The 202,299-nt window shown below is 36.8% G+C and overlaps 7 protein-coding genes across 7 annotated transcripts; 5 read left to right on the forward strand and 2 right to left on the reverse strand.

Moving 5' to 3' along the window:
- The first annotated feature begins 924 nt into the window (after positions 1-924).
- On the forward strand, positions 925-5,620 carry LOC137406945 (uncharacterized protein CXorf58-like). Its single transcript, XM_068093546.1, has 6 exons — positions 925-1,280; positions 1,921-2,164; positions 2,597-2,672; positions 3,359-3,495; positions 4,758-4,904; positions 5,420-5,620. The coding sequence occupies exons 1-6, from the start codon at positions 925-927 to the stop codon at positions 5,618-5,620; spliced, it is 1,161 nt and encodes a 386-aa protein (XP_067949647.1).
- Positions 5,621-8,677: 3,057 nt separating this feature from the next.
- Positions 8,678-16,859, forward strand: LOC137406946 (uncharacterized). Its single transcript, XM_068093547.1, has 5 exons — positions 8,678-8,867; positions 10,442-10,590; positions 14,437-14,620; positions 15,311-15,390; positions 16,420-16,859. Exons 1-5 carry the CDS (start codon positions 8,678-8,680, stop codon positions 16,570-16,572), a joined length of 756 nt encoding a protein of 251 aa, XP_067949648.1. The 3' UTR covers positions 16,573-16,859.
- A 5,136-nt stretch (positions 16,860-21,995) lies between these two features.
- On the reverse strand, positions 21,996-54,951 carry LOC137405836 (coiled-coil domain-containing protein 22 homolog). The gene is made up of 13 exons (XM_068092253.1): positions 54,868-54,951; positions 47,670-47,844; positions 47,237-47,375; positions 46,673-46,840; positions 43,810-43,958; positions 42,270-42,458; positions 34,468-34,551; positions 33,015-33,254; positions 27,047-27,265; positions 26,657-26,764; positions 24,541-24,636; positions 23,227-23,361; positions 21,996-22,762 (listed from the first exon to the last, which is right to left on the reverse strand). The coding sequence occupies exons 1-13, from the start codon at positions 54,915-54,917 to the stop codon at positions 22,652-22,654; spliced, it is 1,863 nt and encodes a 620-aa protein (XP_067948354.1). The 5' UTR covers positions 54,918-54,951; the 3' UTR covers positions 21,996-22,651.
- Positions 54,952-56,328: 1,377 nt separating this feature from the next.
- Positions 56,329-77,456, forward strand: LOC137405576 (sterol-4-alpha-carboxylate 3-dehydrogenase, decarboxylating-like). Its single transcript, XM_068091870.1, has 8 exons — positions 56,329-56,499; positions 62,300-62,446; positions 63,691-63,819; positions 65,090-65,226; positions 67,866-67,980; positions 70,589-70,709; positions 72,699-72,831; positions 76,949-77,456. Exons 1-8 carry the CDS (start codon positions 56,338-56,340, stop codon positions 77,040-77,042), a joined length of 1,038 nt encoding a protein of 345 aa, XP_067947971.1. The 5' UTR covers positions 56,329-56,337; the 3' UTR covers positions 77,043-77,456.
- A 121-nt stretch (positions 77,457-77,577) lies between these two features.
- LOC137405575 (fibroblast growth factor 5-like) lies at positions 77,578-88,991 on the reverse strand. The gene is made up of 4 exons (XM_068091869.1): positions 88,602-88,991; positions 82,839-83,469; positions 81,085-81,239; positions 77,578-78,929 (listed from the first exon to the last, which is right to left on the reverse strand). The coding sequence occupies exons 2-4, from the start codon at positions 83,200-83,202 to the stop codon at positions 78,348-78,350; spliced, it is 1,101 nt and encodes a 366-aa protein (XP_067947970.1). The 5' UTR covers positions 83,203-83,469; positions 88,602-88,991; the 3' UTR covers positions 77,578-78,347.
- Positions 88,992-89,142: 151 nt separating this feature from the next.
- On the forward strand, positions 89,143-202,065 carry LOC137405723 (calcium uptake protein 3, mitochondrial-like). Its single transcript, XM_068092088.1, has 12 exons — positions 89,143-89,737; positions 104,717-104,843; positions 130,036-130,146; positions 145,957-146,004; positions 168,062-168,144; positions 178,534-178,635; positions 180,976-180,999; positions 183,735-183,832; positions 192,540-192,717; positions 197,721-197,829; positions 197,951-198,108; positions 201,634-202,065. The coding sequence occupies exons 1-12, from the start codon at positions 89,156-89,158 to the stop codon at positions 201,718-201,720; spliced, it is 1,707 nt and encodes a 568-aa protein (XP_067948189.1). The 5' UTR covers positions 89,143-89,155; the 3' UTR covers positions 201,721-202,065.
- On the forward strand, positions 113,866-115,553 carry LOC137406112 (uncharacterized). Its single transcript, XM_068092643.1, has 4 exons — positions 113,866-114,101; positions 114,568-114,704; positions 114,882-115,079; positions 115,237-115,553. The coding sequence occupies exons 1-4, from the start codon at positions 113,866-113,868 to the stop codon at positions 115,551-115,553; spliced, it is 888 nt and encodes a 295-aa protein (XP_067948744.1).
- Positions 202,066-202,299: the final 234 nt, after the last annotated feature.

Genomic DNA, 202,299 nt, shown 5'->3' on the forward strand with positions numbered 1-202,299 from the left:
TGCTTCACTTTAAAATTTCTATAAAACGGCTGGTTGCTGCGCGACCAAGTTTATTTAAAAATGGCCGCCCGTTTTTTGGTTTGCTGGATCGCTTGTTCCTTCGAAAATAAAACTACATGTGGTATGCGATGCTTTCGGTTGCTAACTTTAAAATTTTGATAATTGTTAAAACAGGAGATACAAATTTGATGTATTTTATTTTTGCCTCAGCATTATTATTTTTACCATTATTTCTGTTAGTAGCATTTTGTTACGCTTTTATGATGCTATAGTCACTTCGGATTACATTACTACTGTCACAGACTGGACATCATTTTTATTTAAAGTTTTTACGCACAAAAAGTTTTTTGTTTTAGTAAAAAATAGAAACAATGAAATACGTGTAAGTAACATCCTATACATTAATACTTGCTCTGTCAATTCCATAATAATTGCTGCATTATCTTTGTTCAAGCGACAATCGATGGGTAGAAAAGTTTAACTTTGGTTTACAATTGACTACTGCAAAAAATGTTCAACGACTCTGAAGTGTAACATTAACCATCGATTAAGTATTTCATGCAAAATATGGGCTGCTTTGTGTGCCAAACAGTTTGATTTTCTTTGGGTTTTTCCAATAATTATTTTTTCACAAACAGAATGCAAAAACCAACTTTACACTTTCAGTTAAATTTTAATGTTCTTGACAATTTGTTGCATTATAACATAACCTTTTTGCTAAATTGCGGAATATTTAATCATGTGCAAATTTTAAAGTCAATTATTTCAGATAGCATTGTTAAAACCTTCCTGATGACATCAAAAAACTATTATCATCCCTTGGATGCATAACACTATCTTCAGATATTTTTTTAAGCTTTTGGTATATTCTAATTGTAGGCTAAGCTAATATACACATCGATTCAGAATCGTTTGAAAGACTAAATGCATGGCATGGAGCACAATGATACTAAATCAAAACGGATTAATGATGGAGGCATTTTACGAAACAAAAGCAAACCTGAATCTAGTCGACAGTCAGTCACTTTTCGAGAAGAACAACCTTTTGCTGATAATCAACAGAGCCATAATATGAACCCAGAAGACGTTAAAAGAGTGATAGCTGCAAGGATTATAGAGAGAGCCTGGCTATCTTATAGAGATAGGAAGATGTACAAATTGTTGAAACATGCAACCTGTGCAGCTGAGACCTCTCTTAGTTATGAAATACTTAGAAAAATCTCTCCTAAAGAGGCCAATCTTTTGAGAGATAAAGGAATGCCAGTGAAAGTTCGGTTCAGGTGTGTACAATTATCAGCTATAAAAATCTAAATGTTTATTGGTCGTTTGTTGGTTTTTTGTCCATGTGTCCGGTACGAATAGCGATAAAACCTCAAGATTGAAAAAATCGCTTTGCGCTGGACTTGAACTCAGAAACTCTGTTCTGCAAACAGGAAACAGACTATTTACCAAAGTATAGAATAATTGTGCACATACTTATTACATATGTCAAACTTTAATGACGGCTAAAATACTCGCACTTCACACTTCAGAAGGATGAACAGCATTGTATTTTAGAAGAAAAATATGTGCCCAGACTTTTCCAAAATGCATTAAATATATATATAGCATAGACTTAATTAAACTTATAGCATACAAAAAATAAACAAATTCCTTCATTTAAAAGTTAAAATGGTGAATGGTGTATATGTTGATTAAAAATAAATTTTCTACGCGAAAACTTTTTTATTACTCGCGCAACGCTGGGAATTCAACTAGTTGTATATAAATTGGGTTAGTAGAGAGTACTTTGAGCAATATAACTATTTTTGAAAAGCCTTTATGATTTTACGCTCGACTAACTTAACATTCAATGTTTTAGACTTCTTTTGACTATCAGCACTCATTCAACTCAGATAGTTAACGTTTTTCACCTTGTAGATTCGGTGGTGAAGAATTCCCACCAATGGTGTATTTCAAAATATTTTCTGACACTTCCATAACACGAGTAAAGTATATGAGTGGTAAAAAGGCGATTACACCAGCAAGCAAGGCGGCTGAAGAGGCTTGTGATTTAATGGGCAAAAGGAAATTTTTGCAAATAATGGTGCAAGATAATATGTGTCAAGCGCGCTACAAGGTCACTGATGAAATGGATGTGACAACTCTCAAGGACTATATGCAAGTAAGCAGCTGGTTTTCCAAATTCTGTTGATGAAATCAGAGTTTATGTATTTGTCCTACTGTTAGGAGGTTGTGTATCTACTTTTGTAAATCTGCTTTTGGTAGGAATTTTAAACATTAGTTCAGTTAAAGTCTCAATGCTTTGCATGATGCTGATCTTTTATAATAGCTTTTTCAGTTAATAAGAGCTTTTCTTTACAAGTTCACTTAATGTGACATCAGCACTGATTGCTGCGCTGATTTCTGCGCTGATTGCTGCGCTGAATGCTGCACTGATTGCTGCGCTGATTGCTGCGCTGATTGCTGCGCTGATTGCTGCGCTGATTGCTGCGCTGAATGCTGCGCTGATTGCTGCGCTGATTGCTGAGCTGATTGCTGCACTGATTGCTGCGCTGATGGTAGGGTAAAAACATAATCTCTCATCCTTTCGTAGTATCTGAGCCACATAGACGAGTTACCTGGCTACATGGGTGGAAAAGACAACTTTTGGCGCAAGCTGACCTTGGATGGTAAGCTTTGCATGGTTGTGTCTCTCATTTTTTCTTTTGTTTTACTAATCGGAGCTTTAAAATTTTCAACTTTTTTCAAGCATTTATTTGCTCCCACCTTTGTGCCATTTTATTAAGTTGTTTTGAACTTGAAGTTGTTCAAAGGTAAATTCATTGTAATCATCCCTAGTTCCATTGTTGTAGTTAGAAGGGGTTAGTGCCCTAGTTCTGTTGTTAGAGTTAGAAGTGGTTAGTGCCCTAGTTCTGTTGATAGAGTTAGCAGTGGTTAGTGCCCTAGTTCTGTTGTCAGAGTTATAAGTGGTTAGTGCCCTAGTTCTGTTATTAAAGTTAGCAGTGGTTAGTGCCCTAGTTCTGTTGTTAGAGTTAGCAGTGGTTAGTGCCCTAGTTTTGTTGTTAGAATTAGCAGTGGTTAGTGCCCTAGTTCTGTTGTTAGAGTTAGCAGTGGTTAGTGCCCTAGTTCTGTTGTTAGAGTTAGCAGTGGTTAGTGCCCTAGTTCTGTTGTTAGAGTTAGCAGTGGTTAGTGCCCTAGTTCTGTTGTTAGAGTTAGCAGTCAGCACACCAGTTCTGTTGTTAGAGTTAACAGTCAGCACACCAGTTCTGTTCTCATTGTTAGCAGTCAGCGCACTAGTTTTTCTGTAGTTTCGTTGTCGTAGTCAGGAGTTAGTGCTTTAGTTCTGTTGTTGCAGTGATACCGCGCCAGACAATATTTTATGACATTATGGATTTCCTCCACCACAAGAATTTGACTAAGAGGTTGCAAGAAGAGATGCCGCTACTCGCCAAATCACCTGTGAATGCTGATATTGAGTTTCGACACATCGAGGTACTTTTCTGCTTCTCACAACCTCACAACTTGGCAGCACATGTACCTCCAATTAATCATCATGATGGATCCTAAGAGCTTCTGGCTGCACTAACCTTCCAAAAAGCTTAAGATTCAAAATGTTGGAAAAATTAGTCGCTGTAGAATATATTATTTACCGGTAGTTTTACTTCAGGTGTCTACTTACAGGTGTCTACTTACAGGTGTCTACTTACAGGTGTCTACTTACAGGTGTCTACTTACAGGTGTCTACTTACAGGTGTCTACTTACCGGTGTCTACTTACAGGTGTCTACATTAGAAATACCATCACAAAATAAGCGTGTTTAATGTAAGCATATGCAAACTTCAGGGTTGAGGTATAAACACACTCCCAAAGTGTTCTTCGTTCCTACCAACTCATATTTACACTGTACCATATGCACATTACAGTTTTAATCCCAAGTTAGTTTCATCTAAATTTGATGATTGTCTTTTATTAACCGTTACAAATATGCATTTACAAATTATTGTATCGTACTACATACCATTATAACCCTTAGCTTGTAGACTTTCTGACTTGTAAACATAGTATATTATTTTTCTTTTAACATAATTTTAAGAGTTCACAATGATATTGGAGTGTGTGTGTGGGTATATGCTCGTGTGTAGCTGTGCTTGTGTGTAAGTGCCTGTGTGTAAGTGCCTGTGTGTAGCTCTGAGTGTGCGGGTGTCTAGCTATGCATGTAGGCGTGTGTGTGCTTGTGATAGTGGTGTTTGCCTTTGTGTAGTTGTGTGATGTGTGCGTGTGTAGTTGTGTGTGTGCGGGCGTGTGTGTGTGTGCGTGTGTAGTTGTGTGTGTGTGCGTGTGTAGTTGTGTGTGTGAGCGTGTGTGTGTGCGTGTGTGCGCGTGCGTGTGTGCGCGTGCGTGTGTGCGTGTGTGTAGTTCTGTCTTGGCCTATCTATAAGGCCTGTTTGTGCCTGTGCATAGTTGGTTGCCTGTGTGGCTGTATGCAAATGTGTTTGTGTGTGTGCCTGTGTTTGTGTGAGTCCCTGTGTTTGTGCGTGTGCCTGTGTTTGTGCATGTGCCTGTTATTATCTGTTAATAAAATTGTGCATCCTATTTTAATTTTGTCAGGTTAACATTTCGTTATGTGAATATTCTATAGTGCTTGAAAAGCATTAAAATATAAGTGAAAAACTTTTGGAGCAGCGAAACTAAATAAGTTAGCCAACTTAAGCAGCTAAAGCTTGTTATTTTATCTGCTTCTATTAACATTACAGACCATATCTAGGATGTCAACTCCTCCTGCTACTCAGCACTCACCAACTAAAGTTTCCATACCTTTAAAATCTGGCCGGAGGTCAAAACAAGCTAAACAAAGAGTTGAACAGATGAGAAAGATGTACGGCTTGCTGACTGATACAATGGTAAGCTTGACCTAGCCGATATCAAAAACCTGACATGAAAGTTTTTAGAAAACATTATGAGGAACAAAGAGCTACCTATAAAACTTGAGAAAGTTGTACAAAAATCGTTTTGAACCTCAGGGAATGTAGACAACAATGAAGCCTTAGTTCTGAAGCCTTAGTTCTGAAGCCTTAGTTCTGAAGCCTTAGTTCTGAAGCCTTAGTTTTTATCAAATCATAAGTTATAATTATTTTATTGTCAATATTTCCTTCTGATGGTTTAGCAACGTCTTTGAACTGCAGACTCCCACCCATAGACCTATTAACTATAAGTATAGTTAATAGGCCTATGCTCCTACCTAAAGCTTTTAGTTTTTTCACAGCAACTGCTGTGAATTGTCGTATCATATTTATAGAGCTAATTTAAAAAGATTTGTCTTAGATGGTCATATCATAAATCTGAATGCCTTTTTATTACACTTGGTTCAGTTGTCATATCATCAAAGTATTTTATTGAACCTGTTATGATTTGTCAGATCATACAAGTGACACTTGTCGCTATTCTCCTTGACCTTCACTTGGATTCTGTTTGTAAACTACAGGCGGTAGAGAGACAAGAAGAAGTGAGTGATGAGGAGGGATTAGGTGAAGAAGCAGATAAACTGTTTCAGTGGACACAAGAGCTCAGTTTTGATGAGCTAGACAGAATGACCGGCTCACGAACACTCCTCACTTGATGTTATCTTTTCTTTAGCTATTTCCTATTCATGGTGCTCTAAGTGACACTAATCACCAAGTGCCCCATCACTTATTTGTATACTATAGCCTTAACAGAAGCTGTCCGCTTTCCTTCAACATGTTTTATTTTTCTACGATGAGACAGTGTTTAGAGTAACCGTTCCTCACTACCAAATTCATCGAGAATCATTTCATTTACACTGGTTATTGCTATCTTATATAACCTTTAGAATAATTTTGGATTTTTGTCGTTCAATTGTCATATTATATAACATTTTGAAGTTCGTTCATGGCCTTGAATGACTGACTTATACAGTTGAGTCTGAAATAAATCACTGCATAGCGTTTGAAACATACCGCTTGATAGCATGCAGAACAAACCACATGATAGCATGCAGAATAAACCACATGATAGCATGCAGAACAAATCAACAATAAGTATCTGAAACAATTCAAGAGATAAAATATGAAGCTAATCAGGGGACATCGAGAGCACATTTGAAAGAACTGCAGATGTCCTCACAGGGTGTCCTCGCAGCGTGTCTCTGCATGTCCTCACATCATGTGTAGTAAAGAAAAGACAATAAAACATAGACACTTGGCGTCTTGTCAGCATTGCAGCTGTGTAACACTTTTGACCCGCATGACTCTGTGTCTTTGACTAACTCAAATTTTAAATTATCAAAATGTGGGAGACTACATTTCAGCCATACATTAGCAAAGCAAGGTGTGATTAATAACGCTGAAAACTGAAATTGTGAGAACATTTATAATAGCTCTTTCATCAGATATGCATTGTTACATATTTAAGTAATCCATTATGTAATACTACCATTTTAATATTTTCTGTTCCTTATTACAATGAGTACATGAGTCACTATTATCCATGGGAGTTTATATCGCGCATTAGGACATTCTTATTTCTGCATGGATCTACATCAACTTATCCGATCTCAGCTGATACTGTTCGTAATAGCATGTAAGTAAGTCAGGTCAGGTACCTTAAATAAGTCCAACTTCTACGAGTCGTAAGTAAATCAAGTCTACATCTACTAGTTATGCATACAAAGTCAAAGTCTACTAATCGCAAGTACAAGTAAGTAAGTCGTGTAAGTCAAGTACATGCAAGTCAAGTCAACCTGAGTAGGTCAAGTCAACCTATACTCGACAAGCATAAGTTTGGCCAATTACTAGTTATATATAAATCATGTAACCTTTTTTGTGACTTGTACAGTTTTATCACCTATTGGAGAAACACTTGCTTTCATCTCATTTGAGGTATGTAAATGATTAACATAAATATTTGCCTAAAAAGTTTTATTAGTTTTAATTTTCTCTGACGATTGTTATCACCAAAACTCATAAGTCCGATATTGGAAACATTTTGCTTAAAAATGGGGTTTTAAATAAAATTTATTCTCATTGGCATGAATTTGGTCAGAACACACAATGGCCATAGGTTGAACATGAAATTTTGGTTCAACTCATGTCAGCAGCCAAATATGTTTTCAAGTGTTGCCTAAATGCAGTTACTGCCTCGTCTGAGTTGGAATAATGATCTCATGCTTGCAAAATGACATATCAAGGCTTCGTACAAGTATTTAGGATTAGGTTGCTTATATATCAAGCGCAGGTGTACAATTCAAGCGTGTGTGTGCGTGTGTTTGCATGTGTGCGTGCATGCGTGTGTGCATGCATGAGTGGTTGTGCATGCATGTGTGTGTGTGTGTGTGCGTGTGACTGTGTGTGCACGTGCGTGCATGTGCATAAACGTTATGCACTTTTATAATTTTTACCGATTTCATCCAAACTTCAATCACATATATGCTCTCTGCCTCTTGCCAGGTCACTATAAATATTTGGTAACAAATATGTCTGGTTCCTGAGAAGGAGCCTTCAAACAGCCACCTGCAAACACCTGCAGGCATCTCATTGACAATGAAAGAAATTCCCGGCATCACCGGGCTTACTGCTAGTATAAAATGCATTTGTACATGTCTGTGTACATATCAAGGATCTGTGTACTTATCCAAAGGTCTGTGTACATATCAAAGGTCTGTGTACATATCAAAGGTCTGTGTACATATCAAAGGTCTGTGTACATATCAAAGGTCTGTGTACATATCAAAGGTCTGTGTACATATCAAAGGTCTGTGTACATATCAAAGGTCTGTGTACATATCAAAGGTCTGTGTACATATCAAAGGTCTGTGTACATATCAAAGGTCTGTGTACATATCAAAGGTCTGTGTACATATCTCAGGTCTGTGTACATATCAAGGATCTGTGTACTTATCCAAAGTCTGTGTACATATAAAAGATCTGTGTACATATCCAAAGTCTGTGTACATATAAATATCTGTATATATCTCAAACTTCAATGCTCTGTATATAGACTAAAATTGTGTACATATCAGATGTACCCACATTTCAAGGAATGGTAGATGTGCTGCTGGCATGTAAAGAAGTAGACCAATTTGGAAATTTCTAGAGCAGAGGCAAAGGTTCTTATCATTTCATCAAGTTAGTAAAAGAGTTATTTAGGAATTAGCTTGTAGTCCTTTGGCAATGTCTCACTGCACTATACAGCTTTAAACATTGTTTAGCTCGAAGTGGTGTGTTAGCTCACTCAAGGGCTGGCTACCTGTCGGTGCTTGACAAACAAGTGAGCTATCATAGAGAGGAAGTGAGTGAAAGTACAAGTGGTTGTCATAAAAAGAATATGTATGACGGTGATTCAATAAGTAAAGACTCTATTGACTTTATAAAATACTATTTACACTAAATAATACCACTTTGAGCACCATCCAACTACAGGTTTCGATTAGCTATGCAAGTGAAGGCAGCTCCTAAAAATCATTCTGTTTCTTGTAATCACATGACCTGTAATTACATGACCTGTAATCACACGACCTGTAATCACATGTCCTGTAATCACATGACCTGTAATCACATGACCTATAATCACATGACCTGTAACCACATGACCTGTAATCACATGACCTGTAATCACATGATCAAGATGGTATGTATAATATTAGTTTTAGTCACTAAACATGCTCAGTGGTCTTGTAGTTGCTGAACGTGTTCGGGGCACATGTCTGCAGACTTGTCTAAATGGAAGGTGTATAGAGAACACTTGCAACTGCTTTGAAGGGTACATTGGTACCGACTGCACTCAACAGCTGTGTGGAACGGATGGAAAGCTTTGTGAAGAGGGTCGACGCTGCTTTGACAATCTTCAATGTAAGTTATAATAACCACTAACATGGCATAGAAAAGTGCTTGGTGTAGCCTGTAACTTTTAATGTTACGTTGGCGCATCACACGCAACAAAGCAGACACTGCAAACACATCAAAGACTCAAATGAAACGCATAGATAACTTGCAAAAACCCTCATTCAACAAAAGGTTTATTGAATATTTGTAGATAAAGTATGGCTGGCATTGATCTGTTAGTCAATTCTTCTGTGTGTGTTACAAGCAGAGCTTGTCCAAACATTTTCTAATAGTTTTGTTAGGCTGCTAAATTCTAAACATTTTCTAAATCCAAACCATATCTTATCAAATATTTTTAAAACTACTTGATATCATATTTAAATGCAATTAAATATTGGCTATGGCTGGCTATAGCTTACACAATTGATTCAAAGTGAAGGATTCAAACTTAATCAATCACAACTGTACTAACACCAAATTGCGAAGCATTTGACCTGCACTGCACCCTGCACAGCATCATTGCAGTGCAGTAAGCAGTACTTTTGCAGTGCGTAATGACTTTCAATGCACAGTAGACATTTGCTGCGACTGCGCTCCTTCTGCAAGTTGCCCCCTGCGATCTATTGCACATTTGATTCTGTGACACATTAGATGAAACTCAGCACTTCACGCATATTGTGAATGTGCATCTTTTAAAACTTTAAAACTGCACGTTTACTGCGACTGTGTATTGGTATGGTGTTGATACTGTAGAGCGACTGACACTGCTGACTTCTCCAAATTTCTGTGCAGGATTGTGCAAAATAGTTAGATGCTATGTTTAGCAAGCTCAAGAACTCGGGCTTTAACTCTCATCTCATTTCAGAATAGAGAGTCAGGCGGTATCACCATTTCCTTCAATGCAATTGGGGTCCTTCTATGTATCTTCATTATCATTATATATTAAAACCATGACAGACTTTCATTTCAACCGTATGCGACATGCTAATTGTGATCAATATTTTTGGCCACTCACACTCAAGCTTGAGCAGCATTACCATCTTACAATTGTGTTGTGATTACAACCAAATCAACTCAATAGGTACTCCATTCTGTGATGAGTTTTGGCAGAAGTGTAGTGTGCGTGTATGTTCAGTGCGTACTAGCAACACTCACTGCATTCAGCACTTCACGCTGCGCTATGCAGTATGGGCCGCCGCTGTACCAATATCGCTTACTGCGCATTAGATAGAAGTTGTACTGCATGTATACCGCGTACTGCACAGTAGTATAAGTAGGTCCAAATACACTGTCTACTGTATCACTGTGACTTGTTCATTACTGCTACTGCACCGCTAATGCAATGACATATATACAGTCAAAAAGTTACGGTAACTGCAATGAATTTTATATTTGAAATCAGTGAGTAATTATTGATGCCAAACAGTGATTTTTTTTGTAATGGTCACAAACCTGACTATCACCTCCTATTGACTGGCTGTAGTTGGATAACCAAGTATGGATGGGTAAGGAATAGCAGTGAAATCATATTAAAGAACTAAAGGCAAAAATGTTTTCTACATTTCAACTAAATTAAAAAATAAATTATTGCTATGCTACAGGTTGTACTAACACACAGTGCTTCCCACCGCTGTCACCTGCTATAGCCAATGAAGATGCCAAGAAGGGACTTCCAACAGCAGCTGTGATAGGGATTGTGTGTATAGTATTGATTGCTGCAGCTGTTGGGGTTGCACTCGTTGTGGCCAAGGTAGAAAACAAAGGCATGCATTTGAGGAATTGAAGGATTTTATCAGCTTTATTAGCTATACTGACTAGCTGTACTCATATATAACAGTTATTAGCTACACTGTCTAGCTGTACTCATATATTACAGTTATTAGCTATACTGTTTAGGTGTACTCATATATTGCAGTTATTAACTATACTGTTTAGGTGTACTCATATATTACAGTTACTAACTATACTGTTTAGGTGTACTCTTATATTACAGTTATTAACTATACTGTTTAGGTGTACTCATATATTACAGTTTTTAGCTATACTGTTTAGGTGTACTCATATATTACAGTTGTTAACTATACTGTTTACGTGTACTGATATATGACAGTTATTAGCTATACTGTTTAGGTGTACTCATATATTACAGTTATTAACTATTGTGTCTAGATGTACTCATATATTACAGTTATTAACTATACTGTCTAGGTGTACTCATATATGACAGTTATTAACTATACTGTTTAGGTGTACTTGAATTTTACAGTTATTAGCTATACTGTCTAGGTGTACTCATATATGACAGTTATTAGCTATACTGTTTAGGTGTACACATATATGACAGTTATTAGCTATACTGCCTAGGTGTACTCATATATTACATTTATTAACTATACTGTCTAGGTGTACTCATATATTACAGTTGTTAACTATAATGTTTAGGTGTACTCATATATTACAGTTATTAGCTATACTGTCTGGGTCCCGGGTCTGCAACCTTTTCAACTCACAGATCTATTTGGACCACAGTTCTATTTTGATCTTTGAAAAGAATGCAGTGGCAATCGCAAAACCACTTTTTGAAAATTTTGAAAATTTAAAAAAAATTAAATACTACGTGAAATGTTTTTGTTTAGCTTTTAATGTTTCTATGCCATGTTTATATCATAAAACGAAAAAGTATGGCTTGTATAATGATTTAACTGCTGAGAAAACAAATCCACCCTTGTGCAAAGAACAATAAAATAGCTAACAGTAACTTGAACGCAACATAAAATTATTACGTTGCTGTTAAGGTTGCTTTCAAGAAAATTTGCAACTTCATGTTTCATTAGGTTCGTTTTTTCAAAAGGCCAAACTTAAATTTTAGCTGCAGCAAATGTGCTACATTTCTACGAGTGGCCACACAACTAGCCACACAACTAGCCACACAACTAGCATATGTAGCTGAATTTCCGGACTTGCGCCACTTCTTGAAATGATTTGTGCTCAAGTTAGCCTTAGGCATCAGTTAGCCTTAGGCATCAGTTAGATTTAGGCATCAGTTCTGAAACTGCCTTTTGTCTCTCATCTCCTTTTGGACATTCTTAAGCAAAGGCTGCATGTTTATTTGGAAGGTGTCTTACGACATTTGACCTTCTGTTGTTTGCAGATTTATCCTTACATATTAAGCAAATTGGTTAACCAGTCTCATCAGCAGTAAAAACAAACTGGTGAATCAGTCTCATCAGCAGTGAAAACAAACTGGTGAACCAGTCTCATCAGCAGTAAAAACAAACTGGTGAACCAGTCTCATCAGCAGTGAAAACAAACTGGTGAACCAGTCTCATCAGCAGTGAAAACAAACTGGTGAACCTGTCTCATCAGCAGTGAAAACAAACTGGTGAGCCTGTCTCATCAGCAGTAAAAACAAACTGGTTAACCAGTCTCATCAGCAGTGAAAACAAACTGGTGAACCTGTCTCATCAGCAGTGAAAACAAACTGGTGAACCAGTCTCATCAGCAGTGAAAACAAACTGGCGAACCTGTCTCATCAGCAGTGAAAACAAACTGGTGAACCTGTCTCATCAGCAGTGAAAACAAACTGGTGAACCTGTCTCATCAGCAGTAAAAACAAACTGGTTAACCAGTCTCATCAGCAGTGAAAACAAACTGGTGAACCTGTCTCATCAGCAGTGAAAACAAACTGGTGAACCAGTCTCATCAGCAGTGAAAACAAACTGGTGAACCAGTCTCATCAGCAGTAAAAACAAACTGGTGAACCAGTCTCATCAGCAGTGAAAACAAACTGGTGAACCTGTCTCATCAGCAGTGAAAACAAACTGGTGAACCTGTCTCATCAGCAGTGAAAACAAACTGGTGAACCTGTCTCATCAGCAGTGAAAACAAACTGGTGAACCTGTCTCATCAGCAGTAAAAACAAACTGGTTAACCAGTCTCATCAGCAGTGAAAACAAACTGGTGAACCAGTCTCATCAGCAGTGAAAACAAACTGGTGAACCAGTCTCATCAGCAGTGAAAACAAAGTGGTTAACCAGTCTCATCAGCAGTGGAAACAAACTGGTGAACCAGTCTCATCAGCAGTGAAAACAAACTTGGTGAACCAGTCTCATCAGCAGTGAAAACAAACTGGTGAACCAGTCTCATCAGCAGTGAAAACAAACTGGTGAACCAGTCTCATCAGCAGTGAAAACAAACTGGTGAACCAGTCTCATCAGCAGTAAAAACAAACTGGTGAACCAGTCTCATCAGCAGTGAAAACAAACTGGTGAACCAGTCTCATCAGCAGTGAAAACAAACTGGTGAACCAGTCTCATCAGGAGTGAAAACAAATTGGTTAACCAGTTTCATCAGCAGTGAAAATAAACTGGTGAACCAGTTTCATCAGCAGTGAAAACAAACTGGTGAACCAGTCTCATCAGTAGTGAAAACAAACTGGTGAACCAGTCTCATCAGCAGTGAAAACAAACTGGTGAACCAGTCTCATCAGTAGTGAAAACAAACTGGTGAACCAGTCTCATCATCAGTGAAAACAAATTGGTTAACCAGTTTCATCAGCAGTGAAAATAAACTGGTGAACCAGTTTCATCAGCAGTGAAAACAAACTGGTGAACCAGTCTCATCAGTAGTGAAAACAAACTGGTGAACCAGTCTCATCAGCAGTGAAAACAAACTGGTGAACCAGTCTCATCAGCAGTGAAAACAAACTGGTGAACCAGTCTCATCAGCAGTGAAAACAAACTGGTGAACCAGTCTCATCAGCAGTAAAAACAAACTGGTGAACCAGTCTCATCAGCAGTGAAAAAAAACTGGTGAACCAGTCTCATCAACAGTGAAAACAAACTGGTGAACCTGTCTCATCAGCAGTAAAAACAAACTGGTGAACCAGTCTCATCAGCAGTGAAAACAAACTGGTGAACCAGTCTCATCAGCAGTGAAAACAAACTGGTGAACCTGTCTCATCAGCTGTGAAAACAAACTGGTGAACCGGTCTCATCAGCAGTGAAAACAAACTGGTTAACCAGTCTCATCAGCAGTGAAAACAAACTGGTGAACCTGACTCATCAGCAGTGAAAGCAGACGAATCAGCTTGGGATTAAATGTTCTATTTTGTTTTGTCACTTTTCTTATCTTTGTATGGGCCATAGTTTGCCTACCCGGGGTAAAAAAACTTGAGTGTCATGCCGGCTGGGGTCATTTTGGCGGTTTTGTTGGCGCATTAATAATGACGACATGCGACAATGTTTGATTTATCACCATAATTGCAATTTTTTATATTATATTACAAAATCTAGTAATAAAACTTTTATATTTCTATGAATTACTTGACACTTGTTAAAAAAGGGAAAAAAATCTAAAGTCAGAGAGAACTGCAGTGAGGGGATAAAAAGCCACATGCGGCTCTGGAGCCGCGAGTTGCCGACTCCTGCTCTAGGTGTACTTAAACAAAATGCAAACTCGCAAAATCACAGACACATTATACACTAGGTGCAGTGATGTTGAGACAAGCGGGTGGCTAATATCTCTGTGCAGCTTTTTATGAATTAAAAAAAATCTGCTGATGGCATTGCTCACTAGAAACTATACTATGTTTTAGTATCGTGGACATCTGTTCAACCCGGCACCAGGTGGGACATCAGGTGCCAAGCATAGTCCTTCTCAGAAGTCAGATGGGATTAGGAGATTTCAACCGGCAGCAGATGTCTCAAGTGTAGACTATGTGACAGATGTTACCGGCCACTGGACTCGCACACCAAGCAACGCGGCCAATGAAGCAGAAGGTATAGAATTATTTCACCTTGTCTAGACAGCGACTTATCTGTAGCAAAACATGTTGTATAACTTTAGCAGAGTGGAGATTTATAGCGAGCCCTTTGTCTGACAAACTAGACTTTCCAACAAAACCTTTCAGTGATATTGAGCAAAGGAGTAATAAAGGGTGTAGGCGACTCAGTAAGAGACAAGAGTACAATTAGATATGTTATATAAAGATATTAGATGTTTACTGCTTAAGTTACTCTAGGTAATATTAGTAGAGTTCAGGAGTTTGGTACGAAGAGAAAAAGAGTAACTCGTCTAGTAGAGGGGGAAAACGGGTTACATAGCACTTAGGCGAGGTGAGGTCACATGCTATCAAAGAGAAAGTGCATGATAACATATGAGTTGTGCAAAGGATTATATATGATACCATATGAGTTGTGCAAGTGATTATATATGATAGCATATAAGTTGCAGAAGGATCAGATATGATACCATATGAGTTGTAGAAGGGATTATATATGATAGCATATAAGTTGTAGAAGGAATTATACAGTATATGATAACATATGAGTTGTAAAAGGATTATATGTATATGATAACATCTGCGTTGTGTAAAGGACTGTGTACGATAGCATATGAGTTGTAAAAGAATTATATATGATAGCGTGTGAGTTGCAAAAAGAAATACTTAAGATAGCGTATATCTGTAGGTGTACAACTACCATACAAGGCACCAAGCGCAATCTCTAACGACAAGACTTTGGCTTGGGAAGAATCGGATCGTAAATTGGTGAGCAACTGTAGCATCAGTTCTTGGCAACTCCAGAAATAATGGCTGCATATTTTCAAGCTTTTTTTAGTCATGATAAACAATTGTATAGACATTTTTTGCTAACCACGAAATAGAAATGCCATGTAACGACATCAAACATAATGTAGTTGCTCCTAGCCTAAAAAGTTGGCTTGACAGTTTTCTTGAGCATTGTGAGAACAGGCCCCTGTACGTTTCCTGTCAGTCTCACGTAGGTTATTTAAAGAATACTTAAGCTATAACATTACTTATTATATAAATTAACTCTTCATCATCAATTATTAAAATGGAATGATATTTATAACACTCTAATGATCAGTACAGGTAATTCCTTGAATTGAGCTCGCTGTGAATAAAGTAACTAAGCTACCCAAAGAGTTATTTGCTCTTTCATTGTAGAAATGCGACTAATTTTATGTACAATATGTAGGAATGTACAGACAAGTAGTTCTATTTACATATCATTCACTGACTTGCCACTTGGATTACTTAACAATAAGTCAATTGAATTTCTTTTGAAATACGTCGTCGCCCGACAAATATTAAAGGCGTATAGTTAAGATTATCGGTCAATTTGCAAGCCATAGTCCGACAATTTCACCACGAGCTTGACAACACAAATAACTGTGAAAAAACTTTTGCTGACTTAGAGAGCTTAGAACTTGATAAAAAAGATTAAGATAATGGTGTCGCCACATTTTTGATGGTTGCTCTTTGATAGTTGCAAAGTTAAGGCTGTTATCCTTGGTAACACGCTTTTACACTTTCATGTCTCTCTCTCTAAAATTACCCAACATTACTGTGCCATTCTACTCATATACTTCCAGAAAATTTAAGTAGAAACGAAGAGCGTAGCTACATATCGTGGTAGTAGCAGTACATATCGTGGTACTAGCGGTACATATCGTGGTAGTAGCCGTACATATCGTGGTAGTAGCCATAAATATCATGGTCGCAGCCGAAGATTTGCAGAAACGTCATTACTAAACTAGAGCATTACTCTTTTAGGCACCAAATCAACCGGAAGAGAGCAAGTCTAGAGTCTCCGCTCAGTTGGATGCAAAACCACCCGTTGCAGCAACACCTGCGTCACCTAAGACTGACCTTGAACCAGCAAAGCCACAAGGAAGAAGAAAGTCAGCACCAAAAAAAAAAAAATAACTTGCTTTGCACAATACCATAAATTTGCATTATATTTACTGTATATAGTCACCTAGAAGCACATACACAGTACAAATGAGACTGTTGAGACTGATACAGTACTTCATTCAACTCTGAATAAGCGACAATTGTCTGCCTTCCGTCGCCATGTAAATAGGAAAACAATACAACATATAATTAAGCAAGTTTACCTTGAGTCTTTGCATTATAATTGTATTGCTATAGAGTTAATCACCAACACTGACAATATTATATTTGTATTGCTATAGAGTTAATCACTAACACTGACAATATTATATTTGTATTGCTTTAGAGTTAATCACCAACACTGACAATATTATATTTGTATTGCTATAGAGTTAATCACCAACACTGACAATACCATATTTGTAATGCTATAGAGTTAATCACCAACACTGACAATATTATATTTGTATTGCTATAGAGTTAATCACTAACACTGACAATATTATATTTGTATTGCTATAGAGTTAATCACCAACACTGACAATATTATATTTGTTTTTCTTTAGAGTTAATCACTAACACTGACAATATTATATTTGTATTGCTTTAGAGTTAATCACCAACACTGACAATATTATATTTGTATTGCTATAGAGTTAATCACCAACACTGACAATATTATATTTGTATTGCTATAGAGTTAATCACCAACACTGACAATATTATATTTGTTTTTCTTTAGAGTTAATCACTAACACTGACAATATTATATTTGTATTGCTATAGAGTTAATCACCAACACTGACAATACTATATGTTTTTGATAAAGAGTTAATCACCAACACTGACAATATTATATTTGTTTTTCTTTAGAGTTAATCACTAACACTGACAATATTATATTTGTATTGCTATAGAGTTAATCACCAACACTGACAATACTATGTTTTTGATAAAGAGTTAATCGCTAACACTGACAATATTAAATTTGTATGGCTATAGAGTTAATCACCAACACTGACAATATTATATTTGTTTTGCTATAGAGTTAATCACCAACACTGACAATATTATATTTGTATTGCTACAGAGTTAATCACCAACACTGACAATATTATATTTGTATTGCTATAGAGTTAATCACTAACACTGACAATATTATATTTGTATTGCTATAGAGTTAGTCACCAACACTGACAATATTAAATTTGTATTGCTATAGAGTTAATCACCAACACTGACAATATTATATTTGTATTGCTATAGAGTTAATCACCAACACTGACAATATTATATTTGTTTTGCTATAGAGTTAATCACCAACACTGACAATATTATATTTGTTTTTCTTTAGAGTTAATCACTAACACTGACAATATTATATTTGTATTGCTATAGAGTTAATCACCAACACTGACAATACTATATGTTTTTGATAAAGAGTTAATCACCAACACTGACAATACTATGTTTTTGATAAAGAGTTAATCGCTAACACTGACAATATTAAATTTGTATTGCTATAGAGTTAATCACCAACACTGACAATATTATATTTGTATTGCTATAGAGTTAATCACCAACACTGACAATATTATATTTGTATTGCTATAGAGTTAATCACCAACACTGACAATATTATATTTGTATTGCTATAGAGTTAATCACCAACACTGACAATATTATATTTGTTTTGCTATAGAGTTAATCACCAACACTGACAATATTATATTTGTATTGCTACAGAGTTAATCACCAACACTGACAATATTATATTTGTATTGCTATAGAGTTAATCACCAACACTGACAATATTATATTTGTATTGCTATAGAGTTAATCACTAACACTGACAATATTATATTTGTATTGCTATAGAATTAATCACTAACACTGACAATATTATATTTGTATTGCCATAGAGTTAATCGCCAACACTGACAATACTATATGTTTTTGATAAAGAGTTAATCGCTAACACTGACAATATTAAATTTGTATTGCTATAGAGTTAATCACCAACACTGACAATAATATACTTGTAATGCTATAGAGTTAATCACTAACACTGACAATATTATATTTGTATTGCTATAGAGTTAGTCACCAACACTGACAATATTAAATTTGTATTGCTATAGAGTTAATCACCAACACTGACAATATTATATTTGTATTGCTATAGAGTTAATCACCAACACTGACAATATTATATTTGTTTTGCTATAGAGTTAATCACCAACACTGACAATATTATATTTGTATTGCTATAGAGTTAATCACCAACACTGACAATATTATATTTGTTTTTCTTTAGAGTTAATCACTAACACTGACAATATTATATTTGTATTGCTATAGAGTTAATCACCAACACTGACAATATTATATTTGTATTGCTATAGAGTTAATCACCAACACTGACAATATTATATTTGTTTTTCTTTAGAGTTAATCACCAACACTGACAATATTATATTTGTATTGCTATAGAGTTAATCACCAACACTGACAATATTATATTTGTTTTTCTTTAGAGTTAATCACTAACACTGACAATATTATATTTGTATTGCTATAGAGTTAATCACCAACACTGACAATACTATATGTTTTTGATAAAGAGTTAATCGCTAACACTGACAATATTAAATTTGTATTGCTATAGAGTTAATCACCAACACTGACAATAATATACTTGTAATGCTATAGAGTTAATCACTAACACTGACAATATTATATTTGTATTGCTATAGAGTTAGTCACCAACACTGACAATATTAAATTTGTATTGCTATAGAGTTAATCACCAACACTGACAATATTATATTTGTATTGCTATAGAGTTAATCACCAACACTGACAATATTATATTTGTATTGCTATAGAGTTAATCACCAACACTGACAATATTATATTTGTATTGCTATAGAGTTAATCACCAACACTGACAATATTATATTTGTTTTTCTTTAGAGTTAATCACCAACACTGACAATATTATATTTGTATTGCTATAGAGTTAATCACCAACACTGACAATATTATATTTGTTTTTCTTTAGAGTTAATCACTAACACTGACAATATTATATTTGTATTGCTATAGAGTTAATCACCAACACTGACAATATTAAATTTGTATTGCTATAGAGTTAATCACCAACACTGACAATATTATATTTGTTTTGCTATAGAGTTAATCACCAACACTGACAATATTATATTTGTATTGCTACAGAGTTAATCACCAACACTGACAATATTATATTTGTATTGCTATAGAGTTAATCACTAACACTGACAATATTATATTTGTATTGCTATAGAGTTAGTCACCAACACTGACAATATTAAATTTGTATTGCTATAGAGTTAATCACCAACACTGACAATATTATATTTGTATTGCTATAGAGTTAATCACCAACACTGACAATATTATATTTATTTTGCTATAGAGTTAATCACCAACACTGACAATATTATATTTGTATTGCTATAGAGTTAATCACCAACACTGACAAGATTATATTTGTATTGCTTTAGAGTTAATCACTAACACTGACAATATTATATTTGTATTGCTATAGAGTTAATCACCAACACTGACAATATTATATTTGTATTGCTATAGAGTTAATCACCAACACTGACAATATTATATTTGTATTGCTACAGAGTTAATCACCAACACTGACAATATTATATTTGTATTGCTATAGAGTTAATCACTAACACTGACAATATTATATTTGTATTGCTACAGAGTTAATCACCAACACTGACAATACCATATTTGTAATGCTATAGAGTTAATCACCAACACTGACAATATTATATTTGTATTGCTATAGAGTTAATCACTAACACTGACAATATTATATTTGTATTGCTACAGAGTTAATCACCAACACTGACAATATTATATTTGTATTGCTATAGAGTTAATCACCAACACTGACAATATTATATTTGTATTGCTACAGAGTTAATCACCAACACTGACAATATTATATTTGTATTGCTATAGAGTTAATCACCAACACTGACAATATTATATTTATATTGCTATAGAGTTAATCACCAACACTGACAAGATTATATTTGTATTGCTACAGAGTTAATCACCAACACTGACAATATTATATTTGTATTGCTATAGAGTTAATCACCAACACTGACAATATTATATTTGTATTGCTACAGAGTTAATCACCAACACTGACAATATTATATTTGTATTGCTATAGAGTTAATCACCAACACTGACAAGATTATATTTGTATTGCTTTAGAGTTAATCACTAACACTGACAATATTATATTTGTATTGCTATAGAGTTAATCACCAACACTGACAATATTATATTTGTATTGCTACAGAGTTAATCACCAACACTGACAATATTATATTTGTATTGCTATAGAGTTAATCACCAACACTGACAATATTATATTTGTATTGCTATAGAGTTAATCACCAACACTGACAAGATTATATTTGTATTGCTTTAGAGTTAATCACTAACACTGACAATATTATATTTGTATTGCTATAGAGTTAATCACTAACACTGACAATATTATATTTGTATTGCTACAGAGTTAATCACCAACACTGACAATATTATATTTGTATTGCTATAGAGTTAATCACCAACACTGACAATATTATATTTGTATTGCTATAGAGTTAATCACTAACACTGACAATATTATATTTGTATTGCTACAGAGTTAATCACCAACACTGACAATATTATATTTGTATTGCTATAGAGTTAATCACTAACACTGACAATATTATATTTGTATTGCTATAGAGTTAATCACCAACACTGACAATATTATATTTGTTTTGCTATAGAGTTAATCACCAACACTGACAATATTATATTTGTTTTGCTATAGAGTTAATCACCAACACTGACAATATTATATTTGTATTGCTACAGAGTTAATCACCAACACTGACAATATTATATTTGTATTGCTATAGAGTTAATCACTAACACTGACAATATTATATTTGTATTGCTATAGAGTTAGTCACCAACACTGACAATATTAAATTTGTATTGCTATAGAGTTAATCACCAACACTGACAATATTATATTTGTATTGCTATAGAGTTAATCACCAACACTGACAATATTATATTTATTTTGCTATAGAGTTAATCACCAACACTGACAATATTATATTTGTATTGCTATAGAGTTAATCACCAACACTGACAATATTATATTTGTATTGCTATAGAGTTAATCACCAACACTGACAATATTATATTTGTATTGCTATAGAGTTAATCACCAACACTGACAATATTATATTTGTATTGCTATAGAGTTAATCACTAACACTGACAATATTATATTTGTATTGCTATAGAATTAATCACCAACACTGACAATATTATATTTGTATTGCTATAGAGTTAATCACCAACACTGACAATATTATATTTGTATTGCTATAGAGTTAATCACCAACACTGACAAGATTATATTTGTATTGCCATAGAGTTAATCGCCAACACTGACAATACTATATGTTTTTGATAAAGAGTTAATCGCTAACACTGACAATATTAAATTTGTATTGCTATAGAGTTAATCACCAACACTGACAATAATATATTTGTATTGCTATAGAGTTAATCACCAACACTGACAATTTTATCTTTGTATTGCCATAGAGTTAATCACCAACACTGACAGATTATTCAGTACTTGCACTGTAATAAGACATAAAGTAAGTCTAGCACCAGATTGCATTAAAATAAGATTACATGTTAAGCTTTCAATGAATCCATCAAGTTGCCCAGGCTATTGTAAAACTACATTACGCATTCTTTTGGCACAAAATTTGCGACCTGGTGCAATTAAAATATGACCATGAAATAATACTACAACTTATAGATCTACCATCGTAACTATAGAGCTACCATCGTAACTATAGAGCTACCATCGTAACTATAGAGCTACCATCGTAACTATAGAGCTATCATCGTAACTATAGAGCTACCATCGTAACTATAGAGCTACCATCGTAACTATAGAGCTAACATCGTAACTATAGTGCCACAAACTCTATAGGACTGCCTTCTACTCTCTCAATTTGGACATAAGCAGCTGATTCTCTCTCTTCATCTGTTTGTAGTCATCTATAATCTTATCCAGTGTACTTGAGACCTCATTGCGAGACTCTTGGGCAATCTACAAATTAATGAAAAATGGTAGATTTTTAATCAGCAAAACATTTGAAATGTGAGACTGTAGAGTGCAGGGTTCTCCCCAGCTGGGGCAGTTGGGCTGACCTTAACCGTTTTTGCCCACCCCACTTAGGTACCCCTTCAAAGACTGAGCGTAAACAGCAACGAATATGCTTTAATGATGATTTTATTCATTCGTGCTGAAAATCAGTTGCCTTAATGAAAAGTTCTAAACTATTTAAAGGAGTTCAATGCGGTTTATATAATCCAGAATTTTTGGGATTCTTCTTGAGAGCATGTGAATAAAACTCCAACTTTCACCCCATACTAGAACTTTTTCCTCTAGAGTACAATTCCTGGTAGGATGTAAAAAAGGAGGCAAGATAAGCCAATGATTGAGCTGACTAGATACTTCTACAAAGATGACTCAGGAGAATGCCAATTGTTGAAGCGGATGATAAGGCATACCTGATCCTCGAGCTGGCGAATCTCCCGGAGAATGACTCCTGTTTCCTCTATAGTAGACCTGACAGAGTTGCAGCTCTCATGCAAGGAGGCAAGATATTTGTAGGCCGCTCTAACACTCTCATCTTTTTTTGCATCCTTTAAACACACACACGGATACACATATGCAAATGTAGTTGCACATACATACTCGTACATGTGCATACATACATCTAGTAGGGACTGGGACTATAAAAGTGAGCTGATGCTCGGCAGCTTATGCAAATACAGACTCGATGAAATGAAAATTCAAAAATGCTCATTGTAAAAACATTGCCTCCACTGTTAGAGCGAGTTCAACAGTGTTTGATGTGCTTTAATAAATATGAGCTACACATGAAAGCATTTCATTCTCTTGATCCTAGTTTTAATAGCCTTGTCTTTTCTAGCCAAATCTAACTTTGGATCAAGTTGTGAGCGATGTTGACTGGACTAACAGACAATCTGGTCAGTCTGTAGCTAGTACTGTCAAGGCCATTACTAAACATAGACAACCTGGTCAGTCTGTAGCTAGTAATGTCAAGGCCATTAATAAACATAGACAACCTGGTCAGTCTATAGCTAGTACTGTCTAGGACATTACTAAACATAGACAACCTGGTTAGTCTGTAGCTAGTACTGTCAAGGCCATTACTAAACATAGACAACCTGGTCAGTCTGTAGCTAGTACTGTCAAGGTCATTACCAAACACAGACAACCTCGTCAGTCTGTTGCTGTGCTAGTACTGTCAATAATACTAGCACAGCAACATGCTGATATAGGCCAGCCAGCAATATCAGCATTACAGTTCTGAGGAGCTGTTGTAGTAGGTAATTAATGGAATAACACAAAACTTTGCTATAACAAAAGTTCTGTCGAATTGTCTGTAGCCACACTAAGCGTGCTAAAAACTGCCTCATGTGAGAATTGAACTTACATACTCTGAGCTACACACTAGTACTTTAACAACTACACCAACCAGCCACCATGTAATGTCATGAATCAACGATACCCATACTGGTTATTCATTACGATCTTTCACGGTGGGCAGGCCTTTAAGATTAAAATAAGATCCATTAGAAATAATGGCCTTTTCTTGCAATTGAAATCCAAACGAATGCATACAGGTCGGGGGTTCTAGATGAGCAGGCGGCAGCTGCTCTCTAATTGAACCGGAAGCACCATTGAGATACAGTGCAGAACAATCGCTATAGCAATACTTTGGGTTGGTCTAATAAACGATCAGGAGACCGCAAATACCAAATGGCGGACATCTGTCAAGCGTTGCTTTCCCTTACTTTAAATATCAGTTCGTCTGTTACTGTAAATGTCCTGTCTAGCTTGCCAGTCAAAAGGTTGATATCTTTTTGGACTGCCTTTGTGTCTTGAAGCACCTGCAATCAAATGCATCTAATGGGAATCTGCTGCCCCATAACTTCAACAAGTCGACGTTACAGTCAACGTTGCTATCACATATAACTCCTTTTATGTAAATTCGACTTGATGCGAATAATTTATGTGAAGTTTTCACTTCGTATTACGTAAGAAATGTCATATAATGTAAAGCGTCAAGTCAATCCAAATTATCAAATTCGATGAGAATAATGTGAAACAAATATATGAAAAATGAGAAATAATGGGAATCTCATAGTTGGCCTTAAAAGTACGTTTTCTCATGCCACAGTACTGCTTGCCATAACACTATTACCCGGTAATACTATTACCCGGTAATACTATTACCCGGTAATACTATTACCCGGTAACACTAGTACCCGATAATACTATTACCCAATAATACTAGTACCAGGTAATACTATTACTCGATAATACTATTACCTGATAACACTATTACCTGATAATACTATTACCTGATAATACTATTACCTGATAATGCTATTACCTGATAATACTATTACCTGATAATACTAGTATCTGATCATACTACTACCTGATAATACTACTACCTGATAATACTAGTACCTGATAATATTATTACCTGATAATACTATTACCTGATAATACTATTACCTGATAATACTAGTACTCGATAATACTATTACCTGATAATACTAGTACCTGATAATACTATTAACTGATAATACTAGTACTCGATAATACTATTACCTGATAATACTAGTACCTGATAAAATGAGGGTACTAGTATTATCAGGTACTAGTATTATCAGGTAATAGTATTATCGAGTACTAGTATTATCAGGTAATAGTATTATCAGGTACTAGTATTATCAGGTATTGTGGCTTCGCACACAAGGACGCGCCAACACACATTACAAGATGCGCCAACACACACTTTTACTATAGTAAACAGTATTTTACTTTATTTTAGACAAATTTATTTCTTTTTTCTTTGTAGCATAAACCTAAACATGAACCTCGCTGTGAATAAAAAGATTCAATTTATAAGTGGCCAGCATGTATTTATAAGTGGCCAGCATGTATTTATAAGTGGCCAGCATGTATTTATAAGCGGCCAGCAGGTATTCATAAGCGGCCAGCATTTATTTATAAGCGACCAGCATGTATTTATAAGCGGCCAGCATGTATTTATAAGCGGCCAGCATGCATTTATAAGCGGCCAGCATGTATTTATAAGCGGTCAGCATGTATTTATAAGCAACCAGCATGTATTTATAAGCGGCAAGCATGTATTTATAAGCGGCCAGCATGTATTTATAAGCGGCCAGCATGTACTTATAAGCGGCCAGCATGTATTTATAAGCGGCCAGCATGTATTTATAAGCGGCCAGCATGTATTTATAAGTGGCCAGCATGTATTTATAAGTGGCCAGCATGCATAAGCTATCAATAAAAAGCAACTCGATGAATGGAATCAAGTGCTAGAGATGTCATATGACATTGGAGATGACAGTGATCACAATGTCAGTAACGAGCTCAGTACGGCGAGTATATGTACTCATATTTTCTAGCATCTTATAATTGAGTAAGTTATTTCTAGCATTTGAGCATTCTAAAAGGTACCTCAACCTCGAACTTAGTGAGAAGTTGACTGATACAATTGTTAGACTGGGTGTATAAGTCACACCCTAAACTTTTAAACAAAACTTTAGGTTCATAAGTATGGCTTATACATGAGAATATACGTTATTTTACGCTTCATCGTACGTAAAATCCTTATAATGTAAACATTCTCGAAATAGATGGTTTACATTATAGGAATGTCTACAGTACAATGAAGTGCGAAAATGAACTTCAACTGTAACAAAAACCAACACCTAAATAGCAAAGCCTGACCTAAATAGTACAACTTGACCTAAATAGTACAACTTGACATAAATAGTACAGCTTGATCTACATAGCACAACTTGATTGGCTAATATATGGAAAAATGAACAAGCATTGGCTGAATGAAGCGAGTATGACAAGAAAACAGACCTTGTCGATATCATGTTTTTGTTTCTTAATATTTCCAACAATTTCTATGATTCTCTTTGTATAGGATGACCTTGACACATCTCTACTCATCCCAGCAAGCTCAGCATTCTACAAAACCAACAAGAGAAATGCTAGAAGCGCAGCCGCGCTCGCGAGTAATGCAGGTGAAATGAGAAGACTTATCTCTGGTGCCCTTGATAGATAACAGCTAATTAATCACCTAGCATGGGCGGTAAACATGAACAGTCATAAACTAGGTGGCCTAATGTGAGATCCTACTGATGACATAATAAAGTCAGAGTAAGGTCACACTGATGACCCAGTAAAGTCAGCCTAAGGTCATACTAATGATCTGATCAAGATAGAATGAGGTCACACTAATGAACAAACCAGAGTCTTGAGCTGCTCATCCTTGACCCTTGTCTCCTCTGACGAAGATTTCATCTGCTGCCGGAATGTCTGCAACTCCGCCAGCTTCTGCTCAATCATCTGCTGCCTGGATTTAGCTTGAGTTCCGAGCTCCTCTATTTGCTTGACGAGAGGAACCTTGTGGTTGAGCCACTGCGCCTCAAGTGACTGCATCTTAGAATCAGCACCAGCTAAGACTTGCTAAAGCACAGAACGGTTAGAAGGAACCTTACTAGCAGCCTATGAAAAGGAAGGCGAACAAGCGTGTTAAAAACAGAAAATGGAACAAGCCTGACAGAACTTCTGACAACTTTTTCAGACAACGCCGGAATAGTTTGAGAAAACAACAACAATATTATTGTAAAATTAGGTGATTTTCTTTCAAAATCTTTGGTAGTTTAACCCGAACAACCATTTACAAAATGTGTAACTCAAGTAAACTGGTACATGTACTAGATGTACTTTGCTCGGGAATTAAAAATCAGCTTATAAACAATGAGAAGTAATGAGAGTTGCCTGCCAATTGCTATTAGCCTGGCACATTGCTAATGAAAAATTTTAGTAAACTAACTAATGACAATCACTTCTGCAATCACCCTGCGTGGTATGCAATCACCCTGCGTGGTATGCAATCACCCTGCGTGGTATGCAATCACCCTGTGTGGTATGCAATCACCCTGCGTGGTATGCAATCACCCTGCGTGGTATGCAATCACTCTGCGTGGTATGCAATCACCCTGCGTGGTATGCAATCACCCTGCGTGGTATGCAATCACCCTGCGTGGTATGCAATCACCCTGCGTGGTAGGCAAAGCCGTTGGGTATGTGCTCCCATACAGCCACTTATATCGACCAGTGAACAACTAAATCTGTGTGGCCTAATGGGTAAGGTGTTGAACTCGCGAACGGAATGGTTCAAAATCAAATCTTCTTTGATACAGATTATTTATTCAAGATTTTTATAGCTGGAATGCAGACACTACACACGACAGACGTACTTTGAGAAATATATATATATATATACAGTAAAACTCGGCTAACTCGACCTTCACGGGACCGAGAGAAAGTGTTCGAGTTATCAGAGTGTTCAAGTTATGAGAACACTGTCACAAGTGTGTGCATTATTGTATTTATCAGTACATATACAAAATATATATAAATCAAAAGCATTGATTGCTTGTTGAAAGTTAAGGGACTTCTCATGTAATATTTTAACAATTTTTATCAGAAAGTATAAATATTTTCCTTTTAATACTTGAGATTCGTTTGATTGGTTTAGGTGAAGTGACTGCCAGAACCTTTTCAGATTAAAATAGGCAAAAACTGATCGCGGTTGAAACTCTCAGAAAAAAACATATTTTTCTTTTGAGCGTTTTAACAAAAACCAGTTTTGCCAATTGTTCTTAAAGTTTATCTGAAGGTTACCTCGCTTCTCTTTGCTTACGGAGGGCTATCTATCCCAAGCGGATGTTTATAAAATTTGATTTTTTGCAAACGTTAGAAAAGTGGTTAACGAAAATATCTTGCCGATAGTAGTAATAATGACACCTAAGAACCACTAAAAGTTGTTGTTTATCTCTATGGCTTGGAATAAAGTGATATTCTAAATAGTGGAGCAGCAGCCTACCATAAAGTGCTCAAAAAAAGTGATTTATTTTATATTAGGATGGACAATATGCTGAAATAATGTTCTAGACCAGAATCTTATGCTGATTCTGAATATCTAGTTTCTACACTTCTAAACTAGCCACCAGACTAATTATAATGTATTACGTGATACAATAAATTAATAATATAATTTTCATAATTTACAAGTTCGACCAGTACAGAGCGGGACTGTGATACATCAAACTAGATCCAAATTTGTAGCTGATTTCAAATATCATATAATGAGATTTCAAAAACGCATGGATTTGAATTTATATTACATAATATTATTATGTAAGTTATATGCGTAACTTGATGTATTAAATATAATTGTGAATACCACTCAATTCCATGTGTTTTTGGACCAAAATTTGGAGCTAGTTCCGAGGATGTAATTGACAATTCTCTCAACTGACCACAACATTTTCACAATGTATTATGTAATACATGAATTTAATGATATAATTTCAAATTTCGCCAGTTTATCATTTTGGGAAGGCAAAGAGGTTGCAATACATCAATCAAGATCAGAATTTGTAGCATATTTCAGATTTAATATTTATATCTTTCCAAGTTGCATAGAGTTTAACATATACACAATATTATATAACCATTTATTTGGATGAACATCCTGTCTTACATCGACATAAAATGTCTTTCATCACACCAGAAGGCGATGGGTCTGTGTCATCCATGTGATTTTGAGATTTCCATTATACAAAGTCCAGCCATGATTAGTGGGTAGGGGTGGATCAATTGTTGGCTGCACAGCTCTACGCCATATGGCTGCTTGGTAACCAGCTCTCATTACATGCAGCCTCAATTCATCTTGGGTTGGAGGAAGGTGAGCTTGGGAAATCCTTGAGGGAGAGCAATTAACCAAATATCTTGCTTCATTGACCTTTTCAGCTGTGTCAATATTATAAAGTCTGCATATGAGTTTCTCTATAGAGTGCTGAGTATCATCATCTACCTCAAACTCTAAGCCCAAAGAGCTTAATACATTGATGAACTCAGGGTTCTGATTGAGCAAATTCAGAATGGATTTCTTTCCCTTTGAATAAAATGCGCTGATACTATCACAACCGCTGAGTGCATGTAGACCTAGAAGTGCCTGGTAGTAGGGCGGTGTTAGAATACCTGATACATTTCCAATGTGTATGAATCGCATTCGTTCTTTCTTCCCACAGAAGTAGTACAATTGATCTGATGGAAGCTCATGTACGCAAGATATACGAATCATAAACACATCTGTATCTTGACACTTTATCATCACCGTACAGTTCGATCCTTTGTCTTCCATGATGGACATTATATGTGCTATCATTCTTGTGTCAGCTTCCTCATGATCTGATGCTAGACTCACTATATTTTTGTTACTGGTTTTCCCATCAATTTGAAAACTGATTTTGTTGCACTTGGAAGAAAATGCTATGTATACATCAAGATCCTGTTTGATCTGTGCCCTGCTCCACTCCTTACTCAAGAATGGCATAAAGCATTTCCGGTACGTTTCATTGTATGGATCTGATTCTCTGAAAGCATCAATATAAAAAGCAATGAAAAACTTTCACCAATGACCACAAAAAGCCCAGAATAATCAGTCTATTTGGCAAGGTAATGTGCCATTGCTAGATAGCTCTATTCTAAGATAATATAAGATATACAGTATATGTTCAAGTTAGATTGATTGCAGACAAACAAAATGGCTTACCTTTGTACGGCTGGCTGTGTTGTCCTATTGTCTTGGCGGGTGAATTCTCTGAAACATACTTTGTGATATCTCACTTCCATAGCTACCAAGTCAGGGTCCTGACCATTTAAATCCAATACCTTTTGTCCATCTGGCCGTCTTCTGGCGGAGTCAATCAGCAATCCTATAAAAAAGTGAATGCCAAAAATTTATGTTGTTTGGTTACTTTGGAAGTAATAGAGGGCTGAGTAGGTCATAATTATGCAGCTTATTAGTAACAAGACTTGATGCATCACCTGCTGTCAAGGTTTGTGCTTTGACTAGCGTATCTCTTACAGTTTTCTTTCCCGATTTCTTCAACCATTTATCTTCTGACATATGATGTACAACTGAGGTAAAAGAGGACCAGTTCCTCTAACAGTGCCAAATGACCTTGTTCTTTTTGTGGTTGTCTAGAATAAACCCATGACACAAATAATCAGTCATTGTAACAGTGCATGACTATAACATGGACGGAAGTCACCAACATACCTGCCAACTCTCACGCATTGGGCGTGAGACTCACGCAATCACCAAAAAAAAAATGAAAATACTTGAGATTTTTGCCCCAATTTCCACAATTTTACACATACTATCATCGATACATCAATTGCCCCAAAACCAAATCTCACGCATTGCCCCACTCTTGGGTTGGCAGGCCTGGTCACCAAACACCATGTAGACTTTCAAATAAGTTGACACAAATGGGGCACAAATGACATTGCTCTGCTCTTACTAAACTTGTAAAACAAACTGAACATAGAGATTTATTAATAATAAATATAGAATTTATGTGTATCACAATGGCAATAAAAACAATGAGGAGCAACGCTATTCAGTGCCCAGTGGTGAAATGGATTGACACCACAGTACCCACCTCTTCAGAGCTGACAGTATCCTCTGCTGATTTTCTCTTCGTATGTCTGGCCTCAGCTCTTTCCAAGAGTAACTTATTGCAGTATTTTTTGTGGCATGCATAGTGACAGACAAGGTTTGTGTGTGAGTCATGTTCAAGAATGTTTGCTGCAATTACTATGTTAAGTTCATCATCCAACTCGGTTCACTTCTGTGTGTACCCCTGACCAGTTTTTCACTGCTGTGCTGTGACTCTAACCAAGGTTTCCCCACAATTTTTCCAAACAATGGAAGACACAATCCTTATCCTCCATGCTTTTTTAACTCTTAAATGTGAAAACTTGACTCGTAGCAGTAATTTCAAACGGAAAAACACCAATTTTCCGAAATTTTAGGAGTTGTCCTCCCTCAAAATAAAATCGTCCTAGAACTTCTAAATGTGACCAGTTATAGGTGTAGAAACTATATCATTGAACTCAGCATGAAATTCTGGCCAAGAATCTGATCTTACTTTATTCTCCATATTTATATAAATAAGAGTGAAAGATAGCTCTAGGCTGCTTCTCCACTAAAAGCGATAACAACCGTCTCGCGGTAGCCGTTGGGCAAAAAAACTGTTCGAGTTAACGAAGTTAAGGTCGAGTTATCTAAAGCAATTTATCATTGCGTGGGAACGGACCAAACAAATCCGTTCGAGATATCCGAGGGCGAGTTATCCGAGTTTCACTGTAGATAGCCTTATCCAGCACACGCACACACCCATGAACAGTGCGGCTTCACTACAAAGACATGGCTGAAATACACCGTTACTAACTTTTAATTCGTCGACTGATGAAAAATACAATATTTGCAAAAGTATGGAGGATTATGGGAGCTCAAAGAGTTGGAAACAAATAAAATGTTATAAAGATGATCTACCTGAACTTTGGGAATTGTCTGTAATAAAGATGATCTACCTGAACTTTGGGAATTGTCTGTTATAAAGATGATCTACCCGAACTTTGGCAATTGTCTGTTATTAAGAGGGTCTACCTGAACTTTGGGAATTGTCTGTTATAAAAATGATCTACCTGAACTTTGGGAATTGTTCGTTATAAAGAGGATCTACCTGAACTTTGGCAATGGTCTAATATAAAGATGATCTACCTGAACTTTGGCAATTGTCTGTAATAAAGATGATCGATCTGAACTTTGGCAATTGTCTGTTATAAAGATGATCTACCTGAACTTTGGCAATTGTCTGTTATAAAGAGGATCTACCTGAACTTTGGCAATGGTCTGTTACAAAGATGATCTACCTGAACTTTGGGAATTGTCTGTTATAAAAATGATCTACCTGAACTTTGGGAATTGTTCGTTATAAAGAGGATCTACCTGAACTTTGGGAATTGTCTGTTATCAAGAGGATCTACCTGAACTTTGGCAATGGTCTGTTAAAAAGATGGTCTACCTGAACTTTGGCAATTGTCTGTTATAAAGATGATCTACCTGAACTTTGACAAATGTCTGTTATAAAGATGATCTACCAGAACTTTGACAAATGTCTGTTATAAAGATGATCTACCTGAACTTTGAGAATGGTCTGTTATAAAGAGGATCTACCTGAACTTTGACAAATGTCTGTTATAAAGATGATCTACCTGAACTTTGGCAATTGTCTGTTATAAAGATGATCTGCCTGAACTTTGGCAATTGTCTGTAATAAAGATGATCTACCTGAACTTTGGCAATGGTCTGTTCTGATTCGGGCAAAACATCAAGGGTTTTCTTTTTCACTTGGTAGACCTTCTTGCTCTCCTCCAATGCTGCCTTCTTCTTTGTGATCTCCGTGCTTTTCATCTCTTTAGCGTTTTTGGCCTTGTCAATGTTCTTAGTGAGCTTAGATATTCGGGTAGCGACTTCCTGTAACTCACTCTTCAAATTCTCAAGCTCCTCCTCTTGTCTAGTGTGCATTTCCTGCAATATTTCCATGTCAATTAACTAAATGAGATTGGTTTCGTATTGAAATTTAAAATCCTCCGCAAACCAACAAGTAATAAAGAGGCCAGACAAGAAAATGTTACACAACGAAAAACACAATTTTCAGGCTGTTTCAGATACTAGAAAGCTCTAACAGATATTTCACAGTTACAGCTCAATTCAGTTTTAAAAATTGAGCGAAAAAACAGAGATTGCAGAAATAGACTCAAAACTGCTTTAACTAATAATAAGGTATCTAACAGAAAGCTTTGCCACTAAATGTATTTCTTGTTTTATTTCTGAATGATTTAACTTTAGCGAACAAGTGATAGAAACCTTGCTACCTCACTGGTAGCAAGGGAACAAAATGAAAATTACATTACATTGTCTTACATTAGATTATCGAGTCAAATACAGACTTCTGTGAGTGGAACGTGACTGAACAAAAGTGAATCCTTCAGTTTAAAGTTTTTAATTAAAAATTAGGACAGGAAGCTTTGAATGCTACAGTGCCTTACGATTATTCAATTTGACGTTCAAAAAAGAATTGTCTAACTTCATGACTGAAAGAGACATTGAGACAAGTTGGAGAAGTTAGACTATTACCCAAACTTTGTGATAAGACAGCATTTGACAAGATGACATTTCAAACTAAAGCGTAAAATTAGAGAGATGATAAAGAAACACGGGAATGAGAGGTCGATAAGGCTCGACAAAAAAAGACAATGCATGATAGTAGGTTTAAGGGTTGGCCTGCAGTGCCACAGTCAACTGCACTGAAATAAATGTATTTGGCGAAAGGTGAACCGAAGCATGCAAGTTTGAAAGAGAAAAGCGTAGGTCATACTCGATCTTGTACAGTCCCATTCAATTTCTTGTTTGATTGGACGAGCTGTGAGTATCGAATTAAATATTCACTTTCCTCGCAAGCAGTTCATTCAAAGGAGATTTGGAATGCAATGGATTGAGCAGATGGAGTGATTGTGTGACAGATGGATAAAACATAGCTAGAATTAAAATGTAGCCAGTTGCTGCAAGGCTTTCCTCGGGTACTTGACAGGTTGGTTTGGTGATCGTATTTAGCATAAGGCTGTTGTTATCCGATGGGGGAGAATTTTTCAAATGACCTATTTAGTTTAACTCATCACTCCATAGAAATAATCTACTGCTGAACTACGTGAACTGATAAGAATGCAAAACAGCTAGATACCTCTTCAGAAACAGCCTCAACAACTGTCACTTTAGGATCATCTATCTTCTCAGCAACGGCTGTTGTCACAGAATCATGTTCTGTCTACAACAGTTATGTGAAGCATCGATGGAAGTCTAGCCAGCAGCTGACATCAGTGTGTATTCCTAGCTCTAATAGTACTAAGGAGGTATTACTAGCTAGTTATACCTCCCTATTACTATTACAGCTAGTAATACCTCCCTAGTACTATTAGAGCTAGTAATACCTCCCTAGTATTATTAAAGCTAGTAATACCTTCCTGGTACTATTAAAGCTAGTAATACCTCCCTAGTACTATCAGAGCTAGTAATACCTCCCTAGTACTATTAGAGCTAGTAATACCTCCTTGGTACTATTAGAGCTAGTAATACCTCCCTAGTACTATTAGAGCTAGTAATACCTCCCTATTACTATTAGAGCTAGTAATACCTCCCTATTACTATTAGAGCTAGTAATACCTCCCTGGTACTATTAGAGCTAGTAATACCTCCCTGGTACTATTAGAGCTAGTAATACCTCCCTATTACTATTAGAGCTAGTAATACCTCCCTGGTACCAAACAAGAGTGAAACGATTGATTGGGAGAATTATGATAAATGCACATGTGCACACAACTCCCGAAAAATTATCCGTTAACGGCCGTCACCAAACCCTTGCAACGAAATCCTATCAACAAATTTAACTATTTTTCAGTAAAGTCGTTTAAGTATAATAATGATACAAAACGCATATAAACCTATTTAAATATGTTACCAAGCCTTTGAAAGATTACCGCAAATTCCTAAAACTAACCCATCTGATCGGATTATACATAAATAGACAGATTTATTAGGACGAAAATCGTCACAAAACGCTTGAAAAGCTTCATTTAATAAAAGTTAAGACCGGAAATTGAAACGCCGAGCGACAGAGAATAGAACGATAAAGTCTTGCCACAAATCGCCACAAAACGCTTGAACAGCTTGGTTTATTAATAGTTTTGACCGACCTACGAAACGCCAATAAAGCCGTGCGACAGATAGTAGAACTGTTTAATGTGTACTGTTTGTGTACTGTTTGAGGTGTAGACCGATTTACAGGTACGAAAATGTGGTACACAGTTTATCAGCCTACGTTTTTGTCCAATTACCGAAGGTTTTTCAAATTATCTAGAACATCAGCCAGATTTCTTTACATCTTATCTACAAGGTAGGGCGTTACTACAACGCTCTTTTATGACAAGAATATTTCTTTATTTCACTCCAGTTTGCATAAAACTTCCAGACGCGTAAATGCCAACGCTTGCTCTCTGTTACATATCGCTGTCAAAACCATTCTACATTCATCACAACACAACCAACTTTCAAACTGTATATTACACATCAGTTTGCCGTTTAACTTTTAATATTGCATTTCAGAGATATAATAAACATATTTCTTTATTGTTGGCATCGTTGTTGTTAGTTAAATTACGTACAGTAGGTTAGGTCTACAGCTTGAATTAATATTTATTTTATTATTGTAAAACATAAGTTTGAGATAGTTAAATATTTATTTTATTAATATTTATTTCTGTTACATATCGTTGTCAAAACTGTTCTGCATTCAACACAACCAACTTTCAAACTGTATATTACAATATATTTTACTTGTAATATTGCATTTCAGAGCTATAATAAACATATTTCATTATTGCTGTTGTTAGTTAAATTACGTACAGTAGTTTAGGTGTAAAGCTTGAATTAATATTCATTTTAACCAACAACCAACTTTCAAATTGTGTATTACACGGCAGCTTGCCATTTTACTTTTAATATTGCATTTCAATATAATAAGAGATTTAATGAACATATTTCATTATTGCTGTTGTTAGTTAAATTACGTACAGTAGGTTAGGTCTACAGCTTGAATTAATATTTATTTTATTATTGTAAAACATAAGTTTGCGATAGTTAAATATTTATTTTATTAATATTTATTTCTGTTACATATCGCTGTCAAAACCGTTCTACATTCAACACAACCAACTTTCAAACTGTATATTACAATATATTTTACTTTTAATATTGCATTTCAGAGATATAATAAACATATTTCATTATTGCTGTTGTTAGTTAAATTACGTACAGTAGTTTAGGTCTACAGCTTGAATTAATATTTATTTTAACCAACAACCAACTTTCAAATTGTATATTACACGGCAGCTTGCCATTTACTTTTAATATTGCATTTCAATATAATAAGAGATATAATAAACATATTTCATTATTGCTGTTGTTATTTAAATTACGTACAGTAGTTTAGGTCTACAGCTTGAATTAATATTTATTTTATTATTGTAAAACATAAGTTTGAGATAGTTAATTATTTATTTTATTAATAATTATTTCTGTTACATTTCTGTTATTTCTGTTGCGCCTTTTTAGAGTCGTGCTCCCTCAAATTTATTTTATATCATCTCAAACAAGTCTCATTTACATAATACTCTGTCAATTCCTGCTGAGAACTACTTTTTCAACAACCAACAGTACCCTTTCTTTTTTCCATTATTACTTTGGTCGTGGGCTGTATGAGAGTGGAATTTCTAGAAATTCCACTGTCATACAGCCAACGACCAAAGTGATATTGGAAAAAAGAAAGGGTACTGATGGTTGAAATGCAATATTAGCAGTCAAATAGGATAACTGCAATGGTAGCTGTAATGTACTGGGTGTGGGTGTTATTATATACAACAAATAGCAATAATGAAAGGAAAAGATTATATGTTTATATCTCTCCTCCTGGAAAAAGAGAAATGCAATATCGGCCAATTTTAGAAGTAAAATGCACTGATATAGAATTTTAGAAAATCTGTACTACGTAGCCATTGTTCTGTAGTCATCCAAACCTATAATTAATTATTGTAATGAGATCTCATTAGAACCGCTAGAAAAAAATATCATCGTCTTTCCCTTTAGGCTACTTACACTGCGTTAGATTTTTAGAAAATCTGTACTACGTAGTCATTGTTCTGTAGTCATCCAAACTTATAATTAATTATTGTAATAATCTCATAAGAACTGTTAAAAAGTATCATCGTCATTTCCTTTACTTATACTACGTTGGACATCAGTTAGAATACGAAAGTACTCAAATGTGTCAGCAAATGAAATTGAAAATGAAAAAATTGAAATTGACAAGAATGGAACGATTTCTGTACTCCTATGTTAATTGCCGAAACCTTGGGAACAATGCTATAGACTGGTGAAAAGTGCAAGTTTTTTTCGTGAAATGCGCAAGACTTTATCGTTCTATTCTCTGTCACTCGGCGTTTCAATTTCCGGTCTTAACTTTTATTAAACGAAGCTTTTCAAGCGTTTTGTGACAATTTTCGTCCTAATAAATCTGTCTATTTATGTATAATCCGATCAGATGGGTTAGTTTTAGGAATTTGCGGTAACCTTTCAAAGGCTTAGTAACATATTTAAATAGGTTTATATGCGTTTTGTATCATTATTATACTTAAACGACTTTACTGAAAAATAGTTAAATTTGTTGATAGGATTTCGTTGCAAGGGTTTGGTGACAGCCGTTAACAAATAATTTTTCGGAAGTTGTGTGCACATATGCATTTATTATAATTCTCCCAATCAATCGTTTCACTCTTGTTTGGTCGTGGGATAATTCTCCCAATCAATCGTTTCACTCTTGTTTGGTCGTGGGATTAATTCAAGCTGTAGACCTAACCTACTGTACGTAATTGAACTAACAACAGCAATAATGAAATATGTTCATTAAATCTCTTGTTATATTGAAATGCAATATTAAAAGTAAAATGGCAAGCTGCCGTGTAATACACAATTTGAAAGTTGGTTGTTGGTTAAAATGAATATTAATTCAAGCTGTACACCTAAACTACTGTACGTAATTTAACTAACAACAGCAATAATGAAATATGTTTATTATAGCTCTGAAATGCAATATTACAAGTAAAATATATTGTAATATACAGTTTGAAAGTTGGTTGTATTGAATGCAGAACAGTTTTGACAACGATATGTAACAGAAATAAATATTAATAAAATAAATATTTAACTATCTCAAACGTATGTTTTACAATAATAAAATAAATATTAATTCAAGCTGTAGACCTAACCTACTGTACGTAATTTAACTAACAACAACGATGCCAACAATAAAGAAATATGTTTATTATATCTCTGAAATGCAATATTAAAAGTTAAACGGCAAACTGATGTGTAATATACAGTTTGAAAGCTGGTTGTGTTGTGATGAATGTAGAATGGTTTTGACAGCGATATGTAACAGAGAGCAAGCGTTGGCATTTACGCGTCTAGAAGTTTTATGCAAACTGGAATGAAATAAAGAAATATTCTTGTCATAAAAGGGCGTTGTAGTAACGCCCTACCTTGTAGATAAGATGTAAAGAAATCTGGCTGATGTTCTAGATAATTTGAAAAACCTTCGGTAATTGGACAAAAACGTAGGCTGATAAACTGTGTACCACATTTTCGTACCTGTAAATCGGTCTACGCCTCAAACAGTACACAAACAGTACACAGTAAACAGTTCTACTATCTGTCGCACGGCTTTATTGGCGTTTCGTAGGTCGGTCGAAACTATTAATAAACCAAGCTGTTCAAGCGTTTTGTGTCGATTTGTGGCAAGACTTTATCGTTCTATTCTCTGTCGTTCGGCGTTTCAATTTCCGGTCTTAACTTTTATTAAACGAAGCTTTTCAAGCGTTTTGTGACGATTTTTGTCCTAATAAATCTGTCTATTTATGTATAATCCGATCAGATGGGTTAGTTTTAGGAATTTGCGGTAATCTTTCAAAGGCTTGGTAACATATTTAAATAGGTTTATATGCGTTTTGTATCATTATTATACTTAAACGACTTTACTGAAAAATAGTTAAATTTGTTGATAGGACTTCGTTGCAAGGGTTTGGTGACGGCCGTTAACGAATAATTTTTCGGGAGTTGTGTGCACATGTGCATTTATCATAATTCTCCCAATCAATCGTTTCACTCTTGTTTGGTCGTGGGATTAGAGCTAGTAATACCTCCCTGGTACTATTAGAGCTAGTAATACCTCCCTGGTACTATTACAGCTAGTAATACCTCCCTGGTACTATTACAGCTAGTAATACCTCCCTAGTACTATTACAGCTAGTAATACCTCCCTATTACTATTGGGGGTCCTCCCATGTTTTGTGACGATTCTGACGACCCGACGACAGGGATATTTAAAAAGTGACAGACGAGACGACCATTTACCAATGTAGGTGACGAGGATTGCGTAAATAGGATTACTAAAGGTACGGCTGCACGTAACGAATTTTTCGTTGGTTCGGAGTTCTGGCCGAAATCACGAAAAACGCAGAATTAATCAGTCAAAATTCACAGAATTATTTGAGCTGTGTGCATGCCCACCGAGTTCGTCGACGAACGCTTTTAACAGATTAAACAAATTATTAGCGAGCACGATTCTAGCGGCTTTAGCAATTAGTATAGTCCAAGACATGTACCGTGACACACAATAAAAATACGAAAGCATTTCAACATAGAACACACGATAAAACTGTCTAAGTCGCGCTATTTTTAGTTAGCGAACACGACTTTAGCAAATTTTAAGATATATGTAGTCCGAAAACATAATGCGACACACAAGAAAATTATTACAGAAACTTATCATAGTAAATACGATGCAACTGACTTGTTTTCGCTAGAGATGTCGACATTCTCTACCGCAAAACTTTTGCTGCTAAAAAGGAAATATAATTAAAAAATAAACAAATTGTAGCTATAGCGTCCAAACAATAAATGCATTCCATAACGCAATCTAAGCAGTTGCATCGTGTGTACTATGTTGATTTGCACATATACTTTTACTATTGTGTGTCATTATACGTCTCTTGGACTATACTAATTGCAAAAGCTGCTGAGATCGTGCCCGCTAGCACGATTCTAGCAGCGCAGAATAATTCTGTGTGTTTCAATCATTTCGTGATTTTGGTTAGAACCAACGGAAATTTTGTTACGTGTTGCCGTACCGTTACTAACTTATTATTTGTTCATAAATCACCAAGGTCAACCGAAACTTCACTAGTTTTGGTTTGAAACATCTGGCCCAGAATTTACAGACTGCCAAATAATTAAAGCAATGAAATGCCACGACATTGACAGCAAATCCGTTTCCAAGTCTGTGACTGACAGTGATTATTAAAGGCAATCTCGGTCTATTTTCAGTACAAGAAATATAGCTCTAAAAACCTAAGACGGCTGTCACTCTTCGCGGAGTAATCAGCAACGCTCCCAAACATCACTAATATGCTTATGAAGGACGCTGGTTGAGCCATGCTTTTGGTTAGCAGAAGTTTAAACCTAGCGAGTTTCAGATTTGTAACGCAACCCAGTGCCACCAGTATAGATATTTGTATTAAAATAACGAATGTGAAGAAAGAGGTTGTTTTGGTTACCAATTTGAAAAAGGTGACAGTGATTTTAAAAGTGACGACAGTGATTTTAAAAGTGACGACAGTGATTTTAAAAGTGACTATTCTGACGACAGCTTTGTGTGGTAGGACCCCCACTATTAGAGCTAGTAATACCTCCCTGAGACTATTCGAGCTAGTAATACCTCCCTGGTACTATTACAGCTAGTAATACCTCCCTATTACTATTAGAGCTAGTAATACCTCCATGATACTATTAGAGCTAATAATACCTCCCTATTACTATTACAGCTAGTAATACCTCCCTGGTACTATTTGAGCTAGTAATACCTCCCTGGTACTATTAGAGCTATTAATACCTCCCTATTACTATTAGAGCTAGCAATACCTCCCTGGTACTATTACAGCTAGTAATACCTCCCTATTACTATTAGAGCTAGTAATACCTCCCTGAGACTATTCGAGCTAGTAATACCTCCCTAGTACTATTACAGCTAGTAATACCTCCCTGGTACTATTAGAACTAGTAATACCTCCCTATTACTATTAGAGCTAGTAATACCTCCCTGAGACTATTCGAGCTAGTAATACCTCCCTGGTACTATTAGAACTAGTAATACCTCCCTATTACTATTACAGCTAGTAATACCTCCCTGGTACTATTTGAGCTAGTAATACCTCCCTGGTACTATTAGAGCTAGTAATACCTCCCTGAGACTACTCGAGCTAGTAATACCTCCCTGGTACTATTAGAACTAGTAATACCTCCCTATTACTATTACAGCTAGTAATACCTCCCTGGTACTATTTGAGCTAGTAATACCTCCCTGGTACTATTAGAGTTAGTAATACCTCCCTGAGACTATTCGAGCTAGTAATACCTCCCTGGTACTATTAGAACTAGTAATACCTCCCTATTACTATTAGAGCTAGTAATACCTCCCTGAGACTATTCGAGCTAGTAATACCTCCCTGGTACTATTAGAACTAGTAATACCTCCCTATTACTATTACAGCTAGTAATACCTCCCTATTACTATTAGAGCTAGTAATACCTCCATGATACTATTAGAGCTAATAATACCTCCCTATTACTATTACAGCTAGTAATACCTCCCTGGTACTATTTGAGCTAGTAATACCTCCCTGGTACTATTAGAGCTAGTAATACCTCCCTGGTACTTTTAGAGCTAGTAATACCTCCCTATTACTATTAGAGCTAGTAATACCTACCTATTACTATTAGAGCTAGTAATACCTCCCTGGTACTATTTGAGCTAGTAATACCTCCCTGGTACTATTAGAGCTAGTAATACCTCCCTATTACAATTACAGCTAGTAATACCTTTCTGGCGCCAGTGCCACTAGAGTGTGAGTTACTAGTACTGGTTGTGTGCTGCAGCCTCTCTAATTGGGCAAATCTCGACACCGAATGTTGAGCCAAAGTTCGCTCCACTTCCTGTTTCATATTACTCTCCCTCTCCTCTGTCAGCTTCTCATATATCTCCTCCATTCTTTCACTCTTACTTTTTGTCTGCAAGACAGTTGACTATTGTTGTGAAGACCAAACACCTCTGATTGACATTTCAACCGCAACTTTAAGCCTTCCTCTATCCGGGTTGTGAAAAAAGGTCAGTCGGTTTCGAATGCCTGAATACCAAATTACAACTCTAAGACCATAAAATATCTATCGAAAGACTAAAACAGTCCAGGTGTTTAATGTTGGTCAATGCAAGATGACATTAACAGAAATCAGTCTAGGACTATTTAACGGAGACTTTCTGGCACAGGACTTTTTGGCATCAGACCTTTTGGCATCAGACTTTTTAGCACTGCTATTTTTACACCAAAAAAATTATTAATGCATATGTATAGTAAATATATCAAACGAAGATAAATGCAAAAAAAACATGATTCTATTAATGAAAATTCCCACATACTACCTTTTCTTTTGAAATATAAAAAAAAAGCGTTCGTAATTGAGCGTTGGCCGCATGTCTCGTTTTTGTTTTTCTTTGTTCGCATCACCAAAATTTGATTAAAGGATCCCATGATCTACAGTCAAATATGTGAATGCAGTCACGTATTTGTCATATTTACAAATCTTTCTTTTTCCCCTCCACTTAAAATTTGGTGAGTCATAAGTAAGAACGAAAGATGGATAAATTCCAAACTTGAAACCACTGCCAAAAAAATTGTCACGCCAAAACATCTTTCGCCAGACGGAACCTATGGTTTCTCAATTGACTTTTGGCGTAAATGAAAAGGTTCATCTAAAACACTGTAAACAATCATATGAAAGATACGAACAGTGCAAAATTGAGATGCAGAGGTTATATCACATGCTACCTACTACACAAAAACTTATTGTTGCAAATTTTAGCCCAAAAAGGTCATCAAAATTTGGAAGAATGTTGCAAGTTCGGAAAACTTTTTAATCTTAAACATTCTGTTTTAATTTCATGTCTCAACCGATAATGAAAAATTAATAAAAAATAAAAGATATAGTCTAGTAGTACTGAGTGAGTAGTACCTACCCTTACATAACATACTGAGTAGTACCTACCCTTACATATCATACTGAGTAGTACTTACCCTTACATATCATACTGAGTAGTACCTACCCTTACATATCTCACTGAGTAGTACTTACCCTTACATATCATACTGAGTAGTACCTACCCTTACATATCTCACTGAGTAGTACCAACCCTTACATATCATACTGAGTAGTACTTACCCTTACATATCATACTGAGTAGTACCTAACCTTACATATCACACTGAGCAGTAGGCTTACCTGTAGATGCTACCTGAATGGAAATAACTAGCTTTATAAACGATGAGAAACAGAAGATAACTTGGGAGCTCTTTAGATGTCTCACCTGCCTAGCAGCATGAAGTCTCCACTGCAAGTTCTGATCACTAACCAGCTGGAGAGCATTGTTCTCTATCAAGGCCGAGCAAAGAGCAGCGGTGTTAGGTATCTGTCTACCAACCTCGAGTAAACTGGCCTGATAATATTTCTTAGCATCTGCAGGCAGATTGCAGCAATTATATGGTGACCATAGCAACGCTGCGTCGTCATTATTTCCAAATAAAAGCCGTGAAGCTATAATCATGCAAGTCTCTTCAATCGGACTTCTCAAAAAAACATGAAAGAAAATATTCAGATCTGGGGTGAATTGCTAGCAATTAACCCCAGCAGCTCACTAACTCACCCCCACTCACATTCACTATGTTTCCATGGTGCGCAGTACTGCGAAGCAGCCCCCTCCGAAGTCGAGGGGATTGTACGTTTCCATGCTGCGCAGTGGTTTTCAGCAAATACCGCAAATTAGCCAGAGAAGAGAAATTGTATAAATCGAATCGCCTGATGGAGAAATAGAATCGATCACGGATACCGAACGTCATAAACAGTCTTTTTTATGATTCTGTCGTCATTATACTTTTATTTACAATACACATTCACAAGGTTTTACAAACCTTAACACACTTTTTACACAGTAATATATTTTAATAAGTATTTTTAAGTAATATATTATTTAAACGTTAATTTAGGACTTGCCACCTATTTTTCGAAGTGTTGGCATTGATAACAAAGTCCAGGAAAGTAATCACCTCATCATCCTCGTGAATGCAGACCATAATTAAATTTATGTGAAAGAAGATCGGAAGAATAGTGAAAAAACAAGATTAGCAAGACAACCTTTGTACTAGTTTATGGCCATCGAAAAATCCGTCTCCACGGCATGAGAGCTATGCGCAGCCACTGCGCAGTCGCTGTTTCCTTGCTGCGAATTTGCACTGGCTTCGCACTGATCAGTGCGCAGTGATTTCAGTGCGAAGACGCCGTTTCCATGATTCGGAGATAGCGCAACTCCGAAGCACTGCGCATCATGGAAACATACACATTGCTAGCATAGTGATTGCTATTGAATTGCTAGCATAGTGATTGCCATTGAATTGCTAACATTGTGATTGCTATTGAATTGCTAACATAGTGATTGCCATTGAATTGCTAACATTGTGATTGCTATTGAATTGCTAGCATAGTGATTGCCATTGAATTGCTAGCCTAGTGATTGCTATTGAATTGCTAGCCTAGTGATTGCTATTGAATTGCTAGCATAGTGATTGCTATTGAATTGCTAGCATAGTGATTGCTATTGAATTGCTAGCATAGTGATTGCTATTGAATTGTTAGCATAGTGATTGCCATTGAATTGCTAACATAGTGATTGCTATTGAATTGTTAGCATAGTGATTGCTATTGAATTGCTAACATAGTGATTGCTATTGAATTGTTAGCATAGTGATTGCTATTGAATTGCTAGCATGATTGCTATTGAATTGCTAGCATAATGATTGCTATTGAATTGCTAGCATAATGATTGCCATTGAATTGCTAGCATAGTGATTGCTATTGAATTGCTAGCATAGTGATTGCTATTGAATTGTTAGCATAGTGATTGCCATTGAATTGCTAACATAGTGATTGCTATTGAATTGTTAGCATAGTGATTGCTATTGAATTGCTAGCATGATTGCTATTGAATTGCTAGCATAGTGATTGCTATTGAATTGCTAGCATAATGATTGCTATTGAATTGCTAGCATAATGATTGCCATTGAATTGCTAGCATAGTGATTGCCATTGAATTGCTAACATAGTGATTGCTATTGAATTGTTAGCATAGTGATTGCTATTGAATTGCTAGCATAGTGATTGCTATTGAATTGCTAGCATAATGATTGCTATTGAATTGCTAGCATAATTATTGCTATTGAATTGCTAGCATAATGATTGCTATTGAATTGCTAGCATAATGATTGCTATTGAATTGCTAGCATGATTGCTATTGAATTGCTAGCATAATGATTGCTATTGAATTGCTAGCATAGTGATTGCCATTGAATTGCTAGCATAATGATTGCTATTGAATTGCTAGCATAGTGATTGCTATTGAATTGCTAGCATAATGATTGCTATTGAATTGCTAGCATAGTGATTGCTATTGAATTGCTAGCATAATGATTGCTATTGAATTGCTAGCATAGTGATTGCTATTGAATTGCTAGCATAGCTTAGAAAACACCTTTTGAAATTTTAAATAAATCCAAAAAAGGCTAAAAGATTGAACAAAATTTTAGTAGATTTTATCAGAATTTATCTTCTATCATTTTTGATCGCTTTTGATGTTTGAGGAGATCTGACTGCCAAGATGGTTCAAGATTAATATCGACGAAACTTGATCACGGTTGAAATGTTCAGAAGAAAAACATATTCCAAAATGATGTCATTAAATGCACAGCCGCCACCTCACGTCTCTATTCTGTCGGTCATTTTGCCGAAGGGCAACTATAGACTTAATACTCACAATTTCACTTGGATCTGAGCATTTTAATTGTGATAAAATTTTGTTGAGTTTACCTAGGTTTGTCTATAGTTTAATCTAATCGAGTTTAATCTAATCGAGTTTAATCTAATCGAGTTTAATCTAATCGAGTTTAATCTAAGCGCGTTTAATCTAATCGAGTTTAATCTAATTGCGTTTAATCTAATCAAGTTTAATCTAATCGCGTTTAATCTAATCGAGTTTAATCTAATCGCGTTTAATCTAATCGAGTTCAATCTAATCGAGTTTAACCTAATCAAGTTAAATCTAATCGAGTTTAATCTATTCGAGTTTAATCTAATTGAGTTTAATCTAATCGAGTTTAATCTAGTTGCTTTCCATTCCCTACCTTTGGTGAGCTTTTGGTTACCATCACCGTAGAGTGCGGCCGACAGAAGTTCATGACCTTTGAACTTTTGCGATGTCATCTGAGTCTGACAGCAGACTGACGGAAGCCATGCTTTTTTCAGTTCTGATTTGATTTTGGACTTGATCAAAGCCCGAAATTGTCCATCACCTAATAAATAATGCTATGTTTCAACAACAACCATGCTAGCATCTAGCCCCAGCTAGCATCACACCCCTTTTAGGTTATTAGGTGATGACATCATATAACGACATGCCAATCATCTGCTCATAGTGGGATGGGATTGCCATCGAAGACGAGGACCAGAGATTAAAAGGTTAAAGACAACGCAGCAATATAAGATTTTTCAATAGTTTTATATACTAAAAGACTACTGAGTGGAGACAGGCTTTTTCACAAATACTATACATAAACAGAGCTATGCCACGGCCTAAACAGTAAGCTCACGCGATTGAAATATCTTCAACTGAGGTCTCCAGTTTTCTTCGAACAGAGAATAAGAAAGAGACCGCAGAACAGAAAGAATGTTAAATTATCAAAGCAAACCTGAAACTGCAGCAGACTCGGCCCCTCCTGAGCCATCTCGAGGTAGTTTGTCGACGAGAAACATCAACACATTCCTGATGCCAGCCTCATTAGAGTATAAAAATGTTTGATAGCCAACTTCTCCTTTATATCCAAGTTCCTAGACAGACAAACAGAGAGTTAGACTTGGATTCAATGTACAACCTTCAATAAGACTATTCAGTTAAAACAGAAGCCAAAGGAAGACTGCAAACAGACATGAGCCTTCACACAAAAAGAACAGTCAAAGGTTACTGCTAGGCTGAAAGGCAAAGAACTATCATAATCATTCGGAAGACCATCTAGCTGAGCCAAATAAATTATAGAATTAAAGAATGTTTTCATGCATTCTAAATTTTTTTTAAAATATGCCAACGAAAAAATTTGAGTTATCAGGAAACGAGCGACTGAACACCGTAACAAGTGTAGCAAGTGAAGAGCCGGCTCGGAATTTCTGAGACATTCCAGGTGGTAGCTTGCGTGGTAAATCACAATTCCTCATCTTGATGGCTTCAACACACCGAAGGACTGCATCATAAATCATATCAGCATCGAAGCGAGCCAGGCCTTCTCCACCATCTTCTACATCGCTGTATGAAATGTAACAAAGACACTGGATTTATGTGAATACCTACACTAGTTATCAGTAAAACTTTTCTCGCTTTTCTCTGCTTATTTTCTCGACAGTTACTTGCGCATGATTACTATTGGTGATATGAGTAACAATACTACATCTAGTCAATTCTCATCTTTACAGTTTATATTATTAGTTAGTGTTATTTAAAATACAGTATCGTATTTAACCAAACAACTGCAACTAGGCCTGCTTAACTAGAACTGGTATTTGCTACCTCAATTAACTTATATAGGTCACATCAAATCGAAAAAGACAACCACAACAATTAGCTAAGCTGAATAAAGTGCTTTTTATTATAATATAAATTGGTTTAACCTTCCTGGTTTATTGCACAAACACTGACTGCCAGACATGCCCTAAATAAGATCATTATATACACAACATAAATAAAACGCTTCTAAAAAGCACAAAATATTTAGTTAATAACAAAATACAGCACATTATCCATAAGCCGGAAGCTTGGCTAAAAAGCAACGCTATATCTGACTTTCTCAAATTAGTTAGAAATAATAGTCTACTAGAAATACTAGTCTACTAGAAATACTAGTCTACTAGAAATACTAGTCTACTAGAAATACTAGTCTACTAGAAATACTAGTCTACTAGAAATACCCTAGGACACTTATGTATTCGCGGCATCTAACTTTCGCGTTTTCGCGGTGTAATCCTCTCGCGAAAATTTAATTAGCGAAACTAAACTATCATAACGAACGAGCGAAAACGCGAAGTTAAATAGCTTTGTTCGTTGATATCCACAATAAAATCGTAATATTAGAAATGCAGGCAACTTTCGTCTGTGGTTAGGATAAATGGGAAATTTCTGGTAAACTCATTATAGCTAATACACCAACTGAGCAGCATGGCAAAGCAATATCAGTTTAGTCACCGAATTTGTAACTGATGATGATGATGATGAAAGTCTGGTAGGTGAAGTCGTAAAATTGAAGAATAATTATTGCAGTGATGAATTTTATTACTATCCAAAAACAATATCAACCCTCATCAGGTCCAACCACATTATCTCTTTCACTGCCAATCATGTACAAATTCGTTACCGGCCTATTGCCAGCCATTTTACCGAAATTGCCGATATTGCTTCATGATATGTATACAGTATTTTTCAAGTTCTACTTTAATTATCTGTATAATCACGGAAATCTAAATTGTCTGTTATGTCATCAACAACTAATTACCTGTTTTATGACTCGCGCGGGGTAGTTAATGAACTCACAGAAAAATGTTCGTTTTTAGATTAGAAATTCTCAAACAAAAGTTTAAAATTGCTTCGTTGTTTTAGGCTGATTTTATAGAGAAAATCTTCGGACAACACAGTCAATTTCATAAAACACTTAAAGACCGTGGGTTATGTGGTCAACAAATAATAAAATCAGGTTACCAGACAATTGCTGAGAAAGTCAGAAAATGCGTTTATGTCAGTGGCCCCTAGAAAACGCATAAATGCGTTTATGGCAGCGTAAGGGTTATACAGTTTTGGTTGTGAAGTTGGTTGTTACCTATCTATTTTCTTCTTCTTGGGATTCGAGTGTGAAAGTCACGGCGGGAGGGACCTAGACGTCATTGATAGTCTAAGAAACAAATGGCAGCAAGTGATCAAATTGAATTGTCGATCTCACCCACACATTTCAGCCTGTGGTTTACAAATACGAACTATTCCCAAATTGAATTTTTTTCTTATTAGTGAACTGGACCTGAGGAATGTAATGTTTTTTCTACTGCATTTATTTTCACACCACTATATTTTCGCACTCATCAGAGCCGCGAAATTAAGTTGCAGCGAAATTTTACTCTGTGTGCTACTCACGAAACTAAATACTAGCGAAATATAAGTGTCCTAGGGTACTAGTCTACTAGAAATACTAGTCTACTAGAAATACTAGTCTACTAGAAATACTAGTCTACTAGAAATACTAGTCTACTAGAAATACTAGTCTACTAGAAATACTAGTCTACTAGAAATACTAGTCTACTAGAAATAATAGTCTACTAGAAATACTAGTCTACTAGAAATACTAGTCTACTAGAAATACTAGTCTACTAGAAATACTAGTCTACTAGAAATACTAGTCTACTAGAAATACTAGTCTACTAGAAATACTAGTCTACTAGAAATACTAGTCTACTAGAAATACTAGTCTACTAGAAATACTAGTCTACTAGAAATACTAGTCTACTAGAAATACTAGTCTACTAGAAATACTAGTCTACTAGAAATACTAGTCTACTAGAAATACTAGTCTACTAGAAATACTAGTCTACTAGAAATACTAGTCTACTAGAAATACTATTAAAACGCGTTTGAGGAAACACATAAATTAGATTTCACTTTTGGCAACTGTAAAAATTGCAAAAACTCAAATGTGACAATTATCTGTCTTTCAACAACCTACTTTGTGACATTACTGACTTTGGCTGCCAGAAGCATATAGGCCGTGTGTCATGAGCTAGGCCATGTGTCATGAGCTAGGCCGTGTGTCATGAGTTAGGCAGTGTGTCACAAGCTAGGCAATGTGTCATGAGCTAGGCCGTGTGTCATGAGCTAGGCCGTGTGTCATCAGCTAGATCGTGTGTCATGAGCTAAGCAGTGTGTCATCAGCTAGGCCGTGTGTCATCAGCTAGGCCGTGTGTCATGAGCTAGGCAGTGTGTAGTAGTAGCATATAGTAGTAACATATGCTAATCAAAGCTTTCTACTCACAGCTCTCACTTTTTAGCTGATCTTTATGCCAGCATCACTTAAGCATAAGATAGGAGCTTTTCAAACCCCTAACTCGCCTACACATTAATGTAAAATTTAGTAGCAAGCTTACAAATTTAGCAAGCTTATAAATTTAGCAATAGCTTGAAGGTTGACTTGCTACAAAATTCACATTACAGTTATTTGGTATCAAAAGATTCACCGTGTCTTACTCTGCTGTGTTGTAGGTGCAAAATATGTGGAAATGTGATTAGAAGCCCTTAAAAGCTCAAAAACGAATGGTTAAAAAAACGCCGTAGGTTAGAATCCTTTTATTTTGATGACGTACTCAACTCGACGTGGTTATTGTTTTGAGATGTGATGTTATCAGGTAAAATGAAATGCCAATAAAAGGCTCAATATAAAATGTCTCGTAGCACTAGTTTATGACAAACTCTTTAGGTTCTACCGGAAAGCCCGTATCAAATATACATGTAGATGCTTGCTACTTTATTGTTTCATTTCAGTTCAAAATGGTCTAATCGTTTAGTCATAATCTGATCATGTGACCAATATTTCTCTCAAATGGCGTAAACAATTTCTGCAGCATTTTTCGACCATTACAGGTGACCAAAAGGCTCTTCATGTTTATCAAAAGATGATACGCACCCCATCGAACTAAGGTTACAAAATTAAACTGATTTTTAGGCTAGGTTTTGAGATATAAGTGTTCAAAGTGACAGCATTACAATGATAATGAAATAGACGCGTAAGGACAATAGACATGGTTTTATTGAATGCATGAAGTATATTTGTGAAAATATTTCACCGAATGAGGTTGCATGAAGTTGTAAATGGAAGCGCATAGTGTTCAACTTCGTCCCACTTGAGCCCTTTTGAGAGGAATTCTAACCTACGGCGTTTTCATGACGGCTGCGATTAATTGTTCGTTTTTGAGCTTTTAAGAGCTTGTAATCGCATTTCCACATATATTGAACCTACAACACAACAGAGTAAGACATGGTGAACCTTCTGGTACCAAATAAATAACAAATTAACATGTAACATAATGTATTATAATGTAACATAAATTTTGTTGCCTTTAAAGATAGATTACGAAATTACTAAAAAGTTTTATGATATTCGAACTTGGCAAATGGTGCATATTCAGAATCAGAATGGAGTCTTCTCACTAAGATCGTCAATATGAGGGAAAAAAGCGTGAAAAGTTATTTATTAATATCTCATAACTTTTTTATATACATATTCATGTATAATTATTTACCTATTATTCTATAATAAAAACACAAAAGCCACAAGTATATATACATTTATTCAGTGCAACCTACGACCTCCCCTCAGCTATCCCTTACAGTACGAGGTCAAAAAGAATTAGAAAGTGCGTTTGTTTTAATTGTTGGTACAAAAAGATCCGAAGTTTGACGTATATCATATGGGTGTTTTGGTGTGTTATTGTATGTATCTCGTCTCGCCTCACTAGATTTTACCCTAAAAAACAAAGACATTCTTTTTCCACTCCTTCTACCTGCTAAAGAAACATTGTCTGTGTCTTTCCGTAGCTTTGAAAAACTAATTTGACCTCTGAATCTAAACACGAGAGCAGTGTTTTGTTTTGCATATTCTACAATTTATTTATATCTCCCTTTAGGTAAAAATCCCAAACTTGGCATCCATATACTAGTCCAGGTCTTAAAGTCTCATAAGCAACCTTTCTTGTTTTTGTGTCTGCAGTTTTTAACACTCTGCGCAACATGCCTAATAGTCTAGAGGTTTGGCCAATACGTTGTTTATGTGTCGATCCCATTTAAGGTTACAACTAAGTTCAATGCCTAGATATGGATTTGGATTTTTAAGTCTTATGTTATGTAAGTAAAACTCCTGTTGAGAATTTGTTCCTCCCACGGAAAGCACTGAACATTTTGAAGAATTGAATGACAACTGCCGATCGCAGGCCAAAGATTGCAGTTTATTGAGATCATTTTGTGAAAATAACAAGTCTAGTATTGTACAGCAAAGCGTCATTCGCGACATACGTCAACCATCGACATTCGGAGGTAGTTTGCGAAGGAAGGTCATTGATATATAACAAAAAGAGAAGTGGACCCAAGTTTGAACCTTGAGGCACACCAGACAAAATATCAAACCAAGAAAATTCTACTTGATCAATCATGACTACCTGCATGCGATTTGTGTGAAAGCTCTCAACCCAGTGGACAATCTGTGAATTTATGCCTAGTTTATATAATTTAAATATCATCTTCCTATGATTGACAAAGTCAAATGCTTTAGAAAAATCTAAAATGATAACACCTGGCACTAGGTTTTGTTTCTGACTTGAAGCCAAATCATTAAATGTATGTATTAACCGAGTTTCGCATGATCGATCACTTAGAAAGCCATGCTGAGAGTCAACCAACATGTTTTTAGAGTGAAGATGTAAGTGAATATGCTTCGCAATGATAGGCTCTAGCAATTTGCATGTAATAAATGTAAGGGATACAGGTCTGTAATTATTTAGTAAATGTCTATTTCCCTTTTTATAGATCAGTTTTACATGGGTTATCCTCCACACTTTAGGCAAGATTCCAATAAAAAGGGAGTATTTAAAGATTTCTGTCAGGCTATTAGCAATGATATGCGCAAAAGTCTTCAGGACAGTCCCTGCGAAGTTATCTGGAGCACACAACTTAGAGGGATTGATACCTAGCAGTAATGCAAGTACTCCTTCAGTGTGTACCATAGTGTTATTTTCATCAGTCTGAAAGGAAACAGTCATTTGGTGGCTCAGCATTATCATCAATAACAAAAACAGACTTTAAAAAATTATTAAACATGTTAGCTTTTTCGATTGGACTCTTTGCTGTGATGCCATTTATGTTAGATTAGATATTAGGTCAGGTAAAATATTACTACCACTTTCTCTGTTTTGTCTCATGTATTTATGAAATAATTTGCTGTCTCCCGATAACAAAGGCTTATAGAGTCTTTTAGAAAGGTATGACCTTTTTGCTTAATTAATTGCTCGTTTGTTGTGCTTTCTTACCGTGTTATATGTTTTGCATTATACTAAGTTGGATAATTTCTCATTTTTGTATACAAATTCCTTTGCTTTTTCAAAGCCTTTCGAAGTTTATTTGTAAACCAACCAGGCTGGCAGCTAGCTGCTCATATTTTGGTTGGAACACACTTATCTTTCAATTCTTCCATACCCCGCAAAAATACATCACATGTTTTATTGATATATTCGTTTGCATCAATCATTTAAGCTAGCCCTTATCTCACCCGCCCGGACCCCAAAAACCATCGCTGCCGCGTCCATATTTACCTTATCTTAACAATAAATGCAAACACCACTCAATTCCTCAGCTTGAAAATGCTCAATGGTTAGCTGAATATGAATCATGGAATGATCACTTGGTAGTAGACTTAATATCTCAACATTTTTATGATTTTATTTGTGAATACAAGATCAAGAATATTTCCATGAATATGAGTTGGTTGAAATATAAGTTGTTCCAGATTTAATTCTGAAATTTTTGAAAGAAAAGAGTTGGAAACATTGCATGGTCCAGTACTTGTGTGGGTAAACCAGTCTATTTTTGGCATATTAAAGTCTCCATATAAAAGAAGATATTCATTTGAGATATTTATCATTTGACCAACCTCTTCATGCAGCAGAGAAAGCAACACCTAATTCTGATAATCAGGAGGGCAATATATTATTAGCAAAAGCATTGATATTTTGTCAATCACTAATTTTAGCAAAAGCATCTTTGCATTCAATTGGATATTTACTATCTACTATCTTAATATTAGTATTATTAAACTAACGAAGGTATAAAAATCCTGCTCTATAATAGTAAATGTCATAAAAACTACATGTATGCATAAATATGCAGCAGCTGTACTTGTATGACCATTAATTTCAAATATTTGTACCATATTTGAAAGACGGCTAAATTGTGAATAGACCAACATTTTAGTTCGGAATTTTGAGCATTACAGAGTATTGGTTACACTACTCAGAGGCCCACTGCACAGCTAATTATTTTAAACTTGAAAAAATTTCAAACAAGTATTTAGTAATGTCATATACAATTGATTTGAGTTTCCTTCATAAATGGCTAATCTGGTATTATTTGTAAGGGAAAATGAGTGCTTGATAGGACATTATCAACAGTTGTAGCCCTCTTTGACGACTTAGAAGTTGTAGTTTAGCGGCATACAAAACACGTGTAATATATTTTATAAATCATACCTACCATCCTATAAACTTAAGTGATAGTAAGATTATCCTGTCAACTTCATCCATCGTTGTTCCGTATAGCTACCCTGCACATCCGGAAGAGCGTTCCATTTCGTACTTCCATCTAAGCAGTGCCCAGCGTCTAACAGGTAAATATAATACTAGTAATCTCTTGATGCATGTAAGTTTTGGACCACTGTTTCACTACTATAAAATTTACCCAAAAAAGTTGTTTAGAATCTATACGTCTATGAACATATTGAAAACATTGGTTTTATATTGTCTTGCGAAGTGATGCCCAAAAAAGCTAAAATTTTATGATCTTCACCTGTGCTATAATTGGCTGATCTACGAAATACTACTCATTAATTGGTGAATTTACTGATCAGCCGACTTCTGACGACCTTGCCGTTGCTGAAACTTAATAAATCCGAAGTTGGGATATACGGGGCTATTGTTTCCCGCTCTATTGTTTCCCGCTCGGTCTAATAGACAGCTTTCCCATCATTGCTTTCTGTAGCGGTCGCTGCGTAAAAACTTCAACTACCTCATAAAAAATTCAAGGCATAATTATTTCTCGTTATCCTATCGTCTGAATTAATTTAAACTAATTAAGTAATGTAAATAGTACAATATAGATTACACAGTTTTCATATGAGCAAGTTGGCAATTGAATAATTGATTGTATTTTTAAAGATCCTGACGCTATAGACTCACAGTCGCGAACTCTGAAAAAAACTAACTGAGCACCCTTGCTATATTACCTCGTAGTTGTTTTTCCATTAGACCACTTAATGTGGAAGCGGTGTACCTCATATGATTTAATTTATTTTGTCAGTGGTTTTCAATTTTCGAGCAATTGAGTTAAGTGACAGTCAGTGGTGCAAGCTTAACTTTCTATATAAGTTTATAGTGCTTTAGCTGATTGGCTATTTGTAGGAATTTTAATGTCTCTTATAGTTCTAGGTAGAAAACTGTGGAAGTATTCACTTTTAGTGGCGTGTACGAATGATGGTAGTCCTTTACTGTTTGCTCGAGTTTGAATGTGAGGCTCGGATTGGTCAATAAGTTGGTCGTATGAACTGTTCTGTGCTGAATGCTTATCCTCTCCACTTAGTATAAAAGTCTTTACCTCCTTAAAAGTCGTAGTCTGATGTCTCGACGTCTCTTTCGAATGACATAACACCTAACTCGTAAGAAAATAATGGACGCATACTCTAAGATGCCTAGCTGGTCGAAGTACTAATTGTTATATACACTGTACACGCAAAAGATTTTCAGGAGGGTATGTGCTGCCCAAGCCAATTTGAAGAGACCGCAGTTTAAAGGATAGAATGACGAATAAATATAGCTATAAGCTTATATGAGTTGGCTAGCGAATAATAAGTTGAACACTAGATTGCATTATCACTTGGTTGCCGTACACGCTATTCCTGCAAGGGTATGGATATACATGATTGCCTTGTTTTCAGATATTCATGAGAAGATGAGGAGAGCTTTAGTGATTGGTGGTGCAGGCTTCTTGGGCCTTCATCTTGTAGAGAGGCTGATCAAAGATGGCTGGGTGGTAAGAGTGTTCGATATGTTACCCTCTTGGACAGCGGCAGTGGAAGTAGAATATATCAGGGGGGATCTTTGCAAATTTGAGGTAAGTGTAAATTTAGTAATGAAACAACTGCTACAATTGACTCATGATACATTAGCAGCACTATGCATTCCATTATATTGTATCAAACTAGATCCGAATGCATAGCTATCTTGGTTTTATGAAAAAATGTAATGGCGCTGTATTATTGATTTTATTGTATACTCAAATGAATGCGACTGTAACTCAACATTGAAAGCAAACTCTATTTTAGGTTATACTAGCTGCATTACCCTCCTACAGGAACAGATTCACGCGCAGCATAAGGTTTATTGAGAGTTGTCTTTCATACTGTATAACAACTCCAAATATGCAGTCTACTGAAATTGTTACCCTGATGTATTATTATGTAAATTGTCTACTGAAATTGTTGCCCTGAATATGCATACACATATACATGTCAATAATGTTGGGGAGAACAACGGAAATCTGAAATGTGTTTTACAGCTAGATGCGTGTAAAATCTAGTAAATATTCTAGATTCATGTGTCTAGGTTCATGCATCCATTCATACCTGTCTATATTTGCAATTGACGATCGAGCACTTCTGCCGCCGAGGCCCCGCCTTGCCTGACCAGTCTTTACCCGCCGAGCAGTTGACTATCGCGCTCTTGCACTCGCCTCGCAATCAATCGGCCCGCACCCGCCTCGCAATCGATCGCCTTGCACTCGCCTCACAATAAATTGCTTCGCAATTAATTGCCTCACAATCAATCGCCTCGCACTCAATCGCCTCGCACTCAATCGCTTTGCGATCAATCGCCTCGCACTCGCAATCAATCGCCTCACACTCGCAATCAATCGCCTCACACTCGCAATCAATCGCCTAGCGCTCAATCGCTTCGCAATCAATCGCCTCGCACTCGCCAACTCGTTCATCCGGAAAGCTGCGTCTGTATACTCTTGCTGCACTTGGGGCGAGAAAGGTCTCCCGTGCATCCCCGAGTGACGCCACGGCCCAAACCGCTAGCTGTATTACCCTCCATGGGAACAGATTCATGTACAGCAAGAGGTTTATTGAGAGTTGTCTTTCATACTGTAAAACAACTCCAAATGTGCAGGTTACTGATATTTTTTGCTCTGATCACACTATGCATACACATATGCAGTCATATATGTCAATAATGTTGGGGAGAACAATGTAAATCTGCAATACGTTTTACAGCTAGTCTACAATGCATCAGTCTCAAACCACTCAAATCGGAGTTGCCCTATTTGTGTACAGAGAACTGATAATGAAATTGACATTGCTAGGCAAACTGAAGTTCTTCAAGCTGGCAGTATTGAAAAGTTTTGCATCTTTTACAAAAGTATACAAAATATTTTGCTATCGGCAGCATTTATTGAATGAAGACTTCTACATGCTTAAAACGCTAATCATAGCTCACCAGTTTTTCGTCTATAGCCTGTGTTTTGACATGGTATATACAAACAGTAATGAGGTTGTGTCGATAAAATTTATATGTATAGCAGCACAGACAGTATGATGTCAAGGCAGATAGAGCATTAGCACTTTACAATAATAAAACATAGCGCCAACATGATAGCCTTTGTATGAGATACAACAAGGAAAACAAATGCATGAAAATATATATACAGTAATACTTCAACTTACGAGTGCTCCAACGTACGAGAAACTTGAGATACGAGCCAGCTTTTAAGCAAGTTTTAGCACTAACATACGAGCCATGTTTGAGATACGAGCACGTGAGTCAGTTGCCAAGTATGTCGGAGGTGTTTTATGACAACAGCATCAATCTGTATTTTTCAACTGCACAGGTTATACTTTGGTACCGTGTTTTTGTGCGCGCTTTTCAGTGCAGAGTTATGTGAATTAGAAGTACTGTGCGTAGACCGAAAGTTTGCCAGTAAAATGAAAAATAATGCAAAGAAAAAGCAAATGATAACAATTGATATTAAACGGAAAGTTATTGAAAAATATGCGAAATGTGTATGCACGATTGAGCTAGCTCAGCAATATGACAGAAATACATCCACAATTATCAAACAGAAGGATTATATTCAGGGCATTTAGCTCGCAAAATGACTAACCGCAGTTTCTAAACGGCGCAGCGATCTTCACCACCACTGATGGAGAGACCGCTCAGGCATTGGATAAAAGATAAACAATTGGCCGGTGACAGCGTAACTGAAATGACGCTATTTGAAAAAGCCGGTGCTATCTATCAAAACTATAAAAATAGACATTCGGACAAGTTGGCTAGTGGTCGAGCATTAAACCTTTGTGACTACACCTGTGTTCGTCCTAATCGCAACATGTTGAAAGGGTGACAAAGGCAAACGTCCTTAGATAGGTTGATCTTAAAACGGCCGGCTAGTCATGAAAGCGAAACAAAGGAAAAATTAGCTAACTAGCGAAAAACTTCTAACTATTATATGAACGCCGAAGAAATTTTAATTACGTTAAGTTGAAAATGAAAGTTTGCTTTTAGATTTGCTTCTAAGTTTGTCTTTTAAGACTTTGATAAAATCCAAATTTATCAAAGTCAACTGTTGTAATGAAGGATAACTTATATATACAGTATATCTCTCTCTGGCAAATGCTAGCGTTAGCTGCTATTGTATGTATTTAATTTTACATTTTAATTTAACACATTTCCTTGCATTATTTTTTATTTGTTGCTTTTTGAAAGCAAGTGATAAGTTAGGACAATAACCAACATGTTCTTTCTGTTACAATATCTTGTTTTGAGTGTTTTATTTGCATTTTTCAGAGTATGGAAACCAATAAATATATATTTAATTGTTCTATATATAAATAAATTGTACCAACATGCGAGTAAATTGACATACGAGCTCAGTCTCGGAACGCATTAAGCTCGTAAGTTGAAGTATGACTGTATACTGAAAAATATGTTAGAAAATGCTGCATGTGGTATAGCAGAACATGAAGAAAATAGCATGACATAACAATAACACAATGTTAGTTCAATGCAACACTTGCGGATAGACAACATTTTTGGTTTTTCTGTCGGGTGTATGAACAAACAGTTTTCGGCTTGTGCCTACTTTTGAGCAGGCGACGTACAGCTGGTCATGGCTAAAGCAGGGTGACAGTAAGTCGATACCAGCTGCACTCTTTCTTTTCACAATCGCCTATTGCAACCCTCGGAGTACTCGTGCAAGTTCTTTAGTAGTAAGTTACAGTAGGCCTACTCGTAGCTGAAAAAAGATTAGTAACTCAGCTGCTGAAGGAAATGAACATGTCCCACTATCACGAACAGCGGCAAATCCAACGTTATTAAGTAGTTGAGATATGGCAATTCACAGGCAATACAACATTGAATGAGAAGTACTAACCTTTTCGATGTAGAAGCTTAGTAGGTAAAACGCAGTAGCAGTACAGGTGCAAGTTCTGTAGTAGCTGTAGTTCTGTGTACTCGTAGCTGAAACAAAAGTAAAAGTAACTCGGCTGCCGAAGGAAATGAACATGTTTACTATCACAAACAGTGGCAAATCCAACGTTTTTAACCCTTTCACTGAAGTAGACTCATTTATGCGTTTTCTATGGTCGACCGCGTGGACGCATTTTTGCGATTTTACCGGCAATTGCTAGTAACTGAATTTTGTTATTCGTTGATAACATAACCAACGGTCTTTAGGACTTTTATGGTAGTGACAGTGTTGCCCTAAGGTTTCTCTTTAAAATTAGCCTAAAGTTTAATTTTAAATCTTTGTTCGAGAATTTCCAACTTGAAAACGAAGATTTTTTTGTGCAAGTTCATTAAATGCGTAATGGTAAGTAATGGTTTTGTAAGAATAAGGAACATTGTAGAGGATCGTTTTAGCATTGTAGCTTCACATCGCTTTATCAATGCACAGAGTATAGATACAATGAATTTTTCTGCATAGTAATGCTTGTTAACATGTTGGCAAAATGAAATATATAACCAAAGCAAACGTTCTAGGAGTATGAAATTAAAAAAATATTGTATACATATGAAGCAGTATCGGCAAAATGGTTGGCAGTTGGCCGATAGCTAAATTTGTACATGAACGCAAGTGAAAGGGTTATGTATTGAAAGTGTGGCATTTTATAGACAATACAACATTGTATAAGAAACACTTACCTTTTTGATGTGGAAATTTTATAGGTTAAAACTGCGTTTTTCCAACGGTTACGTGACCTTTGCGGTACACGTTGGCAGTAAATATTAATTGCATGTAAATCACTACTCATTAATTTATTTTATTTAATGAGTAATATATTTGTATAGCTGTATGAGGTCTGATCCAAAAGTTCCCGGAATGGAGTTGTATACTCGTGCATATTCACACGATGGAAAAACCCATTTCAGGGTTGGCTGGGAAACACCTCTGGAGTGTTGTCACAAAATTTCAGGTTGCTATGACAATGCGTTCTCATGTGAGCTAACGATATGTCAAGGTCTGTCTGGTGCTTCCGTCTTTTTTTTAACAAATTTATCGTCATGCCTAATCAATCGGAACAGCGTATTTGCATTAAATTTTGGGCGAAATTAGCGAAAACAAGTACTCAGACAGTTGAAATGTTAACTATTGCTTTTGAAGATGCTGGTCTAAAGAAAACACAAATTTTTGAGTGATACAAACGTTTTTGTGAAGGTAGAGACAACACTGAAGATGACGCGAGGTCTGGCAGACCAGCGTCGGCAAGAACCTGCTCGTAAATTGACAGTGTGAGGTCACTAGTCATGCCAGATTGACGTTTAACCATTAGAGATATCTTGAGAGACTGGACTTAGTTTTGGAATTGTTCAAAAAGTTTTAACTGACAATTTAAACAATTTTTTAACAAATTAAATGAGTCGCAGCAAAGTCCATGCCAAGCTTACTAACTGATGACCAAAACGAGCTCAGGATGCACGCTTGCAACGATTTTAAGGAAGCTTTCAGGACTCATCAAAACTTTATTTTAAAGGTCGTAATATCCTTGTTTTTCCTAATTTCACACAAAATTTAATGCAAATGTGCTGTTCTGGTTTATTAGACATGACGATAAATTTAAAAAAAAGAAAAGACGGAAGCACCGGACAGACCTTGACATATCGTTAGCTCACATGAGAACGCATCGTCATAGCAACCTGAAATTTTGTGACAACACTCCAGAAGTGTTTCCCAGCCAACCCTGCAGTGGGTTTTTTCATCGTGTGAATATGCACGAGTATACAACTCCATTCCGGGAACTTTTGGATCAGACCTTGTATAGACACCTTTGTATAGGCCGCAGAACTCAGGACGGTGCTTTTTAACACGGCAACAACTTTGCTGTTTAAAAAAACGTGCTAACCGGAGATTTCGGTTAATGCGCTCTAGCGGTAAAAGAAAGACAACAGAATTGCCACACCTTTATATAAGCCGCGTGGCTCAAATTGTCAGACAAAAGTAGCGGCTAATAGTCCGAAATTACGATATTTACTACTCATATTAATTCAGTTTGCTTCGTACGACCGAAATTTGTACGACCAAAAAAGGAAAGACCGCTCTATAAGGCGGATAGACAGACAGACAACGATTGCCATTTAGTAGATATCATTAAATATACAATGTTGGCAAAACTATATTAATACATGAGTCTAAAATAAACTTCATATCATAGGTGGTATTATACATTGTACTACGAGCGTCAGAAAACACTAATCTATAGGTGTTATAGATACACCTCCATTGTAGTACACATACTATATATAACCTATCTATGGGTGTCACTGATACACCGCTCTGCCTAGATTAGTCTGTTTTGTAAACTGAGTGTAAATAATGTTTGTCAAGTGTCAGTTAAATAGATTTTTTCAATTTGCAGGACTTGCGGCCTGCTCTCAACGAGATAGAGACTGTGTTCCACTGTGCCTCTCCATCACCCGCATCAAACAACAAAGCACTGTTTTATCTAGTAAATGTGACTGGCACAGAAAATGTCATCAGGTGCTGCCGATATGCTAAAGTGAAGGTATAGGTGATACTTGTCTCTACTAGTGAATGTATAGAAGGTACTTGTCTCTACTAGTGAAGGTATAGATGGTACTTGTCTCTACTAGTGAAGGTATAGATGGTACTTGTCTCTACTAGTGAAGGTATATACAGTCAAACATGGATAACTCGAACTTCACGGGACCGAGCGAAAGTGTTCAAGTTATCAGAGCGTTCAAATTATCAGAGCACTGTCACAAGTCCATGTATTTATTTGTTAGTAGATACATGCACATATACAAACTATAATAGAAATCAAAAGCATAAATGGCTTGTTTCAAATTAAATGCTTCTAATGTAAAGTTTAAAACTTTTTTATCAAAAAATATAGGAGCTTTTTCTATCACTTGAGATTGTTTTGTTGTTTGAGGTGATGTTATTGCCAGGACGTTTTTTAGATTAAAATTGGCAAAACTTGATCGTTGTGGAAATGCTCAGAAGAAAAGACATCTTTTTCTTTTGAGCGTTTTAACCGAGATCAATTTTGCCGATTTTTCTTGAAATTTATGCGAAGGTCACCTCACTTTTCCATGCTTCCGAAAGGCGATCGCTAAGCGGATGTTTGGTAAAAATCAAAATTCACCAAACCTTTAGAAAAGTCGTTGACAAAAATATTTTGCCGACGGTAGTAATAACGACGCCTATGATTTACGAAAAGTTGAGGTTTACCTCTATGACTTGGAATAAAGTGATTTTCTAAAGCGATAACAACCGTCTCGGTAGCCATTGAGCAAAAAACTGTTTGAGTTAACAGAGTTGAGGTCGAGTTATCTATAGCAATTTATCATTACGTGGGAACGGGCCCAAGAAACCATTCGAGTTAACCATGTGTTCGAGCTATCCGTGAGCGAGTTATCCATGTTTGACTGTATGGTACTTGTCTCTACTAGTGAAGGTATAGTTGGTACTTGTGTCTGCTAGTGAAGATATAGATGGTACTTGTCTCTACTAGTGAAGGTATAGTTGGTATTTGTCTCTACTAGTGAAGGTATAGGTGGTACTTGTCTCTAATAGTGAAGGTATAGATGGTATTTGTCTTTACTAGTTAAGTTGTTTATGCATACCCGTCTCTAGTTTGCAATAAATGCTGATTTAAATCACGCTGTGATAGGAGATCAGTATAATATGGTTGGTCATCTTCAATTGCTTTCTTTATCTATGATTAGTTTAGTACATTGTATTTTAGTTTTCACGGATAAGTTTTGCTTTGCTCTTACGTTGTAGAAACTAGTGTTGACCAGCAGTGCATCAGTTTTGTATGAAGGGCTGGATATCGTCAATGCCTCTGAGGACATGCCATACGCCAAACGACCTCTAGATTACTACACTGAGACGAAGGCTATCCAAGAGCAGGTTAGTTCAAGTCCTTAATATAAACATATTATTAGTACCCTCCCAGTCTGATGCTCCCAGTCCGATGCTCCCAGTCCGATGCTCCCAGTCCGTTGATCCCAGTCCGATGCTCCCAGTCCGATGCTCCCAGTCCGATGCTCCAGTCCGATGCTCCCAGTCCGATGCTCTCAATCCGATACTCTCAATCCGATGCTTCCAGTCCGATTCTCCCAGTCCGATGCTCCCAGGCCGATGCTCCCAGTCCGACGCTTCCAGTCTGATGCTCCCAGTCCTATGCTTTCAGTCCGATGCTCCCGGTCTAATGCTCCCAATCCGATGTTTTCGGTCTGATGCTTCCAGTCCGATGCTCCCAGTCCGATGCTTCCAGTCCGATGCTACCAGTCCGGTGCTTCCAGTCCGATGCTCCCAGTCCGATGCTTCCAGTCCGATGCTCCCGGTCTGATGCTCCCAATCCGATGTTTTCGTTCTGATGCTTCCAGTCCGATGCTCCCAGTCCGATGCTTCCAGTCCGATGCTACCAGTCCGGGGTGCTTCCAGTCCAATGCTCCCAGTCCGATGCTCCCAGTCCGATGCTCCCAGTCCGATGCTTCCAGTCCGATGCTCCCAGTCCGATGCTCCCAGTCCGATGTTCCCAGTCCGATGCTTCCAGTCCGATGCTTCCAGTCCGATGCTCCCAGTCCTATGCTTCCAGTCCGATGCTCCCGGTCTGATGCTCCCAATCCGATGTTTTCGGTCTGATGCTTCCAGTCCGATGCTCCCAGTCCGATGCTTCCAGTCCGATGCTACCAGTCCGGTGCTTCCAGTCCGATGCTCCCAGTCCGATGCTCCCAGTCCGATGCTTCCAGTCCGATGCTCCCAGTCCGATGCTCCCAGTCCGATGCTCCCAGTCCGATGCTCCCAGTCTGATACTTCCAGTCTGATGCTTCTAGTCCGATGCTCCCAGTCCGATGCTTCCAGTCCGATGCTTCCAGTCCGATGCTCCCAGTCCGATGCTTCCAGTCCGATGCTCCCAGTCCGATGCTCCCAGTCCGATGCATCGTAAGAGATCGTCATGTATAATAAGTATCTGCTAAGTACTTAGTGCTTAGTTCATACTCCAATTATGCTATCAAATATTTCACTGATGGTTAAGCTTTTGAGTATCTCATCGTAACCCGAGACTCTCAAGTATCTTTATCACGGTAGCTGTAATTTATATACTATTGAGTTCCTTGCTGTATCTTTGGACCATTCAGCGTCTCAAAGTGATTATCGGTTATTTACATTTAAGTTAGTTTTGGAAGCCAACTCAGACACTCTCTACACAACAGCTATAAGACCTCATGGCATATTTGGTCCACGAGACCCCCAGCTGGTACCCATCACAGTAGATACAGCGAGAAAAGGAAAATTGAAATTCACCATCGGGTAAGAAGTTCATTCAATAGAGTTACGCCGCAGTGCTTAGAGGAGTGAGTTCGGTCATGATCTACATGTAGGTGTTATGGCCTCAGCAAGTCACATACACCATGTCATAGCTGTTTTGTTACATGTCATACCTATCATGGGATATGTCATACCTGTCATGTGACATGTCATAGCTGACTTGTGACATGTCATACGTGGCTTGTGACATGTCATACCTGACTTGTGGTATGTCATACATGTACCTGTCTTGTGACATGTCACACCTGTTTTTGACATTTCATACATGTACCTGACTAGTGAAATGTCATACCAGACTTGTGTCATGTCATATTTGCCATGTGACATGTCATACCTGCCATGTGACATGTCATACCTGCCATGTAACATGTCATACTTATGATATGTTACACCTGCCATTAAATGTGTCATGCCTGCATAGCGTGCCATTTATTCGAAGCAGTACGTAGCAATGTTTGTAATCGGCTTAAACATAGTTTCCGGCTAACTGATTGACACTTCTGCAGTGTTACGTGTCGGCTGTATGCTATATGCACTCTATGACACGTTAGTTGCATGCCATGTACACTGCATACATCCTGTATGCTAATTCACAACCACATGACTTTAATGAACTTGATCTATAACCTATGCTGTTAGTCTTATCAGAGTATTACAGATGCTTTTGCAGACATGTCAGATGTATCAATTAAATCACCGCAACAGCTTTGCTACATAGCCGTGTTTCATACTTATTCATCAAATAGTAACACCGTCATACCTTGGTGTATGAGTACCCCAACATACGAGAAATTTGCGATACGAACAAAATTTCGAGCAAGTTTCTACCTTGAGATATGAGCAAACGAGTCATTTCTTGATAGCTACTACATGGCCACTTTCGAAAACAGTATCGCTCGATATTTCTTCTCGGATCACTTAGGAAAAAGTTATAAAAAGGCCAGCTAAAAGTTGTAGTAAAAGCGAGGCAAAAACCCTCATGCCGGAAACAAATAATAAAAAATTAAAACGAAGACAAAATTAGATTTAAGTTTAGCAAAAGATAAGAACTTAGATTCAAGTGTATTTAGTAAATACATTTGTGTCGCGGTCACAGAAACCATGGTTAAGTCGCACGCAAATCACGAAGTTGAGTTATCCGACTTTGATGTTGCACCAACTGAATTTATAATATTGGTAACGATTTTTGTAACACATGCATCTGGACCAATCAAAGAGTGATCTTTCTGAATCTGAAGTCAGTTTAGCCAATAGAAGTCTTTAACCCTCGGAAAAACCCCTTTAAAACCGTTGCTAAGCTAAACAGGAAATACTGAAAAATGGCATCCGATAGATATAATCGTTTCTTTCTTGCCGATTTTAAAGATCGCTCTGACATTTTGGACACTGATAATGAGTACTTTGGTATTCCAACTGATGTCAAAAGCAGTGAAAGTAAAGGGAATTACGATGATATTTTCCTAACAATTCTTACAAGATTATTACAATATTTAATTATAAGAATAATTATTCGATTTTATAAGATGATTATCAGATTTAAGTATAAGAATAATTATTCGAATTTATAAGATCGAAGTATATAGTGACCGATGGTGTGCAATATGTTACTGTTGTTATTTTTTAAAAGATTTTGTTGATGACCTTGCTGTGCCCGATATCGCGATACTGCCAAGCCGTTTTCAATATCTGCAAAATTAAGTAATACATTTTCTTATAAATATACTACAATTTCTATGACAACGAGCTAAAATCTGTTTAGATTTTTAAATTCACCATAATCTTTTGGATATAAACACAGAAATCTAGATCAATATCACAACTTCTTGATATTGGTTGCTAGGGTATGGCGTTTTGAAATGTAAGCAAAATTGTGCATTGGTTTTCATTTCTCAAACTTTAACGCCAGTTTTCTCGGAACTATGTTTTCGCACTAATGGTAAACGCGCATTCAGTTTATTGACCATAAAATCTGCTGTAATTAAGCTAGAATCAAAATCTTTTTTGCAAAATAACTTTGAGAATTTTCTCCTTCTGCTAATGTAGATAACTCCAAATCTTACAATCCCGACTTAACCATGGTTTCTGTGATCATGTATATGTATTTAGATTCAAGTGTATGTATTTAGTAAGGTCGTTTAAGGTAAATTCAAAGTTTCCTACGCATCACAAAAGCCTAGTGTATCGAATGCGTCGCTGTCAAATCTTTCTCATACTGCCATTAGCCACTCCATCTGTCTCGAAGGTAAGAACTTCATACAGTACTACTGTACATAGTAATGTTACAATTTATTGTGGTTTATAATAACTAAGTAGGTATTTGTTACTTTGTGAGCGAAGGTAGTAAATTACAACTATTGAAAATATGTTTTTTCAATTGTGAATATTCTGTTTTAGGCATTTTTTTATAGTATGGTAACGAATTAATTCGTATTTAGTTATTTTATGCAAGAAAATTGACATACGAGCTCAGTTCCACATCGCATTAAGCTCATCTCGAGATGTGACTAGACTATAATATAGGTAAATAGTGTTTAGATTTGTCTTCTTCTGCATCACACACATTAAATGAGCAGACAACCCTGAATTTCATGCTATTACTGTTTTATAATTACTTATTTTAGCAATGGTAAAAACATGGTAGACTTTACCTACGTTGAGAATGTGGTTCATGGACATTTGTTAGCCGAAGAACACCTTGAACAGGTCGATGGAGGCAAGGGCGTGGCTAGCGGTGAGGTAACTATGTTATGTTTTATATTCGGTAAAGGCTGCGCATGAATAATTATTAACGTGGCTGGGAAGTGAGGCTGGTCATTAGCATAGCTACATTTGATCGATGAAAATTTGATGATTTTGTGGTAATATTGTGGTAGCAAGTTTTCCTCACAGAAAGTTGCATTTTGGGTAATAGATTTAGCAGTGATTCCTTATAAGGTCATCAAATCACCACATCAACTCATGTCTACTGATGACGTCATAGGGACAGGTATTTTAATATTGCATATTTGTAACTTAAGCAAAACAACAGCTTTGTATTTGACTGAGTGTTCAGATGAGTGACCTTACAGTATGAGGGGGAACAAAGGCAAACATTTAAATAACGAGTTTCTATATTCAGGAATTAGCGGATAGATAACCAACGCTATGCCTGCACAATACCAAACAGGTTTAGTTTCTGCTGAGTTTACTTGCAATGTAAAAAGTGCCATGAGAGGATCTCCCATGTGCAATGTTTCAAATGGGTTTAAAGTTTCAATGATTCAGATTTGCACTATAGATCTTTCTAAGATTCGCCATGTATTTGCACTATAGATCTTTCTAAGATTCGCCATGTATTTCCACTATAGATCTTTCTAAGATTCGCCATGTATTCGCACTATAGATCTTTCTAAGATTCGCCATGTATTTCCACTATAGATCTTTCTAAGATTCGCCATGTATTTGCACTATAGATCTTTCTAAGATTCGCCATGTATTTCCACTATAGATCTTTCTAAGATTCGCCATGTATTTGCATTATAGATCTCTCCAAGATTCGCCATGTATTTCTCAAAAGAAAACTTGCTAAAGTAGACTCATTTTTGGGCCACAGACACGTTTCAATTTACTTGCAATCAACTAGTTGCACTAACAAGGAGTTATTTCCTCATGCTCGCACAAGCAGCCCATCCTTGGCATGTAAATATTAATGTAAAAGAAAAAAATCAAACAGAAACAGTACTGAGTAGCAGTAGAACTTTTTCATAGCAGAGACCCGTGTGATTGTGTTGATGTTATTTACCTCTACATGGGAGAGCTTCGCCAGGTATTATCAATTCTTGTTCATCAGCAGTGAGCGTTTCTATGATTTGGAGTGGAAGCAACTCCAAACCTACTTGAAGCATGAAAACGCAGTGAATTTGTGCCAGTGTGTATTTCTATGGTATTAAAACTTTGGTACTTCTTGTTTGGCGAATCTTTGTGTTTCTAAAAAGTAAAAATGAGAGTTTTGGCAGACTATGGTTTTTATGCTGAGAACCATTGTCTGCCAATGGTTCTCAGCTAAGAGTTATTTACATAGGAAGATCATCATTTCTCAATGCGCTGCCCGTAGTCAGCGGCTGGTTTGAAGCAAAATGTGTGATAAATTCTGCTTCAGTTCATGGCTGTCTGGTGGCTGGCTTCTACTTAAACGGTTCAAAATGAAGATATGTTACAATCATACTCAACTGTTGGCTACTGCTAGTGCTCGACAGCTCGAGTCCTTCAACCTCAATTCACGTGATTGAGAATGCGTTGTTTTTTAAATTGGCAAGAAGAGGTAATGGAATAGCTTTGATTCTGCTCTTGTTATTGTTATCGCTATTATTATTGTTATTGCTATCGTGTAATGCAGTTAATATGCTTAGTTGAGAGGTGTGAAAGGAGGGCGAAGAAAGGCAGGGTTATTAGAGAGAAGGTGTCAACCTGGCTAGCCAGGGATGTAATTGAAGTTACAAGTGGGATGTTTAACTATGGGTGCAATGCATACCATTGAAACCGACAGAGTTTTAGGCAATTCAATAATCAGCTAAATTATGCAAAAATGTATAAAATATTTTTGACAGAAAGCTGTTTATGCCTGTAGGTGGTTTAATCATGAAGTACTGCCACTCTCTGCAAGTTTCCCCCAAACCATTATTTAGGAGGGTTTTGATGCGCAATAAAAATACAAGCTAATCTTAAGCAATCTTTTAAGGCGTAAGAATGACGTAATGGTTGTTATAGATATTATATATGGTATATTTATAAAGCCCTGCTCATATATAATAATGGTTGTTATAAACATAATATATATTTATATATGGTATATTTATAAAGCCCCGCTCATATATAACTATGGTTGTTATAAACATAATATATATTTATATATTGTATATTGCATATTTACAAAGCCCTGCTCATATATAACTATGGTTGTTATAAACATAATATATATTTATATGTTGTATATTTATAAAGCCCTGCTCATATATAACTGTGGTTGTTATAAACATAATATATATTTATATGTTGTATATTTATAAAGCCCTGCTCATATATAACTATGGTTGTTATAAACATAATATATATTTATATATTGTATATTTATAAAGCCCTTCTCATATATAACTATGGTTGTTATAAACATAATATATATTTATATGTTGTATATTTATAAAGCCCTGCTCATATATAACTATGGTTGTTATAAACATAATATACATTTATATGTTGTATATTTATAAAGCCCTGCTCATATATAACTTATTTATAACTTTATATCTTCCTCCATTACATCTCGCAATCATTTTCATGTTTAATTTTTTCTCATTTCTAATTGTAGGTTTATCATATCACAAACGATGAACCTGTAGCTTTCTGGGACTTTCTTGGAAAGATCGTAGTTGGTCTTGGCTACTCGGCTCCTAAGTATCACCTGCCATACAATCTAGTTTACTATATAGGCAAGTTTCCTGCGCTAGCTTTTAAATGTTCCATTATTCTTACTATACAGAGATTGTGAGTGAAAACATTAGTTGATTTAGATACATTCTGATTGGCTGTCTAGGCATTTCTATGAGTCGTTTTTGATAGCCTCCTTTGAAAATGTCATATGGTATATGTCATATGGTATATGTCATACGGTATATGTCATACGGTATATGTCATACGGTATATGTCATACTGTACACGGCATACGGTATACGTCATACGGTATACGTCATACGGTATATGTCATACGGTATACGTCATACGGTATACGTCATACGTATACGTCATACGGTATACGTCATACGGTATACGTCATACGCTATATGTCATACGGTATATGTCATACGGTATATGTCACACGGTATATATCATACGGTATCTGTCATACGGTATATGTCATACGGTATATGTCATATGTGTTCATCTCTTGCAGTCAGTTGAGGCTACTAAGACTGTCTATGGCTGTGACTTATGTATGATAGCAGATCTTCAATCAGCTCGATTACAAGTAGTTATCTGCCCTGAGTTTGTATTGATATGCCTCCATTTTGAATTCCTTTTAGCTACATCTTTGTAACGGAGTTTAGACCAAGAGAATATATAGTGGTATGTTTTTATTAACGTTCAGGAAGTACACTTGTGAAAGGAAGTACACTTGTGAAAATATAGTCACACCTATACATACAAAATTGATTGGTTCCGATATTTGCTTCGTATCTCAAAACTGTCTATAATGGAAAAAATTGTTTTATCAAAAAACAAAAAAATGGGCAAATAAACAATTCATTGTTTTTTGCCCAATTGTTTCTTAAGCTACTAACATCCCAAAAAAACGATTCATTGTTTTTTGGCTGTTCGTAGCTTAAAAGCTTAATTATAAAACACTTCAGAAAATTTATAGCATTAAAACAATTGCATTATATTAATATTTAAATGTAAAAAACTAAATTGTATGGTAATAGATTAATAGAGCAATGATAATCAATAAAAATAGTTTTTGTTGTCAGTTTTACTTTAGAGACACCTGAAGTGCGGATCCCGGAATGCATAGGCGACTATCAAGGACAAGAAGGCGGAAATAACTCGGCATTCTATATTCATTTGAACCTAAACTAGATGAGGACTTAACTAAATTGCTTCTCACATTTTGGTTATTTTTACATTGGTTTACATTTTATTTTCAACCACTATCCTGGCAGTTGGGTGCACTGCGAGCAATCGTCATGTATAATAACTATCTGTACAATTTTGCCACCAGGTGGCATAGTTGTTGAGTAGCTCAGTTGGTAGTGTGTCTGGCTGTAGAGCTGAATGTCCGAGTTTGATTTGCGTGCGACAATCATTTTTCTAACCTCTTAGCGTAGCTTCAGACAGACACGGCTAGTATGATCGCTTATCTTAGTAAACTGCCATGTTTTGCGAGACTATTATAATTATGGCAGAAATCGAGCCATATTTGTTACATTTGCGCTGCTTGTTCGATAATTTGTATATTTAGGTAGTTGTAAGTAGAGGTTAGATTGGCTGGTTGGATTGTAACAAACTTTCTGATTGTGCCCTTTTGTTTCATCCAATTACTATTTACTTAGTGTTTTTTATGCTGACTCACTGTGGCATGGCAGGCTCTAGCCACTCCAACTTTTTATTTTCTAACTTGTCCTTAGGCGACACTCCGAGACAACATTAGCTAAAGCTTCATTTCATTTATACAATAAGTTATATGTAGGTATCTACACATATATGCCCTGATGTTCATAGCATGCTGTCTGCTTCTACAATATTTCAGACAGGGAATTTATGAAGATGTGTGTTCTTGGTAGAGAATGCATAGTGTTTATTCCGGTTTTCATAGATTAGATTCAGAGACTGAAAAAAAGGGTGAGGGGAATCCTAAGACTTGTCAAGTATGTGAAGGGTTGTAGGTTACTTGATGAGTCTGACTATATTTTATCCGCTTGTAGCTTGCCTTCTATCCACTATTGTTTGGATGATTAGCCCATTCTACTGTCTAAAGCCTACATTTACACCTTCTAGAGTGGCTTTGGCTGGCACGGCCCACTACTACAATTGTTCCAAAGCCAAGGCTCAACTAGGGTAAGTCATTTCTTCTTTCAACTCTTTCGTCACTGACTCTAGTGACTCTAGTGACACTCGGGAACGTATATTCTGTACGGGATGCCACAATCACTACGTTTCCATGATGCGCAGTGCTTCGGAGTTGCGCCCTCTCCGAATCATGGAAACGGCGTCTTCGCACTGATCAGTGCGAAGCCAGTGCAAATTCGCAGCAAGGAAACAGCAACTGCGCAGTGGCTGTGCATAGCTCTCATGCCGTGGAGACGGATTCTTCGAGGGCCATAAACTAGTACAAATGTTATCCCGCTAATCTTGTTTTTTTTTCTATTTCGATCTTCTTTCACCTAAATTTAATTATGGTCTGCACCCACAAGGATGATGAGGTGATTACTTTCCTGGACTTTGTTATCGATGCCAACACTTTTCGAAAAATAGGTGGCAAGTCCTAAATTAACATTTAAATAATATATTACTTAAAAAATACTTATTAAAATATATTACTTTGTAAAAATTGTGTTAAGGTTTGTAAAACCTTGTGAATGTGTATTGTAAATAAAAGTATAATGATGACAGAAGCATAAAAAGACCATTTCCGACGTTCGGTATCCATGATCGATTCAATTTCTCCATCAGGCGATTCGATTTATACAATGTCTCTTCTCTGGCTAATTTGCTGAAAACCACTGCGCAGCATGGAAACGTACAATCCCCTCGACTTCGGAGGGGGCTGCATCGCAGTACTGCGCACCATGGCAACATAGTGTTTAGAATCAGTTAGATGCTCCGTTAGGAAAACGTGGTATGGCTTGACTTGTCCTAGGAGTAGACCAATAAATTTTGTTTTTACAAAAAATAAAGAAAACTGTATTTCATCCGGACAATCTCTAGACTCGTTTCAAAACTGGAAATATGAAAAGTAAAATTGTTTTATTTATTTTTTCTTTCAAGATTGCTAACGATCGCTAAAAGGTATGCTTTGATTTTATACCAAAGTATTATGACTGCGCTTACACTTGTTAAACTAGTCCATATTGTAAAGAAAATTGATCTCATTTTTATCTCATGTCAATTAGACCAATAATTTTTAAATTATGGTCCAAAATGTCTGAAATAGCCAAGTTTCAGAAAACTAATTATATCTCAGCAAATAAATGTAGCAAAAGAGTTTGTAACTGCTAAGATGTTTTTTTTATGTGGTATTTATTACTTGCTATTCTATATTGATATATGATTTTAAACGAAATTATTTAATAATGATCATTCTCACCTGTCACATATAATTTTGATATAAAGTTCAAATTTACTTTTTCAAGGTATTTCTTATACATTATTACAAAATTAAAGTTACCGTTTGTAAAAGCTATCTTGTTTATATGAGACTATATCCTACCACGTATGCCTCATTTTTTCAGTTTAGTTCAATTTCGAGGCACCCCTTTTCTCTTTTTTATAATAACCATCTTTATAGACTGGCAGCTTCATACAGTCATAATACCTATATACATATATACATATATACATATGTACATATATACATATGTACATATGTATATATGTATATAGGTATATATATACATATGTACATATGTATATATATACATATGTACATATGTATATATGTACATATGTATATATATACATATGTATATATGTATATATGTACATATATACATATGTACATATGTATATATATATATACATATGTACGTATGTACATATGTATATATATATACATATATACATTTATACATATGTATATATATACATATGTACATATATACATATGTACCTATATACATATATACATATGTACATATATACATATGTACCTATATACATATGTACCTATATACATATGTACATATATACATATATACATATGTACATATATACATATATACATATGAAGCTGCCTACAGTGTTGAGAATATAGACTAAGAGCAGCTGGTGCTGGTCATCCATGTGCAACTCTAGGAACATATCACATATCATATTTCATATCATACCATATATCACATCACATATCATATCACATACCATATCACATATCATACCATATATCATATCACATCTCATATCACATATCATATCACATCTCATATCACATATCATATCACATGTCACACCATATATCATATCACATATCATATCACATATCATATCACATGTCACACCATATATTATATCACATATCATGCCATTTATCATATCACATATACCATTTATCATATCACATATACCATATATCATATTACATGTCATACCATATATCATATCACATATCATACCATATATCATATCACGTATCATATCACATATCATACCATATATCACATCACATATCATATCACATATCATACCATTTATCATATCACATATCATACCATTTATTATATCACATATCATACCATTTATCATATCACATATCATACCATATATCATATTACATATCATATCACATATACCATATATCATATCACATATCATATCACATATTATACAATATATCATATCATATATCATATCACATATTATACAATATATCATATCATATCGCATATATCATATTACATATCATATCACATGTACCATATATCATATCACATATCATATCACATATTATACAATATATCATATATCATATCACATATTATACAATATATCATATCACATATACCATATATCATATCACATAAAACACATCACTATTATTTATATCACCAACGGCTCATATTATAGCGAAGATTATTACTAGGCTACATATATCTATATAAACCTTATACAAACTATATTAAACTGCATATATTATTATACAAACTATATTAAACTATACATATATTATTATACAAACTATATTAAACTGCATATATTATTATACAAATTATATTAAATTATACATATATTATTATACAAACTATATTAAACTATACATATGTTATTATACAAACTATATTAAACTATACATATATTATTATGCAAATTATATTAAACTATACATATGTTATTATACAAACTATATTAAACTATACATATATTATTATGCAAATTATATTAAACTATACATATATTATTATACAAACTATATTAAACTATACATATATTATTATACAAACTATATTAAACTATACATATATTATTATACAAACTATATTAAACTATACATATATTATTATACAAACTATATTAAACTATATGTATATTATTATACAGACTATATTAAACTATACATATATTATTATACAAATTATATTAAACTATACATATATTATTATACAGACTATATTAAACTATACGTATATTATTATACAAACTATATTAAACTATACGTATATTATTATACAAACTTTATTAAACTATACTTATATTATTATACAAACTATATTAAACTATACGTATATTATTATACAAACTATATTAAACTATACGTATATTATTATACAAACTATATTTAACTATACATATATTATTATACAAACTATATTAAACTATACGTATATTATTATACAAACTATATTAAACTATACATATGTTATTATACAAACTATATTTAACTATACATATATTATTATACATATATATATATTATTCTTACTAGACTAGATATATATATTATTATACATACATATATTATTTTCACTAGAATAGATATATATATTATTATACATACATATATTATTCTTACTAGACTAGATATATATTATTATACAATATTATTAATTATTATTATATTGCTTGTAGATCAGTCATTTAGTTGAGAGTAGACGTCAGCTAATACATTATACTGCAATGTATAGGAAAACTCTAATGATAGATTCTTTAAAGTCTTCCTCAATCTTGTTAAAGAATTCTAGAATTGTAATAAATGCATGTAATGAATGTGTGTTTTACCTTCGAATATTAGTTCACTCAATATTTTCTCAGGCTTTAACTGTTGCGCCATTATAATTTATAGTATTAGGTTCATACCCCCTCGGTCACCCATGTGGGACCAAGACCACCCATAATTGATCAGACATACTGACAGTAAGCTGTATTTTAAGAACATTTTATGTCACTTTACAGCAGGTGCTTTATAGTGATACTTTGCTCTTCTCTTAACAGTTTTGGTGTCTATAATAAACTATCATTATTTTAGATATCGTCCTCTTGTTGACTTGAATGATGCGATTCAAAAGACAATCAGGAGTTATCCTCACTTACACGCTGACAGCTTCATTAAGCGTAATTAGCTCTGTCTTCGGTCAAGCTTAAGAGTAGACAACTTTCAATCCTACTACATTTAGTTGGTCAATTATCTTTCTCTATGAAAGGAATTTAATGAGGAATGTTTCTATTAATTTTGCTTTATTTAGTTAATTAATTGTTGTTTTCAGCTATTGTTCTTGATGGGACTGTTTTTGTTGGTCAATTTCATTCTTGCAGATCTGCTAATCATGTAATCGATTTGGTTACTGGTTCCCGGTACGTCTTTCACAAATCCAAGGCTATTGATTGTCGCTCATCTTTTTAATCTCGCTGGTGTCATGGCCGTATTTTGAGTGCTTTACACGCGTGATAAACTTTCGTTTGCTGATTTGTACCAATTTGGTGCACTCACTTATTTGTTTTACTCACTGATTCAGCAAATACATTGTATTTATGTACATTTTGTGGCACATACATGTATGTTCAACATGAACTGAGGGCTACAGAGCAAATAGAGCAAATGCTTGAAATGGGAATGAAGCGATAAATTAAGCTTGTCACCTCTAGCGCATAGTTTATTTCTCGAGATGATATGGGGGACAGTTGCATGACCTGCCAAGCAGAAGGTACACCCCTTCCATGCATTTCGGGTGTGGTAGTTTCGCCACTGTTCATTTATTAATACTAGCCTTGCACATGTACAGTCACCCTAACTGCATCTAATCATTCCTAATTGAAATCTTTTGTAATAATTTATTTTTCTACTCGTTTTAAAGCCTCTGATTGGTTTGATTAGAATTCTACTTGTTTTGTGAATAATTTAGCTGTGGCAATCATAGACATTGATTGATTGAGATGCCTGGCTATATGTTGCTCTAATGCTGTATGTTGATTTAAGCGAGTATTCAGCAAGTATACAAACATCTCTCGTTTGTCATGTTTTATTGCATGTAAATACAATTTGTTTTTACAATGCTTACTAAGAAAAAAGCATTTGAGGGACATTACAACAATGCCAATACATCCACTGAACCTCATTGTCTATTTGTTCAACAAATTTTGTGCTATGGTTTCACGAAAATAAATAAAAAATAAATATTTTTGGATTCAACATTTTGCGAGGAAGCTGAGTGTATGGACTCTATAGAACATAAAAATTGAAAATGAAAGCTGTAAAAACAATAGTTTTGTACAAGATGAATAATTCAATTCATCGTAAGTGCTTTGTACAATGTATTCACAGTGTGAAACAGCAGACAATATAAATAAAAAAATGATTGTAGATGACTGATAATGGGTCAGGCTTTGTCTCACCAGTCTTGTGGGCTATTCTTCAGCAAGCTATCATCCTAGCGTGAATGTTCTTTATTCTTTCTGCGATACATTTTTTTCCCTTTCCGCCTCCTCGGTTTTACTTTTTTATTTGCATGTCGTATCCTATCACCAGTGTCTATATTTAAAAATGGATTATTTTCTCCTAAATCTATTAGCATAGAGTCATGAAAGCTTTCTGGATTTGAGTTTTTGGAAACAGGTGCTTCCTTTATCGCGTTTTCTATGGAGCTTAGAATTATAGAAATATTATTGCGTTCTTTTGGTTTTTCTTCGGAATCTCGGGGGTCCTTTAGTGGTTTGTTGGGTTTATTGCCCCTAGCTCTAGTATAGGGCTTGTCTCTTATGTGAGGCTTTCCTATTTCTATACCAGATGGCAGTTCAGGAGCGTCTGTGCGTGACTGGGTTGCTGATGTTTTAAATCGAGAAGATCTGTGTTTAAAAGACATGGCCACCTTCGGACGTCCTCGGCGATTTAATGCTATATACCATTTGTCAATTTTGTGTTTGTTCTCAGGGTGTTGAACGCTATAGTATGTGCTCCAGTCCTCCGAATGCTCATAGTCCTCATAGAACTCGCATTCCTCTGTTTTCCGCTTCTGTAAAATTAATCATTCAATAAATCTTCATTTGGAGTTTTGGTGGCAAGTTTCATGCTTGTCTGAAGGGGGACTAAGTCTGTGACATACCTAATTACTATGTTACAGCAATTTAAGGGTTGGCAGAGTGCCAAAAAGATGAAGGAAATTCAAAGGAGTGGCGATATTGCGAAAGAACCAAGGCTTTTGACCTTGGCACTTGGGCTAAGATAAACAGTCTAGCCTTGACTAAATTAATTGAGCAGGCACTAGGAAAGAACAACCTTGATTGGATAGTTTAGTGTACTAACGAATGCCATTGTTACACTATTTTTTCACAACTAGTTTTAGTCACAATATCTATTTCCTGAAATAGATATTGTGACTATAATATTGGAAAAATAGAAGGAAATTTAAGGAATGATATACAATTTAAGGAACGATATACAATTTAAGGAACGATATACAATTTAAGGAACGATATACAATTTAAGGAACGATATACAGTTTAAGGAACGATATACAATTTAAGGAATGATATACATTTTAAGGAACGATATACAATTTGTGGGATGGCAACGCTGTTTAGTGAGTATCACTGGACAATTTATCAACATCAAATCCGACTCCGCACTGTATTTATTCACAATTGTTGTTTATCTATTGCGGATGTCCTTTGATTCAGGCTCATAAGGTGACTCTGATAGTGTCGGTTAAAATTTGGAGCTTCGAAATGCCTGCTTAAGTTATAGTGTGGACATGATACAAGAGAACAGGAGCATATTGTGTGGCCATGACACAAGAGAAGAGGAGCATATAGTGTGGCCATGATACAAGAGAACAGGAGCATATTGTGTGGCCATGACACAAGAGAAGAGGAGCATATTGTGTGGCCATGACACAAGAGAACAGGAGCATATAGTGTGGCCATGATACAAGAGAACAGGAGCATATTGTGTGGCCGTGATACAAGAGAACAGGAGCATATTGTGTGGCCATGACACCAGAGAACAGGAGCATATTGTGTGGCCATGACACAAGAGAACAGGAGCATATTGTGTGGCCATGATACAAGAGAACAGGAGCATATTGTGTGGCCATGACACAAGAGAAGAGGAGCATATTGTGTGGCCATGACACAAGAGAACAGGAGCATATTGTGTGGCCATGATACAAGAGAACAGGAGCATATTGTGTGGCCATGACACCAGAGAACAGGAGCATATTGTGTGGCCATGACACCAGAGAACAGGAGCATATTGTGTGGCCATGACACAAGAGAACAGGAGCATATTGTGTGGCCATGACACAAGAGAACAGGAGCAACAAAAGGAGCAGCAGCAGAAGAGCATCAATAAAAAAGGTCACGATAATCAGCAGTTAGCCATTGCAATCTGTCAAAGCTGATAATCAGCAGTTAGCCATTGCAATCTGTCAAAGCTGATAAACCGTTAAAACGAATTGAGCATTAGGACATCCTGCGAGACTATGATATTTTTTATGAATGTATGAAAAAAGGTCAAGTTAATTTTCTCGCTCCCATTGCGGCATCAGCCCAGCTGAGTCAGATAACTATTTACCCACATGGCTAGCAAATTCTTAGATACATAAGTATGATTTCATTGACTGCAGGTAAAAACCATGTTCGACTAACAGTAAGATCTCTTCAGTTTTTTAGACAAGCTTTGTGAGCGACAAGCAAAAGCAGTTCTATAGTTTTTTAGAGAAGGAAGGAGTAGAACCGCAAATGCCGTTAAGACGATAATGAAAGGGAATTTGAATGAATTCAATTCCTAATATGTTCAAAGGTAAGGTAAATCATAGACAGGTCGTGTGATGGAGAGTTTGACACGTCTAGCTATCCTCGCTGTCATGTATATATTGCAATGCACTTGATGTTTACATTTACCTGATGGCTTCTTGTATAGATTTCTGATGAGAGTTTTGTTGTTTGACCTGATCAGTTACAGACAGGGGAGTGTTTATTTATAGTCTCAGCGTTGAATAAATCATTATAATTGAAGCCACCAGATTTTCAGCTCATACAAATATGTGGCAAGTGGGAGGTAGGCTCTTGTCTAGTTCTCTTTCACACACAGTTTCGATGACACAGATTTGGAGTTGCACACATGTACCGTGTGATAAGTATTTCAGTAGATAAGTAGAAGGTACTTACACCGCCATAGAGAGCTCCCCTCTTGTCCATGCACAACCACAAGTTACTTTCTACTCCTTTAATTTCCACTTTAGCTTCTTGTCCGGAGTTGCTGCTATCTGACATCTTCAAAATGCTTGATAGAGTCAGGATGGTCGTTACAAACTCGAGCATGGCTACAAAATTTATCAATTGATAAAATTATTTATTAGAGAGCTACACACAGGTCAAAGGTCATGAGTTGTACCTCTAAGAAAGGCATTACTGCATTAAGACAATATGCTGTAATCTAAAAAGGCATTTACCGAAATAATTTTCTAAAATTTTTGGCATCGCGGGTTAAGAAGAGATTCGTTTCTTATATTTGCTAAAATAATTTAACAGGTGATAAATAAAAACATTCTGGAAACTTTAGTAGTAGCTGAAGCCAGTTGCAAACTGTGTGCACTTATTGTGTCTGACCATAGATAGTCCACAGACTTATCTCTTCAACAACTGCTAATGAGGGCAAAAATAATTATAACGTTTTTGTGCACAAAAGAAAAATTATCATATTTCTGTATTTCTATGTTATAATGAAGTTATTTAATTACCTCTAATGGAATGATAATTACTGCCTATTGTTCTATTATTAGGTGAAAAGAACTGATTACTCGAAGCTTACAATCATTCAGACGATTCCCTTGATCGATAGTTTACTCTCTTTGCTGCGTTCTCATTTATCAACATGATTACGACTCCTTTCAAGTCGGTCAAGACTTACAAATCGACAAACAATAGACTCTGGTATTGATGATTTATGCAAATATAAGGCCAAAGATTTTGGTTTATGCAAGTGTAGAAATGAGATTTACAAAAAAGAATAGTGGTAAGCTAAGGTCTAGTCTATCTGCTGAGAGCTGGCGCGTACAGCGCAGCTAAATTGTTCAAACTGTTCAAATTGTGTTGCGCATTATTCAAACTGTTACTAAGGATACAGTGGGCAGGTTAGGAGGCATAATTGAGGTGTTGCGCGTCCTCTAAACTTAATGATTGATGAAGATTAACCGAGTTGGACAGCCATTTTCAGCTAGTTACCAGCAACTAACAACTGTCATTTCAGCGGCTATGCATAATTTAAGCCTCTGCCAATCCAAGTTTGACATTTCTGAATGATTGCTCGACACCATATGTAATGATAGAGAAATAATGCAACATTGTTTAATATTATCATAGAAAAAGGTCTCCCCGTCAGACGATAAGCAAAAAAAATTTAAAAGGAGTTGTACCCTCTCTCTTAGTGAAATCGGCGCAAATCTGACACGTATAACAGATGAATGAATATTATCCGTGGGCTTTTCTATTTGCTTTAAAAACTTGTTAGCACTTGTAGCAAAGAGATGGGCAACAGTCGCCATAATCTGTGTGTTGAGAGTGTTCATTATACTCAAGATCTATGGGTGAGAATCAAAGTAGAGGTGAGAGCAAGAAGAAGTGCGAGTCAACAGTTTTTGAGCTTGACACTTGTTCAAGTGTCGAGTATAGACATGTATAGTATTCCCCTAAAGGCATGGACTGCGGCAGCTGAGACACGCTACTCAGCTTTCAGGAGTTATCTCCATCTAAACTGATAACTAGTTGCACCACTTAGAAATTAAAAGGCATTGTGTGAGTTAATATCTGTACTAATAGCAGTTACTCGCACTTAAATAGCCTGTGCTCTTGCATCACCAGCATCAACTACTTTCATCCCTGCACACCAAATCTATAAGATAAAATCCTCACATTTTACCCACCGTATTTTTTGGCAGAAGTGTTGTGAGACTTGAGACCACTGACTGTGCCATTAGGCCAGATGTGAAGAGTATAACCTGTCATAGAGTTGAGATATTTCGTCTGACTGTTACTGCGCTTGCTCAGCTGCAATATCGAACCCTTCGGAGAGGTGGCTATAGCATCAGCTAAAGCTGGTACGCCAACTAGAGAGGTCAAGGTCGGCGCGGCTCCTAATGCAACCGCTGTCGCCATAGGAGTGTCAGTACACCACTTTAAAGTGGGGCTATGCTGTACGAGCGCTTCAACGCAATGCTTGTTGAAGATCTTCTGGAAACTTCTGCTCTCTTCGATGTATTCTTGCTCAGTGAGAAGATTTGAAGTCATAAAGTATTTATAAATGTCCAATAGACAATAGAATGTGCAAGGCCAATAGCTAATGAAGGCTGGAAACAATCCAAGTCAATAGAATTCGCGTACTTCCATCAAGTTTTTCTCCAATAATTGTTAATTAGTAGTGTCTCTTGTTATAGAGGTAGAAAGATGATCCTCGGGTCCGCTTCGGTAACAATGCGTAACAATAGATTATCTTTTTCCAATCGCTAATTGGCCGATCTGTTGATTGACGGAATAGAATATTGAATCCCTGGAAGCCTGTGGAAATCAGAGATATATATATTAATAATTAACTCAAATACAGAGGATTAATTATGTCTTTGTTAAGTATTGGCTAATGAGGTGTGGTAGTAACTAATTAGGCCGAGATTTATTCTTGACCAAAGAAAGTCACCGGCTTGGCAGCACTGTATTTAATTGTCTACAATACATATAGACATGTACGCATGTATATGTACGCATGTATATGTACGCATGTATATGTACACTCGCAGCCAGTGCACAAAGTCTGCTTTCCATTTCGCTATGCTCTGCTGACAAAACATTTGACACGAAAGCCTCCCGAAGGGAAAAAGTGAAAAGCACCCATTTGAATTTATTCTGTTTATATAATAAAATGAATTGGAGCAAAAAGCTGCTGGCTCTCCGTAATAACACAGCAAAGTTACATCACCAGATTTGAACAGCTGCTGCTTGTACCAGCAACCTGCAGCAGCCGCTCTAGGTCAGCGGTGTAGGTGTTGTTAGACACTGACCACGTATGCAGCTAGCAAAAGTTTGTTTTCCTAAACTGTTAATTGAAATGTTTAATGCTACCAAAATCATGCTGCCTTAGGAGGTGTAAACACAGGGTAGTTGCCTTAAGCAGCCAGACTTACTAGCCAATCTCTGTTTAGCTTTGAGCTCTTGCAACCGCGTCTACCCAGTTGCTCAATCTCATCCTATTTTATGTTCTAAAGGCCACGCATGCCGATTTTTTCATTGATTCTGACCGAAATCGCGAAATGAATGAAAAACAAAGAATTATTTGGACAAAATCCACAGAATTGTTAGAGGTGTGCACGCACACCGAAGTCGTCAACAAAACGCTTTTAATTGGCTAAACAAATTATTAGCGAGAGCGATTTTAGCAGCTTTTGCAATTGGTATAACCCAAGACACGTATTACGTATTACGATACACAAAAAAGTACCAGTGCAATTCAACATACGATGCAACTGCCTAGATTGCGCTATCGTTGGTTCTGAATCGTGGCTACGAATCGTGTCGTTTTTAATAATAACAATTTCTTTTTTGCAGCAAAAGTTCTGTTGTAGAAAGATTTGCCATCTTTAGCGCAATCAAGTTAGTTTCATCGGAGTTCTATCCCGAATTGCGTTAGTATTTCTCTTGCGTGTTGCGTTATGTGCCTCGGACTACATAAATTGTAAACGCTGCTAGAATCATGCTCGCTAATAATTTGTTTAGCCAATTACAAGTGTTTCGTTGACGATTTCAGTATGCATGCACAGATCTGACAATTTTGTGAATGTCATCCGAATAATTCTGTGTTGTTCGTTCATTTCATGATTTCGGTCAGAACCAACCAAAAAAAATCGGCTCGTATGGCCGTACCTTTAGTTTAGAAAAGCTACCTCAAAAGTCGCTTTTGAGGTAGCTTCAAATTTTACAAAATTTTGAGAGTGGCCATGTTAATAAGATGAAGATCTTTGTAGCCAGTTGATTAGATAGTTGATTCCATCTGCCAGGAGTCCGGATTGTAAAATATTTATTTCGGCTGCATACTTTGTTAGAGCCGTATAATTTGTACCCTAAACTGGTAATACTATCTTACCTATCAGATACAAGGGGATAAAAAGCTAACCAGCTGAGACATCCACAAAATGTATCTAAAAACATTTCCGTTCTTCCAAGCATACCAAGTCACTAAGCTACCTTGTGGTGGTTAACAACGTTTAGATGGCACATATACTTGACAACTGTCGCTATAGGTATGACCAAAACATCTGTATTTCTTGAAAAATTGATGAGAAAACAGCGTTATGCAAGAAACGAGTGCGACAGTGTGACAGGCTCGTGCCGGCTGCTTGTCTTCCAAGCTCTAGCTCAAGTGAATGTATAGGTGCTTTTGTTTTGGCTTTGGACAAAACGCAATGCTAATTGTTTATGATAGCTGCTAAAGGCTTCTTTGTACTCTACTGCCATCCAAAACAGGTGTTTTACTACATAGACATTGTTACTAGATCATTGATGATATGTTTGGCCCTTTTATATATTGTTACTACATAGCGTCTCTCCTAGCTAATCAGCCTTGTATCCCACTCACCCCAATCACCAAAAACAGTTTGTGTTGGATTATTCCAGATTGAATACTTCTGACCTCCTATAAGAATTACCTTGTAGAAAATTTGGCCTCGCAATAGAAAATAACTATGTCTTCAGGATACGATTGCACCTGTCGAATTATGTTAGCAGTGTGGCTAGAAGATAAGTACAAATTGACGACAGTTTGCTGGGATTATCAAGCTAAGCTCACTGGCCGATCTTCAGACTAGTACTCCTACCGCAGCTATAGTTGCAGACATCTGCACTAATTTATTGACAGGGAATATAGAGCAATCTAAATTTGGAGGAATGTGTACTCATTTTGTAAACCATGGAAAAGTATGTGATGAAATTAGATACGGTTTGGGCTTATTGTGCCCAAGGCATACATTGTATCCTGGGACTGTAGTATGGGTGGGGTGCGGCAGCGCATTTGGTTGGTGATACAGCCGTCAGCCCTGTCTCGAGCTCCCAGTTTGCTGGCAATCACATGTCAAGTATTGACACATAAAGGTTAATATTGTGAAAATAATTTGCATATGTTGTTTAACTTTACATAAGATAATAACGATGAGAAGAATGTGAGGTGCTGAGGTGTGTCGTGCAAAAAGGCAAAACAAGACCAAGCGAGTCATTAAATATGTCACAAAAAGTGACTTGGTTATTAATTAAAATCCATGTAAACTAACTGGAAGCTATTGAATTTATAATATGAGTTTTCCTAAATTTCTGCCTAGCCTGACAATAAGGTAGCTTGGGAAGCACTTTAACAAGGCCACCATATTTCATCATCTTGCTTATAGCCTCTTCACCATTCCGACTATCATCCCGACTACCCAAGTAATACCAATGACTAGAGAACCTCAAGGGCTTGCTGGCCTGGCTTGCTGGCAAGTAATATCTTTGCATAATTGGTGTCAATCTCTCTCTCTCTCTTTTCCCATTGATCTTGTTACCTCCCTACTTTTATATACAATATCTCTCTTGTCTGTATGTCATATAATTATTAGCTTGAAACATAAGCTAGACCAGAGCGTTGGCTTGCCGCATCCGTTGCACCGACTGCACTTTTCCAGACCAGGTGTCAGAGGAGCGCACAACCTTTTTACCTCCTCAGTGGTCTTTGAGTAGTCTGTCAAACCAGTGTCAGGGCTTGTGAAACCTTTACAGTTAGTGGCAACGGAAGCTACTTTGTGGTTCGTGTTCCCTTTTCAACGAGGTTGTTTGTAACTTGCATGCTAATACGGGAGACTGTAAATAGCTATGTCACAGACACCAGTATGTCCAAATACGGCAACAGTTTCATTCTCCAATGAAACTGATCAGCTAATATTGCGTTTAGCCTATTGTTTACTTTTGACTCTCCTTTCGTCAGCTGTCACCTGAGTCCACGATATTGATTGCAGCCAAGACTTGTACTTCTTGAGCTGCATTGGAAGAAGACAACTCCTCAATACAGCAATCACTGCCATAAATTATATAGATAAGCCACTATACGTGATACGCGTTCATAGAAAATATGCTAATCAGGAATGTGCTGCCTTTGAGACCTGATTTTGGGCAGCTTTCCAAGCCAGAGCTAGAGACGGTAATCTACCTTTCGTTATTTGCAGATTATATCATGACACATCCTATTGAGCTGTGATGATACACCCAGAATGGCTACAGATGCTGTCTATACCCTATAGAGATATCTGATTTGTACCTTCGAGACAGCAAAGTCCTGAACAGAGGAAAACAAAAGTATCTTTGACGTAAACGGCAGCACTTCTGATAACAGTCTTTGTATTTAAGGCCACCCAAGAAGGCAGCTGTTTGCAAAGCCTGTCACAGCTTCAGATCTCAAACTGTCGCTATATGTCATTAGTACTCCGGTAGAGCTTAGTAGTGCCGGTATACCTTAGAATAGCCTATATTTTCCCGACATCCCAAAATCATTTCAACTCTTATAAAAAAATTCCACAAATGCTTGGATTTCTGATGTCAGACAAATCACAGGCTAGCTAATCTTTAGCCAGAGGTCGACACACAGGCTAATCTTTAGCCAGAGGTCCACCACCTGTCTTAAATTCACCTTGGAATGATATCTGCTCACAAGTTTAAATGAATGTTTGGCAAGAGTTAAAGGAAGCTAGGAAAAATTGGTTGAAGACAGTTGAAATGGCAGGAGCAGGTGCTGAGTGCCTCTCATCGGTGGCAATGCTTCAATTACGCCTGGTTATTGCATAACATTTGTAGACATAGTCATTGATATTATTAGCTGGTTCATACAGGTGGTTATGTCCTCCGCACTGTTTCACAAACAGTCTAACTAGCCAAGTCAGCCACACAATTTGTCAGAGCATTCAAGCGGTGCACTCAGTGAGCTGACATTGCTCTCAGCATGCAAAACTTCAGCTATCAGAAAAAGCATTTAGTGAGGGAATAAAGACTTTTTACAATCCTTCTTTACAGAAAGCGAACTAGAATGTACTATTTTTAATTGCTGATTTTCTACTACGGGAATAATGGAGATATGAAAAGCTTTCAAATGAGGAGAAGGAAACTCAGAGATGTGTAACACCGCATGAGCTCTTTACCATCCCTTAACTAGCATCAGCTAATGAATAGTTCAGAATGTTAGGCTAGCCGTTATTATTTATTAGTGTGACACATACAGGAATGCAAGGGGTAAGCTTGTTCGGTATGCGTTCCACTCATCTATTCTCTTATCCAAGACCGATTGCAATAAAAAAACAAGTGGCATGGACGGTGCATTCTTATTGATAGACATTAAATTGTAGTTAAATTGTGATGAAAGACAGTATAGGCTTATCAATGAACATATGCTATATGCCATGACTATGATGCGGGTGTTGGTACCAAGTTCGGCTGCATTATTTTCATCTGTGTCACATAAGATAACGCTGTATCTACAGTGAATGGTGCAATATCAACTTGAGGAGCTGCTAGATATTTGAAACGCTGACCAGTATATCAAACCGTAAATCATTCTGAATAATTCTAACCTTGTCACTTGAATAAGTCGAAAGCACTTTATCATAGGTGAGCGAATATTTACTTACCAACTATTAGCAGTGTCAAATGTTTGTGTAATCCTTAGAGATGGTAATAATCCAGTATTGTTATAATATAGGCTATATCCTTATAAGGTGTTTGACTCTGGTTAGCTGACCGCGACGGAGTCACCAAATACCTGTAGAGAGTTTACCAGGTATATCCAAGTTTCAACAATGTTGAAAAAGCATATTAGATGCAGTAGCAATATATGATGCCCTTATCTTCCATCCAATTATACACAGATTTTAAAGCATATACACAGAGTAACAGTAGCTTGGTGGATGTTGTATACGTGCAGTAGCGCTTCTATTCGCTGATGGAAATTTTTTCTAACTTTAAAAATTTATCCTGTGTTTAAACAGATACGCGAGAGCATAAATACTCCTGTCACTCTAGCAGAGGCTCGTCGACAACTGTTCTCGGTCAAGTTCCACTTCGTATGACGCGCTCTACTGTATAAACTGCAATACTAGCACGAGGCGTTACGATGGATAACCCATTTCGGACTGAGCCATGCTCTACCGCGCATGCGTCTTTTCGCGGCTAAACAAATCGCAACATGGCATCCTGTCATCGGTTGAACTTTTCACTTAGATTTGCAAACGAAGCTCGAATATTTGTCTCACACCAATGGACAAAATGCAGCAATAGAGTGCTGAAGAGTTTATCAACAGGCGCAATAGGAACTTTGACAATATACTGTTTTCACGAATTTGATTTTCTTCATGGAAAACAACTTGAAACATCCCGTTGTCGGTGTAAATGTGCTTGCGAATGTCAGCTGCTCCCAACAACCAGCTGCTGCCGCAGAACCCTACATCGAGAAACAAAAAAAGTTACTCAGTGTGCCTATGAGAAGCATGCGTTTATAAAAGGACCTTTGCGCAACGTAATAATCTCTCCGCAAGTACTATACGAGTTGGCTACAAGCATAGTTGTGCGATCGCATGACCAAGCTACTAGTAGTACTCGTACTATATTCAACTCTCTAAGCCTATCTAATGCCAAATTGTTCTGGAACGAGCGTATCCAGTGGCTGATAAACTCTTTTTATATGCATACTGACAATATTTTTCAAAATCATCGATTGAATGCAACAGAAAAGTCTTCAGAAGAATCAGAAAAAGATACACAAGAAACGGTGAGAGGCGTCATTTATTTTTTATATAACGCACTTTTGTAGCGTTTGCGATCATGAGTGATGCTAGTTGGTTAATGATTGATATGGTTAATGTTTTACTAAACGATGTGTATATCTGTAAAGAATGCTAACATTCAGTACTTGTATCCTTGCGAACAATTTATTTTTACTTATTTTACTCAATTTATTTTACTTCGTCTTATTCTTACCCTAGGGCTGATATTCCTCCCGAAAAGGCCGATTAGGTTCGGCCCAAAATCACGTTTTAGGGGGAGTTTTTAGACCATGGAGCACTGTCAGTGAATTTGCTTCTTTAGGAGGTTTCCACAGACAAGCCAGTAAAAGGGCCCATGCTCATTAAGGTTTTATTCTGCCAAAGTAATAACAAGAAATTGCACTGAAATTCCAGTCTTCATTTTAATTCATATTGCATTAAAATCTGCATGCTTGCTGCCGGGAAAGTAAGGGAAAAGAAACAGTCGACACTGCATCATCTTAGCAACCCTTTAGCAATATACTCAGAATGAATGATATGATATTTCTTTCATTGATATTCATTATGTTTTCCTTTGTAAATGAAAATGATGATTTGATGGTTGATGTTTGGAATCAGTTTTATTAGCCCTTTTGCAGGCATAGCGACAATTGTCGTTTTGCGATACTGAAGCTAGTGGGCAGAGCGACTATTGTCGCCACACGAACGGTTTTTATAAATTGATTTATGGTTAGCAAAATGCCTCTTTTAGTTTAAAGGTTGACTTGCAACAAAATTCACATTACAGTTATTTGGTATCAAAAGATTTGCCATGTCTTACTCTGTTGTGTGGTAGGTGCCAAATATGTGGAAATGTGATTAAAAGCTCTTAAAAGCTCAAAAACAAAAAGCCGCCGTAGATTGGAATCTCTTGATTTCGATGACGTATCCGTGGAGTTTGGTTATTGTCTTGTCATGTGATGTTCTCGCGTGAATTGAAAGGCCAATACAAAGCTCAATATCAAACTTATCGTAGCAATAGTTTAGGACAAACACTTCGGGTTTTACCTAAGACCCCGTATCAAATATAGATGCTCGCTACTTTACAGTTTCAGCTTGGCCATTTCGTCCGACAGTTCAACATACGTGTACATGTCCGAGTTGCGATCATAAAAAATGTCAAATTCTGAAAAGTTAAAACCCTGGCGTTTCGAGCCTGACGCTCTATCTGAAGAAGATCCTCAACAGAATCAAACCTCCCAGCAAGTAAGCACCGCCACTAGCCAGCTCTTATGTGCCAAGCTAGCTAGTAGTAATAGTTTTAGCTTAAGAGTGATAAAACGAATATTATTATTATATACATGTATATGAATTTAATGATGATAATTATCGCTTCATATTGCGAAAAAATAATTACAGATTTTTCTCGAATGACAACATTAACAATTTTAATATTTAAATCTAGTGCTGCACTGATATACTGTTGGATAACATCGACCTGATGTATTAGCTATGTTTGCATAGACATATCTATTCATTTCTTTAGGAGCTAATACCACCGGCTACAGAGTCTGCAAGCGCTGTCAAGACATGCCATCTCTTCCTGAATGTTTGTGCTGCCATGATGCTGAGTTTGCGCATCGTCTCCATGACCGCGGGGAGCATGAATGCCTGTGTATGCATCTTGGTGTGGACGAACTTGTGGCGCCTGGACCCCTTGAGTTGAGGTGGAATAATTATCTGCGATATCATAGTGAGTTGGATTTTCATTTAATGCCAACAACACCAAAGCTATGCTAATGTGTCAAGCATTATCTACAATTCCTGTGTTACACATTTAATGCATCGGCTGAACACACATATTCTGAACTCGTGGAACACAAGGAGAACTGTTATATTTGGCTTGTACACTTACTACAGTATAGAGTGTATTAGTTTTATGATTTTATTATATAAAGATCGAGATTATTTTGATGATCAGCAATTATTGTTTTTCAATAATTGTTTTGGTAGATAATCTATTCCCATTTGGAGAGCCATCGCCAAATGCTCGGAAAAGGTTGTGTGCATACCGCAATCTTGTGTTTTGGCTTATGCCGCCAATTCGTCGCGGTGAGCGACGGCCTCTACCTGCCTGCTTGGTGTCTAAGATTCGGGCTCTTTTCCCACCAACGGATGATGAAGAAGAGTTTGCAGACTACGTCTTCAAGGGCTTCTGCTATGGCGATGAAGAGACTCAACGACTTTGATTGAGAATTCCAGCTCAACTCTATATCATAGGTGGTACTCATTTTTATTGCATTGTCATTTTATTATTTTACTTTTATTCAGGCTAAGCCACATGGTGACTACACACCATGTGGCTAACAAACTAGTTTTTGTTAGTAAATTGCTGTTACATTGCCTTCATATTTAAAATCACATGATTAATGTGCATAAATCTGCCATCACTGATTTTATAAAATAAAAACAAATACATAGAGGAAAGCATATTAGTTTCACCGCTTACCATCGGTTACTTAGACACCAAGCAGGCAGGTAGAGGCCGCCGCTCACCGCGACCAATTTGCGGCATAAGCCAAAACACAAGCTTGCGGTATGCACACAACCTTTGTAACAACATCCATTGTAATGGACCTCACTCTCGGGCCGTGGGAAATTAGATCGGACTGGCATCGCTTGAAGCCTTCCAGCTCCATGGCGTTAGAGCTGGTGGTCTCCGTTGACTGCAAAGTAAAGAAAGTTACAACCAACAATCACTTTCACATTATTTGAATGAATTTTTTAGCTAGATCAGCAACTTCATGTTTATGTATTGATAACTATTAAAATATTTGGGTTTTTGTCAGGCTGTGAAGTAAAAACTGTCAAAGTTTTACCTTGACAAGATGGCTGCTGACTATTAAACCGCAGCTCTGATCCATCATAGTGTAGGCCCCGTATAGTGCGCAATGCCCCGGACTATCGCATCTACCGTCACCTGCCAAATCAAGCTCCCAATCGATTGCTGCCATCAATCACTCGTTATGCAGGGTGTACTGCTCAGCAATACACTGTAAAATATTGTAAAACTTCATTATACAAGATTAATTTGTATCATTATCATTAGTCTAAGAATGTAGAATCCTCTTCCCCTTTTTGTGTTATATTATGATGAAGAATCAGAATTTTAAATTATAATATATTTCGCTTGAAGGATGACATATTTTCATTTCAAGAAAAAAATTGTTTCTAAATGTCGTTATTCAATTAGTTTGCCAAGCTTTTACTCACATTTTCCAAGTTTATGGGTAAATATTAACACTCACACCATGTAAATATTCTCTTTGTTGGTAGAGGCAAACGCTGTGGCTTAGTATCGCGATGTTCAAGAGCGACAGAAAACGGAGGTTCTGCGTAAGGCATCCACCAGAAAAGAGTGATGCAGCTGCCAGCAGGGTTTGATGACGTGAGCTCTGTTCACCCTAGCAGTTGTTTCCCAAGTGTACGATTGGTGACAGGAGGCACATGTAACCTTGAACTCTATCCATCCGCCTTCTCACACCATCGTGAATGAGCAGGGGAGGGCGCAGGTGTGGCAGTGAAATAGTCGCTGGAGTGCTGTCACACTTACTATTATTTTCTCCACTTTGAAGGAGGATTCGGGTCTGAAATCACAACACAATAGTTGACTTGCAATAAGATTTGTACAACATCATTTCCTGTTATTATATCATATTTGCTTGATCAGAAAAAGAATAAATTTATAGCCATGCAATCATGACACAGATTTTACAAAACCTTATCGAAATCCATGATATTGTAAACATAAAAATGTGAGTAATAACTCTATGAATATTCTTTATATTTTGTCAAGTTTGGTTAAGTTCAGCTCTATCTGACATGTAATTGAAGAGTGTTTGACGCTGGCCAACATAGCGCTCAAACTCTTCCTAGTCTTCAGTGATTGGCACAAACTCTTCATCATCTAATACTAATAATAATCATCTAATAATATTAATATGTTATTAACGATGATACCAGAAAATGACAATAACTATTTTATATAACATATCTATAAGTGAGTGGGGTTAAGAAATTTGCCAAAATTAATCGTGAAACCTAACATTATTTTATCAATTATAGATTAATATATTACGTTTTACAGATAGATATGCAGTATGAATTAGTTTTGTTATTATAATAAGAATAATACACATAATTAAAAAGATAAAATACTAATAATATCATATTACAATTAAATGACATTAATATTGTAATATTAAATATAGATTAATACAGTAGTATTAGGAGAATACTAGAAAATAACCCGGGTTACTACTACTAATACAAGTGGTTCATAAAATAAATTACTCACGTGCTTTGGTGACATGTGGAGTATGCAAACAGGTTAGAAAACATGTCGTCTTTGAAATGGCGAAAACAAAGGTAAGAGTAAGCAGGCGAATAAATAAAGTTTGTCACATCCAGCTTCACTCAGTTGCTCCACGCCCGGTGAAGGTCTGGTCTTTTCTCTGCTCTTAGCCAAGAAAAAAGGTGCGTCTCAGCTTGCCAGCTGCACAAACACGATGTGGCGCGTTAGTGATTATGACGAATTGAAATTAACAAGTTTAATACGAGAAAGCGTATCTGTTATTTGCGATAGATCAAACTTGAACTGAAACTAACAGTATCTGATCATGTGACTTACAATTCCCGCCATATGGCGCGAACAACTTCTACAGCATTTTTCGACCATCATAGCGGACCAAAAGGCTCATCATTTTCATCAGAGGATGATATGCAATCGTTCAAACTAAGTTAAAAAAAATTAAACATATTTTTATGCTTTGTTTTGAGATATCAGTGCTCAAAGTTGCAGCATTACGATGCCGATAAAATAGACGCGTAAGAACAATAGACATGGTTTTTATTGCAAGCATGAAGTATATTTGTGAAAATAGTTCGATGAATAAGGATGCATGAAAGTGTAAACATAAACCATCTCCCACACATACGCCACATTTAAGCCGTTTTGGAAAACGAATCCAAACTAGGGCGGTCTCGTGTCGCTGCGATTTTCTGTTCATTTTTGAGCTTTTCAGAGCTTTTAATCACATTCCCACATATTTGGCACCTACTACACAACAGAGTAAGACATGGCGAATCTTTTGATACCAAATAACTGTAATGTGAATTTTATTGCAAGTCAACCTTTAACTTTTTTACCAATAGTAAACTAAAATATATTGATCTCTGTTAGCAACAAAAAATAAGCTGTTTGCAAAAAAAACGATCGTTTTTGCAATACTGAACAAACAAAAAGTCCGAAGTAAAAACCTATTTAAATAAAATTGATAATTTTGTTTGTAGCTTTTTTGCTTTATTAATGCATGAATCATATTGGATGTTTAGCGGGGTGTGGAACCTTGGCGCCTTCTAGGGAACTCCCAGTGTTTAGGGGTGTATTTCAAATTGACCAACCAGGTGTTTGGGGGTACAAAATCCAAATTCAAATTGACCAACCAGGTGATTGGTGGTACAATATCCAAGTCTGGGCCTATCCAGGTGGGTGTTTGGAGTATCAGCCCTGGGATTCTTACACTCATATCTTTTAACGTATTGTGTGTGTGCGTGCGTGCGTGCGTGCGTGTGTGTGATATTTTTAACTGAAATCTTTGTTTCTTACTATTATTAGACCAATGGTGAAAACAAACAATATACATTGTGGACCTGCGAAAAGTTGCAAGTTTTACTTCTGTGCCTTTACAGAAATAAAACTTTACATTTTGGTTTTATGTTTTGCCCACCCTTTTCACGGAGGCCATATACTGTGCGTTTGAACTATTACCGGGTTTAGAGCAAATATATTTAAACTTCCACTGTTTGGCATTTCTAATTATGTCTTGTCTAAAGACCTATTAATAAAAAACTACTTAGTCTGTGGATACGTAAACTGATAATACCACTTGATTAATTCTACTTGAGTTGTTTCATTCAGTGTTGCTTATGATGGCTGGGCTGTTCTGTATATATTTGTTTTTATATTTCTTTTCTGAGGATCTTTTGTCATGCCACAGTAATGAGATTTAGTTTGAGAGTAGACTTGTTTTTATCGGTAGTAGAGGCTTACTCCCAGAAGAATACTCCTCATGCTTTATGTAAATTATGACTTGAAATCAAAATGTTTCAGGCTGACTTGGGCGGGAATGAGTGTGGGTGGGGATGAGCGTGGGATTAGTAGTTGAACAACAATGACATTATCCGTGCATGGCATTGACAGTCATATAATTGCCTATGAACGCATTAGATAAATATTATAGTTTTGCTATTATTTAATCACAAATGAAAGACCAACAAACATATAACTTGTTTTACTGAGATTACATAAAAAAAGCTTTTGCTAGAATATTGTTTTATGGAAAACTTGAAAGGATATTTAGAGAATCTCTTTAATAACCGTATTTCTATGCTTTAATAATCGACCGTTTGTCGTGTGGAAGCGTTTGTCGTGTGGAAGCGTGCAAAATTAAACCTATCTATCGCTGAAGACATCTTATCTTATCATATTTATTCTTTTAAAATGTTTCCAATAAAAAATAAGCTGTCATGTACAAAAATCTCAGCTGCTACAATAGGTATTTTCTTTTTACTGGCGATCTCGTTATTATTGTTGCCATAGTCATTTGTTTTAGTTGGCTATAATAAAGGTTCGTTTAGAGTGGTTTTTATTTAATCTCGCAAATGAAAAAGCTAAACACTGCAAAAATTTTAAACACAGAATGCCTCCAAAATTATACCCGGTCAAGATACCCGGTCTAGACAGGGTGGGTCTACAAAGACAGAGAATTACATCAAAATGAAGCTTGCTGTCTTAGCTTTATATTAATAGTATTTTCATTTGCATCACTTCAATGGTGTAAGTTCACCGTTAAAAAGCTCATAGTAATTGAAAATTCATCTCGGATTGCTGCCTGATTTTTAAGAGTTTTTGTATTTGGGAACTTAGGATAGTTCATCTAATGAACAAGCGAGAACTTATTGTTCCCCATTGGCGATATCTTATCATTGTCACTACAATGTGAAACTGACAGAAGTGTATGCACAAACTGTACTTAGTTACGCCTGTTATTAAATATGGCAGGCTGTCTGAAAAGGCAGAATGATTGCCTTCCGCTCAATTTCACTCATCATGCATGAAGGTAACAAAACCAATCATCACGCAGTCTTAGCTTATTGTAAAAATGTGAGCTTTGTCACTCCGATAATATCATCTCTCGAGTGCATCATGATGAGCCATTCAGTGTTTCTTGAAAGCCCGCTTTTTAGGCGACAATAGCTCCTGCATAGTCTGTGCCTATTTCTGCACATGTTCCCCCTGTAATGTCTTTAGATATAGCGGGGCTACTCTCTAACTATCTTGTTTAGCGCGCATCTCCTTTTTAGCTTTCGACCAGTCCTAGGTGATAGAATATTTATTTATTCTATGTGATTAATAATTTCACAACAAAATAGTTACCATAAAAATGCATATTAAGCTAAGTTATATATAAGAGAGTGACAGTTTGCTGGTTTACATGGCTGTTATTAATGTAGTTGAACAAGCTCGATTGAAATAAATGTAGAAGGACAGGCACATGTACATTTGTAGAATAGCAATAGTTGTAAGTAAAATTTAGTGTAAGCCCATGTTCGATGTATTTGTCACAAAACTAGAGTTATAGATTTATTTGACCTGTCAAGTCTCATTCATTATTGAAAACGATTGCGTCTATTCATTACATTAATAGATTGAATTGCCTGAGAACTCGCCATTGTCACCCTATCTTTCGTTTGGATAGACCAGTGCGCGTAACTGTGAACAAATATAATTTCATTGAATGTCAATAAAAGTTAACTTTTCATCTTTGCCTGCTTATTATTGCTTGAGGAAAACAATGGGAGGCGAAGAGAGCGCTCTGATACTTATTAGGGTATTGAAGGCTCCCATTATCAGCTGGAGACTACGGACACAACAATCACACTGTTTGTTGTACTGGCTAGCGCATCAAGCACGGGCCGCTCGCAAGCTTTGAAACAATAGAATCCTTTGCAGTTCCCAAGACGTGTGGAGCTACTAAAGTTCTGCGAGTGCCAGTGGCCACACAGCGCTACCCATGACACTGGAGCGATATGACTTCTCATTCATGCAATAAGGCGTATCATATTTGCTAAATTGATCTAATGGCCTGGTTTGTCATTTTTCTTTTGGTTTGTTTTGGCACTTCTTTTGTCGCTTGATTTTTCATCTCTGCACCATTAGTTTTCCAGACATTCTGGTGGCGAGATAGTGAAAGTATGCTGTATTGGCAGGACATGTCGGTGCTCTATAATAAACACTTGTGACAAAAGTCGGCTAACTGCGTCACTCGTCTCATCTGAGCTCTCATTCATGGAACTTTTGCATGGACAACCACTTTCACTATACTAATGAAAGCCTACCTTACATTTACGGGTTCAGCATTGATTTTTTGACAGTTTTCAAGTTGTTTAGTAACAATCTTTAGGTGAAAATAAAACTTCAATGAATGTAAAAATGGGTTTAACTGACAAACCCAAGCTACCAAACTTTTCGGACTATTAGCCGCTACTTTTTTCTGATGTTTTGAGCCATGTAGCTTATATAAGGGTGCGCTATTCTGTGGTTTTTTCTTTCACCGCTAGGGCGAATTAACTGGAATCTCCGGTTAGCGCGCCTCTAGCGGTGACAGAAAAAATGAAACAATGTCTAACGGTCCTGTTTCGTTAAGCACTGGGGCAAAAAGCGTCGGTTAATACGGAACAGTGCCTAATGGTACTGTTCTGTTTTAACCAGCAAAGTTGCTGTCGTGTTAAAAAGCACCGTCATGAGTTCTGCGACCTATACAAAAGGTGTGGCCTATGTTTTGTTTTATTATTGGTTTTTTGAAAAGAAAGCGTATGCGGCTTATATAGGGGTGCTGTTAATAGTCTGAAAAGTGTGGTAGTTAATAAGGCAGTAATCTATATCTCTAGCAATGGTTATATTAGCATCGGTCAAGGGTTCTATCTCAAAAATCTTCATGATCTTTCCCAATGCACCCGTCTACTAGGGTAGACCTAGTTAAAAATAATATGTTTTAAGAATTAAGTCACTTTGGTATCTTCTTGTTCAGCAATATATTTTCTACTAGTGTATGTAATGACGCATACCGGTATATGTCGAAATTCCAAAGTACTTGCTCTCTTTTCTTCTTTTCCTTGTTTGTGATATTCTTTTCTGCTAAGACTAGCATTGCAAAAATGGGTTATCACCAATCGCTAATCTACTCGTAAATGTAGTTGAGTATTGAGAGAACTCTTGCTTTTCTGATTACCTTGGCACTAAACCTGTCTCCTCCGCCACCAATCTTACTCACTCGTCACCAATCTTACTCACTCGTGGGACTTCATAAATATTTATGCCAATATTGAGATGGTTCCATATGGGAAAGCCCTTACATGCTTCCTTCACCGCTCATGTAAAATGTCAATTATACATGTCCTGTCTTTTACAATTGCAAATGTTTGCTGTTAAGTCTTCAAAAGACAGACAATGTTGCTAAATATAACTAGCTTAGACTTTGTAGTTATTGAAAGGTTGATTACCTTGTGATGGAAGCTTTTTATCTCCTACTTTCAACCTGTTGTAACATTACTAAAAATTAATGATGCACTTCAATATTCAATAGGTTGGTCATTCCAATGGATTCATCGGCCCAATTTTTCCTTGAATTATTTCAATGCGTATGTTATTATGTAACTAGAAGTGTAACAAGAGTAATAAATAATTTACACGGTTTAAAATTACTTCATTAATGTTTTATGGTAGTGAAAAGTTGATTTTGCTGAAGAAATTAATTTTGGGCTTTGTTTAAAAGTTCAATTGTATTATGTATATTCTGTTGAGCAATAAAAATGAACGAAAATGCAAGAAAATAGGATATTTGTTGTAAATATCCTATTTTGCAACAAACTTTGAGTACAAAACGTAAACTTAGATTTTTTGTGAACCAATTTGAAAGGATTACTTGGAACATATCAATTTGTTATTTGCTATATATATATATATACATATATATATATATATATGCTATAATTTGTTATTTGATATATATATATATGCTATAATTTGTTATTTGATATAGTGTAGTCTGTGAAGTGAAGGTGAAGTGGAGTGGTTAGTAATTGTTTCTATGGCATTGCTTTTAAAGTTAATCTACTATCGTAAATTTAAACCATTTTATTATATATGTAGGCTATTTCAAAGTAGGAAGACTGCGTTAAACAAAGAACTATTATTAGCCCGAAACAGATATTAATAATTTCTTTGGGGTTGCTTTCAAAGTTTATCTACCAACATAAATTTAAATTGTTTTCACATAGGCACATGTACTTCGAAGTACCGAGACCACATTAAACCAGGAACTACAGTACTATTAGCCTGAGACCGTTAGTGATTATTTCTATGGTGTTGCTTTCAAAGTTTTTACGAAAAGCTGTAGAGTTGAACAACAAGAGAATTGATTGTTATTAATGTAAACGATTCATTTTTAATACGATTTTGTGGACACTTTTTCACTGATCTTTTGATACTATGGGTTGATAAAGATCAAAGATAGTTAAAGTAGCGGTCAAATGGAGGTGGCGTTCAAATCGAGGGTGGTGATCTCTTTTTCAACCCTTCTTTCGTAGTGGCGGTCAAATAGAGGTGGCCTTCAAATAGAGGCTGCGTTCAATTAGAAGTGGCATTCAATTAGAGGCTTTACGGTAATTATCAGCCGTGGAAGTTCACTTAGCACATACCCTACAGGATGAATTTATTCGCGGAGTTATATTTCGTGAAAATTGCCATTTCATGTATATTCGCGGATTAATTTATTCGCGGCTGAAAACTGTCACTCTCTATGAAGAGTTAACTCTATTACGTCTAGCAATAGAGTTAACCCTACGCATGCGCACATTGCGTGTTTCGTTTTCTATTTAGCTTACAACTACACGTACGGGTCGATCGCGCCAAGCTATAAATTTTCTGCTGTGTTCAGAGGTTTTCACGAATATTCATAGATTTGGAGGCCTTTGATGAACCAACAATTTGTGGTAAGTAATGAGTTTTTCACATTTACTAAATTAGTTGAATTTTACTTTGGTTCTTCAGTAAAACGCAATATTTATTTTTTCCATCCCTACCGCTTCATTATTTGTTTTAGTGTGAGAGAGAGATTTTCATCATACACGGAAGCACAATGATTGCAAGGGTGGTAGATGTCATTCTTAGAAGATCACCAATCATTCAGGGAGGTCTTGAAATTGAGGTAGAAGTGACCGCAGCTGCTAACGAAGAAAATATATCTGTTTTAAAAAAGGAACAAAAACGCCTTCACAAGCACAAATCTTTGGCTAACCGGCAGAACTTTGCAATAGTAAGCCACGAAGAGAGTTCTGATGTTAACTTCCTTACCAGTCATGTAGTAGCAAGAGAACCGCCTTCAAAATCTACCCAAGACAGTGACAGCGACAGAGCTGCTGTTACCAAAATAACTAGTCAGAGAGTACCATTACACGCTAGTATTCACTTATCAAGAGTACCAGTTTAATTTTATTGCTAGACAACCGCCATATTGACTAAACTGTTTATATTTACTCCATTCATCGTTTGTAAAATTTTATTTGTATTTGAAATATTTTATTTGTACACTCAAGTTTGTAATAAGTTATAATGTATCTATACATGAAATAAAATATATAATTTAATCATGTTTGCTGCAGCGATATCAAGGAGTTGTTGATAAGGGGGGGGGGTCTAGGTTGACTGGTTGCTTCTCTGCCAATATTCCTGCCTTGATGAATATTACTACTGTTCTCTAGTTTTCGTAATCGGAGTAGGTTGTTTCATTCTCATTCTGCAGTAAACACAAAAAAGAAAAAAATATTAATAAGTGTTAGAACAATAGACAAAGAGAAACAATAGCTGAAGTATTTAATAAAAGCGATCCGTTTTTAAACAAAAGAATTAGCTAATGCAGTTAATTATGAAAAAACGTATCTGCACTGCAAATGAAATACATACCATAATGTCCAGATCAGAATCATAATCGTCCTCAACTTCGGTATTAGAGATTGATGAAATTGATTTTAATGTAAAAAGACTAGGAGAGATTTTTTGCGATGGCGAAGCCATGCCGAATAACTTGTGGAAATCTTGAATAATTTTGTAAAGTTCGATGCAATGGCAATAACACTCGGAGCCCGGCGATGATTTTAAAGAAGTTTTGGAACTCGGCTACGTTGAGTACTTCTGTCTAGCAGCTATTTTCGCGGTGACGCTGTTCTGCATATCTTGTGACAACCTTGAATCATTTTGTAAAGAAATGTGATTCATTGGCAATGGTGTTAGCTCAAAGCCCAGGCAATGATTTTAAAAAATGTTTTGGAACTCAACTAAGTTTAGTATTTATATTAAAAACTAGCCTAGTGACTAGTTTTTAATTTGATGCAGTAGTTATTCTCCCTTGTGATTAAAAATAGAACTAATTATTCACGGAATTTAATAATTCGCGGAATTGACTTTTCGTGAAATCGTGAATTTTTATAACCAACGAATATTTTCATCCTGTAGGGTAGTAGTAAAGTGGTGATAGAACTCAAATTGCAACTACATGAAATCCTAGCACAACAATGAGTTAGTGAATTTGATTTTCAATTGCTTTTATCAAGTGATATGATGATCTCTTTACTGGTGAATTATGAAAACCATGTGAAATATACTAATCACATCACATCATCTCTAATAATACAGGAAAGCTTTCTCAAGTCTGGTCAGTGAGAGAGGGTTGCTTATAATTAGAAATTAAAACAATAAAATCCTTTTGGGCAAAAGCTTTGCAAACTAATATTCCATTTATCGGGCGCAAGCCAAAATAGTTGGATTGTTAGAATTCAGTTTATCAAAGTTTTTGTGTTTTGAAAAATCAATTCTAGTGCTAGCATTGAGCGGATAATCTCAACATTTAGATTTGTCCATTCAAAAGTCAAAAATAGACTGGGTACAGAGAAAGCTGGGAAACTTGTATTTATATCATATGACCAATACTTGAGTACACATTCAGTCACATAATGTATCTACTACTACCCGTACGGACTTGCAATTTGTTTGCTTCAATTTTAGCAATTGTAGATCATTATGCTCTGCGCTTTTTTTGCTCTTTTTGCTCCACTATTTTTTGTAATCGTAGCAACACATGGAATATCCTAATGCCAAACACTCTTGTTTAAGTTTTCTAAGGAAGTCATCTTATGCCAGTATATATATAATATAATTATATATATATTATATATATATTATATATATATACATATATATATATATATCTATACTAGCTGTGCTACCCGGCGCTGCCCGGGTAGTAAAAAAGTCTTTGCACAGAAAATTGATCTGTATTTAACATATAACAACATTTGCCATTCCAACTTTCACACTACATATCATGAGAAAAGTGTTTTGTTTAGTTTAAATAAGTTAATAACAAATAAAAACAACTGTAAAAGTTTTCAAACTTCGTCAAACAACTGTAACTTTCAAACTTCAGGAGGAAAAAGTTTTGCGCAGGTCAAATAAACTACAAAAAATAAATTAATTATAAAAGGGTTTAGAAATGAATGTGAAATAATTAGCAAGTGATAGCTAAATTAAGTCGGTTTGACTAGGATTGCAATAAAGGATGATTCGGTAATGATAAAATTATTACGAACTGGGAAAACAAAATAAAAATCCTGAATAGGTTGAATTAATAATAACAATTATGGTATAGAAGTATATGTTTAACCCTTTCACTGCCATCCATGTACAAATTTAGCTATCGGCCTACTGTCAGCCATTTTACCGAAAAATTCCGATATTGCTTCATGATATGTAAAAAATATTTTTTCAATTTCAAACTCTAGGTCATTATGTTACATATTTTATTTTACCAATATGTTAAAGAACACTGCCATGCAATAAATTCAATGTATCTATACTTTGTGTTTTGATGAAGCGATGTGAATTTACGATCGCTATGAAGCTAAAAACGATCCTCTACAATGTTCCTTACTCTTGCAAAACTATTACTTTCACCGCCATCAGAGTCAGTGCTGCTATTTTAATTATTTGTGTAATCACGAAAATCTGAATCAGCTATAATGTCATCAGCACAAGTAATTATCTGTTTTCTAACTTAAGAGGTACTTATATAAAACATAGACAAAAAATGTTCGTGTTCAAGTTGGAAATTCCCAAACAAAAACTGCTTCGGGATTTTAGGCTAATTTTATTGAGAAATCTTCTGACAACACTGTTATTACTATAAAAGTCCTAAAGATTGTTGGTTATGTTGTCAATGGATAATAAAATTAAGCTACTCCGCAATTGCTGGGACATTCGGAAAATTGGGAAAAATATGGCAGTCGACCATAAATGTCGCATCAATGCGCATGCTGCGTTAAAAGCGTTAGAAAAAAGTTACTGTTCCACCAGAAAATATCCCTCAAAACCTTGAATACGACGATACCATTATCTCTCGATGCTGGTACAAATGTAAAAAATGAGATATCGTACTTTATCTGACTGAAAGAAGAGAGAATGTCGAGGCTCTTCTAACGAATACAGTATAATTGTCCGCGTGAGAAAAATTGGCTTTGACCCTAGGTATAGTACTGGAAACCTTACAAAAACGATTTATCAACGGGCATTTTATTTTACCAATGCGGTTATGCGGTAACGCATAGCCACATTGGTAAAATAATCAGTGTGCGCTATAGCTATATCCAGAGAGGCACGCATACGGATGGGCACACCAACTCTAAGAAATATATATATATATATGGACAGAGGCATCGTAATGTGTAGGCGCAAAGCTAAAATAATAGCTATAGCTGGACAATCAAAACGACGAATGCACATACCAACTTTAAAAAATATATAGGCCTATATAGATATATATTCATTTTAGGAAGCTGGTGATGTTTTCTTCATGAGAAAAGAGCGATTTCTCTCTTTTGCATCAGTGCTCTATGATGGAGAAGTGTACATGACCCCTCAAGACTTTCTCCAGTCTGTCACTCAAGAAGGTGCCAGAGGTATACACTCCCTATTGTCAATAATTCCCTTACTACCATAGAGACCAGCATAGACACCACCGTATCATTGGTAGTTTTTATTCAATGTCGCCCAGTTGGTTAGACTGATATATTCCGACAAACTTCTTCGAATTATTAAAGGTGTCAATTCTTTTTAATCAACATTGTGAAGCGTCTTTGGAAGGTTTAGCTTGCGTTCGGATGGTTTCAGAAAATGGAAGGATGGATGAATTTTGGTATTAGTTGGTTTCTACATTTGATACTATATACAGGTGATATTTGTATACTACAGAAAAATGATTGAGTTCTTGTCGCAGGCCTGCTGATATACTCCAAGCTGTCGAGTCAGCTGTCGCTGTGTTTCCATGGCGCAGTTAATCTCTACGTTTGCGTCATCAGCTGTCACTGTGTTTCCATGGCGCAGTTAATCCCTATGTTTGCGTCATCAGCTGTCACTGTGTTTCCATGGCGCAGTTAATCCCTACGTTTGCGTCATCAGCTGTCGCTGTGTTTCCATGGCGCAGTTAATCCCTACATTTGCGTCATCAGCTGTCACTGTGTTTCCATGGCGCAGTTAATCTCTACATTTGCGTCATCAGCTGTCACTGTGTTTCCATGGCGCAGTTAATCCCTACGTTTGCCTCATCAGCTGTCACTGTGTTTCCATGGTGCAGTTAATCCCTACGTTTGCGTCATCAGCTGTCACTGTGTTTCCATGGCGCAGTTAATCCCTACGTTTGCATCTACAAGATGAAAACGGCGAAAATGCGTACAAGTCGAGCACATTTGGTTGCTCGCTAATTTCTATTGAAGGTTTCGTATTTGCGAAAAATGGAAACAGCAGTCGCGGAGGATGAGCAAGAAAATGCCGCGCAAGCTATTCCATTTTAAACATTTTCCGTACCTCGGTCATTATTTTCTTGATTTGAGCTGTTTCGAATGCGCCGCTATGTGCTCTGAAGTCGAAATCCTTGTGTAACAGCGTTAATCTGCAACAGGCGAATGTCCATTGAAACATTTATTCATTGCGTGGTAACTCAACTCGCACTCAACTCGCATTTTACATCATAGTGGGACTGTATATTGCATACTATAAATAAAAATAGTTGGATATAAATCGTGTTTAATTTTAATAAAAAGCTTTCTATTCAAGATGATGAAAAACGAAAACAAAAGTAAACATTAAAGGTTAAGATACAATAACAAAAATTGCAGAAATCGATAATGAAACAGCAAAAAATTGCAACAGATCAGTTACATAAAAATTCGTAGGGAAAAGAAAATATAAACAGCAATTCCACGTTTACTTCACATCTCTGAAAGTGAATCCTCCTATAGAACTATTTAGGGTAGTTCGACTGGAGGAGTGGTCTCCCTAGCAAATCTCTTTGGCATAATTTATGAAGCTTAAATTGCTTCTCTGTTTGTTAACGAATGTTTCCATGCTGTTTCCGGAGCTGTTTCAATTCCAATGCGCATGTTCCGGTTTGGTCGAAAACCGAATTTATGTTCGAGATCCGAGACGAACAAATCTCAAAATCTTTGGTCGAAAACCGAGTTGGTTGAGAACTGAAGTGTTCGAGATCCGAGGTTCCAATGCGTATAATCAGTACACAAATCGCCAAGTTTTAAGTTCAAGATAAATTATTGTCGATATCATGGGGCGGAATAAATTAGCCCTAACAAAAAAATGAAGAAGCATCATGTTGCATAAACTAAGGTCCCAAAATAGTTCTTAACAGAGGCATCAGAGTGCTTAACAGAGTGCTTCCAATGATAAAATAATTAGCATGCGTATGGGGTATGTGGTATATGAAAATGTTCTTGATCAACATCCATTTTAGCTCAGTGGTAGAGTGTCCAGATATAAAACTTGTCAATGCATTCATCGTGAGTTCAAATATATCAGGCTGCAGAATTTTATGATTAAGATTTTAACAGCTATAGCTGGAATGACATACGACATACTTTGAGATATATATATACATATATATATACATTGTATATACATTGTATATACATATATACGACATACTTTGAGATATATATATATATACATTGTATATACATTGTATATATATATATATATATATATATATATACTAAGAACTGAAAACTTTTAAAACTGTTTACTACTTAGAGTTTCATGGTTGTTACCATTCATCAGGTAAAATTAAAGTGATCTGAGATCATTTTAATTTTACCTGATGAATGATATATATATATATATATATAGATGGTTTAAAATTATTTACATACCCACATAGCCATATACCATTTTTTCGCCATATAATAGCAACAAAATTTTTTCTCAAAATTAAAATTTGGCTGTCAGTGCGCTGAATACGTTGGAATAACAAAGGTGTCAATATTCTATTCGACGAGATCACACAACGCCTAAAAAACTATCTACGGTACATACTGCGCATATTACATTATATTACACACGTAACATTTTATTGCAAATCATAACTACTAAATACACTAAAGTTACTGTGGGTAACTGTAGTTACTAATTTTAATATGTATAGTACATAATGTAAAGCTTTGGTGAGTTTTACCAGGGGATTTTTGCGTTAGATAATTGCTATAGGTTTCTATATCACTGTACACGACATTTTCGTCTTGCGATGCCAACACTGAAACGAATTGAAACTGTATAGCGAAGGTCCACTGTATATACTTTGACAATCGGATAAAGATTATTCTAAATTATGATGAGTGTGTTACAGTTTATAACATTTTAGACTTCATTTCAGCATTATTTGGTCAAATAGATATTGTGATTTCATGATACGGTATTGCCAGTCTCTGTTGTCCTTGAAACTGTTTCTCACCTCTATCTCCGAAGCTACCCAATGCTTCTAATTTTTTATGCAAAAGGGTAGATTTTGGATTATCTTATACTGCTTAACCGCTCTCATCTACTGTCCCTTGTAACCAGAGGCTACTTATTATGTTTATATAAAGTGAATATCAGTGATTCTCACTGAATCTGTTTTTAGCTTCCTCAGTAACAGCTATTGCTTTTATAAACAATTTATAAAACATTTTCTAGACTGAAGGCTAAAGCATATTGGATAGATATTGAGCGAATTCGCTGATGTATCCGCAGGTTTTGACGCTGCCACTGGTGCCAGCATTGAATGCCAGCGAGTTTGTGTATAGAACTAGTTGGTAGCGGCGATCCAATACTGTTATCAGTGCCAAGCCGTATGTAGGTCAAGCATCTGATCCTGATATCCGTACCAAACCTTATATAGGTCACACATCTGCTAATGGTATCGGTACCGAACCGTATATATGTTAAGTATCTGATCCTGATATCAAAACCAAACCATATATAGGTCATCTGATCATGGTATCGGTGCCAAGTCGTATATAGATTGAGTATTTGACTCAGGTTATGGTACGAAATGATATATAGGTAAAGTATCTGATTCAGGTAATAATATCAGTAAATATATAGGTCGAGTATCTAATCCTGGTTTTGGTACCGAACTTCATATAGGTCAAGTATTTGATGCTGGTAATGGTGCCAAGCCGCATATAGGTCATCCAGGTGTCAGTTCCAAAGTGTATGCAGGTTAAGTATCTGATATATACCGTAAATACCCGCGTATAGGACGATACCATGTATAGGACGCAGTGGATATTTGACCCCAAAAACGATGGAAAAACTGTGTATAGGACGTATCCTAATTTTAGTCCTAAATTTCTATATATTTTTATAGAAAAGGTGGTGTTTCATATAAATTTTCGCATAAATTTTTCATCGAATGATTTCACGAAATCATTGGTCAGTGCTGATATTAGACGTCTTCCGATGCCATACAACCAACAATGTCAAATCAAAATTGAAGTAGCACAATACAGACCTCGTTTTCATCCCTGGCAGCGTGATCAGTATTCTGCAACCGATGGATGTCATTGTGAATAAGCCATTCAAAACAGCATTAAAGCAGAAATAGGACGAAGAGATGATTAATGGTGAGCATACTTTCACCAAGGGTGGCAACATGAGGAAAGTCGACATGCCTATGATCTGCCAATGGTGACCACGAGAATAAATATTGTAAGATTGAAATTTTTATAATAAATTTTCGACATTATTTTTAAAATTGCATAATGCATAATTTTAGAAATTTATGCATAATTTTTAAAACAAATGTATCCATGGATAAGACGCACCTGGGTTTTTAATTCAACTTCTTGAGAAAAAAGTGTGTCTTATAAGCGGGTATTTACAATATACAGTAATACTTCAACTTACGAGTGCTCCAACGTACGAGAAACTTGAGATACGAGCCAGCTTTTAAGCAAGTTTTAGCACTAACATACGAGCCGTGTTTGAGATACGAGCACTTGAGTCAGTTGCCAAGTATGCCAGAGGTGTTTAATGAGAACAGCATCACTCTGTATTTTTCAACTGCTCAGGTTATACTGTTGTACCGTGTTTTTTTGTGCACGATTTTCTGTGCAGAATTATGTGAATTAAACGTACTGTGCGTAGACTGAAAGTTTGCCAGTAAAATTAAAGATAATACCAAGAAAAAGCAAATGATAACAATTGATATTAAACGGAAAAATATTGAAAAATATGCGAAATGTGTATGCGTGATTGAGCTAGCTCGGCAATATGACAGAAATGCATTCATAATTATCAAACAGAAGGATTATATTCAGGGCATTTAGTTCGCAAAAGGACTAACCATAGTTTTTAAGCGGTGCAGCGATCTTCACGACCGCTGGTGGCATTGGACAAACAATTGGCCGGTGACAGCGTAACTGAAACGATGCTATGTGAAAAGGCCGGCGCTATCTATCCAAACTGTTTAATAGACATTCGGACAAGCTGGCTAGTGGTCGTGCATTAACCATTTGTGACGACACCTGTGTTCGTCCTAATCGCAACATGTTGCAAGGGCGACAAAGGCAAACGTCCTTAGATAGGTTTATCTTAAAACGGCTGGCTAGCCGTGAAAGCGAAAAAAAAAGGAAAAATTTCTCGCTAACCAGCGAGAAACTTCAAACTATGAACGCCGAAGAAATTTTAATTACGTTTAGTTGAAAATGAAAGTTTGCTTTCAGGTTTGCTTCTAAATTTGTCTTTTAACACTTTGATAACATCCAAAATTATCAAAGTCAAATGTTGTAACGAAGGATAACTTATATCTCCCTCCCTGGCAAATGCGAGTGTTAACAGCTATTGTATGTATTTAATTTTACATTTTAATTAATCACATTTCCTTGCATTATTTTTTATTTGTTGCTTTTTGAAAGCATGTAGTACGTAAGAACAATAACCAACATGTTCTTTCTGTTACAATATCTTGTTTTGAGTGTTTTATTTGCTTTTTTAGAGTATGGAAACCAATCAAAATATATTTAATTGTTCTATATATAAATAAATTGCACCAACATGCGAGTAAATTGACATACGAGCTCAGTCTCGGAATGCATTAAGCTCGTAAGTTGAAGTATGACTGTATATATATTTCTCAAAGTTAGTCATATGTGTATTCGTCGTTTGGATTGGTCAGCTATAGCTGTTTTTATCTTGAATATAAAGAATCCAAATCAAAGAAGATTTGATCACAGACCCTCCTGTTCACCAGTCTAACGCCTTACCGATTCGGCCATACAGGCCCACTAGACCATATATGTCACTATATGGGAGCCGTACTTAGCCTCATTAGAAGCCATACTTCTTATTAGCAAGCCTACGGAACCTTTCCGTTGACGATGTGCCAGGCTAATAGCAGCAAGTGGCAGGCAACTCTCTTTGTATCTCATTGTTTATAAGCTAATTTTTAATACCCGGGTAGCGCAGCTAGTATATATTTACAGTCAAACTCGGATAGCTCGCCCTCGGATAGCTCGAACATATGGTTAACTCGAACGGATTTGTTTGGTTCGTTCCCACGCAATGATAAATTGCTTTAGATAACTCAACCTTAACATCATCAACTCGAACAATTTTTTGCCCAACGGCTATCGAGACGGTTGTTATCACTTTAAAATATCACTTTATTCCAAGCCGTAGAGATAAAAATCAACTTTTAGTAGTTCTCGGGCGTTGTTATTACCATCATCGGCAAAATATTTTCATTAACGACTTTTCTCAAGGTTTGTAAAAAAATTAAATTTTACCAAAAATCTGCTTTGCGATGGCGCTTCAAAAGCAAAGAAAAGCTTCGGATAAACTTAAAATAAAATCGGCAAAATTGATCTTGGTTAAAACACTCAGGAGAGATGTCTTTTTTCTGAATGTGTTAACCACTATCAAGTTTTGCCACCTGAGAACGTCCTGGCAGTCACTGGCAGCACTCTTCAGGTGACTCACCAGTCACCTGAAGAGACAAAAGCATAAAACAGAACTGTCTTTACTCCAGTGAGAAACAACAACCTGGACAAAAATAAGTAACTTCCTGTTCTTCAACTCTCTAGTTATTTATAACACTCCACACATTTTAGAGTTTCTTTACCCAATGAATTTGAGTAACTGGAGTTACCAACATTATAGCTTAGCTGTAATTACCTTATAAACTAGTAAATTAACATACTATAATAAGAGCCTTGCTTATAATTGTGCTTATAATCGTTATGGATAGGTAAATTTATATCGCTACCTATACCTATATACCTATCGCTATACCTATAATATACGCTATATCTGCATGATCTGTCATGCATTTAACCGTGATCTTCAAGCTTGTTACTAATAACCAATAATGTTTTCCCAAGCGCATTAAAGGTAGACCTGCAACAAAATTCACATTACAGTTATTTGGTCTCAAAAGGTTCACCATGTCTTAGTCTGCTGTGTTGAAGGTGCAAAATATGTGGAAATGGGATTACAAGCACTTGAAAGCTCAAAAACGAACAGTTAATCGCAGCCATCATGAAAACGCCATAGTTTGGAGTCCTTTTATTTCAATGACATTTCCATCTCGATGTGGCTATTGTTTTGACATGTGCTGCTATCACATGAAATGAAAGACCAATAAAAGGTTCAATATAAACTGTTTCGTAGCACTAGTTTATAGCAAACGCTTCAGGTTTTACCGGAAAGCCCTTATTAAATATAGATGCTCGCTAATTTTCAGTTTCATTTCAACTTGGTCTAATCATCTAGTCCACAGGTGTCAAACACATGGCCCGTGGGCCACATGTTGCCCGGCATGTCATTTTATGTGGCTCCCAATAGCTTAATTACTCATTCTCACGCGACAGAGTTAACTGTCATATTTATAACGTTGCTAGGCACCCAACGTGAGTTATCTTGCCTCTGAAATCTATCTATTCCTGGTATCGTTATTTTTAAATTACATAAGAATAATTTTGATTAGTCAGAAATAAAATTTTTTGGCTAATCAAACAAACGTACAAATATGCCTCAATGATGTCTCTGGCAAAAGTTATAACTAAAATACTACACCCATTTCGACATCTAGCTAAACCGAAAATCATCGCTGTTACTTTAAAATTTATCCTTCGCGATCAATTTTTTCCAACTTCAGGAGTAAATCTGCATTTCAGAAGGGATAAGACAGTGAAAGACTGCATAAATCAAATCGAAACATTATTTTTAATGTTTCAAAGTTTTTACTAACTTTTAATTTTGTCAATTTGAACTGTTATGCTTGAATAAAAATGCCCTTTTTAGGCTGTCAGCCGTAGTCAGACTAAAGTTATCATGCAATCTCGATAGGATCATAATGATTCTTAGAGCTGCCCCTGAAGTCTGAAAAGTCAAGAACAGAGTTACTGAACATATTTTTATTATTTGAAACATGTTTATGGCAGTTTATTTGAGTTATATTGGGATATAGATTTGCTATGCTTTGAAGGATAATACTTGCGAGGAAAAATTCGAAGTTAGAGTTTCGTAATTTTCATGTTCATGACTAACTGTATATGTATAAATAATAATCATAACTTTGTATTGTATGTAATAAATAAGTAATTTTAGTCAAACACTGTAAATTTTCCAATTTTTTTGGTTCAAGTCTAACTTTGTTTCAGCAAATAGCAAATAATTTTTTGTTTTGGCTGCTTACATATTGATTTTGTGCTGTTGTTGCAATTATTGTGTAATTTTTCTGATTTTTTTTCGAAAATAAGTGTTCTGCATGTTTTGCTGTGCAACTGTTCTGTTTGCAACTTTGAGTAATAAAGTCAGAGCTATTTAATATCAAAGACTAGTTAAAGTTATTTTACATTATTCGATTACATTTCGTTACAATTATAAGTGACATCTGACCCTTTGAGGACAGCCATTACGCTGATGTGGCCCTCAGTGAAAATGATTTTGATACCCCTGATCTAGTCGTAATCTGATCATGTGACCCATACTTCCTGTCAAATAGCGCGAATAATTTTTGTTGCATTTTTCGACTATCACAGGTGACTAATAGGCTCATCGTGTTTATCAGAGGATGATATGCACTCCTTCGAGCTAAGGTTAAAAAATTAAGTTCCACTTTTAGGCTAGGTTTTGAGATATCACTGCTCAAAGTGACAGCATTAAGGTCCGGCCACACGTAACGAATTATTCGTTCAATCTGACCGAATTCACAAATTTCACAAAATTCACAGATTTATTCGGCCGAATATCACAGAATTGTCTGAGCTGTGCATGCACACCGAATTCGTCGACGAAACACTTTTAATTGGCTAACCAATTTCTTTAGTGAGCACGATTCTAGCAGCTTTGACAATTGGTATAGTCCAAGACACGTGTGACGGCACACAATAAAAGTATCAGCGCGATATGACCTGATACAAACGATGCAACCGTCTAGATGCACTAGAGGTGGCGACTGTTTTTGCGACTGAGCTTTTGCTGCATAAAATTTTTTTATTAATGTCGAAGAAGAAAACAGTTATAGCTTCTAAAACATCTAAAAGAAAATACTGGATACACCCGATAAATAAAAAAAGACATTGTCATGGGATATTTCAACACCTTATACAAGAGTTAAGAAAGGACAAAGTGAGATTTAAAAAGTACTTCAGAATGACACCCGCTAATTTTGACCATTTGCTATTGTTGATGAAGCCTCAAATAACAAAAAAGGACACAGTTATGAGGCTAGCTATTGAGCCAAAGTTAAAGCTGGCTGTGACTCTACACCATCTTGCAGAAGGTGCCAGTCATACATCTATAGCTGCCCACTACAGATTGGGTAGATCGACTACATCGCAAATCAAATACGAGACTGTGAAGGCACTCTGGAATGTTTTGAGGCCTATATACTTAAAAGCTCCATCGATTGTAGAAGAATGGAAAAAGATTGCTCTTGGGTATGTTTCTATACTACTATCAGAAAAAAAATCCATTCATAGCTATTTTACTTTTTCGCGAAGTGGAATAAACATGTACATCTTTGTTATTGTACTGTTGTAATTTTATGTAATTTATTTTATAAACAGTTGGTTATACTAACGAAAAATTCAAATAATACTTATGGCTACCTTTTTGAAAAATAAATTTTACTTTGGGTGAATTGCTTTGTTCACTCATAATTTGGTAGTTTTGCAATCAATCTCGAATAGAAGTAGTTTGAGAATTTTCTAGTACATTAATTTTCTAAAGCATATTTAGCATCGCAAGTGAAGTAGACACATGTACAAATAGCCGCGAATAATTTGTAATTTCTTTTCTAGATTGGACAAGTGGAACTTTCCACAATTTCTTCCGCATATTCTTCAATTATAAACAAAGGGAGAGCATTACACTGATGGTGGTATGTGATGCCGATTACAAGTTCCTCATTGTTGACATAGGGCAGCCTGGGAGTCGAAGCGATGGAGGAGTGTGGGACTCAATGGCTTTCGCACGAGGATTGGAAAATGGTAAGTAAGAAAATTATTGGTTATAAAAAGTACTTATCAAGTGTGCAGCGTTACTTTCATCTAATTTCATATGACTATATCTATACAATTACATTTTATATTATATCTAAACTGCATGTAAAGGAGAATAGTACATGCTTGCAAACTAGTACTGTGATTCCTAACTTCTTTATTCAGGTAACATAAATATACCAGCTCCAGAACCAATCGGTGGCGATGGCGCAGACATGCCATATGTGTTAGTGGCTGATGAAGCTTTTCCATTGAGACCGTACTTTATGAGACCATTTTCTGGGCGCTCATTGGACACCCAAGAAAAAAGAGTTTTCAATTATAGGCTGTCATGGGCTCGAAGAGTTATTGAAAATGCATTTGGTGAGTCATTTTCATCGGAAGTATAAAATTCACCAGTTTCTCAATTGTACAATGCAGTTTCTAGTTTTGAGCTGCAAGAAATTCATTGGCCCTAATTGGCGACAAAGCCAACTTATTGTGATACATAAAACTAATTGCTGCATTGGCATGTTGTTAGGTATAGTATCACAGCGATGGAGGATACTCTTCAGAATGATTGCAGCATCACAAGCCAAGGCCGTCCAGATAGTGCAAGCTGTTTGTGTCCTTCACAATTACCTCCGAACAGTGGCGGATGCAAACTATGTGCCTCCAGGTTTTGCAGACGTACCAGGTGAAGATGGTGTAATCTGCAATGGATTCTGGAGAACAAACGTCCAAGACCATGTTGCCACTCGTTCTAGGAGTAGCCGAAGCATCAATTCCGATGCAATGGCAGTTAGGAATTTTTTAGTGCAATATTTTAATGGTACGGAAGGGTGGAATGGCAGATAAACACTATTAATAAAAGGTAACATACCCGCAGGAATATGACATCTATTCATATGAATACAATTGTATTTTAAATTATATTAGACATAAAATTTAATTTAGCTATAACATTTAACATTATGTACTATGTGCACTTTATAAATGGGCGTGTTCATCAATAATGATGGGAGATTTAGAGTTATTTGATGCCAACTACACATTTGCTCCCATTATAAAATTCTTTGAATTAATTGATGCAGTATTTTCTTGGCTTTCAGATAATATAAAATTAACTGCTTTCAAAATAGTAGTTGCGCAGCTATGAAGTGCAACATGCGTAAATGATGGGACATCCTGTGATGTCCCATCATTTACGCATGTTGCACTTCATAGCTCCGGAACTACTATTTTGAAAGCCGTAAATTTTATATTATCTGAAAGCCAAGAAAATACTGCATCAATCGATTCAAAGAATTTTATAATGGGAGCAAATGTGTAGTTGGCATCAAATAACTCTAAATCTCCCATCATTATTCTTGAACACGTCTAAATATATAAACAATCTAAATATGTTGCAAAACAACAATATTCAAAATAAAAGTTGTTACTTGGGGTTTGGAGATGAGAGCAATTCTGTGTATGTCTGTACATCACAGTCAGGAGTCGGGGTGGGTCCCTGGCTCTGATGCAGTGAGGTGAACACACGAGAATTGGTGAGAGGTGGCGAAGCTAATGGCAGCAAAGCTAATGGCGGCGAAGCTAATGGCGATGAAGCTAATGGTGGCGAAGAAGTGTATGAGGGAGATCCAAGGTGATTGAGCAGAGGTGGAACTGAATAATTAAATTGAACTTTGATAAAGTCCTCCTCAATGCATTGTCGAGCTAGAGCCTGCTGATATGGTGTGAGTTGCCTCATCCTAGCGGCTACAGACATAGCATAATAAAAATGTTCATCGTGATTCTCCTGTATATTCAATGTATCATTTACAGTCTTGATGGCTGCATCAATATCTTCTGTCAGTTTTCTTTTTTTCTTAGCTGAAAAATATAGCATTACAAATGTAAAATAGGCATTGATTATTTGGCACCAAAAACAACAGCTCAACAATAATAAATTTCTCATTTGTTTACATTTAGAACTCTGTCATTTCAGTTTGGCAGGTCGCATACCTCTAGAAATATTCAATGGTGGCATGGTAGGACATGGCACTTTGGTAACTGACGATGATGCATCATCATCAGTCACATTGGATCTGACAATGTATTTGTCAGATTCAGTAGCCCTTGATGAGCCAGACAGCTTGGTTGATGCACCTACATGTATAATAACTGACGATGATGCATCATCATCAGTTATTATACATGTAGGCGCATCAACCAAGCTGTCCGGCTCATCAAGGGCTACTAAATCTGACAATGTGTTTGTAGCAGTTGCCTCCATTGAAGTTGCTGGCATGTTAGAAGAAAATCTGTAATAACAGAAATAATGTGAAACATGGACTGTCGTGAATGCATGTTGAAAATAATTTATTATTACTTCTTCAATGAGTATGAACTGAACTAGGTTATGCTTTTAGTAAGGCTTTAGATATATCAAAAGATTAATTGATGGTACTAACTCATTAGTACTGTAAATTATTGCATATTTGAACCGTACTCACACAAATGTGCTGACACCATCTTTGTAAAATCTCATGCAATTCCACCATATCCAAGATGGTTCTGGTGTAGCTTTGGTACCACTGGCAGTCCTCTTCCGATAATCTTTCATGTGTATGTTAAATGTGTCTCTCAAATTCGGCTATTTTTTTCTGCACGTCTCAGCTAATAAAACATGGAAATACAATAAACTATAACACGTCCTAATAAAAGACTGGTATGATCCTTGTTATTTACAGATGGTAGCGCTTTGGTAGCGTGGTAGACGAATACTGCCATATTTAATTCAGCAATATTTTATCTCATTCATAAAGCTTTTCTTCCCGCAATCTGGAATGTTGAAAACTTTTTTAAAGTTAAATTTGGCATTGGTAATGCAATTACCTACAAAAAATAAGCTTGCTATATCTCAGCAGTGTAATAAATGTCGTAAAATCAAACAGCAGCGAACGAAAAAGTGGAACAAGATTTTTACACATACCATCCCATGTCCGGCCAGTTTTCTCGGTCATCACTCTGGCTACATCTAACCAATTGTTGAGCTTCACCGTTTTCTCATCTTTAAAATTTCCCATGCTTTTGTCCCACAGCACCCTTCTAATTTGTACTTCATTGATGAGAAGTTCCTGCCATGCCATGGTGAATTAACGAGAGAGAACTAACAATAGCGCATCTAGACAGTTGCATCGTATGTATCAGGTCATATCGTGCTGATACTTTTATTGTGTGCCGTCATACGTGTCTTGAACTATACCAATTGTCAAAGCTGCTAGAATCGTGCTCGCTAAAGAAGTTGGTTAGCCAATTAAAAGTGTTTCATCGATGAATTCGATGTGCATGCACAGCTCAGACAATTCTGTGATATTCGGCCGAAGAAATCTGTGAATTTTGTGAAATTCGTGAATTCGGTCAGATTGAGCGAATAATTCGTTACGTGTGGCCAGACCTTTACACAATGATGATGAAATAGTTGCGTAAGGACAATAGACATGATTTTATTGAATGCGTGAAGTATATTTGTGAAAATATTTCGACGAACAAGGTTGTAGAAAGTGTAAACAGAAGCACATTGTGTGCAACTACATCCCATTTGAGCCGTTTTGGAGAGGGATTCCAACCTACAACGTTTTCAAAATGGCTGCGATTATCTGTTCGTTTTTGAGCTTTTAAGAGCTTGTAATCAAATTTCCACATAATTTGTCTTGCACCTACAACACAGCAGCGTAAGACAGGATGAACCTTTTGATACCAAATAACTGTAATGGGAATTTTGTTGCAAGTCAACCTTTGAGCATTTTTCTTGACATATTGACATGCATTTTTCTTCTGGTATGGCTTCACAGATTTTTCTTCTGATATGACTTTATGCATACAGACGCTCCCCAACTTACGAACGATTGTTCGTATGGTGAATTTGTTCGTAAGTTGCTTCAGTGCTATATTTTGTATTATAATTTATGTTTAAGGCCTATATAAGTATATTGAAGGTTTATGTAAGTATGTTTAAGGCTTGTATAAGTAACCTGTATTGGTTTGTACTGAAAAAATATTTAATAAAATGGAGAGAATACTGTGGTAGACGCTGGGCCATGACACTGCATTTCTTATTTATTGTATGGTTAATTATATCCTTTTTATTATATCGTTGTTTTAATCGTTATGCTATCACTTATCGTTGTTGTCTTATTTTTTTGTATGTTTTGTCCTTTTATTATACCGTTGTTTCACTCGTTATGCTATTGTTATATCTGATATCCCGTCATAACACAATCACTTATCGTCACTTATATTGTTGTCATACCAACGCGCTAGCGGTCCTATTTATTCACCTTGTTAGCCGGTGTTCTTACCGTTTGCCGGAACGGTTGTTATTATTGTAAATAAAGGAACGCACTCACTTAGTTGAGCAAAGCAGATAGCCGTGCGCTCCTCGGCTAGTGAAATTTCCTTCGCTAATAAAAAGCTGAATGAAACTACACTCACTCTCTTCTCTTTATTTATTAGTCTAGATCGTGCCAAGTGAAGGCCGGCAAATTCCTTTACAATACGTACAGTAAAAATAAAAAAGTTCTTTGCGCACTGGAGATACGTTCACGCACTTATACACTGCAACGAACTGGGCCGAGGAAGGTGGATGCTGGGTGGTGCTTCTGAGTAGTGCCTTTTTCCGCCGCTAATACATCGGCAATACCGTCACTAATAGCGCCGGACATACGCGCAGACATGTTCGTATGTACCGTTGTTCGTAACTCGAATGTTCATAAGTAGGGGAGCATCTGTATTCACTATTGTTACACGCTATGACTTTTTGAGCTTCAAAATTGTGGCTTTGATCGTAGGAATGAGGAGGACGAATTTACATGATACGCAGGAGTGGTCGCATCACTTGCAATTATTCGTAGCTGGTGAGTTTACGTGCTACAAAGAAATTGTCGCACAACTTCGCGTTTTTTATATTAGTCTGTTGCGCTTTTATCTACAACGGGCACATAATTTATATCGCGGCTGGCACTCCTAAATGCGTCTAAAGTTAAATGCCAATGTCGAAGCGTGTAAGAGAATTTTCTTTAAAATTCGGAGCTAATATCTTTTATTTCGGAGATAATATTTGTAAAACATGTGCATTAAAACAGCTGCCTAGAGATGCTGTAAAGACGTCACTAATGAAGACGATGAAAATCCAACCTCCGATCGCAAAGATTTGTGCAATAATACGAATATCGATGTTTACGTGATACGCAGTACTTCATTGTTGCTACGATGTTTTCAAAAATACCCCCTTGAAACGGAGGTTTGAATTGCTTCGAAGATTTAAAGATTTGATGTTTTGAACCATTTACATGCTGCAAAGATGAAAAATATGACAAAACTTTGTAGCATGTAACACTAGTGAATGCTAGCTGCAGTGTTTAAAGTGAAGCTGTTAAAGGTTGACTTGCAACAAAATTCACATTACCGTTATTTGATATGAAAAGATTCACCATGTCTTACACTGTTGTGTTTAAGGTGCAAAATATGTGAAAAGGTGATTACAAGCTCTTAAAAGCTCAAAAACGAACAGAAAATCGCAGCCACACGAAACCGCCGTAGTTTGGATTCCCTTTCCAAAACGGCTCAAATGTGATGTAGTTGTGAGAAATGGTTGCTGTTTACACTTTCTTGCAACCGTATTCGTCGAAATATTTTCACAAATATACTTCACGCATTCAATAAAACTATGTCTATTGTTCTTACGCATCTGTTTTATCGTCATTGTAATGCTGTCACTTTTAGCACTGATATCTTATAACTTACCGTAAAAAATCGTTAAACTTTTTAAACTTAGCTCGCAGGAGTACATATCATTGTCTGATAATCATGACGAGCCTGTTGGTCACCTGTGATAATCGAAAAGTGCTGCAAAAATTATTTGCGAAGTATTGGGTCACATGATCAGAGAACGACTTGACGATTGAATAATGCCGAAGCAAAACTGTAAAGTAGCGAGCATCTATATTTGATACAGGGTATTCGGTAAAGCCCGAAGTGTTTGTCATAAACTAGTACTATGATAAGTTTTATATTGAGCTTTGTATTGGCCTTCCAATTCACGTGACAACATACGTGACAACATACGTGACAAGACGATAACCAAACTGTAATGACTACGTCAGATAAATAAACAGATTCCAATCTACGGCGGTTTTTCGTTTTTGAGCTTTTAAGAGCTTGTAATCACATTTCCACATATTTGGCACTTACAACAGAACAGAGTAAGACATGGTGAATCTTTTGATACCAAATAACTGTAATGTGAATTTTGTTGCAAGTCAACCTTTAAAGATTGGCATGTGTTCAAGTATGTACCCAATTTATTACTAAGTATAGCCAGTTGGACACTGTAGTGTATTGGACAGGGGAATGTCCGCATAACTGGAGGTTGTGAGTTCAAATCCAGTTCGCAGCGGATTTATCATTCTTAAACCTTTATCGCTATAGCTGGATGGACGGATGTACAGACAGATGTACAGACGGACAAACATTGAGATTTTTTATAGATACTTAAATATCAAGGACAAAATTTAACTTGCTTATAAAGGATGCCTCCCGTGAGCTCTACAGGGTGTCATTGCAAGTTTGATGCTTGGACTCCCATTTCTTAACTCATCTTATTTACCTCGTCTGCCCCAGCTGAGCTCATCAACACAGTCTGCCCCAGCTGAGCTCATCAACACAATCTGCCCTAGCTGAGCTCATCAACACAGTCTGCCCCAGCTGAGCTCATCAACACAGTCTGCCCCAGCTGAGCTCATCAACACAGTCTGCCCCAGCTGAGCTCATCAACACAGTCTGCCCCAGCTGAGCTCATCAACACAGTCCGCCCCAGCTGAGCTCATCAACACAGTCCGCCCCAGCTGAGCTCATCAACACAGTCCGCCCCAGCTGAGCTCATCAACACAGTCTGCCCCAGCTGAGCTCATCAACACGCTTGAATAGGCAATGATGATGCTTCTATAGGATTTGTAGTGTAATTAAAAGTAGCCTCAGATTTTCTATAATGTTATGCTTTAGTTATAAGAATAAGGTAGCCTTCTTTTTTCACCACTCACACTATTAAATAAAAGATGATATGAAACACTGTACAATAGTTGGTACATTCTAAAGCCAATTTATGCGACGAACGACTGCGTAAATTTTTACTGATTTACAAAGCTGTAATGTTTAGAAAAACTTCAAACTTCGTAAGTTGGAAGTTACTTCGGGTTTCAAATCTACAATTTGCTTAATTTTTATGTCTTTTGCTAAAAATCTGTATGTGACCGTAACTCAAGGTTTGCCATTAGAGTATTACGATTCCGTTAAAATTACCTTAATCAGAAACGGAGAGTGGCAGAGTGTTTATAGAAATGCAAAAAACCAAAAGCAAATGGTACTCTACAAGTCTGCCTTAAGTTTGGATATGCTGTTAATGTTGCTAGCCTAGATTAATACTAAAGATACGGCCATACGTGCCGATTATTACATTGATTCTGACCGAAATCACGAAATGAACGAAAAACAGAATAATTTGGCCGAAATACACAGAATTGTCAGAGGTATGCATGCACCCCGAAATCATTGATGAAATGCTTTTAATTGGCTAAACAAATTATTAGTGAGCGCAATTTCGGCAGCTTTTGCAATTTGTATAACCTAAGACACGTATTACGACACACAAAAAGGTACCAGTGTAATTCAACATACGATGCAACTGCCTAGAATGTGCTATTGTTGGTTCTTTATCGTTTGGACACCATGGCTACTGTAGTGTATCAGGGTCATAAGTATGCCACCTGAATCATACTGTCAACAATTGCAATAATGTGGCAATATGTTTGTTTCTTGGTGCTGTTGTCTTTGCACCTGAAATCGTCACTATGGTGAATCATTGATGACTTGCATACACATATATATTGCTTGTAATGTAAAAATAAAACAGTCTTGAATTAGCCAGCCACCAGAAGTCTTGATACACTAAATTGGCGACGAGGATGCCGGATAATAAAGCCATGGCTAATTTGCCAGAATTTGACAACTCTACGAGTGTTGAGTCATATTTGGAGCGGTTGGAGATATATTTTGCTGTGAACAAGGTTACGGGAGACTCTCGTCAGCACATGCTGCTCATGGGCTTGAAAGGCTATCAATACGATACAATACGAGATCTGGCAGCCCCACAGAAGCCTAAGGATTTGACATACAGTGGCCTAGTTGACCTTGTATGCAAGCACTTTGGTACGTCAAAGCACTGGCTGGTGGAACGACTTTCATTCAGAGAGATGAGACAGAATTTGGGTGAGAATCTCAATGAATATGTCAGCCGCTTGAAAAGGACAGCTCGCCAATGTGAGTTTGCCAGTAGTCTGGACGTCAACCTAGTGGAACAATTTCTACGTGGCATGCGGGACACAATGCTGAGGTCAAAGCTGATCGCACTTGAGGAATCAAAGCTAACTGATATTACTGTGTTATTGCAAGAAGCAAATGCCAAGGTCGCTATAGAGCAGATTACACTTCCAGATGTGAAATCTGAAATGAATGCAGTCAAGAGGAATTGTTTCAGCAAGGGACAAGCAATCTGTGGTGATTGTGGTTTAGAGCAACGGATTAACCACAAGTGCCCAGCAAAAGGGCGCACATGTTTTAAATGTGGGGGCAACGGTCATTTAGCAAAAGCCCCTGCCTGCCCAAAGAATAACATCAGAGCTGTTGAGAAGGCACAGAAATTATTTGACTACGAGGACGACGATTCCCTGTTTTAAGTCAGTCAGCTTAGCCAGTAAATCTACTAGTCAGTTAGCCAGTCAGCACTGTTTGCTCAATTTTGAAATGTGACGTTATTCAGCCATTCACTGTGTGTGATGTCTCTCTGCTATCTACTGTGTGTAGTGTTTCTAGTTTAGTCCAGCCAGAATTTGAGTTAGTACTGTGTGAACTTCTCAACAGATCTTGCATATGTTTCATGTGAATATTTCTGCTTTTGGAAGAAAAGGAAGGAATATGTTTATATGTTTATTGAATTGTCAAAAAATTGTCATATCCTCCTTTGTAGCCTATGTACCTGTATTACGTAAGCTTTCAATTTTGTAAAATTGGTAAGGGATGTAGTGTATCAGGGTCATAAGTATGCCACCTGAATCATACTGTCAACAATTGCAATAATGTGGCAATATGTTTGTTTCTTGGTGCTGTTGTCTTTGCACCTGAAATCGTCACTATGGTGAATCATTGATGACTTGCATACACATATATATTGCTTGTAATGTAAAAATAAAACAGTCTTGAATTAGCCAGCCACCAGAAGTCTTGATACACTAAAGCTACGAATCGTGTCGTTTTTAATAATAACAATTTCTTTTTTTGCAGCAAAAGTTCTGTTGTAGAAAGATTTGCCATCTTTAGCGCAATCAAGTTAGTTGCATCGTATTTACTTACTATGGCGAATTGTGTTAGTATTTTTCTTGTGTGTCACGTTATGGGCCTCGAACTATATAAATCGGGAAAGCTGCTAGAGTCGTGCTCGCTAATAATTTGTTTAGCCAATTCAAGTCGTTTCGTCGACTATTTTCGTGTGCACGTATAGCTCTGACAATTCGGTGAATTTCGGTTGAATAATTCTGTGTTTTTCGTTCATTCCATGATTTCGGTCAAAACCAACGAAAAAATCGGGCTGTGTGGTCGTATCTTTAGGCACTGTTCATGACAAAAGGTCATGACAAAAGGTCAACATATGCAGAGGTCGGATGCTTACATCATACCAGAAAAGGTTGATAAAACTAGTCAATCAATTTTTTATGATACAAACCTGCTAAGATCAATCTTGTCGAAATGAGAGCCCTGAAATGTCAGACCACAATATTGCCAATAGTTGCTTATATAAATCATCGTATACTGGCTTGTATATTATGTAGTGGTCTTGAACTCCTGACCTGTGAACAACAGGTTGGGGTTCAATTCCCAAAAAAGGTCACTGATGGTGACAGGGATGACATCCAACCATAAATCGCCCTCCGCAACTGGGTATGTCTCCAGTTGTCGAGTGGACTCATGTTCAGCTATGGTCACAGAGCCATTGTTTGTGTAACAATGCTCTATAAAACATACACAGCCTCTGTTTTCAGAAAGCTAAGCAGACATCAAACGCTCAAACGCATGTAAATCTCCTCAAAGCAAGAAATTGAGCGATTAGAACTTTAAGATAATAACGCTTTTATAAATGATGAAGCTAGAAAATAAGAGCTAAATGGAAGCCCATACTTTTAGAACTCTACTACTGACTGACAGTGACACGACTGCCGAGGCTACAATAGCTATTACCTGGTTGATAGCCAACCAAGTAAAATAAGATACTATGCGGCTGATTAAAAATGGACCATCTGATGAAGTGTCATGAAGCAACCAAAATATGTTGTAGTTAGGTGTTTTAGTAAGGTTGAGCTTCTAGAAAGTCGATGAAAAAGTAGTAGTAACATTTGCAATACACCAAACTGAGTGCTCGTTGTTTATAAGCAGTGAGGCGAATAGGAAAATACTACTTTCACTTACCACAACTTAAATAGAGCTAAACTTACTGGACATGGAGACTTACTTACTGGACATGGAGACTTACTTACTGGACATGGAGACTTACTTACCGGACATGTCAGTTGAAGATGGACGTACACAAAATTGGAGTAGATTTTTCAGAGGTTATCAATATTTTTCTATCATTTGAGGCTGTTTTTTATGTTTGAAGTGGTCTGACTACCAGAATGTTTTGAGATTAAAATAAAGAATGCTCAAAAGAAAAATATGTGCCGAAATGACATCACTAGCTGGGCGGCTGACTGGTCTCTCTCGTCATTCATATCGGCTATGGCATTTAAGTTACAGTGTTAGGCGTCTGAATTCTGTCGGTCTCTTTGCTGAAACGCAACTATGGACGTCATATCCGCATCGCACTTCTGCTTGAATCTGAATGTTCCAAAAAAGGGTTCCATTCAAACTATTATATCTCTAGACAGGGTGGGTCTACAAAGACAGAGAATTACATCAAATTGAAGCTTGCTGTCTTAGCTTTATATTAATAGTATTTTTATTTGCATCACTTCAATGGTGTAAGTTCACCGTTAAAAAGCTCATAGTAATTGAAAATTCATCTCGGATTGCTGCCGAGATGAATGGCTTTCCTAGCTGGCTTTCCTCGTCAATGGCTTTCCTAGCTGCTTTTCTATTGTTATAGCAGCTTAGCAGCAATTATTTTGTGTCTCATTTACACTTATCATAAGGCTTTGTTGCTCCATACCAATGATGTTCTCTTATTGGTTACGTCATAGTAAAGCATTCTTTACATTCCTACTAGAATTAATGCAGTTCAGGCTTTCATGCATGACCGATGCAGCCATAGGCTAAAGATAGCCCAGATCAACCATCTGATCAACCATCTTGGTGAAAAAACTGCTTATAACTTTTGTTAAATTGGTTAAGAGCATGAGGAACAGGTCTAAACCAGTTCAGCTAGTGTGGGTACAACCAGAGCAGCTAGTGTGGGTACAACCAGATCAGCTAGTGTGGGTACAACCAGAGCAGCTAGTGTGGGTACAACCAGAGCGGCTAGTGTGGGTACAACCAGAGCAGCTAGTGTGGGTACAACCAGAGCAGCTAGTGTGGGTACAACCAGAGCAGCTAGTGTGGGTACAACCCCGATCAGCTAGTGTGGGTACAACCAGATCAGCTAGTGTGGGTACAACCAGAGCAGCTAGTGTGGGTACAACCAGATCAGCTAGTGTGGGTACAACCAGAGCAGCTAGTGTGGGTACAACCAGAGCGGCTAGTGTGGGTACAACCAGAGCAGCTAGTGTGGGTACAACCAGAGCAGCTAGTGTGGGTACAACCAGATCAGCTAGTGTGGGTACAACCAGATCAGCTAGTGTGGGTACAACCAGATCAGCTAGTGTGGGTACAACCAGAGCAGCTAGTGTGGGTACAACCAGAGCAGCTAGTGTGGGTACAACCAGATCAGCTAGTGTGGGTACAACCAGATCAGCTAGTGTGGGTACAACCAGAGCAGCTAGTGTGGGTACAACCAGATCAGCTAGTGTGGGTACAACCAGAGCAGCTAGTGTGGGTACAACCAGATCAGCTAGTGTGGGTACAACCAGAGCAGCTAGTGTGGGTACAACCAGATCAGCTAGTATGGGTACAACCAGAGTGGCTAGTGTGGGTACAACCAGATCAGCTAGTGTGGGTACAACCAGATCAGCTAGTGTGGGTACAACCAGATCAGCTAGTGCGGGTACAACCAGATCAGCTAGTGTGGGTACAACCAGATCAGCTAGTGTGGGTACAACCAGAGCAGCTAGTGTGGGTACAACCAGATCAGCTAGTGTGGGTACAACCAGATCAGCTAGTGTGGGTACAACCAGATCAGCTAGTGTGGGTACAACCAGATCAGCTAGTGTGGGTACAACCAGATCAGCTAGTGTGGGTACAACCAGAGCGGCTAGTGTGGGTACAACCAGATCAGCTAGTGTGGGTACAGCCAGAGCGGCTAGTGTGGGTACAACCAGTTCAGCTAGTGTGGGTACAACCAGAGCGGCTAGTGTGGGTACAACCAGATCAGCTAGTGTGGGTACAACCAGAGCGGCTAGTGTGGGTACAACCAGATCAGCTAGTGTGGGTACAGCCAGAGCGGCTAGTGTGGGTACAACCAGTTCAGCTAGTGTGGGTACAACCAGATCAGCTAGTGTGGGTACAACCAGAGTGGCTAGTGTGGGTACAACCAGATCAGCTAGTGTGGGTACAGCCAGAGCGGCTAGTGTGGGTACAACCAGATCAGCTAGTGTGGGTACAACCAGATCAGCTAGTGTGGGTACAACCAGAGCGGCTAGTGTGGGTACAACCAGATCAGCTAGTGTGGGTACAACCAGAGCGGCTAGTGTGGGTACAACCAGATCAGCTAGTGTGGGTACAGCCAGAGCGGCTAGTGTGGGTACAACCAGTTCAGCTAGTGTGGGTACAACCAGATCAGCTAGTGTGGGTACAACCAGAGTGGCTAGTGTGGGTACAACCAGATCAGCTAGTGTGGGTACAACCAGATCAGCTAGTGTGGGTACAACCAGAGCAGCTAGTGTGGGTACAACCAGAGCAGCTAGTGTGGGTACAACCAGAGCAGCTAGTGTGGGTACAACCAGAGCAGCTAGTGTGGGTACAACCAGAGCGGCTAGTGTGGGTACAACCAGAGCTAACTACATGGATTCAACCAGAGGCACTAAGTATAGTGCAGTAGAAAAATGACAACAAAAATGTGGTGGTACTCGTTACCAGATCCACATCTACGTTTGATAGATACCCTTCAGGAAAACAAGCAACTATTTTAATAAGCATAGATAATCTGTATCAGGCCATGACAATGGATGAATTTAGGCTTTTGTTTCTTCTCTGCTACCTAAAACAAAACTTCAACGGGTTGCTTAGCGTTATTGCAGCATGTGGCTATGTCAGGTACTGGAGAGCTTGTGGCATTACCGCAGTATGTGACTTTGTCAGGGACTTGAGAGCTCATGGCGTTACCACAGTATGTGACTGTAATAGGTACTGGAGAGCTCATGGTGTTACTGTAGTATGTGACTTTGTCAGGGACTGGAGAGCTCATGGCGTTACCACAGTATGTGACTGTAATAGGTACTGGAGAGCTCATGGTGTTACTGCAGTATGTGACTTTGTCAGGAACTGGAGAGCTCGTGGCATCATCGCAGCATGTGGCTGTCAGGAACTGGAGAGCTCAGAAGAGTGTATGCATTTATGGCGCATTTCACTGCCACTTGGTTCCTCTTCTTTAATTGTGATAATTGCTGGCGCTTAGCTGTCTGATTCTCAACAAGGCTCCCACCTTTTGCATATGACAATTAATTGATGGTTAACCAAGATTAATACGCACTCGGTATTTGCACTCGTGTAAGAGCAGCTAATTCTCAGGTGTGTACAAAGACTGTTATAGTCTGACAGGGAAGACTACTTAGGGGTCATGGATCAGAATACAGACTGAATACTTTTTGCTCAACCAAGGGTTGAAGTCAGATCCCTTCCTATCTCATGTCAAATGAACAAATTACCATGAAGGCGCTGTTCAGATTGTCAGCGTATGGAAATGAGTCGGTACGAAGAAGAGTGGTTTGTCAGCAAGTAATAAATTGTTCAGCCAACTGCTATGCATCGTGAAACTGAATCGGTTGTTGAATGTTGGCAGCGAATACTACCAAAACGGTTTTAGTGTTATCATAATACAATTAAGCCATTCACTGCGTCTCCATTGTTGCTGCTGACAATTCATACCCTAAGGTCTCAACATTTTTTTAGTAGTTTTTTCGATTGTCACTTTTAAAAACGAACACTTGATGCATCCAGAATCTATATGCAGTACATCCTCTACCCTATAATTTATTTGCTTTGACGAGTGGTATCATAATTTTTTGAGTACTACAGTGATAATTTCTAATAGCTGCAAACTAGCATGGCAACACTTGCTTTGTTCTTGTAAGCTCAACCTTGCTTTGTGCGCATCTTTCACACAAAATGATCGTTATATAAAAACCAAGTCGTTAAAATGATGTAATGCTTTTTAGTAATCATACGACATCGAAACAAATCGTCTTGAAAATGGTGATTAAGGATCCCTAATATTTAAAAAAATTAGAATTAGGAGAATTAAACAAAATCTACATTTTAAAACAGCTATCGATGTGGGATAATTAATAAAATATAACCCATGTACCACAATGAACTATAACAAACCACCAGAAATTGAGCATTGAATGTGAATGTAAACCAACACAACCTAGTCAACACTCAAATAACACTAGCAAAACTTCACTCTAGAATGGGAACTAGTTAGGACATGTCCTATCTAGAAAATGCATTAGTTAAAACATGAATATACGTAATCAGCAAATATCTTGCCGAATCATGATGCGCTATATTGGATATACAAACTGACCGCCATAAACTCAGGATGTTTTTAAATGGAGTTATTCTGTTATTCTGTATTAACTTATAGTGAAAGTTTGCCATGACACAAATATTCAAATGAACACAAGTAGAAGCAAGATTTCTAATTATAAGACTTCATAATCATTACTGTGGGGTTGCTCACAAATCAGTATTTTTGATATAATGGCTGGTTTTAATTTGTTGGTAGCTGGGGAATTCTTTTTTAACTGGTGTTTATATTGGCAGTATATCTTCCATCAAAGTCATACATTGTTTCGAATAAAAACCCAAGTGGTGACCTTTTCATTGGTAGATACATTTATTTTTATGCTGATATCAGGTTTTGGGTTTTTGTTTATAGCCCGAAAATACAGAATTGCTGTGGATGATGCAATAGTAAAGAGATGGCTTAAACAGACACCCGTCAGATGCTCTGGGGATGCAAGACTGTTCAGAAGCCTCAATGAACAGGGTGGATATATAATTTGACTTGGCGTGTCGAGAATGTTTATCATTTGTTGGGATGTTGGCTAGTGAAAAGCCTTTTTGCGATCTGAACCCTTGAGACCATTGTTATGAAACTCATTTTATTAATTGAAGCTGCTTTGAACTTTAGAACTAGGACCAAAGTAAATGTGTTGCATTCACAGGTGAATAGTTTACTGATTCTTGCCGTTACTCTAGATACCAGTGATTAAGTATTCGTTTAGCTGTTGTAAGTATTCGTTTAGCTGTTGTAAGTATTCGTTTAGCTGTTGTAAGTATTCGTTTAGCTGTTGTAAGTATACGTGTAGCTGTTGAATCCTGGTCAACCAAAATTCGCATTTAGTTGACTTTGTCGAAGTTACTAAGCATTGATAAATCTACTGAGCATGCGTTATGCTGTGTTATATTCATGTAGTATCACCGTGTTTTCATGGCATGGATGATGTGGATTTGGAGTTGTGCGCATGTTGTAGTACCGTGCGATAAACGTTTCAATGCTGTTTGCATGTTGCAGATTAACTTGGGCGCTTTGTTAAAAGAAAGTAAGAATTTCTATGCCAGAGGTCATAGTGATACGTTTGGAACTGCTCAAACCGACAGAAAAGATTATGTGGAAAATGTTTAAAATGGAATAGCTTGTGCTGCATGAAAAATTGGGTAAAATATGCGGGAAACAAAACTCGCTCAACTTGTGGATAAACCGTGATATGGAAACATAGTGTATGAGAGCAAGACATCATTTTTCTGTTTTTACTCAGCCTGCCGCTTCCTCTGTTCTCTACCACTTGTTTTTACTCCTGTGCCCCTCGCTTCCTCTGTTCTCTACCATCTGTTGTTACTTCTCTGCCCTCGCTTCCTCTGTTCTCTACCATCTGTTGTTACTCCTGTGCCCCTCGCTTCCTCTGTTCTCTACCACCTATTGTTACTTCTCTGCCCCTCGCTTATTTGTTCTTTACCACCTGTTTTTACTCCGCCCCTCGTTTCCGCTGTTCTTCTCCTGTCTGTACTCTTTTTATCTTCTTTGCCCCATCATCTCTTTATCTCCTGTCTGTACCATTTTATCTCCTCTGTCCCATCATCTCTTTATCTCCTGCCTGTACCATTTTATCTCCTCTGTCCCATCATCTCTTTATTTCCTCTCCTCTGTCCCATCATCTCTTCTCTCCTGCCTGTACCATTTTATCTCCTCTGTCCCATCATCTCTTTATCTCCTGTCTGTACCATTTTATCTCCTCTGTCCCATCATCTCTTTATCTCCTGCCTGTACCATTTTATCTCTTCTGTCCCATCATCTCTTTATCTCCTGTCCGTACCATTTTATCTCCTCTGTCTATCATCTCTTCTCTCCTGTCCGTACCATTTTATCTCCTCTGTCCCATCATCTCTTTATCTCCTGTCTGTACCATTTTATCTCCTCTGTCCCATCATCTCTTTATCTCCTGTCCGTACCATTTTATCTCCTCTGTCCCATCATCTCTTTATCTCCTGTCCGTACCATTTTATCTCCTCTGTCCCATCATCTCTTCTCTCCTGCCTGTACCATTTTATCTCCTCTGTCCCATCATCTCTTTATCTCCTGTCTGTACCATTTTATCTCCTCTGTCCCATCATCTCTTTATCTCCTGCCTGTACCATTTTATCTCTTCTGTCCCATCATCTCTTTATCTCCTGTCCGTACCATTTTATCTCCTCTGTCTATCATCTCTTCTCTCCTGTCCGTACCATTTTATCTCCTCTGTCCCATCATCTCTTTATCTCCTGTCTGTACCATTTTATCTCCTCTGTCCCATCATCACTTTATCTCCTGTCTGCACCATTTTATCTCCTCTGTCCCATCATCACTTTATCTCCTGTCCGTACCATTTTATCTCCTCTGTCCCATCATCTCTTCTCTCCTGTCCGTACCATTTTATCTTCTCTGTCCCATCATCACTTTATCTCCTGCCTGTACCATTTTCCCCCTGAATCAACTGTCTTGAGTGTTGCATCTGATGCTATGACTACTTTTTTTCAATCCTAAAGTCCATTATTGGAGCAATATTTTGTCAACAGAATCTACCTGAAATTGTATCATACAGTTTGTGTTGACCCAATTTTTATTTTGTAACACTGGCTAGAGTATCTATAAGACTTCTATAACTAATCGATTGTTTCTGAAGATAAAGCTATCCATATTAGGGAAGAAAATGTATTCTATGAAGTTCATTCTTATTACCATGCAGTTCTACCAAATGCTTCATAGAATTTCGGCTTTATCCCATTAACTTATTAAGCATCATTCTTTTCAATCAACTTCTCTGTAACAAAACATTTTAATATCACTGTGTCTATACAAAATCAACTGTCAATAATATATTCTTTCCGATTAAAAAAACCAAAGTAAACATTAAATTTGAAAAGTTGAAAGGTTCAAAGGAACTTAATTGTTCCCATGGCTTCTTATTCGCTTGTGTACATCCATTAGTTGATATTTCAATGATTGCAAATACTTCCTAGTTTTTTATGGCAATAAAATTAAATTACTTAAACTGTCCAGGTTTGTGTTATTAAACTCAGCCACTGTGTGGTTAAACAGTAGTAGGGACCCCTTCATTCAGGGGAGGGATGCAGCTGGTAGCCGCTGTATGGTTAAACTGTAGTAGGGGCCCTTTCATTCAGGGGAGGGATGCAGCTTGTAGCCGCTGTGTGATTAAACTGTAGTAGGGGCCCTTTCATTCAGGGGAGGGATGCAGCTAGTAGCCGCTGTGTGATTAAACTGTAGTAGGAGCACCTTCATTCAGGGGAGGGATGCAGCTGGTAGCCGCTGTGTGATTAAACTGTAGTAGGAGCACCTTCATTCAGGGGAGGGATGAAGGAGAGGGAAGCATTAGATGTTCAGTTTGTAGATCTTTATTCAACATTCCTTTGTAAATATTTTGGACAATTAACAAAAAGTTCCTCTGCATTCTAGAACCCATTAGAAATTCTTTCTGGAGCCAGGAGTTGTTTGCTGTTACATAATATCTTATATTTTGCTCTATAGAAAACACATTTTACTCCGCGACAGGCAAACAGCTTGGAACAAACAAAGCATGACCGGTGTTTGCCAGCTATGCTGACTTTACAGTGTTGCATTGCAAGGCTTCCGATTTGATGCCGTCTTTATCAGCATTATGACGCGCCTACTCATAATGCCACTGGCTTCCGCTTTTTTCTAATATTTATCCATCCGCAATACAAATGCTTCAAACCTGCATCTTATGTATCATATGCATCTTAACTATTCAAAATATTGATCTTTTCAATGTGTTTCTGTGTATCAATTTTTATCAAAGAAATAATCGTCTCGTATTAATTCTAGTTTCTATATATTGTGAATGAATTTAGATACCGCACACACCTTGGTTAGCCTCGGCTTCTATAGTCTTTGTTGCCTTTGGATTGATTTTTGATATTCTTGTTCGCATTTCATAATTTGGGTATCAGTAAAGTCTACATGAAACATTGCATTGTGGGGGTGAATCTGGGTATCAGTGAAGTCTACATGACACATTGTATTGCTGGGGGTGAATTTGGGTATCAGTAAAGTTTACATGACACATTGCATTGCTGGGGGTGAATTTGGGTATCAGTAAAGTCTACATGACACATTGCATTGCTGGGGTGAATTTGGGTATCAGTAAAGTTTACATGACACATTGTATTGCTGGGGCTGAATCTGGGTATCAGTAAAGTCTACATGACACATTGTATTGCTGGGGGTGAATTTGGGTATCAGTAAAGTATACATGACACATTGCATTGCTGGGGGTGAATTTGGGTATCAGTAAAGTCTACATGACACATTGTATTGCTGGAGGGAATGTGGGTATCAGTAAAGTCTACATGACACATTGCATTTCAGGGGTGAATTTGGGTATCAGTAAAGCCTATATGGCACATTGCATTGCGGGGGTGAATTTGGTACAACATGCCGTTCACCTGCACCCAGACATTTTTTGAAACAAGCTGGTCTCTCGTAATGTTGCAAGTGTTTTCATATGATTGGTCTTATATCTCATAGCAATGTGTGGTGATATTCATGATTACTGACTGTTTAGTAAACAGTCAGTCTCTCAAGGTATCTTGTTAGTATTACTTACAATGAGAAGCTTATGCAATCGTTATGTTTACCTCACAAGCATCTGTTTCGACAGACATGCGGAGTCATCCCTCCATTGTGTTGATGAACCGTAGGGAAGTTTTTTGCAGCATGTTAGTTTGCGATTTAAAGTGCAATAGGAAGGCGGTTAGCCATATATACGAGCTATATACAGCTACTACAAGGCTGTCAAGTTAGCTTTTATATGAGTAGGAAGGCTGGAGGTTTCTACGGCGACACTCGCTGACTGATTAACCCTATGAACACTCGCTGACTGATTAACCCTATGAACACTCGCTGACTGATTAACCCTATGAACACTCGCTGACTGATTAACCCTATGAACACTCGCTGACTGATTAACCCTATGAACACTCGCTGACTGATTAACCCTATGAACACTCGCTGACTGATTAACCCTATGAACACTCGCTGACTGATTAACCCTATGAACACTCGCTGACTGATTAACCCTATGAACACTCGCTGACTGATTAACCCTATGAACACTCGCTGACTGATTAACCCTATGAATAAAATTTATGTTTTGCTTCAACACCATCAGTTCCATTTGTTGGATTTTCTGTTGGTGTAACCACTAGATTCATGACATTTTAGTATGCCTTGCTCACCCATGCTTGTTTGAGTATGCCTTGCTCACCCATGATTGTTTTAGTATGCCTTGCTCACCCATGCTTGTTTGAGTATGCCTTGCTCACCCATGCTTGTTTGAGTATGCCTTGCTCACCCATGCTTGTTTTAGTATGCCTTGCTCACCCATGATTGTTTTAGTATGCCTTGCTCGCCCATGATTGTTTTAGTATGCCTTGCTCACCCATGCTTGTTTTAGTATGCCTTGCTCACCCATGATTGTTTTAGTATGCCTTGCTCACCCATGCTTGTTTTAGTATGCCTTGCTCGCCCATGATTGTTTTAGTATGCCTTGCTCACCCATGCTTGTTTTAGTATGCCTTGCTCACCCATGATTGTTTTCATTATCATTTCACTTGGCATTTTTTTAAATGTTGCTGGTAAATGAAGCAGAAAAGTGCTTGCTTGATAACCATACAAATTGTTTTGTCCCTAATAATGTTCAGTGATACATAGACTCTCAGATTGTTCACGTGAGGGGGTATAACTGTGATATTTTTATATTAGTCACATTTTTCTTGCAATTGTACAATTGCAGCAAAATTATGGTGTTTTTTGCCTCATTTGAGTACACGAGGGTGCATGCCGACTGGGGTAGGTGCCGACTGGGGTAGGTGCCGACTCGGGTAGGTGCCGACTCGGGTAGGTGCCGACTCGGGTAGGTGCCGACTCGGGTAGGTGCCGACTCGGGTAGGTGCCGACTCGGGTAGGTGCCGACTCGGGTAGGTGCCGACTCGGGTAGGTGCCGACTCGGGTGCATGCCGACTCTGGTGCATGCCGACTCTGGTGCATGCCGACTCGAGTAGGCTTGATTGACAGTAAATAAGTTTGATTAAAAGCCACAGCCCGAGATCCTTTCAAATAGTTTGTTTATATACTGCGATTACTGACTGCAAAGATTCAGTGAACTGTCAAAAATGTGATTTACTCACTGATAATCCTCAAATTGGTAGCGTAATTATTGTTCTGATTAAGTATTATTAAAAACAGTGTGTAGAGGGTAACTCCTCAAACGATATGCCCCAGCCTAAACAGTTTTTTTATCAATGCTTTACACAACCATCACTTCTATCTACAAGATATTATGTTTTATGCATATTATGTGAATTGACTCTCTCCATCAGAGTTTGTTTATTGGCGGATGTCTGAAGCAAGAGTTCAGCGCGTGTTTGACTGGGTAAAAGCTCTCTTTACCCACTCAGCTTTACAGATCATACCTCACGGGATTCAGACTAGAGTCGCTTCTTTTAGCTTTGAGCTTTGCAATGAATAAAGCTTAAATGAAACACAGTTTCAGGTTAGATCATGGCTAAAGTTTAATTGTCTAACTAAAAGCTAGCTTGTTAATTCACCATTTGGACTTGGAGAAACTTATCCTTTACTGGTCATTATGTCACCGCATGTATGTACTTTGCGTAAGTCTCATTTATGTACTGTCGGTATCATATGTAAGTATCATATGTAAGTACTTATCATATGTAAGTACTCTGCATAAAAAATAATGAGTTGAGTAGAAGTGAGAGGAGACATAGGCAAGGCAATGAAATAATGCGAAGATTAACATATATATATATTATGTAATACGAAGTTAAGTTATGTTTTGATTGTTTTATCAGCTGAGATGTTTGCGCTATGGTAGTTTTAGCCCTTTATCATTTTATTTTATAAACATTGAAGGAATAGAAAATTATTTTGGGAACTAAGTTTTAATTTGGTTAGCCTTGTCCTGTATATCACTCATGTTTATGCCAGGAAAGAGGGATGAATGCTCTATGGCCAAAACTAGTAATATATATATCAATTTTCTGTCCAAAGGCTTTTTTATTACCCTCGCAACGCCGGGTAGCACAGCTAGTGTATATATATATACAATATAAACTAGTCAGTTTATATTGTATATATATACACACTAGCTGTGCTACTCGGCGTTGCGAGGGTAATAAAAAGTTTTTGGACAGAAAATTAATTTGCATTTAACATATAACAACACTTTCCATTCTAACTTTCCCACTACATATCATGAGAGAAGTGTTTTGTGTAGTTCAAATAAATTAAGAGAGAAAATAAAAACAACTGTAAATGTTTTCAAACTTTGTCAAACAACTGTAACTTTCAAATTTCATATCACGAGGAAAAAGTTTTGTGGAGGACGACTAAATTAAAAATAAGTAAAACAACTGTAAAGGTTTTCAAACAACTGCAAATTTAAAATTTCTTAACTTGAAAGAAGTGTTTCGTTGAAATAAATTAAAAGGAAAAATAAAAATGGGTTTTAAAAAGGTGTTTAAATATAAAAGTGAAATCATTAGCAAGTAATAGCTAAATATAGTCTATTTTGCTGCGATTACAATCCAAAATTATTTGGTATGCAATTATATGATTTCAGTTCGTTTTAGTGTTGGCATGCAAAAGTTGGCATGTAGGCTAATATCGTAGGCTATAGGTACTAATCATCATCTTTAAAAATAGTGTCAAAATACTATGTTAACCTTTGTAACTATAGGTACCTACAACGACTTGAGTGGATTTTGTGGTTATGACCTGCGTGCCCAAGATAATATAACATTACAATGTACTACGTGGAGAGTTTTTACCTTCGAGAAATTTGTGTCATACAAACATTGAATCTAACCTAAATGAATTTATTTTACTAAACACATACTTAAAAGAAGTTTAAATATGTATTTTAGTAAACCTTAAACTTTTAACATTAGTTTTATTATGCGAAACATTTTTATTTTAACGTATACCGGATATACCACGTAAACTGTACAGATAACTCGCCATGGCAAGTTCAGCACTGTATATCTTTTAATAACATATATAATCAGTACACAAATCGCCAAATTTTAGGTTCGAGGTAAATTATTGTCGATATCGTGGGGCCGAATAAATTAGCCCGAACGGAAAAAGACGAATAAGCATCGCGTTGCATATACTTAGATCCCGAAATATTTCTGAACAGAAGCGTCGTAACTCGTGGACGCAAGGCTGAAATAATTCACGCGCAAGGGGTATGTAGTATATAATAACGTACATGTATCTGATCACTATGTTGTTTTGGCTGAGCGGTAGAGCGTCTGTCTGGATGTGAACCATGTCGATGTGTTCTTCGTGGGTTCTAACCCATCACATAGTAGAATTGTAATATCAAGATTTTAAGATCTACACCTTGAGGGACACGTATACATACCTTGAGGGACACGTATACATACCTTGAGAAATATATATAGATATCAGTTATGTAGTGCACTCCTGTTTTAGCATTGTTGGACATAAGTAACTTAACAGATATCCGCTGTTTATGGCAACTTGACTTTATATTGGTATACAATAAATGTCCTCCGCGATAGAACTCCGTTTGTTGTTGAATCGGCTAGCAGCAGCCATGGCCTACTGGTCTAGAATGTCTGGTCTGCAAGCAACAGGTTTGGGTTCTATTCCCAAACAAGGTCACTGATAGTGACAGGGATGACATCCAACCTTAAATCGCCCTCCGCAACTGGGTATGTCTCCAGTCGTCGAAATTTCCTTACCAATGGACACGTACATGGCCATCCAAGACCATAGAGAAATTGTTTGTGCAACTATGCTCTTAAAGATCATACACGATATCACCTAAGCAAACATCATAGGCGATCTTCTAGAGTTTGCCCACTCACCAGGAAAATGTAGACTTCTTTCTCTATTTGAGTACTCTACACGAATTGAGCAGAAATATGATAAGATCCTACGTAAAACATGTTGTAACATACGACTATCATTGTAACATACAACTATCGTTGTAACATATGACTATCGTTGTAACATACGACTGTCGTTGTAACATACCACTATCATTGTAACGTACGACTATTGTTGCAACATACCACTATCATTGTAACATACGACTATCATTGTAACATACGACTATCATTGTAACATACGACTATCATTGTAACATACGCCTATCATTATATCATACGCCTATCATTGTAACATACGACTATCATTGTAACATACGGCTATCATTGTAACATACGCCTATCATTGTAACATACTACTATCGTTGTAACATACGACTCGTTGTAACATACCACTATCACTGTAACATACGACTATCATTGTAACATACTACAATCGTTGTAACATACCATTATCGAGAAGTTGGTAACATTTTTTCAGATAATCTGTGATTAAATGCATCTGAATCGAGATGACAGGCGTATCAGGAGACATGGGTAGCAATTGACAAGAGTAGCAGGTGACAAGGGTAACGGCCCCCTTGATAGATACATGTTTCATTCTTGATGAACCATATAAAAACTACCTAGCATAAATTACTTATGGAAGACTGAAAGATGAACACACTTCCGGCATATTCCTATGATGTAATATAATTTTTCCATTTGTCTGTAACCAGACCAATTAGTTGGTCAGCCAAACTTCTAGTGGTTTGCCGGTTCCTGATCTATGACATGGTACAAGTAGGCAAATCACCAAATGCTCTGACTGGCTAGAAAACCATTGGCATTCAGTCGCTACTGCTTCTAATCAAACTCTGAAACTCGGCACTGAACGTCCAGAGTTTGCTCAGTTTATCTTATGTTGAAAACCATACCCATCATCTGCTAATAGATGTGTCTCAGGAATCGGGTAGTGTTTGTTGTGTAGTGTTTGCGACCAGCATTTTTGGGTGATAAAGTGTGATATTTATGGCATCAATAACAATAGTAAAACAGATTGCACTCAAACGGCATATCGGAATAGTTAGACATAATTTTTTGAGTTTTGAGGAGAGTTATCCATGCTTGCAACAAAAGTTATCCACGCTTGCAACAAAAGTTATCCATGTTTGTAAAATAAAATTGTTAAGGTGCTAACACACTAGGCGATTTTATCGCGTGTGTCATGAGGAGCGCGGAAATATCGCTGATGTGTGCTTTAACACATTTCAGCGGTTCACCAGCAAATGATAACGCCGGCATGCTCACGAACCGCCAATAAAATTTCGTATTCTTAGTTTCTTCGGAGTTGTTGATAGACTTATGTCAGTATGGCGCCTTTTAGGCAACGCTGTAAATAACTTCCGCTTTTGTTATTAGGCCTACCTCGCTTTCACAGATTGTACACTACAGGAAGTCTTAAAGGTCGACTTGCAACAAAATTCACATTACAGTTATTTGGTATCAAAAGCTTCACCATGTCTTATTCTGCTGTGTTGTAGGTGCAAAATATGTGAATATGTGATTACAAGCTCTTAAAAGCTTAAACACGAACAGTTAATCGCAGCCATCATGAAACCGACATAGATTGGAATCAGTTTATTTCTCTGACGTAGTCAATCCATTTGGTTATTGTTTTGACACATGATGTTCTCACGTGACTTGAAAGGCCAATAAAAGGCTCAATATAAAACTTCTCGTAGCACTAGTTTATGACAGACACTTCGGATTTTACCGAAAACCCCGTATCAAATATAGATGCTCGCTACTTTACAGTTTTGTTTCGGCTTGGTTTAATCGTCTAGTCATAATCTGATCATGTAACCCATACTTCCTGCCAAACAGCGCGAATAATTGCTCCAGCATTTTTCGACTATCACAGGTGACCAACAGGCTTCTCGTGTTTATCAGAGGATGATATGTACTCCTTTGAGCTAAGGTTAAAAATTTAAACGAATTTTTACGGTAAGTTATAAGATATCACTGCTAAAAGTGACAGCATTACAATGATGATGGAACAGCCGCGTAAGGACAATAGACATAGTTTTATTGAATGACTGAAGTATATTTGTGAAAGTATTTCGACGAATGAGGTTGCATGAAAGTGTAAACAGAAACCATCTCTCACAACTACGTCCCATTTGAGCCGTTTTGGAAAGAGAATCCAAACTACGGCGATCTCGTGTGGCTGCGATTAACTGTTCGTTTTTTTAGCTTTTAAGAGCTTGTAATCAGATATCCACATATTTTGCACCTACAACACAACAGTGTAAGACATGGTAAATCTTTTGATACCAAATAGCTGTAAAGTGAATTTTGTTGCAAGTCGACCTTTAAGAAAAAAACGATTATGTATTTTTAACAGTAAGATTTTACGATTTTTATATATAGTGTACTTTATAGTAGTTTTGTTAAATTAATACAGTGAATATTTACCATTCTCAAGACGGTCAACCAAATGTCGGGTTTCAACTAGATTTCTTTGTAATTTTTGTGTATTGTGTCGTACATGATTGGATGTACTTTTATCTATGAATAATTCAGCGTTCATCCTGATAATTTCTCGATCGTAGCAAAATTTTGTTGTTGTATGTTAATGAACAGCGATGTGAAAAAATTACTAGCCATGGATATGCATTCTCGGGAAAACCAACAAATTTTAAACCAATGAAATGCATCCCTCACACGATAAAATTGTGATAGAGCATTTTTACCATTATCACTCTCTATGAGGTCGCTGGGCAAGTTTTAGCACAGATTAGCGCCATGCAGCGCGATATCGCACTAAATATCGCACTAAATATCGCACTAAATATCGCCTAGTTTGTTTGCACCTTCAAACTGTTAATTAATGGTATTAAGCTGGTAAAGGTCAATTTGCACTCAAAGAAAACAATTCCCAATTGCTATTGTATTAGCCAACTGTCGCTATTGTATTAGCCAATTGTCGCTATTGTATTAGCCAACTGTCGCTATTTTATTAGCAAAGTGTCACTATTGTATTAGCCAACTGTTGCTATTGTATTAGCCAACTGTCGCTATTGTATTAGCCAACTGTCGTTATTTTACTAGCCAACTGTCGCTATTGTATTAGCCAGCTGTCGCTATTGCATTAGCCAACTGTCGTTATTGTATTAGCCAACTGTCGCTATTGTATTAGCCAACTGTCGCTATTGTATTAGCCAACTGTCGCTATTGTATTAGCAAAGTGTCACTATTGTATTAGCAAAGTTTATCATAAAATAAATATTTATTAAAATACTCTTTCTACCTCACCTTAATTTAAAAACTTAACATGGTTATTATTATCGTTTAACGCTCTGAAACCAATTAAACACTATGAAATGTATTCATCAAAGAATGTTTGCTCTAAAATATGACTTTCAACATGCCTTTTAAATACTCGTATGGTATTTAAACTGTATTGACAATGCTTAAAGCTGGGTTTAACATGAGCATGTGTCTGCCTCGTGTTAAGTCCACTTAAATTCATTTAAACACAAATGACATTGCTATGCTTGTCAAAAAGGCCACAACTTGAGCGTTCACATGTCATTCCTAGTCTGCAGACATTGAAGACACGAAACTGATAATACTAAAGGGACTATTTTCCAGCCTTACAAATGAACTTACACAATACTTTAATAGAGTTTATCAGAAAGTATCCGTATTTTTCTATGATTAGCAAATGCTTTTTATGTTTGAGGTGGTCTGACTACCAGGATGTTTCAAGATTAAAATCGACAAAACTTGAACGCGTTTAAATGGTCTGATTTAAGTGAAAGTCCGATCATGGCGTCTACAATACAAAAATCGACAGAATGGAGACGCCATGAATAAGGAGAGAAACAGTCAGCCTCGTCACTATTGTAGTGACGTCTTTTCTTCTCAGCATTGTAACCCTTGATCAAGTTTTGTCAATTTATGTCTTGAAACATGCTGACAGTCAAATCATCTCAAACATGAAAAACAATCGTAAATGATAGAAAAACACTGATACATTCTGATAAAACCTATAAAGATTTTGTGTAAGTTGAGATTTAGGTAGTTGAAAGTAATAATGAGAAAGACGTTGGAGAGTAAGAGTAGCTCTTCAAGCTTGCTCAGCTCAAACAGTTTAGAAAAGCGTGCCTAATGCACTCACTTCTCGTTGATTCTTTCTCATCAAGTTTTGATGATAACGAACCTAACCAAACTTATCCAATTTTTCCTGATTTATTACCAGCTGCTGAATTTCCAGGTTTCTGCTAATTTCTAGGTGCAGAGCGAGTCAATCTAAATACGCTATCAAGTAATTAGACTTAGGTTTAAGGTGTAGCCCGTCTTCTTCGTATAAATGCATAGTTCAAATTTCCACCCCACTGTTTGCTAGTTATATATACATGTATGTGTTCAGTGCTATATATACATGTATGTGTTCAGTGTTATATATACATGTACATGTTCAGTGTTATATATACATGTATGTGTTCAGTGTTTTATATACAGTCATATTTGGACTTACGAGCTTAATGCGTTCTGAGACTGAGCTCATATGTCAATTTACTCGCATGTTGATGCAATTTATTTATATATAGAACCATTAAATATATATTGATTAGTTTCCATACTCTAAAAAAAGCAAATAAAACACTCAAAACAAGATATTAAATTTGTAACAGAAAGAACATGTTGGTTATTGTCCTAACTTAACTTACCACATGCTTACAAAAAGCAACAAATAAAAAATAATGCAAGGAAATGTGATTAATTAAAATGTAAAACTAAATACATACAATAGCAGCTAACGCTAGCATTTGCCAGGGAGGAGAGATAAGTTATCCTTCATTACAACAGTTGACTTTGATAAATTTGGATTTCATCGAAGTCTTAAAAGACAAACTTAAAAGCAAACCTAAAAGCACACATTAATTTTTAACTTCGCTGGTTAGCAAATTTTTATTTTGTTTCGCTCTCACGACCAGCCAGCTGTTTTAAGATTAACCTATCTAAGGATGTTTGCCTTTGTCACCCTTTCAACATGTTGCTATTAGGACGAACTCAGGTGTCGTCACAAAGGGTTAATGCACGACCACTAGCCAACTTGTCCGAATGTCTATTTTTATAGTTTTGATAGATAGTGCCGGCCTTTTCACATTGCATCATTTCAGTTACGCTGTAACCGGCCAATTGTTTGTCTTTTATCCAAAGCCTGAGCAGTCTCTCCATCAGGGGTCGTGAAGATCCCTGCCCCATTTAGAAACTACGGTTAGTCCTTTTGCAAACTAAATGCTCTGAATATAATCCTGTTTGATAATTGTGGATGTATTTTTGTCATATTGCTGAGCTAGCTCAATCACGCATACACATTTCGCATATTTTTCAATAATTTTTCGTTTAATATCACTTGTTATCATTCGCTTTTTCTTTGCATTATCTTTCAATTTACTGGCAAACTTTGGGTCTACGCACAGTACTTTTAATTCACATAATTCTGCTATGAGAATCGCGCTAAAAACACGTTACAAAAGTATAACCTGAGCAGTTGAAAAATACAGAGTGATGCCGTTATCATAAAACACCTCCGACATACTTGGCAACTGACTCATGCGCTCAGATCTCAAACATGGCTCGTATGTTAGTGCTAAAGCTTGCTTAGAAACTGGCTCGTATCTCAAGTTTCTCATATGTTGGGCACTCATAAGTTGAAGTATGACTGTACATGTATGTGCTATATATACATGTAATTCAAGTGCATTTTAGGTTGTTGATCTCTTTTCTGTTTGGTTATGTACAACAACCCAATCCCAACCCAAACTCTAAATGCCCTTAATGCCGTAGAACTTACTGCGCTGCGTTTTTAGATATCTGCTGTTTAAGATACTCAAATTGTGTGTCCAATCTGCCTGACCATCCATTAAATTCCTACTTCCCCAAAGAACCACTGCACCTTACACCAGATGCCAACACATTGCCAATTTACATTATAGAACAGAGTTATGCAAACAGATCTTTCTTTCAATACACACAATCGACTTTACTATTTTTTGTTTTTGTCTCATGGTCTAGTTTGCTTTAAAAGGTATGTAATCGGTGTAAGTAAAGTGAATAGCTGTCTAACCCTAATATTTGGGCTGAACATCTCTCAAGTTGAAGTTAATGTTGTGTGTTAAGGTAGCGTGATAGGAATTTTCCCCTTAAATCAGTTGAAGACCAAATCGTGCTCAACTCGAGTGATGCCTGTTTTTGCTAAATGGATCTTTGACAGGATTTGCCGTGATTGCATATTCATAGGTTGTATTTCCATAACCAATGTTGCATTTATTTGGGAAAATGGTTTCCGTAAAAGCTCGATGTGTTTGACACTGCCATGTCTGTGGCCATGTTAGTCTACGCCAATTGCTGCATCATCCTCTTATTAAAATACTAATTGCAAAGAATGTGCGATTGATTGTCATTAAGTGCCCGGTAACTTTTCATAATTTATACATAGAATTATGCAAAAGGGCAACAAATATGCCCCTAACTTCTACCATAGTTTGCGATTTATGTGCATTTATTCTCTCATACTTGTGCTACATGACACCAAGGCGTGTCTATGCTCTTCAGAAGGCTCTTCAGAAGGCTCTTCAGAAGGCGTAATGCAATACAATGTCTTCATTTGAGGAAGAATCACATTCTTGGTCCTATGTGGCATCATGTACCCGCTTCTTTTAAAATTTTATTTGATTTCTATAGATAATTTTGATTTAATGCAATGATGCAATGGAAAGTGATAGATGAACCATGTCTCTATATACATGTAGCTATGGTCCTACCGCATTTTCATGTAGTCGTAAGCCTCTCCTATGATAGATATCTTTGTCAGAATCTTGATAGGTATGACAATGAATCGTAATCATATCGTGAACCATTTACCGCATACAAAGAGCCAACATTAAAGTGACACAGAAAATTTCTGTTTCTGCATTCAGACACCTGTGCTTCAGCACTTCGCAGGAAATCAAAATTTAGTGATTTTTTGGACATTAGGTTCATTCCTTCACACCCTTCTTTAACAGAGTTGATACATACTTCTCCCAAATTTAATGCTGTAATTATTTAATTTGACGAATATGGAAGCGGGTAGTACCCAATGGCTTGAAGGTCAAATGAGGTCCAAGCAGAAGAATTACACCACCCGCCTTTAGACAGAAAGCTGTTGTAATTATGCAGAACATTAGCATTATCGCAGGGACAATGTCTTCCATGAAATTTGAATATTTGCATTTAATTATTACTATTACGGCATCATTTGTAATACTCGTCTAGCAAGTGTTCATGAACTTTTTGTTTGTTGTAGGCCTAATTTCTTACGTGGAGTACCTCTTCCTTCTCTGTATCCTCACAGGTAGGCATTGCTTTCTCTAAAAGGTTATTTAGCCAATATTCTACATATGTGATGGGTGTGCATCGTTTTACTATCTCGGTCTGCTTAGTCAAATATCTATCGCCTGAAGATGAACTCAAACAAAATGTAGATTTTATCAGAAATTATCGGTATTTTTCTATCATTTGTAATTGATTTTGATGTCTGAGATGATCTGATTGCATGTTTTAAGAATAAAATCAATAAAACTTGATCTCGGTTCAAACCTTCTGGTAAAATTTACTAAATATTTTGTGTAATTTCATTTTTAAAAGGGTAAAGGTACGGGCACACATAACAATTTTTTCATTGATTCTGACCGAAATCACGAAATGAATGAAAAACACAGAATTTGGCCAAAATTCACAGAATTGCCAAAGCTGTGCACGCACACCGAAATCATCGATGAAACGCTTTTAATTGGCTAAACAAATTATTAGCGAGCACAATTCTAACAGCTTTTGCAATATATATAGTCCAAGGCACATAACCCAACACACAAGAAAGTACTAACGCAATTTGTCATAGGGAATACGATGCAACTGACTTGATTGCGCTAAAGATGGTGACTCTTTCTGCAACGGAACTTTTGCTGCTAAAAATAATTCTGTGTTTTTCGTTCATTTCGTGATTTCGGTCAGAATCAACGAAAAAATCATTATGTGTGGCTGTACCTCTACCCACTGCGTAATCATTGAAACGTATGCATATTTATAAACTTGGAGTTGTCCTCTTTTAATTAATTCATTATTCTATTACTTGAAAGAGTTACTGTAGACCAAACCTATACATGTAAGCATTTTAAGCATTGCTTGACCACCTTTGTTACAGCAAGTTGTTGATTGTCGTAGTTGTCATAGATCAGAGGCTATGCTTTGAATGTTTGTTGAGACATGCTCACCCCTTCTCTGTTATCATGTACGATTATCTACTTCCATCATGGTCAAATTTACAGTAATTCTCCTACAATTGTACCACCATGTTTCCATGGTACGGATGATGCGGATTTGGCATTGTGTGCCCGTTGAGTTACTGTGGGATCAGTGCTTCAATGGACATTCATAAGGTGCTGAATCAGTCTGGATGCTTTGTTAAAAAAGATCAGAAATTCAATGCCACAGGTCATAGCCATTGGTCACACGAAACTGCTCAAGTTGAGATATCAATGACTGAAGCATTAAAAATGTTTAAAACATAATAATAATAATAATAGCTTGCGTAGCATTCTCTGGCTGTTTCTATCTTGCTGATGACACAAACTTGTCCATTAACCGTCTATTAACCCTTTGACCAGGTATTAGCCCCACAAAAACAACCGAAACTCATGTAATTTATTTTCGAAATTTCAATAAAATCGATATTTTATGAACATGCATAGCTCAAATCTTAAACTTATTTCTATGAACATAAATTTTTGTACATATACATTCATTCACATATGTACTACTCAAAAAAATACAACCATGAGCAATTGTCTCTGTATAAAATGCTTGGAAGCAATTTTTTTCGGTAGAGTCAAACGCTATAACGTAGCCGTGCGAGCCACCATAACGATCGTTTTCTCTGTATATTACAAGTATATTAAAAGACCAAAAATGTTTACATCACTTCTATCATTTGAATTATTTTTATTCTGATCAGACAAAAATCACTAACGATCGCAGGATCAAGAAATCTTTTATTTTACCGTTTAGAAAGTCGAGCCGATGTTGACTGGTTTTTCCAACTTTTATTCTTTTTCAAGGAGGCGCGACTTGTTTAGCTTTTAGCACAAAGCAACGCCTCTCAGATAATCGTTTCATATTGTAAATCATCGACCGATATCTTGTTGATGATATTTAAAACTTACTAGTGTTCATATCCTTTGTTTAACGCTACTAGGCAACAGCTTTATAAACGTCTACCGAAATAGACATAAATGTCGTTTCCCCACGCAACCGATAAACGACATTCTGGTCGTTTCCCCTGCCAAAGGGTTAAATAGCTACCTGGTTGGGATAGACACAAATTACGCATAACTCATATGTCCATGGTATACTTCGGTATACCATGGACATGAGTTACTATATGTCTATGGTAACCTATGTCTTTGGTATACTGAAGTATACCATTGACATATTTATTAATATATGTTCATGGTAACCCATGTCTATGGTAATCCATATGTATATGGTATACTGAAGTAACTCTAACATTAGCATCCCAGAAATAAGGTTATTTTTGATTTAGCAGTTTCTGATTTATCTTGTATCATCAGAGCCTTTGTCTATATCTACAGACACACGTATATATGCGTTGGCTGCTGATGTGGCTCGTATTGGTTCACGTCTTGTACAATATCGCACATATGTAGGTTCACGTCTTGCACAATATATAGGTAAAATGTTTGTGAGCAGCTACAAAGCGCTATCTATCTGTTGCCTTGATATAACTGCATTTGCACGTGTCTAAACATCGCCACCAAATTCTACCGGTGATTGCATTAAAAGCTGTACATCCTGCTCTAAATTATTTGGCAGTCAAGTTTGCGGTATTTGTTACTGATTATTCAAAAAGTCTTTCTGGTGATTTCATAAATTTGGCTCACTTTTTTATGTGAAAAATCATCTCTAAGCTTTTCTTCGGGTTAGGTATGAAGAAGACTCCGGCTCAAGGACATCACCTTAATTGGTTGTTATAAAGAAGATACCTCCTGAATGGTTTTTCTTAATAGCTCATGATTTGTATTGTTGCTTTTAACAGTTAGTTAATGCCAACTTTCTTTTCTAACTCATGTTTAGTTGGTTCATTCTAATCACCCATCAATCAGGTATCCTTCAAGAACAGGCTCAGTTTTTTTCAAATTAGCTCTGAAGACACCTGAGGAAATGCTAGAGGACTTGAACTGGAGGGTCATAGAGATTCACAGCAACATTAAGTGCTGGTCTTCGTCATCGTACACTTTGTCACCTCATTTATCAGATTGCCCGCCGAAAATATTTAGCAGTATTCGAAGACAGACAAGCTCGTATCATCAATTATCATGATGAATAGCATTCTGACAAAGAGACCAAACAGCTGCGTTTGAAGCTCTTACTCGACCACTTAAAGGCTGGCTCACACTATAACACCTTATAACACCGTATAACACCGTATTTTGATGTTAGTCTCACAATACTTATGTGATTGTCTGTGATACAACCGCACAGTATCACAAACACATCTGCGTATCTATCAGCGGATAGTCCGTGGTATAGGGATCTCATTTTCCGATGCGGTCGTGGAAACGATGAAATACTCGCACCATCACAACTGTTAGAAAAGAAAACATAGATCGAGCTATCTGTGACAGCCAATCACGATCGCTGAAGTGGTGCGCATTGCGCAAGCTGTTGTGAATGCTCTGCGAACTATCAGAAAAGTTTGACAGCTGCACACTTTCCTTGCAGATCTTCATCGCCTTGATATCATCGGCTTACGGTTAATGAATACCATAAGTCCTTATGCTCAAGCCGCGCGGATTGTCGTTGGGCGCGCCTTCTGGTTTAAGGTCCTAGACTGCGTCTAAAACCAAGTTTTTAAAACTTGCGTGGGGCTTAGGGCGGTTTGTCAATAAATGCGGTCTCTGCTCAGTTCCGCGCTATAACCATAGAATCGGAGTCATGATACACTTTTATGTACGGGGTTTTGGCGACCTACTCGTTTATTTTCAAGGTCATGCTTATGAAATACTTTAGACTAAAAAAGAATTTATCGCTCTAATTCGATATGAATTCGTGACGCACAAGTGAGAGACAAGTGGTTGTGAGCGTGTTAATACCTGCTGACATCGAAGCCGATAAAAATCTAGCTGAGACAAGGCAAGTAAGTTCTTGATGCAAAGGTTCAGGAATTTTAATTCGAACTTGGAAGTGAAAGAAAAATTTTTTCACATGTACTGATATAGCCTGTTTATTTATTCAAGAAGACGGGGTATAGCAAAGCTCGTCTCAACACTTTCGCTCCCGAAGGGATCAAGGACGACAAAACCTCAGTCATTAGCCGCGGTTTGTGGGCATATGCGGCTTGTTGGTAAGGGCGGCTAGATACCGCAGGCGGCTTGTTGGAGGATTCTTTTTTATTCGTGAGTCATCTGTTTTTGAGCACAAGCCGCGCGGCTTGAGCATGAGGACTTATGGTAATCGTCGAGAGGACACTACCGACATATGGTGGTATTTTGTGAACCAGTCATTATGACTTGAGGATCCTCTCTTTCTCTGCTTTTTCTTCCTTCTACTCTTACTTATTCTTGCATGCTTTATACCTCTCTCTCTCTCCGAACATTCCATGTTTTGTCTTGGCTCTCTAACTGGCAAGTTTTTCTAATACTGACCTCCCACATAGCGTGCCTATTCATCCTATATTATAAAAAAGCTACTCAGCTGCCACCGCCAGGCAGGTGCTTGTCTTACTTATTACTCACATCATATACCCTAGGACACTTATGTATTCGCTTCATCTAACTTTCGCATTTTCGCGGAGTCATCCTCTCGCGAAAATTTCATGTGCGAAACTAAACTATCATAACGAACGAGCGAAAACGCGAAATTAAATAACTTTGTTCATTGATAGTCCAAGAAACAAATGGCAGCAAGCGATCAAATTGCAATTTTGATCTCGCCCACACCATTCTACTTGTGGTTCACAATTACAAACTAGGCCCAAATTGAAAATTGTTCTTATCCGTGAACTGAACCTGAGGAAACTAATTATGTTTGTTCCACTGCATTTATTTTCACACCACTACATTTTCGCACTCATCAGAGCTGCGAAATTAAGTTGCTGCGAAATTTTACTCTGTGTACTACTCACGAAACTAAGTACTAGCGAAATTTAAGTGTCCTAGGGTAGCCAAGGTCCTTGACACAAATTTGATTGACACAAGGTTGGTACATTAAAAATTGATAAAAATGAAGTCATGGACCGACATCGTGCCAGCAAATGGTCCACAGCAAATAGACCGAAACAGTATGGATACCGGAGTAAAACATAGACCCTTCAGAAATATTGTTAGAAACAATTCCGTTCTGAAAGATCGACCCGACTGGGCAAAAACTTCAGAAAGCAGTGAATGTTGTTGAAAACTTGCATGCCCATGAAGCTGAGTTAGTTAGTGTTGTTATTGCTTCAACACAGTGTTTGAGTGATTTCTATAGCTATTATTTGCTTTTTGCCATCCATTTGCAAACAAATTTGCTAAACCATGTAGCATTAACCTAAATTATTTGTCCTAACAGTATTCTAAAAGTTGCTCTACTGTTTTTGTCTATAAGTGATAGTGCTGGTGAATCACAGTCATTATTCAGGTAGTAATTAGGACTCCACTGAATTGAGGTCAACTTCAGTGTTATCAAGCAGCCAATACTGGTTAAGCTTTGTTCCATCAGTTCGCGCAATTTAAATATCTATGCATGTTGTGAATCTTAGTTACACTGTACAAACTGTACATTAAACTGGTACATACAGTAGGTACACTGGTACATAAGTACACTGTTACATAGGTACACTGGTAATAGGTACACCGGTACGTAGATACACTGGTACATAGGTACACTGGTATGTAGGTACACTGGTACATATGTACACTGGTACATAGGTACACTGGTACATAAGTACACTGGTACATATGTACACTGGTACATAGGTACACTAGTACATAAGTACACTGTTACATAGGTACACTGGTAATAGGTACACCGGTATGTAGATACACTGGTACATAGGTACACTGATATGTAGGTACACTGGTACATATGTACACTGGTACATAGGTACACTGGTACATAAGTACACTGGTACATAAGTACACTGGTACATATGTACACTGGTACATAGGTACACTGGTACATAAGTACACTGTTACATAGGTACACTGGTAATAGGTACACCGGTACGTAGGTACACTGGTACATAGGTACACTGGTATGTAGGTACACTGGTACATATGTACACTGGTACGTATGTACACTGGTACGTAGGCACACTGGTATGTAGGTACACTGGTACGTAGGTACACTAGTACGTAGGTACACTGGTACGTAGGTACACTGGTACGTAGGTACACTAGTACGTAGGTACACTGGTACTTAGGTACACTGGTACGTAGGTACACTGGTACGTAGGTACACTGGTACGTAGGTACACTGGTACGTAGGTACACTGGTATGTAGGTACACTGGCACGTTGGTACACTGGTAGTTGGTACATAGGTACACTGGTACACTGATACATACAGTGGTGATACAAATTATGGATTCGCCTTTGAGTTTTAGTTCATATTGCGCTATAATGGCTCTCATATTAGTTATATTCAGTTCAGATATGGAAAGTTATATATCATTAGAAAGGGAATTTTATCAGCTGTCACATTGTTTAGTTTTTTTCTGCATATAAACATAATTCTATCACTAGTGCAGTTAAAGGTGCTAGTCAGGGTGTCCCATAACAAGTCACTTTTTGTCAAAAACAGTAGTCGGGTGAATGATGTCTAGAATTCCCAAATTCTTTGATCTGCGCAGTTTAACAATCATCTAAAGGCATGGTCACACGAGCACCGAACCGAACTAAATGACACAAAACGACGTCGCTCTCAGCTGTAAAAGGTTTGGACGAAGACATATCTAGCCGAAACGAACCATTTCGGTACTGCTCGAAATTTCGTGGTCGAATCCTTGCTCTTATTGGCTGGTTAAAATTCTAGAATTCTAGCGAACACGCTTCACCTTTCTCCTTACGTGCGTGTGAGTAAAGTTGAAAAGTCAAAAAGAAATGGGACGATACTTTTATTTCATTAAATAAACAACATGAAGCAATTTACGACAAGGTTCACCCGGACTTGTGATTGTGTTGCATAAATGTAAGATGTTGCACTTAAGTTTCGCATAAAGGTAAAAAAATGGTTGTGATTTTCTTTCGTGTAGAATATAAGTAATGTGTCATATTCATCCTGATGAAGTATTGTTGACTGATTTATTTATGTAAAACCGCAGTACTATGATAAAGACTGTTTTTGTTTGTTATGTACTCAGCATAGAAAAACATTCATATGGTAATAAAAAATATAATTATGTTGATGGGAAGGGTTGACAAAATCTTTGTATCGAGTGATTTATTTTCAGCAGCTGAACGATCTTCTGATAAATCTGCTGTGTTATTATAATTTATAATTGTTCCTCAAAGTTTTTTGTTTACAATAGAAATATATTTAACTCAAATACATAACAACTACAGTATTACTTTAACTTACGAGTGCTCCAACGTACGAGAAACTTGAGATACGAGCCAGCTTTCAAGCAAGTTTTAGCACTAACATACGAGCCATGTTTGAGATACGAGCACGTGAGTCAGTTGCCAAGTATGCTGGAGGTGTTTTATGAGAACAGCATCACTTTGTATTTTTCAACTGCTTAGGTTATACTTTTGTACCGTGTTTTTTGTGCGCGATTTTCAGTGTAGAATTATGTGAATTAAAAGTACTGTGCGTAGACCGAAAGTTTGCCAGTAAAATGAAAGATGAAATGCAAAGAAAAAGCAAATGATAACAATTATTAAACGGAAAATTATTTAAAAAATATGCGAAATGTGTATGCGTGATTGAGCTAGCTCAGCAATATGACAGAAATACATCCACAATTATCAAACAGAAGGATTATATTCAGAGCATTTATTTAGTTCGCAAAATGACTAACCATAGTTTCTAAACGGCGCAGCGATCTTCACGACTTCTATTTAATTTTACATTTTCACTAATCACATTTTTTTGCATTATTTTTTATTTGTTGTTTTTTAAAAACTTGTGGTAAGTTAGGACAATAACCAACATGTTCTTTCTGTTACAATATCTTGTTTTGAGTGTTTTATTTGCATTGATTAGAGTATGGAAACCAATCAATATATATTTAATTGTTCTATATATAAATAAATTGCACCAACATGCGAGTAAATTGGCATACGAGCTCAGTCTCGGAACGCATTTAGCTCGTAAGTCGAAGTATGACTGTACTAATGAAACCGTGTCCTGTCTCTATACATATGGTATCTAGGAAGCGAAGTGACTTCGGATGCTGTGTGACATGTGCCACGAACCGAACCAGCCTCTGAACCTAACCGATGTCGGTTCGGTGCTCGTGTGACCACGCCTTAAGACAACAATTGCATTGAGTGAGACATTGCGCATTATGCGGCGACGTAACCCAAGTAGTATTGAAAAGTCCTGCTCTCATAATAACTCTCAGTCTCTCTAGTCCTGCTCGCATAGTAATGCTCTCTAATAACTTCATCATCATGCCTCAACATCTCACAAAGAAAAGCGTGCTGTAATAATTCACATTCATCAGTAAGGGAAATCGCAGAGGGAAATTGAAAGGGAGGTAGATTGCTCTAAGAAAGGTATATTTACAACAATCTGCAGATGGAAGGAAACTGGTCAAGTGGAAAAAAAGGCTGGTAGGGGGAGGAAAAAGTTAGCAACAGATCGAGTCACCAGACGCCTAGTGAGACTTTCTTTGGCTGATAGACATCTAACCAGTTCTCAGCTAGCCAGAGAGTTAAAAGAATCAACAGTTACAGAGTTAGCACCATCAACTGTTCGCAAATTGAGAGGTAATGGCTTTAGAGGCTGTAAAGCTCTTTGAAAACCTTTGCTATCATCTCAGCAAAGAAAGGCTTGTCTACAATGGGCAAAAGATCATGTGAATTGGTCACCAGAAGACTGAAGAGCACTATTATTCAGTGATGAGAGCACATTTACTATGCAAAATCACTCTGGCAACAATTATGTAAAAAGGAGACCTGGTGAAGAGTTTAAACCAGAATGTATTTTACCTATGATAAAGCATCCCACCTCAGTAATGGTGTGGGGTTGTTTCTCCACTGCTGGTCCCGGTAGATTACATTTTGTTGATGGTATGATGAATGCAAAAAAGTATTGTGGAGTACAACAAAGTGTGATGATACCATCTTGTAGAAGTCTGTTTGATAGAGAGTGGCTGTTCCAGCAAGATAATGCTCCATGCCACACAGTCAGAAGAGTAAAGATGTGGTTTGCTGACATTAACGTTAACGCTTTGACTTGGCCTGCTCAGTCACCAGACCTTAACCCAATTAAGAATTTGCCGAGCAGAATAGGCAATCTCGTAACTAAACCAACTAATAAAAGAAGATTGATGGAGCTTATTGTGCAATCCTGGCATCGAATAGCTACGCCTGAAGAGCTTCAGATGCTGACAGATAGTATGCCCAGGCGCTGCTGAGCAGTGATTGACAACAAAGGCTGGCCAACTAAGTATTGATCATCTTAAGGACCAAAACAGTTTTTTTCAAGGCTACTATACCTTGTCTTTAATTTAATTCACAATAAAAGCCATGTCAAAAATAAGAAATGTCTTTATGACTTTTTGTCAGACACTATTTAATAGAAATGACAGCTGTACAGTAACTCTCTGACAGCTTTCAGTAAACCTCTAATGATATTTTTATAAAATATAAGATGTGGTTTTAATTTAAGTTTATCAAAAGGCCAACATTGTGACGATTCAAATGATATATAATTTTTTATAGTTATGTAAAATTTTGATTGTAGAAAAAACAAACAAAACTCAGAATTTTTGCTATGTAATGAAAATTAGAGGCAGTTCCATAATTTTTGTCACCACTGTAGGTGGTCCATAAGATGTTTCAAGATTAAAATCTACAAAAAAATTTTGCAACTGAAACGCTTAGAAGAAAAATAACACGCTCAGAAAAAAATTACATGCAACATGACATCACTAGTTACTATCGTTACTATAGTTAAGACTATAGTCAACACTTGCTATTGGGTTTAGGTTGCAGCGTTACGCGTCTCTGTTTTGTTAGTCTCCTTGCAACTATAAATAAAGGTTTTCTGATGTCACTCTCACTTTCATGGAGGCTTAGTCAATTTTAGCAAAGATGCTCTAGTCTCTGAGATTAGCTACTTATATAAACATGAACACTGTGGTCTCTGAGACTAGCTACTTATATAAACATGAACACTTTGGTCTCTGAGGCTAGCTACTTATATAAACATGAACACTGTGGTCTCTGAGGCTAGCCACTTATATAAACATGAACACTGTGGTCTCTGAGGCTAGCCACTCATATAAACATGAACACTGTGGTCTCTGAGACTAGCTACTCATATAAACATGAACATTTTGGTCTCTGAGGCTAGCCACTTATATAAACATGAACACTGTGGTCTCTGAGACTAGCTACTTATATAAACATGAACACTGTGGTCTCTGAGACTAGCCACTTATATAAACATGAACACTTTGGTCTCTGAGACTAGCTACTCATATAAACATGAACACTTTGGTCTCTGAGACTAGCTACTCATATAAACATGAACACTGTGGTCTCTGAGACTAGCTACTCATATAAACATGAACACTGTGGTCTCTGAGGCTAGCCACTCATATAAACATGAACACTGTGGTCACTGAGACTAGCTACTTATATAAACATGAACACTTTGGTCTCTGAGACTAGCTACTCATATAAACATGAACACTTTGGTCTCTGAGACTAGCTACTCATATAAACATGAACACTGTGGTCTCTGAGGCTAGCCACTCATATAAACATGAACACTGTGGTCACTGAGACTAGCTACTTATATAAACATGAACACTTTGGTCTCTGAGACTAGCTACTCATATAAACATGAACACTTTGGTCTCTGAGACTAGCTACTCATATAAACATGAACACTGTGGTCTCTGAGACTAGCTACTCATATAAACATGAACACTGTGGTCTCTGAGGCTAGCCACTCATATAAACATGAACACTGTGGTCACTGAGACTAGCTACTTATATAAACATGAACACTTTGGTCTCTGAGACTAGCTACTCATATAAACATGAACACTTTGGTCTCTGAGACTAGCTACTCATATAAACATGAACACTGTGGTCTCTGAGACTAGCCACTTACATAAACATGAACACTGTGGTCTCTGAGGCTAGCCACTCATATAAACATGAACACTGTGGTCTCTGAGGCTAGCCACTTATATAAACATGAACACTTTGGTCTCTGAGATTAGCTACTTATATAAACATGAACACTGTGGTCTCTGAGGCTAGCCACTTATATAAACATGAACACTGTGGTCTCTGAGACTAGCTACTTATATAAACATGAACACTGTGGTCTCTGAGACTAGCCACTTATATAAACATGAACACTGTGGTCACTGAGACTAGCTACTTATATAAACATGAACACTTTGGTCTCTGAGACTAGCTACTCATATAAACATGAACACTTTGGTCTCTGAGACTAGTTACTCATATAAACATGAACACTGTGGTCACTGAGACTAGCCACTTATATAAACATGAACACTGTGGTCTCTGAGACTAGCTACTCTTATAAACATGAACACTGTGGTCTCTGAGACTAGCTACTCATATAAACATGAACACTGTGGTCTCTGAGACTAGCTACTCATATAAACATGAACACTGTGGTCTCTGAGACTAGCTACTCATATAAACATGAACACTGTGGTCTCTGAGACTAGCCACTTACATAAACATGAACACTGTGGTCTCTGAGGCTAGCCACTTATATAAACATGAACACTGTGGTCTCTGAGGCTAGCCACTTATATAAACATGAACACTGTGGTCTCTGAGGCTAGCCACTTATATAAACATGAACACTGTGGTCTCTGAGGCTAGCTACTTATATAAACATGAACATTTTGGTCTCTGAGGCTAGCCACTTATATAAACACTAGCTGCATTACCTGTCAACGGGATCAGATTCTTGTACAGCAAGAGGTTTATTGAGAGTTGTCTTTCATACTGTAAAACAACGCCAACTATGCAGTTACATCTCCCTCTCTCCGTCTCTCCTCTCTCTCCCTCTCTCCCCTCTCTCCCTCCCTCTTCTCCCTCTTTCTCTCCCTCTCTCTCCCCCTCTCCTCCTCGCTCTCCCTCTCTCTCTCCTTCTCTCCCTCTTTCCCCTCTCTCCCTCTCCCTCCCTCTTCCCCCTCTCCTCCTCGCTCTCCCTCTCTCTCTCCTTCTCTCCCTCTTTCCCCTCTCTCCCTCTTCCCCCTCTCTCTCTCCCCCCCCCCCCCTCTTCTCCTCGCTCTCCCTCTTTCTCCCCTTCTTTCCCTCTCTCTCTCCCCCTTCTCCTCCTCGCTCTCCCTCTCTCTCCCTCTCTCTCCCTTAGTTCAACGCAACACATGCGGATAGACAACATTTTTGGTTTTTCTGTCGGGCGTATGAAGAAACAGTTTTCGGCGTGTGCCTACTTTTGAGCAGGCGACGTATAGCTGGTCATGGCTGATGCAGGGTGACAGTAAGTCGATAGCAGCTGCTCTCTTTCTTTTCACAATAGCATATCGCAACCCTCGGAGTACTCGTGAAAGTTCTGTAATAGTAAGTTACAGTAGGCCTACTCGTAGCTGGAAAAAAATTAGTAACTCGGCTGCTGAAGGAAATGAACATGACCCACTGTCACGAACAGCGGCAAATCCAACGTTATTAAGTAGTGGAGATGTGGCAATTCATAGACAATACAACATCGTATAAGAAACACTTACCTTTTTGATGTGGAAATTTAGTAGGTGAGAAATGCGTTTTTCCAGTGGCTCCAAGAAACAAACGTTTACGTGACCTTCTCGGTACACGTTGGCAGTAAATATTAATTGCATGTAAATAACTACTCGTTAATTTATTTTATTTAATGAATAGTACATTTGTATAGCTGTATAGACACCTTTGTATAGGCCGCACAACTCAGGAAAGGTGCTTTTTAACACGGCAGAAAATTTGCCGTTTGAAAAGCGTGCTAACCGGGGATTTCGGTTAATGCGCTCGAGCGGTGAAAGAAAAACAACAAAATCGCCACACCTTTATATAAGCCGCTTGGCTCAAATCGTCAGAGAAAAGTAGTGGTTAATAGTCCATATTACGAAATTACGATAATTAGTACTGATATTAATTCAGTTGGCTTCGTTCGACCGAATGGAAAAAGAAAGACCGCTCTATAATTTATTTACCGTTACTACACATATTAATTCAGTTCGCTTCGTACGACTGAAATTCGTACGACGATAAAAGAAAAGACCGCTCTATAAGGCGGACAGACAGATACACAGATAGATAGACAACGATTGCCGTTTATATAGTAGATGAACACTGTGGTCTCTGAGGCTAGCCACTTATATAAACATGAACACTGTGGTCTCTGAGACTAGCTACTCATATAAACATGAACACTGTGGTCACTGAGACTAGCTACTCATATAAACATGAACACTATGGTCTCTGAGACTAGCCACTCATATAAACATGAACACTGTGGTCTCTGAGACTAGCTACTTATATAAACATGAACACTTTGGTCTCTGAGGCTAGCCACTCATATAAACATGAACACTGTGGTCTCCGAGACTAGCCACTTATATAAACATGAACACTTTGGTCTCTGAGACTAGCTACTCATATAAACATGAACACTTTGGTCTCTGAGGCTAGCCATTTATATAAACATGAACACTTTGGTCCCTGAGACTAGCGACTCTAATAAACATGAACACTGTGGTCTCCGAGACTAGACCCTTATATAAACATGAACACTGTGGTCTCTGAGACTAGCTACTCATATAAATATGAACACTGTGGTCTTTAAGGCTAGCCACTTATATTAACATGAACACTGTGGTCTCTGAGGCTAGCCACTTATATAAACATGAACACTGTGGTCTCTGAGACTAGCTACTCATATAAACATGAACACTGTGGTCACTGAGACTAGCTACTTATATAAACATGAACACTGTGGTCTCCGAGACTAGCTACTCATATAAACATGAACACTTTGGTCTCTGAGGCTAGCCACTCATATAAACATGAACACTGTGGTCTCCGAGACTAGCCACTTATATAAACATGAACACTTTGGTCTCTGAGACTAGCTACTCATATAAACATGAACACTTTGGTCTCTGAGGCTAGCCACTTATATAAACATGAACACTTTGGTCCCTGAGACTAGCTACTCTTATAAACATGAACACTGTGGTCTCCGAGACTAGACCCTTATATAAACATGAACACTGTGGTCTCTGAGACTAGCTACTCATATAAACATGAACACTGTGGTCTCTGAGACTAGCTACTCATATAAACATGAACACTGTGGTCACTGAGACTAGCCACTTATATGAACATGAACACTGTGGTCTCTGAGACTAGCCATTTATATAAACATGAACACTGTGGTCACTGAGACTAGCCACTTATATAAACATGAACACTGTGGTCTCCGAGACTAGCCACTTATATAAACATGAACACTTTGGTCTCTGAGGCTAGCTACTTATATAAACATGAACACTTTGGTCCCTGAGACTAGCTACTCTTATAAACATGAACACTGTGGTCTCTGAGACTAGACCCTTATATAAACATGAACACTGTGGTCTCTGAGACTAGCTACTCATATAAATATGAACACTGTGGTCTTTAAGGCTAGCCACTTATATTAACATGAACACTGTGGTCTCTGAGGCTAGCCACTTATATAAACATGAACACTGTGGTCTCTGAGACTAGCTACTCATATAAACATGAACACTGTGGTCTCTGAGACTAGCTACTTATATAAACATGAACACTGTGGTCTCTGAGACTAGCTACTCATATAAACATGAACACTGTGGTCTCTGAGACTAGCCACTTATATAAACATGAACACTGTGGTCTCTGAGACTAGCCACTTATATAAACATGAACACTTTGGTCCCTGAGGCTAGCTACTCTTATAAACATGAACACTGTGGTCTCTGAGACTAGCTACTCATATAAACATGAACACTGTGGTCTCTGAGACTAGACCCTTATATAAACATGAACACTGTGGTCTCTGAGACTAGCTACTCACTGACATGAACATGAACACTGACATCTGAGGTCAATCGAACAGGTAAACATGGATATTGTGGCCTGGTCATTGAAGAAATTTGAACTTTTTTTCGTAGAATCAGTTAGTTGTTTTTGAAGTTGATTTCCAGACGATAGTTGTTAGTCGTCTAGGAATAGTCATGCGTGTGCTATTTGATAAAAAGTAAAACACTATTTGTTTTTGATTTAAATTTAATCACATCCACAGCTAATCATCACATACTCGTAGTTAACGATTACAGATCAGATAGAACAAGAATAGCATTCAACAAGAATTATTTTGACAGAGCACTTCTACCAACTTCTACACACTGTACTAAAAGGAGCTACGGTTAAACCTCTAACTGAACACGATTGCACTCTATTTTTCAACCCTTCCTCTATGGTGGCGGCCAATTGGAAGTGGTGTTCAAATATAGGCTGGCGGTCTACTTTTCAAATGGCTCGTCAGAAATTTGCGAAGCTAAGTTTAGCTCTATTGCGGGCCAAGCGAATGTCGCGCATATTTTGCATTTTTCTTCCGGTGGAACGATATTAAACATTTTGAATGCAATAAATATGCTAATTTACCTCTAACTTGTCAAAGATCTCTTAATTAATGTGCATCAAGAAACCGAGAAACATCTCTACTAGTTGATATCTATTGCTTGCAATTGACCTGTGTTGATATTATAGCCTGTGTCTTTCCTTGCAATTTGTTGGAATTTTTCAATTTTTATTTCATTATAAAATTCAAGACATTATTTATTTTATATCTATGTTCAACATTGTTGAATAAAAGCTCATTGCACTCACGAATATGCTTGCTACAGTTTGCAGCCAAAACTAGCTTTCTATGCGCATTAAAAGTAGAGTTATGAGCATCAATCCATTGTAAGCTACTGTATTTTAAGATAGCTGCAAGGATGCTATTAAATAACATGCTGTATATCTACATATTTACAAGTTCTACAACAATAATCTATCAAATGATACATGTAAATTCATGAAAAAGTGACATAAACGAACCATACTTTTATTACATTGAGGAGTTCGAAGTAGCTTATGAAATAAATAATTACTTTACATCGGTAGAAACAAACTTGCTTCTAAATTTCAACCCTCCCCTGAACCTCAATTAGATTTTTCGACAAACAATAAACCCCTGTTTGAGTTTGCTGAAGTTACTCCAAATAATGTATTAGAAGTAATAAAAACTATAAACTGTAAGAAGTCGGCTGGTTTAGATAGGGTTTCTCCTAAACTGTAAGAAGTCGGCTGGTTTAGATAGGGTTTCTCCTAAACTGCTAGAAAACTGTGATTGCCAATTAACAGATTTACAATTTTATTAACGTGTCTATCAAGACAAACACCGTTACAACTTTAATGAAAAATGTCAAAGTTTTACCTCTTTTCAAAAATGGTTCTCACGACAATTGTAAAAATTTTAGACCAATTTAAATTCTTCCAGTGTTTAGTAAAGTTTTAGAGAAGCTGATAAACCGGCAGATTTTAAACTACTTGGAGACACATAAACTGCTTACAATCTATCAATACGTCTTTCGAAAAAAATTAAGTACCACAGATGCAGTCGTAAATTTCAAAAGTCAAACTCTCGAAGCTTTTAACCAAGGATATTCTGTACTCGGGATTTTTATTGATTTTAGTAAAACTTTCGATACTATAATTTGATCATAATATTTTACTGACCAAGTTGAATTTGTTGGGTTTTGGCAAAAATTGCATTACATGAATAAAGAGTTATTTGACAGATCGCTCCCAAACTACATTGATAAATTCTACTTATTCAATTGTAGCAATATAACTTATGGAGTACCACAGGCTTCAATTTTAGGTCCAACGCTATTTTTAATATACAGTGAAACATGGATAACTCGCCCTCGGATATAGCGAACACATGGTTAACTCGAATGGATTTGCTTGGTCCGTTCCCACGCAATGATAAATGGCTCTATATAACTCGAACTCAACACTGTTAATTCGAACTGTTTTTTGCCCAACGGCTACCAAAACGGTTGCTATCGCTTTAGAAAATCACTTTTTTCCAAGCCATAGAGGTAAACCTCAACTTTTCGTAATTCATAAGCGTCGTTATTACATCCATCAGCAAAATATTTTGTCAACGACTTTTCTAAAGGTTTGGGGAAATTTGATTTATACTGCTATACGATGAATAGCACGGGCTAGCCTGGTCACGCACGCAAGGATTTTCGCCACGCACATACAAAACAAAAACAGCATGTTGTTTTTGTTTTGTATTCGCGTGGCTTTTGAATGTTTAAAACGTCTTAAAAATTGTTGTAATTAAACGTATACGTTGTCATAGCTAAAAAAAACTATTCATCATTTGACCTAAACACAGAATACGTGTGTACATTCAATAAGTATCCATTCATAAAGCGTGAGTGATATACAATGTCCCGTAAAACCTCGTAAAACTTTTAATTGAACTGCCTCGGAGTGTTGCTCTTAACGAATCCCAGGCAAAGTAAGGTAATCTTTGCATAAACTTCAAGAAAAATCGGCAAAATTGATCGTGGGTAAAACGCTCAAAAGAAAAAGATGTCTTTTCTTTTGAGCATTTCAACAACGATCAAGTTTTGCCAATGTCAATCTAAAAAACGTCCTGGCAATAACATCACCTCAAACAACGAACCAATCTCAAGTGATAGAAAAATCTCTATACTTTTTGATAAAAACGTTTTAAACTTTACACTAGAAGCATTTAATTTGAAACAAGCCATTTGTGCTTTTGATTTATATTATAGTTTGTATATGTACATGTATCTACTAATAAATAAGTAAATACATGGACTTGTGACAGTGCTCTGATAACTTGAACGCTCTGATAATTCGAACACTTGCTCGGTCCCTTGAAGTTTGAGTTATCCGAGTTTCACTGTATATCAATGACGTATGCTCTAACCTAAAATTCCTAACGCCTATATTGTTTGTTGATGATACTAGCTTATTTTACAAATCAAAAAACTTAAATGATGACATTAACCTTGTAAACACTGATTTGATAGAACTTACAAGATGGTGTCAACAAAACAAATTAACTACTAAAATTAAGAAGACAAATTACATTATTTTAAAGAACTATCAGAACAACTTTAAATTAAATATAAGTTCTCTGTTTTTAAATGGTTAAATATAATTAAGAAATTGTGTTTTAAATATAATTAAGAAAACAGACAGTGTTAAATTTTTTGGAATAACTATTGACAACAATTTAAACTGGAAATTACATACAGAAAGCTTATTAAAACAATTACGTCCACTTAGTGGCCTATATTGTGCCGATTATCTTTTCGTTTACCAGGAAGTATTCTAATTTTACTTTATAACTCATTGATCAATTCAAAAATTTCCTATTGTATTGAAGCCTGGGGAAATGTTCCATTAATTTATCTTGAAAAATTGTTTATTTATCAAAAAAGAGTAGTTCGCATTATTAACAAGAAACCTTTTTATTTCTCGATTGGGGATCTGTTTTAAAAAGTGCAACATTTTGAATGTTAGTCAGTTGTTTAAATTTTGGACTTTGCTTAGAGCTTATATATCTTTTTACTCAACATATTCTCATCCCTCACAGCACTATTACACTCGAAGTTCTAAATTCAACTTACCTCTACCTAAATCATCTTCCGCTGCTGGTCACAAAAGAGCAATTTATCAAGAAGCTGTTTTATGGAACACTCTGCCTATTTCTATTCGCAGTATACAACACACGTTAGGTTTTAAGAAGAGTTTAAGGGCATGGCTATTAAGATAATTTTTTGACTATAATGCTTAATTAATTTTTGCCTGTAATCTGCGACCTAGGTCCGCGCTAAGTATTACCTTTTGCTATCGCGCACATGGCCTCATCATCACCTTCTCTGGATGCTCGTTGTCAGGTTTTTATTTTCTTTTGTATATATTCATATATTGTTGATGAAATAAAACAAACAAACGTGCAGAAACAAAAATTAACATTTTTAAAACAAAAATATTTTCGTCGTTTGATCAGATAGATGCCTTCTGATTGTTGCTTTCTGATGTCGATGGAACGAACATATTCTAGTTTTCTAATACCTTCCACAATATCTTTTGTCTTCAATTCTTCTTCTGCACTGCTGAACCAGTCGATTAGTGTCCAAACAATTTTTCGGCAAAGCAAAACTTTCACTCGCTGCATTTAGCACTGATGCAGCGCTGAATGTTTGCTCGCTAAACGTAGCCGTTGGTCTGAAACTTGCGAGCCAGTTTTTATATGCATGTCCTTTGAAGTATTAGGAAAGCGTTAAACAAGGAACTACTACTGTACCCTGATACCCTGTACCCGGTATTAGCCTGAGACAGTTAGTAGTTATTTCTATGGCGTTGCTTTCCAAGTTCCATTTACCATCGTAAATTTATACTGTTTTTCATATATGTACATGTATTTGGAAGTATCAGCACCAAGTTAAACAAGAAACCACTATTAGTCTGAGTCAGTAATTATTTCTGTAGCGTTGCTTGAAAGGTCATCTACATACCATCAGAAATTTAAGCCGTGTTTTTATATATGTAGGCTACTTCGATGTAGCAAGACGGTGTTAAACAGAGAGCTACTACTAGCCTGAGACCATTATTGATTATTGATACGATGTTACTTGGTTACGATGTTACTTGGTTACGATGTTACATCGATACCCTGGTGTAATCATTGATTACATAATTAGGTAATTATATAATTATTAGCTTTATTATGTTAAAGCTAATAATTACAAATATCATAAAATATACAAAATACAAACCATGCAAACATTTATAGGAAATCATAAATATTATTTCTGCCTAAAAGAAAGTTTATACTCAGTTGCTCACACTATAAACCTGTTGACTTCTAATGATGTAATTGTCTCGATTACATAATTAAGTAATTATATAATTATTCAACTTCTAATGTTCAACTTCTAATACTCAACTTCTAATGCTCAACTTCTAATGCTCAACTTCTAATAGTCAACTTCTAATACTCAACTTCTAATGCTCAACTTCTAATGTTCAACTTCTAATACTCAACTTCTAATGCTCAACTTCTAATGCTCAACTTCTAATAGTCAACTTCTAATACTCAACTTCTAATGCTCAACTTCTAATGCTCAACTTCTAATGCTCAACTTCTAATAGTCAACTTCTAATACTCAACTTCTAATGCTCAACTTCTAATGCTCAACTTCTAATACTCAACTTCTAATGCTCAACTTCTAATATTCAACTTCTAATACTCAACTTCTAATGCTCAACTTCTAATGCTCAACTTCTAATGCTCAACTTCTAATACTCAACTTCTAATACTCAACTTCTAATACTCAACTTCTAATATTCAACTTCTAATACTCAACTTCTAATGTTCAACTTCTAATACTCAACTTCTAATACTCAACTTCTAATACTCAACTTCTAATGCTCAACTTCTAATACTCAACTTCTAATACTCAACTTCTAATGCTCAACTTCTAATACTCAACTTCTAATACTCAACTTCTAATGCTCAACTTCTAATACTCAACTTCTAATACTCAACTTCTAATACTCAACTTCTAATACTCAACTTCTAATAGTCAACTTCTAATACTCAACTTCTAATACTCAACTTCTAATACTCAACTTCTAATGCTCAACTTCTAATGCTCAACTTCTAATAGTCAACTTCTAATACTCAACTTCTAATGCTCAACTTCTAATGCTCAACTTCTAATACTCAACTTCTAATACTCAACTTCTAATATTCAACTTCTAATACTCAACTTCTAATGTTCAACTTCTAATACTCAACTTCTAATACTCAACTTCTAATACTCAACTTCTAATGCTCAACTTCTAATGCTCAACTTCTAATAGTCAACTTCTAATAGTCAACTTCTAATACTCAACTTCTAATACTCAACTTCTAATACTCAACTTCTAATACTCAACTTCTAATACTCAACTTCTAATGTTCAACTTCTGATACTCAACTTCTAATGCTCAACTTCGGAGCTGCTACATTAGCTCCTACAATAGGCAGCTATTGGCTTTATGGTCTAGAACCCCTGACCTGCAAACAACAGATCGAGGTTCAATTTATATCTGTATTTCTCAAAGTTTATCGTCTGTCTTCTGTCTGTCCTTCGGTATGCTCAGCTATAGCTATTAAAATATTGGCATTAAAACTCTGCGTCTGGATGAATTTAAGATTAGAGAGATTGCGTTCGCAAACTTTTCAATCAGAAGCTCTACCCCTGAGCTCAGCAAGGGATATTGATTACCCACATTATTATATACGGTATAGTGTACTGACCGTATTAATTGAAACTCTGAATTCTATTAGTTCTATGAAACACGATCCTTTTTTGCATTTTCACGAACTCGCTACGAGTCGTTTTATATTGAGCCTTTTATTGGCCTTTCATTTCACGTGATGTTATCACGTGTCAAAACAATAACCACAATGTTTGGTACATCTTCGAAATAAAGGGATTCAATTCTACGGCGATCTCGTAATCGTGGCGATTAATTGTTCGTCTTTTAGCATTTAAGAGCTTGTAATCACATTCCCACATATTTTGCACCTACAACGCTGCAGAGTAGCCTAAGACATGGTCAACCTTTTGATACCAAATAACTGTAATATAAATTTTGTCTCAAGTCAACCTTTAAGAACGACTAGATATTACTGTATGTTATATATATATGTATATTACTGTATGTTATATATATATATGTATATTACTGTATGTTATCTATGTATATTACTGTATGTTATATATGTATATTACCATATGTTATATATGTATATTACCATATGTTATATATGTATATTACTGTTAGCATATCTTCTAAGGTTCTTGTACGGAGTGTGCAGTGTTTGGTAAGTTTATGTGATACTTATTTGTGAAACACGGCAGTGCACAAACTGTAAAAGTACTTCTACGCGCCTGTATGCTATTCATTGTAATTTTGAAGTTGGACCTCTGCCTGCACTTTCCCTCTCCCCTCCGGTAACCACTTTCTAATCTAAGAACTGGTATATACTCTATATGGCGTAATGGTATGCTTACAGAGGCCAAGAGTGGCTTTGAAATAGCCTTCAATATGTTTGACATTGATGGCAACCAACGGGTGGATGTAGACGAGTTTAAAGTGGTAAGTGAGAGCTTGGTTTTCTCTTGTCCTATACAGGAACCTTTCCTACTTCATGCCACTGTACTACTTGATGTCACTGTACTACTTCATGCCACTGTACTACTTCATGCCACTGTACTACTTCATGTCACTGTACTACTTCATGTCACTGTACTACTTGATGTCACTGTACTACTTCATGCCACTGTACTACTTCATGCCACTGTACTACTTCATGCCACTGTACTACTTCATGCCACTGTACTACTTCATGTCACTGTACTACTTCATGCCACTGTACTACTTCATGTCACTGTACTACTTCATGCCACTGTACTACTTCATGCCACTGTACTACTTCATGTCACTGTGCTACTTCATGTCACTGTACTACTTCATGCTACTGTACTACTTCATGTCACTGTACTACTTCATGTCACTGTGCTACTTCATGTCACTGTACTACTTGATGTCACTGTACTACTTCATGCCACTGTACTACTTCATGTCACTGTGCTACTTCATGTCACTGTACTACTTGATGTCACTGTACTACTTCATGCCACTGTACTACTTCATGCCACTGTACTACTTGATGTCACTGTACTACTTGATGTCACTGTACTACTTCATGCCACTGTACTACTTCATGTCACTGTACTACTTCATGTCACTGTACTACTTCATGTCACTGTGCTACTTCATGTCACTGTACTACTTGATGTCACTGTACTACTTCATGCCACTGTACTACTTCATGCCACTGTACTACTTGATGTCACTGTACTACTTGATGTCACTGTACTACTTCATGCCACTGTACTACTTCATGTCACTGTACTACTTCATGTCACTGTACTACTTCATGCTACTGTACTACTTCATGCCACTGTACTACTTCATGTCACTGTACTACTTCATGCCACTGTACTACTTCATGTCACTGTACTACTTCATGCCACTGTACTACTTGATGTCACTGTACTACCTCATGTCACTGTACTACTTCATGCCACTGTACTACTTCATGTCACTGTACTACTTCATGCCACTGTACTACTTCATGTCACTGTACTACTTCATGCTACTGTACTACTTCATGTCACTGTCAGCCTTGTCAGTAGGCTAAGTGAAATCAGCAGATTATTTTTCAGGATTGATGGCGTTACCAAATTTATTTTTGATATCCAAAAGAGAAAATCCCAATTTACCTAGGAAAGTTGTTGCCACCACAATTACACTTTCTTCGTAACTGATCCTTGCACCTCTGCGAACAACAGCTCGCACCACCAATCGGAAGATTTGGACCTTGGGCTATAAGCACAGCCCGGGGCTTAGCAATGGTATTACCAATCGGGAAGCCCTAGACCTTGAGCTATATGCACAGCCCAGGGCTTTCCAATGGTACTACTTTAGTCAACCTTTAAAGGTTGACTTGCAACAAAATTCACATTACAGTTATTTGATATCAAAAGATTCACCATGTCTTACTCTGTTGTGTTGTAGGTGCAAAATATGTGGAAAGATGATTACAAGCTCTTAAAAGCTAAACAACGAACAGAAAATTCCAGCCAAACGAGACCGCCGTAGTTTGGATTCCCTTTCCAAAATGGCTCAAATGTGATGTAGTTGTGAGAGATGGTTTCTGTTTACACTTTCATGCAACCTTATTCGTCGAAATATTTTCACAAATATGCTTCACGCATTCAATAAAACTATGTATATTGTTCTTACGCGTCTGTTTTATCGTCATCGTAATGCTGTCACTTTTAGCAGTGATATCTTATAACTTACCGTAAAAATTCGTTTAGTTTTTTAGCCTTAGCTCGAAGGAGTATATATCATTGTCTGATAATTATGACGAGCCTGTTGGTCATTTATGATAATTGAAAAGTGCTGCATAAATTATTTGCAAAGTATTGGGTCACATGACTAGATTACGACTTGCCAATTAGACCAAACCGAAACAAAACTGTAGAGTAGCAAGCATCTATATTTGATACGGGGTCTTCGGTAAAACCTGAAGTGTTTGTCTTAAACTAGTGCTACGATGATAAGTTTTTTGTTGAGCTTTTTATTGGCCATTCAATTCACGTGAGAACATCACGTGACAAGCGGATAACCAAATTTCGTGGTTATGTTATCGAAATAAAGAGATTCCAATCTACGGCAGCTTTTCGTTTTTGAGCTTTTAAGAGTTTGTAATCGCATTTCCACATATTTGGCACCTACAACACAACAGAGTAAGACATGGTGAATCTTTTGATACCAAATAACTGTAATGTTAATTTTATTGCAAGGCAACCTTTAACGACATGTTTAGTCTAGGGCTTCCCGACTGGTAATACCATTGGGAAGCCCCGGGCTGCAAGTCAACTTTTAATTAATGTTATATTAAATGATATGAAACATACCCTCAGCGAAAAAACTCTCACGAGATCTACATGAGCTCTACAAACATCTTTTCTGACAATTCAATGTTTTTACTAGACCAGACTAGGTATCTTATTAGACTACTCAATGTGAGGACCATATGAACACACATTGCTTAGCTCTTGTATCTGGAGCTCTTGTATCCTGTTTGGATGCCTGCTTTGCGCTTTTATGCGGAGTTGTCCTCATTGGAGCCTAAAAGTAGTAGAGATGATAACTCTAAAGATTTAATCAATATCGCCAGTGAAAGTTGCAGATATAACAGCATTTACAGGCACTCCACAAGTCTAGTCTAGCCATTGAGAAAAATACAGATGCCCGAGCTGGTAGAAAAAGAAGGAAATTCATCCCCATGTGTCCCTGTGCGTGTCTCTTGCTATTTCATCATAGATACCCTAGTTGCTGAAAGGGTGATAGCAGCTTTGGTTCGGTTTAACCATGGAGTTATGGGCAAGAATTTGCATAGACTTGGACCCCATACAGAGCTGGCAGACTATTAGTAGCTGCGCAACATGAATGTGAAACTGCGCCATAATTTACAGATAGGAGAGGTGCGGGCATGTCTGTTTCCAACTCTGCTACGGGCCACAAGTATTGGCGCGTCGTGGGCCCGTCTGCAAGGCGTGTGATGTTCAGCGTTCCCATATCAAGCTAACCTCTCCCTACCTCCTCACACCCTTCCATATGCCTCTCCTTCGATATGAACATAGCTACTGCATGCATGCATGTAGCTATTCGCCTATGAATACATAATGCAGGTTCAAGAAAACCACGCAAATTCCTTTCGCATGCCAATGTCTGCTCTCTAGTATGCAAGAGTGCTCCTCCCTGGGGTCAAGTCGGCTCCTCCCTGGGGTCAACTCAATCCATTAGAGTTTGTGAACTGCTAACGAGTCTTTTGTGTTGCTATATAAGAACTCCGTTGCTCTTAATTATCTAAATGAATCTGAGTGTGGAGCTAGTGCTTCAGATGTTGTAATGCAATCTTGGTTTACCAACTTTCAATATAAATTACTTCTAGCGTGCATGACATTTGAAAGATGTTGGTTTTAAATGTTTGGAAAAGAATTCTGAACAGTAAGTCAAGCAGGGGTGCACAAAACTTATTTTCTAATTGGTTGCTTCTGATTTTTCCATGCTTTTATTAGTAGATTGCTAAGGGCGCAGAGTAGAAATCTCAAAGTCTGTGTTTCTGTGTGTGATTCGGTTTGTCCAGCTATAGCTATTAAAATCTTGGAATGAAGAATCCGTATCGCAGAACATTTGATCTCCGAACTGCCTGCCCCCAGAGGATATGCTAAACCATTGAGCTACGCTAGATTGATGGATTCATAGGGCAATATATGGCGCTAAGTAGGGAAAAATACGCATACCGCTCTATGTTACGGCGCAACATCATTTTATGTTTGCTCTCACATCTTTTATTAGTAAGTTTAGCATTATTTGCTTACTCAAATTAGCCATTAGCAATGTGCCAGGCTAATGGCAAGTGCCAGGCGACTACATTACCTGTTACTGTTCATAAGCTGATTTTTAACACCCATGCAACGTCGGTCATTCCGCTAGTAAATATATATAATTAATTTAAAGTAAAATCGAAGTTAGTTTGTCTAAATTGTTTTATTCATAGTCATCAGATGTTATTGATCTGTATACAGATGTTATTGATCTGTATACAGATGTTATTGATCTGTATACATTTTTATCAAGCTCGTCCTCCTTCATTTCGTCGAGTGTATGTATATTTAATGTATGATATATGATACATATAATATATACATGTGCTTATCATGAATGAATAATATTCTCAATTTATATGGTATATTGATATATATATATATATATATCTCAAAGTATGTATTTTGATCTGTCTGCATTCCGGCTATAGCTATTAAAATCTTGATATTAAAATTCCGCGTTCTGATGCATTTGAGCTCACGACGAATAAATCGGCATGGTTCTTATCTGGACACTTCATCACTGAGCTAAAACAGCATATTGATCAAGGACATTTTCATATACCGCATACCCTATGAGCACGCTAATTATTTTAGCATTGCGCCCACACGTTATGATGCTTCTGTTAGGAAATATTTTCGGACTTGGGTTTATGCAACACGATGCTTCCTCGTTTTTTTTTCGTTAGGTCTAATTTATTCTGCCCCACGATATCGACAATAATTTATCTTAAACTTATATTTTGGCGATTTTTGTAATGATTATACACGTTATTAAAATATATACATCGCCGAACTCGCCATGGTGAGTTATCCGTATCCGGTACCCGTTATAATAAAAATGTTTTGCAGTGATAAAACTTCTGTTAAAAGTTTAAAGTTTACTAAAATTGTATACTAAAACTTCTTTCAAGTAAACTAAATTCATATAAGGTAAATTCAGCGATTATGTTACACATCTGTCTCGAAGGTAAAAACTCTCCATGCACGTAGTACATTGTAATGTTATATTATCTTGCGGATCATAACCACTAAATTCACTAAAGTCATTATAGGTACCTATAGTTACCAAAGTTAATATAGTATTTTGGTACTATTTTTAATGATGATGATTTTTACCAGGAGGTGATTGCATTAGATAATGACTATGAGTTTCTATACCACGCTGTGTACGTCTATAACCTACGATATTAGCCTACATGCCAATTTTTGCATGCCAACACTAAAACAAACTGATATCATATAATTGTATACAAAATAATTTTGGATTGTAATCGTAGCAAAATAGACTATATTTAGCCATTACTTGCTAATGATTTCACATTTACATTTAAACACTTTTACATTTTTATTTTTCCTTTTAATTTATTTCAACGAAACACTTCTTTCAAGTTAAGAAATTTTAAATTTGCAGTTGTTTGAAAACCTTTACAGTTGTTTTATTTATTTTTAATTTAGTTGTCCTGCACAAAATCTTTTCCTTATGATATGAAGTTTGAAAGTTACAGTTGTTTGACAAAGTTTGAAAACCTTTACAGTTGTTTTTATTTGCTCTCATAATTTATTTCAACTACACAAAACACTTCTCTCATGATATGTAGTTTGAAAGCTAGAATGGAAAAGTGTTGTTTTATGTTAAATACAAATCAATTTTCTGTCCAAAGACTTTTTATGTCTCGGGCAACGCCGGGTAGCACAGCTAGTATATATGTGAATCTCAATGTTTGTAACAATCTGTAGTTACCTGTTTGTCCAGCTATATATAGTTATTGAAAACTTGGAATGAAGAGCTCACTTCATGCTGGATTTGAACTCACAAAGATTGCTGTATACCTCTAATCGCTCATCTTACCACAAGGCTACGCAGTTCTTATAATTTCTACCCTTAATACCCTTTTCTGATTGCACACACTGCATGACGTATTAATTAATACATGGTGCTCACTGGCTACGATGCCCCTGTTATAAATTTTTTTGCCCAACTATTAAACACGATGCTTTTTCATCCTCGCCATACTAGGACAAATTTGTTTTCCGCCATACGATATCAGCAAAAATTTCTCTCAAAATTAAAATTCAACGATTGTACTGATTACGACGAAATAACAACAATGATATGCTATTCACCGAATTACCTCCCACAAAGCAGGAAAGAGATATATGTTGCTCGCTGTCTCAGCTCAGTGTTACCCGCTATGGCAAAACCGGTTTACAAACAGATAAGTGACAAAATTTCAGTTCACTGTAACTTTTAAATTTCATATCCTGAAAGAAGTATTTTATTAAAATAAATTAAGAAGAAAAATAAAACTGTAAAGGTGTTTAAATGGAAATGTGAAATCATTAGCATGTAATCGCTACATATAGTGTATGTTTCCATGATGCGCAGTGCTTCGGAGTTGCGCTATCTCCGAATCATGGAAACGGCGTCTTCGCACTGAAATCACTGCGCACTGATCAGTGCGAAGCCAGTGCAAATTCGCAGCAAGGAAACAGCGACTGCGCAGTGGCTGTGCATAGCTCTCATGCCGTGGAGACGGATTCTTCGAGGGCCATAAACTAGTACAAATGTTGTCCTGCTAATCTTGTTTTTTTACTATTCTTCCGATCTTCTTTCACCTAAATTTAATTATGGTCTGCATTCACAAGGATGATGAGGTGATTACTTTCCTGGACTTTGTTATCGATGCCAACACTTTTCAAAAAATAGGTGGCAAGTCCTAAATTAACGTTTAAATAATATGTTACTTAAAAATACTTATTAAAAATACATTACTATGTAAAAAGTGAGTCAAGGTTTGTAAAACCTTGTGAATGTGTATTGTAAATAAAAGTATAATGACGACGGAATCATAAAAAGACCGTTTATGACGTTCGGTATCCATGATCGATTCTATTTCTCCATCAGGCGATTCGATTTATACAATTTCTCTTCTCTGGCTAATTTTAGGTATTTGCTGAAAACCACTGCACAGCATGGACACGTACAATCCCCTCGACTTCGGAGGGGGCTGCTTCGCAGTACTGCGCACCATGGAAACATAGTGATAGTCTGTTTTGCCACGATTACAATGAAAAACTATTTGGTATAGGATACCTACCTACCATTATACCTACCATTATACTTACTGATACCTACCATTATATAATTTTAATTCGTTTCAGCGTTGGCATCATGGGGCGAACATATCATATAGAGTGGTATAGAACATATCGTATAGAGTGGTATAGAACATATCATATAGAGTGGAATAGAATGGTATAGAGTGGTATAGAACATATCGTATAGAGTGATATAGAACGGTATAGAGTGGTATAGAACATATCGTATAGAGTGGTATAGAATGGTATAGAGTGGTATTGAACATATCGTATAGAGTGGTATAGAGTGGTATGGAGACCCATAGTAATTATCTAATGCAAACACCTACAGGTAAAACTGATCAAAATCATCCTCATTCAAAATTAGTAACAAAACAATTGTTTAACGTTAAGTAACTATGGTTACCTACAATAACTTCAGTGTATTTAGTGATTATGATCTGCAAGAAAATGTAACAATACAATGTACAACATGCAATACGTACCGTGGGAAGTTCTTACCTTCGAGACAGGCGGGTAACATTAATGTTGAATCTAACATAAGTGAATTTAGCTTACTACACACATACAGTGCAACTCAAGATAACTCAAACTTCACGGGACTGAGCCAAAGTGTTTGAGTTATCAGAGCACTGTCACAAGTGCATGTATTTATCAGTAGATACATGAACGTACAATGTATATACAAACTATATATAAATCAAAAATATAGATTGCTTGTTGCAAGTTAAAGGGCCTCTCATGTAAAGTTTAAAAAAAATTTTGTCAGAAAGTATAGATATTTTTCAATCACTTGAGATTTGTTTGTTGTTTTAGGTGTTGTGACTGCCAGGACGTTCTCAGGTTAAAATTGGCAAAACTTGATCGCGGTTAAAACGCTCATAAAGAAAAACATCTTTTTCCCTGAGCGTTTTAACCAAGATCAATTTTGCCAAATTTACATTAAGTTTATCCGAAGGCTACCTCACTTTTCCTTGCTTTTGAAAGGCCTTCGCAAAGTGGATGTTTGTTAAAATTTGATTTTGTGCAAACCTTTAGAAAAGTCATCAACAAAAATATTTTGCCAATGATGGTAATAACGACGCCTAAGAACTACTAAAAGTTGATGTTTATCTCTATGGCTCTGAATAAAGTGATATTTTAAAGAGATAATAACCGTCTCATTAGCCGTTGGGCAAAAAAATTTCGAGCTTATGATGGTAAGGTCGAGTTATCTAAGGCAATTTATCATTGCGTGGGAACAAACCAAAGAAATCTATTCGAGTTAACCATGTGCTCGAGCTATCCGAGGGCGAGTTATCCGAGGGCGAGTTATCCGAGGGCGAGCTATCCGAGGGCGAGCTATCCGAGGGCGAGTTATCCGAGGGCGAGTTATCCGAGTTTGACAGTACGTAAAGTTTTAATATGTATTTTACTCAACTTCAAACTTGTTGTTTGGAAACGTTTGAAAACCTTTACAGCTGTTTCATTTTTTTCTCCTAATTTATTTGAACTGCACAAAAACACTTTTCTCATGATGTGAAGTTTAAAAGTTAGAATGATTATTTAGATTATTAGTTAGATTATTTAATGATAATGTATTAACTGCTACAAATATATATTAAATATATATTCAAGAACAAGTTATGTAAACAAACCATATTTAGAATACATGCAGAAACAAAAATTAGCAATTTTGATAGAAAAATATTTGTGTCATATGCTCGGTCTGTAGCATTCTGATTGTTTTCTTTATTTATCTGTTTCTGACTATTCAATACCTTCCACAATGTCTTCTGACCTTAACTCTTTTTCTGCACTGCTGAAATAGTCGATATTAGCATCCTAACAATCTTTTAGCAGAGCAAAACTTTGCGTTGCATTTGCCACAAATAATGATAAAAACCTTTGGCCGCATTGCCGCTAACCTTTGAATCTTTTAATCTGAAACTAGTCATTCATATACCATTGTAAATGTAAACCATTTTTCATAGGCTTCGAAGCATCAAGATCATGTTCAACAAGGAACTACTACTAGCCTGATATAATTATTATTTCTATGGTGTTGCTTTCAAATTTTTAACGGAAAAAACTGAACAACTTTGAAGTTGGGAAACGGACTTCAATATGAACATAAACAACGACAGAATTAATTGTTATGTAACCGATTCATTATTAATACGGTTTTGTGGAGACTTTTCTACGAATCGCTTGATATTATGGGTTGATACAGATCAAAGATAGTCAGAGTACCGATCAATTGAAGGGGACGGTCAAATAGAGAGCGGTGCTCTATTTTTCAACCCTTCTACTATAGTGGCGGTCAAATAGAGGTGGTGTTCAAATAAAGGTGGCGTTTGAATAGAGGTTTTATGGTAGGTTTGCTCTCGTCTGGTGATATTTGCACCAGACTAGAGCAGACCTATTATAAAACCTCTATTTGAGAGAGGGGGAAGGAGAAGGAGAGAAAGGAAGAGAGGGAGGGAGAAAGGAAGGGAGGGAGGGAGGGAGGGAGAAAAGAAGGGAGAGAGAGAGGGACAGAGAGGGAGAGAGAGGGAGATGGGGAGGGAGGGGGAGGGAGAGAGAGAGAGAGAGAGACAGCGTTGGTAATGAGATAAATGCCTTAACACAACACAATTTCTACAGCTTAAGCCGTTGTATTTCTAATCTGGTTGCCCCTGTAAGCAATAGCGATATAAACCATACTGAGCTGGTTTGTTCTGTACCGAGTCGCATTACCCATCTGGTTAAGACTAGGTTAATGTTAGCTTTGAGTTTCCTCATGGCATTGTCAACCTCTTGTTCATATCATCTCTAATCATCAATTGTCCTGGCCATTTCTCAGATCACAAATTTTATATATAGGAGTGGTAACATACTGTTAATCACTTATATATTCTTGCTGAGTGCAGTCAGTCTACAGTTTGAGCCACAGTAAAATGATGTCCCATGACCGAACGAAGTTGTGCTTTTGTACCTCCCATAGAATAGCCAAGTAAACAAAACTTGCTATTTTGAAGGGAAATTGTGTTGAAGTTATTAGAAAAATTTGAGGTGAAAAGCTCCTTTGTGGCAGCGTATGAAATGAAATAGATGCATATGTAGGCTTTGTGTCAGCCTATGAAATGAAATACATGCACATGTAGGCACGGAAGTATGAGTGAGACAAGCAATGACAACTCCTCACTTTGACACATATTTTTGAAATGCGCATCATTTGGGGGGTGGCAGAGTATTTCTATGCAAAACTGGAGCCATTTGGCTGTCGATCCAGCGCTTGAAATTTTGAATGATGACAAGGAGGGTATAATTAGCAATAATTTTTACAGAGCTATCAGGTGTAGAAGATACTTTCGTGTTTTCATTGCAAATGTATGGCATTACCCAAGGCTTTCAATGTAACATTTGTGATCTGTTTGCCTTATTTCCTTGATTTTAGCTAACCATGCTCTTCTCGGAGACCAAACGACCCAAACCAACTAGTGTCAAGGACCAATTGTCCCTCAGTGATGTCAAGCCAGTAAATTCTATTCCCACTACAGTATGTGCATCGTCTATATGTCTAGGCTAGGCTTTTCAGCTAGGCTATATTCTCTTTGGAGGTTTTCTCTGACTGAGCCGGCTGCCTTATCATGTAGAGGATAGTTAGACCAAAGTCTCCTGAAGATATTGGAGAAGCCTATAGGGCTTATACTGCAGCTTACTGATGCTGTCGCTTACTAATGCAACTAGTCATGTCTGGCAGATGTTAGGACTGTCTTTTTGCGTTCATCTTCTAAGATGACCACACACCACACCTGTGTGGTGTGTGGTCACATCCAGGTGTGGTGTGTGGTCATCTTCTAAGATGACCACACACCACACACCACACACCACACACCACACACCACACACCAAACACCACACACCACACCTGCACAAAATCTATGTAGATTTCGTCAAAAAGTATGACTATTTCTCTATCATTTGATATTGTTTTTGTTGTTTGAAAGGATTTGATTTGCTAGATCTTTCAAGATTAAAATGGATAAAATTTGATCGCGGTTAAAACTCTCAGAAGAAAAATCTGTGCGAAATGACGTCACTAGTTGTGGTTGTCGATATCGGCTATTTGTGTTCAAGTTGCAGCCTTACGCGTCTCTGTTCTGTTGGTTTTTTTACAACTATAGTTATCATAGTCACATATAGTCACATGTTTACAACTATAGACATCATAGTCACATATAGACACATGTTTACAACTATAGACATAGTCACATATAGACACATGTTTACAACTATAGACATAGTCACATATAGTCACATGTTTACAACTATAGATGCCATAGTCACATATAGACACATGTTTACAACTATAGACATCATAGTCACATATAGACACATGTTTACAACTATAGATGCCATAGTCACATATAGACACATGTTTACAACTATAGACATAGTCACATATAGTCACATGTTTACAACTATAGATGCCATAGTCACATATAGACACATGTTTACAACTATAGACATCATAGTCACATATAGTCACATGTTTACAACTATAGACATCATAGTCACATATAGTCACATGTTTACAACTATAGACGCCATAGTCACATATAGACACATTTTTACAACTATAGACATCATAGTCACATATAGTCACATGTTTACAACTATAGACATCATAGTCACATATAGTCACATATTCACAACTATAGATATCATAGTCACATATAGTCACATGTTTACAACTATAGTCACATGTTTACAACTATAGACATCATAGTCACATATAGACACATGTTTACAACAATAGACATCATAGTCTCATATAGACACATGTTTACAACTATAGACATCATACTCACATATAGTCACATGTTTACAACTATAGTCACATGTTTACAACAATAGACATCATAGTCTCATATAGACACATGTTTACAACTATAGACATCATACTCACATATAGTCACATATTTACAACTATAGATATCATAGTCACATATAGTCACATATTTACAACTATAGATATCATAGTCACATATAGTCACATATTTACAACTATAGATATCATAGTCACATATAGTCACATATTCACAACTATAGATATCATAGTCACATATAGTCACATGTTTACAACTATAGTCACATGTTTACAACTATAGACATCATAGTCACATATAGACACATGTTTACAACAATAGACATCATAGTCTCATATAGACACATGTTTACAACTATAGACATCATACTCACATATAGTCACATGTTTACAACTATAGTCACATGTTTACAACTATAGACATCATAGTCACATATAGACACATGTTTACAACAATAGACATCATAGTCTCATATAGACACATGTTTACAACTATAGACATCATACTCACATATAGTCACATGTTTACAACTATAGACATCATAGTCACATATAGTCACATATTCACAACTATAGATATCATAGTCACATATAGTCACATGTTTACAACTATAGTCACATGTTTACAACTATAGTCACATGTTTACAACTATAGTCACATGTTTACAACTATAGATATCATAGTCACATATAGACATACTCGCATATAAAAATTTTCGCACTTTCGCTTGATCCGATCATTTTAACCACTATCAAGATTTGTTGATTTGAAACGTCCTGTCAACCAGATCACCTCAAACATTAAACCAATCGCGAACGATAAAAAATGTCGATACTTTCTGATAAAATCAACTAAAATTTTGTGTAAGCTCGTCTTAAAATTTGCTGCATTTAATTTGGAAATCAATGCCTAGTCTCATCGATGTATATCGCTTGAGTATATCGCTTGAGTATTTTGCTTGAGTATATCGCCTGAGTATATCACTTGAGTAGAACTTGTCTTATTAGAGAGAAGAAATTAAGGTGCTGAAGGTAATTTGACGAGGGCTTTGCCTGCTTTGTTCAGTTTGGTTGATTCATCCCCCGGATTGGCAGCTAACTGCTTGCTCTGGGTGCTTAGTGGTCACTTGGCAGTCGAAATGGAGTGGGACTCCGCTACCCATATGCTCTGGCGTGCAGCATGTGCTCTTCTTGGCTTTGGATCTCTTTCTAAATAATGCATCATTGTTCCAAAGTATTTTGGCTGGCCATCTGTGCTTGTTTTGGATGTTTTAAGTTTTACATAACACCCGTATGTCTAGGTTGAGTTGGTTGAAGTCTACACCGCTGGCCCAAATGGTTCCCATGATTAGACAGTCGCGCAAACCTTTCCCAGTCTAGTTTTGAAGTGAAGGAATTTTTCATGTTTTCTTCCGTCTAGTCGGTTTTGAGGTTGTTCTGTTACCGAAATATCTTGCATCATCGGGATGTTTGTTAGTACCGTTAAGGCTATGGTAAACAGGATTTGATTCAGTGAGAGAAGAATGTCTGTCAAGGGGACATCAAAGCCAGTGATTAATCTCTCACATAGTTCCTATTCTGTCAATCTATTGGAGAGGAAACAAGGTTGCCGTGCCGGCATTTTGCAAGGAGCTTCCATTTGCATTCATATATACTAATATGTAACTCACTCAAAAGTCATTTTTAATAATTTTAGTTGGGCAACCAGCATTGAGGCATTTCAATGACTAGCAAGGCGTTGTGTACGCCCTGTGCAACAATGCTTAGCTGTCTCCCTTGCCAAATCTCCTCTTCCCCTTTACTCTAACATCGCCTATTCTCACTCATCAGCCCCTATTTCTTCGGTTTCCGTAACAGATCTATTTGAAAGATGGTTTATAGTATAAGTGGGCAGACGATCACATTGCAGTGTCTGCAGACAAAACATAAACAGGATGTCAACAGGGTGGACAATGGTTTATTCGATCAGACCCTTTGTAGATGGATACAATGATGCATCATCGGCATCTCGTGGCTCTATCAAGATTCTTATTTACCTCTGACTCCATTTGTGCTTGCAGTTGGAGAGGATTTTGCTGTCTGGAATGCAGTTAAAGAACGTTAGAGTCGTATGTTGTGCCTTTGTGAATCTAGAAGTAGTAGTAGTTGTTATCTCATGCAGCATGGGGGTATAATTCCCAATTACTTGACTGCCGTTTGAGGATTCTCAGCATGTTCATTGTCATACATTTACATTTGAGTATAAATTGGCACGCAATCATTCCAAAATTTGAGTTGAAAGTTTTGCAAACAAATTATATAATCCTTTGTAAATATTATATTTGTTGCACTTTTTGTAAATCTGATTCTGAATCCAAAGTCTCGATCAGTCAGGTAGTTAAATTCTTTGATCAGTGTTCACTTAGCCTTTTGCTTTTGACTAATAATTCATTGCAATCTGCTTTTGTATGCTGCTCCCACTTACTCCATATAACTTCTATTTCTCTCAGCACATGTTATAAATGTGCTACCTTTTGCCAAACACGCTGTTTGAGTTGGTCTTCATTGGAACAGCGTTCTCACTCACCGCCTGTGCGCTAACATTCTGTCATGTCCTCAATGTGGTTGCTTATGCAGTGTAATGCTTTTCGTTTGCCTGTCTTTACTCTGCTAGTAGTTGTTGTGGCTTGTGTTGTCAAAATTTATTGTCATAGGTCGATTATTCAATCAGTGACCTCAAACTTCAAAAAATATTTATCATAACATATTCGCCATTGTCGTCAAATATCTACTTATGAATTGTTCGCTATTTTATGGCTAACTGTAGGAAGTTTTTGATACAGAGAGTAATTTCCTACATGTTAAACTCTGCGTCATGTTACAGTGTAAATTGAAGTGAAAAACTGATTGGTATCAAAAGTGGCGAGTAGAAAAAATCAAAAATAAGTAAATTCAGTTAATTTAAATTCAATCTAGTGCCTGAAGGTGCAAACAAACTAGGCGATTTTATCGCGTGCGTCATGCGGAGCGTGGAGATAACGCTGGCATGTGCCTATTCACACTTGGGTGATTTACTGGTGAGTGATAACCCGAGCACGCTCACAAACAGCCAATAAAATTCCGTATCACCAGTTTCTTCAGAATTATTAATAAATTTAAGTCTGTATGGCGCCTGCTAACCACGACTTAAAAACTTCTGCTTTAGTTATTAGGACTATTTCACTTTCGCGAGTTGCACTCTTCAAGAATACATGTACATAAGAAAAAGATTGTTGTATTTTTAACAATAATATTTTACAATTTTCATATATAATTTACTTTATAGTAGTTTTTAATATAGAAAAAATATTTACCATTCTCAAGATTGTCAAACATCGCAGGTTTGACATGGTTAACTGCCAAAACACAGGTTTTTGGAGTCAACCTCAGAAACACCATCATTTTGATGGTATTTCAATTGTAATAAAATAGCAAAATGTTGTTGCTGTATGTCGGTAAACATTGACACGAAAAAATTAGCAGCCAAACCTTTGCGTTCTGGGGAAAAACAGCCAATCGGAATGCAGCTCGCATGTGATAAATTTGTCATAGAGAAAGTCTAGCGTTATCGCTCAGCATCAACGCACTGGGCGAGTTCCATCGCAGATTGCCTAATATTGCCTATGCGCATGATATCGCCTATGCGCACGATATCGCCTAATGTGTTTGTGCCTTTAATCTCCTCATTTTACCCTATCATCAGACCTAGGCACTGCCAAACAGAGCCAACACGTTGCACTTTTTTTCAGGAATCTGAGAGAGTTAAGCGGGTACCAGTGACAACACTGCTGGTCCACCTGTTTGGTGATAAAGGAAAGAGTGTACTCAAGTATGAGGACTTTGCCAAGTAAGTACAATATGTTGAACAACTTCTGCTACTATGATTTACTAGGTTACATAGCTGTGGGATAGACATACTCAGTTCTCCTCACGCGAGTCATTCAGAGTTATACCCTGCTTTACATTGCACCCCAGGAAACCTTGGAAATCTCTACCCTCAAACAACTAATCACAAGTTTGTTTGTATAACTTGTATAACATCAATTATTATAGCAAATACTCTTGTAAGAAAGAATACATTATCTATTATTCTTTCCAAATTTTAAAGGCAACAATAGAAGCTTGAAGTAATTTACAAAACAATAAAAATTTGTCATATAAATTATATTGCTATGGAAATAAAAATGTTAAACATGTTAAAAGCCAATTGCAAAAATTTAAATTTTATTTGAAAATTGAATTAATAAATGATGACCAATGACAATAGGTTTTTGTTGTATTTAACGGTGAGTGAACGCGGTGTAGGCTCAGCGCTTTCCAGGTTCAGAGTTGGAGTTGCTAATTGAGATGCTCAGATAAGTTTACTCTGTAGCCTAGAATATGTAGAGATTACTCCTTAATACTTCTTAACCTACAATAGGTGGAGATTACTCCTTAATACTTTTTAACCTACAATAGGTGGAGATTACTCCTTAATACTTCTTAACCTACAATAGGTGGAGATTACTCCTTGATACTTCTTAACCTACAATAGGTGGAGATTACTCCTTAATATGTCTTAACCTAGAATAGGTGGAGATTACTCCTTAATACTCCTTAACCTAGAGTAGGTGGAGATTACTCCTTAATACTTCTTAACCTACAATAGGTGGAGATTACTCCTTAATATTTCTTAACCTACAATAGGTGGAGATTACTCCTTAATACTTCTTAACCTACAATAGGTGGAGATTACTCCTTGATACTTCTTAACCTACAATAGGTGGAGATTACTCCTTAATATGTCTTAACCTAGAATAGGTGGAGATTACTCCTTAATACTCCTTAACCTAGAATAGGTGGAGATTCAACTACAGTAACTTAAATGTTGACTTGCAACAAAATTCACATTACAGTTATTGAGTATGAAAAGATTCACCATGTCTTACTCTGTTGTGTTGTAGGTGCAAAATATGTGGGAATGTGATTACAAGCTCTTAAAAGCTCAAAAATGAACAGTTAATTGCAGCAATCAGAAAAACGTCGCGAGTTAGAATCCTTTTCCAAAACGGCTCAAATGGGACGTAATTAAGTACGATGTGCTACTTTTTACATTTTCATGCCACCTCATTCGTCGAAATATTTTCACAAATATACTTCATGCATTCAATAAAATCATGTCTATTGTTCTTACACAACTATTTCATCATCATTGTAATGCTGTCACTTTGAGCAGTGATATCTCAAACCTAGCCTAAAAATTAACGTAATTTTTAACCTTAGCTCGAAGGAGTGTATATCGTCCTCTGATAAACACGATGGGCCTGTTGGTCACCGGTGATAGTCGAAAAATGCCGCAGAAACGGTTAGCGCTATTTGGAAGAAAATATGGGTCACATGATCAGATTACAACTAGATGATTACGCCAAGCTGAAACAAAATTGTAAAGTTGCCAGCGTCTATATTTGATAAGGATTTTTCGGTAAAACTCGCAGTGTTTGTCATAAACTAGTGCTACGAGACGCTTTATATTGAGCCTTTAAAGAATAGAGAAAGCATAATATTATTATGCTTTATTATTTATCTTGAGGTGTTGACTGATGTTCTAAAAAAAGAATCAAGGAGACTGACCAACCAGAAACTGAGATATAGCCAGCCAAACACAGGTCTACCAAAAAACATAAGTGTTTTGGTAATCATCAATATATGACGTATGAAATCGACTTGTGTGCCATTGGCCAATTAAGCCAACTAATGCGCTCTCCTATAACAATCACGGCGTTTTAATTGGTTTAATCCCTAGAAGTATAGAACAATCAAATTGGGACTAACAATCATTGCTCTGAGAATTCCGAACCAGTCCCTCTGACGTGTAGATTAGTTTTAGAATAAAATAATTAATCGCATCTATTATTTCGCAACATTCTGCTATCACTTTCTACAAATTATATTAGTTACATCATTTATTCTATACGCAGTTATATTATTATTTTGTATAATATGCATTATGATTATTATATTAATCATAAAAAATAATCATAGATAAGATAATAGATCAATCGAAAAATCAAATCAAAAGTTATCGTTTTCTTTTCTTACAGCAAGAGCAGCACGGTCAAGTTATTCTTTTTAAGATTATGGCTGTGGTGAACTTACAGTCTGTTAATAGTGACGATAATCATAAAAATCAACTGAATGCTGCAGTAGATACACAGTAGAAAAATGATGAATGAACAAAAATTCACATTCTCATTTCTTATTCTAAACGAACTGCAATCGCAGATGTCGCATATAGACTATACACGCGCCGTTCTTTGAACAGAGGATCTTCGGAGCATATCCATGGAGATCGAGTTAAAATTTGAAGCACAATAGTCAAAATCTGCTCTTCTGTTTTGAAAAATCACGGCGAGGGGTTGTGGGCAAATGCCTTTACCACACAATGTTTGCTTGATTTTCCTGAGAAACCAGAGCTAGTCTCTAAATTCTTTACTATCGCGAGAAGCGTTTCACATCTCGTAGCCAAAACAATCATTATACGTAACGGCGGTAAGGGTGCGCAACTCTGGCACATGAACATTAGGTCGATTTCATACGTCACAGTTTTCGGGATTTTCGAAGGGTTTTCCTCTGATTCTTTATTAGGTAGACCTGTGTTTGGCTGGCTATCTCTCAGCTTCTAGTGGGTCAATCTCCTTGATTCTTTTTTAGAACATCAGTCAACACCTCAAGATAACTAATAAAGCATAATTAAATTATGCTTTCTCTATTCTTTAATTGGCCTTTCAATTTACTTAATAACAGCATGTGTCAAAACAATAACCACGTCGAGTTGGGTATGTCGTCGAAATGAACGGATTCCAACCTGCAGCTTTTTCGTGATGGGTGTGATTAACTGTTCGTTTTTTAGCTTTAAAGAGCTTGTAATAAAATTTCCACATAGTTTGCATCTACAACACAGTAAAGTAAGACATGGTGAATCTTCTGATACCAAATAACTGTAACGTGAATTTTGTTGCAAGTCAACCTTTAAGTGATATTTTTTATGTTTCATATTACTGTTATTACTAATCACCAACCCACTCACTCGGCGTGCTCGCTCTTATATGTGAGCCAGCAATGTTGTGAGAGGATAACTTTAAAGGTAGAGGCTAGTATTCATTCGAGTGTACCATTACTGAACAATTAGTGTGCTAAGATGGTAAGTGGAGGGTGACTTTACTTTGATCTTTGAATATTTCCATGGCCGCCCAGACCTATTTTTGAAATTGATATTTCAGGCATTTGTTTCCAACGGCGTTGATATTAGGAAAATGGTATTATCAGAAATGGTGTTTTTTGCAATGATAATTCTTTTCACGTAAACTAAATTTAGATCATTAAAAATGGTTTTGAACGGATACCTTGACAGGGCGATGTAGCATCTTTGCAAACATTCTTAGAAAGCAGCGAGTAAATACAGCAGATTTAAAAGACAACACTAAGCATTGGTTTGAGGTCTCCTACTGTATACGCTACTATAAAGCATTGGTTTGAGGTCTCCTACTGTATACACTACTTTAAAGCATTGGTTTGATGTCTCCTACTGTATACACTACTATAAAGTATTGGTTTGATGTATCCTACAGTATACACTACTATAAAGTATTTGTTTGATGTTTCCTATTGTATACACTACTATAAAGCATCTGTTTGATGTCTCCTACTGTATACTCTGCTCTAAAGAATTGGTTTGATCTCTCCTACTGTATACACTACTATAAAGCATCTGTTTGATGTCTCCTACTGTATACACTACTATAAAGCATTGGTTTGATGTCTCCTACTGTACACACTACTATAAAGCATTGGTTTGATGTCTCCTACTGTACACACTACTATAAAGCATCTGTTTGATGTCTCCTACTGTATACACTACTATAAAGTATTGGTTTGATGTCTCCTACTGTATACGCTAGTATAAAGCATTAGTTTGATGTCTCCTACAGTTTATGCTACTATAAAGCATTAGTTTGATGTATCCTGTTGTATACACTACTATAAAGCATTGGTTTGATGTCTCCTACTGTACACACTACTATAAAGTATTGGTTTGAATCTCCTACTGTATACGCTAGTATAAAGCATTAGTTTGATGTCTCCTACTATATACACTACTATACAGTATTTGTTTGGTGTCTCCTACTGTATACACTACTATAAAGCATCTGTTTGATGTCTCCTACTGTATACACTACTATAGAGCATCTGTTTGATGTTTCCTACTGTATACACTACTATAAAGCACTGGTTTGATGTCTCCTACTGTATACAATACTATAAAGTATTTGTTTGATGTTTCCTACTGTATACACTACTATAAAGCATCTGTTTGATGTCTCCCACTGTATACTCTGCTATAAAAAATTGGTTTGATCTCTCCTACTGTATACACTACTATAAAGCATCTGTTTGATGTCTCCTACTGTATACACTACTATAAAGCATCTGTTTGATGTCTCCTACTGTATACACTACTATAAAGCATCTGTTTGATGTCTCCTACTGTATACTCTGCTCTAAAGAATTGGTTTGATCTCTCCTACTGTATACACTACTATAAAGCATCTGTTTGATGTCTCCTACTGTATACACTACTATAAAGTATTTGTTTGATGTTTCCTATTGTATACACTACTATAAAGCATCTGTTTGATGTCTCCTACTGTATACACTACTATAAAGTATTGGTTTGATCTCTCCTACTGTATACACTACTATAAAGCATCTGTTTGATGTCTCCTACTGTACACACTACTATAAAGCATTGGTTTGATGTCTCCTACTGTACACACTACTATAAAGCATCTGTTTGATGTCTCCTACTGTACACACTACTATAAAGCATTGGTTTGATGTCTCCTACTGTACACACTACTATAAAGCATCTGTTTGATGTCTCCTACTGTATACACTACTATAAAGCATCTGTTTGATGTCTCCTACTGTATACTCTGCTCTAAAGAATTGGTTTGATCTCTCCTACTGTATACACTACTATAAAGCATCTGTTTGATGTCTCCTACTGTATACACTACTATAAAGTATTTGTTTGATGTTTCCTATTGTATACACTACTATAAAGCATCTGTTTGATGTCTCCTACTGTATACACTACTATAAAGTATTGGTTTGATCTCTCCTACTGTATACACTACTATAAAGCATCTGTTTGATGTCTCCTACTGTACACACTACTATAAAGCATTGGTTTGATGTCTCCTACTGTACACACTACTATAAAGCATCTGTTTGATGTCTCCTACTGTACACACTACTATAAAGCATTGGTTTGATGTCTCCTACTGTACACACTACTATAAAGCATCTGTTTGATGTCTCCTACTGTATACACTACTATAAAGTATTGGTTTGATGTCTCCTACTGTATACACTACTATAAAGTATTTGTTTGATGTTTCCTATTGTATACACTACTATAAAGCATCTGTTTGATGTCTCCTACTGTATACACTACTATAAAGTATTGGTTTGATCTCTCCTACTGTATACACTACTATAAAGCATCTGTTTGATGTCTCCTACTGTACACACTACTATAAAGCATTGGTTTGATGTCTCCTACTGTACACACTACTATAAAGCATCTGTTTGATGTCTCCTACTGTACACACTACTATAAAGCATTGGTTTGATGTCTCCTACTGTACACACTACTATAAAGCATCTGTTTGATGTCTCCTACTGTATACACTACTATAAAGTATTGGTTTGATGTCTCCTACTGTATACACTACTATAAAGCATTAGTTTGATGTATCCTGTTGTATACACTACTATAAAGCATTGGTTTGATGTCTCCTACTGTACACACTACTATAAAGTATTGGTTTGAATCTCCTACTGTATACGCTAGTATAAAGCATTAGTTTGATGTCTCCTACTATATACACTACTATACAGTATTTGTTTGGTGTCTCCTACTGTATACACTACTATAAAGCATCTGTTTGATGTCTCCTACTGTATACACTACTATAGAGCATCTGTTTGATGTTTCCTACTGTATACACTACTATAAAGCACTGGTTTGATGTCTCCTACTGTATACAATACTATAAAGTATTTGTTTGATGTTTCCTACTGTATACACTACTATAAAGCATCTGTTTGACGTCTCCCACTGAATACTCTGCTATAAAAAATTGGTTTGATCTCTCCTACTGTATACACTACTATAAAGCATCTGTTTGATGTCTCCTACTGTATACACTACTATAAAGCATTGGTTTGATGTCTCCTACTGTATACACTACTATAAAGCATCTGTTTGATGTCCTACTGTATATACTACTATAAAGCATCTGTTTGATGTCTCCTACTGTATACTCTGCTATAAAGAATTGGTTTGATCTCTCCTACTGTATACACTACTATAAAGCATCTGTTTGATGTATCCTACTGTATACACTGCTATAAAGAATTGGTTTGATCTCTCCTACTGTATATGCTACTATTAAACATTGGTTTGATGTATCCTACTGTATACGCTACTATAAAGCATCTGTTTGATGTATCCTACTGTATACACTGCTATAAAGCATTGGTTTGATGTATCCTACTGTATACGCTACTATTAAACATTGGTTTGATGTATCCTACTGTATACGCTACTATTAAACATTGGTTTGATGTATCCTACTGTATACGCTACTATAAAGCATTGGTTTGATATATCCTACTGTATACACTACTATAAAGCATTGGTTTGATGTATCCTACAGTATACCCTACTATTAAACATTGGTTTGATGTATCCTGTTTTATAGACTACTATAAAGCATTGGTTTGATATATCCTACTGTATACACTACTATAAGGCATTGGTTTGATGTATCCTACAGTATATGCTACTATTAAACATTGGTTTGATGTATCCTACAGTATACGCTACTATTAAACATTGGTTTGATGTATCCTACAGCATACGCTACTATTAAACATTGGTTTGATGTATCCTACTGTATACGCTACTATTAAACATTGGTTTGATGTCTCCTACTGTATACGCTACTATTAAACATTGGTTTGATGTATCCTACAGTATACGCTACTATTAAACATTGGTTTGATATATCCTACTGTATACGCTACTATTAAACATTGGTTTGATGTATCCTACAGTATACGCTACTATTAAACATTGGTTTGATGTCTCCTACTGTATACGCTACTTTAAAGCGCTGGCACATATAGCCTCAACTTATGAGGGTTTCTGGATAATCTTTTAACATGACACTATAGAAAAGAGTGGAAGGCTTGCGGTATCGTATACAGGGTAGCACAAAGCTGACACTATAGAGGAGTTGTGATATTAACTTAGAGTTAACCTATGCAGAGGAGGCGTTATAGTAGAGGATGACATTAATAAATGTCTGAGATTAACGTAGAGTTAACCTATGTAGAAGAGAGGTAATAGTAGAAGGTGACAATAATAGAGGTCTGAGATTAACATAGGGCAGGGGTCAGCAACCTGCGGCTCCGGAGCAGCATGCGGGTCTTTCATCCCTTCGCTGCGGTTCCCTTTGACTTCGGATTTTTTTTTCCTTTTTATTACCATATTCCCAGTACTTCATAAAATATAGACGTTTTATCACTAGATTTTGTGATATAATTTAAAAAATTGTAATCATTTTAATAAATTTACTAAAATCCAACATTTATCCAACATTGTCGCTTGTTATCCGTCATTACTTATGCACCAATCAAACCGTCAGTACACCAGTCGGCACGACACTTCTTGATTTTTTCACCCCGAGTAGGCAAACTATAGCGAATACTAAGGAAAGAAAATTAACAGAAGAAAATAGATTATTAAATCTTGCGTGGGCTGATTCATTTGATTTCATTGTTGGTGAGACTGGTTCACCAGTTTGCTTAATTAAATGAGAGATTTGCAAACAAAAAGTCAAATGTTGCAAGACACTTCTAAAATAAACACGCAGCCTACTAAATATCCAGAGAGAGATTGTGCAATTTTTGAAGAAGTTGCAATTTTTCTTGAAAGTAACATTATAAACAACGTAATATTTTCTTGTTACGATCAAGTTATTACTAACTATTTTATTGTTCTTTGCAAAAGGAAAAAATCTTTTTCAGCAGTCAATCAATATACATGCCACACCTTTTCGTTTTATGTTGTAAACATGGTATAAAAGTATTAAAAGCTATACACAAACGTTACGTGTAGTATTTATGTATTTTTTAATTCAAAATATCAAAGGGGGTTGGTGGCTCCCACTGCGTGGCTCGTTGAAAGGAAAAGGTTGCAGACCCCTGACATAGAGTTAATCTATGTAGAGGAGAGGTAATAGTAGAAGGTGACATTAATAGAGGCCTGAGATTAACATAGAGTTAACCTCTGTAGAGGAGTGGTAATAGTAGAGGGTGACAATAATAGAGGTCTGATATTAACATAGAGTTAATGCTATGTAGAAAGGTGAGGGTAATAACAGTGTCACAGTGGTAGAAGGCAAACTTTTAGGCAAGGTTTTTATCAGAGACATTTTCACTAGGTTCACCCAGAACCTGCAAGAGGAAGTCCTTGATATGGAGTTTCAACAGTATGCGAAAGGACAGAAGACCATTTCTGAAGAAGACTTCGCTCGTGTCTTGCTCCGATACACCAACTTATCCGATGCATCTATTGACGAGTATTTGATGAGGGTAACAGACAGGATTGTCGAAGCAAAGGTAGGTTTATGATTGGATAAAGGTCTCTTATTGTTGCAGTCGGTTGTGCCGACAATGACCGACTTTATCACTTTAGTTTTGGCTTCATCACTGACTTCCATGCGGTTATATGTTTTCCACCTTCTCTTGCCATCCATTTGTGTCTAGTTCTTTTTGTTTGACTAAAGGCAACACAGAGTACACATCTGTTTGTGTCTAGTTCTCTCCGTTTGACTAAAGGCGACACAGAGCAAACATCTGTTTGTGTCTAGTTCTCTCCGTTTGAGTAAAAGCAACACAGAGTAAACATCTGTTTGTGTCTAGTTCTCTCCGTTTGAATAAAGGCAACACAGAGTACACATCTGTTTGTGTCTAGTTCTCTTCATTTGACTAAAGGCAACACAGAGTAAACATCTGTTTGTGTCTAGTTCTCTCCGTTTGACCTAAGGCAACACAGAGTAAATATCTGTTTGTGTCTAGTTCTCTCCGTTTGACTTAAGGCAACACAGAGTAATTATCTGTTTGTGTCTAGTTCTCTCCGTTTGACCTAAGGCAACACAGAGTAAATATCTGTTTGTGTCTAGTTCTCTCCATTTGACTTAAGGCAACACAGAGTAATTATCTGTTTGTGTCTAGTTCTTTCCGTTTGACTCAAGGCAACACAGAGTAAAACCGAACATTAGCTTAATCTTCATTCAATTTTAACAAGATTTACTGATGCTTAGCGCTGAGTTGGCTGCCCATAACAGTTCCTGCTCCTGAACACATACATGTATATTCATATTGTGCCTGACAACTGCGTGTATTTTCATCACTCATGTTGGGTTATTAGTAGAAGAGTGGGGTGGATCTACAATACTTGATATAGGTAAGTTCTAGAGTTGTTCTCCATTTGTGCAAGGAAGCTTTCAAGGACTAATTCTTGGATAAGAGACTCAATATAAAAAAACACATTTGAATGGTCAAATCTTTGAAGTTTTGCAAGTTTGATGCTTCGAAGGAACAAATTTTGAAGCATAGTAACAAGTTGAATTGTGAAAAGACTTGAGCCAAGACATGATATAGACATGTCAGGGTTATTGTCATGCAGACAGGAGATATACAGATCTGCACACAAAGATGATATAGACATATCAGGGCTATTGTCATGCAGACAGGAGATACAGATCTGCACACAAAGATGATATAGACATGTCAGAGTTATTGTCATGCAGACAGGAGATATACAGATCTGCACACGAAGATAATATAGACATATCAGAGTTATTGTCATGCAGACAGGAGATATACAGATCTGCACACAAAGATGATATAGACATGTCAGGGTTATTGTCATGCAGACAGGAGATATACAGATCTGCACACAAAGATGTTATAGACATGTCAGGATTATTGTCATGCAGACAGGAGATATACAGATCTGCACACGAAGATGATATAGACATATCAGAGTTATTGTCATGCAGATAGGAGATATACAGATCTGCACACAAAGGTGATATAGACATGTCAGGGTTATTGTCATGCAGACAGGAGATATACAGATCTGCACACAAAGATGATATAGACATGTCAGGGTTATTGTCATGCAGACAGGAGATATACAGATCTGCACACAAAGATGATATAGACATGTCAGGGGTTATTGTCATGCAGACAGGAGATATACAGATCTGCACACAAAGATGATATAGACATGTCAGGTTTTATTGTCAAGCAGACAGGAGATATACAGATCTGCACACAAAGGTGATAAATTATCTTGCTTTCCTCAAGCCAAGATGATATCTCAACTGTGTTTATTAAAGGTTATAATAAAACATTTGTTTCCACAATCTTTACAGAAACCTATATTAACCTTTATTATATTCAAAATATAGATGGCATAATTTGTGATAAATATTGATTCAATTTATTATAAATATTCTGTCATATTGTTAAAAATACTGGAATGTAAGATTATTTGATCCCCATTCAAGGTAGAAAACCTTTATACGAATTTTGAAAATTACATCAACTAATATTTGATGCCCTTCTCCTTGTTAGTGCTGCCCTTGTTCTTGTTAGTGATGCCCTTCTCCTTGTTAGTGCCGCCCTTGTCCTTGTTACTGCTGCTTTTGTCCTTGTTATTGTTGCACCTGTTCCTGTAAGTGCCAGCGATTTTTGTTGACGCTCTTGTTTTTTGTGCTGTCTGTCGCTGGCAGTGCTGTCTGTCGCTGGCAGTGCTGCCTGTTGTTGGCAGTACTGCCTGTTGTTGGCAGTGCTGTCTGTCGCTCGCAGTGCTGTCTGTTGCTGTTAGGTTTTGGATATCTTTTAGAATCAGCTATGCAAATATTGCTGATTATTCTTACAAAGATTCAACCATGATGCTGAAATAGACTTGTATTATAACTCAGGTACCCTATGTGTTGAATATATTTATTTACGCTCTTACTACTCGGTGTCACTCTATGACTTGACACTGTTCTTATGTAGGTTAAGTCAAAGGTATGGCTAATGTTGTGTCAACGGTGGGCTGAAACGGTGGGTTTCACATGATAAATGTTTTTGCAAAACCGAAAAAGAGGTATGATTGGCGAATTTTTGAAAGTTTCTGTTCTTTCATTCCGATATAAACCAGTTTGAGACTCGCTTTTTAATTCTAACCTTTTCGCCATTCAACTATGCATGTTTAAAACTTTACAGCTGCTTATGCGAAACTTGATAGAAGAGTATTTAGCAAAAGTTAACCCATGGTAATGTTTCTATTTCATGTAGAAGTGACCTGTATTACATGTGTTGTTGGTTATATAAAAGTTGAGTCAATATGATGGAAACAGAATTTCAAATTGAGTAATGAACTTTGCTGATTTTCTTTAGCAATGTCTCTTTTTTCTGTTTGAAAAGAAATTATCAACAATAAAGTATATATATATATATATATACATAATTAGTGTTTGTCAGTGATCACGCTTCTATTTTTCATCAAAAATCGCTTTACAAGGAGACGTCACTCCTATCACCCCTTTTTCAAGTATACTCTACAACTCTGTGTCTATATTTTGTGTGAGGACTAGAATTGTATGATGCAGGTTTGGGTGATAGGCAGGTACGGGTGATAGGCGGGTACGGGTGACAGGCAGGTAGGGGTGACAGGCAGGTACGCGTGATAGGCAGGTACGCGTGATAGGCAGGTGCGCGTGATAGGTGGATACGGGTGATAAGTAGGTACGGGTGATAGGCAGGTACGGATGACAGGCAGGTACGGGTTACAGGCAGGTACGGGTGACATGCAGGTACGGGTGACCAGCAGGTACTGATGATAGGCAGGTACAGGTGACAGGCAGGTACGGTGATAGGCAGGTACGGGTGACAGGCAGGTACGGGTGACAGGCAGGTATGCGTGATAGGTAGGTACGGGTGATAGGCAGGTACGGATGACAGGCGGGTGCGGGTTACAGGCAGGTACGGGTGACAGGCAGGTACGGGTGACCGGCAGGTACTGGTGATAGGTAGGTACGGGTGATAGGCAGGTACTGGTGACCGGCAGGTACGGGTGATAGGTAGGTACGGGTGATAGGCAGGTACTGGTGACCGGCAGGTACTGGTGATAGGCAGCTTTATCTCTCTCTCTTTCTTTTGTTTTCAGCCCTTTTAGCGCCCTGGCCAGTCCAAGGCTCTCACCCTCTGATTTCGTTACACTAACATTAGCTAGTTGTATGTTCACTAACTGTCACCTAATGTATGAAGTAATGTATGAATGTCATAGTGTACTCACTATAGTTTGCAGAGTGCATATACTGACTGTCTAATAATAATTTTTCAACTTTCTGATCATACATACTAGCTTGAATTCTGCATGGCTGTGTCTGTTTTACTGTCTTGCGTAACTTAACACATATCTTTGTTTTCATTTGTGACATTTTTGGTTTGTGAGTTGTTTGCTTTTTGTTAAGTAGGAAATAACTCCAAATATTCAATATTTTGTAATTAATATTTCGTAATTTAATACAAATGATAATTTTTATTTTTTTAAGATTTGCAAACAATTGGGTTTGTGGATAGCTTGTAATGATATGTTGGATTTGTGGATAGCTTGTAATGATATGTTGGGTTTGTGGATAGCTTGTAATTATATGTTGGGAGTTGTGGATAGCTTGTAATAATATGTTGGATTTGTGGATAGCTTGTAATGATATGTTGGGTTTTGTGAATAGCTTGTGATGATATGTTGGATTTGTGGATAGCTTGTAATGATATGTTGGGTTTGTGGCTAGCTTGTAATGATATGTTGGATTTGTGGCTAGCTTGTAATTATATGTTGGATTTGTGGATAGCTTGTGATGATATGTTGGGTTTGTGGATAGCTTGTGATGATATGTTGGATTTGTGGATAGCTTGTAATGATATGTTGGATTTGTGGCTAGCTTGTAATGATATGTTGGATTTGTGGATAGCTTGTGATGATATGTTGGGCTTGTGGATAGCTTGTGATGATATGTTGGATTTGTGGATAGCTTGTAATGATATGTTGGATTTGTGGATAGCTTGTAATGATATGTTGGATTTGTGGATAGCTTGTAATGATATGTTGGGTTTGTGGCTAGCTTGTAATGATATGTTGGATTTGTGGATAGCTTGTAATGATATGTTGGATTTGTGGATAGCTTGTGATGATATGTTGGGTTTTGTGGATAGCTTGTAATGATATGTTGGGTTTGTGGTTAGCTTGTAATGATATGTTAGGTTTGTGGCTAGCTTGTGATGATATGTTGGGTTTGTGGATAGCTTGTGATGATATGTTGGGTGATATGTTATATCGCTTGGGTTCTGGCTCACTAAATTTTTAGTAAGCCTAAATGTGTGCTTACTTAAGGCAAAATTTTGCTCAGAATTTTCTTTATATCTCAAATTTATCATATGTTGAGATACTCGTTTGTTGAGGTATGACTGTTTATGAAAAACAATTTGTCTCATCTTTTTACATGTATGTAATATAACTCACCTACAATCAGTTAAACCGATTGCTACTCTTTGTCTCTTAGGGTATCGACTTTGACGACTTCAAGAAGTTCTTCCTTTTCCTCAACCATATGGATGATTTCACTCTCATGATGCGACTCTACAACCTCACTGATCAGCCGATCTCTAAAGGTTCTACTTTTATATTTATTTATTTTTCTGCTTTTCTGCTAAGTTGGATAGCGTTTGTTGCGTGATTGTTTAAAAATTTATAATGTTTATTAGTGTTCAGTTGGCTTTCTTGCAATTGCAGAAGAATTTAGGAGAGCGGTGTCAATTTGTGGTGGCGTAGACATGTCTGCTTTTGTTGTTGATGCTGTTTACACAATATTCGACGTCGATGGAGATGGCCATCTCTCTACTGAAGAGTTTGTATCCATCATGAAAAGTCGCCTCAAACGAGGGCTTAAGGTAAGCGAATCCATGAGATGGACAACTATAGAATGTTACAGACAATTATAGGCTGTTACAGATAACTATAGACTATTACAGACAACTATAGACTGTTACAGACAACTATAGATTGTTACAGACAACTATAGACTGTTACAGACAGTTATAGACTGGTACAGATTATTATAAGCTGTTTCCTACGACTGTTACAGATTATTATATACTGTTACATATGGCTATAGATTGATACAGACTGTTGTAAACTTGTATGATTCTATGTACTTGTGTTCTAAACACTGTAGCATAAACTGTTATCGATTGTAAAATTGTATCCTGTACACTATGTTTTTCTGTTTTATTTATACTTTTTTCATCTCTTTTAATTTTAATAAAATATAGCAATGTTTCTAGAAGTTTTTGATATTTTATCTCAGATAGTGCTGCCAAGAGTGGCGTGAGTAGTGAGTAGTGAGGTCTGATCAGTCGGGTTATATGTGGATCAGCGGATACATGTAGCCGATTATTTGGATATATGGAGACTGATTCAGTGCATGCAGTAGTGAGGTCTGATCAGTCGGGTTATATGTGGATCAGCGGATACATGTAGCCGATTATTTGGATATATGGAGACTGATTCAGTGCATGCAGTAGTGAGGTCTGATCAGTCGGGTTATATGTGGATCAGCGGATACATGTAGCAGATTATTTGGATATACGGAGACTGATTCAGTGCATGCAGTAGTGAGGTCTGATCAGTCAGGTTATATGTGGATCAGCGGATACATGTAGCCGATTATTTGGATATACGGAGACTGATTCAGTGCATGCAGTAGTGAGGTCTGATCAGTCGGGTTATATGTGGATCAGCGGATACATGTAGCCAATTATTTGGATATACGGAGACTGATTCAGTGCATGCAGTAGTGAGGTCTGATCAGTCGGGTTATATGTGGATCAGCGGATACATGTAGCCGATTATTTGCATATATGGAGACTGATTCAGTGCATGCAGTAGTGAGGTCTGATCAGTCGGGTTATATGTGGATCAGCGGATACATGTAGCCGATTATTTGGATATACGGAGACTGATTCAGTGCATGCAGTAGTGAGGTCTGATCAGTCGGGTTATATGTGGATCAGCGGATACATGTAGCCAATTATTTGCATGTATGGAGACTGATTCAGTGCATGCAGTAGTGAGGTCTGATCAGTCGGGTTATATGTGGATCAGCGGATACATGTAGCCGATTATTTGGATATACGGAGACTGATCCAGTGCATGCAGTAGTGAGGTCTGATCAGTCGGGTTATATGTGGATCAGCGGATACATGTAGCCGATTATTTGGATATACGGAGACTGATTCAGTGCATGCAGTAGTGAGGTCTGATCAGTCGGGTTATATGTGGATCAGCGGATACATGTAGCCAATTATTTGGATATACGGAGACTGATTCAGTGCATGCAGTAGTGAGGTCTGATCAGTCAGGTTATATGTGGATCAGCGGATACATGTAGCCGATTATTTGGATATACGGAGACTGATTCAGTGCATGCAGTAGTGAGGTCTGATCAGTCGGGTTATATGTGGATCAGCGGATACATGTAGCCAATTATTTGGATATACGGAGACTGATTCAGTGCATGCAGTAGTGAGGTCTGATCAGTCGGGTTATATGTGGATCAGCGGATACATGTAGCCGATTATTTGCATATATGGAGACTGATTCAGTGCATGCAGTAGTGAGGTCTGATCAGTCTGGTTATATGTGGATCAGCGGATACATGTAGCCGATTATTTGGATATACGGAGACTGATTCAGTGCATGCAGTAGTGAGGTCTGATCAGTCGGGTTATATGTGGATCAGCGGATACATGTAGCAGATTATTTGGATATACGGAGACTGATTCAGTGCATGCAGTAGTGAGGTCTGATCAGTCGGGTTATATGTGGATCAGCGGATACATGTAGCCGATTATTTGGATATACGGAGACTGATCCAGTGCATGCAGTAGTGAGGTCTGATCAGTCGGGTTATATGTGGATCAGCGGATACATGTAGCCGATTATTTGCATGTATGGAGACTGATTCAGTGCATGCAGTAGTGAGGTCTGATCAGTCGGGTTATTTGTGGATCAGCGGATACATGTAGCAGATTATTTGCATGTATGGAGACTGATTCAGTGCATGCAGTAGTGAGGTCTGATCAGTCGGGTTATATGTGGATCAGCGGATACATGTAGCCGATTATTTGCATGTATGGAGACTGATTCAGTGCATGCAGTAGTGAGGTCTGATCAGTCGGGTTATATGTGGATCAGCGGATACATGTAGCAGATTATTTGGATGTATGGAGACTGATCCAGTGCATGCAGTAGTGAGGTCTGATCAGTCGGGTTATATGTGGATCAGCGAATACATGTAGCCGATTATTTGCATGTATGGAGACTGATTCAGTGCATGCAGTAGTGAGGTCTGATCAGTCGGGTTATATGTGGATCAGCGGATACATGTAGCCAATTATTTGGATATACGGAGACTGATTCAGTGCATGCAGTAGTGAGGTCTGATCAGTCAGGTTATATGTGGATCAGCGGATACATGTAGCCGATTATTTGGATATACGGAGACTGATTCAGTGCATGCAGTAGTGAGGTCTGATCAGTCGGGTTATATGTGGATCAGCGGATACATGTAGCCGATTATTTGGATATATGGAGACTGATTCAGTGCATGCAGTAGTGAGGTCTGATCAGTCAGGTTATATGTGGATCAGCGGATACATGTAGCCGATTATTTGGATATACGGAGACTGATTCAGTGCATGCAGTAGTGAGGTCTGATCAGTCAGGTTATATGTGGATCAGCGGATACATGTAGCCGATTATTTGGATATACGGAGACTGATTCAGTGCATGCAGTAGTGAGGTCTGATCAGTCGGGTTATATGTGGATCAGCGGATACATGTAGCCGATTATTTGGATATATGGAGACTGATTCAGTGCATGCAGTAGTGAGGTCTGATCAGTCAGGTTATATGTGGATCAGCGGATACATGTAGCCGATTATTTGGATATACGGAGACTGATTCAGTGCATGCAGTAGTGAGGTCTGATCAGTCGGGTTATATGTGGATCAGCGGATACATGTAGCCGATTATTTGGATATATGGAGACTGATCCCATTGCAGTATTACTTTTTATCAGGAAATGAGAAGTTGTCCATTCCCTCTTAAAAAATTAAACTGGACTAATTCTTATTGTTCTCTCTTTTTTGAACAGCTCAAGTGGCACATTAGTGACATATGAGCTGCTGTCCTAAATAAAATCGTTTAAATGTCTTGTCTGCAAACTCTATAAAAGTGTATGTCTTCTTTCAAATTACTCTCAATTGTTAGTCCGGTGTACTAACAGCATAACAAGTGAGTGACGCCTCACACTAAGGTCTAGCCCGTTAGAATTACTTCAACACTTGATGCTCTTATTGGATAATTGATGATCGCCTGAAATAGGTTTGTATCCTTATTCTTGCTATTTGCAGAGCCATCTGGTGAAGGAAGAGCACGGTTGGCCAAAACTGAAGAAGTGCATACGGCATGAGATGAGAGTCAAGCGTGGTGGAATGTGAACCATATTTATAATCTATTATGAGTGTCTGACGTCCGTGAGACCCCCTGATTACTTGTTAGATTTACCCTAGTAATTTTCTATTGTAACTGTCACCCTGAACTCGTTAACTTACGATCGCTGATATTAATTTATGTGGAAAAATAAATATTGTTTTTTATAGCGTTAAACTTGCAGATAATTTCACTTTTTCATTCACCACTTGTGCCCTACCATCATATTGGTTTGAAGGCTATTCTTGCTATTTTATTAAGTACATATCTCCACAGTTATGTGAAATTCTTTCATTCATTCATCAGCTGGACTCTAAACTGCTTTCATAATAAAATTTAGGGATTAGTGTAAATGTTGGGAGAACCCTACACAACCGCCTCGGTAGCGAACAATTTTTTTCCTGCTTTGTTCAATATGAAGTATACTCATGCAGAGGATAGTGCTGAACTGAAGGAATTAGGCAATGCACTACAAGCTGCTTCCAACTCCACCAGGCTATGAGCCACATCTAGCATGAGTGTTATAGAAATGTGAACATTGTGAGAAGGAAGTTACAATGAACAAGTGCTCAAAAATATACAAATTT

Source organism: Watersipora subatra, chromosome 10 (genome assembly GCF_963576615.1).
Source record: "Watersipora subatra chromosome 10, tzWatSuba1.1, whole genome shotgun sequence".
Classification (NCBI taxonomy): domain Eukaryota; kingdom Metazoa; phylum Bryozoa; class Gymnolaemata; order Cheilostomatida; family Watersiporidae; genus Watersipora; species Watersipora subatra.

What these genes read in the sequence shown, in the direction of transcription:
- LOC137406945 (XM_068093546.1), top strand. Translation starts at nt 925, where the DNA reads ATGCATGGCATGGAGCACAATGATACTAAATCAAAACGGATTAATGAT. An exon ending in CTCTCAAGGACTATATGCAA is followed by an intron (nt 2,165 to 2,596) that starts GTAAGCAGCTGG and finishes ATCCTTTCGTAG; the next exon opens with TATCTGAGCCACATAGACGA. An exon ending in TTGAGTTTCGACACATCGAG is followed by an intron (nt 3,496 to 4,757) that starts GTACTTTTCTGC and finishes TTAACATTACAG; the next exon opens with ACCATATCTAGGATGTCAAC.
- LOC137406946 (XM_068093547.1), top strand. Translation starts at nt 8,678, where the DNA reads ATGCTCAGTGGTCTTGTAGTTGCTGAACGTGTTCGGGGCACATGTCTG. An exon ending in TTGCACTCGTTGTGGCCAAG is followed by an intron (nt 10,591 to 14,436) that starts GTAGAAAACAAA and finishes ACTATGTTTTAG; the next exon opens with TATCGTGGACATCTGTTCAA. An exon ending in AAGAATCGGATCGTAAATTG is followed by an intron (nt 15,391 to 16,419) that starts GTGAGCAACTGT and finishes TTACTCTTTTAG; the next exon opens with GCACCAAATCAACCGGAAGA.
- LOC137405836 (XM_068092253.1), bottom strand. Translation starts at nt 54,917, where the DNA reads ATGGATGAAGTTGACAGGATAATCTTACTATCACTTAAGTTTATAGGA. An exon ending in TCACTTAAGTTTATAGGATG is followed by an intron (nt 47,845 to 54,867) that starts GTAGGTATGATT and finishes CATTTCATACAG; the next exon opens with CGATGTAGAAGATGGTGGAG. An exon ending in ATGAGCAGCTCAAGACTCTG is followed by an intron (nt 26,765 to 27,046) that starts GTTTGTTCATTA and finishes TTGGTTTTGTAG; the next exon opens with AATGCTGAGCTTGCTGGGAT.
- LOC137405576 (XM_068091870.1), top strand. Translation starts at nt 56,338, where the DNA reads ATGAGGAGAGCTTTAGTGATTGGTGGTGCAGGCTTCTTGGGCCTTCAT. An exon ending in AGGGCGTGGCTAGCGGTGAG is followed by an intron (nt 67,981 to 70,588) that starts GTAACTATGTTA and finishes TTCTAATTGTAG; the next exon opens with GTTTATCATATCACAAACGA. An exon ending in AAAGCCAAGGCTCAACTAGG is followed by an intron (nt 72,832 to 76,948) that starts GTAAGTCATTTC and finishes TCATTATTTTAG; the next exon opens with ATATCGTCCTCTTGTTGACT.
- LOC137405575 (XM_068091869.1), bottom strand. Translation starts at nt 83,202, where the DNA reads ATGACTTCAAATCTTCTCACTGAGCAAGAATACATCGAAGAGAGCAGA. An exon ending in CACTTCTGCCAAAAAATACG is followed by an intron (nt 81,240 to 82,838) that starts GTGGGTAAAATG and finishes TAAATTTTGTAG; the next exon opens with CCATGCTCGAGTTTGTAACG. An exon ending in GGGGAGCTCTCTATGGCGGT is followed by an intron (nt 78,930 to 81,084) that starts GTAAGTACCTTC and finishes TTAATTTTACAG; the next exon opens with AAGCGGAAAACAGAGGAATG.
- LOC137405723 (XM_068092088.1), top strand. Translation starts at nt 89,156, where the DNA reads ATGGCATCCTGTCATCGGTTGAACTTTTCACTTAGATTTGCAAACGAA. An exon ending in CCTTCTCTGTATCCTCACAG is followed by an intron (nt 146,005 to 168,061) that starts GTAGGCATTGCT and finishes GTATGCTTACAG; the next exon opens with AGGCCAAGAGTGGCTTTGAA. An exon ending in AAGAAATTAAGGTGCTGAAG is followed by an intron (nt 181,000 to 183,734) that starts GTAATTTGACGA and finishes ACTTTTTTTCAG; the next exon opens with GAATCTGAGAGAGTTAAGCG.
- LOC137406112 (XM_068092643.1), top strand. Translation starts at nt 113,866, where the DNA reads ATGACACCCGCTAATTTTGACCATTTGCTATTGTTGATGAAGCCTCAA. An exon ending in TGGAATGTTTTGAGGCCTAT is followed by an intron (nt 114,102 to 114,567) that starts ATACTTAAAAGC and finishes CTTCAATTATAA; the next exon opens with ACAAAGGGAGAGCATTACAC. An exon ending in CGCACGAGGATTGGAAAATG is followed by an intron (nt 114,705 to 114,881) that starts GTAAGTAAGAAA and finishes TTCTTTATTCAG; the next exon opens with GTAACATAAATATACCAGCT.